At 43.3% G+C, this 288,358-nt stretch overlaps 2 protein-coding genes across 3 annotated transcripts in view; one reads left to right on the forward strand and one right to left on the reverse strand.

Moving 5' to 3' along the window:
* The first annotated feature begins 48,875 nt into the window (after nt 1-48,875).
* On the forward strand, nt 48,876-207,134 carry LOC110533955 (gamma-aminobutyric acid receptor subunit alpha-3-like). Its single transcript, XM_036990375.2, has 10 exons — nt 48,876-49,306; nt 85,201-85,307; nt 120,814-120,935; nt 128,983-129,053; nt 153,629-153,849; nt 175,524-175,606; nt 191,433-191,576; nt 194,040-194,192; nt 199,688-199,893; nt 205,390-207,134. The coding sequence occupies exons 2-10, from the start codon at nt 85,222-85,224 to the stop codon at nt 205,729-205,731; spliced, it is 1,428 nt and encodes a 475-aa protein (XP_036846270.1). The 5' UTR covers nt 48,876-49,306; nt 85,201-85,221; the 3' UTR covers nt 205,732-207,134.
* Nucleotides 207,135-280,642: 73,508 nt separating this feature from the next.
* Nucleotides 280,643-288,358, reverse strand: part of LOC110533956 (lys-63-specific deubiquitinase BRCC36) — an 8,239-nt gene continuing 523 nt past the window's right edge. Inside the window, exons 1-8 of one of the 2 annotated variants that reach the window (XM_090186712.1) lie at nt 288,017-288,172; nt 284,140-284,260; nt 283,883-283,969; nt 283,684-283,772; nt 283,537-283,592; nt 283,216-283,347; nt 282,211-282,254; nt 280,643-282,070 (exon numbers count right to left, since the gene is read on the reverse strand). In XM_090186712.1, the coding sequence (XP_090042838.1) occupies nt 281,922-282,070; nt 282,211-282,254; nt 283,216-283,347; nt 283,537-283,592; nt 283,684-283,772; nt 283,883-283,969; nt 284,140-284,260; nt 288,017-288,049 (711 nt within the window). In that variant the 5' untranslated portion in view covers nt 288,050-288,172 and the 3' untranslated portion in view covers nt 280,643-281,921. Of the gene's footprint in view, nt 282,071-282,210; nt 282,255-283,215; nt 283,348-283,536; nt 283,593-283,683; nt 283,773-283,882; nt 283,970-284,139; nt 284,261-288,016; nt 288,173-288,358 lie in introns of those variants that run through there. The other variant, XM_090186711.1, reaches the window with a different exon arrangement.

Consider the following 288,358-nt stretch of genomic DNA (forward strand, 5'->3'; position numbering starts at 1 on the left):
AACTGTAACCCTCACATTTGCTTTGAAGACGTTCAGAATCCGGTCATTTGTTTGAGTGCTACAGTATATGCAATGGTATAGCCAAAGGTATAGTGCGAATAAAGAGGAACTGAAGCAACACGATATAGAGAGAATTACATTAGACTTCACAACAACATGACAATTCATAATAAACGACCACAGTGACACATTTCCACAGTGTATTGTAACAGTGTTTGTTATATAATACATGCTATGGGATGCTACTTGGGACGTCAAGCGTCATGTACAGTACTGTGAATAGTCTTAACGAGCCAAACAATGTAACTCACGGTTTGGGGGTTCCCATCCATGTGGATCCACAACTGCCATTAAAAGCTGTGTTTACAGATGAGGGCATTTCAACACAGCCAATTAGGCCACACAATTGGATTACATATAGTTCTAGTCTGTACGTTGTTACTGTCATTATGTTAGGCTTATATTGGTCAGAGAGAGAGAGAGAGAGAGAGAGAGAGAGAGAGAGAGAGAGAGAGAGAGTTAAGGGGCGGATGAATAAGAAATACAGTAGATCTGAACCAAAATGGATGAGCAAATCTTGACAAAGCATAAACAGAAAGGGTAATGAACAAAACCAACTAACAGCAATGCTGGACGCAGCCAATCATGCGTTATGAGGCCTTTAGATCCCACAGCATTAGTTTGTTCAACTACCATGCTATCTCACTAATTTCAATAGGCTCCAAATGGCAGCAGAAAAACCATGCAGTCATTAAAAGGGTAATGAGTGTGTACTATTTTGCCCAAATAAATACTGGAACAGCAATGAGGCCAATAAATTGCAATGTACATGCAGTGCCTTCGGTTATTCAGACCCCTTGACTTTTTCCACATTTAGTTGCGTTACAGCATTATTTTTCCTCATCAATCTACACACCGTACCCCATAATGACAAAGCAACAAAACAAATATATCAAATTTGAAATATCAAATTGACATAAGTATTCAGACCATTTACTCAGTGCTTTGTTGAAGCACCTTTGGCACTGATTACAGCCTCGAGTCTTCTTGGGTATAATGCTACAAGCTTGGACCACCTGTATTTGGGGAGTTTCTCCCATTCAGATCCTCTCAATCTCTGTCAGATTGGATGGGTAGTGTTGCTGCACAGCAATTTTCAGGTCTCTCCAGATATGTTCTATCAGGTTCAAGTCCTGGCTCTGGCTAGGCCACTCAAGGACATGACCTCATGGCTTGGTTTTTGCTCTGACATAAACTGTCAACAGTGGGACCTTATATAAACAGGTGTGTGCCTTCCCAGCTCATGTCCAATCAATTGAATTTACAACAGGTTGACTCCAATCAAGTTGTAGAAACATATCAAGAATGATCAATGCAAACAGGATGCAACTGAGCTCAATTTCGAGTCCCATAGCAAAGGGTCTGAATACTTATGTAAATAAGGTATTTCTGTCGTAAAATTTAATTTGCAAAAATGTATAAAAACCTGTTTTTGCTTTGTCATTACGGTGAATTGTGTGTAGATTTCCGAGGATGTTTTTTAATTTATTAATCCACTGAAGAATAAGGCTGTAACGTAACAAAATATGGAAAAAGCCAAGGGGTCTGAATACTTTCTGAAGGCACTATAGAAGAGCTCCAGTTTGTGCTGATGCTGTCAATACTCACTCTTCCCCACATCCCACAACACGCTGTACTCCCATATAGAACCACCTCCCTCCAGAACCCACGCTGTACTCCAAGATAGAACCACTACCCTCCAGAACCCATGCTGTACTCCCCATATAGAACCATCTCCCTCCAGACACAATGCTGTACTCCCCATATAGAACCACCTCCCTCCAGAACGCACGCTGTACTACAGACACCACGCTGTACTCCCCATATAGAACCACCTCCCTCCAGACACCACGCTGTACTACAAATATAGAACCACCTCCCTCCAGAAACCACACTGTACTCCCCATATAGAACCACCTCCCTCCAGACACCACGCTGTACTCCCCATATAGAACCACCTCCCTCCAGACACCACACTGTACTCCCCATATAGAACCATCTCCTTTCAGAAACCACACTGTACTCCCCATATAGAACCACTACCCTCCAGACATCCCACTGTACTACCAATATAGAACCAACTCCTTCCAGACACCACACTGTGACACCACGCTGTACTCCCCATATAGAACCACCTGCCTCCAGACACCACGCTGTACTCCCCATATAGAACCACCTCCCTCCAGAAACCACGCTGTACTCCCCATATAGAACCACCTCCCTCCAGACACCACGCTGTACTCCCCATATAGAACCACCTCCCTCCAGACACCACGCTGTACTCCCCATATAGAACCACCTCCCTCCAGACACCACGCTGTACTCCCCATATAGAACCACCTCCCTCCAGAAACCACAATGTACTCCTGGTATAGAACCACCTCCCTCCAGACACCACGCTGTACTCCCCATATAGAACCACCTGCCTCCAGAAACCACAATGTACTCCTGGTATAGAACCACCTCCCTCCAGACACCACGCTGTACTCCCCATATAGAACCACCTCCCTCCAGACACCACGCTGTACTCCCCATATAGAACCACCTCCCTCCAGAAACCACAATGTACTCCTGGTATAGAACCACCTCCCTCCAGACACCACGCTGTACTCCCCATATAGAACCACCTCCCTCCAGACACCACGCTGTACTCCCCATATAGAACCACCTCCCACCAGACACCACGCTGTACTCCCCATATAGAACCACCTCCCTCCAGACACCACGCTGTACTACCAATATAGAACCACCTCCCTCCAGACACCACGCTGTACTCCCCATATAGAACCACCTCCCTCCAGACACCACGCTGTACTCCCCATATAGAACCACCTCCCTCCAGACAACACACTGTTAAACTGTACTTGCCCATACCTGACCAGCTCCTTCCAGAAAGCTTACTACCTGACCTTAAACACACAGCTGTCCTCTGAGCCAGGACACTACACATCTCACCGCATCATGTGATGTGACCTACTCCAGAAGTTAGCTGGGACATGGCTATGTGGCTCCGCCTTACACTTGATTCATGTTAGTGACAGAGAATGTGTAAGACAATCCAAACGTGCAGAATGTATGTCTGTGTTATCTTCCCTATACTCAACCCTGTTCCCTCTCAATTTATTAACCTTTCGTTATACAGACATGGCATCCATTAATTCAAAACACATGAATAATTAAGTATTTGTAAAGGGCAAACAAAAGGTTAATCTTTGCAATGGTCTATCATTATTGAACCATATTCAGAGAAGTCATTGTTGTGTCGATGGGGTATATTTTGTGCACAAGTCAAGTCATGTTGCTTCATACACTAGCACATATGCGCAAGCAGGCACATGCAGGCTCAAGTGCAAAATCACGTGTTCACACACATACACACCTACTGTACACACACACACACACACACACACACACACACACACACACACACACACACACACACACACACACACACACACACACACACACACACACACACACACACACACACACATACACACACACACACACACACACACACACACACACACACACGTAAGAGTGGCTACTGAGCCAGATGAACAGGCAGGGGACTGATGTCTGTGAAACCTCAGGTGTTGTGTTCACTTACGCCCCCATGTCTTAAGCAATCTGCTGGGTAATCATCAGTGAGGTGTCAGGTGTGTGTGTGTGTGTACATACCTATCTCCTTGGGTGCCTGTGTTTTGTGTGTATTTCTCTCTCTCTCCCAGTCTCTCCTCTTACTCCTCTCTCACCTCTCTCTCCCAGTCTCTCCTCTCTTACTCCTCTCTCACCTCTCTCTCTCCTCCCTTACTCCTCTCTCCTCTCTCTCTCTTCTTTATCTCCTCTCTCTCTCTCTCACCTCTCTCTCGCTCTCTGTCTCTCCTCTCTCTCTCACCTCTTTCTCTCTTTCTCCTCTCTCTCTCATCTTTCTCTCTCTCTCCTCTTTCTCTCCTCTCTCTCCTCTCTCTCTCTCCCAGTCTCTCCTCTCTTACTCCTCCCTCCTCTCTCTCTCCTCTCTCTCTGTCTCTCCTCTCTCTCTCTCCTCTCTCCTCTCTCTCTGTCTCTCCTCTCTCTCTGTCCCTCCTCTCTCTCTCTCTATCTCTCTCACTCTCTTTCTCTCTCACCTCTCCCTCGCTCTCTGTCTCTCTCCTCTCTCTCTCTGTCTCTCCTCTTTCCCTCTTTCTCTCCTCTCTCTCTCTTTTTCTCTTTGACAAGCTGCACTTCAGCCAGCACTTTGTTTATTATACATTTTGAGCCAATCTCTATCTATCTGTGATGTGGACCTGACTTAAAGAGGCAAAGGCCTACATCTGGACATTCTCTTAACCCTCTATTCACAGCTGGCATGTTTAACACAGTGTTAGTCTTGATGCACATTTTACCTGGATGGATCATGGGAAATTAAGACAATTCTAATGGATTTCTCTTTCTAGCTAGTTTGAATTTGAATAAATTAATCAAGGCTTGTCTATACTAATATCATGTAAATTCATGAAAACTACAGAAGTCAGCAAAATGTGCCATGACCAAAAATAAAGCCTGCATGGATTTACTATCATGTATCAAATGTGAGAAGGCTTCCGTAAATAGAAGCATCCCTGCCTGTTTGCCTATATGTATTCTACGTGGGATTTCTGCGCGGAACCCCTGCGAGAAAGGGTTAATGAATTCCTCTCACAGATATATATTGCCATGGAAACAGCAGCGTGACTGCTTGCAGCTTGTATTTGGTACACAGAGGAGGAAAAAAAAACAATGGTGCTGGAGGTATTTTGAAATTCAGTGAGCAGAGGCTTTCCAGCATACATAGCTGCATTTAAAAGCATTACCACAAAGAGTGAGGAGTATCCACCTTGCAGCCCCCCCACCCCATCCCCATGTCCTCCTCCCCACTCTCCATCTCTGTCTCTTTCAGATTCAGAGGAGTGCGACTGGGACTGGGGCTGCATGTGGGGATAACCATGGAGATATGAGGTCCAGGCAGTGGAGAAGTAGGGGGGACATAATGCTTTGCTCTATATTCTGTGGGCTTACTATACACTGTGGAATTACAGCGTTCATACACACGACCAATAATAACAGAATACTTGATGGATTCATTCCTTCACGGGATATGGATGAGACGTTACGGAATGTGCCTGGGAGTCAGAGTGAGTGAAGAGGGGAGGAGAGATAGAAGGTTGTGATGACGTTTACACACATCCCATCTCTGACACACACACACACACACACACACACACACACACACACACACACACACACACACAATTGTGTTTGTTATTCTTTACTTTGATGGATACTCCTAATGGTTCCATTATCAATGAACAATAGTGGCTACATAAATCTAATCGGGGTAAAAAAAAGAGTCCAGAGTTTGTATTTTGAAAGTCTGTATTGTGTGTTTTGTGTGCCATAAACTGCCATACATCTCATAAAGCAAATTCAAAAGAGCCATAGGACAGTAATATGGAGATGCAAGATAGACCTGCACATAACCATCTAACCTGGTACCCTCTCTAAGCAGAATAAAATGTTTTTTCTTTGCCATTAAGTACTCTCCATGCCAATGGCAAGTAAATAATATCTAGTGCTGCCCAAATGTACTTTTATGCTCCAGTCTGCAAATCTGGTCCTATAGGTTTTACAACATTCACCATCGCTACAGAACTTAGAAACTGCAGTGATAAATGGATTTGGATTCATACATATTTTGAGATGCATTTTAAAGCTTTTTTAGGTCCATAGGGACTAGTACTGTCTGGCAAAGCATGGGTTTGTGGGTGAGAGAGCGGGGACAGAGCACAGTGTGTTCTGTGTAAAAACCCTTCCCTCTGGTGACTCACAACACTCCATAGAGGGGCTTTCTGTCCATAAGTGAAGACTAAAAGGGCCTGCTCACCTCTCTAACCCCTCCTATTCCAACCCTGACCCAGGGAATTCACTCTACAGCTCAACCACATTCCTAACCTTCCACCTGATTCTTTGGGAAAATGAAGCCTGCTCTCCCTATGTCAAAATGAGGAGGTGTGAACACACACACACACACACACACACACACACAAACAGAGAAATAACACAAAGGACTTAGCTATCATGTTTGTTGTTCTTCTCTCTTTCTTTAGAAAAAAAGTATCAAATATCGATTGCAATCAGCAAAGAAATGTCGCAATTTCACTGTGGATCAGTCGATTCATGACTTGAGCCCAGGCCAGCATGTCAGCTGTGAAATGCTCCATTCTATCCGTTTCTGAGCCGTGTCAGCAGAGGTTAATTAGGAAGGGATGGATTTTAGCATCTGCCTCCAACACACATGGGGGCATAATTACAGAGCTGCAAGCAGGCCACAATGGGTTAATCATTCGCTAGAGTTCCTTTTGGGATCCCATCCTCATGTGGGAATTTCTAATTGACGAGATCGCTCAACTCTACCCTGTGTTACACGATTAGGTGGCTATTGTGGATCATTGCGAAGGTGCTGTGAATAGAGTTGTGCAGCAAACGAGAGAGATGCTCTGTGACATTGTCGGTCAGGCAGAGTATAATGTGATGACCACTAGCCATTATCACAGGGGCCAGAGAAAACAGGGGACCAGAGGTTCATCCTGTTTGTCTGTAGAGACAGCAGACAGTTTACTGTAGGTTGTAGAGGCCATACAGTCGCTCGTACTGTGATGATGATGTATGACTGTGTTTCATGTGTGAAAACCTTTATGGGACAGTTGGGGGATGGTCGGTATGGGAAGGTAGAGGTAGGATATGGTCTCAGCACAATGAACAGTTGTTCATTTGATGTCTGGCGGTGCTACAGTAGTGCCTTTTGTTTATGGTCATGATACAGTAGGAGAGGGACATTGCATAGTTACAGGTATGTGTGGAATCAAGACCAGCATGCAACAGGTATGTGTGGAATCAAGACCAGCATGCATCACCCAATCAGACATCTGTTGTGGTGGACACGGTCATCCCTCAGGGCAGGCATCCCTCAGGGCAGGCATCCTCAGGGCAGGCATCCCTCAGGGCAGGTATCCCTCAGGGCAGGCATCCCTCAGGGCAAGCATCCCTGGTCACAGAGGTCAACAGGAATCACACTCACCATCATATAATATATATTCACAAACATTGTAGTGCTTGTAAAATGATTTAGGACAAGATCATTAGGATGGAATCAAATATCAGAGGCGGAGGGGTGACTTCATTGTCCTAGCCATACATTTGAAACGGACACTTAAACCCTTTAGTAGCTGTTTACCAAAAGCAGCCTTGTGTTTTTTTTATTCATGAATCACCTTGCCCAGCAAGGCGACCTCAATACAAAAGGAATCTTATCATGTGTTATGACTTCGCCAGAAATCGTAGATCAGGACAATATTCTATTTTCTTCCAGGAAGGCTGTTGTAAATTGCCATCATCATAAAATATCCATCTGGACTTATTTGTTGGTAGATGACTGACAGCATATTGAAATATAATTTTACATATGCCCAAATGCGCTGTATGTCTAGATTTGAGACTTGGTCTTTTATAACAAGGGCAGATGAATGTAAACATTCTATAAGGCAGGAGTCCAGTAATCAGTGCTTTACTATAGAATGCAAAGCTCACATTCTACGGTTAAATCAGGATGATACAGACACCATTGGTCTCAAATATAATGTCCTCTCCTACAGTAATGCACAATAACTTTGCTTTATGGCTGAATCAATATGGGCATTGAAAAAAAGGACAGCAAATGTGTCATTCCAAGGTCACCATGTCTACATTGAGACTGCTCCATTGGTGCACTAGACATGAGATCAGAGTGTGAAGAGTGTAAAACAATCAATCCTGTGGAGCATCTCCTTTTATCGTTGCAAAGCACAGCCCTGTACATCCATCCACGCATCTGCTTCCACTGTGAGCTCAGTTATATTTGGAGATGTTACTCAGGGATGACACGCTTTTCACATTTCTCCTCAGGCACTGTGGATATGGGGGTGGGGGTGTGAGGTGGAGGGGCAAGGGGCAAGGGCTATTCACCAAGGCTAGTCTAGGTGGACAGCAGAACGGTCAGAGCCACTGTGTTCATCCCTGTGCTGCTACAATGTCTATTTTGTCAGAAAGGCTCCTAAATGAATTGAGATTGATGTGATTTTAACCTGGCCTATCTACTGTACCGTCAATGCCTCATTGGCCACGTTCATCGCGGTTGGATCAATACATTGATAGGGGGGAGGGTAGATTGGGGGGAGGTGGCAGTTAAACAGGCCTCCTTTTCTCCCATAATACCTGATGACTGATGATTCATTAATTTGACAGGCCATGCAGAGCACGGCTGGATTACACAAAACAATCACAGTCTGTGTTGGGCACAGCTAGCATACCGATGAGGAGGGAGTGTATTAAAAAAAAGATTGGTGGAAGGATCTTCCTTAAAACAGCCCTCAAGTGCAGGGTAAAACGACAACAAAGAATGTGAATGAGCGACATATTCACACATAATCAAACTAACGGCTCTCCAAATGTTGACCCACAGTGTTCACATAGCGATGATGATGGGATTGAAATCCTACTAGAAACAGTTTAGACGACTAATAACGACATCCTCTCATAATGCCATGCAACGGAGCAGATGGAATTTCTTAATCCATCTATGTATTTCTATGTAGGTGTGATATTCAGTGATTATTGGAGGAGGAATAGAAGGCAAGTCCACGCCTGCTCAGTGATCACACTGTGCCTAAGTGTCATTCTAGCAGAATACAGGAGGATTCTATGTGCATCCTTCCCCCTACATTTCATACAGTCTTGTCCCATGATGGTTTCACTATCATTTCTAGCTAGCTACATTTCAGTCAGGGATCCTCCTTAATACTGTGGTCAATGGATAAACTAGCTATAAGTTGAACATGACTGAAAATGAAGTAGTTGCCAGTTGTCGTTGCCCATGGTGAAATCATAGCTAACCAGCTGGCTTCTGAAGCCTAATGTGCTCATGAACTCTTTGTCTGTGTGCTAACAGGAATTAGCTGGCTAGCATTTTATTAGAAAATGGCTGAGATTACTCAAAACCTCAATTAGCTAGCAAGCCAGCATACTCTAGGTGGTTATGTGAGTAAGGTGCTGGAATGATATAGTAGCAGGGCAAATGTGCCTCAATTATGTGTAATTTCAGTGCCTCTTTCAATTTTGGGCTGATCATGCTTAGCCTAATGTACCTATAAGTTCTGAGTCTAGCTAGCTTGCTAGCGTCACAACTTGCCATTTAACATAGGCCAGCTGAACTGTTGTATTAGAAAAAGTCTGAGATGACCCAAAACCTCAACGCAGCTAGCAAAGCTCGCATCTGCGGCGATGCAAGGGAATGTTTATATTGGTCTTTTAACTTTAAGATAAATTACATTGAAGTTTGCGGTTACAGATACAGAGCGAGGGATACATGTCCACCATGTGTTTTGTATTTGTAACTCAGAGCCCAGAGTTGGCGTGTGCAAGAAGCCCGTATGCCAACTCCCGGTTCTGAGTGACAAAAACAAAAAACAAAGTGGACATTTCCCTCGCCTAGTACCTGTAACCAATAGTCACCACCAACTTTTCTCACAGCAAGTTATCTCACAGAAGTGAAATGGAACAGGAGACGGAGTGGAGGAGGCAGGCAGGCACACCAGTGTCCAAGTCCAGCAGAGCAGCACTGGGGTCCTTGGTGAGAGTGACAGTGACACCCTGCCAGGCTTTGCTATGTGAGGCCGAGGTGAGACGTTTCGATGTATAGACTCTATGGAGTCCTCTGAGAGTCCTCGACACACACTGGCCCATCAAGAGATCTGCCACATTAATCTTACTGCTGCTTTGTCCGGGGACTCTGGCACCTTGCAAAAGGTCAATGTTTAAAGTCCCCAAGATAAATCATTCTGCATAATATTGCAATGAAAATAGAAAGGGGGGATGAGGGTGGAGAGGCCTAGGATAGGGGGTAGTTTAGTCACTGTTCATGTTACACAGGCATGTGGGAAATGACACGCGTTTTCCCCATGTTTTGACTTACAGTAGGTGTTGGATTTTTGGGAGAGGGAGAGAATGGGGATGGGGAAATTCTCTGTGAAGAACTAAAAGGACACTAAGGCGATCTCAGGGGTCTTAATTCAACATAACTATAAAGTATATAAACCATATAGTCTTGTGATATTAAAAATTTTGACCAATCAATCTGTTCTTGACTGCGGTATTCAGTAAAGCGACGAAACATTGGCTGCTCTATGTGCTTTGTTTTGCCTTCCTGTCGAGTCATTACTTTTCATAAAGGCAATATACTGTAGCCTGGTTCTATAAGGTTCTATCGGCAAAAAGATGATTCTGAGATAATTGGCATTAAAATTCCCAACCCTCATTGGTTTGAATGGTGTCAGCGATATTATATACAGTAGGTAGAGAACATGGAACAGAACAAGGCTACGTCAATAACTCAATTTTGACAAAAATGCAGATAGAACCTTATAGTCCCAAGCTCTCGATATCTGACTGCTTCTATTGCATATCTCAAATGTTAAAAAATGCATATCACTTTAATCATAGACATTCTTACATGTCTGATTTGTAGCCATAGCAGTGATCATAGTATTTTAGAGTGGAAATCTTTGGTATGCATGAACCCAATGGTTCAATTCAAGCAGCTTCTTAGATTCTCTGCAATTACGAAGTACTAAAGTACAGGACCTCTAGAGATTACTGAGTTCCTATTACCTAAAAAAAAATGCAGGAAAGAGATGCTGTGGTACCTCCAGCTAGATGTTCCTAGATTATTAGGATGTAGGACCTAATGTTGCATTTGGTTTGTCATCCCCAGGGAGCTCCTGTTTGAGTCAAGTATAGATGCATTTGGGAGCCAGCCTTCAATCAGGTTTTCCAGTATTCATCTCATACTGTTACGAAATCAAATAACAATATGTTGCAGATAGGAATCACTGATTTGGAAAATAATCTCTGTATATTTTGGAGCAAGAACTTGGACTGAGAGGTTTTCTGGTTTTAAATGGCTCATGTAATGCAGGAGCACATAACGTTCTGAGAACCATCTGTTTCTAAGAGCTTGGTGAGAGCGTGGTTGTCCTATGCTTATTTTGCGTACAACCTTCCCACAACATTCTGGGAATGGCACAGGATACCCAGCTAGCACATAACGTTCTGAGAACCGTATGTTTCTTTGTGGGAATTTTAGTACTTTAGCATAACTTTTCCTACAGGTTTCCTCCTTCATGTTCTTAAACTTTCCATAAAAACCACAAGAAAACATTAGTATTGTTCAAAGAACGTTCTAATAAAGGTATTTAAAAATAATCCATTCTCAGCATCAACAAAATTCTATCTATACTCTATCTCAGGGCTCTCCAACCCTGTTCCTGGAGAGCTACCATCCTGTACAGTAGGTTTTCACTCCAACCATGATCTAGCTGACCTGATTCTAATAATTAGCTGGTTGATAAGCTGAACCAGGTAGCCCTCCAGGACAGGGTTGGAGACCCCTGATCTATCTTATTAAGTGTGTTCAGGTGTGTTGGCCGCCTCAACTAATTAGCCACACCTTATCTTAATGAGTGCTTGTTTCTTTGAAATGGGGTCTGTTTGAATACACTAAAATGAACATCTTTGTAAGAGCTTTGTAATTCCATGGATAGAAAACAGAAGCTCATAGGTTTGAATCTCGCTGACGCCGTGCCACAATAAAAAAAAACATGTGTTTGCATGATTAATGCCTAAGAAATGAATTTCATGTGTCCTATCTGTGCTTCGAGTTCAAAACAGTTAACCCAAACTAAGCTTTTTGTTTTAGCTAGTTTTTTTTGTTTATGGAGTAGATCAGCTTTAATATTGCAGACAGATTGTGTCTTCTATCAATGTAACTGTCTGCATCATTTCCCAATCCCCCATATATATATATATATATATATATATATATATATATATATATATATATGTGACTATGTTTCAGGAAACTAGGCATATGTCGTACGTCACTTCACAGGAGAGCCATTTGAACGTAAACATTTATTTTTGATCAAAATGCATTTTTTGGCAGAAATGCCTTCTGGAACATGTCATGTGCCTTATCAACAAATGTGTATTCCATCCATAAATATGAATAGAATTGTTAAATTACGAGCCTAGTTGGTTTAGCCATGGAAAAAGCAAGGAACCTTCCCGCTAGCCATGATTGGCTGAGATAATGGATGGTCTGGCCATGGCGGGAGATGCGTTTGGATTGGTCTGCCATGTAGCATGCTTCTGTCTATAACGTGAGCTGTTCACTATGTGTTGACAGTCCTTTCTACCGTGCCGTTTTTGAAAGATATACAGTTAGCCATCGAGGACTACAAAGGTTTTGCTACTTTTCTCAACAACATTGATGCCCTGAATTTAGCAGGCGCTATTGACAGATCAGTGTGAACCGGAGTGACTTGACACAACGCTGACCAAACAAGATGTAGCTACAAACAAAACAGAGTTAAATGGTTCCAGTCTGTCGTGAAGCATTCATCCATTTATACGGGTAAGAGTCTTGCTACATTTTCAGATACAAGTTTCACATTTTGTCAGAAAGTTGTTTTTACTGTTAGTTAGCTAGCAAACGTTAGCTTGCTAGCTCGCCAGCTAACGTTGTGTATGATCTGTGTAGTAATATTATTAGAATCCGAAATCTAGCTAACATTGAACCCAGATGATTATCTTTAGCTACCTGCAGATTCATACTACAGCTATGCCAATGTTTATATTGGTAGTAGTATGGGATTATGTTGGTTCATTGCTTAGCTAGCTAGCTACATGTCTAAACAAAAGACTCCACTTCAGCCGGATTATTACATGACCCATCAAATTAGCCAGGTGTGTCTGGGGGGTGATTACGACCATCTATTGTTATTCATGAACATGTATACATGTCTAGACAATAGTGACCCATCCACTTAGCTAGATGTGGCTGGGGGGTGGTTATAGTATTTCCTTCACATGACCCCCCCACACACACATACACACACGAGAGAGAGATTCCTCTGAGATGTTCAGTTGAATTAGTCTTGAAGCCTGATTATTCATTCTTCCGTAATGCAGCCTTCAGTGGCCACTAAATTAGTTGCAGCACTTTCCCTAGGGTTTAGTTTTGCTTTACTTGGTATATAAACTCCTATATATACAGTTGAAGTGGAAGTTTACATACACCTTAGCCAAATACATTTAAACTCAGTTTTTCACAATTCCTGACATTTAATCCTAGTACAAATTCCCTGTCTTAGGTCAGTTAGGATGACCACTTTATTTTAAGAATGTAAAATGTCAGCATAATAGTAGAGATAATATAATGATTTATTTCATCTTTTATTTCTTTCATCACATTCCCAGTGGGTCAGAAGTTTACATACACCCAATTAGTATTTGGTAGCATTGCCTTTAAATGGTTTAACTTGGATCAAACGATTTTAGGTAACCTTCCACAAGCTTCCCACAATAAGTTGTCTGAATTTTGGCCCATTCCTCCTGACATAGCTGGTGTAACCGAGTCAGGATTGTAGGCCTCCTTGCTCGCACAAACTTTCTATAGGATTGAGGTCAGGGCTTTGTGATGGCCACTCCAATATCTTGGACTTTGTTTTCCTTAAGCCATTTTGTCACAAATTTGGAAGTATGCTTGGGGTCATTGTCCATTTGGAACACCCATTTGCGACCAAGCTTTAACTTCCTGACTGATGTCTTGAGATGTTGCTTCAATATATCCACATAATTTTCCTTCCTCGTGAAGCCATCTCTTCTGTGAAGTGCACCAGTCCCTCTTGCCGCAAAGCACCCACACAACATGATACTGCCACCCCCGTGCTTCACAGTTGGGATGATGTTTTTCGGCTTGCAAACCTCCCCCTTTTCCCTCCAAACATAACGATGGTCATTATGGCCAAACAGTTCTATTTTTGTTTCATCACACCAGAGGACATTTCTCTAAAAAGTACAATCTTTGTCCCCATGTGCAGTTGCAAACCGTAGTCTGGATTGTTATGGCGGTTTTGGAGCAGTGGCTTCTTCCTTGCTGAGCGGCCTTTCAGGTTATGTCGATATAGGACTCGTTTTACTGTGGATATAGATACTTTTGTACCTGTTTCCTCCAGCATCTTCACGAAGGTCCTTTGCTGTTGTTCTAGGATTGATTTGCACTTTTCGCACCAAAGTACGTTCATCTCTAGGAGACAGAACACGTCTCCTTCCTGAGTGGTATGACGCCTGCGTGGTTCCATGGTGTTTATACTTGCATACTATTGTTTGTACAGATGAACGTGGTACCTTCAGGCATTTGGAAATTTCTCCCAACGAGGAACCAGACTTGTGGAGGTCTATAATTGTTTTTCTGAGGTCTTGGCTGATTTCTTTTGATTTCCCCATGATGTCAAGCAAAGAGGCACTGAGTTTGAAGGTAGGCCTTGAAATACATCCACAGGTACACCTCCAATTGACTCAAATTATGTCAATTAGCCTATCAGAAGCTTCTAAAGCCATGACATAATTTTCTGGAATTTTCCAAGCTGTTTAAAGGCACAGTCAACTTAATGTATGTAAACTTCTGAACCACTGGATTTGTGATACAGTGAATTATAAGTTAAATAATATGTCTGTAAACAATTGTTGGAAAAAATACTTGTGTCATGCACAAAGTAGCTGTCCTAACCGACTTGCTAAAACTATAGTTTGTTAACAAGACATTTGTGGAGTTGTTGAAAAATGAGTTTTAATGACTCCAACCTAAGTGTATGTAAACTTCTGACTTCAATTGTATATATAGTACCAGTAAAACGTTTGGACACACTTACTCATTCAAGGGCTTTTCTTTATTTGTACTATTTCTACATTGTAGAATAATAGTGAAGACATCAAAACTATGAAATAACACATATGGAATCAGGTAGTGACCAAAAAAGTGTTAAACAAATCCAAATATATGTTATATTTGAGATTCTTCAAAGTAGCCACCCTTTGCCTTGATGACAGCTTTGCACACTCTTGGCATTCTCTCAACCAGCTTCACCTGGAATGCTTTTCCAACAGTCTTGAAGGAGTTCCCACATATGCTGAGCACTTATTGGCTGCTTTTCCTTCACTCTGTGGTACAACTCATCGCACACCATGTCAATTGGGTTGAGGTCTGGTGATTGTGGAGGCCAGGTCATCATTTTATCACTCTCCTTCTTGGGTCAAATAGCCCTTACACAGCCTGGAGGTGTGTTGGGTCATTGTCCTGTTGAAAAACAAATGATAGTCCCATTAAGCACAAACCACATGGGATGGTGTATCGCTGCAGAATGCTGTTGTAGCCATGCTGGTTAAGTGTGCCTTAAATTCTAAATAAATCATTGATTCACTTTTTTTTTTAAGTGTTATTTATTTATGTATTAGTTTTGATGTCGTCACTGTTATTCTACCATGTAGAACTGGTACAAATAAAGAGAAACCCTTGAATGAGTAGGTGTGTCCAAACTTTTGACTGGTACTGTATATTATCTCACATTTTCAGAGACATGGGTTCTGAACAAATGGGCAGGTCCTGCCGGGTCAGGGTTTGGACCTTCCTCTTCCTGTTAGCAAGGCATTCTTTTACACAGAACAAACCAAACCAAAATGCATGCAGCACTCCTCAATGCAGGAAACCCCTTCTCCTTGTGGTGTCAAACCAAATGTAAACTAATCTATCAACCTAAATATGCACAGCTCAGTATTCTGCATGCATGTAAGACCAGCTACTCATACAGTTTATGAAGCAGAGTGGAGATGAGAGCCTACTCAAGGGTCGTGAACACAAAATCGAAGGGAATTAATACAGTATGTACAAGCAGTCACAAAGACGAGAGACAGAGAGAGACAGACAGAGAGACAGAGACATACAGTGGGGCAAAAAAAGTATTTAGTCAGCCACCAATTGTGCAAGTTCTCCCACTTAAAAAGATGACAGAGGCCTGTACTTTTCATCATAGGAACACTTCAACTATGACAGACAAAATTAGAAAAAAAATCCAGAAAATCACATTGTAGGATTTTTTATGAATTTATTTGCAAATTATGGTGGAAAATAAGTATTTGGTCAATAACAAAGGTTTATCTACTAAATATCTACTTTTTTATCTACTTTATCTAAATACTTTGTTATATACCCTTTGTTGGCAATGACAGAGGTCAAACATTTTCTGTAAGTCTTCACAAGGTTTTCACACACTGTTGCTGGTATTTTGGCCCATTCCTCCATGCAGATCTCCTATAGAGCAGTGATGTTTTGGGGCTGTTGCTGGGCAACACGGACTTTCAACTCCCTCCAAAGATTTTCTATGGGGTTGAGATCTGGAGACTGGCTAGGCCACTCCAGGACCTTGAAATGGTTCTTACGAAGCCACTCCTTCGTTGCCTGGGCGGTGTGTTTGGGATCATTGTCATGTTGAAAGACCCAGCCACGTTTCATCTTCAATGCCCTTGCTGTTGGAAGGAGGTTTTCACTCAAAATCTCATGATACATGGCCCCATTCATTCTTTCCTTTACATGGATCAGTCGTCCTGGTCCCTTTGCAGAAAAACAGCCCCAAAGCATGATGTTTCCACCCCATGCTTCACAGTAGGTATGGTGTTCTTTAGATGCAACTCAGCATTCTTTGTCCTCCAAACACGATGAGTTTAGTTTTAACCAAAAAGTTATATTTTGGTTTCATCTGACCATATGACATTCTCCCAATCTTCTTCTGGATCATCCAAATGCTCTCTAGCAAACTTCAGACAGGCCTGGGCATGTACTCGCTTAAGCAGGGGGACATGTACTCGCTTAAGCAGGGGGACACGTCTGGCACTGCAGGATTTGAGTCCCTGGCGGCGTAGTGTGTTACTGATGGTAGGCTTTGTTACTTTGGTCCCAGCTCTCTGCAGGTCATTCACTATGTCCCCCCGTGTGGTTCTGGGATTTTTGCTCACCGTTCTTGTGATCATTTTGACCCCACGGGGTGAGATCTTGCGTGGAGCCCCAGATCGAGGGAGATTATCAGTTGTCTTGTATGTCTTCTATTTCCTAATAATTGCTCCCACAGTTGATTTCTTCAAACCAAGCTGATTACCTATTGCAGATTCAGTCTTCCCAGCCTGGTGCAAGTCTACAATTTTGTTTCTGGTGTCCTTTGACAGCTCTTTGGTCTTGGCCATAGTGGAGTTTGGAGTGTGACTGTTTAAGGTTGTGGACAGGTGTCTTTTATACTGACAACAAATTCAAGCAGGTGCCATTAATACAGGTAACGAGTGGAAGACAGAGGAGCCTCTTAAAGAAGAAGTTACAGGTCTGTGAGAGCCAGAAATCTTGCTTGTTTGTAGGTGACCAAATACTTATTTTCCACCATAATTTGCAAATAAATGACGAAATACTTTTTTGCCCCACTGTATATAAACTGAGAGAGACATACTGTACAGAAGGTTAGCGACAGAGAGACAAAAATAGAAGAGACATATAGACAGTGAGAGATCAAGTACTGTAGGCTTAGCTCCTGTAAGCTCTAAAGGGGTGGGAGATTTTACTCATCCACAGCAGGACTATTATGAATTTCCGACAAGTCTGTTGTTCAGGCTGAAGATAGTCCTATGTCATTTCACATGCCACTCCGACCCTAACAGTGCTGATTTGTGCAGATGAGGACAATCCTTAGGGAGCTCTCTGCACACGCGCTCTATTAATTTCCCAACAGAGGTTACCTCGGCGACCAGGGGTCAGAGCCGTGTGCCCTTGCATAGCTCTCTATCCATCTGGGGTGAGAGAAGCAACACAACATCCTGGGAAGACGTGTCACCCGTGTGATGTGTCAACGTGTGGATTTCTGTGATTTCCCCTGACGGATTTATTACAATATTCATATGACACATATAGCAAATGTGATTTTTGTGCAGTGAGTACATCCTATTTTACAGTTGGCACTAGGGTAGCGTTCTCCTAGCATCCGCCAAACCCAGATTCGTCCGTCGGACTGCCAGATGGTAAAGTATGATTCATCACTCCACAGAACGCATTTCCACTGCTCCAGAGTCCAATGACGGCGAGCTTTACACCACTCCAGCCGACGCTTAGCATTGCACATGGTGATCTTAGGCTTGTGTGCGTTTCCTCAACCATGGAAATGCATTTCATGAAGCTCCCAATGAACATTTCTTGTGCTGACGTTGCTTCCAGAGGCAGTTTGGAACTCGGTAGTGAGTGTTGCAACCGAGGACAGAAGTTTTACTCGCTACGCACTTCAGCACTCGGCAGTCCCGTTCGGTGAGCTTGTGTGGACTGCCACTTTGCAGCTGAGCAATTGTTGCTCCTAGACGTTTTCACTTCGCAATAACAGCACTTTCAGTTGACCGGGGCAGCTCTAGCAGGGCAGACATTTGACAAACTGACTTGTTGGAAAGATGGCATCCTATGACAGTGCCACTTTGAAAGTCAATGAGCTCTTCAGTAAGGCCATTCTACTGCCAGCGTTTGTCTATGGAGATTGCATGGTGGTGTGCTCGATTTCATACACCTGTCAGCAACGGGTGTGGCTGAAATAGCCAAATCCAAAGTGTACCTAGTCTACCTTCATGTTGTATGAAATTAAAATAATGCTTAATCCAATGTCGTTTACAAGTCTTGTTTATGCCTGCATTTGTGTTTTGATGTGCTTTTATTCTGCAAGAAATTAGCAGAAGATTCATAGCAGTTTCTATTTGTCCTCTACATACCTGCCCTTGGCGGGGCAACTTGAGTGGAAACAGTGAGACTGAAAAGTATCCTGGGCCATCTGAGGGATGTGAGAGATGGCTCAAGTGATGTTTACAGAGTGGGAGAGAGAAGGGACACAGCCTCACATTGGTTCTATTTTCTCTTCAGGTAGAGGGCATCAGAACCCACTAAATCATTCCACACAAACTGCAGCACAGAAGTGACGCACAACTGTCTGTCTCCACATTTATCATGCAATAAAAGCTGAGGGATGGTAAGCAAAGCCAAGAGAGGAGAAAAATAAAGAATTGTACATTTCACGCCACATGGAATTTATCAATTTTGTCACATAGCGGTACATGAAGTGCTGTTCATTGGTCCAGTAGTTTGGTATCATTCCATTCTCCATCAAAGTCATTTCCCTGTTCAAAACAAGTCTATATGCCTCTCTGTCTGGTGCGTCAATGGTTTATAAAGTGCTGCCTAATAGAAGTTAGTTTCATGCGGGTTCAGCAGTAATGATTTTCTTGGTCTACTGACTTTTGTTCACAATGTCTTTAAAAAAATATGTTTTCCCCCGGAGCCAGGATGCATAATTTTTACAAAACTAATTTGTCCCCAAGCTGCTAACATACAGTATCTGCCTTGTCTTGCCGTTCTAAGTGCTGCGGGACAAGCAGGACCTGAAGGACAGGATTGATTTATGAATCTGCCTCCCTCTGCCCGGAGGTGTGGATAGACCACTCGTCACATCGCTTCTCATTGCCAATATTGATTGGACCGTATTTCAGGATGGGCGGCTGTGACCTCAGACACTGTTACAGATTGCCTGACTGTCAGTCACTCCAGTTTGGGGTCGTACCCCCTCACCAAAGCCCATAATGTCGGCCGCATGAGATGCACTCTGTGATTATTCAGGTGCATACTCTCTCTCTCTCTCTTTCTCTGGACAACAGACTGCAGCCACTTTGCTTTTATTGCATCGTGAATATGCTCTTTTGAAAGGTAGGCAAACACTGAATGCCAACACAGTCTTTACTCAATGGATTGAACACACATACTGTAGTCTCCCCACATCAAGTAACGTGCTGTAGTGTATACTACTGTGTAATTAACAGCAAATCAATCAAATACAAATAGCTGCCTTAGGTATAGATTCCACATAAGTCATTTTCTGTACACTATAACATATGGTTAGTACATAGACTGCAGTAGTCTCAAAAACCCAATTAGCTGTGAAATCCAACTGGACTCAGCTAGGCCAGCCAATGCCCCCAGATATGCTCTGAGAGATTCTTAGGGAGAACAGTGCTTTTCAACCTGGTTCAAGCAGAGGCTGGTTCTGTAAACCCTAGCAACCTCAGTTTAAAATAAAGATTTCTGGACATATCTGTTATTTTGTGCACCATTATGTGTGTGTGCATGCATTTTTGTCTGTAATAGTTCTGGAAGCGTGACAGGTGTGGCAGGTGAAGCCGTTACCCACACAGCTGGCCATGCTGTGTCCACCTGCTCCCTCATTGGCAGGTGACGTGGTGGGGGCTGGCCGTCGCCATGGAGAACGGAAGGACAGTGACAGGGCCACCTGGCGGCATCCTGGAGGACCACAGGGAGAGCAGGAGGAGAGCGTTTAGTACCCCAGGAGTAGTGAGCTCCGTCAGCAGCACCTCACCATCACATGGGAAGACTGGCACAGGATGCAACTGATAATTACCTTAATTAATTATCTCACTAGCTTTTAAAAGCCTGCACGTTCACTATTTTTACCACAGGACTCAGTGGTTTGCAGGCCCTGCGAGTGTGTGGGTGTGTGTATGTATGTGTGTGTGTGTGTGTGTGTGTGTGTGTGTGTGTGTGTGTGTGTGTGTGTGTGTGTGTGTGTGTGTGTGTGTGTGTGTGTGTGTGTGTGTGTGTGTGTGTGTGTGTGTGTGTGTGTATATGTCTACACATGCAGTATAAGCCTCAATGGTCCAGAGTTATTTCTGTCTTGTTTGCTAGCCTTTCATTTGAACGCCTCCTCTGAACCTCCCCCTCTAATGTGTCTATACAGTAATAGCTCCTGTGATTCTGTATGCATCAGTGTGGATGTGCTGTTGCGTTTCTAATGCTACACTGAAGCCTCTAGTTATACCATGTTTGTACTGCCAGTCAGCGGCCACAACGTGACTATCAGGATCCCCGCTAGCAGGTACACATACAGGCACTCACTCACTCACTCACTCACTCACTCACTCACTCACTCACTCACTCACTCACTCACTCACCCACACGTATACACGTGCACACCCTCACGCACGCTCAGTAGATGGCAGACAACACAAGGACCAGTGGATGACTAATGGCCTAAGCACCAGCAGTAGAGTGACGTGCATGCTGAAGAGAATGCTTCTGACTAAACAAATATCCCGAGGAGGAAGTGGCATTACCTCCTCTCATAGATACGGTATCCAAGCAGAGACACGGTGGTGTACTGCACAGTGCATTTGATCCAATCCACGAGGATGCGGGTGAAAGAGAGGCACTGGATGCACAGTGGCATGTTTCTGCTGAGGGAGGAGGTGTCATGAGACACGGATGCGTCTTAAACAGAGGAAACCCCTGCACGAAGCACACAGAGATTTTCCGTTTCACAAAAGAAGGCCTCACACTGGTCGCAAAATGCATGGCATCCAATCGGATCTTTTGAGTGAGGCGTGGGATAGCGCAGATTTACTCTACAACAGCATGCCCATTGGCTCAGAGAGGAAAAGACAGCTCAATCCCACCCTGGGGGGAAAGGGGGTGGTGAGGGGGAACACAGCATGGAGAGAGATGCAGGGGAAAGCATCATCAATTGAAAACGGTATGGCAAAATACGGATCTCCACCAAAGTAACAATTAGAATGAACCAAGAAGGCATAGAAAGCAGAAAAGGGGACCGTATTAGACAGTTAAGGCTTATAATACAGTTGCCATGGAGATGAGCAAATCTCCCAAGCCTCGTCATCTCTCTGACTCCTCCCGTGAACACGGGGATAAAAATAGACGTGGGCAGAGAACAAAGAGCTATTTAAAAAAAAGAACTAATTAAGAAGAAAGGATTGGGTTGAAAAGGGGGGACACATGATGGGGGTGTGATGTGTATGGGACGCGTGACACAGCCATGCTCTGCTTTAAAATGGCGGGTCAGATTGAGTGACAGGAGCAGCCTGATTGTCTGGGCAAGGAAATCCCATCATTACCACTTCCATTTATTAAAGCAACAGAGCTGTCTGGGTCTGGTTGGGGTAGCACTGCCTCCTGGGCCCCAGCTGGGCCCACACACACTGGGGTCTGGCTGGGGTAGCACTGCCTCCTGGGCCCCAGCTGGGCCCACACACACTGGGGTCTGGCTGGGGTAGCACTGTCTCCTGGGCCCCAGCTTGGCCCACACACACTAAGATGGAAAGGTTGACTCAACTACTATATGGCACTGATGTGGGTCTATACTCCTATAGCATGAACACAATCACTAAATGTATATAGTCCATGATGACTATAGTACGTAGCATACAGTCTCAAACACAAATAAAGGGTCATTATACATAAGACTGTGACATAGACTGTATGAGCCTTCTTAAAGAAGTACTTCATTGATTTTAGTGTTTTTACTGCATTTCAAAGCCTAAATCACTCTGATTCAAAGGGCAGGATGAACATCGGCAGGTTTGAGTCCCTCCAGGAATTTGCTTTGACACCCCTGGTGCGGCTGATACACACTGAGTGTACAAAGTATCGGGACACCTTCCTAATATTGAGTTGGACCCCCTTGTTCCCTCAGAACAGCCTTAAATTGTTGGTGCTTGGACTCTACAAGGTGTTGAAAGCGTTCCACAGGGATGCTGGCCCATGTTGACTCCAATGCGTCCCACAGTTGTGTCAAGTTGGCTGGATGTCCTTTGGGTGGTGGACCATTCTTGATACACATAGGAAACTGTTGAGCGTGAGAAACCCAGCAGCGTTGCAGTTCTTGACACACTCAAACCGTTACACCTGGCACCTAGTACCATACCCCATTCAAAGGAGCTTAAATATTTAGTTTTGGTCATTGACCCTCTGAATGGCACACATACACAATCCATGTCTCAGTTGTCTCAAGGCTTAAAAATCCCTCTTTAACCTGGCTCCTCCCCTTTCATCTCCACTTTTTTGAAGTGGATTTAACATGTGACATCAGTAAGGGATCATCGCGTTCACGTGGATTCACCTGGTCAGTCTACGTCATGTTTCTCATGTTTTGTACGCTCAGTGTATAGTAAGCTCACAAAACCCTCAGATAATGCCAGAAGCACACAGAAACGCTAGCCACACTCAATGACATTTTCGGTGGTATGACTCATCAAGCGCTTTACTTTTAATTTGTAATATTTAATCTAATATTCAGATTGTGAGATACAGCACTGGACAGTTACATAAAAACATACTGTACCGGCGAGTTTGAAGTATGGCATAAAGTTGAAATCCCGCTGCCACGATGTAATATAATGTCAAATTCAGCAACATTCCCATAAAGTTCTCCTCACCCCTATGAAGCGGAATGCAGACGTGTTCATGTGAAAGGGCAGAGTCTTTGTATTCTGGGATTGGCTGGCGCAGGGGGGCTGAGGGGGACTCCTCTGAGGGCGGGTCAGCTTCACTCCTGTCCCTTTGCCTACCCCCCTCCCCTTCACTCCTGTCCCCTTGCCTACCCCCTCCCCTTCACTCATGTCCCCTTGCCTAACCCCCTTCCCCTCCACTCATGTCCCCTTGCCTACCCCCCTCCCCTTCACTCGTGTCCCCTTGCCTACCCCCTCCCCTTCACTCCTGTCCCCTTGCCTACCCCCCTCCCCTTCACTCCTGTCCCCTTGCCTACCCCCCTCCCCTTCACTCCTGTCCCCTTGCCTAACCCCCTTCCCCTCCACTCGTGTCCCCTTGCCTACCCCCCTCCCCTTCACTCCTGTCCCCTTGCCTACCCCCCTCCCCTTCACTTCTGTCCCCTTGCCTACCCCCCTCCCCTTCACTCCTGTACCCTTGCCTACCCCCCTCCCCTTCACTCATGTCCCCTTGCCTACCCCCTCCCCTTCACTCATGTCCCCTTGCCTACCCCCTCCCCTTCACTCATGTCCCCCTGCCTACCCCCTCCCCTACACTCCTATCCCCTTGCCTACCCCCTCCCCTTCACTCCTGTCCCCTTGCCTACCCCCCTCCCCTTCACTCCTGTCCCCTTGCCTATGCCCCTCCCCTTCACTCCTGTCCCCTTGCCTACCCCCCTCCCCTCCACTCCTGTCCCCTTGCCTACACCCCTCCCCTTCACTCCTGTCCCCTTGCCTACCCCCCTCCCCTTCACTCCTGTCCCCTTGCCTAACCCCCCTCCCCTCCACTCATGTCCCCTTGCCTACCCCCCTCCCCTTCACTCCTGTCCACTTGCCTACCCCCTTCCCCTCCACTCATGTCCCCTTGCCTACCCCCCTCCCCTTCACTCCTGTCCCCTTGCCTACCCCCTCCCCTTCACTCCTGTCCCCTTGCCTACCCCCCTCCCCTTCACTCCTGTCCCCTTGCCTACCCCCCTCCCCTCCACTCCTGTCCCCTTGCCTAACCCCCTTCCCCTCCACTCATGTCCCCTTGCCTACCCCCCTCCCCTTCACTCCTGTCCCCTTGCCTACCCCCTCCCCTCCACTCCTGTCCCCTTGCCTAAACCCCTTCCCCTCCACTCATGTCCCCTTGCCTACCCCCCTCCCCTTCAACCCTGTCCCCTTGCCTACCCCCCCTTCACTCCTGTCCCCTTGCCTACCCTCCCCTTCACTCCTGTCCCCTTGCCTAACACCCCCCCCCCCCCTCACTCCTGTCCCCTTGCCTACTCCCTCCCCTTCCCTCCCTCCTGTCCCCTTCCCCTCACTACTACCCCCTCCCCTTCACTCCTGTCCCCTTGCCTACCCCTATCCCTTTCACTCCTGTCCCCTTGCCTACCCCCCCCCCCCTTCACTCCTGTCCCCTTGCCTACTCCCTCCCCTTCCCTCCTGTCCCCTTGTATACCCCCTCCCCTCCCCTCCCCTTCACTCCTACCCCCTCCCCTTCACTCATGTCCCCCTACCTACGCCCCTCACATTCACTCCTGTCCCCTTGACTACCCCCTCCACTCATGTCCCTTTGCCTACCCCCTTCCCCTCCACTCATGTCCCCTTGCCTAACCCCCTTCCCCTCCACTCATGTCCCCTTGCCTACCCCCTCCCCTTCACTCATGTCCCCTTGCCTACCCCCTCCCCTTCACTCCTGTCCCCTTGCCTAACCCCCTTCCCCTCCACTCATGTCCCCTTGCCTACCCCCCTCCCCTTCACTCCTGTCCCCTTGCCTACCCCCCTCCCCTTCACTCCTGTCCCCTTGCCTACCCCCTTCCCCTCCACTCATGTCCCCTTGCCTACCCCCCTCCCCTTCACTCCTGTCCCCTTGCCTACCCCCCTCCCCTTCACTCCTGTCCCCTTGCCTAACCCCCTTCCCCTCCACTCATGTCCCCTTGCCTACCCCCCTCCCCTTCACTCCTGTCCCCTAGCCTACCCCCCTCCCCTTCACTCCTGTCCCCTAGCCTACCCCCCTCCCCTTCACTCCTGTCCCCTTGCCTACCCCCCTCCCCTCCACTCCTGTCCCCTTGCCTAACCCCCTTCCCCTCCACTCATGTCCCCTTGCCTACCCCCCTCCCCTTCACTCCTGTCCCCTTGCCTACCCCCTCCCCTTCACTCCTGTCCCCTTGCCTAACCCCCTTCCCCTCCACTCATGTCCCCTTGCCTACCCCCATCCCCTTCACTCATGTCCCCTTGCCTACCCCCTCCCCTTCACTCCTGTCCCATTAACTACCCCCCTCCCCTCCACTCCTGTCCCCTTGCCTACACCTCTCCCCTTCACTCCTGTCCCCTTGCCTACCCCCTCCCCTTCACTCCTGTCCCCTTGCCTAACCCCCTTCCTCTCCACTCATGTCCCCTTGCCTACCCCCCTCCACTCCTGTCCCCTTGCCTACCCCCCTCCCCTTCACTCCTGTCCCCTTGCCTAACCCCCTCCCCTTCACTCCTGTCCCCTTGCCTAACCCCCTCCCCTTCACTCCTGTCCCCTTGCCTACCCCCCTTCCCCTCCACTCGTGTCCCCTTGCCTACCCCCCTCCCCTTCACTCCTGTCCCCTTGCCTATGCCCCTCCCCTTCACTCCTGTCCCCTTGCCTAACCCCCTCCCCTTCACTCCTGTCCCCTTGCCTACCCCCCTCCACTTCACTCCTGTCCCCTTGCCTCACCCCCTCCCCTTCACTCATGTCCCCTTGCCTAACCCCCTTCCCCTCCACTCATGTCCCCTTGCCTACCACCCTCCCCTTCACTCCTGTCCCCTTGCCTAACCCCCTCCCCTTCACTCCTGTCCCCTTGCCTAACCCCCTTCCCCTCCACTCATGTCCCCTTGCCTAACCCCCTCCCCTTCACTCCTGTCCCCTTCCCTACCCCCCTCCCCTTCACTCCTGTCCCCTTGCCTACCCCCCTCCCCTTCACTCCTTTACTTTTAATTTGTAATATTTAATCTAATATTCAGATTGTGAGATACAGCACTGGACAGTTACATAAAAACATACTGTACCGGCGAGTTTGAAGTATGGCATAAAGTTGAAATCCCGCTGCCACGATGTAATATAATGTCAAATTCAGCAACATTCCCATAAAGTTCTCCTCACCCCTATGAAGCGGAATGCAGACGTGTTCATGTGAAAGGGCAGAGTCTTTGTATTCTGGGATTGGCTGGCGCAGGGGGGCTGAGGGGGACTCCTCTGAGGGCGGGTCAGCTTCACTCCTGTCCCCTTGCCTACCCCCCTCCCCTTCACTCCTGTCCCCTTGCCTAACCCCCTTCCCCTCCACTCATGTCCCCTTGCCTACCCCCCTCCCCTTCACTCCTGTCCGCTTGCCTACCCCCCTCCCCTTCACTCCTGTCCCCTTGCCTACCCCCCTCCCCTTCACTCCTGTCCCCTTGCCTACCCCCCTCCCCTTCACTCATGTCCCCTTGCCTACCCCCTCCCCTTCACTCATGTCCCCTTGCCTACCCCATCCCCTTCACTCATGTCCCCCTCCTACCCCCTCCCCTTCACTCATGTCCCCTTGCCTACCCCCTCCCCTTCACTCCTGTCCCTTTGCCTAACCCCCTCCCCTTCACTCCTGTCCCCTTGCCTAACCCCCTTCCCCTCCACTCATGTCCCCTTGCCTAACCCCCTCCCCTTCACTCCTGTCCCCTTGCCTACCCCCCTCCCCTTCACTCCTGTCCCCTTGCCTACCCCCCTCCCCTTCACTCCTTTACTTTTAATTTGTAATATTTAATCTAATATTCAGATTGTGAGATACAGCACTGGACAGTTACATAAAAACATACTGTACCGGCGAGTTTGAAGTATGGCATAAAGTTGAAATGCCGCTGCCACGATGTAATATAATGTCAAATTCAGCAACATTCCCATAAAGTTCTCCTCACCCCTATGAAGCGGAATGCAGACGTGTTCATGTGAAAGGGCAGAGTCTTTGTATTCTGGGATTGGCTGGCGCAGGGGGGCTGAGGGGGACTCCTCTGAGGGCGGGTCAGCTTCACTCCTGTCCCCTTGCCTACCCCCCTCCCCTTCACTCCTGTCCCCTTGCCTAACCCCCTTCCCCTCCACTCATGTCCCCTTGCCTACCCCCTCCCCTTCACTCCTGTCCGCTTGCCTACCCCCCTCCCCTTCACTCCTGTCCCCTTGCCTACCCCCCTCCCCTTCACTCCTGTCCCCTTGCCTACCCCCCTCCCCTTCACTCATGTCCCCTTGCCTACCCCCTCCCCTTCACTCATGTCCCCTTGCCTACCCCATCCCCTTCACTCATGTCCACCTCCTACCCCCTCCCCTTCACTCATGTCCCCTTGCCTACCCCCTCCCCTTCACTCCTGTCCCTTTGCCTAACCCCCTTCCCCTCCACTCATGTCCCCTTGCCTACCCCCCTCCCCTTCACTCCTGTCCCCTAGCCTACCCCCTCCCCTTCACTCCTGTCCCCTTGCCTACCCCCCTCCCCTCCACTCATGTCCCCTTGCCTACCCCCCTCCCCTCCACTCATGTCCCCTTGCCTAACCCCCTTCCTCTCCACTCATGTCCCCTTGCCTACCCCCTCCCCTTCACTCCTGTCCCTTTGCCTACCCCCCTCCCCTTCACTCCTGTCCCCTTGCCTACCCCCCTCCCTTTCACTCCTGTCCCCTTGCCTACCCCCCTCCCCTTCACTCCTGTCCCCTTGCCTACCCCCCTCCCCTTCACTCCTGTCCCCTTGCCTACCCCCCTTCACTCCTGTCCCCTTGCCTACCCTCCCCTTCACTCCTGTCCCCTTGCCTACCCCCCCCTTCACTCCTGTCCCCTTGCCTAACCCCTCCCCTTCACTCATGTCTCCTTGCCTACCCCCCCCCCCCTTCACTCCTGTCCCCTTGCATACCCACTCCCCTTCACTCCTGTCCCCTTGCCTACCCCCCCCCCCCCTTCACTCCTGTCCCCTTGCCTACCCCCCCCCACCCCACCCCTTCACTCCTATCCCCTTGCCTACCCCTTCACTCCTGTCCCCTTGCCTACCCCCCCCCCCCCTTCACTCCTGTCCCCTTGCCTACTCCCTCCTCTTCCCTCCTGTCCCCTTGTATACCCCCTCCCCTTCACTCCTACCCCCTCCCCTCCACTCATGTCCCCTTGCCTACCCCCCTCCCCTTCACTCCTGTCCCCTTGCCTACCCCCTCCCCTTCACTCCTGTCCCCTTGCCTATCCCCTCCCCTTCACCCCTGTCCCCTTGCCTACCCCCTCCACTCATGTCCACCTGCCTACCCCCTCCCCTTCCCTCATGTCCCCCTGCCTACCCCCCTCCCCTCCACTCATGTCCCCTTGACTACCCCCCTCCCCTCCACTCATGTCCCCCTGCCTACCCCCTATCCCTTCCATTCCTGTCCCCCTGCCCTCCCCCCTCCCTTCCATTCCTGTCCCCCTGACTACCCCCTCCCCTTCACTCATGTCCCCTTGCCTACCCCCTCCCCTTCACGCATGTCCCCCTGCCTACCCCCTCTGCCTTCCATTCCTGTCCCCTCCCTACCCCCTCCCCTTCACTCCTGTCCCCTTGCCTACCCCCTCCCCTTCACTCAAGTCCCCCTGCCTATCCCCCTCCCCTTCACTCATGTCCCCCTCCCTACCCCCATCCCTTCACTCATGTCCCCCTGCCTACCCCCTCTGCCTTCCATTCCTGTCCCCTTCCCACCCCCTCCCCTTCACTCATGTCCCCTTGCCTACCCCCTCTGCCTTCCATTCCTGTCCCCCTCCCTACACCTATCCCTTCACTCATGTTCCCCTGCCTACCTGCTATCCTTTCCATTCCTGTCCCCCTGCCTACCCCCTGCCCTTCACTCATGTCCCCCTGCCTACCCCCTATCCCTTCCATTCCTGTCCCCTTGCCTACCACCCTCCCCTTCACTCCTTTCCCCTTGCCTACCCCCTCCCCTTCACTCATGTCCCCCTGCCTATCCCACTCCCCTTCACTCATGTCCCCCTGCCTACCCCCTCTGCCTTCCATTCCTGTCCCCCTCCCTACCCCCATCCCTTCACTCATGTCCCCTTGCCTACCCCCTCCCCTTCACTCATGTCCCCCTGCCTACCCCCTATGCCTTCCATTCCTGTCCCCCTCCCTACCCACTCCCCTTCAATCATGTCCCCCTGCCTACCCCCTCTGCCTTCCATTCCTGCCCCCCTCCCTACCCCCTCCCCTTCACTCATGTCCCCTTTCCTACCCCCTCCCCTTCACTCATGTCCCCCTGCCTACCCCCTCTGCCTTCCATTCCTGTCCCCCTCCCTACCCCCATCCCTTCACTCATGTCCCTCTGCCTACCCCCTCTGCCTTCCATTCCTGTCCCCCTCCCTACCCCCTCCCCTTCACTCATGTGCCCCTGCCTACCCCCTCTGCCTTCCATTCCTGTCCCCCTCCCTACCCCCTCCCCTTCACTCATGTCCCCCTGCCTACCCCCTCTGCCTTCCATTCCTGTCCCCCTCCCTACCCCCATCCCTTCACTCATGTCCCCCTGCCTATCCCCTCTGCCTTCCATTCCTGTCCCCCTCCCTACCCCCTCCCCTTCACTCATGTGCCCCTGCCTACCCCCTCTGCCTTCCATTCCTGTCCCCCTCCCTACACCTATCCCTTCACTCATGTTCCCCTGCCTACCTGCTATCCCTTCCATTCCTGTCCCCCTGCCTACCCCCTGCCCTTCACTCATGTCCCCATGCCTACCCCCTATCCCTTCCATTCCTGTCCCCCTGCCTACCCCCTCCCTTCTATTCCTCTCCCCCTGCCTACCCCCTCCCCTTCAATCATGTCCCCCTGCCTACCCCCATCCCTTCCATTCCTGTCCCCCTGCCTACCCCCTCCCCTTCACTCATGTCCCCCTGCCTACCCTCATCCCTTCACTCATGTCCCCCTGCCTACCCCCTATCCATTCCATTCCTGTCCCCTTGCCTACCCCCCCCCCCATTCCTGTACCCTGCCTACACCCTCCCCTCCACTCATGTCCCCTTGCCTACCCCCCTCCCCTCCACTCATGTCCCCTTGCCTACCACCCTCCCCTTCACTCCCTTCCCCTTGCCTACCCCCTCCCCTTCACTCATGTCCCCCTGCCTATCCCCCTCCCCTTCACTCATGTCCCCTTGCCTACCCCCTCCCCTTCTCTCATGTCCCCCTGCCTACCCCCTCTGCCTTCCATTCCTGTCCCATACCCTACCCACTCCCCTTCACTCATGTCCCCCTGCCTACCCCCTCTGCCTTCCATTCCTGTCCCCCTCCCTACCCCCATCCCTTCACTCATGTCCCCTTGCCTACCCCCTCCCCTTCACTCATGTCCCCCTGCCTACCCCCTATGCCTTCCATTCCTGTCCCCCTCCCTACCCACTCCCCTTCAATCATGTCCCCCTGCCTACCCCCTCTGCCTTCCATTCCTGCCCCCCTCCCTACCCCCTCCCCTTCACTCATGTCCCCTTGCCTACCCCCTCCCCTTCACTCATGTCCCCCTGCCTACCCCCTCTGCCTTCCATTCCTGTCCCCCTCCCTACCCCCATCCCTTCACTCATGTCCCTCTGCCTACCCCCTCTGCCTTCCATTCCTGTCCCCCTCCCTACCCCCTCCCCTTCACTCATGTCCCCCTCCCTACCCCCTCTGCCTTCCATTCCTGTCCCCCTCCCTACCCCCTCCCCTTCACTCATGTCCCCCTGCCTACCCCCTCTGCCTTCCATTCCTGTCCCCCTCCCTACCCCCATCCCTTCACTCATGTCCCCCTGCCTATCCCCTCTGCCTTCCATTCCTGTCCCCCTCCCTACCCCCTCCCCTTCACTCATGTGCCCCTGCCTACCCCCTCTGCCTTCCATTCCTGTCCCCCTCCATACCCCCTCCCCTTCACTCATGTCCCCCTGCCTACCCCCTCTGCCTTCTATTCCTTTCCCCCTCCCTACCCCCTCCCCTTCACTCATGTGCCCCTGCCTACCCCCTCTGCCTTCCATTCCTGCCCCCCTCCCTACCCCCTCCCCTTCACTCATGTCCCCTTGCCTACCCCCTCCCCTTCACTCATGTCCCCCTGCCTACCCCCTCTGCCTTCCATTCCTGTCCCCCTCCCTACCCCCATCCCTTCACTCATGTCCCCCTGCCTACCCCCTCTGCCTTCCATTCCTGTCCCCCTCCCTACCCCCTCCCCTTCACTCATGTGCCCCTGCCTACCCCCTCTGCCTTCCATTCCTGTCCCCCTTCCTACCCCCTCCCCTTCACTCATGTCCCCCTGCCTACCCCCTCTGCCTTCCATTCCTGTCCCCCTCCCTACCCCCTCCCCTTCACTCATGTGCCCCTGCCTACCCCCTCTGCCTTCCATTCCTGTCCCCCTTCCTACCCCCTCCCCTTCACTCATGTCCCCCTGCCTACCCCCTCTCCCTTCCATTCCTGTCCCCCTGCCTACCCCCCCCCCCCCCCATTTCTGTACCCTGCCTAACCTCCTCCCCTCCACTCATGTCCCCTTTCCTCCCCCTTCCCCTTCATTCCTGTCCCCTTTCCTACCCCCTCCCCTACATTTTTGTCCTCTTTCCTCCCCTCCATTCCTGTCCCCCTGCCTATCACACCTCCCCTCCATTCCTATCCCCTTTCCTCCCCCTTCCCTTCCATTCCTGTCCCCTTTCCTCCTCCCTCCCCTCCATTCCTGTCCCATTGCCTACCTCCCTCCCCTTCCTGTGCCAACCTCTGAGCTACTGGGATTCCTGAGTTCCCCTCCTACTGCACCACAGTTTTATTTACAGGCACATCCACAATTCCCCAATAACTTTGCTTACTTCCAATACGCCACAAGGCACAGCTAACACATGACCAGCTGGTAGATAGAGTATATCAGTGGGCTAATGAAGCCAGAGCTGGGGGAGAAAAATACTTCACGTCTAAGCTGCTATAAGTCCACCACCTCCATTTTCCACTATGCCTACTTTATTAGGAAGAGTCAGTAAGCGTGAAGAATGAACGGCACTACAGTGCATCGCCCACAGCAGCACTCAGCCAAGCACTATTTGGCTGATTATCTTGGTGTGGATCTCATGCTCTGAGGTTTGGTGTTGAATGAATTATCATCACTTATTGGCAGTTGCCATTTCATTAATGCCCCCTCATTGACAATTTGAGACCAGAATTGTATGTAATTTCTATTTAATCACAAAAAAACAGTGTAATTAACAACATTTTACACACTAGATGTGTATTTGTAGTAACAAAAAAATTGTTGTTTCCTCTCTTCAGAAGAGAGAAGAAACGGCAGTGACTAACCCATGGGGTTGCTTTGTGTCAGAAGAGTGCAAACTGTAGTGTCGGTCTGTCTGTCTGTCTGTATGCTGTGATAAGGTATGGGTCTTCCCCAGAGCAGTAAACACCCTCCCCCCAATTCATAAAGTATCCGTCTCCCCTGTAGCCTGTATGACAGCCTCTATTCTCAGCAGCCATCACTCCCTTGTCTGCACGCCAAGTTATGATGATTATCCTAACATGGGTGCATCTCTACTTCCTCATCCCTCCATCCCCGGGAGTCCTACTGCTGCTGCTTAGTTGAGCAGCACATCGATTAAACCTCTGCAGCACCACCTGCTGGATACTGCATTGGCAAAAAAAAATCCAGCCCTCATGTTTCTCTGACTGCCAGTTGCCTGCAGTACCACCATGGTCCTCTGGAGGGTGTCTCAACCCTCTGTCCTTCACCCTCACCACTAGATTACATTATTTTAGTTTAAACCTGCAGTCAGGCACACAGAACAGCGGGAACGTTTCCCTAGTCAGCGCCATTATTAGTGCGATGCCCCTTAAAGTGTTTCTCTGTGCTACCCAGTGGGGCGGGGTAGGGGTACACCCCCCCTCCTCCTCCCTTCCCCATGGGCTAGGTCCGTCTGCTGTGCGCTGCTCTGCGGCCCGTCCCGTGCCCCCTGCCTTCATGCCTTGAACCTCATGCGCCCACCGCTGTCTCAGTGGATAAAGCTTGAGAACTGCAGGGCAATCCCATTGTGCTGGCCTCTGATTAGAGGTGATTTCCTCTCCACCACGGCCATGTGGTCGCAAATAACTGCAGAGAGAGAGAGCAGAAAATGCCCAAAGCCCCACAGAGAGAGAGAGATCCTTAAGTGAGAGGAGAGAGAGAGAGCTGAATGGACTCTAATCCCGGCCAGTGATTATTTTCACAAGGTTTCTTGACCTACAGAGGGAGAGACTTTTTTTTTTTTTTTTTTTTTTTTTTTTTTTGCATTGTGGGATGAAACAGACTCATAGTGTGCCCATAGGGGGTGTTCTACAGTATGAACACCAAAACAACATCAACATAGAAAGAGTATGATACAGAATATGAGGTCCAGGCATGGGACCATGCTGCATATTCAGGAAGTAGACTAACACCCAAATTATACAGTCCGATATTAGATATGGACATACTGATTATGAAGGGGAACGATTTAGTCGAGTGTTTTCATTGCAAGGGATGTAGCGTGAAGATATCATGCCATTTAACTGCAAGCGAATAATGTTTGGGATTTAATTACAAGTTTGTTGTGCAGTACCAGTCAAAAGTTTGGACACACCTACTCATACAAGGGATGTTCTTAATTTGTTTTGTTTTTTCTACAATGTAGAATAATAGTGAAGACATCAAAACTAGGAAATAACACATCAAATCATGTAAAAACCAAAAAAGTGTTAAACAAATCAAAATATATGTTATATTTAAAATTCTTCAAAGTAGCCACCCTTTGCCTTGATGACACCTTCGCACACTCTTGGCATTCTCTCAACCACATTCACCTGGAATGTATTTCAATTAACAGGTGTGCCTTGTTAAAAGTTAATTTGTGGAATTTATTTCCTTCTGTGTTTGAGCCAATCAGTTGTATTGTGGCAAGGTAGGGGTGGTATACGCATGATAGCCCTATTTGGTAAAAGACCAAGTCCATATTACGGCAAGAACAGCTCAAATAAGCAAAGAAAAACAACAGTCCATCATTACTTTAAGACATGAAGGTCAGCCAATCCGGAAAATGTCAAGAACTTTGAAAGTTTCTTCAAGTGTTGTCAGAAAAACCATCAAGCACTATGATGAAACTGGCTCTCATGAAGACCGCCACAGGAAAGGAAGACCCAGAGTTACCTCTGCTAACTTCATCCCAAATAAATGCTTCACAGAGTTCAAGTAACAGGCACATCTCAACATCAACTGTTCAGAAGAGACTGAGTGAATCAGGCCTTCATTTGCGAATTGCTGCAAAGAAACCACTATTAAGGGACACCAATAAGAAGAAGAGACTTGCTTGGGCCAAGAAACACGAGCAATGGACATTAGACAGGTGTAACTCTGTCCTTTGGTCTGATGAGTCCAAATTTTGAGATTTTTGGTTCCAACCGTGTCTTTGTGAGACGCAGAGTAGGTGAACAGATAGTCTCTGCATGTGTGGTTCCCACCGTGAAGCATGGAGGAGGAGGTGTGATGGTGTGGGGGTGCATTGATAGTGACACTGTCAGTGACTTATTTAGAATTCAAGGCACACTTAACCAGCATGGATACCACAGCATTCTGCAGTGATATGCCATCCCATCTGGTTTGCGCTTAGTGGGACTATCATTTGTTTTTCAACAGGACAATGACCCAAAACACACCTTCAGGCTGTGTAAGGGCTATTTGACCAAGGAGAGTGATGGAGTGCTGCATCAGATGACCTGGCCTCCACAATCATCAGACCTCAACCCAATGGAGATGGTTTGGGATGAGTTGGACCACAGAGTGAAGGAAAAGCAACCAACAAGTGCTCAGCATATGTGTGAACTCCTTCAAGACTGTTGGAAAAGCATTCCTCATGAAGCTGGTTGAGATAATGCCAAGAGTGTGTGAAGCTGTCATCAAGGCAAAGGGTGGATACAAAGGGTGGATACTATAAAGAATGTCAAATATAAAATATATTTTGATTTGTTTAACACTTTTTGGTTACTACATGATTCCATATGTGTTATTTCATAGTTTTGATGTCTTCACTATTAATCTACAATGTAGATAATAGTACAAATAAAGAAAAACCCTTGAATGAGTAGGTTTTTCCAAACTTTTGACTGGTACTGTACATTAATTAAAAGTATGCATCATCTAATTATATTTAAACATCGATTCTGGAAATAGTTAATAGTAAAGCCAATGGAAACAGGTCCTGGAAATAGCATGGTGAAGCAGTCTTATGTAGCCTATAGCTTTGTAAGTAACCCTGAAGCAATATTCTTATCTTATGGAAAGAGAAACAAAAGTAGGTTACCTCTTTGTCTTGGAAGCAGAAAATAAAGTTAATATATTCAGAAAGTATTCAGACCCCTTGACTTTTTTCACATTTTGTTACGTTACTGCCTTATTCTAAAATGGATTAAACTGTACCCCCCCCCCCCCCCCCCCGATTCCCTTCCTATCAATCGACACACCATAATGACAAAGCACAAACTGTTTTTTAGAAATCTTTAAAAAAATATAGAAAAAAACATTTACGTAAGTATTCAGACCCTTTACTCAGTACATTGTTGAAGCACCTCTAGCAGCGATTACAGCCTCAAGTCTTATTGGGTTTGATGCTACAATCTTGGCACACCTGTATTTGGGGAGTTTCTCAAATTGTTCTCTGCAGAACCTCTCAAGCTCTGTCAGGTTGGATGGGGAGCGTTGATACACAGCTATTTTCAGGTCTCTCCAGAGATGTTTGATTGGGTTCAAGTCCGGGTTCTGGCTGGGTCACTCAAGGACATTCAGAGACTAGTCCCGAACTCCTGCATTGTCTTTGCTGTGTGCTTAGGGACGTTGTCCTGTTGGAAGGTGAACCTTCGCCCCAGTCTGAGGTCCTAAGCGCTCTGGAGGTTTTCATCAAGGATCTCTCTGTACTTTGTTTGTTCAATTAATCTTTCACTCGTTCCAGACATGACACTTGGCATTCAGGCCAAAAAGTTCAATCTTGGTTTCATCAGACCAGAGAATCTTGTTTCTTATGGTCTGGGTATTTTAGGTGCTTTTTGGCAAACTCTGAGTGGGCTGTCATGTGCCTTTTACTGAGGAGTGGCTTCCGTCTGGCCACTCTACCATAAAGGCCTGACTGGTGGAGTGCTGCAGAGATGGCTATCCTTCTGGGAGGTTCTCCCACATCCACAGAGGAACTCTGGAGCTTTGTCAGAGAGGACATTGGATTCTTGGTCACCTCCCTGACCAAGGCCCTTCTCCCCCGATTGCTCAGTTTGGCATGGCGGCCAGCTCTAGGAAGAGTCTTGGTGGGACCTTATATGGACAGGTGTGTGCCTTTTCAAAGCATGTCCAATCAATTGAATCTCAAGGAAGATCAATGGAAAAAGGATGCACCTGAGCTCAATTTCGAGTCTCATATCAAGGGGTCTGAATCCTTATGCAAATGAGGTCTTTATGTTTTTTTAGTCATTTTACATTTGCAAACATTTCTAACAACATGTTTTCGCTTTGTCATTATGGGGTATTGTGCATAGATTGATTGAGAAAAAAAATATTTAATCCATTTTAGAAAAAGGCTCGTACGTAACAAAATGTGGAAAAAGTCAAGGGGTCTGAATACTTTCTAAATGCAGTTTTATGGACATGTTTATTGTTTATTTCTAATACCTCTCAGCATCTGTCTGTCAGACAGCCCACAATAAAAGTCTGTTTCAGGGGTGAACTCCGACAAGAAATAAAAATGATAATTGATCATGAATGAAATGAGTTTCATTTGTGGGCTTCTGGGTTGGTGCAGCGGTCTAAGGCACGGGTTTGAGCCCAGGCTTTGTCACAGCCGGCCGTTACCGGGAGACCCATGAGGCAGCGCACAATTGGTCATAATTGTGAGGGAAGGGTTTGGCCGGCCGGGATTTCCTTGTACCATTGTGGCGGGTCGGGCATCTGCAAGCTGACTCCGGTCGCCAGCTCGACTGTGTTTCCTCCGACACATTGGTGCTGCTGGCCTCTGAGTTAAGCGAGCAGCGCGGCTTGGCAGGGTCACGTTTCGGGGGACGCAGGGATCTCTGCCTAGGGCTTACAGTGATTTTCCATAGAAGTCTCTCACAAAGAGAAAAACAGAAGAGAAAAACAGACTCTAAAAGTTTCACTCCGACCCGAGTGCCTCCTAAGCATAAGTTCAATTTAAATATACTTTCCTATCTACAATGAGAATAGTTTATTAGGAAGTGACAAACAAGCATGATAATGTACTGCAGTATAAAGAGCTCACTTTCCTCCCCTCAGAGTCAGTATGAAGGCTGTCTCAGGCGTTGTGGGACCTGGCATCAGAGGGAATGTTTGAGTTGAGTATGACCTGGCTGTGGAGCTCACATCCTGTATTTCCTCCTCCTCAAAATCCAACAGCCACTTCACTAAATCTACCTGTGTACAGAACTGTAAAACTTCGAGCTACATCCCTGAGCCAGGAGATTTCTCTTTGAGGAATCCCAGGTTTTGAAGTGAATGAAACAGAAAAAACAAATCCATCCAGGGGAGTAAAAGTTTCTGTGAGCGGGTGCTATTTATAGGTGATTCACTTCATTTCACAGCATAGAACATTTTCTTTACATCAGGGAGGATAATTGACTCAGGCCATTTAGGCCAAGGATCGATACTTATTTGGTCATTTTGATTGCATTACTTGGCAAATTAGTGAATTTGAGCTGAATGTGCCAGCGATCAATGAAAAGCTCTGTCAATTGTCAGGAGCAACACACACACACACACACACACACACACACACACACACACACACACACACACACACACACACACACACACACACACACACACACACACACACACACACACTAAAGCTTCCTGGCTCCTCTGCAGTGCTTCCCATCTCAGCTTAGTATTCAGGCTGTATTGGCTCGCATGATTAAATGATCATGTGGGTTGAGCTCCAGCAAGACGATTGGAGATAGTGATAGTGTAGTACGGGCCGAGAAGAGGCAGAGGAGGAGGAGGAGGAAGAAGAAGTAGAAGAGGAGTGGTAAAGTAATGTGAGAAGGAAGAAATAGGCCAAGGCTAATCCCCAACATTAGAGCCCAGCATATGATTAGGGGGAGAGGGAGAAACTGCATAACTAACTAAAATCCCATGAAGTCCTAAAAATAATAGGATATTTGTCTGTCCTTTGTGACCTTTTCCACTTTCTCAGAGAAGCGTTTATTTTGGTAAACTGACAAACATGAAAACATTCAGACTAAAAGCTTACTAGGACCCACTTGTCTTAACCAATGCTTCATCAATGCTCATGGAACTATTATCACGCTCCATGATTACAGTACGCGTTAGAGCATGCATGTACATGCATATTTATAGATTTGTTTGTCATTTTTTTTTTTTTTTACTAGGCATGTCCGTTAAGAACATATTCTTATTTACAATGACGGCCTACTCCGGGCAAGCCCTAACCCGGACGACGCTGGGCCAATTGTGTGACGTCCTATGGGACTCCCAATCACTCCCGGTTGTGATACAGCCCAGGATCGAACAAGGGTCTGTAGTGACGCCTCTAGCACTGAGATGCAGTGCCTTAGTCCGCTGCGCCACTCGGTTCTGTGTGTGTCTTTTAGAGTGTGTGTGCGTCTTGAGAGTGTGTGTCTGTGTGCAGATGTCTTTGTTGTGCAGTGAATGCAGAACAACAAGCCAGCAGCAAACCCAACAGGAGAAAAGCCAAAACCCAGCTATCTTGAAGGACTGCGGTATGAAATGATTTGCATAAGCCTCCTTTCATCTGAAAGCTGGGAAGAAGTTTATGAACCCCTTTATATATTTACTATTTCACTGTGCCAAAGACCTATTTTTGCTAGAATACAATAGCATCCTAGCTAAATGATTAAACCTTTTTCTGTGGCACACTAACTGAGGCAAAGGGAGTCACTTTGGGCTCATGGGGCTGATTTATACCAAATTCCCAGCATCTCACAGTCCTGCTCACTTAGATCGAATGAGGAGTCCAGGCCCATTTGTCATTGTGGCTGGCCATCGCCGGGGTAAAGCACCTGTATCAGTCTGCTGAACCTGCTCATTACATTCTCCCCCATGTTGTTGATGCACGCACGCACAGACACACACACACACACACACACACACACACACACACACACACACACACACACACATACACACACACTTCAAAATATTCCCAATAAATGTCTAGCTCTGCTCCGCAAAGCATGTTATGGTTTTTGGCACAGGCTTGCATACGAACGGCTGAAAATTATTGATGAGGAAGTGCATGTGTTTCCAGTTGTGATTTCTTGTGCAAATGTGCATCAACGTTGCTGTACATGCCTTGCCGAACATGCACCTTGAGGTGGTTCAACGTGTGTGTGAATGTGAGTGAGTGAGTGAGTGAGTGAGTGAGTGAGTGAATTATGAGTGCTCCTTGGTGTAGCTCTAAACCAATAACTCTCCTCCTTCACTGCTACAATCCATTCCCCACCCACCCAAAACCTGTTCAGGTGACTGTTGACAGAGGCTGTATTGGTCCTGTGGTTTCATATCAATACAGGAGATTCCAGAGCTGACATGAATGTGATGAGTGTATCCAAGCCTGTGTGCTTCCCCCTTAATGATGCCTTGGGGGTCCTGATGCTGAACATCCCTGTCAGCCTCTTCCTGTCTGCCACCAAGAAGATCTACCTGGGTTCCAGTTTGAGGAGGAGGCTACATACAAACCTTATTAGGCTGATTACTGCATAAGACCACACCAGTCTCACTGTAGCTCGCAGGTTGACATGAGCTGTCAAAGCAGCCCAAAAATACTGTACAGCTGGACTGACTACAGCAAATGTTGAGGAGACTGAGTGTTGCGAAAGAGATGAGACTGAATCCTTCCCACTCTCTGGGTTTGTCTGTGCCAAGCTGGCCAAGATGGCCTGATGTGGTGGGAAGGGCTGGAGGCAGAAGGAAAAGCCCTAGCACAATGCCTCACCCCCACCAGCACCCTCAAAGGTGCTACTGCACACGCCGCTATGGGGCAGCTCCATTTCAAAGGACTGCAGTCTAATGCACAGAGAAGGCTCTCATGCACTGTACATGCATACACTTACTATTAGTGCCATGCTAGCCTATATGTCCCTGCTAGAATTCAGTTTGTACAGATTCTCAATTTATAAGCCTCATCGATCTTTGTCAACTCAGGCCATTTAAGTCCATTAAATAAGGCGTAAAAATGTACCAACTCAATTTCAACCAGATGTCAAATTGGTGCCTGAAATGTGTTTCATTTAGTCATCTGGAAAGGAGGGGGGAAACAAGTCAAAAAAAAATATCAATATCCATTTGTACACCCGAGGAAGGCAAGTGAGGGATAGGCCCGTTTAAACAGAGACAAATCTACAGGCTAGATTCAGAAATCACAATGTTAACAGAAGATTAAGCTATTCATCAGTCCAAACGCCACACAATGCCATCACACCAGTGTCTCAGTCAGTGGTAGTCTACATTATGAAAACCTTTGGAGAGGGTTAACTTTATTTCCTTCATTACCATCTTTCTGCGGTGAACTGCAGGCAATATGAAATTACCTATAAATCATGAAACGCATGAACTGAATCTGCAACAATGGGGCAGACAATATGTGTGCAATAAATATTGAATAAGGTGGGGAAAACAAAAATAAATATGGGCAGAGCGGGAAACTGGGATTTTCCAATAACTTCTATTTTAAGTGTATCTGAGATTAAAATAGGTTATGTGCTATGCAGCAGTTGTCACGTTCTGACCTCTATTTCCGTTGTTTTGTATTTATTTAGTATGGTCAGGGCGTGAGTTGGGTGGGCAGTCTATGTTTGTTTTTCTATGTTTGGGGCATTTCTATGTTTTCGGCCTAGTATGGTTCTCAATCAGAGGCAGGTGTCATTAGTTGTCTCTGATTGAGAATCATACTTAGGTAGCCTGGGTTTCACTGTGTTTGTGGGTGATTGTTCCTGTCACTGTGTTTGTTGTCACAGGATAGGCTGTATAGGTTTTCATGGTCCGTTTGTTGTTTTGTAGATTTGAGTTATTTCATGTATCATTCAGTTTTCCATTAAAGAACATGAATAACCACCACGCTGCTTTTTGGTCCGCTTCTCCTCCTACAGACGAACGTCGTTACAGAATCACCCACCCACCAATGACCAAGCGGCGTGGTAAACAGAGGCAGCAGCAACAGCAGCAGCAGGAGAAGCGACTGGTGCAGCAGGAGCAACAGCAGCAGCAGCAAAAGCAGCAGCAGGAGGAGCAACAGCAGCAGCAGCAAAATCAGCAGTGGGAGAGGCTGCACTACTTGGAGAGATGGACTTGGGAGGAGATTCTAGACGGGAAAGGACCCTGGGCAGAGCCAGGAGAATATTGCCGCCCCAAGGCCGAGCTGGAGGCAGCAAAAGCAGAGAGGCGGCATTATGAGGAACTAGCACGGCAGAGCGGATGGAGGCCCGAGAGTCAGCCCCAAAAATTTCTTGGGGGGGGGGCACAGGGGGAGTGTGGCAGAGTCAGGAGTCAGACCTGAGCCAACTCCCCCCGTTTATCGTGAGGAGCCAAGGAGGAGCTCAGAACCAGAGCTGGTGTTGGAGGTGAGCGAAGCAGAGACTGTGAAGGAGTTAATGGGGAAATTGGAGGAGAGTGATATGAGGGACTTGCTGGTTTGGTGCATGAGGCACGACATTCGCCCGACGGAGCGTGTCAGGGATTTAATGGCACCGGGGTCAGCTCTCCATACTCATCCTGAGGTGCGTGCGAGGGGTCTGGTGAAGACTGTGCCAGCCTCACGCACCAGGCCTCCTGTGCATCTCCCTAGCCTTGCACGTCCTGTGCCATCTCAGCACTACAGTGCTCCTAGCAGTGCTAACTGTGGCGGGCGTGGTGCAGGTCAGGCACCGTGTTATGCAGTTGTTCGCACGGTGTCCCCAGTACGCGTGCTTAGCCCAGTGCGCTACATCCCAGCTCCCCACATCTGCCGGGCTAGGGTGAAGATCCAGCCAGGGCGGTTGGTGCCAGCCCTGCTCTCAAGATCTCCAGTACGCCTTCACGGCCCGGTCTATCCGTCACCACCTCCACGCACCAGCCCTCCGGTGGCAGCCCCCCGTACCAGGCTGTCTCTCCGGCCCATCCTTACAGGGGCTCCCTCCTCTCCAGCGCTGTCGGAGTCTCCCGCCTCTCCGGCGCTGCCGGAGCCTTCCTCCTCTCCAGCGCTGTCGGAGTCTCCCGCCTCTCCGGCGCTGCCGGAGCCTTCCTCCTCTCCAGCGCTGTCGGAGTCTCCGGCCTCTCCGGCGCTACCAGGGCCTTCCTCTTCTCCGGCGCTGCCGGAGTCTCCCGCCTGTTCGGCGCTACGAGAGCTACTCAGTCCAGCGCTGCCGGAGCTTCCCGTCTGCCCAGCGCCAGCTGAGCCTCCCGTCTGCCCAGCGCCGCCAGCGCCGCCCGTCTGCCCAGCGCCGCCAGCGCCGCCCGTCTGCCCAGCGCCGCCAGCGCCGCCCGTCTGCCCAGCGCCGCCAGCGCCGCCCGTCTGCCCAGCGCCGCCAGCGCCGCCCGTCTGCCCAGCGCCGCCAGCGCCGCCCGTCTGCCCAGCGCCGCCCGTCTGCCCAGCGCCGCCCGTCTGCCCAGCGCCGCCCGTCTGCCCAGCGCCGCCAGTGCCGCCCGTCTGCCAGGGGCCGCCAGTGCCGCCAGTCAGCCAGGTGCCGCCAGTCAGCCAGGGGCCGCCAGTCAGCCAGGGACCGCCAGTGCCGCCAGTCAGCCAGGGGCCGCCAGTGCCGCCAGTCAGCCAGGGGCCGCCAGTGCCGCCAGTAAGCCAGGGGCCGCCAGTAAGCCAGGGGCCGCCAGTCAGCCAGGGGCCTCCCGAGCAGCTGCCCCTCTGTCCCGAGCAGCCGCCCCTCTGTCCCGAGCAGCCGCCCCTCTGTCCCGAGCAGCCGCCCCTCTGCCCCGAGCTGCTATCGTCCCTCTGTCCCGAGCAGTTGTCCCTCTGTCCCGAGCTGCTGCTTCACCTCTGTCTCGAGCTGCCCCTCTGTCCCAAGCAGCCCCTCGGTCCAGTGGGGTCATTGAGAGGGATGGTCATGGTGAGAAAGCCACGGAGGCGGACAATAAGGCGGACTAAGACAATGGTGAAGTGGGGTCCGCGTCCCGCGCCAGAGCCGCCACCGCGGACAGACGCCCACCCAGACCCTCCCCTATAGGTCAAGGTTTTGCGGCCGGAGTCCGCACCTTTGGGGGGGGGGTACTGTCACGTTCTGACCTCTATTTCCGTTGTTTTGTATTTATTTAGTATGGTCAGGGCGTGAGTTGGGTGGGCAGTCTATGTTTGTTTTTCTATGTTTGGGGCATTTCTATGTTTTCGGCCTAGTATGGTTCTCAATCAGAGGCAGGTGTCATTAGTTGTCTCTGATTGAGAATCATACTTAGGTAGCCTGGGTTTCACTGTGTTTGTGGGTGATTGTTCCTGTCACTGTGTTTGTTGTCACAGGATAGGCTGTATAGGTTTTCACGGTCCGTTTGTTGTTTTGTAGATTTGAGTTATTTCATGTATCATTCAGTTTTCCATTAAAGAACATGAATAACCACCACGCTGCTTTTTGGTCCGCTTCTCCTCCTACAGACGAACGTCGTTACAGCAGTGGTATCTGTTAAAAAGGGACGCTTTTGAGGAAAGAAGATGCGTACAATGTAGTGTAATGAAATTCCTCAAACTTTCAAAAGTAAGGATCGTTGCAAATGATGGTATCAATAGCGATAGAAGAAATGTAAAAATCATAATAAAATAAAATACAATAAGCAAGCACTGCACATGTGAAATAAACAATCAAATAACGAAGGGACATATTTGCTATGTTTCAACTTGTGACACCGTACCAGCAACAATCTTAGAAAAAAAGAGTTCCAAAAGGGTTCTTTGGCTATCACCATAGGAGAACCCTTTTAGGTTCCAGGTAGAACCCTCTTCAAAAGGCTCTCCTATGAGGACAGCTGAAGAATCCTTTTAGGTTATAGATAGCAACTCATTTTATAAGGGTGAAGGAACTAGAGGAAAATAAAATAACACTTAATTTGAACCCGCTGTCATAATAGCTACATAACCCTGCCATGGGACTTATGTAACAGATGTCATTTTAGGAATCATAACAACTGATGTCATCTCAATACTGTATGGCAATGGCATGAGATTGTGAAATTACAATTCAATGTCATTTGTCATAATTTTAACATCAGCTGTTATGACTCTTCATGACATCTGTTATGTCAGTCCTATGACAGTGTTATACACTCTAAAGCATTACAATAGAGATGTCAATTGGAGTGCAACTGAAAATAGAATTCTTACAATAGCACAATCAAGGTCAAGTTAAACTTGACCTCAACATAGCCAAATGGGTGGGAAAAGACTGCCCTGAAATCTATATGAAACACCAATGACTACTGTCACGTTCTGATCTTAGTTCTTTTGTTATATCTTTGTTTTAGTATGGTCAGGGCGTGAGTTGAGTGGGTTGTCTATGTTTGTTTTTCTATGAGTTGGTATTTCTGTGTTTGGCCTGGTATGGTTCTCAATCAGAGGCAGCTGTCAATCGTTGTCCCTGATTGAGAACCATACTTAGGCAGCCTGTTTTCACCCTTGATTTGTGGGTGATTATTTTCTGTGTCTGTGTGTTCCACACGGAACTGTTTCGGTTTTTGTTATTTCACGTTGTTATTTTGTATTTTTCTGTGTTCTATTAAAAGCATCATGAACACTTACCATGCTGCGCATTGGTCCTCCGATCCTTCCTACTACTCCTCGCCTGCCTGGATACCACGAAATTGGGGAGAAAAAAAGGGGTAAAAAAAAAAAAAAAGCCTATCAACTCCTAAGATTAGGCTGGTGTAACCGATGTGAAAAGGCTAGCTTGTTAGCGGGGTGAGCGCTAATAGCGTTTCAAACGTCACTCGCTCTGAGACTTAGTAGTTGTTCCCCTTGTTCCTCTTGCTCTGCATGGGTAACGCTGCTTTGAGGGTGGCTGTTGTCAATGTGTTCCTGGTTCGAGCCCAGATAGCTCCAATAGTATATGAAATACAAATCGTATAGAGAGAAATAGTCCTATAATTAAAAAAAAAAAAAAAAAAGCCTATCAACTCCCAAGATTAGGCTGGTGTAACCGATGTGAAAAGGCTAGCTTGTTAGCCTACAACCTAAAACTTCTTACCTGGGAATATGGAAGACTCATGTTAAAAGCTTTCAGCTTTCATATGTTCTCATGTTCTGAGCAAGTAACTTAAACGTTAGCTTTCTTACATGGCACATATTGCACTTTTACTTTCTTCTCCAACACTTTGTTTTTGCATTATTTAAACCAAATTGAACATGTTTCCTTATTTATTTGAGGCTAAATTGATTTTATTGATGTATTATATTAAGTTAAAATAAGTGTTCATTCAGTATTGTTGTAATTGTCATTATTACAAAAAATAATAATAATAATTGTCTGATTAATCGGTATCGACTTCTTTTGGCCCGCCAATAATCGGTATCGGCGTTGAAAAATCATTATCGGTCGACCTCTAAATTACATCTCAGAAAAGCCACTATGTCTTAATACTGGAGGTGTTCATTTTGTGGCTTACTACATGGTAAGCACCTTTGCGGAAACTAACTCTGAATCATGAACAATGTGTCTTTCCTGTTCATCGCAAAGCAACCGCCATGTTCTGTACTTCTCTCTCTCTCTCTGCCACAGAGACGATGACTGACATTCCCTTTACATCACTGTGCACTAAATTCATAAATCAATACCTTGCGTCAACTCCTTTCCAGGAAGTAAAATAAGGCTGGACTTTGAGGGAGAGACAACAGTGTATAATGTAACGAAGGTGTGTGTCATCAAGGCAATCAGCACTTTGCTTGGAACCAGTCTCTTATAAAGGCCAATGATTTATGCTCCAGCATACTGCGATTGAGTTCCCTGTGCATTTAAAAGTGGTCAGAATCAAACGCGTTCCGCTTGTCCGTTAGAGCGATCCTTCCTCCTGTCACCTGGAGTAGACATGTGGTCAGCTCTGATCTCTGCCCAGAGGTGTGCAGCATGAAAAGCAGCCCAGAGAACCCATAGGCAAACACAGGAGGAAAAGCTCCTCTGACCTTTTGAGACAGCAATGTGCTCTTGAAGATTTCGAGGTTTGGATCGAGTCAGTGAGTCGACTCACTTCAGAAAATGACCCTGTCATCTTAAAATCTCGCTCTCATGTCACCTCGGCTGTACTATCACCTATTTGCCACACTGCTTTGAGTGGAAGGCTCGGTCCGCCATAACTACCTATTGGAAGCCAATGCTATCTGCTGTCCTAAATAGATTTTCAACAGTCCTTTGATTACACTGAGAAACAAGGCCAAACACATGATTAAGCCTTTCAAATCAATGTCAAGAGGAATACGTTTTATTTTTGGAAGTCTGCATCCATCTCATCCCAGTGACAATCTCTTTGATTTGCACTGATCTTTCAAAAATGATGTTTGATCAATAAAATGAGAGAGAAACAGCCCATCTTGGGTGAACTTCAGCACAATCAGACTGCCGAACCAAATGTAGTGCCAGGTACAATACATTTCAGAAGTAGTTGACGGGGTTCAAGGGTCTGTAGTAAAATAATGACTAAATAAACAGACTGGAGGCGTACAGAAATATCAACACAATAGAGCTACAATACAAGTATTTGTCAAATTAGCTAGAAAGTTAAACTCGGTTACTCTTATTAAACCTAGATTCCCTTATACACTCTTAGTGAAGAGACATCAAAACTATGAAATAGCACCTGGAATCATGTAATAACCTAGAACGTGTTAAACAAATCAAAATAGATGTCATGTTTTAGATTCTTCAAAGTAGCCACCTTTTGTCTTGATGACAGCTTTGCACACTCTTGGCATTCTCTCAACCCGCTTCACCTGGAATGCTTTTCCAACAGTCTTGAAGGAGTGCCCACATATCCTGAGCACTTGTTGGCTGCTTTTCCTTCACTCTGTCATCCAACTCATCCCAAACCATCTCAATTGGGTAGATGTCGGGTGATTGTGGAGGCCAGGTCATCTGATGCAGCACTCCGTCACTCTCCTTCTTGATCAAATAGCCCTTACACAGCCTCGAGGTGTGTTGGGTAATTGTCCTGTTGAAAGACAAATGATAGTCCCATTAAGCGCAAACCACATTGGATGGCGTATTGCTGCAGAATGCTGTGGTAGCCTTGCTGGTTAAGTGTGCCTTGAATTCTAAATAAATCACATAACAGTGTCACCAGCAAAGCACCCCCACACCATCACACCACTTCCTCCATGCGTCACAGTGGGAACCACACATGCGGAGATCATTCGTTCACCTGCTCTACGTCTCACAAAGACAAGGCGATTGAAACCAAAAATCTCAAAATTTGGACTCCAAAGGGCAGAGTTCCACCGGTCTAATGTCCATTGCTCGTGTTTCTTGGCCCAAGCAAGTCTCTTCTTCTTATTGTGTCCTTTAGTAGTGGTTTCTTTGCAGCAATTCGCCCATGAAGGCCTGATTCACGCAGTCTCCTCTGAACAGTTGATGTTGAGATGTGTCAGTTACGTGAAGCATTTATTTGGGCAGCAATCTGAGGTGCAGTTAACTCTAATGAACTTATCCTCTTCAGCTGTGGTAACTTTGGGTCTTCCTTTCCTGTGGCGACTGCACTTGGAGAAACGTTAAAAGTTTGAAATTTTCCAGATTGACTGACCTTCATGTCTTACAGTCATGATGGACTGTAGTTTCGCTTTGGATATTTGAGCTGCTCTTGCCATAATATGGACTTGGTCTTTTACCAAATAGGGCTCTCTTCTGTATACCACCCCTACCTTGTCACAGCACAACTGATTGGCACAAACACATTAAGAAGGAAAGAAATTCCACAAATGAACTTTTAACAAGGCACACCTGTTAATTGAAATGCATTCCATGTGACTACCTCATGAAGCTGGTTGAGAGAATGCCAAGAGTGTACAAAGCTGTCATCAAGGCAAAGGGTGGCAACTTTGAAGAATCTCAAATATAAAACATATTTTGATTTGTTTAAAACTTTTTGGGTTACCACATGATTCCATATGTGTTATTTCATAATGATGAAGTATACACTATTATTCTACAATGTAGAAAATAGTAAAAAATAAAAAAAAAAACACTTGAATGAGTAGCTGTGTCCAAACTATTGACTGGTATGTAGCCTAACTGGATTTTGTGCATAATGAAGCAATATGGGACATGGGTCAGGGCAGAACATTGTCTGAGGAAAGCCAATGTGCACGCCTGTTTGGACCATATCAAGTTGATGGAGAAGACATAGGCAGTGTGTGGTGGCTGCTTCTAAACTGATGATGAAAGTTAGTTAAAACGCATAGGCTGAAGTGTTTGGTGGCAGTTTAGCTACTTACCCCAAAACATATTTAGCAATAGACATTTTAAAGTTGTTTTGTGACTGTTTTCCATATTAATTTAGGGAACATGTATGGTAGCAACAGTAGTTGAACATGTGCGCAAACAGTGTTTTTGGAGATACGAACCTGCTACTGTAGTGTCAGTTCGAGCATCAGTCTGCATCGAAACAGGTGAGCGAACAGAGCCTGCAACCGCCGTGAGCGGCATACCAGTGTTTATTGGTAACCGGTAGGCGACTCGGGAGCCCTCAGCGGATGTCCACTGTCACCGTGTGTACGTGATGAGGGACTACGGGTTTGAAACACACCTCTGGGGTGGGGGATCTGCTGGTAGCCAGCACCAATCTGAGAAGGGTAGAAGGAGGGGGCGGGAAGGTTAGTTTGAAGAGGGCAGGCTTTCCACGATGACAGCGCTTTCCCTCTCATCATTTCCCCGTAACAAAAAAAAAACACTTCAAAATCCAGTGGAATAAGAATTGCCGGAGAAATCAGTTGGGCCAAAACAGCGCCGATTGACGGAAAGAAAATCAAAAGTCGGAAGAAAATAAGAGCAAGAAGAAACGTTGTTTTCTGGTGAGACGGTGTGTTTTGTGTGTGTCTGGTTGTAAATCTGTTGTTGTCCAATGGTTTTGTGTATGTGTCAAGGAGGCATGGAACACCATCGTCGATATGATATACTGCAATGTTTCATTCACAAGCAACAACCTGCTGTTTGTGTTGTGCACATAATTGCATAAGGTAACAGGTCTCCCCTAGCCATAACGGCAGCGGAGAGAAGTGTAGGCTGCCTCGGCGTTGAGGTGTTGCTGATGAGAGAATGCGGTGCTATCATTAAATGAAAAAGGTGTATTTTTTTAAAGTGAGAAAATGCACATTTACCTTGCGGACAAGCCCATGTGTGATGTATTTACTCACCTACGTCGGGATATGTTGGTTTGATTTAGCCTACTCAGGACAGTGTATAATAAATAACTGGCAATGCGACAGCAACCCGAAGGCTGTAATGGTAGGCTACTTATCGTATTGAGAAATTAAACATATCTCTATTCTTTTCAATAGTTAGATAGCCTTTTCCATTGTGATTTTGTCAAATTATTGGAAACAACACAGAATCACTGAGCAGGCAGGATAGGCTACATAACCTTGGAATATATCGAAAATATTGCTGTTATCGAGGGTTACTCAAATGTCAGTGATTTATATTTAATCAAATTCTGCTCAATCAAACGCCATTATCAACTGGTATATTCACTGATAGGCTACTGTAATGGCATGTAAAAGATAGATCATGCTCTCCAAACTGTTCACGAACGAAAGAAAAGATAAATGAATAAGTTATGTCAAAGCGGGATGAAATTGAGTCAAGAGAAAACATATCTAATTTTAATGCAACGTAGATTTTCATCAAAGCACTCTCATCAATATTTGATTCAGAGGACCTACGTGCATCTGCTCACTGTGACTGAACACAAAGCTGTGCTGATTAGTTGCTTTAAAACAGGGTACAAGGCAATGAGGCCGTTCATATACTGTGTGTGTGTTTGGGTTTGTGCATGTGTGAGTGCCTGTGTGCACAGTCAACTAAAATAGACTAAGTAAAAAATACAATATTGAATGGGTCAGAAATAGGCCTATGTGATCATTGTAGTTAAACTAAACTGAAGCCCCCAAAATTGGTGAGTGCAGATAAAAAAAAATCACATGAAAGATTTATAGTTACAACTTGCCAGTAAGCAAAATGACATTGAAAATATATTTTCCAGAAGTTGACAACACATTCATTTCAGTTGCTGAATGAAAGGTTAGAATACATATTTTCTGGATGTTGATGATGCTTAAAGTAGTCAACATACAGAATAAACCAACAGGCCACTTCCACTACAAAAACATTCTGAGTAACGGTCATAGATTTTCTCTTGCTATGACTGTGATATGTAGTTGTTCATCAACTTTAGTTGAATGCACTGACTGTAAGTCACTCTGGATAAGAGCGTCTGCTGAATGACCAAAATGTATATGTAAAACCAACACTTGCAAAGCATCATGATATTATTCAAATGAGCCCCGCCCCCAAACAAGTACAAATTTGGTCGGTGCAGACCAGATCCAAATCTGAACTAATCATAGACGTCTAGAGAAGAATACAGTACAGTACAGTTTGGTTTAATTCAGTAGAGTACAGTTTAGTTCAGTAGAGTACATTAGAGTAAAGTAGGGTACAGTACACTATACTTTACTTTTCTTTACTTTACTGTACTTTAGTGTGCTCTACTGTACTATACTCAACTTTTTTTTTTACTTACTGTGTACAGTAATGTACTGTAATCTGCTGTGCTCTGCTGTACTGTACTGTGCTGTCCAAACTTGTGAATCATAGATGTCTACGATTGGTTCAGATCTGTTTGGGCTAAATCAAGGCCCGGTCCAGACCAAATCTGAACGTCTATGTTTGTGCCAAATGTAGACCGGTTCGGACCGGACCAAAAATATACTTGAAATCAAGGCCGTCCAGAGGACTAAATAAATACGTCCAAAAGATGCTTCCTGACGTCAAACGCTTAGTAGATTCACAGGTTTTTTTCTAGGAGGAGGATAATGGGGGTTTGTCTTCTGTAATGAACATGGCAGGTTAAGTGCTCTACAAAAGCAGCATAGTAAAATGGGTTGGCAGGCACTATTTCTGTCCAGCTTCAGAGCAGAACTCAGGCCTTACCTCGACCACAGGCCACCTAAGACAGAACACTGACCTCAGAGATGTCTGGTTCTGCTGCAGAGCAGAGCTCAGGCCTTACCTCGACCACAGGCCACCTAAGACAGAACACTGACCTCAGATATGTGTCTGGTTCTGCAGCAGAGCAGAACTCAGGCCTTACCTCGACCACAGGCCACCTTAGCCAGAACACTGACCTCAGAGATGTGTCTGGTTCTGCTGCAGACCAGAGCTCAGGCCTTACCTCGACCACAGGCCACCTTAGCCAGAACACTGACCTCAGAGATGTCTGGTTCTGCAGCAGAGCAGAACTCAGGCCTCACCTCGACCACAGGCCACCTTAGCCAGAACACTGACCTCAGAGATGTGTCTGGTTCTGCAACAGAGCAGAACTCAGGCCTTACCTCGACCACAGGCCACCTTAGCCAGAACACTGACCTCAGAGATGTGTCTGGTTCTGCTGCAGACCAGAGCTCAGGCCTTACCTCGACCACAGGCCACCTTAGCCAGAACACTGACCTCAGAGATGTCTGGTTCTGCAGCAGAGCAGAACTCAGGCCTCACCTCGACCACAGGCCACCTTAGCCAGAACACTGACCTCAGAGATGTGTCTGGTTCTGCAGCAGAGCAGAACTCAGGCCTTACCTCGACCACAGGCCACCTAAGACAGAACACTAACCTCAGAGATGTCTGGTTCTGCAGCAGAGCAGAACTCAGGCCTTACCTCGACAACAGGCCACCTAAGACAGAACACTGACCTCAGATATGTGTCTGGTTCTGCAGCAGAGCAGAGGAAAGGTTTCAACAGTTTGGAAAAGGCAGGGTAAAAAAAAATGTATGTCTATATACTTCCTTATGACCTTTTCCTCCTCCACACCATTCGTATTGTCTGAAGGTTAGATTGGACTGATGCTGTTAAAGTCCTTTCCTTATGAGGTCACAGGAAGAGGTGCTATACCTCTGACTTTAGTGAATTTGTTTACCGTTCCATCTCCCATCAACTCTACTTCTTTAGGCCCCTTTGCCTGCTCGTGCTGTTGTCTCCTTCCTACAAAGACAAACCCCTGCAATGCTTCAAATACAGACCGTACATGCTTTCATTGGACACAGCCTGTGTGTCTGCGCCACTTTCCCCTTCCATCTCTCTGTCCTGTGCTTTGCATGATACAGGGCTCACAACGAGATGACTTCCTCCCTGGACTCTGAGTGTGACCACAGGAAAAACGACTTGCCTCAGCCAGCTTCTTCATCTGCTCAGACATATGGAGCAAAGAGCCAGTGCACAGCTAGGCGGTCGAGGAGTGAGACATTCAGATTTACAGGTCCAGCAGGGAACATGGCTCTGTATGAGGAGGACAGATTTGAGAGAACAGAAAGTGGAGGAAGTAAGCTTTTTCTCTGAGACGCAGCTACTATTCACTGCTCCCTCATGACTCAGCAAGCTTGATCCCACTGAATTGGCATGTTTGGGAGGTCTCTGTGGAATGGTATTTCTCTGGATTTTTTGGGATATGAGCAAAATAAATAGGGCACGGGGGATGAGTTAGTTCGGGGTAATGAGTTAGAGCCGAGTTTCTGCTCTTTGTTTCTCCCTTTCTCTTTCTCCAAGGCTGATTCTCTATCTATGAAACTCCACCTGTAGGGTATTAGGGGGCGGAACATTGTTTGTGACCTCACAGCCTCCTACAGTGCCCACAGCATTACATGATTTAGTCTGGCATTGAACTGCGTAACCCGCATAGTCTAGCAGTCATGTACAATGGATCAGAAGACATCTTGACTCTTTGACACTGTTGTCATGGCACTGTTGTCATGGTGCTGTAAACAACTCACAACCACCAAATGAACACCGCATATTCTCTTCTCCATAGGCTCCTTTTGGAGATGGGGATGTCACTGTGCGCTTGAATCAAAAATCTATGGCAGAGCCTAACTAGAGGAGGCAATGGTACAAATAAAATATGATGATGATGACACTTGACAGGAGGTAAACTGGGCGAGCCCTTTCAGCATGGTGATGCTTCATCCCTCAGTTTGTGACTCATGGCAGAGGCTGAGGGGACAGATACAGTTGAAGTCAGAAGTTTACATACACCTTAATCAAATACATTTAAACTCAGTTTTTCACAGTTCCTGACATTTAATCCTAGTAAACATTCCCTGTCTTAGGTCAGTTAGGATCACCACTTTATTTTAAGAATGTGAAATGTCAGAAAAACAGTAGAGAGAATGATTTATTTCAGCTTTTATTTATTTTATTTCTTTCATCACATTCCCAGTGGGTCAGAAGTTTACATACACTCAATTAGTATTTGTTAGCATTGCCTTTAAATTGTTTAACTTTGGTCTTCCACAAGCTTACCACAATAAGTTGGGTGAATTATGGCCCATTCCTCCTGACAGAGCTGATGTAACTGAGTCAGGTTTGCAGGGCTCCTTGCTCGCACACACTTTTCAGTTCTGCCCACAAATGTTCTATAGGATTGAGGTCAGGGCTTTGTGATGGCCACTCCAATACCTTGGACTTTGTTTTCCTTAAGCCATTTTGTCACAACTTTGGAAGTATGCTTGGGGTCATTGTCCATTTGGAACACCCATTTGCGACCAAGCTTTAACTTCCTGACTGATGTCTTGAGATGTTGCTTCAATATATCCACATAATTTTCCCTCTCAAGATGCCATCTATTTTGTGAAGTGCACCAGTCCCTCCTGCAGCAAAGCACCCCCACAACATATTTTTATTTTACCTTTATTTAACTAGGCAAGTCAGTTTTGTTCAGGAACAGAACGACTGATTTTTACCTTGTCAGCTCGGGGATTCGATCTTGCAACCTTTCGGTTACTAGTCCAACACTAACCACTAGGCTACCTGCTGCCCCTACATGATGCTGCACCCCCGTCCTTCATAGTTGGGATGGTGTTCTTTGGCTTGCAAGACTCCCCCTTTTTCCACCAAACATAACGATGGTCATTATGGCCAAACAGTTCTATTTTAGTTTCATCACACCAGAGGACATTTCTCCAAAAAGTATGATCTTTATCCCCATGTGCAGTTGCAAACCGTAGTGTGTCTTTTTTTATGGCGGTTTTGAGCAGTGCCTTCTTCCTTGCTGAGCGGCCTTTCAGGTTATGTCGATATAGGACTCATTTTACTGTGGATATAGATACTTTTGTACCTGTTTCCTCCAGTATCTTCACAAGGTCCTTTGCTGTTGTTCTGGGATTGATTTGCACTTTTTGCACCAAAGTACGTTCATCTCTAGGAGACAGAACGCGTCTCCTTCCTGAGCGGTATGATGGCTGCTTGGTCCCATGGTGTTTATACTTGCATACTATTGTTTGTACAGATGAACGTGGTACCTTCAGGCGTTTGGAAATGGCTCCCAATGATGAACCAGACTTGTGGAGGTCTACAATTTTTTTGGCTGATTTCTTTTGATTTTCCCATGATGTCAAGCAAATAGGCACTGAGTTTGAAGGCAGGCCTTGAAATACATCCACAGGTACACCTCCAATTGACTCAAATGATGTCAATTAGCCTATCAGAAACTTCTAAAGCCTTGACATAATTTTCTGGAATTTTCCAAGCTTTGGAAGGCACAGTCAACCTAGTATATGTAAACTTCTGACCCACTGGAATTGTGATACAGTGAATTATATGTGAATTAATCTGTCTGTAAACAATCGTTGGAAAAATTACTTGTAATGCACAAAGTAGATATCCTAACCGACTAGCCAAAACTATAGTTTGTTGACAAGAAATTTGAGGAGTGGTTGAAAAATGAGTTTTAATGATTCCAACCTAAGTGTATGTAAACTTCCGACTTGTACAACTGTACATGCAGACCTGGGGACCTTTGGCAGGGATATGGGAGTGATTGAGGGGTGGGCAGGAGGAGGAGGAAGATGAGAAGCCAGGCTCCAGCCCAGTAAGACTCAAACTAGGAGGGACATAGATCAACCAGTCGTTCCTTGCTTTGTCTCTTGTTTTGTGTGCTTCACTGCGCACACACATTGTCTAATTTAGTGCAGGACATAGAAGTCACAGACAAATTAAAAGTAATTCACTTTCATTGCGTACAGTGTACAGCATTAAGTTATACTTGTTTGTTTGTCTGTGCGTCTTGAATTAGCATTGAATCGTAGGGCATGGTTCAGGTGTGCTAATGAGATCCATGGCATTAGGTCTCTGCTGCTGCTGCTGTTGATATTTCAGTACGTGCAGTTTGTGTTTTCCCTGGAAGTGCTGTAGCTGAATCTGCCACGTAAACACATTTTGGCACACTCCTAATGTGAAGTGTTGTGATGGCTTCAAGTTATGTTCTGTGTGTGTGTGTGTGTGTGTGTGTGTCCTACCAACAACTTAGTGCTGAACTGATACTGTATGTACACTAACTAGCTAAACAGCAGGCTGAAAGAATATTCCTATCTTTGTCTCCAACACGATATAAATGGTCAGGGTTACTCACAGAATATTTCAGTGAAGTGTACCGTGTCTCTCAAAACCAGAAGTGGAATGACAGTTTGCAAATGTAGTTCAGTCAAATAGTGGTATGCTTTTGGGATTAAGAAACAGTGATATCATGCATGGATGGCAGTACTGTCCAACACTGTACTGTCAGCATGTAGGTTTAGGCTTCTCATCAGGAGAGAAGTCCATGCACTACAACACAGTGAGATGGTGTCCTGAAGGACACGATATGCTACAGGTGTTTTCACATAGATGGCATTGAACAGTCGATTCGCAGGTTGTTTGATTTGGTGCATTTTATCAAACAGATATTGTTGAATTTTAGAAGAGAGAGAAGTTAAAAACAGTAGTTATGAAAATGGAGTCAAAGTCAAATATGACGGCATGATGTCACAGCTTTGGCTTAATTTATCTTCTCCTGGCTTCTTTCACTCTCCCTTTCTCTCTCTCTCTCTCCCTCTCTTCCTCTGCTTCTTGTTGGCCCTAAAGTTTAAATGAGCTGGATCTGTCTTTCAGGGACGCAACATTCTAACCCACCATCCACTTTGGGCTTAAGGGCTCATCGTGCAATGATTAGTGGAGACCTGGGCCTTTTCTCCATTCAAGTCTTCTCTACGTCTCTCTCTGCACCCCTGTGGTCACAGTACATCTTGTTAACCAAGAGCCGACAAGTTCAGCCTCATATTTCGGATCTTCCCCTCCAACTACGGGAAAGTGATTAAACCGAGTTCACTTCTTCAACTCTTATTTTCTCTCTAACAGACAGAGGAGTCAATTTGTCGGTATGATTTATTAATCAACATCAGTTTCATCATTTACATTCATGCTATGAGGAGAGCTTAATTTCAAACGGTCTGCCAGAATGGTGCCACAAGGTGCCTAACACAAATGATCAAACTTTGAAAAGACAGAAAGTGATCAAATTAGACATACTAAATAGACATCGATTTTATCATTTGAGAGTAAACGGCAGGTGGGCCTTATTCAAGTGAGATATGCTGCCCCCACTCTAGAGTGGTGAAACTGATGTTGATTAATAAATCATACCGACAAATTGACTCCTCTGTCTGTAAGAGAGAAAATAAGAGTTGAAGAAGTGAACAGCAATGAGAGCAAAGGTCTGGAGAGAGTACCTGTCATGTTCCTTTATAGGGCATCTCAGTGACAGTAGTAATACGTTGTGACGTGTTGGGGTAGGTGATTGATGGTATTGATAGGCTGGGAGTCCCACCAGAGCCTAAGCAGCTTGTCTCATAGTCTCCCCATTGGTGTCTCCTGCTCATCCATAAGACCTGGCCATGACAGTTCTGGAACGGAATGAGGACTGTTGCTGTATGCTCTCTAGCTCCCTAGTTCCCCAGATCCCCTCTCTCTCCTCCTCCCCCCTCCTCCTCCTTGTCCCCTCCCTCCCTCTAGATCTGTCTCTCCTAGTTCCATTTCAACCTAACTCACTTTCTATGTTTTCTATGGCTTTAATTGTTGTATGGCTACAGTATAGCCTGACATGCTCTGATTTCTAAATCAGCATGTACACTACTGTTCAAAAGTTTGTGGTCACTTAGAAATGTCAGTTTTTTCAAGAAAAGCACATTTTTTGTTCATTAAAATAACATCCAATTGATCAGAAATACAGTGTAGACATTGTTAATGTTGTAAATGACTATTGTAGTTGGAAACGGCAGATTGTTGATGACATATCTACATAGGCGTACAGAGGCCCATTATCAGCAACCATCACTTCTATGTTCCAATGGCATGTTGTGTTAGCTTATCCAAGTTCATAATTTGAAAAGGCTATTGATCATTAGAAACCCTTTTGCAATTGTGTTAGTGTTGGTCAATTTCTTCAACAGATGATCAGGTCTATATAATTATCAAACATATATATATTGGTAGTAGAAAGGAAACACAGACTCTTTGTTTAGGTATTAAAAAGTATCCTGTAGTAATACAATTGTAGGCAGAAGTTGGTACAGAGTACAGTATATGATAGCTCTCCCCAGGTTCTGCAAGGGGTCTAAGACAATCTGCAACTTATAAACTCAACAAAAAAAGAAACTTTCTCTCACTGTCAACTGTGTTTATTTTCAGCAAACTTAACATGTGTAAATGAACATAACAAGATTCAACAACTGAGACATAAACTGAACAAGTTCCACAGACATGTGACTAACAGAAAAGGAATAATGTGTCCATGAACAAAGGGGGGGTCAAAATCAAAAGTAACAATCAGTATCTGGTGTGGCCACCAGCTGCATTAAGTACTGTAGTGCATTTCCTCCTCATGGACTGCACCAGATTTGCCAGTTATTGATGTGAGATGTTACCCCACTCTTCCACCATGGCACCTGCAAGTTCCCGGACATTTTTGGGGGGAATGGCCCTAGCCCTCACCCCCCGATCCAACAAGTCCCAGACGTGCTCAATGGGATTGAGATCCGGGCTCTTCGCTGGCCATGGCAGAACACTGACATTCCTGTCTTGCAGGAAATCACTCACAGAACGAGCAGTATGGCTGGTGGCATTGTCATGCTGGAGGAACATGTCAGGTTGAGCCTGCAGGAGGGTACCACATGAGGGAGGAGGATGTCTTCCAAGTAACGCACAGCATTGATATGGCTTGCAATAATAACAAGCTCAGTCCGATGATCCTGAGACACACCGCCCCAGACCATGACGGACCCTCCATCTCCAAATCGATCCCGCTCCAGAGTACAGGCCTCGGTGTAACGCACTTTCCTTCGACGATAAACGTGAATCCGACCATCAGCCCTGGTGAGACAAAACTGTAACTCGTCACTGAAGAGAACTTTTTGCCGGGCCTGTCTGGTCCAGCGAAGGTGGGTTTGTGCCCATAGGCTACGTTGTTGCCGGTGATGTCTGGTGAGGACCTGCCTTACATACAAAAGGCCTACAAGCCCTCAGTCCAGCTTCTCTCAGCCTATTGCGGACACTCTGAGCACACATTCCTGGTGTAACTCGGGCAGTTGTTGTTGCCATCCTGTACCTGTCCCGCAGGTGTGATGTTCGGATGTACCGATCCTGTGCAGGTGTTGTTACACGTGGTCTGCCACTGCGAGGATTATCAGCTGTCCGTCCTGTCTCCCTGTAGTGCTGTCTTAGGCGTCTCATGCATCTACAGTCCTCATGCCTCCTTGCAGCAGGCCTAAGGCACATTCACACAAATGAGCAGGGACCCTGGGCATCTTTCTTTTGGTGTTTTTCAGTCAGTAGAAAGGCCTCTTTAGTGTCCTAGGTTTTCATAACTGTGACCTTAATTGCCTACCATCAGTAAGCTGTTATTGTCTTTATGACCATTCCACAGGTGCATGTTCATTAATTGTTTATGGTTCATTGAACGAGCATGGAAACAGTGTTAAACCCGTTACAATGAAGATCTGTGAATTTGGACTTTTACGAATTATCTTTGAAAGACAGGGTCCTGAAAAAGGGTTGTTTCATTTTTTGCTGAGTTTATAGCTCAAAAGCATGCTCGACCGTTCCTTTAAATTGCAGAATTAAAAAGCAATTTTGGACTGGCCAGTGTATTTATTTTCAAATACATGCAAATGAAAACTTACTTATCATGAAAGTTTGATTTAAAATAATTTGGACATCAGAGCAACCTCGAGGTAATCTTATTTGAGTCAGAAAAGGATGTTCATATGATAGGTAAGCTATATAAGACCTTGCGGAGAGCCTTTCCAAAATGCAATCACTTAGAATAATATATAAACTATTGGAACCAAGACTTAAAAAGAACTGGTGTTGGCACAAGAATGTAGGAGCATACCTAACGAAATTACAATTAATAGAAAAGTATGTCCAGTATAAACTAATGTACAATACATTCTATACAAGAGACAAAATTCACAAATTCTACAGCGCAAAGTCTTAAGTGTAAATTGAATAATGACTCAATAATCCATACTTTCTGGGAATGCTATAAAGTCCAAAAGTTATGGGCGGAGCTAGGAAGTTGGCTGTCAGAAGTATTACAATGTAAACATACTTTTAATCACTCTGTCTGAATTTTTCAAGACATGGATGGGGATGTTGTGAGAGTGTCACACCCTGATCTGTTTCACCTGTTCCTGTGATTGTCTCCACCCCCTCCAGGTGTCGCTTATTTTCCCCAGTGTATTTATCCCAGTGTTTCCTGTCTCTCTGTGCCAGTTCATCTTGTATGTTTAGGCAAGCCAACCAGCGTGTTTTTCCTGTGCTCCTTTTCTATTCTCTTTTTATAATCGTCCCAGTTCTAACCCCTGCCTGACTCTGGACTACTTTCCTGCCTGCTCTGACCTTGATTCTGCCTGCTCTTCGGTACCTATTGGACTCTGATCTGGTTTTGACCTTTTTGCCTGTCCATGACCATTCTCTTGCCTACCACTTTGGATTAATAAACATTGTAAGACTCCAACCATCTGCCTCCTGTGTCTGCTTCTGTGTCTCGCCTTGTGCCTTGATAGAGATACCCAATTGGCTGGACGATTCTCTTCTCGTCAATCACCCTGCCATTAACACAATGGAACATTTTTATGATTTATTACTGAAATATTGAAATAGCATGGGTGATTGAGAACAATTAAATTGGTACAATTTAAGGTCATGTGGAAAACAGTTAATAGGGATGGAGGTGTGTGTAACGGCTTTCTTCCGTCGAAGGAGAGGTGGACCAAAATGCAGCGTAGTTCGTGTTCAACATGTTTAATGAAAGATGATACCGTGAACACTATACAAATACAAAATAACAAACATGGCAAAACCGAAACAGTCCTATCTGGTGCAGAGAACACAAAGACAGGAAACCACAAACCCCAACACAAAACAAGCTACCTAAATATGGTTCCCAATCAGAGACAATGACTAACACCTGCCTCTGATTGAGAACCATATCAGGCCATACATAGAAACGGACAAACTAGACACACAACATAGAATGCCCACCCAGCTCACGTCCTGACCAACACTAAAACAAGGAAAACACAAAAGAACTATGGTCAGAACGTGACAGTGTGAGCATGCATGTCTGGGCAAAGGAGATGTAGTTATTGTTTGTGTGTATGATTCTACTTGGTATGAAAGAAAAGGAAAACACAAATAATTGTAAACAATTAGCAAGTTATGCCAGGTCTCAATGGGTCTGTTGTCAGCCTTACAGACCAAGCAGCAGAACATCCAGTACAGTGATTGCCCCCCTCTAGTGAGGCTCTGCTCTGTTTGCCACATTACGTTACACCACCAGTTTTGTAGAGGCTGTCCTCTGAGGACGTCTGATGGAGTGAGCATTTCATAAATGTGCTTGTTGACATTTGAGGCGAGGAGCATTAACCCACAGCCCCCCCCCCCCTCCCTCCCAGCCTCTTGCCCCCAATCCGTTGTGTTGTCATCCCCTTGCAGGCAGGCGCTGCCCACAGCTGCAGCTAAAGTTGCTGATGCTGCAGGTTAATGTAAAGGCAAGCTGCAAAATGGAAATGGCATTCCACTATGTACATTTGGGTCTGTTTTATTAAAGTGTTGCCTTTGGAGACCTTTGCCTCATGTTTCGCTCTTTTTAATGGGATTGCAGTTCTTTGCCTCAACGTGAGTGTTGTAAGGCTCTCTTCACAGCGTGATGTGAATTGAGTGGGTGTTTGGACATTCGATTAACCATCAAAGGGCTAACAAACGACTCAGCTCCTGTATATTTCAAGACTACCATTCATTTGAGTTGGGTTGTCTCAGTTGGAGAACTGTATCCTTTTATTTCGCAGCCAGGAACAAAATGTATAATGTGTGTCATGTAAATACATGCTCAGGCATATCACTCCAACAATACGGCTAGTTAGTCACATCAGTTTATCACTCCTCATCACCCTTTACGTGTACCAACATCCCCTATTAGGCAACATGCTTTTACAGTATTCCTAACTCACGTGCGATAATACAAAAATCTATAAATCAAAGCATCAATAAATACATTAAGTGTTGATGTAGCAGTGTCATCTGTGGTATGCTTGGCTAGTAATGGTCTGATGGAATGAAGCTATTTGGATTAGCTGGGGGAGCAACCTGGTCTCAGAGCATTTCCTATTTTTCTGTACGTAAATCCGAGACACTCCATTTAGTACGATATGTTACGTTTGTTTTGGTTACAAAATACAGATAGTTACTTAAGTAGGATGGTTGTTCTGGGTGGATGGGTAGGCGTATAACGCAAATGTCTAGCAACCCAAAGTTTGTGAGTTTGAATCTCGTCACGGACAACTTTAGCATTTTAGCTAATTGGCAGCTTTTCAACTACTTTTTAGCTACTTTGCAACTACTTAGCATGTTAGCTAACCCTTAACCTAACCCTAACCTTAACCCTTTAACCTAACTCCTAAACTTAACCCTAACCCCTAGCCTAGCTAATGTTAACGATCTAGCTAGCATTAGCCACCTTTCTAGAATTCGTAACGTATCATATGTTTTACAAATTCGTAACCTATTGTACATTTTACAAATTCGTACAGATGGTATGTTTTGCAAATTTGGAACGTATTGTAAGTTTTGCAAATTGATAACAGACCATATTTCATAACATATTGTACGTTTTGCAAATTCGTAACATATAATCCGAATTGTAATTTGTCACATATAATACGAAATGGGTGATGGACATCCACAAATTAATACATACAGTACCATACGAAATGTAACATATCATACTATATGAATGGAGTGTCTCGGATTTACGTACAGAATAATATTCAATGCTCTGAGACCAGATTGGGGGGAGGAATGCTGCAGTTGGAACACAATGAGGGGGATGCTAGTCTAGTGTTGCTGAAGTATGATCCATTAGGTACTTAGGCACTGAAAACGCTACTTATAATGAGATTTTTTTATTCTCCTTCCTGTCCTTGTCTTGAGCAAACAGAGCAATTTCTGATTCCTCCTCAGTACCCCAAGGCTTTTCTCTATCTCTCTGTCTAAGAACTCTTACAAAGGAAACTGTAAAATGTTATAGGAGTGTCGTCTTGGGAAGATATTGCACCTTACTGCAGAGAATCATTACTTTACCATAAAGGAACGCTTTTTTTCTATAATGTCTCTGCACTGCAGTGTGGATCTCTTCAATAGTGTTTCATCCACCATATCTGTGTTAGTAGGACACAGACTGATATTGTATGTAAATCCACAGTATTAGTGTCTCCAGTGAGTGGAGATGTAAACCATAGCAGGTACTGTGGTGGAAATATCCCCACCTTCCCTCTCATCTCCTGTTCACAACAACAACTATCATTGGCCTAATCATTCGCTGCTTGTTTTTCTCATGCTGTTGGAGGTGAGAATGCATAATTTGGGGTTGTTCAATTTCCTTCTTTCCTCTGAATCGCATGATTCTATTGTGCGTTGTTTGCTTTGGCCCATTTACCCCATCGTGTCTAAATAGTGTGAGTTAGAAACTGCCGTCTCAATATGTTCGCCGATTTTAAGTTAAGGCAATCAGAACAGTAACATGTAAAAGTCCAGGATTTTAACATGGACACATTACCCAAGTAGTGGAAAAGGTGGGCTGAATACATGGTGTAACATAGCATTAGGTAATACAACATAGCTGGTAGTGTGCTGAAGAAGCCATTGGTCTTTGGCGGGAACCCTTAATGCTCGGAGACAGATTTTGCCCGGGAGGCAGCCTCCTATCCCACATGTAACATCTGCTTTCCAATGGAATGGGGAAAGTATGTTTTTCATTTACTGTTGTGGTGATCTGTGCCATCGCTGTTGCGTTATCCCGCAGGTCTCGAGAAAGACTAATTGTACAGTCACACTCATTTGCATAATGATTCTAAAAGTATGTTATCTTCACAAATCGAGCTATTTAGCTGAGTAACTGTGTGTGTGTGTGGAGGCTTGAGATGTGTATCTGGAGAGATGCACAGGGTGTGATTTCAATATGGTACACAATATTGGAGCCCTTGCCATTATTCTATTGCCCCTTATGAGTGGCTGTATGAGGTTATTCCAAATGGTTAAATGTCTTATCTATCTCGAACCGGTAAGTACCTATTTGAAGGCTAAATGTCTGCTATGTAATTCCAGTTTGTATTGTCACACCGCTATCATATTATGACTAGTGGGTTGTGCAGTATTGTGAAATATATATTTATGTATGGCATATTCCCCACTTGTGCCCTTTTTGGAAATGCATAAGTGGATTGTGTTCACATTCCATGTATTAGTTCTATGGGAATTGTTGTATCTGCAGAGCCGTTCATTTCTGTATTGTACAGTTTGCAAATTTTGATAAATGGGTGTCAAATATTGCAGAACAAGCAATATCTCAGAGGAAATGGCCAAATCATGCTTTATTTGAACAAATGTGGGTGGGCATTAGAGATCTTGCCCTTTCCCAAGTTGACAGTTTAAAAATTTTTACTTTCAATGGTTTTCTAAAAAATATATCTAGAATCCATGTTATTTGTTATGATGTTAAGTCAAACACAAGATGTTTCTCTGACAGGACTCCTCCTCATCACACGTGTCAGTGTTTCCCTCTCTGCTCTCGCCAAAGAGAGAGTAAACACTGCTTTGAAGTGGATTATATAGCCCAAGGAGCAGACTTAGACCAGCCCGCCCTGTTCCCACTGCAGCATCCCATATGCTTATCACATTCATATGAAAGCCAAGGTATTTTTGCTCCGCCTCAGTCACTAACCATGCCTTTTTCATGCCTGTTTTTACCCAGTCATTCTTGCTCATGGAGGTGATACAGTATATACTTAATTGGCAGACACCTCTTTCTGCCCCCTGTCACGGTCTAGCCCGTCACCCCGTAGTAGAGGCTCCAGAGGAGCCAGGCTGTTAAGAGGCCTTGACCTTGCCTATTCAGCCATTAATGTCAGTTTGATCTCCGCTGTCTGCTCCTGGAGTGTTGCAACTACAGAACTGATATCACAGCATCACACCAATAAAAAAGCTTAATTAAGTTGTCTCCCCTTGCAGTCAGAGGTGACTAAATGTTTTTCCCTTCTGATTTACCTGGGCTGTCAGTCACCGGTGCCTCCCACGAGTGGGCTCCACTCCTGTATGTCGTGGACTGTTAGATTTAGGGTTTGCAAAGACAAAGCTGTCAAATCGTTAGTGCCCTCTCAGCCCCCCAGTCTGTGTGTAAACAGGAGTAGACTTTTATTTTTTTTACACTGTAAAAAAATATTTATTAAGTCAACTTGAAATAGTTTGTAACCTGGCTGCCTTAAATTTGCAAATCAAATACAATTCGGATTTCGTGTAGAGTTAGCATATCCTAAAGTTACTTCAAAGTAAGTGGAACTGACAAATTTGGATTGAATAACTTGAGTGAACTTTATCTTTTTCGTTAAATCAATGTGCTTCAACTGATTTTCCAGAGATCAAACTGACATTAACTCTAGACCACCTTTACCACCTTTACTCCACACACAGAGATGTGTACAAAGCTCTCCCTCGCCCTCTATTTGGCAAATCTGATCATAATTCTATCCTCCTGATTCCTGCTTACAAGCAAAAACTAAAGCAGGAAGCACCAGTGACTCGGTCTATAAGAAAGTGGTCAAATGAAGCAGATGCTAAGCTACAGGACTGTTTTGCTAGCACAGACTGGAATATGTTCCGGGATTCTTCCGATGGCATTGAGGAGTACACCACATCGGTCACTGGCTTCATCAATAAGTGCATTGATGGCGTCGTCCCCACAGTGACCATATGTACATATCCCAAACCAGAAGCCATGGATAACAGGCAACATCCGCACTGAGCTAAAGGGTAGAACTGCCACTTTCAAGGAGCGGGACTCTAACCCGGATGCTTATAAGAAATCCCGCTATGCCCTCCGACGAACCATCAAACAGGCAAAGCGTCTATACAGAACTAAGATTGAATTGTACTAAAACGGGCTCCGACGCTCGTTGGATGTGGTAGGGCTTGCAAACTATTACAGACTGCAAAGGTAAGCACAGCCGCAAGCTGCCCAGTGTCACAAGCCTACCAGATTAGCTAAATCACTTCTATGCTAGCTTCGAGGCAAGTAACACTGAAGCATGCATGAGAGCATCAACTGTTCCAGTTGACTGTGGGACCACGCTCTCCGTAGCTGATGTAAGACCTTTTAACAGGTCAACATTCACAAGGCCGTAGGGTCAGATGGATTACCAGGACGTGTACTCCGAGCATGCGTTGACCAACTGGCAAGTGTCTTCACTGACATTTTGAATAACAACATGTTTCTGTTGGTATTACAGACATGAGTCTGTAATACCAACATGTTTCAAGCAGACCACCTGTGCCCAAGAACAGGTAACCTGCCCAAATGACTACCGACACGTAGCACTCGCGTCTGTAGCCATGAAGTGCTTTGAAAGGTTGGTAATGGCTCACATCAACACCATTATCCCATAAATCCTCTCTATTGCACTCCACACTGCCCTTTAACACCTGGACAAAAGGAACACCAATGTGAGAATGCTATTCATTGACTACAGCTCAGTGTTCAACACCATAGTGCCCTCAAAGCTCATCACTAAGCTAAGGATCAACCCTGAGACTAAACACCTCCCTCTGCAACTGGATTCTAGACTTCCTGACGGGCCACCCCCAAGTGGTAAGGGTAGGTAACAACACATCCGCCACGCTGATCCTCAACACGGGAGCCCCTCAGGGGTGCGTGCTCAGTCCCCTCCTGTACTCCCTGTTTACAACGTGACTGCATGGCCAGGCATGACTACAACACCAGAATCAAGTTTGCAGATGACACAACAGTGAGGGAGGAGGTCAGAGACCTGGCCATGTGGTGCCAGGACAACAACCTCTCCCTCAACGTGACCAAGACAAAGTAGATGATTGTGGACTACAGGAAAAGGAGGACCGAGCATGCCCCCATTCTCATCGACGGGGCTGCAGTGGAGCAGGTTGAGAGCTTCAAGTTCCTTAGTGTCCACATCAACAACAAACTATCATATTCCAAAACACTAAGACAGTCGTAAAGAGGGTACCACAAAGTCTATTCCCCCTCAGGAGACTGAAAAGATTTGGCATGGGTCCTAGATCCTCAAAAGGTTCTACAGCTGCGCCATCAAGAGCATGGTTGCATCCCTGCCTGGTATGGCAACTGCTCAGCCTCCAAACGCAAGGCACTACAGAGGGTAGTGCTTACAGCCCAGTACATCATTGGGGCCAAGCTTCCTGCCATCCAGGACCTCTATACCAGGCGGTGTTAGAGGAAGGCCCTAAAAACTGTCAAAGTCTCCAGCCACCCTAGTCATGGACTGTTCTCTTTGCTACCGCATGGCAAGCGGTACCGGAGTGCCAAGTCTAGGTCCAAAAGGCTTCTTAACAGCTTCTACTCCCAAGCCATAAGACTCCTGAACAGCTAATCAAAGGGCTACACAGACCCCTATTTTACGCTGCTGCTACTCTCTGTTTATTGTCTATGCATAGTCACTTTAACTCTACCTACATGTACATTTTACCTCAATTATCTTGACTAACCGGTGCCCTCGCACATTGACTCTGTACCGCTATGCCCTGTATATTGCCCCGCTATTGTTATTTTACTGCTGCTGTTTAATTATTTAATACTTTTATTTTAAATGTTTTACTTTTCAATTTGTTTTACTTTTTCTTAACTTCTTAAAGCATTGTTGGTTAAGTAAGTAAGCATTTCACTGTAAGGTTCTATTCAGCGAATGTAACAAATACAATTTGATTTGATTTGAACAAAGCTACTCAAGATGTTTGGGCAAATTACCAAGTGGAGAGGACAACTATTTCATAGTCATGAAAACAAAACTAGTAGTTGTTTTAACCCTCAGGTTATCTGGCTGCCCTAACATTTTAAGTTTTGTCAACTTCCTATACAGTTGAAACAACTACTTTGAAAATTAAACATCTCTGAACTGACTAACATGTTGGCCAGATCGCTCACAGGACTGCGTGTGGCATCGCTCGCATGTTGATTTTGTCCACCCACACCAGACGCGATCAGGACACACAGGTTGAAATATCAAATCGAACTCTGAACCAACTATATTAACATGCGGACAGGTCGAAAAGCATTAAACATTAATGGCAATTTAGCTAGCTAGCTTGCTGTTGCTAACTCATTTGTCCTGGGATATAAATATTGGGTTGTTATTTTACCTGAAATGCACAAGGTCCTCTACTGCGACAATTAATCCACAGATAAAAGAGTAAACCGAGTTTGCTAGAAACAATCTCTCCTCCTTCCAGCTTCTTTTTCTTCTTCGGACTGTATATGGCAGTTGAAAACTAACTTTAAGGTGCATTACCACTACCGACTGGAGTGTAGACCTCAGCTCATCTTTCAATCATCCATGTGGGTATATGCTCCTAAAAACCAATGAGGAGATGGGAGAGGCGGGACTTGCAGCGTGTCAAGCTTCACAAAAAGAACCAAGTTCTATTTTAGCGCCTGGCAAAGCAGACTCTCGTTGGCGCGCACAAGCAGTGTTGGTGCAATGATTGAATAACATGTATGTGTAAATTCACCACACGCGAGCATTGTGGTCAGCATGTAAGTCTTTGAAATGATATAAAGCAGATTCCAATAGGGAAAATTGTGCTCCCATCTGTTTCTTGCTCATGTGTGAGCATTTTCGCCAGATTCCAAAGTGACAGTGTACTCAGTATTATCAACCAACAGACAACTTTAACTACATTTTCCATAACGGTTACAGAAAACTTTCACTTGTTACTTTTTACACGTGGTTGTTTATCGACCGTTGTTGAATGGGCTAATTAAAGTCACTCTGGATAAAAGTGTCTGCTAAATGACTAAATGTAAATGTGAAAATGGACAGTTGCAAAGCATGCTGGGTAATGTTCTAATGAGCTCTGCTCCCCCCCAAAAATTAATTGAAGTCATCTGAACTTGATTTAAAAAATAAATAAATACAGCTGTTGTGTTGTTTCAGTTGATTTTACTTTTTGGTTTTGAATTTCTAAGTGTAGTAAACATGTTGATCTTTGTTGATTCTACTTGATTTCATTAGTTATGACAATTATATTAACTTTACATGTTTTTGTCAATGCAGTGGTTATGTTGCTTCAGTTGATTTGATTTCATGGTTGTATACACTACCGGTCAAAAGTTTTAGAACACCTACTCAATCAAGGGTTTTTCTTTATTTTTTACTATTTTAGTCACCTGGAATGCATTTCAATTAACAGGTGTGCCTTGTTAATGCTTTTGAGCCAATCAGTTGTGTTGTGACAAGGTAGGGGGCATACTTGTTGGTGTGTGCTATCGGTCTCCTCAGCAGAATCATTTCTATGATTTACTTGAATCGAATTGCTGTGATCACAATGTATTTGCTGATAGAGAATGTATTCTGCTTGGCGATTTTAATACAACTGTGCAGTTATCACCCAAGAAAAGTACACTAGTAGATGCCCTGTATAACTTTAATCAGTTATTTGGACTAAAACAACTGATTGTTGAGTCAACCCAGGTGTATTGACAGTAAATTAATTTTCGATTTTGATTATTGTATCAGATCAAGAGAACGTCTGTCAGTCAGGAGTCTTAAATATTGGTTTTAGTGATCATATGGTAACCTACTGTAAACGTAAGAAATCAAAAATGCTTCTAGAGCCAGATAATAAATACATGAAGGTACGGTTTATGAAACCATGCTCAAATAACATTTTGTAGAGGTCCTTGGAATTTTGGATTGGTCTCATGTACTAAACTGTGATGATGTTGATCAAGCTTGTTATCTTTTTAAAGATCTGTTTCTGTCTGCACTCGACTCTCTGGCTGCGATGAAACAAATTAGAATCAAACAGCGGTCAGGGAAATGGATAATTTCCGAGATCTTAGACCTTATAAGGAAAAAGGGATTGCTACCTGGCCAGATTCAGAATGGACAAATCTACAACAAGATTATGATGGTTATATTAACTGCAGAAACTAGGCAAGATACAAAATGGATAAGGCCAAATCCGAACATTATATAGACACTGTTAATGACAACTTATATCAGCCTCGTAAACTGTGGACATTTTTAAAGGACATTGGCTTAAAAACTCCCCATAAGGTAAAATCCTGTAATATTGGCCTGGATATTGATGATGTTTAATGTCATGACCAGGCAAAGGCTGCAAATTATTTTAACAAATTCTTTACAACTATAGCCTCATCTCTTGGTTCCCAAGTGGTTCCACTCCACAAGAAGAGCAGTAAAACAAATGTAGGAAACTACAGGCCTGTGTCAATCCTCAGCACCTTTCAAGTGATATCCTCTGGGTCCACGTTGTACATTTTGTTGTATATGTCTGTTGCCCAAAATAAATTAAATTCAATCAATACAGATGGCAAGAACAGCTCAAATAAGCAAAGAGAAATGACAGTCCATCATTACTTTAAAGACATGAAAATAGTCTAAATAAAGAAAAACCCCTGAATGAGCAGGTGTTCTAAAACTTTTAACCAGTAGTGTATTTCTAAATTGAGTAAACACTAGAGATGTGTATGATGCACTAACATTTGTTGCATAAACACATTCATTTTCCATTCTAAATTCAAATCTGCTGCTGATGTTGCTCATGAGCTGGACCTCAGAGCTGGATCATCTGGACTGACTTCTTGTAGGCCCCATTCAGCAGTTATAACCCGATTAGAGTTGTGTCTCTGGTAGCTTACTTTTATTCCGGTAAAACACAGTTTTCAACATCGCATAGATAACAATTACCTAGCAAATTAAATAGGTTGTCATTCAACGAATAAAGCTTATATCACTCAAGCCATTTTAGCATTTTAATGATGAAGGTGCCGCGCAGATGTGTAATATCAGGAACAGGCCGCTTACCTCACGCTGGTCAACGAGCGAAGCTGGGCACAGTGCGCAGTTTGACTAGGTCACTGATATTGCACAGTGCGCAGTTTGACAAGGTTATTGTTATTGCCTGGGGTTGTTCGGCATGCAAAGTGACTTGTAGATCAATGACTGTCACCACAGTCACATGCAGTTCGACACTGAAAGAGAACACGCATCAGTTGTCAGAAACGACGAGAGGTATTTTTGTAAGGTAGAAAAAAAATGTATATGAGGAAAAAATAATAATTTGTGAACCGGCGATTCGTAACATTTGAATGGATTTTCTGACAGATGCATGCTACAGTACATTTGGATCGGTTTGTGGTCCATGGACTGATGCACTTGTATCTTAAACATTTGAATCTTAACATCCCTATTAAACACATAGTTTTTGTTAACTCAGCTTGATGTAATTTTTTGGCATTTTGAGTGAGTTGGAGTCAACTTAAAAAAAAGTCAGCTCTTCAACTGTTGCTAATTAAGTTCACTTGACTAGATAAAACAAGTCATTTTGACTGAATCTCAATATATTTTTTACAGTGTGGTATAGCTGCTGGAGGTTTGGTGTCTCTGCCCATCCTCAAAGTGGTAGGCCAAACAAACAGCTGGTGGCTTGGTGGGTACTGTAGTGTCAGCTTGATACTTTATGAATGATGAGGGGAGAGAATATCTATATGCCAATATGCTTATGAAGGAAATTATGAAATGCCACAAATACAGTAAAGTAGCTTCATACAACCATACTGATCTTGCGAGTTTACATCCTCATCTTGCGAGTTTACATTATAGGTAGCGAAACAGAAAGTAATATCACAAGACCAGGATGGTCTTACAAGGATAAGTCCACAGGGCTAGAATGAATCATTGTAGAGAGGTTAATTCCAGTCCACAAGGCATTTAAATAAGGAGGCACTATGAGTGGCATAAAATATGTCGGGGCACCAGATCAGAGAGGAGAGGATAGTTGAATTCCTTCTTGCTTGCAGTCCAGTGACTGTGACAATGTCTGTTTATAACACTTTATGTGGCTCTCTGTCTTCCTAACTAGCGACAGTTGGTTTTCAGGATGTTAATCATTTGCTTGTGGAGGAGGCTTTTGAATCTTAGGTATAAGGTATCAACAGCAATATAAAAGTAAATATAGTTGCAAGCAGCAATGAATAGGGTTCACAGGACGGTAGATAGGACCAGGGTTGGGTAGGTTACTTTCTAAATGTAATCCGTTATTTAGTCTGGCAAAAATTGTGATGTAACTTTTGGATTACCCAAACGCAGTAACATAATCTGATTACATTCAGTTACTATTAGATTACTTTCCCCTTAAGAGGCATCAGAAGAAGACAACAATGTATGTTACCAATTGAATGACATCTACTGCAGGATAAATGTATGTTAAAGTTTACATAGCTGGCCATATATGGACGTTCAATTTTACTTTAAGGGTTGGTTATGTAGGCTTCTTCTAACCCATCACTTTCTATCTAAATATAATAATACGATTAAATTATATCTTTATATTAAAAACCAAAGTCTATCAGAATTCCAGTCATTCCAATACATGTTATACCCCTTGATCTTCAAGAATATGACTTGGAAATTTGGAAGTATAGATTAGACTAATTATTTTACCTGAGAATAACACCAAAACTAAGGACGTATTAGCCAGCCCTACTCTGTTGTTTATGATTTTGTTGTCATGGAGGACTGATTGGGCTCATTGATTCCAGTTGAAAAATAAATGCTGCGCTCATGGAATGGCATGCTTTGAGCACTACTGAAAAGTGCTATTTACATGTGAAAATGAATGCCATATGCTGCATTTGCTATAGGCCTACTGTTTACCTTTTTGTTGGCGATACTTTGATATCTTGATAATATGCAGCTGTTTAAAGGGCAAATCCACAGGTGAAACAATAACCAAACAGTTGCTCTGCCTCTATTTTGGTAAAAAGCTGAGGGATGGGCCTGGAGGAATGTAACCACTCTCAGATTAATAGACAGAGTTATGAACGCAAGGACTGACAATCCATGATATCAAAAGTATTGTTTTAACCTTGTTATAACACTATACAATGTTTGTTTACATTGACAGTGTTTACAAACATTGGAGAAAAACAAGCTTATATTTTGGGTTCTCATGGATTGTGACAGTTGAACTAAGCTCATAAGTTATATTCTTCAAGAATCAATGGATATATATATATACGTATATATAAATCCAGAAATGGATGTAGCAACTACAGATTGCCCCTTTATGTCTATCAAAAGTGTGCAAGTTTGAGCATGTGTCCATTAAGCCTATGGATTTCTTTTTTATCAGCATGAATTCGATTGAGCAAGAAAAGTCCCGCTTTTATTCCACAGGCTGGGATCCGCACTATACAGCTGTTGCAAGAGCACGTTTTTCACTGGCTGTCTACTGGTTTCAAAAACAAAGACTGATAGGCAGCTTAAACTTCTTGAATTCAACCATTATTGGGTTCAAATACACATTTAGATTTGTGAACAGTCATCCACAACAACCATAATCCGTAAGGCGCAAATAGTGTAATGAGAGAGCAGCAGTGTGATTCACATCAATGCACTATGTAGATATCAATAATAAGGGATATCCGTATCATCGTAGACTACACTGCTGTCATCCTTACCTCCAAGCGTTTAGTCAAGTTGGATCATCTTTGGATGCCGACAGCAGTCGCACCATTGGAAGACATAGGTTGGACTGTAGCCTACAAAAGCCTATTCCTGCTCTTTTCCCATGATCCATCAAACACATTTGGTGTGTCATCATAGTGCTCTCTGATTTATGGTCAGACTCGCTCACGTGGAACAAACTTCAACTGGCACCTTTTTTTCAATGCTGATTTGAATGTCATTGATAAAACAGAGAAGTGTCCGATTTTTTTTCTGCAAACATCCTTTCTGAATTTAAAAGTAATCCTCTAAGTAATAATCTAGTTTTTCAAAAGTATCTGTAATCTGATTACAATATTTTGCTGGTAATGTAACAGATTACATTTACCATTTTGTTTATAATCCCTTACATAGTTACAACATGATATAGTTCTTGCTATCTTCCCTTATGTTAAGTCTGTGAAAGCATTACCATGTTTATCTGTTAATAGCACAAGGACGACACAAGTTAAATTTAGTCTAGTGCTGTAGGTTGGTTATCTTTGAATGCAGCAGGTAATCATTCTTAAAGTCATTATTTCATGTATTAAGTTTATTGCCATTTATTGGGTCAATTTAACTAATGGTTTATGTTAGGATTTGTGAAATATTAGTGCATTTGTATATGGTGGTCATCTTTGAATTCTGAGACTTTATTTTGTCTAAATCTGTTTGTGTAAATGACTTAAATCTCAGTTGGTACACTCCACATTAGTCTTCCAAAATACCTCAATACACACTCACAGCTGTAATACGCTGACTGCGCAATACTAATCACAATATTTCAAATTGTTTCATGCAAATGAATGTTAAATTTAAATGATGCAGACGAATGACTTGATCAATAGTTACTGCTCTAGCATTCTATGGTGCCACCAACTGGTCTGGTGCAGCCATCTATGGTTGCAGTGACTTTATATTCACACAGCTTCTAAGGACAAGTACATGAGGTTTACATACCAAATTTCATGGCCTCATGTCCATGAGTTCAGTTCTTTTTGCCCTGGTGTGATATGGTGCCATCTAGTGGTGTAGAGTGGCTGACTTTGAACTCATCTGTCATCAATGCAAAGGGTGGCTACTTTGAAGAATCTAAAATATATTTTGATTTGTTTAACACTTTTTTGGTTACTACATGATTCCATATGTGTTATTTCATAGTTTTGATGTCTTCACTATTATTCGACAATGTAGAAAATAGTACAAATAAAGAAAAACCCTTGAATGAGTAGGAATATCCAAACTTTTGACTGGGACTATATATATATTTACAAATCGTCTTGGATTCCAAGTGTATTGGCCAATCAATCAATCTTAATTCCAACCCTGCCCACATACTAACCCATCTTTCCCAGTACACTCCCATTTGACTAATTCCTTTTGCAATACATCCTTCTAGTTTACTGCGATGTCTTACGAGGTTCTTGAATCTCTGTATTTGTAACATTTCTACAGAGATTGTCCAAAAAAAGAAATACTTTTCCTAAGAGTATAATCATATTTCCCATTGATTGATTGTCCTAACAGTACTGTTTACAGGTCCATCCGACGTTAGGACTTACACAACCCCTCCTGGACCTGAAACCAAAAGCGAGCCACCGAAGGAAAGTATCAAACGAGATGATCTACTGATTCTGTTTCCTTGTGGCAGTCTACACAGGGCTGATTGTTCAATACCCCATATATTGAGCATTCTTTTTTGCGACGATCATTTTATATAATAGTTTAAATTTGAAAAATAATTAGATTTGATGCGTCAATTGTTGTTTTGGATATCAGTTCGTTCACCTGGTGCCATGGTATTGGGACATGACAAATCTGTTCCCAACTATCTTCAATTTTGTGCAGGAAACTTGTCAAACCTCTCAGCCTTAAGTGCAACTGATACGTTTTACGATTTATACTAGTCATTTTTAGCCATGCATGGTTTTTCATTGGAGGCAGACAAACCAATTCATTCCTTTCTCTTTTGAGTAATTGCCTCTTCCATTTTTGTGGCAGAGCTGAGATGAGATGGTTATACTTTTATATCTCCATACACCTTTGTTAATTACTTGAGCGACATCATTTGGCCATCCTTATTTACAATGTAATTCATAAACATGATACCTTCCTCGTACATTGTTTCCAAGAAAATTGGTCTTTCCTCCATCAGTACATTGGGAGTTTGGCCATATTATTTGCTTTAATATTTGTTCTGCCTCTTCTGGAGGATGAAATTGGAATTGTAACCAACTCAGTATGGCTTCATTTAAAAGGGAGGATACTTTAAACAGGGTTCCATTGTCAATACACCAGAAATGGTTGGTTTTAATCTGTAAAACGGCAAACAGACCCCTTTTGAACATTGGATGTGCCTCTCTTAGTAGGCTGCTGAAAAGCCAGTTTGGATTTAGAAAGGATTTAAATTGACACGTAAAAAAATCAATAACTCAGCCATCTCTTAATCTCTTAACCAATCCCTAAATTAAGAGATGTACTATGAGCCTACATACCGGTGTTTGGTGTTATTTGGACTTATGATTCATGAGAATACGTTTTTCAAAAGTTTACCAAAATGTCCAAGATGGAGGAAAATCTATCCTGACGGAACTTTTGGGTCCTTGAGGCAAATTTGTTCAGATTGAGAAGACACGTACGAACAAAGTTTCAAGTCTCTAGGTCAAACGGTGCGAAGGTTGAGGTTTTAAGTGAGACTGCTTATAACAGCACCAACTATAAGCCAGTCGGTCCTATTCTTTTTGACCAAGTTATTCATGGCCTCTAGTTTCTGTGTGGTGAATTAGAAAAGGTTACCAATCTATGCTTGAGTTATTTGACCATGTCAAAATGAATACAGTGGAAGTCGGAAGTTTACATACACTCCGGTTGGAGTCATTAAAACTCTTTTTTCAACCACTCCACACATTTCTTGTGAACAAACTATAGTTTTGGCTAGTCGGTTAGGACATCTACTTTGTGCATGACACAAGTAATTTTTCCAACAATTGTTTACAGACAGATTATTTCACTTATAATTCACTGTATCACAATTCCAGTGGGTCAGACGTTTACATACACTAAGTTAACTGTGCCTTTAAACAGCTTGGAAAATTCCAGAAAATGATGTCATGTCATGGTTCTGATAGGCTAATTGACATCATTTGAGTCAATTGGAGGTGAACCTCAGTGCCTCTTTGCTTGATATCTTGGAAAAATCTAAAGAAATCAGCCAAGACCTCAGAAAATCAAATGTAGACCTCCACAAGTCTGGTTCATCATTGGGAGAAATTTCGAAATGCCTGAAGGTACCACGTTCATCTGTACAAACAATAGTACGCAAGTATAAACACCATGGGACCACGCAGCCGTCATACCACTCAGGAAGGAGACACATTCTGTCTCCTAGAGATGAACTTCTTTGGTGCAAAAAGTGCAAATCAAACCCAGAACAACAGCAACGGACCTTGTGAAGATGCTGGAGGAAACGGGTACAAAATTATCTATATCCACAGTAAAATGAGTCCTATATCGACATAACCTGAAAGGCCGCTCAGCAAGGAAGAAGCCACGGCTCCAAAACCGCCATAAAAAAGCCAGACTACGGTTTGCAACTGCACATGGGGACAAAGATCGTACTTTTTGGAGAAATGTCCTCTGGTCTGAATAAATAAAAATGGACAATGACCCCAAGCATACTTCTAAAGTTGTGGCAAAATGGCTTAAGGACAACAAAGTCAAGGAATTGGAGTGGCCATCACAAAGCCCTGACCTCAATCGCATAGAACATTTGTAGGCAGAACTGAAAAAGCGTGTGCGAGCAAGGAGGCCTACAAACCTGACTCAGTTACACCAGCTCTGTTAGGAGGATGGGCCAAAATTCACCCAACTTATTGTGGGAAGCTTGTGGAAGGCTACCCAAGTTAAACAATTTAAAGGCAATACACTCAATTAATTTTTGGTAGCATGCCAACTTCTGACCCACTGGGAATGTGATGAAAGAAATAAAGCTGAAATAAATCATTCTGTCTACTATTATTCTGACAGTTCACATTCTTAAAATAAAGTGGTGATCCTAACTGACCTAAATAGGGATTAAATGTCAGGAATTGTCAAAAACTGAGTTTACATGTATTTGGCTAAGGTGTATGTAAACTTCAGACTTCAACTGTATATATATCTTTTGTTTTTACAATTCTGAGAATGACAATACGTTTCAAATCTTTGCTGTGAACCCCTAAAAAAGGTCTTGCTTTTTATGTCTGGAAAGGCTGAGGTCGATTGTTCACTTTAGTCACTGAAGCACCCAGCTACCTTGTCTTAGACTAGAGATAAAAATAGAAATTACATTTAAGACTCTTCAATATAAATTATGTGAGATGATGACCTCGATGCGAGCAGGACTTGCTTAAATAGGCAGCAGTAGATATCATGACATTAGCAGACACAATTTTCTGTCAGACATTAAAGGGCAGGGAAATGTTATTTCTGGCTCTGGAGGGCTGGCATCCTGCGGCTTTTATGAGTAACATAAAATCTCTGATGGCTAACGATCCAGAATTAGTCGTAATATAGGCCCATTAATTTAAACAAAAACGCTGAGAGAGAGAACAATTAAACAAAGTCATTCGGTGGTCAGCTGGAATGAAGATTGGGGATGCCCTTCTAAAGTCTTTCAGCACATGAAGAGTGCAGTCATCAGGAACATAGGCACATGTGGTGAAGGAGAAGGAACAGACCTGAAGAGACGCATCCTGACTGAGCACTCGTATCATTAACATCTCACGTCTGTTGACCCTTCCTCAGATCGTTTGTGTTCCCTACCCCTCGTAACAGAGAACATTCCTATTTCCTTGAGGAAGATCTGTGTTTGTTCCTCGATCTGTAAAGCGGCGAAGGGATGGGGAGGATGGGATGAGGATCTCACTCTCATCAATGCAAAACGGGGAGAGGCTGGAAACCAAGACACAGCTGCTGTAAGCAGTTAGCTGTATGCGCTCCACTGACCACCCATAGAGCAGAGCCATGGTGTGAGAACAGGGGTGTGATGCTGACCAGTGACCAGGCCAACACTGACCCACAGAGCCTGCATTGTGAGAACCGGGGTGGGATGTCAAACTGTAACCAGACAACTAAGGATCCACACAGCAGAGCCACAGTGAGAGGACAGGGGTCTGATGCCGAGACGCCCTGCTTCCTCAATGTTCCCTATCCTCTTAAAGCACCTCAGAGGGGATGACACAGTCACAAAAGGCACGTCTTTTAATGACGGGTCGTTTAGATAAACATTTATCTTACTTTGTCCTCCGTACGTGGCCGTGGAGCTCTGAAGGAAAGCCGGCCCCGCTGCTATTTGACTATTGACACCTGGCCATGGAGATAAAGCGAGCTGAGGTTTTTGACCTTTTGCTCTGATGGTTTGACAGGCGCCGGCAGGGAGATGTCTATTTTTTTTCCGACATGTACTCATATCAAATCAAATTGTATTTGTCACATGCGCCAAATACAACAGGTTGAGACCTTACAGTGAAATGCTTACTTACAAGCCCATAACCAACAATGCTTTAAGAAGTTAAGAAAAACTTTGAAAATAAAATAGAAAATAAAAGTAGCAAATAATTAAACAGCAGCAGTAAAATAACAATAGCGAGGCTATATACAGTACATGGGGTACCGGTACAGAGTCAATGTGCAGGGCACCGGTTAGTCAAAGGTAATTGAGGTAATATGTGCACACACACACACGGTTTAGAGAATTGAGCCTTGCCGCTATTTGGCAAGATTGCACATACCAAGGCAGATTTGTTCACACCCTCAGAAAATGAAGAGGTGTCAGAAAGCACTCAGTGTTGAATTATATATACTTTGTAGAGGAGGTTTGTGACAGTATGTGGCTTCCCTGTTTGCTTTGTCATGAAGGAATATGTCAACAGCTAATCTTATGATCAGAGTTCTGTAGACACAGAACATGAAATATCAGATAAACACTTAACCACCTTCTTAGAAGTCACTTCTTATTTTTACAGTGTAAAGAAGTCTAAAGGCTTTGCACCGGTGCCAGAATCTCAGGGAGAAGAAATTAAAACTAGAACAGATCAATAGGGTAGATGAAGGACTTTGTATTTACCATGCTGCTTCTACTTCCCCCATCTCAAAGAGTAGTAATAACTGCATTGCCCCCCTCCTCTCTGTCTCCACTTCTCCCCCACACACCCACTCCTCCCCTCTTCTTCCCTCCTGTCCCACCCCCCTCTCTGTCTCTTTCTCTGTCTCACACACACAGTGATGACTGATGAGATGCATGTAATTTCGAGCTAGAATCTGCTGCATATCCCATCAGTCCCTTTGCTTTGGATAACCTCTTACCTTCGTTGCTTTTGGGTTGTTTTTCCAAAAAGACCCACCCGTTTACATTTACCTTGTAAGCAACGCAGTATTTATGTTGTGACATTTATAAAATGCCGTTTCTTGGGATTTTTCAGAGCTATTCCCCAGACTTTGCTTTTTTGTCTTGTTGCCAGGTGCCTCAGTCATTACATTATTTATGTTTGTTCATACTCTATGCATGTGTGGGTGATTCCAGTATTAATCCTTACAAATCTCCTACACTGTTGGTGTGTCTGACGAAATGGGTGAATAACAGCAGCTTTAGAAACTAACCTTTGGAGGGGAAAACACAGGAACCGAATGCTGTAACTATCATGTTTCAGGTAAGACCCACATGCAGACTGTGTAGAAGTAACAATGTTTATTACAGCAACAGGGGCAGGCAAACGACAGGTCAAGGCAGGCAGGGGTCAATAATCCAGAGTAGTCGGGCAAAGGTACAGGATGGCAGGCAGGCAGGCTAAGGTCAGGCGGAGGTCGGTAATCCAAAGTAGTGGGGCAATGGTACAGGACGTCAGGCAACCTCAGGGTGGGCTGAAAAGGTCAAAACAGGAACAATCAATCGACAGGAACAGAGGGAAAAACCCTGGCAGGCTTGATGAAACAAACTGGCAACAGACAACCAGAGAACGCAGGTATATGTACCCAGGGGATAATGGGGAAAATGGGCGACACCTGGAGGGGGGTGGAGACAATCACAAGGACAAGTGAACCAGATCAGGGTGTGACTACCCACTTCCCTCTAGGGATGCCACTTGGCGTCCTACCTGGGCGCATACCTGATTGAGCGCGGTGCCAGCGCTGGAACTTAGAGATGAGGCCTGGGTCCAGGATGTCCCTAGCGGAGAACCAACACCTCTCCTCCGGGCCATAACCCTCCCAGTCAACCAGGTACTGGAATCCCCTGCTCCGAGGTTGAACCTTCAAGAGACGTCTCACTATGTACACCGTTCAGCCGCCGATGAGACGGGGGAGAGGGGTGGCCTGGAAACAGGAGACAAGGGGCAGTAAGACATGGTTTTAACTCTAGACACAAAAGGTAGGAAACATACAGAGGGTACGGAGCAACAGAGGACGAACAGCATCGGGGCTAATGATCTTGGAGCGGGGAGAAAGGTCTCGGCTTCCAGGGGTGTAGCCACAGCACTATAGGGGCATTCCAGTGCCTCAGGCTTCACCTTCTTGGATACCGGTCGGTGCTGAGGAAGCGAAGTGGCCCAGGCCTTACTGAACCCCTCCCAGAGGTCCTGGTACTCTGCAGGGCTGGCGTAGAGGTCCGGGGCAATTTCCAAGCTCCCAGGAAGACGTCCCGGGGCAGGCAGAGCTGACTTCAGACAATGAGTGTGGCAGGAGGGGCTCAAACCCATGATGGCACCAGTAGCCAAGTCAATAGAGGGATTGTGTCGCTGGAGCCAAGAGAATCCCAATACCACGGGAACCTTCAGAGGCTCAACTAGAAGGAATTGGATCGTCTTGCTGTGGTTCCCTGACACTCATATGTTGATTGGGTGGTATGTTGGGTGACCTGGCCTAGAAAGCGCCCGTCCAGCGCTCTAACATCCATAGGAATGGAGAGGGGTTGAGTGGGGATGCCCAGCTCTGAGGTAAGTAACATCTATAAGACACATCGGCGCCCGATTCGATGAGTACCTGGAGAGACTTGGACTGGTCACCCCACAAAAGGGTGGCATGGAGAGGGGGGCGAGTAAGGGGAGAAGAACAATTATCTTTAAGACCCACCAGTGTATTCACTCCAACGAATGAGATAGGTCTCTTGAAAGGACAGGTAGATATAAAATGACTGGCAGTACCGCAATACAGACAACTCTGGGTGTCAAGTCTGTGTACGCGTTTGGCAGGAGACAGCCTAGTCCTGCATCGGCTTGGGAAAACGTGAATTGGCAGTCTGAGGATCTTGGAGGAACTTGGGTATGCTCGGATCCTCTCTGGGACGTAGACGCCAGGAACTTCCAGAGCTCCTCAGATGCAAGGTGGGATCCTTGAGTGAGCAATTGGGACCACAATCAGACCTCTTCTCCCTCTTACGTTCCCGTAGCCGACCATCGATCCGTGTGGTTAAAGCGATGAGTGAGTCGAGATCGGGTGGTAGCTCATCCCTTTCTTCTGCCGATAATCCGTGCAGAAACGTGTCAAACAGTGCTTCCAGGCACCCTCCGCTGCTGGCATGTGGAACTCCACAGCATAGTCTGCTGCACTGAGGGAGTCCTGCCGAAGCTGGAGTAACTTCCGGGCAGCCTCTCTCCCGGACACTGGAGCCTCAAACTTTTTTCACCTCCGCCACTAATACCTCCATACTGAAGCAAATAGCTGACTGTTGTTCCCAAATGGCCGTAACCCAGGCGAGGGCCCTCCCGGACATCAGCGAAGTACGCTATCTTAGAGTGGTCCGAGGGGAAGGAGGAAGGCTGTAGCTCCATGACGAGGAAACACTGAGCGAGAAACGCCTGACAGGTGCCCGATTCTCCATCAAAGCACTCCGGGGGAGGTAAGCGGGGTTCCTGGGAATCCAGGGTGAAGGCACCGCTACCTACCAGGTTACTGAGGGGCTGAGAAGTTACTGTCGTGGTAGGCTGCCTAGTAGTTAACCCACAGACTTGCTCCCGCAAAATGTCCAATGCTCAGCTGTGACCTGGAAACTCCTCATACTTACCAATGGTGGCTCCTTGGGAGGAGATGGCATAGCAGAGCTGGTCCAAGTCTGCTGGGTCAGTCATGGCCAGTTCATACTCAGGATTCATGTAAGACCCAAATGCAGACTGTGTAGAAGTAACAATGTTTATTACAGCAACAGGGGCAGGCAAACGACAGGTCAAGGCAGGCAGGGGACGATAATACAGAGAAGTGGGGCAAAGGTACAGGACAACAGGCAGGCTTAGGGTCAGCGCGGGCAGAAAAGGTCAAAACCAGGAACAATCAATGACAGGAACAGAGGGAAAACCGCTGGTAGGCTTAACGAAAAAAAATGAGTTGGCAACAGACGAACAGAGAATACAGGTATTAGTACCCAGAGGATAATGGGGGAAAATGGGCGACACCTGGAGGGGGGTGGAGACAAGCACAAGGACAGGTGTAACAGATCAGGGCGTGACAGTAGCCTGCTGCCTGGGTGAGACAAATTACTCAGTATTTATGCTCCATAGATGTTGTGCTGCTGCATATTGGGCAGAAAAGCAAATAAATTCCCTTGTCTTCACTGCTTTTGGCTCGTGCAGCAAGGAAACACATTGGACTTGTTTCATCTGTAATTTGAATAATTTGCTGTTGTTGGCGAGTCCATGTTTACCTCCACTGTCTCCAAGTGCTAAAATATTCATATTAGTTTTGTCTTCATTGCATCTGAAACATGAGTTGCTCAGAGCTGACAGTAAAGATTATGTTTGTCATCAATCTCAGCAGGACTTAGTACTACAGTATTCACAAGCAAGCAAGGTGACTACAAAGGTTAAATCCCAATGGGGTAGGTTACTATACCTACTAACCGTTGAAGAGCTTTGGCATTTACCATGGTTGGAAGGCCCAAAGCTTCCATTACTAACAATCTATAGTTTCATACTATATACAGTGCATTTGGAAAGTATTCAGACCACTGGACTTTTTCAAGATTTTGTTACGTTACAGCCTTACTCTAAAATGGGTCAAATACAACATTGTCCTCATCAATCTACCCACAATACCCCATAATTAAAAACAGAAATGCATTATTTACATAAGTATTTAGACACTTTGCTATGAGACTCAAAATTGATCTCAGGTGCATCCTGTTTCCATTGATCATCCTTGAGATGTTTCTACAACTTCATTGGAGTCCACCTATGATAAATTAAATTGATTGGACATGATTTGGAAAGGCACACCTATCTATTTACAGTTGACAGTCCATGTCAGAGCAAAAACCAAGCCATGAGCTTGAAGGAATTGTCGATAGAGCTCCAACACAAGATTGTGTCGAGGCACAGATCTGGGGAAGGGTACCAAAACATTTCTGCAGCATTGAAGGTCCCCAAGAAAAATGGTTAAATGGAAGAAAAGTTAAGTGGAAGAAGTTTGGAACCACCAAGACTCTTCCTAGAGCTGGCCGCCTGGCCATACTGTGCAATCGGGGGAGAAGGACCTTGGTCAGGGAGGTGACCAAGAATCCCATGGTCACTCTGGCAGAGCTCCAGATTTCCTCTGTGGGGATGGGAGAATCTTCCAGAAGGACAACCTTCTCTGCAGCACTCCACCAATCAGGCTTTTATGGTAGAGTGGCCAGACGGAAGCCACTCCTCAGTAAAAGGCACACTTTGCCAAAAGGCACCTAAAGGACTCTCAGACCATGAGAAACAAGATTCTCTGGTCTGATGAAACCAAGATTTCATCAATTTGGCCTGAATGCCAAGCATCACGTCTGGAGGAAACCCTGCACCATCCCTATGGTGAAGCATGGTGGTGGCAGCATCAAGGTGTGGGGATGTTTTTCAGCAGCAGGGACTGGGAGACTAGTCAGGATCGAGGGAAAGATGAACGGAGCAAAGTACAGAGAGATCCTTGATGAAAACCTGCTCCAGAGCACTATGGACCTCCGACTGGGCCATGGTTCACCTTCCACCAGGACAACAACCCTAAGCACACAGCTAAGACAACGCAGGACTGGCTTCGGGAGAAGTCTCCGAATGTCCTTGAACATCGAACATCTCTTGAGAGACCTGGAAATAGCTGTGTGACGCTCCCCCTCCAACCTGACAGAGCTTGGCAGGATCTGCAGAGAATAATGGGAGAAACTCCCCAAATACAGATGTGCCTAGCTTGTAGCATCATACCCAAGAAGACTCAGGCTGTAATCATTGCCAAAGGTGCTTCAACAAAGTACTGAGTAAAGGGTCTGAATACTTTATGTAAATGTGATATTTCAGTGTTTTATTTTTTATAAATTAGAAAACATTTCAAAAACACAATTTTTTATTTGTCATTATGGGGTATTGTGTGTAGATTGATCAGAAAATGTTTTTTAAATCAATTTTATATTAAAGCTGTACCGTAAAAAAATATGGAAAAAGTCAAGGGGTCTAAATACTTTCGGAATATACTGTATATCAACTCAAAGCATTTTGGCTTACGTCATGTGTGTTCTTCATAGCAGCACTTATTGTTCTTTAAAGCTGTTTACAGTCTTTTCAACATCTCTCTGTCGTTACGGCCATTGAGGAAAACTGTCTGCCTGTCTGTGTGTCTGTGTGACAAAAGCTAGTCATCAGGCAATCCATTTAGATCCAGGTTCCTTTAGCACACCTGCCAGTGAATGATGTGTTTATTAGACGGTGCGTTCTGCTTTCCAGGCCTGGAGATGCATATTGATCTGAGGTGTTACTGCATCACCAATCTTTTCTTCTTCCTCTCTTTTCTGCAGGGTTTTGGGCCGTAGTTTGAGATGGCTGCCACTCTCCGGAAACTTGCAGTATTTGTGTCAGGCATGTGGATTTGCCTCCTGCTCCTCAACCCCTTTCCACAAACCGGGTAAGATGACTCATAGTTCTCTCCCTTCTCCCCCCTAGCTCTCTCCCAATTCCAGACACTCGCTCCTCTCCACCTCCTTTTTCCTCTCGTCCTCTTCTGTCCCCCATTTTGAAGCTCTAGGGATGTGTTGCAGCTAATGCATTCATTAATAAGGCTTTAGTACTGTAGCCAGGCTTTATGAGCCGCAGAATGCCATTTTGGAGACCTAGTGTAAATCGCTATTGGATTTCTAGTGGCAAAGCGATGCTCAATCAACCTGGAGGAAGGGAAGGCTGGCCTGCCGACAGAGCTTTGGGGAGACCTGAGGGACGGTGAGACAGGGCTTAGCCCAGATTGTTTTGCCATGGTGCCAGTCAGCTCTCACTGCCTATTAGCAGCACACAGAACTGGTGAATTTCACATTTGTAAAAAGATGTACAGCCAGGAGGTTCTTTCCAAGACATGGCCATACACAAGGCCTAAGATCACTATGGTATTCCTACTTCCCCAGTGCAGTGTGCTGCATGCTCTAGCCTTGTGTATCCATTTCAAACCATGGTCAAGGCTCCCTAGCCTACCACAAGCTTTTTAGAACTAGTGACTGAACTATTACTCACCACTGTTACTTACCCTTCCTGACTCACACAGCAACTAGCATCTACCCATCTCAACTCATTTGTAAACCATCCCCCATTATCAAAGCATTCCCGTTGGTTCGCTACAGAGATGTCGTGACTTTACTTCCATTCATCTGATGACTGGTATATTTATATAATCAACTAACTATCTTTAATTGTAACCCGATTTAAATTAATCATTTAACAATGAACTAATTAGGATTTTGGGCACCACGTGAGCGGTTGTTTAAAGAGTCTTCCGAATTAAACTCTAAAGTCTTTACCTATCACATCCATAAAACAGTCAACGTATTAATCACAACCAAGTATCATATCATCATTCTGAACAGTCGTAACCTCCTGCAATCTGCAAAAACTCCCAGCCTTACTTATGATTCAGTACTACACCAATCGGTTTAATTATTTATTTACTAGTGTCACACCCTGACCATAGTTTGCTTTGTATGTTTATATGTTTTGTTTGGTCAGGGTGTGATCTGAGTGGGCGTTCTATGTTGGATGTCTAGTTTGTCTGTTTCTGTGTTTGGCCTGATATGGTTCTCAATCAGAGGCAGGTGTTAGTCGTTGTCTCTGATTGGGAACCATGTTTAGGTAGCCTGTTTTGTCATTGTGGGTTGTGGGTGATTGTCTATGTCTATGTTAGTTGCTTGTGTCAGCACATTTTGGTATATGGCTTCACGGTCGTTTTTCGTTTATTGTTTTGTATTCAGTGTTCAGTGCTTTCTTTAATTAAAATATCATCATGAACACATACCACGCTGCATTTTGGTCTGCTTCGTACGAGGATCGTGACAACTAGCTCACTAAATGATAACACAGGATAAACACACATACTTAATACATTAGAAACAGGTCCCTAGTGGACTGACACAATATGCCGGATACAAGAGACACGGAGAGGGTCGAGAGGGACAGAGACATAATACTTTGGTACATTTAGAACTACTCTCACAGTAATCATATACATATAAAATCATGAATTTATTTACGTGTAAATGCATTGGTTACCGTGTATCGCTGTCGGAACCAGGCCTTCTTAGGAAAGGAGTTGGGCTTTTCCGCTGCAAGCTTGTAAGGCTCTGATTGTTCAAAAGGGGTCCCCCTGTGTCTTCTACTGTTGCTCTCTGCTGCCATCGCCCGGCATCCGGTGACCCATCGTGTAGTCCTGAACAGAACTACAGAGCCCACTATGCTTCCACTCGCTATGGAAGATTATTCTTTGAAGATAGGCTAGCCAGCCGTATCAATGGTTCTCAGTGGGGTGATGAGAGTAGTAGACTATGATGGTTTGAAGAGTAGTAGAATGGCCACACTTAAATTCGCTTTTCTAGATACTTTACTTGGGACAGATAATCAGCCATAACCAGTGATGGTCCGGGAGGTGACTTTATCGTCTCTACCTCGTGTTGAGATTTCAAATCACTTTGCACGGGGACTGCAGCTACACGCCTCTCTGGTCTGAATGTTAATTTCTTTACCAATCCTTTTATACACTCTGGTCGAAAGGGACGGTTCCATCAGGCTGATACGCTCTCTGACCTCACTCGGGGCGTGGTTACTTACTGTGCAAAGTTTATAGAAAACAAGTTATCTCTGATGGCTCCTAAAATCACATCCATATCTTAACAAAGATACGTACATCATCTTTTCATATTTCATGCACAACGTAGAGAATGGAGATTTCATACATGTAGTGTATATACTTTAAGTTACAGTATTTCCTTTATAACATTTTTAATGAAATCACAAAATAACAACCCATATAACATTATTATTCTTTAGATCTCCTTTGACCATCCCCCCCCCCCCCCCCCCCCCCCCACGTTCTATGTTAGAAATATTGTTCCGGGGGCGCTAGAGAGCGTGCTATGGAGTAGACGTGCTTTGCTAGAGCTCCGCTCCATTTTGAAACAAATTAGTATTTATCTTAACCTCTCACAACCTATAACTTCAAACAAATATGACAAAGGGAAAAGGCACCAGAAAAGGGAGCGCTAAACAAGATAATTTAAATGAGATAGACAACGAACCAATTTCAACGTCGCCAACCCACGAGGAGTTAGCTGAAGAGGCTAGCTTCCAAGAGTTCCCCACAGAGCCTACGCAAAGTGACATACTGGCTGCCATAAGCTCACTAAGCAAGAAGGTGGACACAAGGTTGGCTGATATCTCAAAGAGTATTGAGACTTTGGCCGAAACTGTGAAGGCAACTCAGAGAAGGGTGCATGAGGTTGAGCAGACGACAGTCGATCACGAGGCCAGGCTACAGGACATAGAGAAACAGTGCGCAACGTTCAAAAATGACAACAAAACCCTGAAAGCCCGACTGGAAATGCTCGAGTCGCATTCAAGTCGCCAGAACATCCGAATATGTGGCATCCAGGAGGACACTGAGAAAGGGAAACCCACTGAATTTGTCTCGGAGCTGATACCGGCCCTGCTGGGGAGTGAACACTTCAAAACGGCCAACCTGATCGACCGTGCACACAGATCTCAGGCAACGAAGCCGGCCAAGGGCGGGCCACCAAGGCCATTCATTGTACGGCTGCACTATCCCCAGACCAGGGATCTCATCCTCAAGCTGGCTAGTCAAAAGTTCCCCCTTAACTTCAACGGAGCCAGGGTGTCTTTCTACCCAGATCTTACCTTGGAGGTGAGGAACCAACGGAAAGAGTATGATAAGGTACGCAACAAATTAAGGGCGGCCAACATCCGATATGGATTCCTCTTCCCAGCCCGGTTTAAGGTGACAGTCGAAGGATCAACACGTACGTTTGACAACCCAAAAGAGGCCGATCTGTTCTTGACAAGCAAGCTCCCTGGCTGAGGATACAGAATGGCTGTGTCAGCCGGCTAAATGACCAAATACAGGCCAGGAATGTGTTTGGATTTCCGGACTATGTCTTTTCGATTAGAAGATCAGAATTTGGGACTTATGATTGGTGAGATGTTGTGGCTCATGTTTTAGCGCCACTCACCCCCTAACGTGAGAGTTAAGTGTTAAGTGTTATTTAATATTAGCGTATATGCGGAGCATCTATAGACAACGAGTTAGTTCAAGCTGTATGTCTAGACACCCTAAGGTTTGTGTGTTAGCCAAGGAGTGCTTCGTTTGGGGAAGTCACTCAGTAAAGGGACGGGAGGGGGGATGGGGTATGTGTTTTATGTTCACGTTTATTATTAGTACAGGTGGCATGACAAGCTCCCGCACGGCGGAACGTTTTTCTTCTGAGTTTTGTATGACAGCAACAATTTGCTCTAAAATAAGAAATGCCACATAGTGACAGAGCACAGAGTAGACCAGGTGGAATAAGGATAGTCAGCTGGAACTGTAATGGCTTAGGGCATGTGGTGAAACGAACTAAGGTTTTCTCTCATCTTAAATCACTGGGTGCTGACATAGTGTTTCTTCAAGAAACTCATATTAAACGCTCCGCTCAGGCCAAGCTACGAGTCGGCTGGATCGGTCAGATATACCAGTCTAACTTTGATGCAAAAGCGAGAGGGGTAGCAATCCTGATAAGGAAAAACATTCCGTTTGTTTACTCATCCTCGATTTCAGATCCTAATGGTCGGTATATTATTGTGGCTTGTACACTGAATTCGAAACCAATTTATATGGACCCAACTTCGATGATTCATTATTTTTTCAAAGGGTATTTAAGGACATACCAAATATCTCGGATACAAGTGTTATTGTTAGAGGGGACTTTAACTGTACGTTAGATCCTCTTTTAGATAAACAGCGATCAAGGTCACTTCAACAATCAAATGCCAGTGTCTGTCTGAATACATTGATGACAAACCTTAACATTGTCGATATTTGGAGACTGACGCACCCAACAGACAGGGATTACTCTTTCTTTTCATCAGTTCATAAATCATATTCCAGAATTGACTATTTTTTGTTGGACTCCAAACTAATTTCAGCAGCTGAGTCGGTTACCTATCACCCTATTCTAATTACGGACCACTCTCCTGTGTCCATGGTGCTGAAACTCGACAATATGTCGACAGGTCGGCGACCGTGGCACTTAGACGCATACCTGCTGAAAGATGAGGCTTTTTGTCAGTATTTGAAGGAGCAGATTGCCTTTTTCCTCGGAACTAACGACACGGGGGATGTTGACGACTCCACCCTTTGGGAATCTCTAAAGGCTGTGATTAGAGGTTACATTATTTCTTATACATCAGAGAGGAAGAAACGCGCCAATACTAGGCTGAGAGAAAGAGAGTTAGGGGAACAGGAGAACGTTTTTAGGACGAATTCCTCGTATACAGTCCTTGAGAAGATCACAAAGTAAAAAATATGAATACAATACTATCCTTTCGAAACGGATGGGCTCTTTACTTGCTAGAATGCAACAAAGTTATTTTGAACTGGGTGACAAACCACATAAATTATTAGCAAGACAGCTAAGGCATGTACAGGCATCTAGAGCTATTCAGAAAATAAAAGACAAGAAGGGTAAAATAGTAACAGATCCGCAGGATATTAATAAATGCTTTGCACAGTTTTACTCAGAGCTATACCAATCAAAATGCGATGCTACTGATCCACAAACTCTGGAACGCTTTCTCGCTGAATGTGAACTTCCTAAACTAGACAGGGGGGCAGCTTCTGCCCTCAAATTTATTAATTGGATAAGAATTATTTATGCACACCCAATGGCGTCCGTGGTAACCAATCAAGAAATGTCGCAGTCATTCCGCTTGTTCAAGGGGTGCCGACAGGGGTGCCCTATTTCGCCTGCTCTCTTCGCTATAGCCATGGAACCCCTTGCTACTCGCATTCGGGCATGTGCCGATATAGCTTCTGTTAAAATAAAGGACACACAGCACAAAATGTCCCTATATGCAGACAATGTTCTTTTGTTTTTGTCCAAGCCTAAAACTTATATTCCACCCTTACTTAACTTGATGAACACATTTGGCTCCTTCTCTGGCTACAAGATAAACTGGCAAAAAAGTGAGTTGATGCCAATATCACAGCCTGTGGACATGCAATTTCTGCAATCTACCCCGTTTAGAACAGTGATGGACAAGTTCACAAGCCTTGGCATTGTAGTGACAGGAGACCTTGATCAGCTATTGAAAGCGAATTGGGACATGAAAATATATCATCTTAAACAAAATATAGATTTTTGGAAAACTCTGCCTATCTCCTTGGTTGGTTGTATATATGCTATTAAAATGGTTGTCCTACCCAGGTTTCTTTACCTCTTCCAATGTCTACCCAATTTCATACCACAAAGCTATTTTAAGAAACTGGATTCAATAGTAACTCCATTTTTAAGGCAGCCAGAATTTCAAAGAAGCATTTATGCAAGTACAAAATAGAGGGGGGCTTTGGCCTTCCTCACTTTAAACTGTATTATTGGGCTGCTAATCTGAACATTGTGCTTTCTGGAGGGAAAGTTTACCTGCGATGAGACAGAAGGATATGCCTGCATGGCTTTTGATTGAGCAGGCCTCCTGTCAACGTTCCTCACTCCCTGCACTTGTTAATAGCCCATCATATGTGAAAAAAATCCACTTATGACTCTAACCCAGTCATTTGTCATACGCTTAGGATCTGGAAACAGATTAGGTATTTTCTTAACATACCCACTGTATACATTGACAGCCCGATTTGCCTGAACCATGCTTTCCACCCCGCATTGGATGATGTGGTGTTTTCACAGTGGAGGGAGAAAGGGCTCACAACAATTGGTAATCTATACATAGATGGTCAGTTAGCTTCATTTCAACAATTACAGGGAAAGTTCAACATGCCAACAACACATTTTTTCAGATACCTCCAAATCAGGAATTTCGTAAGGACACATATCCCACAGTATGGCATGAAGCCAAATAGTCCTACATTAGACAGCTCGATCCTTGTCAAACCCCATTCAAAAGGGTCGGTCTCTAGACTGTATGATGTGCTACAGTCCCACATAGAGGTATCCACAGACACCATTAAAAGGGCTTGGGAACAAGAACTTGGGTCAGAAATCTCAGATGAGGACTGGGTAGAAGCTCTCAGGAATATAAACCACAGTTCAGTGAATGCCAGACACAACCTTGTACAGTTTAAGGTGATACACAGGTTACATTACTCAAAAGTAAAACTGTGTGAGAGGTGCAAGCATGATGAGGGGACGTTGACCCACTTATTCTGGACATGTCCTAAGTTACATGTTTACTGGGCTCTAATGTTTGATTACTTATCTAGAGCCTTTGATAGAGTTCTCGCCCCAAACCCATTGACCGCTCTGTTTGGTACAGTTAATGGGAATAACCACGAAGGGAAAGCTGTCTCTCTTTGTACTCTATTAGCCAAAGAGTACAGCCATAATTAGTTAGCCATAATGCAATTTTGGAAACTGGAGACTGTACCTACCTTTGAAATGTGGTTACGGGATTTAGGGAATGTAATACATATGGAAAAGATTCGATACAATACCTCCAATAGAAGTCCAATGTTTTACAAAATATGGCAGCCGATACTGGAGAAATGGTCTAGTGCTGCTTCATAACTGGGTTGACGATCTGCTGCTACTCTGTGCTGTACTCCACTCAATATGTATTTTTGGCTTAACTACACTGCTTGTAATGACTATATGCTGTCTTCATATACATGTACCACCTAATAGGATTTAGTTTTATTTTGTGTATGTGTGAGTTAAGTTCTGTTTTGTCCTCTAAATTGGCCATCCCATTCAACAGTACAATGAATGTCATTGTTAGTATTACTGTCTTTTTTATTTGATTTTTTATTGTAAAATAATAAACATATTATAAAAAATAAAATTTAAAAATTTAAAAAATAAATATTGTTCCAGTATTCGCTTTACAACGTATTAGAGTTTCGACAGGGAAACGTCTGTGAACAAATGTACATTCCTGTGTGAATTTGGAGAGGGAGATAGCTGAAAGTTCTAATCCCTGATTTACAACACGTTGTGAACTGTCAACCCCCCCACCAGCTCCCCTCACCCCTCTGCGGGGTAGAGGGGGTCTGGCCGAAGTCATCCACTGAAAAGCTGATCCGACCAGATAGGATCCTCACAGGACAGTCATGACAGAGAGATTTCTCTCCATCCATCAAAGAGAGTCATACAAAGCAATCAACAAGTTTACAGCTATCAAGATTTGGAATTAAAACTTTTCTTAATAAAACGTTGTGATTGAATAACTTCAATCATCGTTTATTTGGGAATTTCCAGGTAATTCAGAGAATTACAAATACATTTTATCAGATCGATTGTCCAAAATTGTCCCCTCCTTTCCATAAATACAGTATATACAGTGCCTTGCGAAAGTATTCGGTCCCCTTGAACTTTGCGACCTTTTGCCACATTTCAGGCTTCAAACATAAAGATATAAAACTGTATTTTTTTGTGAAGAATCAACAACAAGTGGGACACAATCATGAAGTGGAACGACATTTATTGGATATTTCAATTTTTTTTAACAAATCAAAACCTGAAAAATTGGGCGTGCAAAATTATTCTGCCCCTTTACTTTCAGTGCAGCAAACTCTCTCCAGAAGTTCAGTGAGGATCTTTGAATGATCCAATGTTGACCTAAATGACTAATCATGATAAATACAATCCACCTGTGTGTAATCAAGTCTCCGTATAAATGCACCTGCACTGTGATAGTCTCAGAGGTCCGTTAAAAGCGCAGAGAGCATCATGAAGAACAAGGAACACACCAGGCAGGTCCGAGATACTGTTGTGAAGAAGTTTAAAGCCGGATTTGGATACAAAAAGATTTCCCAAGCTTTAAACATCCCAAGGAGCACTGTGCAAGCAATAATATTGAAATGGAAGGAGTATCAGACCACTGCAAATCTACCAAGACCTGGCCGTCCCTCTAAACTTTCAGCTCATACAAGGAGAATACTGATCAGAGATGCAGCCAAGAGGCCCATGATCACTCTGGATGAACTGCAGAGATCTGCAGCTGAGGTGGGAGACTCTGTCCATAGGACAACAATCAGTCGTATATTGCACAAATCTGGCCTTTATGGAAGAGTGGCAAGAAGAAAGCCATTTCTTAAAGATATCCATAAAAAGTGTCGGTTAAAGTTTGCCACAAGCCAACTGGGAGACACACCAAACGTGGAAGAAGGTGCTCTGGTCAGATGAAACCAAAATGGAACTTTTTGGCAACAATGCAAAACGTTATGTTTGGCGTAAAAGCAACACACCATCCCCACTGTCAAACATGGTGGTGGCAGCATCATGGTTTGGGCCTGCTTTTCTTCAGCAGGGACACGGAAGATGGTTAAAATTGATGGGAAGATGGATGGAGCCAAATACAGGACCATTCTGGAAGAAAACCTGATGGAGTCTGCAAAAGACCTGAGACTGGGACGGAGATTTGTCTTCCAACAAGACAATGATCCAAAACATAAAGCAAAATCTACAATGGAATGGTTCAAAAATAAACATATCCAGGTGTTAGAATGGCCAAGTCAAAGTCCAGACCTGAATCCAATCGAGAATCTGTGGAAAGAACTGAAAACTGCTGTTCACAAATGCTCTCCATCCAACCTCACTGAGCTCGAGCTGTTTTGCAAGGAGGAATGGGAAAAAATTTCAGTCTCTCGATGTGCAAAACTGATAGAGACATACCCCAAGCAACTTACAGCTGTAATCGCAGCAAAAGGTGGCGCTACAAAGTATTAACTTAAGGGGGCTGAATAATTTTGCACGGCCAATTTTTCAGTTTTTGATTTGTTAAAAAAGTTTGAAATATCCAATAAATGTTGTTCCACTTCATGATTGTGTCCCACTTGTTGTTGATTCTTCACAAAAAAATACAGTTTTATATCTTAATGTTTGAAGCCTGAAATGTGGCAAAAGGTCGCAAAGTTCAAGGGGGCCGAATACTTTCGCAAGGCACTGTATCTTGCATGGTAGTGTGCATGGTTTGTTATGCACATCACGTACAACATACTATACGAAAGCACGGCTGTACAATAAGCAGTAATGCAGACAATGTGTTTGATGGTATATTATAGTTGTGTGTGCAGGTGTGTGGTCACAGGCACACACGCATGACGACTGCCTTCATGCTAACACTAAGTCCTACAGTCAGGTATTGATTTAAATGTCCCTATTCAACCCTGTACTGAAGGGACTTGGTGCGCACACACAGGGAATTAGATTTGGGAGTGGAGGAGGAGGAAGAGGGAGTTGGGGGGAACTAGGTTTCAATCCAATTCGGCACCATACACACACACACACAGATACACACACACACACACACACACACACACACACACACACACACAGATACACACACACACACACACACACACATACACACACACACACACACACACACAGATACACACACACACACACACACAGAGATACACACGCACACACACACACACACACACACACACACACACACACACACACACACACACAATATTCAAGAGGAGTAATTTAAAAAACCTTGCTTTCGGTGGAGTAGTGATTCATTTTACACTTGTGTCAGCAAATAGTGAAAAAGAAAGATGGACTGGATCTTATTTAATGTGAAAAAACAGACGCTGTTTACGACTATATGCGTCTTCTCATTCATATACACCCTTCAAGAAAATCCCATCGTTTACTACTATATACGTCTTCTCATTCATATACACCCTTCAAGAAAATCCTATAGTTTACGCCTATATACGTCTTCTCATTCATATACACCCTTCAAGAAAATCCTATAGTTTACGACTATATACGTCTTCTCATTCATATACACCCTTCAAGAAAATCCTATAGTTTACGACTATATACGTCTTCTCATTCATATACACCCTTCAAGAAAATCCCATTGTTTACGCCTCCATTATTTGGTTGATTTGCTCTTTTTGGAAAATGTAGGATGCATTCTTATTTTTCAGACATGCTGACAGTCCAGTCCTGCTTGCAATGCAGATTTTTGCTTTGTGCGTGCAAAGAAAAACAACTAATATCATGTTGATGACAAAAGCTATTACATTTACATGATGATGATTGTGATGATGATGACGAAGATAATAAAGTTGATTGTGGTTGATTGCTGTTCTAAACACCAGTAGCTCCGTTATTACCTCTGCATAACAAGTAGTGGCTCTCCCTGTTACTTATGTAAATAATTCAGATGATTAAAAAACAAACAAGCCCAAAGAGAATAAACAAGGCATTTAAAGAGACAAATTGAGGCCTTGGAGGGGCTTGTTTCGTGGCTCTGCTCACTTTGTTTTCCTAAATACATTTCTGGTGACTTAAGTGAGGAACCTAAATAGTCCTTATTATTCCGATGACCCATTTCTCTCCCTCAGTATCAGAACTGAATGTGAAATACTCTGGCCTCTGATAAGCCTCCCTCTCTGATCCCCCACTCTTTTGTTGCATCGTCTTTCTCCAACTAAGTTGAATTTTGACTTCCCCCTGGGACGTACCAATAAACCCGGGTATTTATTATTACTTCCTAATGCGGTTATGTGGAAATGGATCCTGAAAATAAAAGGGAAAGGAGTGGAGGCATGCAGAGCTTCAGAGCTGGCATTAAGGTTAGTCCTGCTTTGTTAAAAAGAAAAACATGTTCAAGCATGTCTTAGCTGAGATTAGATGTGCTTAACATTATTTAGGTGGCATTGCCTTCATTCGCAAATTGAATCATATGTTTCCAGATTTTAATAAGCGTGAATGGAGAGTGCGCTGCATGCTGTGTACTCATTCTGACTCCCCTCTTCTCTTCTGACATCTCAAGGAGGCACAGAAATATAATTCATAACATCATGCTGTACACTGGCTTCTCACACTTCCCCATCCCTCTCTCTCTCTCTCTCTCTCTCTCTCTCACTCTCTCACTCACTCACTCACTCACTCACTTCTCCTATCTACTGTAGGTAGCCTAGTGGTTTAAATCATTGGACCAGTAACCCAAGCTGACTAGGTAAACAAAACAAATCTTGAGCAAGTCACTTAACCCTAATTGCTCCTGTAAGTTAATCTGGATAAGAGTGTCTGCTAAATGATGCACATGTATCTCTTGCTAATGGGCTATGTCTTTTGTATTTTAAAATATTAAAGCTGTTCTGTTCACTGTTTTAGCTGTCCGTGGGAGCCTCAAATGTGTCTAAATAACTGCAAACACTTCGAACCTGACTCCGGAGGCATAGAAATGAATCTTTTCCTGCTTTTTCTCAAACAATAACAAACGTATAATGAATCATCTCTTTTTTTTGTATGATTTATTTTTCTCAACAATAACAACCATATATCAGTGACATCACACTTGCTCAGACCCACATGTTCCTACCACAACCATACGTATGTCCAGTGGCGATTTTAGCATGTAAATCTTGGTGGGGTCAAAAAATAAAAATAAGTGTTAATGCATTCCAGCAAAGTCACAACACAACACTAAACAATACATTAATTGCACTATAACAGTGACAAATGGTCCCCGCAAACTGTTAGGGCCTACATAAAGCTGTCCCGACAGCAGAGTCCCAACATCTTACCACCGCTACACCTGGCTAACAGCAGAGTCTTGTCTGGCAGCGAAACAGTTCATTCAGCCTCATTTACTGCCTTTAAAAAAAAACATAGCTGATGGCTGACTTGCTTAAACTAATGTGGTTTCTAATGACAATTGAGATGTACGAACTAAGACATAAGGGAAGGACAAGCGCATAAGAGGCCATCCTTAATTTTGATTTAAGACAAAGAGCAAGATAGGACGGACTTAACGTTAGTCAATATAACTATTTGTTCAGCATTTTTTTAAATGTACAGCAACAGAATTCAGAACATGGGCCGTTCTTACAGTGCTCTCCCTGTACACCAAGTCAGAACTGTAGCGGCAGTCCTCTGAGTTAACACTTGACTCACTGAAGTCAAGTTAACAGTTGTTTTGACCGCGGCACAAATCATGCTTCATTGACAGCATGGCGAATGTTGAATGTTTATCATTTTAAACTTGGAAAAGAGCCCCTTAATCCCAGATTTGGGACTACACAGCCACTGTCACTGATTCCTTTTAAACCACTCGTTGAATTTGCAATTTACAACTTGTTGTAAATGGCTGATGAGTACCGATACGTTTTACCTATAATTTCTCTTCATAATTTTTCTTCATATGGCAAGGATTAAAAAAGATTTGCCAGTAGATTGTCGACTTGATTCATGATGATGACTGCTAGCTAAGATTGTGAAAGTATGATGTTGACATGATCAGTCCAATCCAAAGGCAGCAGCCACAGGGCTAGAATTTTCAATGTCTCCTCTTACACTTGGCAGTGACGTAAAGTCCCCGTGAGTGACAGAACACTGAGCCAATCACGGCGCAACGCTCTGTATTTTCTGCTGACTTGCCCCACCACCACAGAAAGCACTGAGCTAGGCTGAAACACCTGCATTTTGGAGCTGTCTTACTCAAGAAAACAAAAAAGAGACCATGTTTGTATGTGGCTTTATTAACTCAATGATATATATGATTTTTACATTGTTTGCAAACTGATGTGTGACACGTATTAATGCCAAAATAACATGCAAAACAGTCAAGCCCACCCCCCCAAAATGTTTTTTTTATAAATAAATATGTATTTTATTTATTTTTGCTAAAAATGTGGGGCTCAGCCCCACCTGCCCTGAATGACTGGTCGCCACTGTGTATGTCTCATAACCACACTCCCCCTCATCCTTCATCCTCTGGAACCTTCCAGTGTTCTATGCCATATGGCCTTAAATTGGACTGTTCTATTATTTTCCATAGCCCACACTTTTTATATATTTAAATAATAATACTTTGATTCATCCACTGTCGTAGTAATAGAGGATCATTTGATTTGCAGTTTTTAAGTAGAAGTTTTTTTAAAGTCATTGACTAGAAAAGTATGGTCGACCCTATTGGGTATCTTCACGCACCCTCATATGCCTTGAAATATGCAGATAAACGGATAAATAGTACATTTACATTGTAAAACTTCTGACAGCCAACCTCCTAACGCCACCCAGAACTTTTTGGACTTCATGGCATTCCCAGAAGGCATGAATTATTGAGTCCTTGCTAGTTTTACACTTAAGACATGACTCTGCCGTTGTGCTGATAGAAGTTGTGAAATCTGTCTTTTTAATAATAAATTCTATACATTAGTTTATACTAGATTAAACTTACATTTTCGTTAACTGTAATTTCACTAGTTATGTTCAAAACACTCCTTGCCAATATCAGTTATTTTTAAGTCTTGATTCCAATATTTTTTTCTAAGAGATTTTATACGTTACCTATCATTTGAGTATCTTTTTCTGGGGCAAATTGTCACGTGTGCTCCCTCTCCGGCCTCTAGGTCACCAGTCTGCTCGGCATGGCGCACACTTGTCACCATCGTAACTCGTAATTACGCATTATGACACTCACCTGGACTACATCACCTCCTTGATTACCTGTCCTTTATATGTCACTCCCCAGGCGTCATTGTATCTGTCTCATGTTGGTGCACTGTTTGTGTGACATTGGTTTCATTTATATATTAAATGTATTAAACTCCCTGAACTTGCTTTCCGACTCTCGGCGCACATCATTACACAAATAGGATTCCCTCGACATTGCTCGGATGTTGCATATATTTGAAAATGTCTACATGTGTCAGTCCAAACTTGCTATTTAATTCTGTCATGGAAGTAAACATATTTCCTGTTACCATGTAATTTACTGTTTCTATGCCTTTAGTTTTCCATGTGGGCCAATTTATCAGTGAATTCTCAAAATCTATTAAAGGATTGTTCCATAAGATTGAGGTTTTTAGGGAGTGATATTAATTCTTGTAGAATGCACTTCATTTTCTTCCATGTTGTTATAGTGTTCTTAACTATGGAATTGTTGAAAACAAACACGTGAAAAGATTCTGGGTGTCACTTGTGCTCCCTCTCCAGCCTCTAGGTCACCAGGGTGCTCGTTATGGCGCACACCTGTCACCATCGTTACGCGCACCTGCGCGTCTTCATACTCACCTGGACTCACTAACCTCCCTGATTACCTTCCCTATATATGTCACTCCCTTTGGTTCCTTCCCCAGGTGTTATTGTTTCTGTTCTAGTGTCATGTCTGTGTGTTGTTTGTGGTTCTTGTTTCGTGTTAAGTTGCGTTTATTTATTAAAACACTCACCCCCTGCACTTGTTTCCCAACTCTCAGCGCACATCGTTACACTAGGGATGAGCATGCTCGTCTTCAATCCTTTCTGGGGGACGAGGTAGATTAAGTCAAACCATACTTTCGGTGTATAACAACGAGATGCGCGCAATCATTTGAAAGACGACATAAGGCACATAAGCAGCAGCCTTCCTCTGCAATCTTCACTCAGAAAAGTGTTTTTATTGAAACTTGCGCTATAGTTGAGGGTTTACCTGACTTCCCCCTTTTAGGTAGGAAGTGGAGGGGAGCAGGGCTGGGGGTTATTGTGGTGTGGTATCTGTCTGGAGAAATTTGGATCTGAACCGAAAATGTAAGTGTACAGCCGTACCAGCCGTGACCAAGTTTGTAAATAATCCTTTTAGACTTCAGAGTGCTTATACCTCCAGAGTATCTCTCCACATCAGCAAATCTGTCTCTCCCCGAGTCCTGCCGCCTCCCTGATGCCCACTGATACCATCGCCGGGCTCCAAATCGGCTTTGCTACAGTACAGGCAGGAGACTTTGCTAATGGATAAAGTTGTCACAGACAAATCCCCTATATTAGGTTCTGTCACTCTGTGTATCGCCGCAATCCCTTACTGCACACACTCGGTGATAGGCAGGGCTTGATTAAACTATTATTTGCAACAATCCATATTTTAAATATGAATGAGCAGCCTGTGTTAATTTCCATTGTACGGAGGTCTTATAACCTTGCCTCCAATCCAGGCCCTCCGCAGCGCAATCACGGGCTAACGAGTATGAACAGCCAGACCCGCTTCTGTTGTCTGTTTTGTTTGGAATCGGTTTCAGCGCCACCGGCCAAAGTGACACTTAATCAATGGCTATGGGGGGGGGGGGGGGAGTGCCGTAAGTCTACTCCAGCTATTCCTGGTTATGGATCGCCTCTGAAGTTCCCCGGCTCCTCTCCCCTTCTCACCCCAACTCACATGCATTATTCACAGGACCGAAGGGAAGGGCGTCACTTTGAGATGTGACCTGGTGGACAGAGAACATTCTGTCAATGTTACGGTGGCATTGTCAAGGTTAATGTGTTACAGGGCTGGGCCAGGGTAATGTATTCACTTGTGGTGAGACTCTGTATGCGGTTGGATGACTTGGCTGCTTGTCGTATATTTTATTTTTCAGCATTCAGATGGGAATGGAGCAAATAGGAAGTAAGGTAGGCTATACTGTGTGTATAAATGTAAAACACAGCAGGTAGCAAGCATACTGTAGATCTAGTACCTGTATGTGTCAATATCATGATATGCAACACCAGTGATCCTATTACATCTTTACATCGCAAATACTATGGTGACAAGAATTGCCCCATATTTTGTTGCAAGTCAAGAGTTGGGAGTAGAAGGCCGAGCACATCATGCAGAAGCATATTACTGTTAGGCACCATCCACACATTATCAACAGGGAATATTTAAAGGGATTCTCTGGTACTTTTTAGCCAGTAGTTCGAGCCAAAAGTGGTCCCTGGTATGTGCGCCACGTCATTGCTTTCTCTCTCGCTCTGCTGTGTGTAATTCTTGCTAGCTGTCACTCAAATGGCAAAGGGCTGAATCTCATTGGCTGGATCTCGAATTGCTATGGGGCTGGCCCACATGGGGGGAAATGTAGGGAAAATGTAGGGAAAATGGTGCAGCACAGCTTCCAGACAGCAGTCGCTTTCAAACTAGGGATTTTGCGGCTAATTGAGGTAGTACAGTAATTCTGCTCATAGAAGATGATATATGAACTACACATTGACACATCCAGCACAAGCTGGAGGTTTAAAAATACTTACTAGTCTCCTAAGTACCGGAGCATGTCTTTAATTAAGGCCAATGCTGTGAATCCGTAGGTAACCACCCTGTCCCACCCCCCTGGATCCCTTTTACCCAGAGCTGAACATCCGAATCGCATTCTGTAGGTGTGTTTCTTTACCTTTTACTTTACACACACGCTTCTTTACCTTTTACTTTACACACAGGCTTCTTTACCTTTTACTTTACACACACGCTTCTTTACCTTTTACTTTATACACACGCTTCTTTACCTTTTACTTTACACACACGCTTCTTTACCTTTTACTTTACACACACGCTTCTTTACCTTTTACTTTACACACACGCTTCTTTACCTTTTACTTTACACACACGCTTCTTTACCTTTTACTTTACACACACGCTTCTTTACCTTCACCCTCCATTCACATTTCTCACTGCCAATCGTGAAAGATAATTATTCAGGTTTTTACCAGTGAAACGTCCAGGCAGCATCTCTGCATACCAACCATTTGATCTCAGTTTCACAGAGAGATGCTTTAGAACTTCTTGAGTTAGACAGTGTTGTTTTGAAGTAACCTACAGTGTTGTTTTGAAGTAACCTACAGTGTTGTTTTGAAGTAACCTACAGTGTTGTTTTGAAGTAACCTACAGTGTTGTTTTGAAGTAACCTACCGTGTTGTTTTGAAGTAACCTACAGTGTTGTTTTGAAGTAACCTACAGTGTTGTTTTGAAGTAACCTACAGTGTTGTTTTGAAGTAACCTACCGTGTTGTTTTGAAGTAACCTACAGTGTTGTTTTGAAGTAACCTACCGTGTTGTTTTGAAGTAACCTACAGTGTTGTTTTGAAGTAACCTACAGTGTTGTTTTGAAGTAACCTACCGTGTTGTTTTGAAGTAACCTACAGTGTTGTTTTGAAGTAACCTACAGTGTTGTTTTGAAGTAACCTACAGTGTTGTTTTGAAGTAACCTACAGTGTTGTTTTGAAGTAACCTACAGTGTTGTTTTAAAGTAACCTACAGTGTTGTTTTGAAGTAACCTACAGTGTTGTTTTGAAGTAACCTACAGTGTTGTTTTGAAGTAACCTACAGTATTGTTTTGAAGTAACCTACCGTGTTGTTTTGAAGTAACCTACAGTGTTGTTTTGAAGTAACCTACAGTGTTGTTTTGAAGTAACCTACAGTGTTGTTTTGAAGTAACCTACAGTGTTGTTTTGAAGTAACCTACAGTGTTGTTTTGAATTGTGTACAGTCAGAGCAGATGGTTTTAACAAACTGTAGCATACCTGTGTTTAGTTTCAATCAAAGCAGATATTTTGCCTACTTTTGGCCACAGTGCGAGCGGTCCAATTTTTCTCTGTCATTCTAAAATCTCATAAGAAATGAGCTGGTGTTTTGCCTTACAGTAATGTTATACAACAGGCTACAACATAGATAGGCTGTTTGTAATAGGTGAATTACCCTATGTGAATGCAGCTGTACGAACAGCTGTCTTACCAAAATAATACAAAACTAAATGCTGAAAGTAATAACCTAGTTATTCATGCATGCAAACAAAAATACTGAATAGCAGTTTGGCTTAGAATACTGACAACTGTGAACGAATGAATGTGAAAGAAGAATATAGCGGTACCAAGCAGGCCTAGTAAAGAAAATATCAGATCAATAAGGCATGACACAATCTACATTTAGGCTAGTTACATGAACAGTAAACACACACAGTAAACAAAAGGCAAATAGAGATCCAAATAACCAAAACACAGCCTACAGCCTACTACAGTGAGCTGCAGACATGCACAACTGTCTTGCCAAATAAACCAGCCAATGCAAGTCCGCTTCAAACATAGAAATGAATGCTGCTTGCTCATGAGTACAGAAACACGTTGTGATATGGCACAATTCACTTCTGTGAATCAAATTCGATCCACATAATCAATTAAGCAATGTCAGCCTACCATAAACACGTTTCCAATAGGTACAGTTCAAATGCCGAGACCCCTCGAGTGCTTTTGACCAAGAAGTGGCAGGTTGGCCTGAAATCTCTGCAGTTCTCTATCAGCACCATGACAAACTAAAACAAGTTAAAAAAAAAACACTACAAACATTATAGACACATTACACCTTGATGATGTTAAGAACAAAATGTAAGAAAATCCCAAAACACAAACAAAGCAGAAATATATAAGTCCTCTCAGATACTGTATGCTTGAACACAATAAAGCATGCCAGTTGAAAACGTAGGCTGGATAAGGAAGTCATTTTGCCATTCCATACCCCAGGTTTTTTTGCTGAAATGATGCCACTGGCTATGCCACTGGCTATACCACCAATATTTTGATAAAACCCAACCAGCTAGATTGTTTCTTACCTTTTCAGAAGAGTTTGCAGCCTCCTTGATTCTCTGTGGAACTTCCTGAGTAATCGATCATTCCATTCTCCCCGAAGTCATCTTGTAAGAATCCTCCTCCAATGTCACTTGGATTAGTTGAGCTTTCCTCGGGTGAAGCATACTTCTTCTGTGCTGACTGAACACAGTTTGTCAAAGTGGAAAATGAGTTCTCCCATATACAGTTGAAGTCGGAAGTTTACATACACCTTAGCCAAATACATTTAAATTCAGTTTTTCACAATTCCTGACATTTAATCTGAGTCAAAATTCCCTGTCTTAGGTCACCACTTTATTTTAAGAATATGAAATGTCAGAATAATAATAGAGAGAATTATTTATTTTGGCTTTTATTTCTTTCATCACATTCACAGTGGGTCAGAAGTTTACATACACTCAATTTGTATTTTGTAGCATTGCCTTTAAATTGTTTAACTTGGGTCAAACGTTTCGGGTAGCTTTCCACAAGCTTCCCACAGTTAGTTGGGTGAATTTTGGCCCATTCCTCCTGACAGAGGTGGTGTAACCGAGTCAGGTTTGTAGGCCTCCTTGCTCGCACACACTTTTTCAGTTCTGCCCACAAATTGTCACATGGGATGATGCTGGAGAGACGAAGCAGGTACGGGGAGTCAAACATTTAATAAAGAACGGACATGGAACGAGACAGGAACAGCGTCAGCAGACTAGTAATACAAACAAAAAACAATTAATGCAGAAGCAGGGCTACAGAGCTGGGGAACTGACAAATACAGGGGAGGTAATAACAGGTGATGAGTGAGTCCGTGTGAGTCCAATATCGCTGATGCACGTGACGAGGGAAGGCAGGTGTGCGTAATGGATGATAGGAGTGCGTGATGCAGGGCAGCCTGGCGTCCTCAAGCGTCAGGGACGGGGAAGAGCGGAGCAGACGTGACACAAATTTTCAGTGGGATTGAGGTCAGGGCTTTGTTATGGCCACTCCAATACCTTGACTTTGTTGTCCTTAAGCCATTTTGCCACAAATTTGGAAGTATGCTTGGGGTCATTGTCCATTTGTAAGACCCATTTGCGACCAAGCTTTAACTTCCTGACTGATGTCTTGAGATGTTGCTTTAATATATCCACATAATTTTCCTTTCTCATGAAGCCATCTATTTTGCGAAGTGCACCAGTCCCTCCTGCAGCAAAGCACCTCCACAACATGATGCTGCCACCCCCGTGGGATGGTGTTCTTCGGCTTACAAGCCTTCCCCTTTTTTCTCCAAACATAACGATGGTCATTATGGCCAAACAGTTCTATTTTTGTTTCATCAGACCAGAGGACATTCGTCCAAAATGCATGATCTTTGTCCCTATATGCAGTTGCAAACCGTAGTCTGGCTTTTTTTATGGCGGTTTTGGAGCAGTGGCTTCTTCCTTGCTGAGCGGCCTTTCAGGTGATGTCGACACAGGACTTGTTTTACTGTAGAAATCGATACTTTTGTACCTGTTTCCTCCAGCATCTTCTACACATTGTTTCTGAGGTCTAGGCCTTGAAATACATCCACAGGTACACCTCCAATTGACTCAAATGATGTCAATTAGCCTATCAGAAGCTTCTAAAGCCAAATTCCGAAGCTGTTTAAAGGCACAGTCAATTTAGTGTATGTAAACTTCTGACCCACTGGAATTGTGATACAGTGAATTATAAGTGAAATAATCTGTCTGTAAACAATTGTTGGAAAAATTACTTGTGTCATGCACAAAGTAGATGTCCTAACTGACTTGCCAAAACTATAGTTTGTTAACAAGAAATTTGTGGAGTGGTTGAAAAATGTGTTTTAATGACTCCAACCTAAGTGTATGTAAACTTCCGACCTCAATTGTAGCTGTGGACGCCCCAAAAGCCAGTCCATATTTCAGTGCAGTAAGCACGGTCGGCATAGCAGAGCCCAGTGTCACGACTTCTACTGAAGTTGATGCCTCTCCTTGTTCGGGCGGTGTTCAGCGGCAATCCATTTTTCATTTTTCATTTGTTTTGTCTCGTTTTTCCACACCTGGTTCTCATTTCCCTCATTATGTGTTGTGTATTTAACCCTCTGTTTCCCCCATGTCTTTGTGTGGTATTGTTTATCTGTTTCATGTATGCGCACGTATGTCTGGTTGCGCTGGGTTTTGTCAACCCATATTGTATTTCGTGTTCGTTGTGGCGTTTTCTTTTGGTTCGCCTAAATAAAAGGCTCCGTTTGCTACCCACTATCTGCTCTCCTGCGCCTGACTCCCTTGCAGTCATTTATGCATACCTGACACCCAGAGAATCGTTTCAAGATATCAAGTGGGGTCCATTTGTCCACATCGGAGCCAGAGCAAGCGATTTCAGTCGGCAAAAACTGGTCAGCTTCCACCAAATCTGATCCAGCAGTGGTTTGACATTTTCACATGTAGAAGGTCATGGCTCTCTTGTTCAAGTGCACCCAGGTTCTCCACCAATTGGCTGTTGCGTTCGCTAAATCGTTCTGACATTTCACCAATGACAGCATCCAACATGCTGAAAAAAAGTATTTTACATTAGTGTCTTCTCTGTCCTGCTGGTCTACTGTACTGTCTGTCCACCGCTTATTGCTGGAGATTTGTACATACATAATGTTGACGTTTGCTTGCAGCTGGTGGTGTGTCATTTGTTTGGAGGATAGAGAAGCCTGAGGATTCTGTGCACCATGTTGGCTGTAAAACTTAAAGCCGGGGTCTTCAATGCCTTCAGCAGCCCTGTAGCCTCCAGTCTTACTTCTGCGATTTACGAACACGTGCATTCAATGTCAGAGAGGAACTTCACAATGCTTTCACAACTAACAATTTTTACAGCTAGCTAAACTAAACTTTGTAGTGGTGGGGCGTGAGGCAGACTCGAGTGAAGCAGCTTCAATGGTAAACCTCGCCCTTAAAAATGAAAAAATTACAGGCGGAGGCGTATCACTTTATTCACTTAGCCTTACACAGATAAGAAGCGTTTTTACCGCTTTTGATGGAAACCCAAAGGAGTCACACCTATCCGCCCCAGTGACTTTCCATAGCCCCCCTACACACCATGTCCATTATGCTGACACTGATTATTTTTGCGCCAACCTGTCTCCCAATCATTGTAACTTTTTTGCTATTTTATATAGGGACGTAAAAAACAAAAACTGATGGGGCAGAGGTTTCAACTGAGGGGGTTAATCCCCCTTTTACCTCCTTGTGGAAGCGGGCCCTGCTACAATGCTATTATATGTGATCTTGCAGACATTGATTCAGCTTTGATCTCACTTTGTTAAACTAGCACCATTCGCCAGAGTAGCCTGTTCTCTGGACAGCCAAACGAGTAGAGTACAAACTGTGTAAAGTAGAGAATCCAGCACATGCGCAGAAGTGTCGGACCTTTAGTGGTCGCAAAGAGGGGTCCAGAAGAGTCGGATCCACAGCCAAGCTGTTTAATTAAGGAGTTTATCAATCTCAAATTCTCTCATATCTCCCCAAGTTCATCGTCCTGCTCACAGTGTATTGATCTCTTGGCTAATTACCTGAATTTCAGATAGGATAACTAACAGCGGCATTGTGTTGATATATATTGAGTAATTGATCTGTCAGCTTCAAAGTTCCTAATTGGTGAACAATCAGATTAGAGCCGGAGTGGATCCTCCAGAGGGTGTGTCTGCACAGCTGCACTGTGGAACACAGAGAACTCAATCCTGCTCCAGAGCAACTGGGGATGGATGTCGGTCTCCTTACTGACCAGTGACGCGAGTTGACTCAATGGATGATTCAACACCTTGTGTGCTGCAGAGAATGGCTGTGCCAGAGTTTATCTATGCCATGTTACACTGCCATGAAGTTGAGCTTCGTTAGCCATTGATCCCAGCTTAATCCGACAACAAATGCTTTCTCCTATAGAGGCATTGTTTTGTTACATTATGTTTTCAGTCGCAACTGGCGAATATTCTCCAATTTCACAGTGGTTTAATACAAGCCAGTCCGCTTTCTTGATGCACTGTGAACTCTTATGTTGGAATTCACAGCTATTGGTATGATCCAGCATACCTCCAGATCCACACGGGCTTGCTGAAATCCTTCCATCTGAAAGCCAGTCAATGAGCCAGTCTGTTGGAGCATGCTCTGCTTGAGAATTATCCTACAGCACCCTGTCTGTTGGTATGCCAACATGCCTCATTGGCTTGAACACAAGGGAATAGACGAAAATAAGTGAAGCATCAAGATTGAGTGTCTGCAAAGCAGGGAGCTTTAGTAAAGCATGATAAAAGTTCTCTGGGACGTGAGTCAGTTAGACAATGTTCATTTAACAACAGGGGCTGCTCCATAAAAGCTGAAAAGTTTTACTGAAATAATAATGAAGTTGAAAGAGGAGAAACTAATATGAAGAAAGCCCCTAGGAGTTGCATTCTGCCTTCGTAAAATGTTAGTAATAATTATCCCAACAGAAGAAAAAAACATGTTTTATGCATGCTTCTGTATATTTCATTAATTAATACTCTTCTCACTAGATGTTAATTTAGCCAAAGGCGCTAAACCAAGGACACAAAGCACTTTAATGTTTGAGGGACAAAAATAAACAGATCAGAGTCATTTGTGAGCATACATTTTTTTACTTTCCAACCTCCTCGGGATGTTATTTCCCCATGCTTGTCAGACTACAGTATGGTTGTAACATCTGTATGTTGTCTGGTTTGACAGGAGCTGGTCCTCCCTTCTTGTTTAGTCGCCTCACAGAGCCTGACTAGGTTTGTCAGTTGAAGGCTTATCCAAGCTCTTGGACCCTAACAAGGGCTACGAAATTTCGTCAGCCGGTGATTGTCAAGCAAATAACCGTCGGTCTCACGGTAATTGACCTTTAATTAGTGTCTCCTGGCTTCCACACAGTCTACAAGTCACTGATGCTGACTTTTGGAACATCTCCATGTTAAAAAGTCTAATAAATCCATGTAGTATAGCCTACACCTTCACAATGAATCCATGATTTATTTTAGACAGGTCTAAAGAAACATGATATGAGGAAAATGTAGTATATTTCAGAAGAACAGAATGGCATCCTCTGAGTTGTCCTTATGTTAGGTCCTGTTCTGGCTATGCCTTATGGCTGTGGGCTACACTAGTTCATTTAGCAGACAAGATTTGCTTAGAATTCCGTGGCATTATTTTATAGTATGAAGAATACAATTAAACAAAGCTGAATAAAATAGAAAGTATATTTTCTCCAAACGAGTTGAGGGAGTGCGCACATGTGGCTATTCTGTGTTGAGCAGTTAACAAAGAACCAGGTACTCCTGAATGCTTAATTTAGAGTTATTTATGCAACTTTAGTTGTTCTACAAAAGTTTGGCCAAGGCTGCATGATGTGTAAGGCTGCATGATGTGTAAGGCTGCATGATGTGTAAGGCTGCATGATGTGTAAGGCTGCATGATGTGTAAGGCTGCATGATGTGTAAGGCTGCATGATGCATAAGGCTGCATGATGCGTAAGGCTGCATGATGCGTAAGGCTGCATGATGCGTAAGGCTGCATGATGCGTAAGGCTGCATGATGCGTAAGGCTGCATGATGCGTAAGGCTGCATGATACATAAGGCTACATGATGCATAAGGCTGCATGATGTATAAGGCTGCATGATGCGTAAGGCTGCATGATGCGTAAGGCTGCATGATGCGTAAGCCTGCATGATGAGTAAGGCTGCATGATGCGTAAGGCTGCATGATGCGTAAGGCTGCATGATGCGTAAGGCTGCATGATGCGTAAGGCTGCATGATGCGTAAGGCTGCATGATGCGTAAGGCTGCATGATGCGTAAGGCTGCATGATGTATAAGGCTGCATGATGTATAAGGCTGCATGATGTATAAGGCTGCATGATGTGACTCTAATCATGATAAACCTATTTTACCCTGGCACTTCTGGGGAGTGGGGAGCTACTAGAATGGGGTTGTGGTCAGAGGATCTTGTCTGTAATCAAATGGGTGATGTAAATGAGCGAGGTTACATGTTCCTCAGAGGCCCCAGAGTCCAGATCCAGTGTGTTTGACTGCTTGCCAGACCGTGGAGGGCTAGAGGAGCAGCAGCAGCTGCCGGGCAGAGATGGCTCTGGTTTGGCTCAACACTTAGGCATATCCAACAGATAAACCAGGGATTACTGCATTGGGTTTGTGCTGAAGGACTCCTGGATCAGTACACTGTTTCTGAGTTGTATTTTGGCCAATGGTGTAGTTTAGGGTGCAATCTGCCAGGCACTAAACAACGTTTACTAGATCTGCTCAGTGTTGAGGACAGAGAACACCACCATTGAACATGCAGAAGACGATTGAAGAGCGTCCTCTAGGAAGTTATATTTACCTGCATTTGGCAGGCTGATCAGATTACATCTGACTCTGTTGTACACAACACTTGCCAAAGCACTCAAACTGCAGTTTATTCTAAAGAGTTATTGATTTATTCCCCAAGTCTATTTGGGATCAACACATTTTAACATTCCCCAGCTCATTCACTTAAACATGCTGTACAAAGAACTAGATATATTGCATTAAAAGTGCCTTCAACCCCCATAGTATGTGCAGTTGAAGTCAGAAGTTTACTTACACCTTAGCCAACTACATTTCAACTCAGTTTTTGACAATTCCTGACATTTAATCCAAGTTAAAATTCCCTGTCTTAGGTCAGTTAGGATCACCACTTTATTTTAAGAATGTGAAATGTCAGTAGAGAGAATGATTTCTTTCTTTCATCAAATTCCCAGTGGGTCAGAAGTTTACATACACTCAATTAGTATTTGCATTGCCTTTAAATTGTTTAACTTGGGTCAAACATTTCAGGTAGCCTTCAAACAAGCTTCCCACAATAAGTTGGATGAAATTTGGCCCATTCCTCCTGACAGAGCTGGTGTAACTGAGTCAGGTTTGTAGGCCTCCTTGCTCGCACACGCTTTTTCAGTTCTGCCCACAAATTTTCTATAGGATTGATTGCCACTCCAATACTTTATTTGTTGTCCTTAGGCCATTTTGCCACAACTTTGGAAGTATTCTTGGGGTCATTGTCCGTCATTGTCCGTTTAGAAGACCCATTTGCAACCAAGCTTCCCATTTGCATCCAAACTTCCTGACTGTTCTCTTGAGATGTTGCTTCAATATATCCACATGATCTTCCTCCCTCATGATGCCATCTATTTTGTGAAGTGCACCAGTCCCTCCTACAGCAAAGCACCCCCACAACATGATGCTGCCACCCCTGTTTCTCACGGATTATGTTCTTCGGCTTGCAAGCCTCCCCTTTTTCCTCGATGGTCATTATGGCCAAACAGTTATATTTTTGTTTAATCAGACCAGAGGACATTTCTCCAAGTACGATCTTTGTCCCCATGTGCAGTTGCAAACCGTAGTCTGGCTTTTTTATGGTGGTTTTTGAGCAGTGGCTTTTTCCTTGCTGAGCGGCCTTTCAGGTTATGTCGATATAGGACTTGTTTTACTGTGTATACAGATACTTTTGTAACTGTTTCCTCCAGCATCTTCACAAGGTCCTTTGTTGTTGTTCTGGGATTGATTTGAACTTTTTGCACCAAAGTATGTTTTTCTCTAGGAGAAAGAACATGTCTCCATCCTGAGCGTTATGACGGCTGAGTGGTCCCATGGTGTTTATACTTGCTTACTATAGTTTGGACATTACTCCCAAGGATGAACCAGACTTGTGGAGGTCGACATTTTTTTTTCTGAGGTCTTGACTGATTTCTTTTGATTTTCCCATGATGTCAAGCAAAGAGGCACTGAGTTTGAAGGTAGGCCTTGTTTTACAGTTTTTCTCAATTGCTAAAACACTAAAACCCATTGGCTGAACAAAGTTCTCAGTTGCCTGGACTCATTTAGCTAAATATGCAGTCTGTTGTCAATACCTTAAACCATTTCACATGGTAAAACACAATTTGCAGATCTCACTTAGACTTTTCAGCAAAACTCTAAACACATTCTCATTCTCAAAACACATTCTGCAGTCTAATGCACATGTCATCCGTACTGGTAAACACAAGTGGCAACAATCAAATACAAATAGAGAACATATGTCATTGATTGAACACAACCACTCAAAATTGATTTAACCTGTTTCAAATGATGTGACACAACCAATACAAGCCAGTTCAGAGAGCAAACAGGTTGTTGAAGGTGGGAAGGAGAAAGTCTGAGAATGGATACTATAGTACAGTGCATTGTAGGCTGTATACTGTACAATGGACAAATTGTATGGCCCTGAGCATTGTGATTTCCATTTACAGTTTTTCTCAGTCACTTTGGTGCATTTTTCACATCATCCCTAACATGTGCAAAATAATAAGTGCATTTCTCAGAACAATTTGTACAAACTGCAATATACAATAGATATGTTTCTAAAGCTAGTCAGTCACTAAAAATCCTTAGTACATCTCTCAAAAGTAAATATTCATGCCAATGATCATGTCAGTGTCATCAGAATGATAAGTCATTGAGTCATTGTTCACGAACAAGGTCGTCAAAATATTTAGGCATGTTGTCAATGTAACTGTGTACTTTGACAGTATTACCTGATGTAAACTTAGGCTACAGTTTGGATGACAGTTACTGTAATGAAAATGCACAAGGCTGCACTTCTATGGCATATATCAATTTCAACAGTACTATTTACATATTACTGTATGTGGGTTATTGATTGAAAGAGACTGGACAACCCAAGGGGCACAAAGGAAAAAAAAGTAAATTAGAAAGAAACACAGGAAACCACCCCTAAGGCACAACTTTGCCCGCAGCACTGTTGTGCGGTCTCTGCACATCCAGACGTTCCTGTCTGTCGGCCCACATATTCTCATCCACATCACACCGGATATTTTCCCTTCCAATGCAACATGGAAAGAATATTTTGGAATGCCTTATCCATCCTCTGCAGGCGTCTACTGTGATGTCCTCACATTCTGCATCCATTGCAGCCAGCAGGGTAATCTGTGTGTGTGGCTGACGATCGTACACCTTCCACCTCCATGCTGAAAATAACTCCTCAATTGGGTTAAGGAATGGTGAATAAGGTGGGAGGAATTCTATGAGCATCCTCGGGTGGGTCACAAACCATTGCCTTATGATGTTTGATCGATGGAAACTCACATTATCACAAATGACCACATACTTTGGCAAATCCTCTCTAAACAGACCCCTCTCATCATCAGGGATGAGAGCCCTGTAGAGAGTCTCTAAAAAGTTGAGTAGATGCTGGGTGTTGTATGGCCCTATAAGGGGGATATGGGTTAGGACACCATGCTCCGAAATAGCAGCACACATGGTGATATTTCCTCCCAGTTGGCCTGGCAAATCCACAGTAGCTCTGTGACCGATGATATTCCGATCCCGCCTTCTGCATTTGGTCAGGTTGAAGCCAGCCTCATCCACGTATACAACGTTGGGAGAGCTGTTTCATACTCATCTGGTTTCTATGCAGCACTCTGTCGATGGTTGAGATGCTAACCGTATGGATGTTTTCAAAGACATCGTTGTCTTCTATAATGGTCCTTTGTATTTCCCTGAGTCTCATGGCATTGTTTGCTCGGACCATGGTGCAAGTAGCCTCCTCCTGTTGAGGTGTGAAAAGGCGTCCTCTGCCACCGGTTTGAGGTAATCTTGCAGTCCTATGTGGGGAAAAATGCAGTGATGCATCGCACACTTTCACATAGACAAAAACTATGCGAACACACATTTTACTGTAAAACATACAGGTGGGTGCATGTAAGGTGCAGTATGTATCTGTATAGAGTATATTTCTGAATGCTGTGAAATACAAGTGGACTACTGTAATATGAAGCATGTAGGAAGTATACAGTATACTGCTTATATACAGTAACAGTGCAGTGTACATTGGTCACATGGTCTACAACAGTGGCCCTTATGTCATCAGATATGCGCCTATGTCCTCTTCTGCCTCTTCCTCTGTTTTGCCTTCCACCACGCATCCTTGCTCCTCTTCTTCCTCCTCTTGGCTGTTGACCCTGTTCGTTTCCTGGTCCATCCATTATTGGAAAATTGCAACTCTGTGTTGTGGTCTGTCTATATATGCTTGCCAATTGATTCTTCATGAGATGTACCTTTGAGCAATTTAGACAACTGGTTGATTGTTGGTTGAACTAACACTTTACATTCCTTCATGAGTGAGGGTCAATTTCACCTGCACGATTCATCAATTCACGTTTTTGTACAAAAGGTCTAATAGAAATGTGTAAAACTATGCTTGACAGTTTATGACAAATAGTTCAACAATTTTGCATGTAATGGCTTATGCAAGGAACTAATGCCTAGATGTTTTGAGGGGTAAGACTATTCAACAGAGAACCATCTACTATATTTTTATCAACATTACATGAGCAATTGATAATGTGGAAAAAAGCTGACACTTGTACATTCTCAATTGCAATTTGTTCAAAGGAATAAGTCATTGCTGTAATGATGTGCACAAGTGACTAGATGATTTGGAAGTTGTACAAGTAGTATCAAGAATTTCACTTTTGATCTAAGAAATGCATCAAAGCGACTGAGAAAAACTGTATTAACAGTACTAACTACTCAATAGATTTTGACTGGTTGCAGGTTCATATCAACAAAGAACAAGAATTACAGTATCACAGAGACAAATTACAAGTTTGTGAGATGCAGGGTACAGTACTGTAAAAATAGGGGTACAAGGAGGAGGAAGAACAAAAAACAAAATTGCAAAGAGCAAAGCAAAGTAGTAATTTCTGATCAATTTTGAGCTACTATGATAGAACATGTTTTCGTTCATCAAAAGACAATGACGGACAAATATGAATATTTTTTTAGATTAAAAATGTACTTCTCCCTGAGAATTGTATGTTTTGAACAATGTGTTTTCTATTTTTCGGTGTATTGTTTACTGACTGCTTGAGAGTGTATGATTTGAGAGCAGTGTTTGATTTTGAACACAGGTAAAACTGTTTTGAGGCGAATGTTTCATTTTGAAAGAGGAGTCAGAGGTTATGTAAATAGTGCTTGAAGATGAGGTTTTGTGTTTAATGTTTTCAGGAAATGGAGCAAGGTTTCAGAGAGAGAGAGAGAGAGATCTAGGGTATGACGCTACAAGCTTGGCACACCTTTATTCTGAGAGTTTCGCCCATTCTTCTCTGCAGATCCTCTCAAGCTCTGTCAGGTTGGATGTGGAGCTATTTTCAGGTCTCTCCAGAGATGTTCGATTGGGTTCAAGACTGGGCTCTGGCTGGACCACTCAAGGACATTCAGAGACTTGTCCCAAAGCCACTCCTGTATTGTCTTGGCTGTGTGTTTTGGGCCGTTGTCCTGTTGGAAGGTGAACCTTTGGCCCAGTCTGAGGTCCTGAGTGCTCTGGAGCAGGTTTTCATAAAGGATCTCTTTCTACTTTTCTCAGTTCATCTTTCCCTCGATCCTGACTAGTCTCCCAGTCCCTGCCACTGAAAAACATCCCCGCAGCATGATGCTGACACCACCATGCTTCACCATAGGGATGATGCCAGGTTTCCTCCAGATGTGATGCTTGGCATTCAGGCCAAAGAGTCCAATCTTGGTTTTATCAAATCAGAGAATCTTGTTTCTCATGGTCTGAGAGTCTTTTAGGTGCATGTTGGCAAACTCCAAGCGGACTGTCATGTGCCTTTTACTGAGGAGTGGCTTCCGTCTGGCCACTCTACCATAAAGGCCTGATTTTGTGGAGTGCTGCAGAGACGATTGTCCTTCTGGAAGGTTGTTCTTCTTCTCCCATCTCCACAGAGGAACTCTGGGGAGCTCTGTCAGAGTGACCATCGGGTTCTTGGTCACCTCCCTGACCAAGGCCCTTCTCCCTCGATTGCTCAGTTTGGCCGGGTGGCCAGATCTAGGAAGAGTCTTGGTGGTTCCAAACTTCTTCCTTTTTAAGAATGATGGAGGCCACTGTGTTTTTTGGGGACCTTCAATGCCGCAGACATTTTTCGGTACCCTTTCCCAGATCTGTGCCTCAACCCAATCCTGTCTCGGAGCTCTACGGATAATTCCTTCAACCTCATGGCTTGGTTTTTGATCTGACATGCTCCGTCAACTGTGGGACATTATATAGATGGGTGTGCCTTTCCAAATCATTTCCAATCAATTGAACTTACACCAAGTAGACTCCAATTAAGTTGTAGAAACATCTCAAGCATGATCAATGGAAGCAGGACACACCTGAGCTCAATTCTGAGTCTCATAGCAAAGGGTCTGAATACTTATGTTGTTGTTTTTTTTTTACATTTGCAAACATTTCTAAAAACCTGTTTTTGCTTTGTCATTATGCGAAATTGTGTGTAGAGTGAAATATGTAATACATTTTAGAATAAGGCTGTAACGTACCAACATGTGGAAAAAAGTCAGAGGGTCTGAATAGTTTGCACTGTATGTTGCCGTCTTATCAGTGAGACTCGGTTGTATGTTCCTGTCACTGACTCACAACATCCCACTGACAAAAACTTTTATCCGTTTGGTCATGGCGAGATAAACACATTTGTTTGTTTTTATATAGCTGCTTGTTTACAAAGATGTTTGAGAGTGATGCTTGTTCCAGTTTCCTGGATAGCCTTCTAGAAGTCAGCGGAACAGATTTGAAATGGGGGACGATAGTGGCTGCTGTTTCTATAGCAGCATTTAACCTCTGAAGGAAATGGAAAAGCAGACACATGGTGTTGTTTAGTGGCTGCTCCCTGGTGCTGTAGATGTGGTAGCAGAATCTCTACAAATTTTCTCATCTTTTAATTCTCGCCCTCTCCCTCACGCCTTTAAAAAAAAAAATAGGACTGTAAACTCTGAGTACTTTTTAAGATTCAGTGTTTGACCATTGCATTTGCCAGCCAGCAAGGCCAGAGATTCTACATGGGCAGAGTGTCGTGAGTACTCCTAATAAAAGTCTGAGCTAAGTTTACTGAGTCTTCTTCAAAAGCGCACGCCCAACACGCATCCGTCCCTCATTAGCTTCAATTAGATGAAAGAAGAATGAACAGAAATGTTGGTCATTATTGAGCTGCGACGTGGCATCTGCCCCTGAGTCAATCAATGCTGCATTAGCAACCATTGTTCAACCTGTTCCCTTTCTCTCCTGGAGGCCTTATCTCCTCTGAGCACAGACAATTGGAAGACACTAAAAAGACAAGGCCAACAAAGGAAAATCAGGCATATTGTGAAGCCATTGAATGATAGCAGGTATGTCTTTGTCGGATACAATGTGTCGTGTGATATGCTGCATATTAGTATCAATAGGTTGGTGATGGGCTGGGGCTGAGGAGATGTGTGAGTGGGTTGGCTAGGGAGGGCTTTACCCTTGGTGCTGATGGGTGGCAGTAGGGGGTTGGTTGATTCTGGAATAGAAATGTTGTTAATTAAGAGTTTATTGATGAGGGCATGTACCCCCTCCATGTCATTCATACCCCCCTGTTGGAGGTAGATGGCGGTTGTCTTTCCTTTCATTTCCCCTTGCCATAGTAAGTAAATGAAGCAGGGCCCCTGTAGCGACAGCACGCTGGGGAGAATCATCAGCTTTCAAAATGTCATTTGTAGGCAGCTCCGACCGGGCCCACTAATCCTCTCCATTGGATTCTGGCAGCCTCCGGTACCCAGTAGCAAAACAATGAGGGCGTGGGCCCAGGCACTCCAGCAGTGGACAGATTTCGGGGTCCTTATCAGTCAATCAGTAACAAGCCTCCCTATAAGCCCCCACGGCACACTCCAGAGAGCGGGAGGGAGCGAGAGGAGTGGGAGCGAAGGAGGAAGGAGAGTTGTGCGTGGGGGGGATTGGGGGAAGCTTTCTGAGGATGCAGGCCCTCTTAAAGCTCAAGGAATTTAATTAGATGTCGGTGGAGTTATACACAGTGCGGCTCTTTTTCCTTCCCTCTCTTTCCCTCTCTCTCCTTCTCTCCTTCTCTCCTTCTCTCTCTCTCTCTCTCTCTCCCTCTCTCCCTCTCTCCCTCTCCCTCTCCCTCTCCCTCTCCCTCTCTCCTTCTTCCTCTCGCTCTTTCTCTCTCTCTCTCTCTCCTCCTCTCCCTCTCTCCTTCTCTCATTTTCCCTCATCTCTCTCTCCTCTCCTCTCCTCCCCACCTTCTCTCTCTCTTTCTCTCTCTCTCTCTCCCTCTCTCGTTCTCTCCTTTTCCCCATCTCTCTCTCTCTCGCTCTCCTCTCCTTTTCTCTCTTGCTCGCTCTCTTTCTCTCTCGCCCTTTCACCTTCTCCCACTCTCTCTCCCTCTCTCTTTCTCTCCTCTCTCTCACCCTATCTCCTTTTCCTCTTCCCCCCCTCTCTCTCCTCTCTCCTCTCTCCTTCTCCCTTCTCTCTCCCTCTCCTTCTCCCCTCTCTCTCCCTCTTCTTCTCCCCTATCTCCTTTTCCCCCTCTCTCCTTATCGCCTCTCATTTTCCCTCTCTCTCTCTCTCTCTCTCTCTCTCTCTCTCTCTCTCTCTCTCTCTCTCTCTCTCTCTTTCTCCCTCTCTCTCTCAAGCTCTCTCCTCTACGTTGCTCTGCTGTGTTTATCACTCAGACCTGATTCATTTTCAGCAGAGGCCCCTTTGGCTTTGACTGGCGTCTGAGATTGGATGTGAAAAACAAATAGTAGTATATACGTCAAGGTGCCACACGCATGCACACACGTACAAAAGTGATGTTCTGTCTGTCCTTCCTTTTATGACATTGCCTTAACTGTACTGTTAGTACTGATATACTGACAAGGATATTTCAGATGGACACCTAATGTACTTATCCCTTGAAACATCACCATTTCTAGTCTGTCTGCCAGTTGAGGGCTTGTGTTTGTTTATCCTTATAGTGTACTACGTGAAGGGTAGACGTACCTGTATAATGTATTTGAACGCACAGCTGCACATGTAAGGCTGTTTGTATTTGTGTTCCTGTGAGAGTGTTTATGGGTGGTGCATGCCTGCGTATAAATGACTTTGGCTGCTAGCTATTAGTGGCCCTCAGACATTCTTGTTGATAGGGGTAATCTGGAGACAGGTCAGAGGTCAGTCCCTCAGGGGCTCTGAGTTTGATTGAAAATGGCACTCATTAGCTCATCTACGGTGCCCTCTCCGTCTCACCAGCACATTGTTCACTGGGGAACGGTGGCCAGGCCCACAAAGAGATAATTGCTCTGGCATATTTAAGGTAATTAAGGAAGCGGAGGTTGACTGCATATTCAGGACCTCGTTTGTCACTTGTGGGATAATATGCAGAATGAAGGAGGAAAAAACCCTGAGGCAGAGTTTGCAGCAGCTCTGTGACTGTGAGTTGTCTGTCGGCAGCAGCTCTGTGACTGTGAGTTGTCTGTCGGCAGCAGCTCTGTGACTGTGTTGTCTGTCGGCAGTAGCTCTGTGACTGTGAGTTGTCTGTCGGCAGCAGCTCTGTGACTGTGAGTTGTCGGTCGGCAACTGTCGGTCGGTGTCACGCTGGTATGAATGATTCGGGAGACAGGCGCAGGAATGCGTAATAGTTTTTTTATTCAGCCCAAATTACGGTGCCCCCCCCCCCCCCCCCCGATGCGCAACAACACCTGCCTCGAGGACGATCACAGGAACGCAGTGTGGGACCCGATGCAGCTGCAAAAGTTGCGGCAGCGTAGGACGGACCAGTAACAGTGGCGTCGGACGGACAGGTTGTGATGGCGTCGGACGGGCCATTTGTGGCTGCTGAAGTGGCGTCGAACAGACCTGTTGTGGCGTTGTCGGACGGCCCAGTTGCAGCTGCCGAAATTGCAGCGGGGCCGGACGGACCAGTCGCAGCGTCGTCGGACGGGCCATTCCCGCTGTCTCCCTTAATGGTCGATTATTCTGTGACGTTGGCATGAAGGGACGGGAGATGGACGCAGGAATGCGTAATAGTTTATTAAGCCCATATTACGGCGTGCCGTGTAAAGGCACGGGGACGAAGACCAAACAAACACGTAACAAAAACACAGGATTGAAACCCACACAAAAGAGTGAGGAGAACCTTGAATAAATAACAGCACAAGCACTCACACAACCAACGGACATTGTAACAATAATCGACAAGACCATGGAAATCAAAGGCCACATATATACAATACTAATCAGTGGGAATAGGGGACAGGTGTGCATGATGAAAGTTCCGGAGGGATCCGTGACAGTCGGCAGCAGCTCTGTGACCGGCAGCAGTTCTGTGACTAATCCTTTTGGACTTCAATCAGTCTTTCCATGTCTGAGAGTGATGTGCTGCCACACAACGCCCAAAATTAAATCCCAACATGTTTGGGTCTCAATCAATGCGGTAGCCAGGACTCTGAAGGTTGAATTAGAAAAAGGTTCAGTTACCCCTACAACTCTCTCAGTGGTTGGAAACAACAGTGGTTACTCCAATGGTTTGGCCAGATCTCGTTGTAAACAGGAAATTGATAATGAGCACAAAGTGAAGCTGCGGATAGCTTTTTCTATTTAGTGTATTTCCCATGGCTGATCTGAGGAGCCGGAGGAACCAATGCTACAGGAAAGACTCAAAGATGTCTGCTGTGTTCAACCTAACGCTTTCTCTCTCTCTCTCTCTCTCTCTCTCTCTCTCGCTCTGTCTCTCTCTCACTCTGCAGGGCAGTGGTTGGGCACAGAGAGCCGTTGCCTGACGACAGTAGAGACAACATCACCATTTTCACCCGGATCCTGGACAGACTGCTGGATGGCTACGACAACCGCCTGCGCCCCGGGCTGGGAGGTAGGCTGGTTTGTTGAGCGAAGACACTGCTCACCCCTCCCTACCTCTAACAGCCAGACACACTGCTTATGGCGCTTTCTGGACTCTGCCGCACACAATGTGTAGGATTCTCTCTAAGCTGCTGAGTCTGCCATCCACCACTTTAATAGAACTGTGTTTGAAACATTCACTACATAGCCATGCTTTGCTTCAACGAGCTCATCAGCTAGTTAGCATATTAGCTTTTTATAATGTCTGTCATGCGTAGATGTAATAGGTGGCAGGGAAGTCAGGCGCAGGAGAGTCAAATGGAGTGTAAAATGGAGTCTTTTAATAAAGTCCACGGAGTATGCTCCATAACACTAAATGTACATAAACATGGGTACAAGGACCCGACGCACACCTATACAACAATCACACTACACTGACAAAAAACAATCTCTGACAAAGACATGAGGGGAAACAGAGGGTTAAATACACAACAGGTAATGAATGGGATTGAAAACAGGTGTATGGGAAGACAAGACAAAACCAATGGAAAATGAAAAAAGGATCAATGATGGCTAGAAGACCGGTGACGTCGAACGCCGAGCACCGCCCGAACAAGGAGAGGCAACGACTTCGGCAGCAGTCGTGACAGTACCCCCCCCCTGATGCGCGGCTCCAGCTGCGCGTCGACACCGGCCTCGGGGACGACCCGGAAGGCGAGGTGCAGGGCGATCCGGATGGAGACGGTGGAATTCTGATAACATGGAAGGATCTAACACGTCCTCCACCGGAACCCAGCATCTCTCCTCCGGCCCGTACCCCTCCCAGTCCACGAGGTACTGAAGGCCCCTCGCCCGACGTCTCGAATCCAAAATGGATCGAACAGAGTACGCCGGAACCCCCTCGATGTCTAGAGGAGGCGGAGGAACATTACGCACTTCAGCCTCCTGGAGCGGGCCAGCCACCATCGGCCTGAGGAGAGACACATGGAACGAGGGGTTAATACGGTAATGAGTGGGTAGTTGTAACCTATAACATACCTCGTTCACTCTCCTCAGGACTTTAAACGGCCCCACAAACCGCGGACCCAGCTTCCGGCAGAGAAGGCGAAGGGGCAGGTTTCGGGTCGAGAGCCAGACCCTGTCCCCTGGTGCGAACACTGGGGCCTCACTGCGGCGACGGTCTGCGCCAATTTTCTGGCGCCTTATGGCACGCTGAAGGTGGACGTGGGCTGCCTCCCAGGTCTCCTCAGCGTGCCGAAACCAATTGTCCACCGCAGGGGCCTCGGTCTGGCTCTGATGCCAAGGAGCCAGAACCGGCTGATACCCTAATACACATTGAAAGGGAGTAAGGTTAGTGGAGGAGTGACGTAGCGAGTTCTGAGCCATCTCTGCCCAGGGCACGAACTTCGCCCACTCCCCCGGCCGATCCTGGCAATAAGACCGCAGAAACCTACCCACATCCTGGTTAACTCTCTCCACCTGCCCATTACTCTCGGGGTGAAAACCTGAGGTAAGACTAACCGAGATCCCCAGACGCTCCATGAACGCCTTCCAGACCCTTGATGTGAACTGGGGACCCCGATCAGACACTATATCCTCAGGCACCCCATAGTGCCGGAAAACGTGTGTAAACAGGGCCTCTGCAGTTTGTAAGGCCGTAGGGAGACCGGGCAAAGGGAGGAGACGACAGGACTTAGAAAACCGATCCACAACGACCAGGATCGTGGTGTAACCCTGTGAAGGTGGAAGATCGGTCAAAAAATCCACCGACAGGTGTGACCACGGCCGTTGAGGAACGGGTAGAGGTTGTAGCTTACCTCTGGGCAGGTGTCTAGGAGCCTTGCACTGGGCGCACACCGAGCAGGAAGAAACATAAATCCTCACGTCCTTAGCTAAAGTGGGCCACCAGTATCTCCCGTCAAGACAGCGCATCGTCCGACCTATCCCAGGATGACCAGAGGAGGGTGACGTGTGAGCCCAATATATCAATCGGTCGCGTACAGCAGACGGAACGTACAGACGACCAGCTGGACACTCAGGGGGAGAAGGCTCTGCACGTGACGCCCGCTCAATGTCCGCGTCCAGCTCCCACACTACTGGCGCCACCAAACACGAAGCTGGGAGTATGGGAGTGGGATCCATGGACCGCTCCTCTGTGTCATACAGCCGAGACAATGCGTCTGCCTTAACGTTCTGGGAGCCTGGTCTGTAAGAAAGAGTAAACACAAAACGAGTGAAAAACATGGCCCACCTTGCCTGGCGAGGATTCAATCTCTTTGCCTGCCGGATATACTCCAGATTGCGGTGGTCAGTCCAGATGAGAAAAGGGTGTTTAGCCCCCTCAAGCCAATGCCTCCACACCTTCAAAGCTTCTACGACAGCTAACAGCTCCCGGTTCCCCACATCATAGATTCGCTCCGCCGGGCTGAGCTTCTTAGAAAAGAAAGCACAGGGGCGAAGCTTCAGTGGCGTACCCGAACGCTGAGAGAGCACTGCTCCTATCCCAGCTTCGGATGCGTCCACCTCCACTATGAATGGCAAAGAGGGATCCGGATGAGCCAGCACAGGCGCAGAAGTAAACAGAGTCTTCAGGTGCTCAAAAGCCCTGTTCGCCTCAGCCGACCACTGCAAGCGCACCGGGCCCCCCTTTAGCAGTGAGGTAATGGGAGCTGCCACCTGACCAAAACCTCGGATAAACCTCCGGTAGTAATTGGAAAACCCCAAAAAACGCTGCAACTCTTTTACCGTGGTTGGAGTCGGCCAATTACGCACGGCTGTAATGCGGTCGCTCTCCATCTCCACTCCTGAAGTGGAAATCCGATGCCCTAGGAAGGAGATGGATTGTTGGAAAAATAAGCATTTCTCAGACTTGACATATAGATCATGCTCCAACAGGCGACCAAGCACCCTGCGCACCAGGGACACATGCTCGGCGCGTGTAGCAGAGTATATCAGAATATCATCGATATACACCACTACACCCTGCCCGTGCAGGTCCCTGAAGATCTCATCTACAAATGATTGGAAAACTGATGGAGCATTCATCAACCCATATGGCATGACCAGGTACTCATAATGACCTGAGGTGGTGCTAAATGCCGTCTTCCACTCATCACCCTTCTTAATACGCACCAGATTGTACGCACTCCTGAGATCCAATTTTGTGAAAAAACGTGCCCCGTGCATTAACTCAATAATCGTATTGATCAGAGGTAGCGGGTAACTATATTTCACTGTGATTTTATTAAGACCTCGATAATCAACGCACGGGCGTAAACCGCCATCCTTTTTTTTCACAAAAAAGAAACTCGAAGAGATGGGTGAAATGGATGGCTGAATGAACCCCTGATGCAGGGATTCAGAGATATATGTCTCCATAGCCTCCGTCTCCGCTTGCGACAGGGGATACACGTGACTCTTGGGATATGCAGCGTCTACCAGGAGATCTATCGCACAATCCCCCAGTCGATGGGGTGGTAATTGAGTCGCCTTCTTTTTACAGAAGGCGAGAGCCAAATCGGCATATTCGGGGGGAATGCGCACGGTGGAGACCTGGTCTGGACTTTCCACTGTAGTAGCACCAACGGAAACCCCTAAACACCTACCTGAGCATTCTCGCGACCACCCTGTGAGAGCCCTCTGTGGCCAAGAAACAGTGGGGTTATGACAAACTAACCAGGGTAGGCCTAGCACCACAGAATACGCAGGAGAATCAATAAGGAAAAGACTAATCTTCTCCTTGTGACCCTCCTGCGTTATCATACACAAAGGTGCGGTTACCTCCCTGATAAACCCTGACCCTAATGGTCGACTATCTAAGGCATGAATAGGGAAAGGCATATCCACAGGAACAATAGGGATCCCTAAACTATGAGCTAGACTTTTATTAATGAAATTTCCAGCCGCACCCGAATCTACTAGCGCCTTATACTGTGAATGCAGTGAAAAGTCAGGAAAAGAGACAGAGACAAACATTAGTGCAGCAGAGGGCTCTGGATGAGAATGGTGCCTACTCACCTGGGGTGACGCCAGAATGCCCTGCCTGCCCTCTCTATTCCCAGAGGAACCAACCCGGCACCGACCAGCAGTGTGCTCTCTGCGACCTTGAATGGTGCTCGAGCGGGAACCCCCTCCGGTCTCCCTGCGCACCATCCCTCCCAATTCCATAGGTTCGGGAGAGAGGGTGCGGGAGGATGGAACAACCAGACCCCGATCTAGACGTCCACGAGTAGCCAGCATGTTGTCCAGCCTGATGGACATGTCCACCAGCTGGTCGAAGGTGAGGGTGGTGTCTCTACAGGCCAGCTCCCGACGGACGTCCTCGCGTAGACTACAACGGTAATGGTCGATCAGGGCCCTGTCGCTCCATCCAGCGCCGGCAGCCAAGGTCCTAAACTCCAAGGCAAAATCCTGTGCACTCCTCGTCTCCTGCCTCAGATGATAGAGAAGCTCACCCGCTGCTTTGCCTTCAGGTGGGTGATCGAATACTATCCGGAATTGGCGGGTGAACTCCTCAAAATGGTCCAGCGCCGCAACCTCCCTACTACACACAGCGCTGGCCCATTCCAGGGCTTTCCTGGTGAGGCATGAGACGAGGGCGTAACTCTTCTCACGGTCAGATGGTACTGGGGAGGCCGTGGCTAGATACAAGTTCAGTTTAAGGAGGAAACCCTGGCAGCCGGCAGTATCTCCGTTGTATCCCGTAGGTAGGGATAAATGGATCCTCGATTCCGGAGAGGAAAAATCGTTCACGGGAGATTCCGGTTGTGGTGGTGGTGGCGCTGGAGAAACTCCCTGTCTCTCCCAGCGATCCATTTTCATGGCAATGTGATCCATGACGGAGCTGATAACGTCAATCTCCCTAGCTTGTTCCTGAACGCGTTCCTCCAGCTCCATGGGCATAGTGTCCTCTCCTGCTGACTTCATATATTTGGTCAGAGATTCTGTCATGCGTAGATGTAATAGGTGGCAGGGAAGTCAGGCGCAGGAGAGTCAAATGGAGTGTAAAATGGAGTCTTTTAATAAAGTCCACGGAGTATGCTCCATAACACTAAATGTACATAAACATGGGTACAAGGACCCGACGCACACCTATACAACAATCACACTACACTGACAAAAAACAATCTCTGACAAAGACATGAGGGGAAACAGAGGGTTAAATACACAACAGGTAATGAATGGGATTGAAAACAGGTGTATGGGAAGACAAGACAAAACCAATGGAAAATGAAAAAAGGATCAATGATGGCTAGAAGACCGGTGACGTCGAACGCCGAGCACCGCCCGAACAAGGAGAGGCAACGACTTCGGCAGCAGTCGTGACAATGTCGAACTGTCTGCTTCTACTACCTTAAACTATTAAAGTAAGCTAGTTTTAACTTGAAGAATCAATCAGCTATTCATGAAGACCTTAATTATCTGAATCAGCTCTGTTAGTGGTGGTCTGGGACAAAAGCTTGAACACATGATATGGCGCACCAGAACCTGGAGTGAAATACAATTATCTACCTAGTTAAAAACAAGCCGCTGGCCACTGCCTCTACTGAAACAGAGTGCACCTGCTCTCCCCTCTCCTTCCTCCCTGCCTCCCCGCGGTGCCAGCCCACGCCCAGCGAGCCAGGCAGCTAGCTGTGGCGTATAGTGATAGATTTGGGGCTGTGACCCCATGATGAATTGGTTCCCTTGTCAGAGTGACCTCCATTGATCCTACAGAGTCTGACAATGGTTTTCATTACCAGCTCAGTTTCCCTGATCACAGTGAGAGTACATCTCTTCAGATGTTGAACAGATTGCTTTTTGGAACAGTGAAATGACTAATCCTCATCACAAGGAGATGCTTATCGCTAGCAGAATGCTACAAAGACCCTATTCAAAACAGCAGCTTCTTGACACGTGGCATGCAAGCCTAGTCTTCAGATCCCAGAGGTCCAGCAGAGCTCTGATTTCCTGCCCACTGGGCACGGCCCGGCCTTGGCGGAGGAAGGCTAATGCTAGATAATCATCAGGGCAGCATTAAGACCGTATGCTAATGATTTTAAGTTCATTGTGTATATTTTTTTTAATTGAACTTATTATAAGTCCTTTTTGGGATTCTTGGTCAGAGGTCGGTGAGAGTGTGAATATGAAATCCATGTGACGTTTTAAGCTGACAGTGTTGAGCACCCCCACACTGTTCCACCCCCACTAGGATGTCTGATAAGTGTCACCACATCAGCTATGCCACCTGTGCACTTTCCATGAGTCTCCGACCTTCCAGACAGAGATCTCAGGTGCCCTCCAAATGTATTGGACGTGTTCTGTATTCCAAAGACCTCGGCATGTGCATTTTGATTAATGGCTGATGTCATGTTGCCAGGGGAACTCTAAATTCCATAAAGGCAGGTTCTGGAAGCATTCCATTGGTTCCAGTTTGTCTAGGAGCAACGACTGGCAGACAGCCACTCACAGCCTTACATCAAAGCCCCTCATTTGCACAGAGACATTCATTTACATCCTACAATTGATGAAATCAAAGTTAAGGTCGGGAGGCTCTATTTGGAAACCTTATAACTTCAAGGTGATTCCCCGCACTCCCGTCATTGTATTTAGGATGACTCATGTGCAGCACATTGTCATCTCTCTGTTACATCTCTTGTCTTTTCTTTAACTCTCTTCTGAAACTGCACATTTCACCCAGTTACACCAGAAATGTTGTTTAGCCCAGATAGGAAGCACTTCCAGTTGAAGGATAACGCACAGTAGAAAACCGTAGAATAATGCACAGCATCATCTGACACCAATACAAACAAGTCCCTCTAAACAGGCCTAAATATGATTTGAATGTGGTCCTGCCAACCCTCATTATTCCTGTGATTTCTCATCTCTCATTTCTCATTTCTAATCTCAGTTTGTTTCTAATCTCAGTTTGTTTCTAATCTCCGTTTGTCACTTTGTGATGATGATGATGCAAACACTCTCCCTGAAAACAACCCCGATTAAAGTCTGGCTATCTCCATACAGTAGGTTCGGTCTTGTTTATATGGTGTAGAGTGTTGCGACATGAAATAGTCATGCCTCTGCCTCTACCATTGGATTTGTAGTTTGGAAAGTGAGCTGACTTTTCTGAACTGACATTAACAACTAACCTGGAGCAGACAGAGCAGCAATAAGGTCTGGTGGTCAGAGAAAGGACTGGTCAAATCAGATCAAGATTTTTTTATACGGCAGATTACAGACATGGAATGCAAAGCAATGTGCTTCACAGGAAATTACGGATAAAAAATAATAATAGCGGAAAGATTTACGACACAACAAACATAAGATAAAAAACAAAAGAATGACAAAAACTGAACGACTAAAAAGCACCCTGAGGAAAAGCAAAGCTAAGAATATGTATTTAAGATCTCTTTTAAATAGTACATCGGTCTTTTCTTGATTTAGCTGGAGGAAGTTGTGAGCCATTCAAGTATTTAAAATCACTAATAAAGACTAATAATTTATCCGTTGAGCTAAAATCCTCTGATGACACAGAAATGTAAAGTTGTGTATCGTCGGCGTAGCAGTGAAAATCATTGCTGTGCTTTCTGATAACTCTGCCAAAGGGTAACATGTATAAACTGAACAGTACCGGACCCAAAATAGAACATTCTGGAACGCCACATGTGATATGTATTTTCTCTGAGTTATGTTCACCAAGGGTGATAAAAAACTCTCAACTGGTTAAATAGGTCCTAAACCAATTTAGAACTGGACCGGAGAGTCCAACCCACCCCTCCAGTCTGTCCAGAAGGACATCATGGTCAACAGTGTTGAATGCAGCACTTAAATTCAAGAGTACAAGGACAGAGAGCTGTTTGGCATCTGTGTTGGCTCTAAAATCATGTACCACTTTAACTAAGGCTGTCTCTGTGCTGTGGTGAGCACGAAAACCAGATTGGAATTTTTCTCAAATATAGTTGCCACTTAAAAACAGCTGTTTGAAAACCAAAGTCTCCAGAATTTTGCTTAAGAATGGTAAACATCTGAGATGGAGCACTCCTTTGTCATTTCATAAAGGTACTTAAACTCTGCCTCTTTGTATTCTCTTCGTGTCCAAGCAGAGAGTGTGACGGAGGTGAGGACAAATATCTACGTGACCAGCTTTGGACCGGTGTCAGACACAGACATGGTAAGTATTTTATTATTGCACCGTCATCCAGACCCTCAGAATGTGACCCCTAAAGGACCAGCGTGACCTATCAAATAATTCATCCCAAATATTGTAATATGCATCAGTTTTTTTTTGTTATTTATATTATATTTGAGACAAAACTGTTGTAATTATGTCATACTTACAGAAGGAGTGTTAAAGGTAGTGTCGCATTGGACTACCCTTATCTGCCAAATGAATACTGCAAGCATCTTCTACTGGGCTGTACTGTATGTCAACACAGTAAATCCTATAGTGAGTGACTGACTGAACATGACATCATCGGCTATATGCAAAAAGCCCATTCAGTGCAACAGGAAGTGACACGTTGAACCCTTTGACCACCGAGTCGAATTCAAGTCAAAACAATGTTGACTCATTGACAGAGTCTAGAGCCTATTGGTTACCGAACAAGTGGAGAATGGCTTTTTATTCAAATACATATTCAGACATCCTTTTCATGTTCAGTGACACATGTCAGCTGCTTAGAATGGAATGGGTTCATTTTAGAGATCAGGAAATTGGTTATGGGGCAGGCCTGGAGGAATTGCATGTGTCTTAATCAGACACACAATTAGGTTTGGCATGCGAGATGAATGAATCGAGCCATGCAGAGCCACTGCTCATTCTGAATAGGCAGCCTTCCATCTACTAATAGTGAGAAGACAACAGAGTGCAATCGGCTGCATTATATGGAGCGTAAACCGTAATTGAATTACAACGCAATAATTAGCTAGGTTAACATTAACATAATCATCCTTTGAGTATCAAAAGGATTCAGCGAGTTTCTGGAAATGATTTATTAATTACCAAAAAGTAGGACTGTTTAACGCCTGGGAAAACAGATCTAATTAACAGCGTATTACGTCATTTCAAAAACAAAATTGGAGGACAACCTATACCCAGGCAACTCACAACTTGGTGTCTCACAGATCCAGTGGTCTAGTTGCCCATCTGTTGCCACTCCCAGCCAGTCTCAGGAATCCTCGCCCCATTCCCCTACCCCCAACTCCTACCCTCAGGACCATTCATCCTGCCTCCTCACTGGGCCCAATATGCCATGTCTGCTCTAATTTCTCCACCGTCACGACAGCGGACGAATCAGAGCTAAATTCAGGAAGATATTTTGGGCAAAACTCAAATATCAGGCCAATAACAAGAACACGCAAATCCCGGTCAAAGTGTAGAACGCTTACAGTAAGTGTCTATGTGGTCCGCAGATGACTTTAGAGGCTGTCCGTCCAATCCCTTAATTGTGGGTTATCTTGGTGATGGCTTGAGCGGAAGTGAATGTGTTGCTCTCTCATCTCTGTTCCTCTCTCATCTCCCTTGTCTCTCTGTTTCTCTCCCTCTCACCTTCCCTGTACCTCTCTTTCTTTCCTACTCCTCTCCTGTATCTCTCTCTCCCCTCCTGTCACTCTCTCACTCCTTTCTCTCTTTCTCCTCTCTCCTCTTGTCTCCCTCTCTCTCTCTCTTTCTCCTCACTCTCTCCTCTTCTGTCTATCTCTCTTTCCTCTCCTGTATCTCTGGAGGTTTACGTAGCTCCGTCCCATTTGTGCCTGTGTCTGCGCTGTCGTGGTGTATTCTCCTGTTCTCTGGCGGGCTAGCCTTGACAGGCCTGGTGTGATGAAATTGAGGGCAGTCTAATCTGCCCCAGGTACTGTGTAGAACCCTGCTTGACGAAGATGACAGAACTAGTCCCGGGGCCTGTCTTGATCCCACCAAGCTCTGCTCTCATTTCACAACTCTGTTGTGCTAAAAACACTGGAGACCCGCGGTATCAACACGCTAGCCAGTGGTACGCTGCATGGTCCAGAATGAAGCAGTTAAAAAGCCTTATCGTGCAAGAGATGAATAAAGGCGATATAATTTTCAGTCCCCTGGAGTTATTTTTGCTTGATTATAAAGCATCCTTCTACAAGCTAACAGTTTTTTGTTTTACTAAAATGGACTCCTGATCCAAATGGAGTTTAAGAGGTGGACGTTGTGCTTCTCTGTAGCTGGATACATTACTCTGCTCTGGCCCAGCATGCATTAAGCCTTGCCAAAAGATGTCACATGTTGGTTTATTATCAACTGGTACAAACCTCTCTCCTTCCCTCTGTAGCCTTTTTGGCTAGACCAGTGAAGAATACTCTCACTCTCCTCTCTCTCTCTCTCTCTCTCTCTCTCTCTCTCTCTCTCTCTCTCTCAACTCATATTTTTCTCTGCTGTAATTGTTCCCTGTTTCAGCTACCAAATTATACTTTCTGTGACGAGGGAAGACAAATAACACTTGGATATGAAAACTTGGGAAGGAACCCTGTATAGTGAAAGTTCCTACACATGAACAAATTAGGTAGAGCTATTTTTCCTGTTGGTGTTTGAGGGTGAATGCATCCATCATCGTGCCCTTGCTCATGGGGACTCTCACCATATTAGTTCTCTAGCAGGAAAATAAGAAAATAAAGGCAGGTTGTAATAAGGATGGTTAACTGATAATTAAAACTATTGTTTCTGAGTCTCTGGTAAAAAGAAGTGCCCTTCAGGGAAACCCATTGACGTTCACTATAATGGGCTCTCACAATAGTCCTCCATCTTCTCTCCCACCATACCGGTCTTCATTTCGCTCTTTGTCACAATATGATAAACATATATTCAGGGCGGGAATAAGTGTTAAAAGCTTAACGGGCACAGTCTGGAGGAAGACAATTTGCATCCTTAATAGGCCACTTCCATGAGAGTCTGTATTGTGTTGCCATAGTAACAAGTCGTTAAGCCGCTCTCTTAAGTCCATGCTGTGTAATTGCAATGCAACTTATGTCTCCCAAGTATCCCTCATAAACATTTGTTATGCAGTCTCAGAATTGTTTACTGCAGTTGCTCACTCATGCGTGACAAATGATTATTTCGTCTGACTTTTTGCTTCTACAAACAGTCATGTGAAATAATCTTGATATTGAGAGATGGAAGCACAATATAACACATCATACATACGTTCCATATTTTCATCCAAAGGTCATTCTGAAGATTAGACCACACAGATCGAGCCAATTAGAATGCATCAGGGAGAACACACCCTAAAAGTTTCTAAAGAAAGTAATGACCCGTGGAGAGGCTGTAATCATCTGGTCTGTTCATAAAAATGACCACACCATGATTATGACACAGCAAAATCGCAAATGTTCCATGCTGCCTGACACAGCTCTCCGAGGACAGCCTTTCGCATGTCACATAATTGAGATGATAGGAAAACGTCAGAGGTGAAGTGGACTATTAGGAAACACTAAATGCTCCAGTGAGTGGCTTATTGGAAAAACATGCAACATCTACACTATCTAATGTGACAGCATCAGAACATCTCTAAGATGTGTACATGCTTGTCATCATCACTGTGTTTACCTAACTGTGTCTGATGTACGGTAGCAATTTGAGAACATAATGCGATTCATTATGTGCGTTGTGTGTCATTATGCAATTATCCACATGAGGAAAATTGCTTTTCATGCGGTGCTAAAACTAGCTACAGTAGTAAGCATGATGTCTAACGGGGGACATTGACACATGTAAATTAACTGTGACCTTGATCAGATCCTCGTTGGCTGATCGATACAGGAAATGATTGTGTCATTATCATTTATAGTCAAATAGTGTTATCGATCTCAACACCAAAATTATATGGTTGTTGATGTCCATTAAAGCATAATGAGGAAATGTTCAGCTGTGTAAATCATCTATCTATCGCCTGTCCTATACTGAATAGTACCCACACACAGTTTGTATGGAAATGCTGTTGCCTGAACTCTGATTCTTCTGGAACAAATCAGACAGACGTGGTGGCCTGAAACAATCTGTTGCCAAAATGTGTTTCTGCCTCAGAGCCAAATGTGGAGGAGCTGTTGGAACACCAAAGATAATGTGTGATTGACAGCACATCACACATGCACAGGTCAGAATCCCAGCAGGGGCGAACGAGACAGGAAGTGGGGGAGAAAGAGATTGGACTGGAAAATGAGTGAGAGAGGGGAGAGAGAGAGGAAAAATGACTAGCTGTTAATTAACGAATACATGGGCCAGCTCATCATTACGGAGCTCAGGGAGAGAGTTGATCTCATGGAACCAGGTTCGCCTCCAGCAACTCGTATTTTGAAGAGAAGGAGGACAGACAATGTTTTTGTAGGAAAATCAAGACTGCCGCAGAACCAGACTGAAAATGAAGTTATTGTTTTCAGTTTGGGAAGCACTGAGGTAAATTCAGGACTACTACTGCATAAAACTCACTAAGAGATTAACTCTTCTTTAGGTACAGTGGGGCAAAAAAGTATTTAGTCAGCCACCAATTGTGCAAGGCTGGGAAGACTGAATCTACAATAGGTAAGCAGCTTGGTTTGAAGAAATCAACTGTGGGAGCAATTATTAGGAAATGGAAGACATACAAAACCACTGATAATCTCCCTTGATCTGGGGTTCCACGCAAGATCTCACCCCGTGGGGTCAAAATTATCACAAGAACGGTGAGCAAAAATCCCAGAACCACACGGGGGGACCTAGTGAATGACCTGCAGAAAGCTGGGACCAAAGAAACAAAGCCTACCATCAATAACACACTATGCCGCCAGGGACTCAAATCCTGCAGTGCCAGACGTGTCCCCCTGCTTAAGCCAGTACATGTCCAGGCCCGTCTGAAGTTTGCTAGAGAGCATTTGGATGATGCAGAAGAAGATTGGGAGAATGTCATATGGTCAAATGAAACCAAAATATAACTTTTTGGTAAAAACTCAACTCGTCGTGTTCGGAGGACAAAGAATGCTGAGTTGCATCCAAAGAACACCATACCTACTGTGAAGCATGGGGGTGGAAACATCATGCTTTGGGGCTGTTTTTCTGCAAAGGGACCAGGACGACTGATCCGTGTAAAAGAAAGAATGAATGGGGCCATGTATCGTGAGATTTTGAGTGAAAACCTCCTTCCATTGAAGATGAAACGTGGCTGGGTCTTTCAGCATGACAATGATCCCAAACACACCGCCCGGGCAACGAAGGAGTGGTTATGTCAATAGAGGACTCTTTTTACTGTGGAAATAGATACTTTTGTACCCGTTTCCTCCAGCATCTTCTCAAGGTCCTTTGCTGTTGTTCTGGGATTGATTTGCACTTTTCGCACCAAAGTACGTTCATCTCTAGCAGACAGAACAAGTCTCCTTCCTGAGCGGTATGATGGCTGCAGGGTCCCAAGGTGTTTATACTTGTGTACTATTGTTTGTGCAGATGAACATGGTACCTTCAGGCATTTGGAAATTGCTCCCAAGGATGAACCAGACTTGTGGAGGTCGACAATTTTTTATCTTCACTGATTTATTTAGATATTCCCATGATGTCAGCAAAGAGGCACTGAGTTTGAAATACATCCACAGGTACACCTCCAATTGACTCAAATTATGTCAATTAGCCTATCAGAAGCTTTAAAGCCATGACATAATTTTTTTGAATTTTCCAAGCTGTTTAAAGGCACAGTCAACTTAGTGTATGTAAACGTCTGACCCACTGGAATTGTGATGCAGTGAATTATAAGTGAAATAATCTGTCTGTAAACAATTTTTGGAAAATTACTTGTCATGCACATAGTAGATGTTCTAACCGACTTGTCAAAACTATAGTTTGTTAACATCAAATTTGTGGAGTGGTTAAAAAACAAGTTTTAATGACTTCAACCTAAGTGTATGTAAACTTCCGACTTCAACTGTACATGTAGGTAGAGTTAAAGAGACAATGCATAAATAATAAACAAAGAGGAGCAGCAACAGCGTAAAAGATGGGCGGGGGCATGCAAATAGCCATTTGATTAGCTGTTTGGGAGTCTTATGGCTTGGAGGTAGAAGCTGCTAAGAAGTCTTTTGGACATAGACTTGGTGCTCCGGTACCACAGACAATACAGTCCATGGCAAGTTTGGCTGGAGTCTTTGACAATTTTTAGTGCCTTCCTCTGAAACCACCTGGTATAGAGGTCCTGGATGGCAGGAAGCTTAGCCCCAGTGATGTACTTGGCCGTACGCACTACCCTCTGTGGTGCCTTGCGGTCGGAGCCTGAGCAGTTACCATACCAGGCAATGATGCAACCGGTCAGGATACTCTCGATGGTGCAGCTGTAGAACTTTTTGGATGATCTGAGGACCCATGCCAAATCTTTTCAGTCTCCTGAGGGGGAAAAGGCTTTGTCGTGCCCTCTTCACGACTGTCTTGGTGTGTTTGGCCCATGATAGTTTGTTGTTGATGTGGACACCAAGGAACTTGAAGCTCTCAACCTGCTCCAATACAGCCCCATTGATGAGAATGGTGGCGTGCTCGGTCCCCCTTTTCCTGTAGTCCACAATCATCTCCATTGTCTTGATCACGTTGAGGGAGAGGTTGTTGTCCTGGCACAACACAGCCAGGTCTCTGACCTCCTCCCTATGTGCTGTCTCATCGTTGTCTGTCATCAGGCCTACCACTGTTGTGTCATCGGCAAACTTAATGATGGTGTTGGAGTCTTGCCTCGCCATGCAGTCATGAGTGAACAGGGAGTACAGGAGGGGACTGAGCATGCACCCCTGAAGGGCCCCGTGTTGAGGATCAACGTGGCGGATGTGTTGTTAGCTACCCTTACCACCTGGGGGTGGCCTGTCAGGAAGTCCAGGATCCAGTTGCAGAAGTAGGTGTTTAGTCCCAGGGTCCTTAGCATAGTGATGAGCTTTGAGGGCACTTGTGGTGAGCTGTAGTCAATGAACACCATTCTCACATAGGTGTTCCTTTTGTCCAAGTGGAAAAGAGCAGTGTGGAGTGCAATAGAGATAGCACAATCTGTGGATCTGTTGGGGCGGTATGCAAATTGGAGTGGGTCTCAAGTTTCTGGAATAATGGTGTTGATGTGAGCCATGACCAGAATTTCAAAGCACTTCATGGCTACAGACGTGAGTGCTACGGGTCGGTAGTCATTTAGGCAGGTTACCTTAGTGTTCTTGGGCACAGGGACTATGGTGGTCTGCTTGAAACATGTTGGTATTACTGACTCAGTCAGGGACAGGTTGAAAATGTCAGTGAACACTTGCCAGTTGGTCAGCAATCATCAGAGTATTCGTCCTGGTAATCCATCTGTCCCTGCGGCCTGCTTAAAAGTCCTGTGATTACACAGTCGTCCGGAACAGCTGATGCTGTCATGCATTTTTTAGTGTTACTTGCCTCGAAGCTAGCATAGAAGTAATTTACCTCGTCTGGTAGGCTCTTGTCACTGGGCAGCTCGCAGCTGTGCTTCTCTTTTGAAGTCTGTAATAGTTTGCCAGCCATGCCACATCTGACGAGCGTCGGAGCCAGTGTATTACGATTCAATCATAGTCCTGTATTGACGCTTTGCCTGTTTGGTGGTTCATCAGAGGGCATAGCGGGATTCCTTATAAGCTTCCGGGTTAGTGTCCTGCTCCTTGAAAGCAGCAGCTCTACCCTTTAGCTCAGTGCGGATGTTGCCTGTAATCCATGGCTTCTGGTTGGGGTATGTACGTACAGTCACTGTGGGGACAACGTCATCAATGCACTTATTGATGAAGCCAGTGACTGATGTATTGTACTCCTCAATGCCATCTGAAGAATCACGGAACATATTCCAGTCTGTGCTAGCAAAACAGTCCTGTAGCTTAGCATCTGTTCATCTGACCACTTTTTTATTGACAGAGTTACTGGTGCTTCCTGCTTGAGTTTCTGCTTGTAAGCAGGAATCAGGAGGATAGAATTATGATCAGATTTGCCAAATGGAGGGCGAAGGAGAGCTTTGTACCTGTCTCTGTGTGTGGAGTAAAGGTGGTCTAGAGTTTACTGTACTATTCACTGTAGTGTTTTTGCGGAAATTACTTTAATATAGTATAGTATTCACTGTAGTGTTTTTGGGGACATGACTGTAGTATACTATAGTATTCACTGTAGTGTTTTTGGGGACATGACTGTAGTATACTATAGTATTTACTGTAGTGTTTTTGCGGACATGACTGTAGTAACTATAGTATTCACTGTAGTGTTTTTGTGGAAATGACTTTAGTATACTATAGTATTCACTGTAGTGTTTTTGGGGACATGACTGTAGTATACTATAGTATTCACTGTCGTGTTTTTTGTAGTGAAAGTAACAGATCTCAGAAGTCTTATTAATTTGTGTTGTTTATCTAGGTCAAACATGCTAACTTAATCCTCTAAACGTTTTAATAAGCGTTGGTTGTTCTTATCTACCTCTGTACTGACTCCTTTTAATGGTTCTAGAACCTGTCTAACCTGTCTAGTTGTTACAATTGTAATGATGTGTTGCCTGGTCCATTGCATTGCTCAAAACTGTTGACCCAACTCAATAGGTGGCATATCATGAACCTGTGTCTTATGTTCTGGTTGATGTGTCCCCCTCAATAAACAGTAGGCGTAGTCTGGTACTTGTGCCATCTTAGCTAACACTAGTCGGCAGGTGTTACTACAATATACAATATACAAAACACTACCGTGAATACTATAGTATACTAAAGTCATTTCCGCAAAAACACTACAGTGAATACTATAGTATACTACAGTCATGTCCGCAAAAACATGGCAGTAAATACTACAGTATACTACGATCTTGTCCGCAAAAACACTACAGTTTAACACAATAGTATACTGCAGTTATGTCAGCAAAAACACTATAGTGAATACTACAGTTTTCACTATAGTGTTTGTGCGGACTTCAGTATACTATAGTATACTTCAGTATAAATATTCTAATACTACAGTATTTAGACCATAGTACAATATACACTGCTCAAAAAAATAAAGGGAACACTTATACAACACAATGTAACTCCAAGTCAATCACACTTCTGTGAAATCAAACTGTCCACTTAGGAAGCAGCACTGATTGACAATACATTTCACATGCTGTTGTGCAAATGGAATAGACAACAGGTGGAAATTATAGGCAATTAGCAAGACACCCCCAATAAAGGAGTGGTTCTGCAGGTGATAACCACAGACCACTTCTCCGTTCCTATGCTTCCTGGCTGATGTTTTGGTCACTTTTAAATGCTGGCGGTGCTTTCACTCTAGTGGTAGCATGAGACGGAGTCTACAACCCACACAAGTGGCTCAGGTAGTGCAGCTCATCCAGGACGGCACATCAGTGCGAGCTGTGGCAAGAAGGTTTGCTGTGTCTGTCAGCGTAGTGTCCAGAGCTAGGAGGCGCTCCCAGGAGACAGGCCAGTACATCAGGAGACGTGGAGGAGGCCGTAGGAGGGCAACAACCCAGCAGCAGGACCGCTACCTCCGCCTTTGTGCAAGGAGGAGCAGGAGGAGCACTGCCAGAGCCCTGACAGTGAAAATGACCTCCAGCAGGCCACAAATGTGCATGTGTCTGCTCAAACGGTCAAAAACAGACTCCATGAGGGTGGTATGAGGGCCCGACGTCCACAGGTGGGGGTTGTGCTTACAGCCCAACACCGTGCAGGACGTTTGGCATTTGCCAGAGAACACCAAGATTGTCAAATTCGCCACTGGCGCCCTGTGCTCTTTACAGATGAAAGCAGGTTCACACTGAGCACATGTGACAGACGTGACAGTCTGGAGACGCCGTGGAGAACGTTCTGCTGCCTGCAACATCCTCCAGCATGACCGGTTTGGCGGTGGGTCAGTCATGGTGTGGGGTGGCATTTCTTTGGGGGGCCACACATGTGCTCGCCAGAGGTAGCCTGACTGCCATTAGGTACCGAGATGAGATCCTCAGACCCCTTGTGAGACCATATGCTGATGCGGTTGGCCCTGGGTTCCTCCTAATGCAAGTCAATGCTAGACCTCATGTGGCTGGAGTGTGTCAGCAGTTCGTGCAAGAGGAAGGCATTGATGCTATGGACTGGCCCGCCCGTTCCCCAGACCTGAATCCAATTGAGCACATCTGGGACATCATGTCTCGCTCCATCCACCAACGCCACGTTGCACCACAGACTGTCCAGGAGTTGGCGGATGCTTTAGTCCAGGTCTGGGAGGAGATCCCTCAGGAGACCATCCGCCACCTCATCAGGAGCATGCCCAAGCATTGTAGGGAGGTCATACAGGCACGTGGAGGCTACACACACTACTGAGCCTCATTTTGACTTGTTTTAAGGACATTGCATCAAAGTTGGATCAGGCTGTAGTGTGGTTTTCCACTTTAATTTTGAGTGTGACTCCAAATCCAGACCTCCATGAGTTGATACATTTGATTTCCATTGATAATTTTTGTGTGATTTTGTTGTCAGCACATTCAACTATGTAAAGAAAAAAGTATTTAAAAATAATATTTCATTCATTCAGATCTAGGATGTGTTATTTTAGTGTTCCCTTTATTTTTTCTATGGGTAAGAGCTCCCTAGGGGCTGAGGATGGACAGGACACTTGATTGGAAGGCTTCTAGGAGCGGTGTGTGCTTGCTGGGAGGGAGGGAGTCAGTCTGCCCTGTAGCCGCTGAACATTACCACACCCCCTTAAATGGAGTGCCAGCTTCCGTGGCTGTGGCCTGTGAGATCTGATACACTGCCCACGGTCCAGACAGACAGACAGCGAGGGAGGGGAGCAAGGCAGGAGTACAATGGTCCTCTATATCTGTTATCTGCTGCTTGGAGACTGCCGAAGATGTACAGACAAAATGACACATAAAAGAGCATGCTATGTTGGACCGCAGTGGACTGTAAGCTGAAGTCACATCAGAAGAGATACCAGCAGAGAAACATGTTGCCAAACTGTAGAAAATGTGCTGACTTACTGCTATTTCAAGAGTGTTTACATCATATTTATTCTCATGTAATGCCCAATTCTGACTCAGAATTCAATTCAATTAAACAGATAATTTGCCCTGTCAGTGACTTACCTCAGTGACCTACCTGAGGTATGTTTGTGTAAAACCAGGCCTGTGTGGAAGACAGGTAAACACGATGATAGCTAACCTCAAGAGCCACTGCTCACAAAGTCAGTTCACATTCAGTCTGAATATCAGTCAGTTGCTTTTCACTCAAATTAAATAATTTATCCTATCTATACTGAACAACAATATGCAATCATTTCATTGATTTGACTGAATTACAGTACCTATGAGGAAATCCTTCAATTTAAATAAATTCATTAGGCACTAATCTATGGATTTCACATGACTGGGAATAGAGATATGCATCTGTTAGTTATATATTTCTTTAAAAAAGGGCCTCACAATAGACCTCAGGATCTTGTCACTGTATTTTTGTGCATTCAAATTACAATTGCAGTACGTCCAATCGGCCTCACAACCGCTCGCCCTCACAACGCCATACACGTGGTCTGCGGTTGTGAGGCCGGTTGAACATACTGCCAAATTCTCTAAAATGACATTGGAGGCAGCTGATGGTAGAGAAATTAACATTACATTCTCTGCAACAGATCTGGTGGACATTCCTGCAGTCAGCATGCCAATTGCACGCTCCCTCAAAACTTGAGACATCTGTGGCATTGTGTTGTGTGAGAAAACTGCACATTTTAGAGTGGCCTTTTATTGTCCCCAGCACAAGGTGCATCTGTGTAATGATCATGCTGTTTAATTAGCTAATTGATATGCCACACCTGTCAGGTGGATGGATTATCTTGGCAAAGGAGATACTGACTAACTAACAGGGATGTAAACAAATTTGCGAAAAATGTCTGGGATCTTTTATTTCAACTCATGAAACATGGGACCTAGACTTTACATTGTGTTGATATTTTTGTTCAGTGTAAATAGAATCATCAAAGCGAAGAAGTCCCTATCCAGACCATCAGGATGTGTGGATGTTTTTAGTTGTAATGAATAAACAAAAGAATAGAGGAAATTAATGTCCTGACAGACTTCAATAGATGGTAGAATTTTGATGCCTCCTTTTTAATTAATGTGCAATATGCCATAGTGGCCCTTATCACAATTACAAGAGAAGAGTACCTTGGGAAATGTATGATTCATTTGTCATCAAGACCATTCCCATATGAGGAATGCACTTCTTTGGGGTAGACATATCATAGGAAGGAACTGTTCATGTATGTCTCTCTCTATGGGCTTGTTCTTTGTAAATGGACTCTTGATCGTTGTTGCCAATAAACCACAGGGGATCATAGATTGCAGTGTGTCTTTCTTTTATATTTTCTCCTGTCTGTTTTTTTTCATGGTCTCTCATACTGTATACTGGCTTTACTCCTTTAGGACTTTGTTTTATTCGTATATTTCTAAACAGAATAGTCCATAACCTATCAAAATATGCTCTCACATCTTATGCCCGCACCACACTAGAGACAGACCGGGCAGTACATATCCCTGGCAATGTGAAATCCTTTCATGAATAAAAAATTCCATGTCAGGTTTTGATGTGTAAACATTCTGACATTTAATTCAGCCCTTGAATCTTTCTGAGTGATCATGTACTCCTAGAGTGCCGTTCCCTCCAGCTGTTTCAACATATGCACGAAGACTTGCATTAACGAAGCCAGGAACATGGCAGGAACCATCAGATACACTACTGTCAGGTTAAGAGGCAACCTTGCGTGTTAGATATAGCATATACATTCAGAGTCGGGGTTCTACTTAAGCTAGGGCTAGAGTAAAGATTAAAGCAGGCCGCGCTGAAAGTCAAGTACATAATTTAAAGCACTTAAGAACATTGGCTGAAAGTCAGGCACAGCTGCACAGACATTTCAGTCGCTAATGGTTGTTTATGTTTTGGCTCAGCATTAGTGATCCATCGTCAGATGCAGCCTCGGAGACCCTAATTAGAGCATACTGTACCAGGCTGGTGCTGTTTGCGAGCCAGGCCCTCCTCCATATGCTCCTATAGGCTGTGGGAGTGGGGGACTGAGAGTGGCACCTGCCCTCTCCTGCTCGTTTGGTTCCTCCTACACACATGTTGAGAATTCGGTCAATCCCAAGCCACCTCCTATCACTAGGGGAGAACGGCGGAGGAGGAGGAAGAAAGGAGAGATGCTCTTCTCTGTCTTCTTCTTTCAATGGTGTCTGCAGATCTCTCTCCTCTCCCCTCTGTGGGATGTTTTTTTTGTGTGTGTGTTTTCTCCCTGTACTCTGTTGATGAGAAATCAATCACTCCCTCCCTAGAGGAGCACCAGCTGCTCTTTGAATCTGCTGTGCCACTTGGCCCTGATTGGCTCTGCTCTTTTTTTTCTCATTCCTTTTTTATCTTCAAATGAGTTCCCCACCTTGACTCAGTAGCCTATCCAGGTCTAAAAGGAAAACAAACAGATGATATCTACGCCCTGCTAAGCCAAACACAACTGGGCTACGTTTATTTATCACATGGGATCTCTGCCTGGGTTGTGTTGGGGACAGGGGAGAAGTGTGAAGAACGTTAGGGTTTCGATGAAGAAGCTTGGCACAAACAAAAACGGTGGTCCGACATGACCGGAAGCAATCCTTGTGGTTTCGCAGGCAGTGGAGCAGGTGCAACACTTCTACAGTAGGTCCTGAAAGGCCACAATACTCTGAAGTCACCATAAGGCTGCTTAGTCTCGCTCTATTTGTCTCTCTCTGTGTGTTCTCTCTCTATCTTCACATCTCCCAGCCCCACCTATTACATCTGTGTACACTCCCTGCGTTTTCATTGATTTATTTTTCGAAGTGGGAAAAGTGCTTCGGTGTTTCCACTGGGTTTCTACTTCAGAATTAACACCCTCCATGTGACATCATTAACACGGATGAATGCCTTAAAAGGAATGGACTAAATTCTTAAAGGAGAGAGGAAAAAAGCTGATAGAAGAGAGGGAATAGCTAGCAGAGAGTTGCAGAGAAATTGCAATTAAAACCTGGAAAAATGCTTAACATGGGGGAAGTATGGGGAAGAAGAGAAGTGACTTGAACATTCACACTAGAATGCAAACAATGCTTTTACAGTGTGTTCCCACTGTTTGTGCTTTCAAGGTTTTCTCCGTAGAATTACTGGTGTGACTTGGCCAGGGAAGCAGAAGTTCAAAGAGTGCGATCCGAATTCCGAGGTCCTGGGCTGGCGTGGTTACACGTGGTCTGCGGTTGTGAGACCGGTTGGACGTACTGCCCAATCCTGTCAGGTGGATGGATTATCTTGACAAAGGAGAAATGCTCACTAACAGGGATGTAAACTAATTTGAGCAGAATAAGCTTTTTCGAAAATGTCTGGGATTTTTTTACATGTTGCGTTTATATTTTTGTTCAGTATATATTTGCCTTGCATTAAACACAGACCCTTTCTTGACATGCTGAAAAAAAGCTAGAATCCCAGTGGCTGGAAAAAAATAGAATCAACACAGCATTTGTTCATTGCTTTCGGCGACTTTCCACACCAAAAGCTTCTCATCTGCTTGTGCAGTTTTTTTCTGTCAGTTTGGCATAACAAGGAGTAGTTTGCTCTTTTGTGAACATGCTTATTGCTACTGAAGGTTGATGGGTGGGAATCATGAATAAAGATGGGACTCTAATTGATCTTTTTATACAAGCATCAGCAAGGAAGGAAATGGACCGGGTCTGTGTTTTAATTCAATGAATCCATTTTGCCTCTTTATCTACATCTAGAGAGACGACAGATTCTTCTGTCATTTTTGTTTGTGCGTTTGTTTCTTGGTGTGTACTGTATATAGCGGAGAGCATTTGGCTAGACAGAATTAGCCCATTTTAAAAGGTTTAATCCTTAATCTCTTATCTTAAATTATCATTTTCAAGACTATGAGTAATCACAGCCTCACATTCTTCTGTCTCTTACATCTACCGTTGGGCCATCCAGATCTCTCCCTCAAGCTTAGGGAGGAGTGGAGTGTGTGCCCCCCCCCTCTCTCTCAATTCAATTCAATTCAAGGGGCTTTATTGGCATGGGAAACATATGTTAACATTGCCAAAGCAAGTGAAGTAGATAATATACACAAGTGGAATAAAACATTTAAATGAACAGTAAACATTACACACACAGAAGTTCCAAAAGAATAAAGACATTACAAATGTCGTATTATGTATATGTACTGTACAGTGTTGTAACGATGTGCAAGTGGTTAAAGTACAAAAGGGAAAATAAATAAACATAAATATGGGTTGTATTTACAATGGTGTTTGTTCTTCACTGGTTGCCCTTTTCTTGAGGCAACAGGTCACAAATCTTGCTGCTGTGATGGCACACTGTGTTATTTCACCCAATAGACATGGGAGTTGATCAAAATCGGGTTTGTTTTCTGTTTGTGGATCTGTGTAATCTGAGGGAAATATGTGTTTCTAATATGGTATTACATTTGGCAGGAGCTTAGGAAGTGCAGCTCAGTTTCCACCTCATTTTGTGGGCAGGGTGCACATAGGCAGACCTGGTTCTCAAGAAAAGACAGGCTATGGCGGCCATTCTCAATAAAAAGAATATGCTCACTGAGTCTGTACATAGTCAAAGCTTTCCTTAAAGTTTGGGTCAGTCACAGTGGTCAGGTATTCTGCCACTGTGTACTCTCTGTTTAAGGCCAAATAGCATTCTAGTTTGCTGTTTTTTTGTTAATTCTTTCCAATGTGTCGAGTAATTATCTTTTTGTTTTTTCATGATTTGATTTGAGTCTAATTGTGTTGATGCCCTGGGGCTCTGTAGGATGCGTTTCTGTTTGTGAACAGAGCCCCAGGACCAGCTTGCTTAGGGTACTCTTCTCCAGGTTCATCTCTCTGTAGGTGATGGCTTTGTTATGGAAGGTTTGGGAATCGCATTTTAGGTGGTTTAGGTGGTCATTTTAGGTGGTTGTAGAGTTTAACAACTCTTCTTGATTTTGATAATTAGTGGGTATCGGCCTAATTCTGCTCTGCATGCATTATTTGGTGTTTTACATTGTACATGGAGGATATTTTTGCAGAATTCTGCATGCAGTCTCCATTTGGTGTTTGTCCCATTTTGTGAATTCTTGGGTTGGTGAGCGAACCCCAGACCTCACAACCATAAAGGGCAATGGGTTCTATAACTGATTCAAGTATTTTTAGCCAGTTCCTAATTGGTATGTCAAATTTTATCTTCATTTTGATGTCATAGAAGGCCCTTCTTGCCTCGTCTCTCCGATCGTTCACAGCTTTGTGGAAGTGCTGATGTTTAGGCCAGTGTATGTGTTGTTTTTTGTGTGCTCTATGGCAATGGTGTCTAGATGGAATTTGTATTTGTGGTCCTGGCGACTGGACGTTTTTTGGAACACCATTATTTTGGTCTTACTGAGATTTACTGTCAGAGGCCAGGTCTGGCAGAGTCTGTGCAGAAGATCTAGATGCTGCATTTCTTAATATTATTCAGTTCCTTTGGCTTTAATGCCTCATGATTGACTATTGCTCGGTTCATGATTTTGTTGTGATCTGAAAGTGGGCTGACTGTGAATGCTCTGAGAGACTCTGGGTTGAGGTCATTGATGAAGTAGTCTACAGTACTACTGCCAAGAGATGAGCTATAGGTGTACCTACCGTAGGAGTCCCCTCAAAGCCTATCATTGACTATGTACATACCCAGGTGTTTGTCCCCCTGTGTGCTGAGGGTGTCAGGTTTGTTTTTTAAAAGTTTTTAAGTCAGTTAAGAACAAATTCTTATTTTCAATGACGGTTTTGGAACAGTGGGTTAACTGCCTGTTCAGGGGCAGAACGACAGATCGGGGATTTGACCTTGCAACCTTCTGGTTACTAGTCCAACGCTCTAACCGCTAGGCTACCCTGCCGCCCCAGGGTAGCCTAGGGTTCTGGCATTTAGGTCGCCACAGACTAGTACATGTCCCTGGGCCTGAAAATTATTAATTTCCCCCTCCGGGATGGAGAAACTTTCTTCATTAAAGTATGGGGATTCTAGTGGGGGGATATAGGTACCACACAGGAGGACATTTTTCTCTTTCAAGATCATTTCCTTTTGAAACTGTTCCTGTTTCTACTAATTTAATGGAGTTAATTAAGTCTGCTCTCTACCAAATTAGCATACCCCCTGAGTCCCTTCCCTGTTTCACACCTGGTAGTTTGGTGGACGGGACAACCAGCTCTCTGTAACCTAGAGGGCAACCAGTGGGTCCGTCTCCTCTATACCATGTTTCTTTGTAGGATGACAATGTCCGTATTTACGATTTCTTTGATGAAGTCCAGGTTCCTGCTCTTTAGGCCAAAGGCAGATGACCTCAGGCCTTGGATATTCCAGGATGAGATAGTGAAGGCTTTGCGGGGGGGGGTCCCGCAAGTCTGGGAGAGTGTCTCGCTGGTCTGGGCGGGGTGCCTATTGTTCTATTGCTCCTGTGTGAAGTGTTGGGGCTGTGTTTGAGAGCGATGTCCTTTAGGCTCCGGTCGAAGGTGGGCACTGCTGCCTTGTATAGGTGGACCTGGTCATAGAGGCGGTTCAAGTCCAGGGTAGAGTGGTGGGCCAGGAAAACATTTGGTTTTGAGGCCAAATACTTGCATTTACTCGCTGTATGGTAGCAGGGTGGACGTCTTTTTGTGATAGCAGGGAGATAACCACTTGTGCATTGGGGAAAGTACTCCCTTGAGTGCTGTGGCCACCCTTTCCTGCTGGGCTCTCAGGTTGTTTGTGCCTGTGTGTATTATCAAATCAAATCAAATGTATTTATATAGCCCTTCTTACATCAGCTGATATATCAAAGTGCTGTACAGAAACACAGCCTAAATCCCCAAACAGCAAGCAATGCAGGTGTAGAAGCACAGTGGGTAGGAAAAACTCCCTAGAAAGGCCAAAACCTAGGAAGAATTATTATTATGTGGCTAGGTGAACCTAGTTGGTCCTCAGATAGAAGGTCTAGGGCGCGATGGGTGTTTGGACACCAGAGTTTAGACACAATGTGTTTGGTTAAAAAAATTTTTTTTTATATATTTCCCGTTTGCGGAGTACAATCTGTGTCTTGTGTATGTCCTCAGTGGGTGTGGGGGGGATTGTCAGGAGGGCTATCAGGGTGGCTGACGGGGGGGTGCTCAGAGGGGGTGAGATCCCCTGGGGTGGCCATTTGTCTGTCCTGCTGTGATGTCGGGGCTATGACCAGGGTCTGGGGTGGCCTGTTCTGCTGTGGTGTCGAGACTTTTGTTGGGAGCTGAGGTGGGCTGTTCTGCTGGCTTCTCTGCGGGGGTGGCCAGCTCTCTAGTGGGTTGTTCTCTGTCACACACCATTCCACTCAACCTCTCCTCTGGCAGTCTGATCCTCTCCTCTAGTGCTCTGTTCTTCTCCTGCTCCTGCTTTTCATCATGTTGAAATTGTCTCACCACAGTCCAGAGTGCAGATATGTCTCTCTCCACCTCCAGCACTCCGGGTCTGGTTAAGGGTTTTTTGTTGTGCTGGACTGTTGTCTGGATCTGTGCTGACTGGAGTGTAATCACCTGCTGTTCCAGCTCCACCTGCCTTACCTCCAGCTGGGTAAATGTATCCTTCATTTCAATGAGGGAGTAGTACTCTGTGCTGGGAGGTTGACTTTCCGCTTGGGGTTGCTTGTCCTTGGGGTTATATAATGAGGTCAGGTCTGGTCTGACCTGCTCGGGGTGGGGGTATCTTTCTCAAGGGAGAGCTTCTCTCGCTGAGCTAATTATTTGATTAGGTGAAAGTCCAGCTGAAACTATTTGGGGTTGCCCTGTACCAATACTGTTCCAGACTTATAGAGATGTATATTAGCTGACTCAAGGTCCTCATTGTCTTGTATCCTGAGTTTCCACCTCTCGGTAACACCCCCCCTCTTAACAGAGGGGTAGTGTGTTAATATAGCACTGTGCCATGCCAGGGGATGGTCTGTGTGGAAGATGAGGTTGCTGATGTTCCCATTTTTATAATAGTCAGCAAAAAGTGTCTCTTGATTTTCAATAAGGACCTTCATTTTGTACTCTTTTCTTGTCTTATTATTCTTTACATACACAGGGTACTGTATTTGAATTACCTCTGAACAGCGCCAGGCAGCTTCCAAGGCCTCTCAATTGGGTTGGAGTAGACTGTGCGACTCTCCTGCCATTGTTGGGCTAAAGGGCTTTGACATCTCTCACTTGACACGTCAGTGCTAATTGAGGTTGTATCAAGCTTGGCGGCCTTCTTCTTTATTATTCAGTCCTTATAAAGTAATGTAATGTATTTTCCTTCTTGGCTTTTGGAAATAAAATATAGCTTCAGACTAAACATTACTCACTCAGTTCCAGGTTGGATGGTGTTTTCAGGTTTCTGTTGTTTTCCAGAGCATTTGCTGTATAGCTTAGGAATAATAATTTTTGGTAGTTGTAAGCCTTCCAGGTGATTCCGTAATTCCGTCCGAAATCAGGTTGTAGGTTTGGAGTTTTGATTTTGAGTGAAGGTTATGTTGTAGAGGGTAGCATCCTGTATATGTTCCTGACAAGAAATCCAAGTTTATCTAACTCTAAATCTATCTTTTTTTTAAAGAACATGCTGAAAAATGCAGGAGCTTATCTGCTCACTCACTCACTCACTCACATTGAGTAGAAGATAAAAGACCTGGGCAGACGGTGGTCTTACTCGGCTGGAGGGCGACCACTGCTCTTTCCATGACATAGACTGACCAGGTCAATCCGGGTGAAAGCTATGACACCTTATTGATGTCACTTGTTAAATCCACTTCAATCAGTGTAGTTGAAGGGGAGTAGACAGATGAACCTTTAATTCAGTGGGCTAAATCAGGGTCACAGTGTTTCTTGGTAGTCTTTAACAAATCTACTTTGAGACAGAAGTATGCACCTCACACACATAGTTATGGGCTTTAAAAAAAATAAGGCACCTAGACCATGTCAGATATAGAGTTGAAACGTACTCCATTTTGAGTTTTCATCCCAATATTACACTTTATATACATCACAGAAGACTGAAATATAACAAAACTGTTTGAGATAGAAACACCAGATTTTCTGTTTTAAAAAAAGACAATCTGTGGCCACCCATGGGGCCACTAGGTCATTTGACTGCAGGAAAGGGCTCCCCTGTCTCCTACCCTTCATCTACACTGATTGAAGTGGATTTAACAGGTGACATCAATAAGGGATCATAGCTCTCACCTGGTCAGTCAATGTCATGGAAAGACAAGGTGTTTCTAATGTTTTGAACACTCAGTCTAACGCAACCATTTTTAAACAATACATCATCTATGTACATGTGAGGCACGGGGCCTGCCTAAATCAGCCATTTTGAGCTAGATTACACACTGTCACTGTGAAGACTGTCTCTCGGCAGGTAGCCTAGTGGTTAGAGGTTTGGGCCAGTAACCAAAAGTTGATAAGGAAAAAAATCTGTCGTTCTGCCACTGTGCAAGGCAGTTAACCCACTGTTCCCTGAGTGCTGAAAACATGGACATTGATTAAAGCAGTCCCCTGCACCTCTCTGATTCAGGGGGGTTGGGTTAAATGTGGGAGACACATTTCAGTTGAATACATTCAGTTGTATTTCCCTAATATCGTACAACATGTAAGCAGGCAATGCTTCAATGTAAGGCAGGATGAAAACAATGGAATACATCCTGAAGATTTATATCATGCTTATTGAAAATAGGTCATTTTCAAAAGACACAAAGCAGATAATGTGATATTGGTGCTCACAGTGATTATTCAACATACAGCTGAAGTTAGGGGGTTGTTAGAAGTTTGTATTCAGATGGCAAAATACATGTCTTTTTTTCGGCACTAACCACTGAATTCTAAACTATGGGTGTGACACGACGCGTCATGCCCATAAATCAACACAATGTATTTTTTCGGGTTTTAGAATTGTCAGGGTCTTGGATAGAATTGGGTTCATGTCCACTCAGTAGCCTATATATTAGGTACACCGCCCCGTTCGCGAAAAGGGTTCGCTCCTACAGACAGTGAGTCACGTGGCAGTGGCTTGCTATATAAAGCAGGCAGACAGGCATCGAGGCATTCAGTTACTGTTCGAGTGAACATTAGAATGGGCAAAACAAGTGACCCAAGCAACTTTGAACGTGGTATGTTCATCGATGCCAGGCTTGACGATTCCAGAATCTAAGAAACTGCCGGCCTCTTGGGCTTTTCACGCACGACAGTGTCTAGAGTTTTCCAGAGAATGGTACGACAAACAAAAAACATCCAGTCAGCGGCAGTCCTGTGGTGAAAACAGCTTGTTGATAAGAGGTCGAAGGAGAATGGCAAGAATGGCGCAAGCTTACCGGCGGGCCGCAAACAGGCAAATAACGGCGCAGTACAACAGTGGTATGCGGAATGGCATCTCGGAACGTGCATTTAATCGGTCCTTGTCATGGATGGGCTATTGCAGCAGACGACCACACTGGGTTCCACTCCAATCAGCTTAAAACAAGAAGAAGCGGCTCCAGTGGGCCCGCCATCACCAACACTGGACAACCGAGGTGTGGAAAAACATTGCCTGGTCCGACGAATCCCGGTTCCTGTTGCGTCATGCTGATGGCATAGGCAGGATTTGGCGTAACCAGCATGAGTCCATGGCCCCATCCTGCCTGGTGTCACATCAGGTTCCTTGATACCAATTGAGCAACGTTTCCATGCGCTTAAGAATTCAGGCTGTTTTGGAAACAAAGGGGGACCGACCCGGTAGTAGATGGGTGTACCTAATAAATTGGTTACTTAGTGTATTCTGTGCTAATGCAGATACAAAAAAAAGATTAACAGAGAGCAAGCTCCAATATGGCAAACTTACCAAATGAGGCACCCTTTTCTCTTCCGCCAATGACATTTGTTTGTTGCTCCTGCTAGTTTCACTCTATTAATCATGCTTTTTGCGTATTAATATTTCCACTACAGAGGGTCATGTTGGTAAACAGATAGGTATTTCTGTATTAGTAATGGTTAAAACTTACATACTGTAGCTCTGGTATGTCAGCCAAAGCTATGTCCTGTGTTTTTGGGTAATGCATGTTGCTAAATTGCAGGGGGAATAGCAACGTGACCACGGTGTAAAGTCATTGTATACAGTTATAATTTAAGTATATTTAGCAATATGATGACTATTACCTTAACCCCCTAAGGTCGATGTTCGGGCCCAGGTGGCAATCTAATTAGCATAATAAAAAAATCTGTCAATTTAAGATAGACATACAGTATCTGTTTTTTTTGCATTGGATGCATCTCAATCCACCACATCTGATTATGTAACACTTCCACACCTGCCTATGTAACACTTCCACACCTGCCTATGTAACACTTCCACATCTGCCTATTTAACACTTCCACACCTGCCTATGTAACACTTCCACATCTGCCTATGTAACACTTCCACATCTGCCTATGTAACACTTCCATATCTGCCTATGTAACACTTCCACACATGCCTATGTAACACTTCCACACCTGCCTATGTAACACTTCCACACCTGCCTATGTAACACTTCCACACCTGTCTATGTAACACTTCCACACCTGCCTATGTAACACTTCCACATCTGCCTATGTAACACTTCCACACCTGCCTATGTAACACTTCCACACCTGCCTATGTAACACTTCCACACCTGCCTATGTAACACTTCCACACCTGCCTATGTAACACTTCCACACCTGCCTATATAACACTTCCACACCTGCCTATGTAACACTTCCACACCTGGCTACATAACACTTCCACACCTGCCTATGTAACACTTCCACATCTGTCTATGTAACACTTCCACACCTACCTATGTAACACTTCCACATCTACCTATGTAACACTTCCACACCTGCCTATGTAACACTTCCACACCTGCCTATGTAACACTTCCACATCTACCTATGTAACACTTCCACACCTGCCTATGTAACACTTCCACACCTGCCTATGTAACACTTCCACACCTGCCTATGAAACACTTCCACATCTGCAGCGAAAGGTGACAGTGCTATAGCGGTGTTTGTCAGACCATGAGACATCCCGAAAATCGGTCTTCTCACAAAATCGTATGTAGTGTCTGAACTATTATGATCCCTCTATGGAAAGATGATGGTGTTCTCCATTTTGCTCTATGACAAGTGTGGGACTCCTTTGTAGTCAGTACAGCCGATCTGCCAACTTCTGTCTATAGCGTCCGAACAGTTTGGGCTACACACTAATATGACCCCTCCGTGTAAAGGTGAGATTCTCATGAACACGTACATGTTTTGCTCTAGTTTGCCCACAGGCCTCACAATACTCCTCTGAAGGTCCCCCTGTACCAGTCAAAAAGGTTATGTTTTCTGATCTTTCTTATATCTCTCAGAGATATAGTAGGATAGACATTTCAGAACAAACTTCCTTTAGATATTTTGGGGGGGGCTATCTGTTGTTCCATGTTATGAATCTCTTATTTCTTAATTCCATTATTTTACTTTTAGATTTGTGTGTGTTGTTGTGAATTGTTAGATACAACTGCACTTTTGGAGCTCACACCGGCATTTCGATTCAACCACAATAACATCTGCTGAATATGTGTATGTGACCAGTAACATTTGATTTGATTTTGATTTGTTATCCAATGCTAATAGCAGGAAGGCCAAATACATTTTTTATCGTCAAATTCTTTTTAAATATTTTTTTTATACTTCAAGGGGTCTTAAAATTCTAAATCAAATAGCAAATGATCCTTGGTATGATCTTCTTAAAACAGTTCCATATAGCTTAGTAGACCATCCACCCACTTCAGAATAAACTTGGTAACTTGGAATGACCTTCTTAAAACAATTCCAAATAGCTTGGTAGTACCCCTCCTCCAGCTTAGACAGGGCTTAGACTCTTATTTGTTAATATTTTTCTGTGCATTTCATGCACTTATTTTGTGCCATGAATTGTTGATTGGTGCATAATGGTTTATTTCAGGGTCCTTGATGGAAACGTATATAATATGTTCCATTCCTGTAGTGGCTGGCAGGGGACAGATTGCTACATTGTTGCTGACAGGCATTATTGTGGCCTGGGTGTAGACTTGATTACTATTATTCCTGTTCCTGTTTGGTCATCGTCCTGTTCATTATGACATGAATTTACAATGAAAAAAATCACTACACCATTCGTTCTAAATATGCTGGGGACCATTTCGTAAAACAGCCAAAGTCTAAATGAAGCTGAAATTATAGGCGATTCGTTTTTTTTATGACATTTTAATACCTATGGAAAATCCCATCAGAATGGAAGAAACATCTGAGGAATAGAAGTGTGAGGCCACTCCCCTACTTCACCAGCAGCCACTAACGGCACGAGATTACTCTCTGAACTTAGAGAGGTTTATTGGGGACACTGTCCCTTGTTACGTGTTTGGCAATATGGTCAGAGAGATAACTATTGGAAAAGGCATGTTTTATCCCGCCGGCAACAGCTGTGAAAACGCAATCATTGGAGTATGAACTCTGAAGGACGCCTCGAGGATCCCACATTGACAAGGCTGTTTTCCCCTTCAAATAAAATGCATGATGCATTATTGACGTCTGTGCGTGCTTTTGGGAGGGAACTCAACTCTCTGCTAGTCAAGGCCATAACTGACAATATACTGACAATTTACTGTACCTACCAGGACAGAGAACAGTCTTTCCATTTGCAGCTCTTACGGGAGATGCTGAATATTACATTCATATTTGATTGAGATATTCTTACCTCATAAACAGACTTATTCTCTCCGTCTTTTCCCAGGAGTACACCATCGATGTGTTCTTCCGTCAAAGCTGGAGGGATGAGAGGCTGAAGTTCGACGGGCCCATGCAGGTCCTGCCTCTTAACAACCTCCTGGCCAGTAAGATCTGGACTCCAGACACCTTCTTCCACAACGGGAAGAAATCTGTGGCCCACAACATGACCACGCCCAACAAACTGCTACGACTGGTGGACAACGGTACCCTGCTTTACACTATGAGGTGAGCCATCCGAAGTCTCCCAGATCACCCTTTATTGACCTATAGTACCAAGATTGGATACTTTCAAAATGATGTTGGCCCATTGCATACTCCACTAACATCCACCACTACTGTCTGACCAAACACTGCCACCACCACACTCATCCCGTTACTCAGTTGCCACACAAATAAATCTCCTGACAATGCACATTTGGTAGTTGACTGGCTAGCAGAGAGGGCATGGTCTCCATCTTGTGTAATGTTATCTGAGTTAGGGGAGTCTGAGGTGGGCGACAGGAGTCTGAGGTGGGCATGTAGGCCTGAGGCCAGCTAGCGGAATGACCTACGCACAGAAGTGCTTTGATAAATGAAGGTGATAATTGAATAGTGGATGTCTGGGCCAGTAGCTATCCAGAGCAATGTGTCTGACTGCCACGGGACTGAGTGGTCTTTCCCTGAATCCAGTCTGACACCAAACATGCTTCATGGAGGCAGCCATGGTGTAACTAAGCTCCTCTATGATGTTCAAAGTACTCTTTGTCCTGAGAATCAGTAACCACTCTGCCAGTCTACTGTGTGCTATGTAGCTGTTTGGACATCCTCAGCAAGCTTGAGTAAAATTGTATTGCTTATTTAAGAAACCTGTAGCAGCAAGAACTGTTTGATCACTTAACTGCGGCCACTCTGTCTCCTCATCGAGTATTGCTTCTGAATTTCTTGATTCTTGAAATATTCAGACCAATTTTCCACATTTTGTTACATTACAGCCTTATTCTAAAATTGATAAAATTGATTTTTTTTCCCTCATCAATCTACACACAATACCCCATAATGTCAAAGCAAAAACAGTTAAAAATTAATAAAATAACAAAGAATCAAGTATTGAGAACCTTTACTCAGTACATTGTTGAAGCACCTTAGGCAGCGATTACAGCCTCGAGTCTTCTTGGGTATGACCCTACAAGCTTGGCACACTTGTATTTGGGGAGTTTCTCCCATTCTTCTCTGCAGATCCTCTCAAGCTCTGTCAGTTTGGATGGGGAGCGTCGTGGCACTGCTATTTACAGGTCTCTTCAGAGAAGTTATTCCTGCGTTATCTTGGTTGTGTGCTTAGGGTCGTTGTCCTGTTGGAAGGTGAACCTTCGCCCCAGTCTGAGGTCCTGAGCGCTCTGGAGTAGGGATTCATCAATGATCTCTCTGTACTTTGCTCCATTCTACTTTCCCTCGATCTTAACTAGTCTCCCAGTCCCTTCCACTAAAAACATCCCCACAGCGTGATGCTGCTACAACCATGCTTCCCCGTAGGGATGGTGCCAGGTTTCCTCCAGACGCGACGCTTGGCATTCAGGCCAAAGAGTTCAATCTTGGTTTCATCAGACCAGAGAATATTGTTTCTCATTATGGGGTATTGTGTGTAGATTGATGAGGAACAAAAATAATGTAATTCATTTTAGAATAAGGCTGTAACATAACAAATAGTTTACGAATGCACTGTATGACCCTTGAGTAGAAGTAGGACTCTTCATATAGTAATGGCGGTTGTCCATAGGGACTCTGGCCGATAATTAAGGTAGCTCTTATTGGGGTAGTTCATTTACCTGTGAATTTAATGCTGCAGTTGTCACATTGAAAGAGTCATGGAACGCCATTATTTTCCCGGCTGGGTCCCTTATTTTGAGTTCATTTGATGTGACTGTGATTCTCCTGAGGCTAAGAATAACATTTGGATTTGGATTGATTATTAAAGGGCCTGTCACTTCTTCATTTGCAAGCAAAGATAGCGTGTTGCAAGACAAGTTGCTATCAAGGGCTTTTTGGCTCTTCTAGACACTGCATTAAGGCAAACAAGATACAAAAATACTATTTTATAAATAGTTTCTGGGGCTATTACACGTGGACATCAGTATACTGTATTAATTGCATTGTATTATTCATTTCATTGTTAGTATTCATTTCATTATTCATTTAAAACCATTTCCAATGTTTTAGGAAACGCCAAGAGCAGGCAATTTAGGGACACTTCGAAAAGTGTTCCAACTCGAAACGTGTTCTCCTCCGACAATCAAAATATTTTCACATGACCCTCTCTTGTACTGTAAAAATGTTTTTTTTTTAAATGAACTGACACATAAGGATTTATCACCACAAATAAAAAATAATTGTAGCAACCATGTGTTTATAAACGTGGATATTTCCTTGACCAAATCGCCTTGGCCACTTCGCCGACCACCACGGACGAGCTCACTCTCCCTGCCATTACACTATGATCAGAGCCAACAGCAAACAATGATCAGCTAGGGGGAATCAGATTTTCAACATTTTGATGCTATATTTATAATCATATAAAATATATGCAACTAAAATGTTCCACCTACAGGTTTCTGTACCAATGCATCACACACAACCAACACATACAGTAACTGCATACTGATTACCAATTTCGAGCGCTTCATCGTGGTTTACGTTTTCACACAATCAAATAGAATAGATAAATAGAGTATGTCAACCTCGACAAACAGAAAATACATCCCTCCCTACTAAGTATCTAAGATGTGGCTTGACAAACTCTGAATGTCACTTAAAAATGTTGGTGTATTCTAACAAATGTATTTTTCCATTCCACGGGGTGGCAGGTAGCCTAGTGTTTAGAGCGTTGGCCAGTACTGAAAAAAACCCGAAAGGTTGCTGGATCGAATCCCTGCGCTGACAAAGTAAAAATCTGTTGACTGCCCCTGAACAAGGCAGTTATCACACTGTTCCCCGGTAGACCGTCATTGTAAATAAGAATGTGTTCTTAACTGACTTGCCTAGTTAAATATATATATTTAATCCATTAATTTAATTGACGGATGCTGGTATTAGAGGGAAGTAGATTAACGTGTGCAGGTAGCCTACAGGAGCCTAATCAAATTAAAACCTTGTGACTGGTTTTGTTTATTCCACACTTACTATAAAAAGGTAATATATTTAAAAGGTTAAATTACACATATTTAGGCTATATTGAAGCGTTACGTTCGAGGTCGAGGAATGGTCGGATCAGAAAGGAGGTAGAGCTGAATAACTGTACCTGTTGTGTGGCCACATTATACAGGGTGACTTGGGAGAATGATGATCGGCAACAGACTGTGCATCAGTATCCGAAGCAAAAATACAGCCAGACTGTCCTGTGCTGTGGCTTTCTACACCTTATCATCTGTCGAGTGCAGACCCACAACTGATCCAAATGGAACGAAACATTCAAATCACAGAGCTTTTGCTCCATTCTTCAAATGACATTTTCACTGCAGTTTCCAGCCTAGAGTAGAATTGTACTCAATTGTACTCACCTTTAAACAATTATGCAATATTCATTAACCTGCATATTTAACAAACAAAAAAATATATACTGTATAATATATACTGTAATACAAATCATTAAAAAACCAAGGGACCTCACCAAAAGATTTTAGCCGTTTGGTATTCCCACTTCTGACACCAGTGTAGCAAATGGCAGGACAAAGAAGTGAATCCAGGTCACTGGCGTGAAAGGCAAATGCCCTGTGCCAATAGGGTTAACCCACTTGGTAGGACTCATATAGCGAGCATTGTGACAGTATAATGGTTTTGGTTTGACAGTAACTGGGACCAGGGTTTGAGTCCCAGTCAGGGTACCCCCCCTAATCCACTATATTGGTGTCAGGTGTTTGAGAACACCATTGAAAGCATGTCCCAGCCAAGTTTTAGTCACAGTACATTTGTGTTAGGCTAGCAATGTTTTGAATGGAACACATACACAATCCATGTCTCAATTGTCTAAATGGCTTAAAAATCCTTCTTTAACCTGTCTCCTCCCCTTCATCTACACTGATTGAAGTGGATTTAACAGGTGACATCAATATGGGATCGTAGCTTTCACCTGGATCCACCTGGTCAGTCTATGTCATGGAAAGAGCTCAGTGCATCTTGCCTTTTAGAAGGCAAAACAAGGAAATAGCATCATACATTCTTGCAATACTGCTACTTATATTCTTACACTATTCAATCACGATTTTCCCTGCAAATGTTCAGTGTGTTAGAAGTGTCCCCAACTTTACCATGTCCACCGTACGTGTCGGAGACTCTTGCATATGCACGCTCTGATTTAGAGGGGTTGGGTTAAGTGCGGAAGACACATTTCAGTTGAATGCGTTCCGTTGTACAACTGACTAGGTATCCCCATTTCCCTGTCTTAGAACATGCAGTCGTGCTATTGAATCTACATCTGATCCGGTGCCATTTACAACATAATGAAACACTTAAGTTGTATAATATGTTTACTTAGCGGGTTGAAAAGTGCCGTTTTGACACATGCAATCTTTCAGAAAGCCTTCTAAAGCATGTTGATGTCATCATTTGTCCCCTTATTGCAGTGTATTGTAGCTGTTTAGTGGTGGCATTGTGTGTTGGCATTGTGAAAGCAGAGCGAGGGGGTTGAATAATTTAATTATAATAATTTTTTCATAGAGTCCCTTGCCCTCCACGGTGCTACCAGTTATGTCTTAAAGACAGGCTGCAGTTGTCTCCAACAGCATTTTATGGAGAGTTCATTATGTTTTCATGAATTAAAGAGTACTGTGTGCAGAAACTGCCTGCGGTTAATGTGACTGATACAAAAGATAGATTACACTTCCATAGCATCCAGCCCTGTGAGCTCATCTGGCTCAAATGCATCCTATGACAGAAAACAAAGAGCTCCCTTCCTGTCTTCACAAAGAAAACTGGTGAAATGAGAAGTACTATAAGGTTATGCATTTCCATCTGGTTTGTTGCCAAACTTCAGTTCTTAGTTGTTTTTTATTTTTTTGAGTGGTTGGTTTATGCTGTGTACTCTCAGATCTTCTGTCATGCCATTGTTTGGTCATTTGTAATTCGTTAAACTAGTATGGCAGGTCAAACGTAGCCTGAGTGCCAGTCTGTTTGTACTGTCTTGCCAAGTCCTATTGGCATTGTCAAGTTCAGGCTAGGTCAGGTTAGGTCCAAAAAAATACAGGTTTAAGACAAAAAAATAATTCCATGTGGCAGTGTTTGAAAATAAATCAATTCATTGGACCAGCACCATTGTTGATCCTACAGGATTTGCATTCAAATCGTGACCAGCGGTCGGGAAATCCAGTAATAAAGTGGCTGTAGATCATTTGAAAAACTTTTCAATGAATAGAATGATAGTAAAACAGTTATGCTGTGTGTTTTCTGAGTAGCTAGCTGAAATTCACCACGGTTGTGTTTATTTTCCGCTTAATTGGCAAACTTTCTGTACAGCTAACATTCACTTTGTCATTTTCACTCCACCACACCACTGGTCCAATTAATGTGTTTCTTTTCAACTGCTTCTGCATGGAATTGTTACATTGTCTTAATTAACGTTGTTATCTTCTTTCTAAGGTCAAGTCAAAGCCATATATATTGAGCCAATACCTTTTTTTTTTTTTTTTATCCGTTATTTTACCAGGTAAGTTGACTGAGAACACGTTCTCATTTGCAGCAACGACCTGGGGAATAGTTACAGGGGAGAGGAGGAGGGATGAATGAGCCAATTGTAAACTGGGGATTATTAGGTGACCGTGATGGTTTGAGGGCCAGATTGGGAATGTATCCAGGACACCGGGGTTAACACCGCTACTCTTACGATAAGTGCCATGGGATCTTTAATGACCTCAGAAAGTCAGGACACCCGTTTAACGTCCCATCCGAAAGACGGCACCCTACACAGGGCAGTGTCCTGGGGCATTGGGATATTTTTTTTAGACCAGAGGAAAGAGTGCCTCCTACTGGCCCTCCAACACCACTTCCAGCAGCATCTGGTCTCCCATTCAGGGACTGACCAGGACCAACCCTGCTTAGCTTCAGAAGCAAGCCAGCAGTGGTATGCAGAGTGGTATGCTGCTGGCAAAGTGTCCTCGTTAGTGTCCTTTCACTTTTATGATGCCATTATGACACACAGCTTGAAGATTGTCCTTTTTTAATCAGTATAGTGAATTAAGTGAATGTCCCAACCACAGTTTTCTGAAACTGAATCCTACTTTGGGTTATACTTACAAGAGGTCGACCGATTCATCGGAATGGCCGATTAATTACGGCCGATTTCAAGTTTTCATAACAAACGGAAATCGGTATTTTTGGGCGCCGATTTTGCCGATTTTAAAATGTGGTTTTTTTATACCTTATTTAACTAGGCTAGTCAGTTAAGAACACATTTTTATTTTCAACGGCCTAGGAACAGTGGGTTAACTGTCTTGTTCAGGGGCAGAACGACAGATTTTCACCTTGTCAGCTCGGGAGATTCAATCTTGCAACCTTACAGTTAACTAGTCCAACGCTATAACCACCTGCCTCTCGTTGCACTCCACAAGGAGACTGCCTGGGTAACGCTGCTTTGAGTGTGGCTGTTGTCGATGTGTTCCTGGTTCGAGCCCAGGTAGGGGCGAGGAGAGGGACGGAAGCTATACTGTTACACTGGCAATACTATTGTGCCAATAAGAACATCCAATAGTCAAAGGTATATGAAATACAAATGGTATAGAGAGAAATAGTCCTCTAAATACTATATTAACTACAACCTAAAACCTCTTACCTTGGAAATTTGAAGTCTCATGTTAAAAGGATCCACCAACTTTCATATGTTCTCATGTTCTGAGCAAGGAACTCAAACGTTAGCTTTTTTACATGGCACATATTGCACTTTTACTTCTCCAACACTTTGTTTTTGCATTATTTAAACCAAATTGAACATCATTATTTATTTGAGGTTAAATTGATTTTTATGTATGTATTATATTAAGTTAAAATAAGTGTTAATTCAGTATTGTTGTATTGTCAGTATTACAAATAAAATAAAATACAAATCGGCCGATTAATCGGTATCGTTTTTTTTGGTCCTCCAATAATCGGTATCGGTATCGGCATTGAAAAATCATAATCGGTCGACCTCTACTACTTACTACAGTTCTTCCTATTTCCATAGTAGCATTTCATCAAACACATTTCTTGTCCTGACACAAACGGTACTAGAGCTTCTAAAAACGAAACAGAAAGATTCTGCAGCAGTAAGCATTTCATCAGTAGAGGCAGGTGCAGGCAGCGCGCCGAGAGACAGAGAGAGATTACAGGGTGGATCAATATGCCAAGACACAAGAAGAACAAGAGACACACTGATTGTGGTTTTGTTTGGTGAAACGGACAGCGTGGTGCAGTCTTATCAAAGGCCGGACCAAAGTCACAGTGCTTATTATGAGGTTGGCTTCAGCCTTCCCACACAGCCAGGCCGTCACTGGCCTGATTCAGCCCCGATTGGCTCCACGAGGACAGGTATTGGCTGGAGGCAGTCAACACTGCTGCCTTTGTGACCTGTCTGTCTATATGTTGTCTATTGGGGATGGGATGGTGCAGAGTAAAACTAAAGTAAATAGGGGAACTCTGACCCTCCCACTAGCCAGCAGTAGAGAGGAGAGCTGTGTCTCCATTTACACCCCCCCATCTCACACCCACCATGACCTCTTCTTCCTCCAGTACTGTCTCATCTGTCCCAGACATCTCACTGTTCCAATCTGTAATCATGTAGTGAAGCAATGAATGTGTGCATAGCTACAATTAAGTCACATCTGTCTATTTAGATGATCAGTCCAAGGGCCCTTGTCATTTTTGCCAAGGATAATGTCCATTTTAACAATGATGATGTTGATGATGATGGTTTTGATGGGGCTAAAATATGTGTCGGTTCCTTTTTGTAATTTATCACTACCATGCATTCTTTATTTTGTTGTTCGAACTTACAAAAAGTAGAGAGGAGACGATAACAATGCAGCTGCAACCCCATGAGCAGCCAGTCGCCGTTGTCACGTTTCTGCAGATGTGCACGTGTAATGGATGTGCTTGAGGGAGCTCCATACATTATGGAGGATAGCCTCAGCTGACAGCATGGGGAACACACTTACAGCCCACATGCTGCAGGTATCACATAACAGTACCAGACAAACGTTTGGACACACCTACTCATTCAAGGGTTTTTCTAGATTTGTACTATTTTCTACAATGTAGAATAATAATGAATACATCAAAACTATGAAATAACACATGGAATCATATACTAACCAAAAAACTGTTAATCAAATCAAATGATATTTTATATTTGAGATTCTTCAAAGTAGCCATCCTTTGCCTTGATGACAGCTTTGCACACTCTTGGCATTCTCTCAACCAGCTTCACCTGGAATGATTTTCCAACAGTCTTGAAGGAGTTCCCACATAGTATGCTGAGCACCTGTTGTCTGCTTTTCCTTCACTCTGCGGTTCAACTCATCCCAAACCATCTCAATTGGGTTGGGGTCTGATGATAGTGGAGGCCAGGTCATCTGATGCAGCACTCCATAACTCTCCTTCTTGGTCAAATAGCCCTTACACAGTTTGGAGCTGTGTTGGGTCATTGTCCTGTTGATAAACAAATTGATAGTCCCCACTAAGCGCAAACCAGATGGGATGGCGTGTTTCTGCAGAATGCTATGGTAGCCATGCTGGTTAAGTGTGCCTTGAATTCTAAATCAATCACATGACCGTGTCACCTGCAAAGCACCCCCACACCATCACAACTCCTCCTCCATGCTTCAGGGTGGGAACCACACATGCGGAGATCATTCAACTACTCTGTGTCTCACAAAGACACAGCTGTTGGAATCAAAAATCTAAAATTTGGAGTCATCAGACCAAAGGACATATTTCCACCGGTCTAATATCCATTGCTCGTGTTTCTTGGCCCAAGCAAGTCTCTTCTTCTTATCGGTGTCCTTTAGTAGTGCTTTCTTTGCTAGAATTAGACAACGAAGGCCTGATTCAAACAGTCTCCTCCACACAGTCTCCTCTGAACAGTTGATGTTGAGATGTGTCTGTTACTTGAACTCTGTGAAGCATTTATTTGGGCTGCAATCTGAGGTGCAGTTAACTCTAATGAACTTATCCTCTAAAAAAGAGGTAACTCTGGGTCTTTCTTTCCTGTGGCGGTCCTCATGAGAGTCAGTTTCATCCTAGCGCTTGATGGTTTTTGCGACTGCACTTGAAGAAACTTTAAAAGTTCTTGAAACGTTACGGAATGACTGACCTTCATATCTTGAAGTAATGATGTACTCTCATTTCTCTTTGCTTATTTGAGCTGTTCTTGACATAATATGGACTTAGTCTTTTACTAAATAGGGCTATCTTCTGTATACCACCCCTACCTTGTCACAAAACAATTGATTGGCACAAACGAAGGAAAGAAATTCTACAAATTTAACAAGGCACACCTGTTAATTGAAATGCATTGCAGGTGACTACCTCATGAAGCTGGTTGAGAGTATGAGAAGATTGTGCAAAGCTGTCATTAAGGCAAAGGGTGAAAAATATTTGTTTAACGCTTTTTTGGTTACTATATGATTCCATATGTGATAATTCATAGTTTTGATGTATTCGCTATTATTCTACACTGTAGAAAATAGTAAAAATAAAGAAAAACCCTTGAATAAGTAGGTGTGTCCAAACGTTTGACTGGTACTGTATGTTCCATGTTGACTGGATGGATTACGCCCCCTCTTGGTGACTAACACTTCATCTAGGGCCCTCTCACTGTTTCAAGGAGTACTTTTTCCTTAGAAGTTTCTTGACATATGCAGATTGAGTTCTGTGGATTTCTTACTAAATGAAAAAGTACAGTCACTCGTTCATCTGCCTTCAAGTATATAATGACCATCATCAATGTATGTTGCACCTAATGCTCTCAAATTCTGTCACGCCCTGGCCATAGAGAGGCTTTTATTATCTATTTTGGCTTGGCCAGGGTGTGACTAGGGTGGGCATTCTAGTTTCTTTATTTCTATGTTTTGACCGGGTATGGTTCTCAATCAGGGACAGCTGTCTATCGTTGTCTCTGATTGGGAAACATACTTAGGCAGCCTTTTTCTCAGCTGTGTTTTGTGGGTAGTTATTTTCTGTTTAGCTGCCTGACAGAACTGTGCGCTTTCGCGGTTCTACTTTGTTATTTTGTTGCAGTGTTCAGTTTAATAAATATCATGAACGCCTACCACGCTGCACTTTGGTCTCCTTCTTCAACCCACGAGAGTCGTGACAAATTCTTATTTAAAATGTTGAAGGACAGAATTTCCTGAGAGTATAATGCAATTACCATCATTCTCTGTGCTTTTACATTTTTCCTCAATATTTTACTGTGAATTTTAAAAATGTATTACACAGTACATTATAGAGCCCTGTCAACACTTAATGGATACATTACATGAGATTCGTACAGCCCTTCTCGATGTTACTTGGCAAGGTATAAAAGGTATTCTCCCCCTCCCTATATACTGTACCTCCCTCCCGCACTCTCTAGGTTATTTTAAGTTCCCCTTGACCTCCCGGCGACATTCCCATCCAGCTCAGGCATCTAGTCACTGTAGTTTGTTAGCCTGTGGTGGTATGCCCAGGAGCCCTGTTCAACCTGGCTCTTACTACCTGTCCCTGTCTCTGTCCCCTCCACAGCCCCTCAGCCCTCCCCTGGCCCTGGCCCAGCACTCGATATGGGGGCAGCAGCGGATAGGATTTAATTGCTCATTCAGAGCTATAACAGGTTTAGGTGCCTGTTGGCAAAGCCTTGTCACAGAGCCAAAAGTTATGTCTTCACCATCTCAGACCAGACAGAAGAGGTGTTAAGGCAACCGTAGGGGCAGATGAGGGGTTAGATAGTCTAAGGGCAGGCATGGATTTCTAGTCATTTAAGCTTGCTGACGTAATACACGTATGGAGATATACAGTTGAAGTCGGAGGTTTACATACACCTTAGCCAAATACATTTCAACTCAGGTTTTCACAATTCCTGACATTTAATCCTAGTAAAAATTCCCTGTCTTAGGTCAGTTAGGATCAGCACTTTATTTTAATGTGAAATGTCAGAATAATAGTAGAGAGAATTAGTTATTTCAGCTTTTATTTCTTTCATCACATTCCCAGTGGGTCAGAAGTTTACATACACTCAAATAGTATTTGGTAGCATTTCCTTTAAATTGTTTAACTTGGGTCAAACGTTTCAGGTAGCCTTCCACAAGCTTCCCACAATAAGGTGGGTGAATTTAGGCCCATTCCTCCTGACAGAGCTGGTGTAACTGAGTCAGGTTTGTAGACCTCCTTGCTCGCACACGCTTTTTCAGTTCTGCCCACAAAATTTATTTGGGATTGAGGTCAGGGCTTTGTGATGGCCACTCCAATACCTTGACTTTGTTGTCCTTAAGCCATTTTGCCACAACTTTGGAAGTATGCTTGGGGTCATTGTCCATTTGGAAGACCCATTTGCGACCAAGCTTTAACTTCCTGACAGATGTCTTGAGATGTTGCTTCCATATATCCACATCATTTTTCTCTTCGTGATGCCATCTATTTTGTGATGTGCACTTCCAGGTTATGTCGATGTAGGACTCGTTTTACTGTGGATATAGATACTTTTGTACCTGTTTCCTCCAGCATCTTCACAAGGTCCTTTGCTGTTTTCCTGGGATTGATTTGCACTTTTCGCACCAAAGGATGTTAATCTCTAGGAGACAGAACGCGTCTCCTTCCTGACGAGTATGACGGCTGCGTGGTCCCGTGGTGTTTATACTTGCGTACTATTGTTTGTACAGATGAACGTGGTACCTTCAGGCGTTTGGACACTGCTCCCAAGGATGAACCAGACTTGTGGAGGTCTACAATTTGTTTCTGAAGTCTTGGCTGATTTATTTTGATTTTGCCATGATGTCAAGTAAAGAGGCACTGAGTTTGAAGTTAGGCCTTGAAATTCATCCACAGGTACACCTCCAATTGACTCAAATTATGTCAATTATTCTATCAGAAGCTTCTAAAACCATGACATCATTTTCTGGAATTTTCCAAGCTGTTTAAAGGCACAGTCAACATAGTGTATGTAAACGTCTGACCCACTGGAATTGTGATACAGTGAATTGTAATTGAAATAATCTGTCTGTAAAACAATTGTTGGAAAAATGACTTGTGTCATGCACAAAGTAGATGTCCTAACCAACTTGCCAAAATTATAGTATGTTAACAAACATTTTGTGGAGTGATTGAAAAACGAGTTTTAATGACTCAACCTAAGTGTATGTAAACTTCCGACTTCAACTGTAGCTATTAATTACTGTCTGTGAGTAATTGTTGCACATGGAGGTCCTAAGGTTACCTCTACAGTGCTGCCTTGGAATGTCAGATGGAATTGGAGGGCGGGTACTGTTTGTTGCCTCTCTCAGTGCGTGCCAGCTCCACACTTTGCAGTTATCCCTGTTGATTTAGCCACTTGCAATTGACACCTCACCAGGGTCAGCAGTATGAAGCGGTAGCCAGGCGGGGACGGGGGGTTTGTAACAGGCATTATCACTCCGGCCTTCCTGCCATCTGCTCCTTCTCTACTGAGTGCAAGGGTTCAGAAAGGGTTCAGAAAGGGTTCAGAAAGGAATCAGAAAGGGCTCAGAAAGGGTGAGTCATTAAAAGTAAAAGTTAAAGTACAAAGATTCAGTGCATGGTTTAAATAATGTACAGAAATTGCATGATCAGAAAAGTATTGTAGGGAAGGAAGTGGTGCATAACCAGAGACTGGGGCCTATAGCGTAGCTCCCAGCATATATCCTGTTATAGCCATAGATATGTTTTACTGCTTACTTTAAGTACTGTAAACAATATATTCCACTGGTTGTCTCATTAGGAACAATGGTAGTACTTGTGTCTGAACCTAGATTCATGCTTATAACTAATGAAATCTTCCATGTTTTCTTCTCCTGTATCGTGCATAATTATAATGAGTATATCATATGAGATGAGAGAGGGAGAAATACAAAAAATAATTGCCTCTAACTAAACAAACCATGTTGGAATTGAAATACAAACACTGCTGATAATTGTGACGTGTTTTCTCCTCCGAAACAATTTGTGTGCATCCTTGTGAACGACTGACAACACAATCATGTAGTGCCAGATATCGCTGAGTCAGCTGGCTTCCAAGTAATGATTTTGTATCTACTCTTGTCCCGGGGGAGACAATTGTTTAATAGACATTTAAAGTGCCTTTTTACTGACGGCTTTTAAGGCAGTCCGCTGGCTGCTAGAATTCTCCTTTTAACAGCCTATAATAAGCATACATATGCTGAGAAGAAAGAAAGTACTTTATTGATTTCAGAGTGGAGTTTAGGGCCATACAAATAAAAATATTATTTTCTGTCTGACCTTCTCCCCTCTGTGTTTGCTGCATGTGATTGGATTAGGAGTTTTTGCGCTGGGTAAATACGGTAGTTCATCTTTTGTTTTCACACCGATTCAGGTTGAATTACTTTCTCGTACTCTAACTGATGTCAAGCATCTCTGGGTCCATAAAACAGATTCTCTGTGGCTTTTTCAAGTCCTGCAAAATGGCGAAAATAATATTAAACGCTGCTGCCATAGCATCCTCCTCCTAGGAGTGTTGTCTAATTGGAGCCCAGGGGTCCATTTTAATGATGTTTGTACACCGAAGCATAGAGCTCATGTATCCTATTTATGTTTCATAGTCACCATCACCAATAGGAGCAATGAACTCAGAAACACACAAGGACCCACTAAATGTTTCTGAACCTGTACAAGGGCATGTTCATTGAGACGTGATGCGACAATATTGTGGCCAAAGAGCCAGGTAGAGCATTTAACCTTTACTTCAGTGGGCTAAATCAGGGTCAGTGTTTCTTGGTAGCCTTTAACAAATCTACTTTGAAACATAACTCCTCCTCATACACCTCACACACGTAGTTATGGGCTTAAAAAAAGAAGACACCTGTATCATGTCAGGTATAGAGTTGAAACGTACTCCATTTTGAGTTTTCATCCTAATATTACACTTTATATACATCACAGAAGACTGAAATATAACAAAACCGTTTGACATGGAAACGCCTGATTTTCTGCGGATTATAAAAAATGTTTATTAATTATGAAACTATGAAAAATATTACTAACATTCCACCCATGAGGCCACTAGAGGGTGATTTGGCCAATTGACTGCAGAAAAGGGCTACATAGAGAGGAACAGTGACAGGAGGCTTTGGCTTAGCTGCTGCAGTACAGCTTTGCTGCTTGAACGTGTAACCTTGACACAGATGGAAATAGTCAAATTCAACTGTCTCTACTGTGTTCCAGCCTGCCTTCTGATTGACACACCTCCGGACGTTTATTGGGATATTAGTAGGGGCTAATGAGGTCATTCAGGGAGGGGAGCGCTGGGCATGGAGGACATGGGATGGGGAGGGTTGGTTCCCACGTCGCCACTCATTTGGCCACAGCGGTGACTGACACATATTGTAACGGGACATTTCACGCTTTGTTAGCTGCTCGGCCACCTCATAATTAGGGTGGCATGTGCTCGAGCTCAGCTCAGCCTGATTTTAGATTCTCAAGATACTAAAAAGATCATCAAGGAGCTTTTTGTTCTGATCACTTCTGTTTTTTTTTGTTGCCGTTGGTTTAAATCAAATTGTATTGTTAACTCACGTACACATACACTGACTGTACAAAACATTAGCAACACCTTCCTAATATTGAGTTGCACCCCTTTTTGCCCTCAGAACAGCCTTGTGAGAGGCGGTGGCCCGTGTCAGCGGCTCTATGTTTTCCTCAAAGCGTGCGAAGAAGGTGTTTAACTTTTCCAGGAGCGAGGCATTGGTGTCCACGATGTGGCTGGCTTTCCCTTTATCATCTGTGATTGTCTGGAGTCTCTGGCACCTACGGTCGTCTTGTGTCTGAGCTGTTGAATTACGACTCACTTTGTCCCTGTACTGTCGATTTGCCTCTTTGACTGCCTTACAGAGGGCATAGCTGGTCTGTTTGTACACGTCCATGTTCCCAGTCACTTTGCAGAGGTTAAATGTGACACTTTGCGATTTCAGTATTGTGCGGCTGCTCCCATCTATCCACAGTTTTTGGTGGTCCAGAGTTCTCGATGTGCGAGTAGAACAGGAGATGTGTTGATATAATTTTGGTAGTGTTTTCCTCAGATTTCCTTTATTAAAGTCCCCAGCTACAGTAATTGCAGCCTCAAGATATGCGGTTTCCAGTTTGCACAAAGTCCTGTGTAGCTCCTTGAGAAAATTCTCTAGGGAGGTATTGCGGTTGGCATTTGATGGTGAGGTATTCCAGATCGGGAGAACAAAAGGACTGGAGTTCCTATACGTTACCACAATCACACCATGAGTAATTTATCATGAAACATACACCACCACCTTTCCTTTTCCCGGAGAGTTTCTGTCCGCGCAAAGGACAGAGAACCCCGCTGGCTGAATGGACGGGGACAGTATATCCAGAGAAAGCCAAGATTCCGTAAAACAAAGTATGATACAGTCGCTGATGTCTCTCTGGAAGGAGATCCTCGCCTTGGCTAATCTAATTTATTGTCCAGAGACTGAGTGTAAGCGAGTAATATACTCTGAACCGGTGGATGGTATGCATGCCTCCTGAGTCTGACTAGGAGCCCAGACCTTATTCCTCTTCTCCGGTGACTGCATCTTGGAGCAGCCCCCAGGATGAATGGAATTGCCTGGGTGAGTTCAAATAAAGGACCCATTTCAGGAAAGTCAAATTTATTGTCTAAATCCTGGTGAGTGACCGTTGATCTAATATCCAAAAGTTGTTTTCGGCTGTAGGTAATAATGCAAGAAACGTTCTGAGTCAATAATGTAAGAAATAATAACAACAAAGAATTACTGCAAAGTTGGCAAGGAGCTAGAAACATGGCGACCATGTCTGTTGGCGCCATCTTTTAAGTATTAACTGGAAAGTTATGCCCTGTAAGAGGGAGGCTGGGATGTTTTCTCTGCTCTCAATATCATCTTTTTACCTTGCTGTGTAATTTATGTGAGGAAACGTACCAGCTGAGCCAATGATACTTGTAAAGCTTTGTCTTAAAACCATCCAGAAACTCTACTGTAGTTCAACAGAATACTGTGAGTCTGAAGTCATCTCTAGTTTGAATCTCTTTTCTAAACACTGATACAGAGAGCTATTTTGGGTGGCCTTTTGCTCTGGCCTTTTGCTCCTGTTCAGAGTAGTCGGTTGTGAAGGGGGCTGATGTGAACACTTGCAGTTCACCAGAGCTGACAATAGTTACGGAATAGACTCTGTTCATTCAGGGCTTCATGTCCCTGCAAGTCATGTCAGCATGAGCTTGTTATACCACTGGCCAGAAGAAAACGGTTTCCTCTTTTAGACATCTGGTTGTATAACTGTACAAAATGTGTTTTATATGTTCTCCAGTGTACAACATGTTCAAGGGCATGAATTGCAATAACATTTCCTGAGAATTTCGGTTTTAATGGGTTAATAAAGTCTTATTGTGTTCTTCCTCTGGTCTCCAGTACAGAAAGGTAATCATGGCAGAGAGAGCAAAGCATTTATGTTTTCAATGAAGCACAATAGTAAAGGACAATCATGTTGCTAAAGTGGACAAAAAATACAGCCCTATCTCAGGTTTCTAGGCAACCAGGCCCTGACGCACACCAACACAATTACATAGGAGCTCTTTGAGCTAGCCGGCCATTAGGCCTACCTACCCTACCCTTGCTGAGACTGGATCCTGTGTTCGCAGTCGGGGTTGTATGTTAATTACCACCATAGTTACCACCATAATGCTTTACAGCTACCTCTCTATTTCACTATGCATATTCCATAATATGATGTCGCCTTATGTAGCAGTACATTAATTGTGGGGTACGAGAGTAGTACTGTGCGATTCAGAGCGTTTCTGCAAGTCATTGTTGATAACGGTAATTACGGAGATTTTCTCTTTTAGCTAATTGCCGTGTGTTGTTAAAACTGTGAGAGCTTGTGATCTAGACACACCCCAGCACCACCAGGCATCAGAACCCAAGGAATAGCACTGTGGTAAAAAAAATATATATACTTGTCTGGAGAGTAATATTGTGAGCCTTGACTGCAGCTTTAAAGCCAAGAGAAGAACTGTAAAAAATGTAATGGCTTCAGCAGAAATTACACTCTGGTTATGTATACTCTGGGGCAGAATATTTAGGATATGTTGACCTTGATAAAAGGTCAATTCTCCATTCTGCTGCATTTGACCGGTTGAATGTCACCTTGACAGATGACAGCCTTCCATATAACTTCATAGCTTGTTAATATTCCACCTCTTTCTTGTCCACCCCCCTCCTCCTCCTCCTCTCCCAAGGGTGTCTTCCTTAAGGGGAGATGGAGTAGGTGGGGTATGGTTCTCCCCCAATTTAGGAGAAGGTGTCATCATTAGAGTAGCGTATGTTCTCACCAGGGATTCCCAACCAGGAGAGGGAGACTCATTGATCATGATCCAGAGTCCCCAAATATGGTGATAAGTGTGATGAACGAGCCGCCCTGGACCTGACAGTAGATTTCTCACTCATCACACGGAGGAGGAAGAGGCGGAGGTATATGTCTCTCAGCGCCAGGCAAAGGTCCAGTGTCAGCATGTGACTTGACCATTTGTTCTCTGTGAGGTGTATATGTCAAGGTGAAACCTTATTATTACAAAGAGAGCGGAAGTGATAGATTGACAGGCTGACAGGCTGAGTCTGAAAGTCCTCCAGAAGCTGGGAATCAGCCAAACAGACCACTAGCTAGAAATGCAATAGAGTTCCATCAATACAGACTCATCTACTCCACCGGACAGATTACAGTGTATAATGGGATAAGTTTTCAGGAGCTGGTGAGGTATGGAGGAGAACTTTAAAATAAAGGGGGGTTGGGGTAGGTGGAGTGGAACACACAGCTCCTTCTAAGGCCCCCCTGGAGCTCCGACAGAGACAAGGTACTACAGGTTCTGGCGATGGCACTGCGATCGATGCAGCTGTTTTTTCGGGAGGTGGAGGCGGAAACCGGAGAAAGAGGGGTTGGCCCCGTGAGGCCATTTTTGCTGTGGTTCCCCGGGCTGACAGTCGCGCACACACACACACACACACACACACACACACACACACACACAGGAAGGACATTAATTAACGTCAGCAGTAGTGTTCTTCTTCATCCAAGTGCAGTTATTTTGCAAGGCCAAGAACATCATAACCATTAGGGTTGAAGATTACCCAGGAGGTAAAATGCTTTATCTCATTAAACACTTAAGAGTGGTGGTACGATGTAGACTTTGTAAAATATTGCTGACATCTTGATGGCGGGGGGCGGGGGGGGGGGGGGTGTAAGGGCCATTGCTCAACATCACAGCAGTGCTCAACTAGACTCTAGTGTAAAGATGTATTTAATCAACAAGATGTCTTACCATGCAGGCTCTGAGTTTCTTTGGTCAAGGGGTTAATTGAAAGATTGAACCGCTGCATTTTAGCGAAAGTGAAGAGGACACAAAATAGAAATCAATGGGTTTTATGGTTTTAACAATGTTGGGGAATACATTGGAGCTGTGCTGTGTTGATCTATTGCTACCATTATGGAGGTGGTGAAAAAATATGTTGTTGTTATTCTCAGGGTTACTATTTCCCAGAATGCATTTCTGCATATTGTATTCCAAAAGCAAATGACAGTACAAAACAAGAATATCTCAATTCCAAATATACTGTAGGTAACTGGAAAAATAAAGGAATCACTTGAGTAAATGAGGGATACAAAGTACAGTTGAAGTCGGAAGTTTACATACACATTAGCCAAGTACATTTAAACTCGGTTTTTCACAATTCCTGACATTTAATCCTGGTAAAAAATTCCTTGTCTTAGGTCAGTTAGGATCACCACTTTATTTTAAGAATGTGTAATGTCAGAATAATAGTAGAGAGAATAATTTATTTCAGCTTTAATTTCTTTCATCACATTCCCAGGGGGTCAGAAGTTAACATACACTCAATTAGTATTTGGTAGCATTGCCTTTAAATTGTTTAACTTGGGTCAAACGTTTCAGGTAGCCTTCCACAAGCTTCCCACAATAGGTTGGGTGAATTTTGGCCAATTCCTCCTGACAGAGCTGGTGTAACTGAGTCAGGTTTATAGGCCTCCTTGCTCGCACACGCGTTTTCAGTTCTGCCCACAAATATTCTATTGGATTGAGGTTAGGGCTTTGTGATGGCCACTCCAATACCTTGACTTTGTTGTCCTTAAGCCATTTTGCCACAACTTTGGATGTATGCTTGGTATCATTGTCCATTTGGAAGACCCATTTGCAACCAAGCTTTAACTTCCTGTCTGAGATCTTGAGATGTTGCTTCAATATATCCACATAAATTTCCTCCTCGTGATGCCATCTATTTTGTGAAGTGCACCAGTCCCTCCTGGAGCAAAGCACCCCCACAACATGATGCTGCCACCCCCGTGCTTTACGGTTGGGATGGTGTTCTTCGGTTTGCAAGCCTCCCCCTTTTCCTCCAAACATAACGATGGTCATTATGCCAAACAGTTCTATTTTTGTTTCATCAGACCAGAGGACATTTCTCCAAAAAGTACAATCTTTGTCCCCATGTGCAGTTGTAAACCATAATCTGGCTTTTTTTTAATGGCGGTTTTGGCGTTTTTTTAGCAGTGGCTTCTTCCTTGCTGAGCGGCCTTTCAGGTTATGTCGATATAGGACTAATTTTACTGTGGATATAGATACTTTTGTTCCTGTTTCCTCCAGCGTCTTCACAAGGTCCTTTGCTGTTGTTCTGGGATTGATTTGCACTTTTTGCACCAAAGTACGTTCATCTCTAGGAGACAGAACGCGTCTACTTCCTGAGTGGTATGACAGCTGCGTGGTCCCATGGTGTTTATACTTGCGTACTATTGTTTGTACAGATGAACGTGGTACCTTCAGGGGTTTGGAAATTGCTCCCAAGGATGAACCAGACTTGTTGAGGTCTATGATGTCTTGGCTGATTTCTTTTGATTTTGCTTGATGTCAAGCAAAGAGGCACTGATTTTGAAGTTAGGCCTTGAAATTCATCCACAGGTACACCTTCAAGTGACTCAAATGATGTCAATTCGCCTATCAGAAGCATCTAAAGCCAGAATTTTCCAAGCTGTTTAAAGGCACAGTCAACCATATACCATGGCTGTCTCAGTCACCAGATCTCAACCCAATTGAACACTTATGGGAGATACTGCAGCAGTGCCTGAGACAGTGTTTTCCACCACCATCAACAAAACACCAATTGATGGAATTGCACTCTTCCAATAGAGTTCCAGACACTTCTATAATCTGTTCCAAGGTGCATTGAAGCTGTTCTGGCTCGTTATGGCCCAACACCTTATTAAGACACTTTATGTTGGTGTTTCCTTTATTTGGGCAGTTACCTGTACATTTCTATACAAATGCCTATACTTATGTCACTGCTCAGGAAGAAGTATGTTCTGTTTCTTAGTCACCATGAGGTCCCATAAGGCTCATAGTTGTATTTCCACCACTGTCTAATGGAGGTCCCGGTAGAATGAACTATGGACCCATATAGTGTCATTGACATGCCATTCTGAAGTAATGCTCAATGTCCACCATTATTCATGTCAGTAATGCTCAATGTCCACCATTATTCATGTCATGTGGAATGGCAAAAGAGACTTAGTAAGGAGAATGGTACAGTACTGGTTCTGTCGTTGTGTGTTGTGAGATGTGATCTCCCAGGCAGATGCCAGTCTCCCCCCGTCGCTGCAGCTTGATTTGCAGAGCTCCCTCCATCAGGAGTGGAGTAGGTGATGTGCCGAGGATCAGCGGGTCAATATCTAATCAACTGGATGAGGAGGCTACAGGAGACCACATAGCTCAGGGGACTAGCTGACTGTCTGGCTGCTCCACAGGTCTGCTGAGCTGTCTGGCTGGCTGGCCCTGGCCTTAGTAGTGGTGGGGGGAGTGGGAGTTTTGAGCTATGCTGATGGGAAAACTGACAAATCACTGGCTACCAAGACATACTGTAGTAGCCGTCAACAGGCACATTGATGGCTAGACGCACTACAGTATGTGACTGCACATGCTGACTGTTCCCCTCACTCACATCAACCCCCCCCCCCCCTCCTCTATTCTCCTTTCAACAAAACCCACATGTCAGGGAAGTCTCAGAACAGCAGATTATCTCTGGCAAACCATAATATGAATTATTTAGGTTGGTGCTTATTTTTGTCCTGTTTCACACGTGTAAATATGCCTGTGTGAACTGGAAATGTGTTTTTTACATATCCCAACTCCCCTTGAGAGGCAACTCTAGGGTAATTAGGGTTAAGTGCCTTGCTCAAGGGCACATCAACAGATTTTTCCCTTTGTCAACTCGTGGATTCAAACTAGCAACCTTTAGGTCACTGGCCCAATGCTCTAACCTCTAGGCTACCTGCCACCCCTATTCCCCTGCCATTGGGGGCAGGACAACCTTGGGTGACCCAAAGGAGGTGTATGCTTACTGTATTCAGATACAGAGGAAAATGACTAAGGCCCTGTCATTCATGTTTCTATTGAAGCTCTGCGTGACAGGTTGAGAGACTAAGAATGATGCAGAATGGTTTGCAGTAAAAGTTATTGAAGTGGGCGTCCAGTGTCGAGCCACTGCTTTGGCCTTTAGAATGATACTGAACAGGATCTGGCAAATTAAAAGGATGTCTCAACACATAAAGCTTTAACGTACAGAATGTGTTGGTGCCATGTGACAGGTGTCATGGAGTGTTTAAGGCCTGTCACTAACATGTATTTGTTGTTTTTCTCCCTCTCTGACCAGGCTGACCATCCATGCTGAGTGTCCCATGCACTTGGAGGATTTCCCCATGGATACACACGCCTGTCCTCTGAAGTTTGGAAGCTGTAAGTCTCTCTAGATACACATCTGTATCAGGTCCACATAGCTGACATCACAGAAATGGAGGTCATAGATCAAATCGGACATCTACGTGTAAAGTAAGGGTCCGTTGTTCTTCGCCAACTTGCCATGGACCGTGTGAATTGCATGTAACGTTCACGTATAATAGAGGCCTTTACCATCCGTTCTATCTCCATCCCTGTCACTCTCCTCCTCAACCAGAGACTCATATGTTTCACCGTGTATAGAACAGGGAGATGTTATTTTACAAGTTAATGATCCAAGATAATAACAACTCTGCCATTATTAAAAGTCAGAGTGATGTGGTCAGGACATTGTGAATAAAACTGCATCCGGCCAATACTACAAAAGGAGTCCTTTTAGGGACGTTTTTTCCGTCAGCAAACAGGTCTCTTATTGGCAGACTCACAATGGTCCCTTCGGCACGGCTCCTCCTCTAATCTGTATCTACAGTTGAAGTCGTAAGTATACATACACTTAGGTTGGAGTTATTAAAACTCATTTTTCAACCACTCCACAAATTTCTTGTTAACAAACTATAGTTCTGAGGGCGGAGCTATCATGTCGGTGTGAACGGCTGTGTGTGAGAGGCGCCTGCAACTTTTTTGCGAAATAATCTAACTTAACCTACTTTATGGCACTTTTTACAACAAACGTTTATTTCTAATACATTATTGTAACTTTCTATGTGAAAATGCTAAGTAATAAGCGACCAAAGGACAATAAATCCACAGCGGAGGCCTACTCCCCACTAAACAACGAGACAGACATGGCTGGACCGTGCACATCGCTCCCTTGTCCCAGTGCCTGGACCGGGCCAACGTCCTCGCCCAGTAATCATCTGTTGTCACAGTTTCAAGACCAAGGATCTTATCCTGCACGAAGTTCGAATGAGGGGCAACCTGTTACATAAAGGGCACCCCTTCCGTGTCTATGAGGATTGTTTTGTTTCGTTATTAATTGCTTGCAGGGGACTGGGGGTGATGGTTAGGAAGGGGCAGACGCAGACACCTGGTTAGCAAGTTGATGTTTTGTGCCGTTCTGCCTTTGTCTAGCCGTGGGCCGCTCTCCCGACTAGATTCCCACTAGCCCTCTGTAGTGCTTGTTTCTGTGTAGGTGTACACACATATTTTAAATTAGTGTAGATTATTATTCTGGGGTATGAATGTGTGTGTGTGTGTGTGTGTGTGTATATATATTTTTTTAATATATATTTTTATATATGTCTTTTTTTTGTATGTGTGTGTGTATACAGTATGTATGGATTTGGCTAAATTAATCTTGAAAAATTAATATTTAAAAAAATGTATTTATTTATTATATTTTTTGTTGTTGATTGGGGGGGGGTACGTTTAATTTATCAAAATCCTTGTTCCGATCTCCTAACCCACAATATGTAAATATACTGCTGTATATGTCGGTTGCTGATGGTTTATGTTTAGACCGGCATTGCTTAGTAATATAATCTTGTGATGCTATAAATTGCTTATTAACTCAGGGATTGACCCAAGATGGCCCTTAAATGCGCAATATGTTTAAGTTGCAACTTATTCTGTTTAGATTTATTAGATGCTTATTGACCACTTAATTCGCGGGAGCCTCCTCAGTTCATATGTTAGTAGAAGTTCTAGGATAGTGAGAGGTGAACGTATAGTTGGGATTTTATTTTTGTTTTACATTTTGGAATGTCAAGGGTTTAAACGAACCAATTAAGAGAGGCAAGGTCCTAGCCCACTTGAAAACACTCTCGACTGATATTATATTTTTGCAAGAAACCCATCTGAAAAATCATTCTCATAGCAGACTTAATTGTAGGTGGGTGAGGCAAGTGTATCACTCTAACTTCTCTGCCAAAACAAGAGGCACAGCGATTCAGGTACGGAAAGGAATTCCCTTTCTACATACAGTGGGGCAAAAAATTATTTAGTCATCCACCAATTGTGCAAGTTCTCCCACTTAAAAATATGAGAGAGGCCTGTAATTTTCATCATAGGTACACTTCAACTATGACAGAGAAAATGAGAAAATAATATCCAGAAAATCACATTGTAGGATTTTTCATTAATTTATTTGCAAATTATGGTGGAAAATAAGTATTTGGTCACCTACAAACAAGCAAGATTTCTGGCTCTCACAGACCTGTAACTTCTTCTTTAAGAGGCTCCTCTGTGCTCCACTCGTTACCTGTATTAATGGCACCTGTTTGAACTTGTTATCAGTATAAAAGACACCTGTCCACAACCTCAAACACTTTTTTGCCCCACTGTAAAACCACTATTGCGGATAAAGAGGGTCGTTATGTGATCGTAATAGGAGAGATCCACTCTACGTCAGTAACTCTACTAAATATCTATGGGCCAAACATTGATGACCCCTCTTTTTTCAAAAGAGTCCATGCCCTGATTCCAGATATCTGAGGGGAGGGGACCTTAACTGTGTGCTAGACCAATATTTGGATAGATCCTCTACCCGGCGAACCCCTACCTCCTTTTCAAGCGAATTCTTGAAAACCTACAAAAAAATTCTACCTTATTTGATATATGGAGGATCGCTAACCCTACCGGTAGGGAATACTCCTTTTACTCTCATGTTCACAATGTTTATACTCAAATGGACTACTTTTTGGTTGATGCTAATCTACTCCCCTATACCTGTAATGTGAGGTATCATGATATTATAATCTCGGACCACAGTCCACTCACCTTCTCCCTGAGATTGTTTGACATCGTACCAAACGAGAGGGTCTGGAGGTTGAATCCTCAGCTTCTCACAGAACCAACGTTCTGTGAACATCTTAAAGACCAAATTACATTTTTATTTGATATCAACGACAACACAGAGACTTCCCCAGCATTATTGTGGGAAACACTGAAGACTTATCTGAGAGGCTCTATCATCTCCTTACTCCTGCCAGGAGTAGGCAAAACAGAGGAAAACTGGCAGAACTGGAGGGACAAATTCACTTACTGGATAGGGAGAATGCTAGCCATCCATCTATGGAGAAACATAAAAAATTACCTTGAATGTAATCAGATTCTCTCAGCTAAAATTGCTAAATCTTTTCTCTATGCCAAGCAAAAATATTTTGAGTTTGGTGACAAACCACACAAATTACTTGCCAGACAACTTCGAAAAAATGTGAGTGACCGAATGATTCACAAAGTTAAATCTGCATCTGGGGAATTACTCTCTTCCCCCAAAGACATCAATGACAGATTCCGTCAGTTTTATGAGACTCTATATACATCTAAAGCGGATCCTAACCCGTTAATTATGCAAAATGTTTTGGAGGACTGCCCTGATCCAGGAAGATTCTAACTTCCTGAAAAAGGAAATATCTCTTGAAGAAATTCGAGAAACAATTAAATCTCTAAAGAGTGGCAAGACCTCAGGCCCAGATCGATACCCTGGTGAATTCTATAAAACATTCAGCAACATGCTCTCTCCCTACCTGCACAAAATGTTGGTTCAGGCCAATGAGGATGGAGCTCTCCTATCTACTTTGGATGAAGCATTCATTACAGTTATACATAAGAAGGGTAAAGATCCGGAAGAGGTAGGGTCATACAGACCAATATCTATCCTTAATTCAGACCAAAAGACCAAATTCAGACCAAAAGAGCAAAAACTATGGCTAAAGGCCACTCAGCAAGGAAGAAGCCACTGCTCCAAACCCGCCATAAAAAGCCAGACTACTGTTTGCAACTGCACATGGGGACAAAAATCATACTATTTGAAGAAATGTCCTCTGGTCTGACAAAAATAGAACTGTTTGGCTATAATGACCATCGTTATGTTTGGAGGAAAAAGGCGGAGGCTTGCAAGCTGAAGAACACCATCCCAACCATGAAGCACAGGGGTGGCAGCATCATGTTGTGGGGGTGCTTTGCTGCAGGAGGGACTGGTGCACTTCACAAAATAGATGGTATCATGTCTGAACATTATGAGGATATATTGAAGCAAATGGGCCTTCCAAATGGACAATGACCCCAAGCATACTTCCAAAGTTGTGGCAAAATGGCTTAAGGACAGTAAACTCAAGGTATTGGAGTGGCCAACACAAAGCCCTGACCTCAAACCCATGGAAAAATTGTGGGCAGAACTGAAAAAGCATGTGCGAGCAAGGAGGCCTACAAACCTGACTCAGTTACACCAGCTCTGTCAGGAAGAATGTGTCAAAATGCACCCAATTTATTGTGGGATGCTTGTGGAAGGCTACCTGATACGTTTGACCCAAGTTAGGCAATGCTACCAATTACTAATTGAGTGTATGTAAACTTCTGACCCACTGTGAATGTGATGAAAGAAAGAAATACTGAAAAAATTAATCTCTCTGCTATTATTCTGACATTTCACATTCTTAAAATAAAGTGGTGAGGTGGTGTAGTGGTGAGGTGGTGTAGTGGTGAGGTGGTGAGGCTAAGGTGTATGTAAACTTCCGACTTCAACTGTATGTCAATGGAAATCCGTTGCAATGCCCAAGAACAATCATCTCCTTAGCGCAACGGCACATGGTTGGCATGTAATTAGCGGCCTTTGTTGAGGCCTGCCATGTTACAGCACTTGCTCGCCCCACTCACCGCTATTATACATTTGATTTTATTTGGATCCCATTTAGCTTTAGCGGAAGCAGCAGCTACTCTTCCTAGTGTCCAGAAGAAACACAAAACATGACAAGTAACAAAACACTGATACACTGGTAGACATGGACAGTAACATAGAAATAAAAAAAACAACGATATACAAATTATACAACAAAAAAATTATACACACTAGGGCTGACCCCATTTAGTTGACTGGTCAATTGTTTGGTCAATAGGCTGTTGGTTGACCAAGATTTATTTAGTCAAGCAGCCACATTTTTTTGTATTTTCTTCATGGTGCCTGTCTGATTCGTACCTGTCTCTTTGGACTAATCCATTACGGAGGCCACGGCGGTGGCGCAGTCCATCACTGTAAGACATGTGATACTGATATTCTATATGGTCATATTATGTAAAAATAAGAATTTCACTGTAGGATTGGCGCCTTTCCCTGTGTTGCTATGTGCATAATAGCAAAATGAACCAGCATACTGAGAGTGAGAACAATGCAGCAGAGGCAGCAGAGACAAGGAAACAGCCCTTGCCTTAAGCCCTCTTCAAATGGGATTAGTTTTACTGGGGGTGGTCCGGTAATGTAATTACAGACTTGCTCAAATGTGTTGGTACCCTTACAACTCATTGAAATAATGCTTCATTCCTCCTGAAAAGTCATGAAATTAAAAGCTATTTTATCATGTATACTTGCATGCCTTTGGTATGTCATAGAATAAAGCAAAGAAGCTGTGAAAAGAGATTCATTATTGCTTATTCTACAAAGATATTCTAAATGGCCTGGACATATTTGTTGGTACCCTTTTAGAAAAGATAATAAATAATTGGATTATGGTGATATTTCAAACTAATTAGTTTCTTTAATTAGTATCACATATGCCTCCAATCTTGTAATCAGTCATTCAGCCTATTTCAATGGAGAAAAGTAGTCACTGTGCTGTTTGGTATCATTGTGTGCACCACACTGAACACGGACCAGAGAAAGCAAAGGAGAGAGATGTCTGAGGAGATCAGAAAGACAATAATAGACAAGCATGGTAAAGGTAAAGGCTACAAGACCATCTCCAAGCAGCTTGATGTTCCTGTGACAACAGTTGCAAATATTATTAAGAAGTTTAAGGTCCAAGGAACTGTAGCCAACCTCCCTGGGCGCGGACGCAAGAGGAAAATCAACCCCAGATTGAACAGAAGGATAGTGTGAATGGTAGAAAAAGAACCAAGGATAACTGCCAAAGAGACACAAGCGGAACTCCAAGGTGAAGGCACGTCAGTTTCTGATCGGACCATTCGTCTCTTTTTGAGCGAAAGTGGGCTCCCTGGAAGAAGACCCAGGGGGACTCCACTTTTGAAAGAGAAACATAAAAGCTAGACTGGAATTTGCTAAAATACATATTGACAAGCCACAATCCTTCTGGGAGAATGTCCTTTGGACAGATGAGTCAAAACTGGAGCTTTTTAGCAAGTCACAGCTCTATGTTCACAGATTAAAAAATGAAGCCTTCAAAGAAAAGAACACCATACCTACAGTGAAACATGGAGGAGGCTCGGTTCTGTTTTGGGGCTGCTATGCTGCACCTGGCACAGGGTGCCTTGAATCTGTGCAGGGCACAATGAAATCTCAAGACTATGAAGGCATTCTGGAGCGAAACGTACTGCCCAGTGTCAGAAAGCTCTATCTCAGATACAGGTCATGGGTCCTCCAACAGGATAATGACCCAAAACACAAAGCTAAAAGCACCCAAGAATGGATAAGAACAAAACATTGGACTATTCGGAAGTGGCCTTCTATGAGTCCTGATCTGAATCGAACATCAATGGAAAGAGCTGAAACTTGCAGTCTGGAGAAGGCATCCATCAAACCTGAGACAGCTGGAGCAGTTTGCTCAGGAAGAGTGGGCCAAACTATCTGTTAATAGATCGCAAAGCAGCATACAACTGACCTAAACGTTTGGAAATTATAAGTTCACTTTCGCATGCAAAGCCTTAAAATGCATCTCAAGTGCAAGTGCACTGTTTAGCTCACATCTGAATATCCTAATGATTATGATCACACTCCCTCAATTAAAATATTATGGTGACACTATAGCAAATATGGTTTGGTGTGGTTTAGAAACTTGGGAACCAAGCTCGAATTATCAGTGTAGCCCTGTTATAGCCTGGACTTGTTGAAATATATTCACGCCTAGAAAAAAACTCCAGGCTTACGTCTTAACTGTCAAATTATAGAAAAAAGAAAGAACTACAGGGGGCAGTTTGGAACAAACTAATCCCCTCTGAATCATCCTCTGGAATAACGGATATTCTGGGGTAATAATTACATAAACAACGTTCTCTAGTAATATTAGTCCCGTGCGAATAGAGTTTAGCCTAATTGTCTAAGAAAGCAAACCCCAACTTAATTCGGTCTCAAATCAATAGCCTAACTGTTAAATGTGCCTGACTTTATAAATCATCAATATATATCTACATAAATAAAACAGATCTTGCTTATGTTGCCTGTTTGAGTGTTTGTTTAATAGCCTACTGATTCTGTGAGCCCCAAGCCTCATGCAACGGCAAAATGTCAGACAAAGCAACTGCACAGATTTGGCTGTTTTTAATCTTTGCTATGCTGTAATAAAGGCTTTACACTTTTCTTCATTTAGAACAGACTGGTGTTACTTAAAATTATTCAGTGTTGTTTACTATGTTCCAAACAGGCAGAAAAAGTATCTAACAGCACCTGTGTGTCACACATACTATGCCTGTACCTCTTGCTCCTGCTCCTATACCCTCCCTTTTTCTTGATCTCCTTCTTACTGATATTATTACAATTATTATTATGATCATTATAATAATAAGTAATGTCGTTATCATTAGTGGGCTTTGTATAGTATCCTTCTATTACTGCCATTGAGCTGTAGGCAAAAGAGCGCATCCTGTTTAGTCTTAATACCATACCTTACTTAGGCCTATATTTCATTATATAGGCTACTGTATCAATCAATCATTCATTCGTTCATGCCATCACACAGCATATGAGACTTTCATGGTTTGAAATGCAATCAAGCATTTTAGTTTTAAAATTAAATAACAAAGCTTTGAATAATTAGCCTAAACTATAAATAAACCGCAATTCAGGAATGCATGCAATTGTTGTTTACACTGTTCCAAATGGTCAGAAAAAATATAGTTTTGTAATCTAACAGCAACTGTTGGGCACACATAATACTCAATGCTTGCTCCTACAGTATACCCTCCTTTTTCTGGATCTCCAGTAGTTTCCACAACTGACTTCCCCTTTACCTCCTGAGCAACCAGTAAACATTCACCCATTTTGAGTTTCTTTTTTCACATCCTGCTTATCCATTTTGCTGTTGACATTATTGTGTTCGGACATTATTTATGTGATTAGGCTATAGGTCAGGCCCTATTGGTCACATGCATGCGATGCTTACATGTTTCACGTAAAGAGAGCAAGTGTTGACGGAATAGGGAATGTTCTTCCTAAACAATTGAGGGATTTTGGTAACAGAACATTTCAGTCAGAAACCAATAAGAAACTAAATGGCTGTAATGATGTGGTAGCTTCAGCACGGATAGCACAATCAACACTTGTTGTGGTACCTTTTCACTGCAGTAGGGAGGAGAGAGAGACAAGTGTGCCAGCCACACAGGCACTTGCTTTTTAACACAGTGTGACCATCGGGCTCTTTCTTGAGTCATTTGTTTGTCTTAATTATTTAATCGAACAGAGTGCTTAACCCTTGTGTTGTCTTTAGGGTCATCAATGACCCGCCACTATGTTTAACAGCAGAGAAAAAAGCCTAAATTATATTTTTTCAATTTGAAATGTGATTACTTTTCCTAGAGTGACCTTAACATTAGAAAAAGTTAAACATCGCCTTTGTTCATATTTCTATGAAAGCTGTACACCACCAGGGTACAAAGATTGTCTTAGGGTCTATTTTTGACCCGGCAGTTACAAAATCATTTCCACAACACAAAAAAACACAAAGACACACACACACACACACACACATACACACACACACATACACATACACACACACACACACAATGAGAAATTGAGATTATGTGTGCTACTGATTGAACTCAGACAAAACTAAAACTGTCTTGTGCATGTGCAGAATCTCCCCACCATGACCCCACACGACTCAAGTTCACAGAATAAAAACAATTTCTGACTAAATAAACAACATTTCAGACAAAATAAACATTTCTTGAAAGCATTGTTTACTAATGGGGAATGCAGTCAGAGGCTATAAAGGTGCTGCAGATGACAGTCCCCCCAGTTCTCTCTTTGCTGAAGCCATGAGTGCACATTTCAGTGCCCAACAGGTCGTAGATCTGATTTTTTCAGATATCCAGGAGGAACAAGAGAACAATTATTTAGAAGAGGAGGAGGTATCTGAAGAAGAAGACAGGGAACAATACAACCCAGAGCATAATGCATCATCTTCAGATTAAGAATAAATTACCCAAGCTGAAAGAGAGACATTTTTATCAAAGAACAGCAAAATAACATGGTCCTTGTCACCAAATAACATCCAGGGCTAAATGGCAGCACAAAATGTCATTAGGATGACCCCACGGCCCACAAGACATGAAGTTGGCCATGCCCAGGACATCGCCTCAACATTATACATGTTCATCACACCAGCCAATGAAAAAATCATCCTGGAGATAACAAATTTGGAGGGTTTCCGTAAAATATGGAGACAACTGGAAAAGGATGGATGAGTTTGACCTGCGTGCCTACATAGGGCTGCTAATCTTAGCGGGTGTGTATAGGTCCCGAGGCGAGGCTACATGTAGTCTCTGGGATGAAGAGAGCGGAAGGGTGATTTTCCATGCCACGATGCCATTGAAAGTCTTTCATACTTTCTCAAGAATGCTATGATTTGACAACCGTGAGTCAAGACCTGCAAGATATGTGAGAGACAAACTGGCGGCCATAAGAGAGGTCTGGGAGAAGTGGGTGGAGTGTCTATCATACCTCAGCAAACCTGGGCCTGAAGTAACAGTGGATGAGCAACTGGTTCCATTCAGAGGTACATTTTTATTTTCATATCTGTACTGTAAGTGATTTTCACTGTTAATTTTATTATATATTGCTGTAATATCATTGATTTATGTGATTGTTTTCTGTGACATTGATACTAATTACTGATAGTAATCCCTTTTGTCAAAAGGTCGCTATCCTTTCCGGCAGTATATGCCCAGCAAGCCAGCAAAGTATGGCATCAAGATATGGGTTGCCTGTGACGCACAATCCAGCTACGCTTGGAAGATGCAAGTCCAGTGGAGGCCCGGAGAAGAACCAGGGGATGCGGGTTGTGCTTGATGTGATAGATGGACCGAGGGGGCAATTTCTTCACCTATTATGAACTCAGCCAGCAGCTACTGAAGAGGAAGATCCCCATGGTTGGCACAGTTAGAAAGAACAAGCCTGAGCTCCCTGCACTCCTCACAACAAGGGGGAGAGAGGCCTTCTCATAAAAGTTTGCCTTCACCCCCACCACCACTCTAGTTTCTTACCTGCCAAAGAGGAACAAGAATGTGGTCCTCCTGAGCACACTGCACAAAACGGCTGAGATCAGTGATCGTGAGGACAGGAAGCCAGCCATCATCCTGGACTACAAACACAACAAAGGAGATGTGGACAACCTGGACAAGGTGATTGGAACTTACAGCTGCAGAAGGATGACCCATGGCCCCTGGTCATCTTCCATAACATAATTGATGTGTCCTCATACAATGCCTTCGTGATATGGAACAAGATCAACCCTACAGTTGAAGTCGGAAGTTTACATACACCTTAGCCAAATACATTTAAACTCAGTTTTTCACAATTCCTGACATTTAATCCGAGTAACAATTCCCTGTCTTAGGTCAGTTAGGATCAGCACTTTATTTTAAGAATGTGAAATGTCAGAATAATAGTAGAGGGAATGATTTATTTCAGCTTTTTTTTTTCTTTCATCACATTCACAGTGGGTCAGAAGTTTACATACACTCAATTAATATTCGGTAGCATTACCTTTAAATTGTTTAACTTGGGTCAAACGTTTCTGGTAGCCTTCCACAAGCTTCCCACAATAAGTTGGGTGAATGTTGGCCCATTCCTCCTGACAGAGCTTAGTCAGGTTTGTAGGCCTCTTTGCTCGTACATGCTTTTTTAGTTCTGCCCATAAATATTCTATAGGATTGAGGTCAGGGCTTTGTGATGGCCACTCCAATACCTTGGCTTTTTATGTCCTTCAGCCATTTTGCCACAACTTTGGAAGTATGCTTGAGGTCATTGTCCATTTGGAAGACCCGTTTGCGACCAAGCTTTAACTGATGTCTTGACATGTTGCTTCAATAGTTGCTTCAATATATCCACATAATCTTCCTTCCTCATGAAGCCATCTATTTTGTGAAGTTCACCAGTCCCTCCTGCAGCAAAACACCCCCAAAAACATGATGCTGCCACCCCCGTGCTTCACAGTTGGGATGGTGTTCTTCGGCATGCAAGCCTCCCCCTTTTTCCTCCAAACATAACGATGGTCATTATGGCCAGACCAGAGAACATTTCTCCAAAAAGTATGATCTTTGTCCCCATGTGCAGTTGCAAACCGTAGTCTGGCTTTTTTATGGTGGTTTTGGAGCAGTGGCTTCTTCCTAGCCGAGTGGCCTTTCAGGTTATGTCGATATAGGACTTGTTTTACTGTGGATATAGATACTTTTCGCACCAGGGTACGTTCATCTCTAGGAGACAGAATACATCTCCATCCTCAGCGGTATGATGGCTGCGTGGTCCCATGGTGTTTATACTTACATGCTCCCAAGGATGAACCAGACTTGTGGAGGTCTACATTTTTTTCTGAGGTCTTGGCTGATTTATTTAGATTTTCCCATGATGTCAAGCAAAGAGGCACTGAGTTTGAAGGTAGGCCTTGAAATACATCCACAGGTACACCTCCAATTGACTCAAATTATCTAATTTAGCCTATCAGAAGCTTCTAAAGCCATAACATACATTTCTGGAATTTACCAAGCTATTTAAAGGCACAGTCAACTTAGTGTATGTAAACTTCTGACCCATTGGAATTGTGATACAGTGAATGATACGTGAAATAATCTGTCTGTAAACAATTGTTGTAAAAATTACTTGTGTCATGCACAAAGTAGATGTCCTAACCGTCTTGCCAAAACTAGAGTTTGTTAACACGAAATTTGTGGAGTGGTTGAAAAACAAGTTTTAATGACTTCAACCTAAGTGCATGTAAACTTCCGACTTCAACTGTACCTGGATGCCTGATAAGCGGAACAAGAGGAGGGTGTTCCTGGAGCAGATGGGAAAGGCACTTGTAACCCCACACATTCAAAGAAGGGAGCACCTCCCCTGCACAGCAGCCTCTGTAGCGCGTGAGAAAGCTATTCAGGGTGCTGAATCGTGTCCTGATCCACCTGAGGCTGCAGCTGGGGCAGGCAAGAGGAGGAGATGCCAATTCTGCCTTCCAAAGAATGACTGTAAAACAAATACTATGTGCTGCACATGTGAGAAATACATCTGCAAAGTCCATGTACACACACTTGCATACTGTCCTACATGTGCTAATTAGAGATGATTGATTTATGTTTTTCACGTTTTTGTTTTGTATCTATTATCTAATTGTATTATTTCTTATTGTTGTTATTTATACACCTTATGGGTGGGGGCAATGGTTAACAAAAATGGAAGAAGACTAGTATTTTGTAGTTGAATTCCTCATTGTACAGTGTATACGAATATATCACTATGTTGCCAAAAAAGTTCAAGACTGTTATTGTTCAATAAAATGCATTTAAAACTATTTTCTGCACATTTCTGCTACTTTCTTAGGCAATACAAGTACTATTTCTTGCTAAAAAAAAATGTACGTTTAAACCTATGCAATACCTTCAGCAATAATAATAATAATAAACCTCTACTTTAGTAAAGAAAACAATTATGAAAGGTGTGTTGTAATAAAAATGAGTGGCGTCCACTAATTAAATGCAGTCGTTCTGCATTGTGAAGAGGGGAAACCCAGATATTCACAAAGTTTGTGATGAATGACAGGTTGTTTCTTCATTTGGGTTTTACAATTCAATTAAGCTGCTTTATTTTAGGTGTTTAGTGAAGGCATGTCATTTTTTACCCTTAGGTCAAGGGGAGTATATAGAATGCCAAGACTACACAAGGGTTAAAGCATCAGACATAGTCAGTGCATATGTAGTTGTTGTGTCTGCTTAGGGTTGTGTGTGTCTATATATGGAAAAACAAGTTTAAACATATTCGAAAGAACAGGATGACTCTCGGTCGACCAAGATTTTAGTCGGGGACAGCCCTAATACAAAAAAATACAATAAAAAAATTATGTTTCTGTGTGTGCGTGAGTTTCTGTGTCCCCTAACAGTCCCTGACTTTCTATGAGATGTTGTTTAATCAGTTTTTAAAAGGTAATTAAGCTGATGCTTGAGTAATTGGAGATGGAAGGAGTTCCATGCAATCATGGCTCTGTATAATACTGAGCATTGCCTTGAATTTGTTTTGGACTTTGGGACTATGAAGAGACCCCTGGTGGCATGTCTTGTGGGGTATGTATGGGTGTCTGAAGAGACCCCTGGTTGCATGTCTTGTGGGGTATGTATGGGTGTCTGAAGAGACCCCTGGTTGCATGTCTTGTGGGGTATGTATGGGTGTCTGAAGAGACCCCTGGTGGCATGTCTTGTGGGGTATGTATGGGTGTCTGAAGAGACCCCTGGTTGCATGTCTTGTGGGGTATGTATGGGTGTCTGAAGAGACCCCTGGTGGCATGTCTTGTGGGGTATGTATGGGTGTCTGAGCTGAATGTTATTTGATTATGCAGACAATCTGGAATTTTCACAGCAATATTTCTCATAAAAACTAGAAGAGAAGCAGTTAATCTCTTCAGATTAATTAGTCAATTTAAATTAATTAATTAGGCCCTAATCTATGGATTTCACATGACTGGGAATACAGATATGCATCTGTTGGTCACAAATACCATAAAAATATGGTACAGAGGTGGATCAGAAAACCAGTCAGTATCTGGTGTGACCACCATTTGCCTCATGCAGCGTGACACATCTCCTTCGCATAGAGTTGACCAGGCTGTTGATAGTGGCCTGTGGAATGTTGTCCCACTCCTCTTCAATGGCTGAGCAAAGTTGCTGGAACTGGAACACGCTGTCGTACACGTTGATTCAGAGAATCCCAGACATGCTCAATGGGTGACATGTCTGGTGAGTATGCAGGCCATGGAAGAACTGTGACATTTTCAGCTTCCTGGAATTGTGTACAGATCCTTGTGACTTGGGGCTGTGTATTATCATGCTGAAACATGAGGTGATGGCGGCGTATGAATGGCATGACAATGGGCCTCAGGATCTCATCATGGTATCTCTGTGCATTTAAATTGCCATCGATAAAATGCAATTATGTTCGTTGTCCGTAGCTTATGCCTGCCCATACCATAACCCCACCGCCACTGTGGGGCACTCTGTTCAAAACAATGACGTCAGCAAACCGCTCGCCCACACGAGTCCATACACATGGTCCGCGGTTGGACGTACTGCCAAATTCTCTAAAACGATGTTGGAGGCAGCTTATGGTACAGAAATAACCATTAAATTATCTGTCAAAAGCTCTGGTGGACATTCCTGCAGTCAGCATGCCAATTGCACTCTCCCTCAAAACTTGAGACATCGTGTTGTGTTGTGTGACAAAAGTGCACATTTTAGAGTGGCCCTTTATTGTTCCCAGAACAAGGTGCACCTGTGTAATGATCATGCTTTTTAATTAGCTAATTGATATACCACACCTGTCAGGTGGATGGATTATCTTGGCAATGGAGAAATGCTCACTAACAGGGATGTGAACACATTTCTGCACAACATTTTAGAGAAATAAGCTTTTTGTGCATATGGAAAATTTCTGGGATCTTTTATTTCAGCTCATGAAACATGGGACCAACACTTTACATGTTGCATTTATAATTTTGTTCACTGTACATACCTTTTATTCTCCCTCCCTTCGAGCTCTGAACCTTTCATATTTTCACATTCTGAACATCGGGTTTGTTTTGTCTCTCCAGAATAAAAAAATATAATTTGGCTGAAGATATATGACGCTACAGCTCTGCATAAAGTGGATCCCAGAGCCACACAGGTTGCCATGCAGATGTAACTACAACATTTACATGCAGTTTTACTCATTTCAATTTCTATAGTTTCCTGTCATGGCGCCCTCGTCATGTTGTTTTCTTTAGGATTGTATTGGAGCAGATATATGTAGGTATGCTGCATTATCCTTGCAACTGGTTATGGAGACTTGTATTCTTGACAATATGCAGCCATGAAATTCTGCATGTACTGTGCATCCAGAGAGAAGTGAAAGATTGTAGTGAAAGATTTCAAAGCCTTGAATAACAATGGAAGTGTTTGACATAGTTGACCGTCTCTGCTGAGCGAAGCTAGGAGACTGACCACACCGAGTAGCTCCTTTACAAACAGACAGAGCCATAGAGGACACACACGATGACAGAATAATACCTTTCATTACCAATTACAATTGTAATAGATGAAGACACATACAAGTAGATGAATTAACTATTATAATTAATAGTCTCCCATGAGAATAAAACTATAACTTCTCTGTGGCTATCAAAATGTAATTAGCAAACCTCAGGCTGATGTATGAATTGTGTTATTGGGCTCAGCTGGGGGTCTCTTCTACTGTAATGTGTGTGTGTGTGTGTTTCATTAATGCTTTTTAACCTCCTTTCCCTAAATTTGACCTTGTGGATTTCAAAGCCTATTTATGACATTAATCCTCATGCGGATGTACCTTGAGTTCAAGGTGCCAAATTTATAAACTAATCAAAACACTGCCTGCTTTTATTAAACTCTCATTGACATGCATTTATTCAGATCAATGCCCCCCCCCCCCCCCCCTTATAATCTTTGTTTGGTGCCATCATCAGAATCAGCCAATGGTAGCACTGCTGAATTATGGAAAAGAGTGTTGTTCACTCATTGGAAACTGCCATTTAGTACTGTCATTCTTTGTCTCTGCCTCTACCCATGTGTGTGTATATCTGTCCATCTGCACCCCCTTCCCCTCCCCTCCCTACCCTTGCTCTTTCCCTCTCGCTCCCTCGCTTTCTCTCTCTTTCTCTCTCAGATGCTTATACCAACAATGAAGTTGTCTATATCTGGACCAAAGGAGATGAAGATTCTGTAGTCGTAGCGAAGGATGGTTCAAGGCTAAACCAGTATGATCTACTAGGCCACGATATTGGGAAAGAATCCATGAGTTCCAGCACAGGTACACTTACAACCTATCTGCCACTTTTCATAGTAACATGCAGTTCCAGCACAAGTTCTATTATGCCATATGATCAAGGCATTGACACTGAGACAACACCAGAACAAAGGTTATAACTAATGGAACATCTGCTTTGAATTTCTCAAGAAAGTCTCTCTTTTCAGCTGCTGGCATGCATGACAATTTGGATGAATTAATTTCTCTCCCTTTTCAATTTTCCTTTGTACACCGTTGGCATATACTTACAGATTCCATTTGTGTCTTTTTGTTAAGTCATTTATCTGAGTTGCTGTGCAAGTTGCTGCCTCATCGATTGGTCTCTGCTAGTGTTATTGGGGTCAGTGAGGTCTCACCACTGAAAGGAAGACTTGCTGAGTTTGGGGGAAGGAGGGGCCCGCTGATCACTGAATGCAGTGGCTTTCTTATAGGCTGGTGGAGAGAGACTGACAAACTGTCCTGTTATCCAACACTTCGCCTGTGAACAAAATTTGAAAATTCAGGGTAGATGAAGAGAACTGATCTTTGTGGCGGCTCCAAATTACATGGTATTTAATCTAAGAAGACACAGGCACCCTGATTTCAGATTGAACACACATTTGATCTGCACAGTTTTAGCAAGTATTTTAAATGGTAGCCAAGAGCAAAAATGTTCAACTTGTTCAGCGGTAAGATAACAATTCCGCAGTAGTAGAAAGATAAGGAGCCTTGGAGCAGGAGGGAGAACTCCACTTTTCCTCTGATTGAGCTCTGGTCTGGAGTCCATTTGAATTGGCACTAAATTATAGGAAATTCTGTCAGCCAGCACAGTTGATCAGCCATTCATTTGATCTTATTCTGATTTCCATAGCAGCTGTGAAATCCCTTTATCTACAACACCCACAATTTTTACAGTTTTGTCTCTCTCCTCTTAGAGAAGTGTCAACCTGTTTTTACCAGGCACAGACTGCTATTCAAATCAGAGAAGTCATTTAAGTGGCCTGCTTTCTAAAAGACAGGTCCCCGTGAGAGACAGATAATGACTAACCTCTACTTAGTCCCTGTGATGCATTAGGTCCCTTTGTTTTACTACTGTCACTGTCTCAGTCTGGTTTCATGGTTGCAGTGATAGAGGCAGGCAGGTTGAGGCCGATAGGGACTGAGGAGGGTTGTACCCTGTACATAGCCCCAATAGAGTAGGTTGTGTTGGAACAGTCCTTTGTGTACATTCCCTGTGACACCACAGAGACGCCTCATACTGACTCACATTAGTGACACATCACTGACTCACGTTACTGCCTTCAACCACTGAATGTGAGATCAATCTGAGATACCACAATGAATCTTGTACCACAGGATTTTCTCAGTATTTGTGGTACATACTGGACATACAGGCTTCAGGATAGGGAATATCGGTTCTTTTAGCGCTATTTAATTTTCCTGTCTTACCATGTCAATAAGCATAGTGTCCATGTGTCACCTCATCTCAGCATGTACTGTAGGAGTGTATCTGTCATCCAGGAAAGGTTCTCAGCACATTGGTGGCTGTGGATCAAGGCAATGTTTTTAAAACACAGTAGTCGTGAGATGACATATTTATTAGCCTGTCATACTGTATCACATATTTCTCTTCCTAAGGAGCTGAAGCCACACAGGTACAGTAGGTGTGCTACTCTCAGCCCTATCACACACACACTAGCTCTTTTTGTCGGCGTATTACTGCTGCCAAGGGCAACAGATCTAATCTGGACCAACAGTGGTGGGAAAACCAATCTTTGCCTTTAACAACCTAGTCTCGCGTGGCCATACGTCGTTCAGTTGGAGGTCTGGACAATCTTCTATTAGCCAAAATAGTTTGAATGGTCTGCTGGCTCCCAGCGGCAAGATTTTGATTGGATGTTGCATTTCGAGAACCCTCCCCACATGGCCGTTGGTGCTGCGTGTAATGTTCGTTACTGTTTTCAAACCGGGTAGGAGACATTTTGCAGAGATTTGTTACCTATGATAGTTTGTAACGTTGCAGAAGATGACAGAAAACCTGGAGGAAAACGTAATTATGTTTTGCCAGAAGTGTGCTCTATATACAAAATCGGCATACATAGGTTCCTACCCCTATTTAGCTATTTTTCTACCATGGACTTCCCCGGGAAGCCTGTTTTTTGACGAGGCCGTTAACAACCAGACACTGTGGTACACATGCGATCAGTTAACATCCACTCACGAACAGACACTCGGCTTCCCACACTCGGCTTCCCACACTCGGCTTCCCTTTGCTAGCATGCATGCCACTGTATTAAAAGGTTCCCAGTGCTGTGCTAGCATGTATTCAACTGTATTTACTTTCATAAATATGGTTCTGAATATTTCAGCAGGGTGCTTGTGTTTATCTGGACTGAACATGAGCTGTATTAATAATTCATGTCCTCTGCATCTCTCTCTCTCCCCCCCTCTCTCTCTCTGTCTCTACCTCTCTCTCTTCCCCCTCAGGAGAATATGTAGTGATGACAACATATTTCCATTTGAAAAGGAAAATTGGCTATTTTGTGATTCAAACCTACCTCCCGTGCATCATGACTGTCATCCTGTCTCAGGTCTCCTTCTGGCTAAACAGAGAGTCGGTTCCCGCCCGCACTGTATTCGGTGAGTGTCTTCCCCTATCTTCTTAACCGTATTCGTTGAGTGACTTCCCCTTAACCGTATTCGCTGAGTGACTTCCCCTATCTCCTTAACCGTATTCGTTGAGTGACTTCCCATATCTCCTTAACCGTATTCGCTGAGTGACTTCCCCTATCTCCTTAACCGTATTCGTTGAGTGACTTCCCCTATCTCCTTAACCGTATTCGCTGAGTGACTTCCCCTATTTCCTTAACCGTATTCGTTGAGTGACTTCCCCTATCTCCTTAACCGTATTCGCTGAGTGACTTCCCCTATCTCCTTAACCGTATTCACTGAGTGACTTCCCCTATCTCCTTAACCGTATTCGCTGAGTGACTTCCCCTATTTCCTTAACCATATTCACTGAGTTACTTCCCCTATCTCCTTAACCCCGAAATGCACTTAACAAGTAACTGAACCATTCCGACAGTTTGGAGTGCTGTTGTTTAAATTATGAAGCTACATCAAAACAAGTGTTCAGCAGCGGCAGCTTACGCATTTGTGGAGCTGCTTTTGTTCACATCATCAGATGCATTCAGTAAATTGGCGTGCCAGGGGAGGGTAGAAAAAGTTCATCTTTGAGAAGTTGTGATTCACACAGTGTAAAAAACAGCTTGGTGCCCATGTTGGCTCTGTTGAGTCTTGGACAGTGATTCATTTGGGTTTAAAACTGTTCTTGGATCACAGGATTGACCTGTAATTAACTTGGCCACCGCAAAACCACCTAATTAATTACAGATTAGCGTCAGCAAACTTGGAAAGGAATTAACTTGGAGAAAGTGAGGCTGTTCACCTCCAGGGACGGAGTGATACAAAGAAATGTTGGAGTTGCATCTCTCGCGTCGGAATATTGAACGTGCCTTGCAGAAAATTTAAGCCAGCCAAGTTTTAAGACATTATTGCTTATTGAGCTCTTGCTAACTTTGGCAAGGTGTCTGGCTTTGTCAACACTTTTTGTGGGGCAGACGTATCAGGTGCAAAGCACAGCTGATCCTGCCAACATCGCTATGGAGACTTAGGAAGGGTGAGATCCTGCTTCCTCTCTGATGGAGCAGAATGAAACATGAGCTCTGACAAATTGAGTTGGTAGACTAGAAAGAAATGGCAGCCTATTCACGCTTCGGGGAAATGATAGTAACAGAAAAGTTGTGCTCAGCCCTCCAAAGCAATGTCGAGGTAAATAATGAAAACAGTCAAACCTCCAGTTGGAGAAAACATTTCCCAATCTAGGCCTAAAACTTTCAAACGGTAACTGAAGCTCAAGAAACACCAAGAAAATGAAGTATATTATGGTCCGCTGACACATACTGTATTATTGTAGGCTAGTAGTATAACCGTTTGACTTCAAATTATGCAGAAGAATTGGCAAAGACATTTTGTTTGTTGTTACAGCTAGCATATGCAACTTTAATGCACAGACCCACACAAACATGAGTCACTGACACACCTACAAATGTATCTGTGTGTCAATCATACAGCTTTGATATTTGACAGGTTTCACCACAGCTGATCTTGTGGATGACACCCAGCCACTAGCTCTTTAAACTGTGACTAACCGTTCTGGAAACATGACTAATTGGACAAATGGAGTCATTGAAAAACATGAATCTCACTACCTAGTGCCTTTCATGTAAAGAGGTCAGCCAGCATATGTTTCTTCTAATCAGTTTACCCCACACTCCAAAATCAGAGCGTGCAGCACATTGTTCCCCCTCCTCTCTCTCCTCGTTTATGGAGACCCACGACTTCACCTCTCAGCCTGCCATGAGGACTGTGTCATGGCAACCCAAAGTGCCTCCCCCTGCAGTAAGAGCAGGCCTCCGTTTGGCAGCTAATTAGTGTTTGAGATCAGAGCAGGGCAGGGCATGCAGTGAAGCACAGTGGAGAAATACACTGGCTAGCCACTATGATTTGCTTTGATTTGCTTTGCATGTAAGGTGAAAAAAAGAGGAGTTCACATACTTACAGCCATGTGAAAATGATCTGGTAAATTTCTCTGTCACAGTCCCCTCGCCTCGGGATTCTCCATTCTCACAGTCCCATATTCCTCTCATGAAGGAGGGGCCTTCACCTCAGCTCTAAGACTGACTTCCTTGTAAAACAAAGGCCTTTCAGTGCCAAGAAAAGGCACAGTAAGAAGCTGTTAGTCTGTCAACCCTTTCAAGAACAACATCTCATGTGTTTTCTAATGGAGGTTCAGTTGAAACAAGGGCCAAGGTCATTGGGAATCATTCCCCAAACACAGCAGTATGTGTGTTTGTTGTCTACTCAATATGAGCAAACTCTCACTTGTAATGGAAGTGCACAAAGGCACAAAATTGTTTAAAGGACAGGTGTGGAGTTAATGAAAGTGAGAATGGCCTCAGGGCACAGGACTGGTCCAGGTAAACAGGGGTCCTGCTGTTAGCTGGGAGGAGGTTTCAGATTGAGACTATCCTCCCTGACTGGACAGTCACTTTGACTGTTTTTCACAACCAGCCTCTGATAACATCCTGCTCTCTGAGCCATCCACGGGGCTTTAAAACTGTCTAAATGTTTTAGGAAAAACTGGTGACTTGTCTCGTATGAAGAGCAGCCAATTCTCCAACCTACATTTATGAGTATGAGCGGCTCCCGGGCACTGTTCGAAAGATTATATTTAATCAATAATTTGTTCCCTAGCGGGTGGCCTGGTTAGAGAATCTGGCTGAAATGACCTGATATTTTTTTGTGGAAAATCCCGTTTGTAATTTTCTCCTTCACCCAAGTGTAATGTATGATTTATGGTTTGAGCGGACGTATTACACAGTGGACACAATACAATCTCCAGTGACGATGGACATTCGTCCATTGATATTTTTTAATTGCCTGATCTTTTTTAATATGGGGAGATTGGATTTGCCAATTGTCAATATTTTCTTCAACTTTAGCACTGACTAATATTAAATGATTCCATATTTTACTCATTGACGATGCACATTAAGTATAAGCAATTCAGGGCAGTCTCAATCCTACCGATCTACAACAGTTTTTAAATGTAGTCACCTAACAAACATAGTAATGGGGCTAGTTATATCCTCTGCATAGATCAACAGTAAGACCATAAGTTCACGTTTCTTATTTAGGAGGTGGGGAAATGAGTTGACCTCTTCAACTGCGCAATGTCCATTTTCTGAGCCTATATTTTCTTCTAGCAGATGCGACAAGTGGGAACAGCTGAAGTGGAATGATTGCTTATATCGGCTTTGATGGACACCCATTCTCTGCTCTCCTCTCATTTCGTTCTTTAAATTCCCGGAGACGTAGAATACAAAGGCCAGTGGGCACAATGACCTATAAAAGATTCACATTTCACACAGCAATTGATTTATCCTCTAAAATCTTTTCCTGTATTGTAATTCAAGTCTACATTGGGCCTGACACACAGTACGAGTATTGCACAGCCACATTTTGGAATGTTTCTGTGCTATGTCTTCTAGCTGCTGGTCTAGATGGACAAATCTAATCAGTGTCTTGGTCTCAGTGTTTCTGTTTCAACATTTTGATTGCCTGTGTAATGACATCCGTGGTGGCAGGGGATTTTTCCTCGAAGCTTTTAAGTGTCAAACAATGCCAGGAAAGTTCAATTAAATCTCATTGTGGATATGATGGCTGTGTCACACTGTCAGACATGATGGAGGTGGTCAATACAGCCTCCAACACAATGGATGTGGTCAATGGAGGAGGTCTGTCCAATTACTTAACACCTACAGCCTCTGGTAGGCTTCTCCCCTACCCACCATCATGGACATTGCGGTAGTTGGCATCCCTTTCCAGCTGCAGGTCACAGTGTGCGCTCCTCACATTTCCATGAGGTGATCAGCCAGCAGGGTTTCCATATCAAGTGCAGCACCACTCTGCCAGGCTGCTACATCTGTTCCAGAGCAGTCCCTTCTCTCTCCCATCCACCCATGGCTCCTCTTCCCCCTATGAAGTGGCTGTTCCATGTTTCTGCAGACAGATGGCAGGGGACTGCCTAGCCGCCTGCACTGTATCAATACAGGGATTACAGTGTATCGTCAGACAAGCTCAGCGGAGCTCTCCTGTGGGGCGACTCCAATCCGCGGCTCTGTGAGACTTAGGGAGGTGGTGTAGTAGAGGGCATGGACAGATGTTAGGCAGCTCTGGAGCCAGGGATGGAGAGGTTAGATTGTAGCTGCATCTGAAACACTAACTCTGCTATCTGAATTGGGAATAAAAACATTTTTACAATCAGGTTTTATTATTTTTTTAAGGATATACATATGGAGAACTGTAAAAATGTGGCCACAGCCCTGAAATAAAAATGAAAACATACATATATACAGCTCTGGAAAAATAATAATAATAATAAATAAATAATTAGTTTCTCTGGTTTTACTACTTATGTGTTCGGGTAAAATTAAAACATTTATTTTATTCTATATACTACTGACAACATTTCTCCCAAATTCCAAATAAAAATATTGTCATTTAGAGCATTTATTTGCAGAAAATGACCACTGGCCAAAATAACCAAAAAGATGCAGTGTTGTCAGACCTCGAATAATGCAAAGATAATAATACAAAAGTTCATATTCATTTAAAAAAAAACAATACTCATGTTTTAACTTAGGAAGAGTTCAGAAATCAATATTTGTTGGAATAACCCTGATTTATCAATCACAGCTTTCATGCGTCTTGGCATGCTCTCCACCAGTCTTTCACATTGATGTTGGTGACTTTATGCCACTCCTGAGCAAAAATGTAAGCAGCTCTGCTTTGTTTGATGGCTTGTGACCATCCATCTTCCTCTTGATCACATTCCAGAAGTTTTCAATGGGGTTCAGGTCTGGAGATTGGGCTGTCCATGACAGAGTCTCGATCTAGTGGTCCTCCATCCACACCTTGATTGACCTGGCTGTGTGGTATGGAGCATTGTCCTGCTGGGAAAAACACTCCTCAGAGTTGGGGAACATTGTCAGAACAGAAGGAAGCAAGTTTTCTTCCAGGACAACCTCGTACGTGGCTTGATTCATGCATCCTTCACAAAGACAAATCTGCCTGATTCCAGCCTTGCTGAAGCAACGTGGGTGGTGTCATCACCGATCCTCCACCAAATTTCACAGTGCGTGCGAGACCTGGAGAGGTGTACAAGCCACTCTCCCAAAACCATCTTTAAAAGCATTGCCCTTGCTTTTAAATATACACTATATATTCAAAAGTATGTGGACACCCCTTCAAATTAGTGGATTCAGCTATTACAACAAAAATGTGGAATAAGTCAAGGGGTATGAATACTTTCTGAAGTATGTCAGGACACCCTGTGACACCATGTACTGAATGTTCAAGGATGATGCTCTTTCTTTCCATGACACACAGTTATGTTTACTGTTGTTCAGCCCAATTGGGTCTGTGTGTACTGTACGTGTGTGTGTACAAAGTATGTTTGTCAATTAATACACTCTCTCTTTCCTTTTGCATCTCTTATTTTCTGTCCCCAGGGGTCACAACAGTTCTGACCATGACAACCCTGAGTATCAGTGCCAGGAACTCCCTGCCCAAGGTGGCCTATGCTACAGCTATGGACTGGTTCATGGCAGTATGCTATGCCTTTGTCTTCTCCGCCCTGATAGAGTTTGCCACAGTTAACTACTTCACCAAGCGCAGCTGGGCATGGGACGGCAAGAAGGAGGCCCAGGAGATGAGGGTGAGTTCTGTAGCTATGGTATACCTACAGTACATGGAGGTAGTTTCAGTACTTCAAAGGTTAAAACAGGATAATGTAACAGCTCCCACATCCCATAAAAGCCCTGCTCCCTCTTTGTGTGCTTTGCTGTTGTTGTGGAGAAGTAGCTAATCACAACTGTCTCCATCCTCATTAATCTGCTAGATAGTGTATTTGTCTCCTGCTTGGCTCGCTCCTCGGGTTGCTCTCTCTCTCACTCTCTCCCTCTCTAGAGTGGAGTGGCGTTTTGCTCATTCTAGATTATATGCTCTCTATCTATCCTCTACCGATAACCTCCTGAAAAATGAGCGTATTCGGAGCTAATTGCTCAGAGATAGGACGAGGGAAGCTGGTCAGAGCTCTCATATTGTTTTGTAGTGGGAATGAGGAGAAACACTGAAAGAAGGTTCTATCCCAGCCTCCTGGCGAAGGCAGCCCTGGGTAATCTGTAAAGAGATACTTTATTTATTCATTAACAACCCCACAGAGGAGGATCTCTGTTCCTGGACACAGAGGTCCTCTGTGGAGATGGGAGAACCTTCCAGAAGGAAAACCATCTTTGCAGCACTCCACTAATCAGGCCTTTATGGTAGAGTGGCCAGAAGGAAGCCACTCCTCATTGAAAGGCACATGACAGCCTGCTTGGAGTTTGCCAAAAGGCACCTAAAGGACTCTCAGATCATGAGAAACAAGATTCTCTGGTCTGATGAAACCAAGATTGAACTCTTTGGCCTTAATGCCAAGCATCACGTTTGGAGTAAACCTGACACCATCACTACAGTGAAGCATGGTGGTGGCAGTATCATGCTGTGGGGATGTTTTTCAGTGGCAGGGACCGGGAGACTAGTCAGGATCGAGGAAAATATGAACAGAGCAAAGTACAGAGAGATCCTTGATGAAAACCTGCTCCAGGGCACACAGGACCTCAGACTGGGGCGAAGGTTCACCTTCCAACAGGACAACAACCCTAAGCACAGAGCCAAGACAAGTCTCTAAAATTCTATGATTGGCCCAGCCAGAGCCCGGACTTGAACCCGATTGAACATCTCTGGAGAGACCTGAAAATAGCTGTGCAGCGACGCTCCCCATCCAAACTGACATGAGAGAAACTCCCCAAATACAGGTGTGCCAAGCTTGTAGCGTCATACCCAAGAAGACTCGAGGCTGTAATCACTGCCAAAGGTGCTTCAACAAAGTACTGAGTAAAGGGTCTGAATACTTAGATTTTTTTTATACATTTGCAAAAAATTCTACAAACCTGTTTTTGCTTTGTCATTATGGGGTATTGTGTGTGGATTGATGAGAAGAAGAAAAAACAATTTAATCAATTTTAGAATATGGCTGTAAGGTAACAAAATGTTGAAAAAGTAACGGGGTCTGAATACTTTCTGAATGCACTGTACAAATTAAAACAGTGTGTATCATACATAGACACACTGTATCTCATACACAGAGACACGTACAGCACATAAACCCCAGTGTACCTCACACACACAGACACACAGAGAGACAGTGAGAGACAGTGCGAGATAGTGATAATTAAGGCATGGGGTTATATGAGGATCTCATTAAACATTGTGATTTTGACACTCAGGGTCCGCAAAAATGCTAGGAGGCATTTTGATGCTAGAAAAGTTAGGAAAGTTTGGGTGCAATCAGGTGATGTGTTTCATGTGAACAGCTGTTAGGATATTAAAGGGATATTTCAGGATTTTGGCAATAAAGCCCTTTATCTACTTCCCCATTTTTTTGTCTCTGTGAGCAGTTTCAAGGAAGTTGAGAACTAGCGTAGCCCAATTGCTAACTGCCGTTAGTGCAATGACTGGAAAACTGGTAACTGCTAGCATGCTAGTAGATACCAAAGCCTTCCTGTCATTGCGCTAATGCTAGACAGTATTGGCTCCTGAAACTACCTCTAACTTCGTTCATACTGGATGCAGAGACATGAAAATGGTATCCATTTGTTCATCTGACTCTTGCCAAAATCTCGGAATATCCCTTTAAAAGTAAGTGGTGAACTCCTGGGAAGTTTTTAAAGTGGAATATCTGAGACTCGATTGACAAGTCTAAAGTCTACTATTTAATGTGCTTCTGTCAACCCAAGTCAATATTAGTAGAAATATCTCAGGCTTTCAGTCACTGCAACAGACGTTTACAGTGTCACAAATCCATTTTATAATATGCGGAGTATAAAGGACTCACAACCATCAGTTTAACACTCTTAAGTTCTTTGTAAGTTGACTGGATGATAGACACCATGGCGTATTGCTGACATGAAACCTTTCTGCAGTCACTGAGCGACAGATGGTTATGTGAATTACAATGCAGTAAGTGGAGGAAGATGTGTCTTTGTTGCTTTGTCTTAAAGGCAGCAGCAGCAGGATGTCTGTCCTGTGTTCTCTGGGCTGTGCTGAGCAGGCAGTTTGCGGTGATGAATACGTGAGGGTAGGGGTCACTCGGGGAGCAATAGCACACCCATCACAATCCCTCACTAATAAAAGCTTCAGGAGAGCTGCTGGATGAAACTCTATTCTTGATCCTCGTTTAAGAGCTTCACAGGGGAAGATGTGTGTATGAAGTGAGTGTAATCAAAAGGCCGTTCCTCAGAGAGAGTGGAAGGACTCTTGGCTGAGTGTCCTGTTGGGAGTAGCACCCCTGTTCATCAGAGGCTGTGGCTGCAGCCTTCTCCTGATGGGGCCAGATGGTGACCCTATTGGCATGGGGCCCTGAGGAGAGCCTCTGAGAGGCTGTGAGAGGCTGTGTCTCAGTTGAAGCGGGGAGTGAGGAGCCAGAGGAGGGTCGATGTTAGGTAATTTACCTCAGTGGCTGTGGAGCTCCTCTGACTCTCAATGTTGCCCTTTTTAGTCCGATGTGTCCTGTTAGACATGCCAGCCATGTGGGCCTGTTCGGCAGTAGCAGCAGCACCATTCATGCAACCTAATGAGGTTTCTCTCTCCTCTCTTCTCCTCGCCACTGGAGACCCAGGGCGTGATAGTCACGGGTACAGGCACAGACAAGTTAGTCAGTTTTCTGTGATTATTGACTCATTGAATTACAAAACATATATTGGGTTGGATTTCCATGACATGATAACATTTTGGGCATTAGCGCAGGGGAGAAGCAGAGCTGACCTTGATTAGGGATTTGAAAGCATGTTTAATTAATGCTGGCTGACAGACAGACTGTAACACACACTGCAGTGATGAGGCTGTGCTGCAGTCAGGTCTATGTGGGGACCAGCCACCTCTACAGCTGTCATCGTTCCCAGCAAGCCAGGCCACCTGCGTGGACACACACAAATACACACACAGATACATACACCTACGGTATACTGTACTCTCACACACGCACATGCAAACACGGACACACACAGATAGACACTTTTCCCCCAAGCCATGTCCATGCACACACGTCTACTCTAACTCCAAAAACATTTGTCACACACTCACACACACACTGGGACACACTTATAGCCCCAAGATGTGCTGTCACACCCAAGCACAAAGGCTGCACGTACAGACACGTACAGTACACACACAGAGCACAGAGACATGTATTGGTACTCTTAGCCATAACCCATAAGGCACCTGCTCTCCGAACACAGACACAGAGAGACACTGTAAGACCCAACCGGCTCTGTTACCTCTGCATACACTCACATCAAGACACTTTCAGCCTTGTACACAAACACCCTCACACACTCACATACACACACAAATGCACAGGCAATGTCTCCCGACACTCCCCACTCAGGGCCAAGGGGCACTCATATACACACACACACACACAAACACACTAAGGAGTCTTCATGCCCCAAGCTAGCCGAAAGCATTAATATAATCACACAAAGTTTGTCTGCCCTCAAGCAATTTTGGTGTACTCTTGTGTATAGTGGCACACAATGTTTTGAAGAACATTACTTTCTAAACAAAGCCCCATACTATGGTTGCCTCTGCCTGTATCTCAAACTACGTAACTCAAAATGATGTTATGGAGTCCCTCGCCACTAAGCTGATTGGCAGGTGTGTACTAGCAGGGCCTTGTATGTCAGGGTGGTAGGCTGAGAGCAGACCTGATGCCGGGGATAAATGAGCTTAGGTAGCTGTGGTAAAGGTCATGAGACGCTTGTTAATAGTTATCCCTTACTCATGCTGATCTAAGCTGTGATATAAGGGGCCCGGGGTGTTGTTGGATCAGGAGGAATCAATACCCTGTGAAAGCCTCAGGGCGTCCAGGGGGCAGCAGTCGTCACCACTAAAAGACTCCCTCTCCACTGATATTGGCATGAGATAGAGCCAGAGTGCATGCCCAGCCTGAGCAAACAGAGACCTGGCCCAGCCCGGGAAAACAGAGCCCTGGCCCAGCCCGGGCAAACAGAGCCCTGGCCCAGCCCAGGCAAATAGAGCCCTGGCCCAGCCCAGGCAGGATCACAGACAGACAGACAGACAGACAGACAGACAGACAGACAGACAGGCAGGCAGACAGGCAGGCAGGCAGGCAGACAGGCAGGCAGGCAGGCAGGCAGGCAGGCAGGCAGGCAGGCAGGCAGACAGACAGACAGACAGACAGACAGACAGACAGACAGACAGACAGCAAACCAAACCATTAACCCCTGTGTTAGCTTATCCAATTGGATTGGCCAGTTCTCCTTGATGTTGTGGTTTAAGACAAAAATACATCATAGAACCCTGGTTGTTATATCCCATTTGCCCTATTAATACATGAATCAACACCTTGTTGATGCAAGCCTGGCCATACTAATGTAATACAGCATATGAATGTCTCTGCTGTAGGTATAATTCTGACATATGAAAAATGATCTAAGAATTTCCTGGGGTAGGATTTTGAGACCTAAAACTGTTCCCAGCCCATCTGTTTTATATCCCCTTGGCTTCATTCCTAATCTATGGCCTATATACAGTACAGCCCCAGTCCTCAGAGGGTAGTTTGTCAGGTCTGTTTACAGGTGCATTGATTCATCCTGCTCTGCTCTTATCCTACCTCTAATTCTCCAGTGCCACCAGCCTAGACAAACCCTGCCCACTACTCTGCTCTGCCCCATTTCTTTCAGTGGTTCAGAAAATAACAAGCCTCTCTGAAATGAAACCATAATATTTCCCATAAACCTCTGACCTGTGTAGGCCATGCCCTGGGGTGTTCCTATTCTCACTGTGATGTATGCATATTTTGTCAGGGAGTCTCATGTGATTTGCCACTTATTGGAGCGTAGATGCGTAATGTTCTATGACCCTGGCTGGTAGGGCGACAGCCCCGATCCCTACACTAGGGCCTTGAGTTCTTTCAGCTTAGCTCCCAATGGTGCAAAATATGGATGTTATTATGTTCCCATCATGCATCTTGAGCATCATTGCACCCCGAGTCAAAACAGTCTGAGGTAATGTTGCCATTTTGAAAACAAGGCCTTTGTTAGGTTTAATGATCCAGCCCTGATTCTCGCAGTTTCTCTTCTCTTTACAGAGAAGAGAATCTGCCTCCCTTTCCAAAAAGGCCAACAACACATTCAACATTGTCGGAACTACCTACACCATCAACGTGGTAAAGGACCCAGGTTTAACCACCGTCTCAAGGAGTGCCACGAGAGCTACACACCACCACCACCACCACAGCCACAAGGTTCCTAAAATGGACGACTCATACGTTGAAGCCATAAAGTCCTACAACCGCGTCAGCAGAGTGGACAAGATCTCACGCATCATCTTCCCAGTGCTGTTCTTCATCTTCAACCTGGTCTATTGGGCCACGTACATCAACAGCAAGCCGCGCGCCATCCTCTCCCCCAGGTCCACCACCCACAATTAGAGTCTCCCCGACAAACTATTAGGCTGAGGTGGCAGGAGGCCAAGAGATCCACGACATGTTATTGTATCATTGTTTTGGACTTCATTTTGATATTTGCAAGTCTCAATAGGTCAAAGACAAACATTCTCTTAGATTTGTATGTACATAGTCAAACTATAAATGCTCATTTGTTGTTTCCTGATTATATGTTTATTTGATAGAATAGCCGGATGGTGTTTTGGATATGCTTTCTCTTCACTCTGACATGATAAGGGGGAGCATGTGTTTGAATCCTTCATGTTAGCTCATTACAGAGGATCAGGTCCTGGTGCATCACACACACACACACACACACACACACACACACACACACACACACACACACACACACCCACACACACACACACACACACACCATTCACTCTGAATTGTGTCAGAATGCAGCAAGGAGAGCCATTGGCTTATTGTCGCTATGGTGGGCTCTTATAGCCAGGGGCAGCCTGTACAGTTCCATTGGAACATCATTAATAATCCTCAGTGTCTGCCCTTCTGCTAGCGCTGAATCTCAACAGACCCAACGCAATATCATCTGGAATTGCTTTTGTGTCCTATGGGCCTGCCTGTGCATTTTCCAGTCCAGTGACTTTTATTGTTTTAACAGGCTGAGTATGCTCAAAGAGAAAGAAGCCGTGTGCCTTTTTGAATACCCACATCTTTAAGATAAAGCTTTTGGCACACGCAAACACAGACACACACACACACACACACACACACACACACACACACACACACACACACACACACAAGCACACTGGTGTCCATATCGTTTGGGCCTGTGTGCGGAAGCTCCCCCTTCTCTCCCTCCTCGTACAGCCCATGGTCACCGGTGGACATGGTCAGCGTTGGTAAAATCTCTAAAGCATGGATGAAATGTAATCATAATATGACTGATGCAGCATTATAAAATATTCTCTATGTACATTGTCATGTATTGGCTTACAGTGGTTAGCCTCTGTCATAGTATTCGGACACCATTACCTCAGACTGAAGTCTAATATAGATAACAGTTCATTTGTATAGTAAGGCATTCATTGGTTAATTTATTCAACCATATTCTATCTATAGTAAATATTCTTGACTTTTCAGTTAATAATGGATGTTTTCTGATGAAAGCTTTGACCCTTGTGCCTGTTCGTGTTGTTTTTTTTTTCTCTCCATGGGATTATGATACAAGTTTGAGGCCCCATTTAGAAAAAGACAACTTATTTTTTAAGATGCTCGTTTCCATGTTGTCATTCCCATTCTATATATTTGGTTTTATTTGTGTGTACAGGGATGGGCAAACATAAAATAAAAATACAATTGCATAATACATTTTCAAAATACCATAAAGATCAATGTATCAAAATAAACTACAAAATACGTAGATTTTTTTATGTATTTAATTAAAATACATGTATTTTGTATTTTAAAATACAGAAATACATTTGCAAGTAGCTGGCCCGAAGAGCAATAACATTCTCAGTAACGATTACAGAAACATTTTACTTGCTATAACTGTAATATGTTGTTGTTTATCTACCTTAGTTGAATACACTGACTGTAAGTCACTCTGGATAAGAGTGTCTGCTAAATGACCAAAATGTAAATGTATTTATGAAAATGAACATGTCAAACGGAACTGCAAAGCACACTGGGTATTATTTGTTATCCTTGTGTCGGGCGGAGCTCATTATAATAATACTCAGCATGCTTTGCAATTGTCCATTTTTACATTTACAATTATATTTAGTTCATTTAGCAGATGCACTTATCACACCATAGTGCCATCAGACTTCTGATACCAATTCAGGGGGAGAGGGGGCTACAACATTGTGAACCGCTATAAAAAAAAAAATGGTATAGAAAAGTATTTTGTATTTAGAAAATACATATTACAGCTCTCAAAAGTAACTTCTTACAAAATACATTGCAGTGTAGTTCAGCCCAGTGTAATACAAATGACAAAATACTCAGAAGTAAAGTGTTAAGGTAAAATATGTATTGCTCAAATCATACAGCCTGTACATGGCGATGATAATAGCTGCTGTGAAAGTAATGACGTTGCACAGGACTTTTCCCATGGGAGTTCTGTGAGTGCTAAGCAGATGACTTTTCCAGAACCCAAAATATGTTCTCAACCATCTCTCAAACCAAGACTACGTTCAAAGGAGAAACGCCTTTCAAATGGATAGAATGGGAACTATTTTATTGTGACTTCTCTGAAAGTGTGTTAAAAACACAAACCATGTACAATGTATCAAACATATGCATGACAATCTGTACATGTGGAAGTCTGCAACCTCCAGTAATGCTGTTTGTCATATTGAACTGTAAGGCTTTAGTATCAGTGTTTCAGTTGCTAACTAAGATACTGTGTAGTATTCCATCTCTGTTGGAGCTGGGGGTTGTCCTTCTAGCAGGGCCAGGGGTTGATAGCTACAGGAAGGACACTTATCATCATGAAATCGGATATGGAATATATTTATATATGAATACATACATAGTAAATATATTTATGCTAATTAACACATGCAATATAAGACATTATATACATGTTATATATGGTATAGCCTATACAGTATCGTGGGTAGAAAGCAGTAGAGAAACAAATAGACACATGAATACAATATTTAAACTAAGGGCAAATACTTTAATTACAACACAAAATAGTAATTTGTGAATTTTGTAGATATTGTGACTCCAACTGTAATAGAGGGTTTGTGAAATATAATTAAGTCAGGTTTCATATGGATCAGTATTGCAGTCTTACTGTACATTCAGCTCTAAAACACCATCAATGCTATGGGAGATTGACGTTGGTGTAGCCCAAAGGCCAGCAGGTGGCGATATTGAGTCGTTTTATCTTAACGTCCAAAGGGAATGTATGCAGCCGGTTATATACTCGTATCCCTCGTGGACCGGTTCGAACATAAAACATTCTCCATTCAGGCTGCAAACTTGATTTAATGACAAGAAGGCGGGATTAAAACGTGGAAAAATGTGCATACTTTATGAAACACCATTTTCCAACACCATGCTACTTCCTGCGATCAGACCAAGGGTAAACAACAGATTGCTGCAACTTGATTGGCTGAGCACTTTGGGCTAACATGGGTGATGCTTGGCGTCTGACATCTTGGCTTTTTAGCAAGATGAATACTTTGCATGCCCTTTTCATACCTAACTGAACGAGCAGATGCCTTGTCTACAAGTGATGCTGCTCTACACCCTGTACTCTGTTCTCCATTCTAACTGCACTGAGGGAGTGGAGACCTCCACAAAGAGAGCTCCCAGATTACTATGGACTCTGGAAGTAGCTCTCTTTACTGGCCATGCTAGTCGTTGCAATCCCATGTTGAAGTGTCTCTCCCCTGTCTCTCAATGACAGGACCCTGGGTGTTGGAGAGCCATTTCTGTATATTGTCTACTTCGCCGCTTGGCAAATAACAAATAACAGTTGGGATTTCAAGGACATTGCATGTGGACACAAAAAAAGTTTAGGGAAATAATCTGCCCAAGAAAAATCCACCCAAGTAATTTGGTTTGTTTTGACATGTGGATCATTGAAACATCAATCTTGTGCCTCTTGGTAGTTACCTCTGTCACGTGGGAAGTGCTCTAGCGCATGCTAGTAATTTTGTTTGCAGTGTTGACACTGCGATTCAATGCAAAAAGGTTGCACGACGGAACGAGGAAATCCTATAGGGGACAGGGCACGGCCTGCACAATCTGTGTTGCAATGCTTGATAGCACCAAGGAACAGTCAACTGAAACTTCTGTGAGGTACTGCATACAAATGCAAGGACAGCAGATGCAGCTTATAGACATGATTCAGTAGTGTCCACACTTTTTATTTAGTGGAGAATGTAGGGGGTCATTGTGAATCACCTCACAGATTAAATATAGTCATGATCCACTGGGCAAAAACTGGGTGAATCAACGTTGTTTCAAGGTAATTTGTCAACGTAATTTGTCAACGTATTGTGACGTGGAAAATACATTGGATTTTAAAAAAGTACTGTTTTCATCTCATTTCAACCAGTTTAGGTAAACATTGAAATTAGGGTAAAACTTCAACTTAAATACTTTGATTTATCTGACTAACAGGTTGTTACATCAATGTAATTTCAACATAATCATCAGAACTATGTATAGATTGAAATTGCATTGAAAATATTTTTCATCCTATATTAAATATATTGAGTGGTTGAATTACATATTTGATTAGACATATGTCTTTGTTGTCCTTGTTTCAATAGTAAAATGGTATGTTTGAATAAACATAATTAACCGAAATAAAGAACTACCTGTATATTGAAATAAAAGGTGAAGCCACAGTCTGCCTGAACAGTGCCTCCTAGTGAGGTACGAGATGTAATACAGTTCGGAGGGAACCACTCTACCATCCAGATGCCCATCTCTGTGTACGCTGCTTAGCTTTGGAAGCAAGCTATACTCTGTTCAGCTGAGCTATCATGTCAACACATTCAGACCTCGATCAACTTCTATACTCATTTGTGTAGACTACCTAAATGATATTGACTAGTTGAAAGGTAGTCCTTCAACTTGTATTACACTAGCTGTATGTGAAAGTAAATTCGGAGTGAGGTGCCCAAAGGACATTTAAAGATGTATTTAAAGTGCATTTAAAGATTGATTTCATTCCAGTGCTAATCGTTAACTTAATTTTTATGGTTGAGATGGAGAAGTGAATCCAAAATATCAGTCGTTAATTTGAAGACAAACTGGATGTTGAATTGTCCACACAACCAAATGTCAACATTTGAAGGAGATATACAGTCTTCGACTTGGATAGTATATATTATGAAAAACACAAATACAAGACCATATCCAAAGGTAAAAGTATATTATTAATGTCATGAATTTAGCATCCTATTTAAAGGGCTAATGGTAACTACTTCTAAACTTCCAAAGATCCAATCAACCATGGACGAATAATGGTATACTTAGCTTCACGTTGACAACTAGGTAGCTAGCTACACACACTCGACCGGTGACCGCATCTCTCAAGCCATGCATGTTTGGATACCAAGTGCACAATCTCTGTGCAGGGCAGACTAGGTAAAAGGCTCATCCGGATGCGTGCAAGCTCCGTACAGGGCAGATCAACAGGTGCAAACAACAGACGGGGTGGAAGGGGGCGAACTTGACGACGACTTGCGGATAGTGGATTCCAAACAACAATGACTTAAAAAATTATAATTTGGGAGGAAATTATACCACCACCGAATAGGGCACTTTGGAGACTGGAAGGGAAAAGGGGCCATGTGCTTTGCACAGGTAGAGCTCAAACTGTATACGTGCCTGTGTACCAGTAGGAGTCACTGTTCCGGCAGGAATTGTTAGGCTGTGGCTTCACATTTTATTTCAATATACCTCATTATTTAGGTTGATGGCATGACGTTGAAACAATGACGTTGATTCAAACATACCATTTTACTATCAACATTGAAACAAGGTCAAATAAAATCTGGCTAATCAAATATGAAATTCAACATAATTTTAACCACCCAATTTACAGTGGGACAAAAAAGTATTTAGTCAGCCACTAATTGTGCAAGTTCTCCCACTTAAAAAGATGACAGAGGCCTGTAATTCTCATCATAGGTACACTTCAACTATGACAGAAAATCCAGAAAATCACATTGTAGGCTTTTTATGAATTTATTTGCAAATTATGGTGGAAAATAAGTATTTGGTCAAAAACAAAAGTTTATCTCAATACTTTGTTATATACCCTTTGTTGGCAACGACAGAGATCAAACGTTTTCTGTAAGTCTTCACAAGGTTTTCACACACTGTTGCTGGTATTTTAGCCCATTCCTCCATGCAGATCTCCTCTAGAGCAGTGATGTTTTGGGGCTGTTGCTGGGCAACACAGACTTTCAACTCCCTCCAAAGATTTTCTATGGGGTTGAGATCTGGAGACTGGCTAGGCCACTCCAGGACCTTGAAATGCTTCTTACGAAGCCACTCCTTCGTTGCCAGGGCGGTGTGTTTGGGATCATTGTCATGCTGAAAGACTCAGCCACGTTTCATCTTCAATGCCCTTGCTGATGGAAGGAGGCTTTCACTCAAAATCTCACGATACATGGCCCCATTGATTCTTTCCTTTACACAAATCAGTCGTCCTGGTCCCTTTGCAGAAAAACAGCCCCAAAGCATGATGTTTCCACCCCCATGCTTCACAGTAGGTATGGTGTTCTTTGGATGCAACTCAGCATTCTTTGTCCTCCAAACACGACGAGTTGAGATTTTATATTTATATTTATATTATATTTTGGTTTCATCTGCCCATATGACATTCTCCCAATCTTCTTCTGGATCTTCCAAATGCTCTCTAGCAAACTTCAGATGGGCCTGGACATGTACTGGCTTAAGCAGGGGGACATGTCTGGCACTGCAGGATTTGAGTCCCTGGCGGCGTAGTGTGTTACTGATGGTAGGCTTTGTTACTTTGGTCCCAGCTCTCTGCAGGTCATTCACTAGGTCCCCCCGTGTGGTTCTGGGATTTTTGCTCACCGTTCTTGTGATCATTTTGACCCCACGGGGTGAGATCTAGTCGAGGGATCGAGGGAGATTAGCAGTGGTCTTGCATGTCTTCCATTTCCTAATAATTGCTCCCACAGTTGATTTCTTCAAACCAAGCTGCTTACCTATTGCAGATTCAGTCTTCCCAGTCTGGTGCAGGTCTGCAATGTTGTTTCTGGTGTCCTTTGACAGCTCTTTCGTCTTGGCCATATGGAGTTTGGAGTGTGACTGTTTGAGGTTGTGGACAGGTGTCTTTTATACTGATAACAAGTTCAAACAGGTGCCATTAATACAGGTAACGAGTGGAGGACAGAGGAGCCTCTTAAAGAAGAAGTTACAGGTCTGTGAGAGCCAGAAATCTTGCTTCTTGTTGTTGCTGCAAATAAATTCATAAAATATCCTACAATGTGATTTTCTGGATTTTTTTTCTCATTTTGTCTGTCATAGTTGAAGTGTACCTATGATGAAAATTACAGGCCTCTCTCATATTTTTAAGTGGGAGAACTTGCACAATTGGTGGCTGACTAAATACTTTTTTGCCCCACTGTATAGTATGAAAAATATCTTTAACATTTCTATGTGAAATTTTCAATGCAATTTTAATTTATATGCTACATAGTTCTGATGATTATGTTGAACTTAGATTGATGTAACAACCAGTTAGTCAGGTTAAGTCAATGTATTTAAGTTGAAGTTTGGCCCTAATTTCAATGTTTACTATGCTGGTTGAAATGAGATGAAAACAGTACTGGTTGATTACTTTTTTCAAAACCAATGTATTTTTCACGTTGGTCACACATCACAATACGTTGACAAATGATGTTGAAACAATGTCGATTCAACCAGTGTTTGACCAGTTGGTGGGCAATAGGACCAGAATGTAGATGTCTGCCTAAATATGTACCGTTTAACCATTTTTTGCCTCTGCCATACAGTATGTATCCATTATTTTCAGATGATTTGCTGTGCCAAATGACCTTTTCGATAAAAGAGTAAAGAAATCATGTGCCCAAGGATATTGCATGGTTTCATGTTTTGCTCTCAGAGAGATTGAGTTTGGCATTGAAAATGTCTGAAGGGCGTTGATTAAGACACAATTTGATGAAGCAGGCGTGTTGTGTGGGAGATTACATTTTGTATAGACAGACCCTGACCCGTTTAACATGCATCGAGGCGGTGATGATGGACATTTTCCATATGATGCTGCAACAGCTGACCCATTCGCCTCAGTAAATGATTTAATGCCAGGACCAAAACACTATTCAATATTGCATCACTTGAGATGCTCAGCTAGACCACTTGCTGTATCAGAAAATTGCTTAGGATATTCAAGTGACTCTACCATGCATCCTGCTGTAGGAGCCGTATACCACAGTTTGGAACTGGGCACAAACAGTAGTTTGTCAGTCAAGACAAGAAGAACATCAATGTCATTCTATGGTGGTTCACTTCCTGTTTAGTATTGAATAGTATAAAGAGGTGGACTGTGTAGTCCATTATATTTAGAGCCAAATAACATCTCTTTTTTTTTTCTCTGCCCGCATTAGAGAAAATTAGAATGTGTGAAAAATGGTCCCATGAATATTTGAGGTTATAGCCTAGAATAGTTTTGACTTTAAATTGGTTAGGTTGCTTGTGCCTGCTACGTTAAAATATTTATAATATTTATACATTTAGTATACGAGTTTTATTCATAACCACTGTTCTCTGAGTGTACTAAGTTTTAAATTGGTGTGCTGCACTGTGGATGCTGCACTAGCTCTGTGAATCCAAAGTTAATAAAGCCAAACACATTTGACAACTTTCATCACAGTAGCCTAGTTTCAGGAATCAGTGCGCTTTGCATATTTAACCTGTGTGGAAACCTGCGGCTTCTGTGGAAGCTTCTGTTGCACTGTGCTCTGTCCTGCGGTACTTAACGATACACTTATCAAATATAGAATTATAAAAATGATCAGCACCCAGCATACCTGATGTGATCTGATCATATTGTTCATTTTGAAGGCAGCGTGTCTGCGAGGAGGTTTATTTCACCTTTCGCTGTTTTAAAGACTATGGTGTAATGATGACGTCAATCTGTCAGAGATGTTTTTTTTTTTGTAGAAACCTGACTTTGAAAGTGTTCATTTTTCTCTCTGTTGTGAAAGTTTGTTTGTGGGGCTGATGACAATACAGAAATGTTGTTTTAAACCTCCCTTTGTCTAGGTTTTGCTGTTCTTTACGTTAAATAAAGGTACAGTACTTTCATTTGCTGCTTGCTTTTCAGTTGTCCTTGTGAAAGTGATTGAATAAACTATTGAATGCTGTAACCCCATTCTCCTTTTCAGCTGTTGACATTAGTATTAATTGGTGACTATGTACTTCATATAGGCATAATGCATTGGTTATGAAGTGTCTATGCAATCCTCACAATGGGCCCTTAACTGAGGGATTCTCCATGTTTTCTGTTGGGAAGAAGTGTTTGAGTGTCTAGACTGATGAAATATGTATTATTGCGATGTCCTATTCTTTTTGAGCCCAGTGTGTGCACTGCCTTCCCAATGAGCAGCATTGAGGATCTGTGTGCTTGGGTGTATATGGACCGCATCCATCTTTAAAAAGGTGTGGACCTTCTGAAGCCTCTCTGCCCATCACTCACCTCAAATAAATTCTACTAAACATAAAAGCAGTAGCAATGTCTGACTGTTTTTGTAAGGCACGTTCAATACCAATTTAGATATTAACTTTGTGCTTCCTTCTCAACCAGATGATGCCCAGTCTGAATTGTCATAATTCAAAGAGAAACACAAATGCTCATACATGAGTTTTAGTTGGGAAAAAACATATACCTGTACAGTGTTTATATTTCCTAACATAGACTGTGTGATGTACATAATTATTGTGAGATACTATATTTAAGCAATAAGCACGAGGGGGTGTGGTGTATGGCCAATATACTACGGCTAAGGGCTGTTCTTAGGCACGACTCAGTCCTTAGCCATGGTATATTTGCCACATACCACAAACCCCCAAGGTGCCTAATTGCTATTATGAACTGGTTACCAACGTAATTAGAGCAGTAAAAATAAATGTTTTGTCGTACCCGTGGTATACTTTCAGGGTTGGGTAGGTTACTTTCTAAATGTAATCCGTTACAGTTACTACAGTTACCTGTCCAAAATTGTAATCGGTACCGTAACTGTTGGATTACCCAACTCAGTAATGTAATCTGATTACATTCAGTTACTTTTAGATTACTTTCCCCTTAAGAGGCATTAGAAGAAGACAAAAATGTATGTTACCAAATTATCTACTGCAGGATAAATTAATGTTAAAGTTTACATAGCTGGCCATATATGGATGTTCAACTTTACTTTATGGGTTGGTTATGTAGGCTTCTTCTAACCCATCACTTTCTGCTACATATAATAATGTGATAAAATTATATCTTTACATTAAAAGCCAAAGTCTATCAGAATTTCAGTCATTCCAATATATGTTATACCCCTTGATCTTCAAGAATAGGACTTGGAAATATGGAAGTATAGATTAGACAAATTATTTTACCTGAGAATAACACCAAAACGAAGGATTTATTATACAGCTCTACTCTGTTGTTTATGATGTTGTCATGGAGGACAGATTGGGCTCATTGATTTGAGTTGAAAAATAAATGCTGCGCTCATGAGGCAAATCCACAGATGAAACAATAACAACATCGGTGCCCCACCTCTGTTTTGGTAAAAAGCTGAGGGATGGGCCTGAGCTCATGAGACATTGAGAAATTATATTCTTCAAGAATCAATGGATATATACATCATTTACAAGTAAAAAAATGGATGTAGCAACTACAGATTGCCCCTTTATGTCTATCAAAAGTGTGCAAGTTTGAGCATGTGTCCATTAAGCCTATGGATTTATTTTTTACCAGCATGAATTCGATTGAGCAAGAAAAGTCCCGCTTTTATTCCACAGACTGGGATCCGCACTATACAGCTGTTGCAAGAGCACGTTTTTCACTGGCTGTCTACTGGTTTCAAAAACAAAGACTGATAGGCAGCTTAAACTTATTGAATTCAACCATTATTGGGTTCAAATGCACATTTAGATTTGTGAACAGTCATCCACAACAACCATAATCCGTAAGGCGCAAATAGTGTAATGAGAGAGCAGCAGTGTGATTCACATCAATGCACTATGTAGATATCAATAATAAGGGATATCCGTATCATCGTAGACTACACTGCTGTCATCGTTACCTCCAAGCGTTTAGTCAAGTTGGATAATCTTTGGACTGTAGCCTACAAAAGCCTATTCCTGCTCTTTTCCCACAATTTATCAAACACATCTGACGTGTCATCATAGTGGTCTCTGATTTATGGTCAGACTTGCTCACGTGGAACAAACTTCAACTGGCACTTTTTCAATGCTGATTTCAATGTCATTGAGAAAACAGAGAAGTGTCAAGGATTTATTTTCGCAAACATCCTTTCTGAATTTAAAAGTAATCCTTGAAGTAGTCATCTAGTTTTTCAGAAGTATCTGTAATCTGATTACAATATTTTAGCTGGTAACGTAACCGATTACAGTTAACGTTTTTTTGCAATCCCTTACATGTAGCGGCTCCTTATATGTAATCCATTACCTCTCAACCCTGTATCAGCCAATAAGCATTCAGGGCTCGAACCACCCAGTTTATAGTCCTCTTTATAAATTGGGGGGTTCAAGCCCTGAACGCTGATTGGCTGACGGCCGAGGTATATCAGACCGTATACCACGGGTATGACAAAACATGTATTTTTACTGATCTAATTACGTTGATAACCAGTTTATAATAGCAATGAGGCACTTGAGGTGTTTGTGGCATTGGCCATATACCACACCCCCTCTGGCCTTATGGATGAAACATTCTCTTCTTCAAAAGCATGTGAGATTGTGTTTCAGTATTTTGTTATGAAAAACCATTAGAAGCTATACCCAGTATATCTAGGGATGGGGAAGCACCAGGTTCCTGAGTGTCTCTGTCTTCATTCATGTCTGTATGGGAGCATGTGTGTGTCTTTGTATACTTTTTGTGGGTAGGACTGTTCGTCTGCAGGCTTTGTCCTCTGGGACGGTCGGTTACATCATCCCGGGATCAGTGGTCAACACACTAGGAATCTCACAGCTTCTCCTCTCCTCTGCTCTGGGGAGGCCTGGGCTATGGACGTACTGTAGGAGGGTCAATATGGAGCCGTTTGTTACGGATCAAATCTTAGTCGGCTGGCTTACTGTTCCAATAACTCTAAAGGTCAATGGGGGGTCAGGAGGTACAGGACTTTTAGCTTTATGGACATCAGCCATGTTTAAAACTCCATCCACATCCTACTCTCTCTTTTCTCCCCTCTGCCTTCTGAGATTTACAGACTAATACAGCCCTGTGGGCAGGATACCATATATATACGAGTGGTTTATGAGCCTGTGGCACACCATGAAGAACAACGGAAATACAGCAAAGAAGGGACTGGATCGGTGTTTAGTTGTTATCTTATTGCCAGCAAACTCTGTCTATCTTACCGTGAGGGTGTATGGGAGAATAATGGCCATTTTTATGTTAACCAGGGTATTAATGAGACACCTGATGACGTGAAGGCTAAGGTGAAATCCCTAGTTACCTTAATCCCTCCACTGGATCAGAGGGGAGGGCCCTGCGCTCCGAGCCTCCAAGCAGGGCCCTCAAACAGGGGGAGCCAGGTAATGGAGGGGGTGGAGATGAATGTGTTGCCGCTGCTACACCTGATAAGTACAGTCCTCACTGCTGTGGAGCTCCGAGCACAACATGTCTATGTATCCGCTCACAGAATCTCTTCGACCCCCACATTACTATCACCCCAGGAAGGAAGGAAGGAAGCCTGTCAGATGAATTGATGTGAAGGTGAAAAGGTGAAGGTGAAAAGAAAAAAGGAAGATTAAAGTGAATGGAGCTCGATCGTCTTTATTATAATGGGATCTGCCTCCTCAGTGAAATCAGGAAAGGCTAGAGAGGATTACAAAATGCAATATGCAATGTGTTTACATACACACACACATGTACACTTCATAAAACGGTATTCTCTGCGTATGCACTCTGACTCAGGGAATGTGGCCACCAATGTTTCTTATAAATAATTTTTCACAGCAGGGGATATTGATACCATAACCTTGAACAGTTGTCTAGTTTAGTGATATCCGGACATATTTTAATCACTGGAACCATTAAATATTCTTGATTGGTCTGCTTTCACGCATTCCTCCGCTATGGAAGACCACAGTACTTTTATGATACAGTTCAGTACGGTGACATTCGGACATTTGTTGGACAGTTAAATCCTTATGGAACCCTGTGGTGTTGGTTCTATTTGTCGGATCCAGCGAGGAATGGAAACAGGTCGTGTCCATAATATGATGAAGCCACGTGCCACTGGTTATATGGCCAGTATTTCTTCATGTTCCCCATGGCTATTTTTCTAATGTGGCCGTCCCACACTGCTCATTACATGGTCATCTCAACATGGTCACTGATCATGATGGCATGACATGCTGCTGTCACATATGGCATATGTGAGCGACCGGCTTGGTTCGGTCTTATGTAGCAAAATTCTACATTGTGTTTTTTACTTTGGATATAAGTAGAGACTCAGAGCTAGAAAATGGTATATCATACACTACAGTTCAGGAACAAAGGGAAAGTAATTCTGCTTTGAAAGTCGATAAACTTGTAACCGCAATTTTGAGAAAATGGCCCTTAAATGTTTTGGTAAACCTACTGGAGAGCTCTTCTTTGTCTAACGTTATATCCTAATTTGACTTTGGTGCAGGTCATGTTCTTCATATTATTGTCTCTAGTAAACGCATACTATATCAAATAAAATCAAAGTTTATTTGTCACATGCACAGGATACAGACGGTGTAGTGAAATGGTTCCTTGCATAGTGGAGTATTTTGATTAGACATGTAGCTATCTAAACTTCTCCCTCTCTGTCACAGATGCCATAGTTGCCCTTAGTTTGAAGATGTAATCCGAAGACAGGTGTTTTATACAACAGCCTTCTGTACGCTCTCTTTTCGACTCCCTCTGCATATTTGCAATTAAACGTCAGCATTTTCTCCATCTCCTTAGCTATCATACTCTAATTCCACCGGGCATTCCACTGATTTCAAAACTAGAAAAAAAGTGGAGAGCAACACTTTTGCAGTTGTACTACTTGATATCTTTCAAAAAAGCTGCGTTAGAAAGGATTACCTACACATACTGACCAGCTCATATTATAGACAGAAGCGTGCTACATGGCAGACCTATCCGAACTCATCTCTCGGCATGTCCAGCCCATTCATTATCTCAGCCAATCATGGCTAGCGGGAAGGTTCCTGTATTTTTCCATGTCTAAACCAACTAGGCACGTAATTTAACAATTGTATTCGTATTTATAGACGGCATACAAGTTTTTTATTAAGGCACATGAAAGTTCACATGTTTCAGAAGGCATTTCTACCAAAAAACACATTTCGTTTTTTTTTGTTTAAGTTTACGTTCAAATGGCTCTCCTTTGAGGTAGTGACGCCTAGTTTCCTGAAACGAATCACACATGCCCCCTTCAACGTAGACTACACACACACACACACAGACACACAGACACATACACACACACACTGAAGGAGGAGAATAAACTCTCCCTCAAAACACATCACTCTCCTTTTCTCTGGCATCACACCCCACCCCAGCTCTGTAACACTGTAAGAACTAGAGAGGTTCAGAATCTAATTACAGCAGGCCTGGTTGTCATAAGGACATGAGGTCGGAGAGATATGCAGAGAGCTCCTAGGTGTACTCTGGTACACAGTGCGAAGAGAGAGGTGGCATGGGTAATTTTGGGTCCATCCTCCCATTTGACATTCCACCCAGTGCCCCAGAGAGTGACAGGGCCAGTTGAGCAGCTGCCAGTCTATGTGCCACTTTGCCAGCCAGCCATGGTCACCTGGGTTTGACCTCCAAGGAGCACTCTTCCCAGTCAGAACAAAAAATACATTGACGAGCTGAATAATTCATACTTAACGTGAACATCCCTGCCACGGCCTGGAGAAGTACTTGTTTAGTAATATTACATTATTTTATTCTCTTCTTGGACAACTCTCAATCCCTCAGGGACTATGCAGGAGGTCAACAAATCACTGCTGCCAAATGTTCCACATCTCCCCAGTGCCCTGCCATGGTGTCAAACTTCAAACTGCTGTTCATCTATCCCCGCACAGGGAGAGGATGTAACCCAATTAAGACTTGACCCTTGCCAGGATGTCTAATCAAGACTCTTTGTCAGAGCATAGAGACATTCCTTGATTAACATTCTGTACCCCTGTTCCGCCCTCTGAAAACACTCCTCCCACTATGCTGCGGAGGAGATGCTCCCGCTTGTCATCAGCTTTCCGTTTGACTGCATGTGCTGTCACCTCGCCAGCTCCAGTTTTAAAGTGACAGAGACCAAAACCTTGCTGAATGCCGACAGTACACAGCCTCCTGCCCTCTGCAGTGGGCACCTGAGTTAACACCTGAGTACAGTACTGCACACTGCCCAAGCCTAGGCTGCCATTAGACTACATACATTCACTTAGAATGAAAATCTCAATGTCTCCTGACACTGTAACCTCCACAGAAAAAAAAGTCATAATAATGTAGGCTGGCCGATCCAGGTTCCTAGTAGGTTCAGTACTTCTCTGCCCCCCGGGGCAAACTTCTATACTGTTTATAGGCAGAGATGGCCCAATTACCCTGTCAATTCATGACAGTGCAGACTCCTGCCGACCTCTTTAAAGCAGAGAAGACGCATGAGACAGAGAGAACCTGACACCCCCAGGGTTCGCCTCAGGTGCTGGAGATGAGCAAAGAGCCCGCCAATAAGCAGTGAGCAATGCTCGAATACTCTACTCCGGTAAAGTAATGTGTCTACTACGTCATGAGAACATGACCTGGAACACAAAATAGAATACTTTTTTCACTTCCGTGTGTTCCATGTTTTTCCAGCATCATCAGGTTAGATGTCCTTAGTTCTAAATGAGAGATACAATGCAATAATAATCATTTTGTTGGTGACATCGGTCGAGAAGGTGGATGCCCACAAACGCTTAACAGAGGGCATTGGAGACACAGCATTCAATATAGGTCGATAAGACAGAGGTAAGGAAAAATACCAACCTGGCATAACCTTACACATTACACCCGCCCATTCTTCTCCATCAAGCAGGTTCCTGTATCCCTCAAGGCTCCGTTTCCACATGGTTTAGTTTAATCGTGCCATTTCTAATGATAAGAACATCGCTCACTCACCTCTCTTGGCAAGGCTATATTACGCTGGGAAGGTAAAAGTGATTCTGCCCAAATTAGTTCCGGCCGGCTGGGTAGCCTCCTGGATTTAAGGTACAAATGACTTGAAGTGATGTCTCGTCTCCGGTAAAAGATGATGGCCCAGAAACATCAAGTCAGGGGAGGATTGTATTGGCTTCAACGTAATGTGAGACGAGTGTTAAAGTTCAGTGTCTGTTAACGTCAGATGTTTGTCAGGAGGAGAAACTCAAAACGTCCTTCATCTAAAGTGTGAGTCATTACACCTATAGAAATATAACACATAGAATTGACAACTGTTGTTTTAAATGATTAGCTATGCGTGACCGTAGACAATGTAACAAAAATGGAAACCCAAATGATTTGGTAAGCTTGATACTGGTTGGGCTTAGTTAATAACACTTACTAGCTCAACAGTATGCCCATAACCATCGATTTGTGTGGACTTGTAGACTATCACTATTCACTAACCATTCATCATGCCACATTAGAGAAGCCCGCCACTGTCTGTACTTCAGTGAATCTGTTCACTTTGTCTGGCTCATCTGACAGAGTGCGTGTGGCAGAGATGTGGAACACCAAGTGGCCTTGCACATCAAATTTCCCCCTTGGGTAGACAAATAAACATTGTTTTTACACAGATGTTAGGAGTAAGGCGAGTGTGGAAAAGAACCTGTTCTAGTCACAACAAATACATAGATTTAGAGTCATGCAGAAAATTAAACATGGGTTTTTTCATTTGCAAAAACATGAATATGGGGCTACTGAGGAAATACAAATACTTTTTTGTGCATGTGCTGTACAATTGTATGTGATTCACACACCATGTACCCAGCAATCCAAAGTGTCATGACAAGAGGAACTCGAACAGACACACATTGTTTGGTTTGGGGATGGAGAAATAGACAGGAGCATGGGGGTTGGGGGGGTTACTTGCATTGTGGGTGACGAGCAGCAGAGGGACATAAACCACTGAGGAGGCCACTGTCTCCATGCAGTATCTTAGCAACAACAGCATCACACCTTAACACTGCACACGAGCCAGTAGGCTGGTGGATAGTACAAGAGCTCCTCTAGGGGAAGCTCAGGCATATGTTAAGATCCATATCATTGCCAGAGATATGTGCATATTTATGTCTGTTCTCTCGCTCTCCCTCCTTTCCTCTCTCCATTCTCTCCATTCCAACTATGCATTCTAGGGAGTTTTTCCTAGCCACCGTGCTTTTACACCTGCATTATTTGCTGTTTGGGGTTTTAGGCTGGGTTTCTTTGCAGCACTTTGTGACATCAGCTGATGTAAGAAGGGCTTTATAAATACATTTGATTGATTGATATCCGCAATTTTTTAACATCTGTCTGTGCATGGATTTATCAGTTGAATTGTGATACCTTATCATAGTAGAGGTATTTACATTTGAGTCATTTAGCACAGTTTCCCAAAAAGGGGTGCACATTTTGTTTTTTTCCCCGAGTACCACACAGCTGATTCAAATAACCAACTCATCATCGAGTTTTAATGATTTGAATCAGCTGTGTAGCCATAGGGGGAAAAAGTGAACGTGCACCCCTTGGAGTCCCCAGGACAGAGTTCGGGAAACCCTGATTTAGGAGATGCTCTTATCCAGAACAACTTACAGTTAGTGCGTTCATCTTAAGATAGCTAGTTGGGACAACCACATATCTTTGTCATAGTAAGTATATTTTTCCTCAATAAAGTAGCTATCAGCAAAGTGTGAGTGTTAGTTCACCAAAGGCAAGGTTGTTGTTGTTGTTTTTTTGGTGGAGGGTGAGGGGTAGGGGGGAGCTGCGGGATTACTTAATATATTCTTTGAATAGGTAGGGTTTCAGATATTTTCAGAAGATGGCCAGGGACTCTGCTGTCCTAGCTTCAGGGGGACTTCTCTCATATCTGTAAAACACTGTTCCATCTCTCTTCTTTGCCTCTCCGGGAGAAATCTATACAGGGAGGTTCAAATTGCATTTCAACATACCACTATAGCCAGAAGTCCACTTGTGTCTGTAATGGAATCACTGCAAACTGATTCCCCCTCAGTGACACACAAACCTCTGCTAAAATGGAGTTACAAATTACTGCCAGCTGCTAGTATTGCCAGTAGAGATTATAGCATCCTGTTGCTGGTGGCTGAGACTAGTGCTCAGAGAGGAGTTTCTCTCTGGGGGCCCCGTGGGACTGGGGCCCTGTGGGAAGGAGAGTCTCCCTGTGTTAGTGTAAATGGTTCAGTCACTATTTGGCCATTGGGCCATTTTTCATAACATACCTCCATGCTCTCATCTAAGGGTGACAGGTAGCCTAGTCGTTAGAGCATTGGGCCAGTAACTGAAAGGATGATGGATCAAACCCCCAAGCTGGTAAAAATCTGTCGTTCTCCCCCTAAGCAAGGCAATTAACCCACTGTTCCCGGGTGCTGTAGATGTTGATTGAGGCAGCCCCCTGCACCTCTCTGATTCAGAGGATAAATGCAGGATATGCATTTTTGGTCGCCACATATGTGGGAACTCCTTCAAGACAGTTGGAAAAGCATTCCAGGTGAAGCTGGTTGAGAGAATGCCAAGCAGTGTACAAAGCTGTTATCAAGGCAAAGGGTGGCTACTTTGAATTATATTTTTTTGGTTACTACATGATTCCATATGTGTTATTTCATAGTTTTGATGTCTTCACTATTATACAGTGTAGAAAATAGTTTTTTAAAAACTGGAATGAGTAGGTGTGTCCAAACTTTTGACTGGTACTGTATATATGTGGGTTTGGAAATGATACAGACAATTACATTGATAGAAGCCACAATCTGTCTGCAATAGTAAAGCTGATCTACCCCCCCCCCCCCCCCCCCATCCCCATATTAAAGTAAATAAAAAGTGTGGTAAATAGAGGTTGTTGCATGCCGAGGCTCTAGAAATCTTGATGGTTTGCATGTTGTTGGTGGTCCCCCGAGACATAGTCAATGACTTCCTAAATAGGTAAAAGGATTATAGAGTAGGAAAACATAGATGTCTGTGTTTTCATCAGTACTGTAGCATGGACACAAACGTATCCAACGTGTCGTTCAAGGTTAGAGTTCACCTGCAATTGTATATTTGCCATAGCTGTATCGGTATGAAATCTGTATGGTCAGAGTGTGACTAACACTCTCACCGGAGTCCATTTCACCACCCTCTTATGCATACTTCTTCCAACCAGCTGCAACTCCTTCCTCATTACACTGCAGGATGGTCCCCTCCCACACGCTCACCTTCAACTTCCTGTTCATTAGTTCCAGTGGGCGAAGAGGGAGGAGTCTGAATGGTGGAGGTGAAATGGTACACTCACCCTCCCAGGAAGCTAACGTCATGTTGTGTCGCCAGCTGCCAGCTAATAGTCCCTGTCACCAGTGATTGATTCTACCGCACTGGAAAAGATGGCAGTCTCATTTCTATTGAAGTGAGTGTCAAAGAAGATTCTAGGAAATTGGTAAGAGAAGGTCAAGATGTAACACCCCAACCCAAACTCACAAATCCCCCCCCCCCCCCCCTCCAATTTCCCTTAGAAGAAAATGATTGAGATGCTATCCCCCAATCTGATTCTTATTCACTTAACATGTTGCATTCTTCGTGGCAGATACAGGAGCTGTGCGAGTGACAGATGTCTCTGTCCAGACTGGCTGGATTGATGTTGACAAGTGGAAAACGGCTCAGCAGTCAATCTGCTCCTCAGCACCCCAGCATGAGCTGCTCAGCAATGAGGCAGCTGGATATGCAGCGGGAATACAGGATACGGCCTTTGATAAGGTTGCGTAAAGGAAAATAATTTGTTGTTGTTCCGTCTTGCCAGACTCCAAGACAACGTAGGAGCAACAGACAAGACACAGTAACGAGCCCCAGAACCACAGGGGTGGTTGGCAATATTAGGTCATTTGTATAGTTATGTTAATTACCACATGAAAAGTCTGATACAGATATACACTTAATTATAAAGCATAGCAGCATAAAAAAAAAGCTCATGAAATGAATTTGTGTTTTAGAGTTCCAGAATGACTTGCATTAAATTTGCTCTCCCTCTTAAATAAGACTAGTGAATTCTGTGAGAGGGTTCATGACTAGTAGGCAGGACATGCCAGATACAGACTCCTTCCATGAATAATATCAGAAATATCAATAACTGCAATAACTGCAGTATATTGCTACATATACCTCATATACACACTGATTGTATTATAGATAAAGAAGTGTACATGGAGGATCAATTCTAGTTCCCATGAGAGTGTTCAGTCTTTCACACAAATGAATGAATGTATATCTCTATGTGTGATGTATGAGGCCCGGTGGTATCAAAGTTGAAGTGCCATAGTATTCCTCTCCTTTCTCTCTCTGTGTTCTCTCTGCTGAGTCAGCTGCTTCTCTCTCTGTGTGTCAGAGGAAATCAGAAGATGCCGCAGATATCTCTAAAGTCTGTTTGGCACAGATAAGACATGACTACTACTCATTGGTTGACTTGCCATTTCATGTACCAAACCTAGGAGTGTTTCAGACTCTGTCACTGCAATAGGACAAACGCATTTATACTCCCACGTTCAATCTTCATAAATAAAACAATACATTTTCCATTTTCTACTTTTCATCACTTTATTGTGCAATGCTCATTGCTGACTTGGCAGGTTTTTGGGACAAAAGTCAACAAAGACCTGCATCACCAGGGGCCTCATTTATAAAGTGTGCATACTTACAAAATACCGTATAGCCCAAACTGTGTGTGACAGTTTTCACGCAAAAGTTGGCAAAATTTAACTTGACGTGTAAGGGAGGAGAGGCGAGAAGGATCGGAGGACCAATGCGCAGCGTGGTAAGAGTCCATGGTTGTTTATTTAAAAAACATAAACTGAACACTATGAATACAAAAACAATAAACGTGAAACGAACGAAAAGCGAAACAGTGCCGTGTGGTGAAAAACACAGACACGGAAACAAACACCCACAAACAAACAGTGAAACCCAGGCTACCTAAGTATGATTCTCAATCAGAGACAACTAACAACACCTGCCTCTGATTGAGAACCATACTAGGCCGAAACGTAGAAATTCCCAAATCATAGAAAAACAAACATAGACTGCCCACCCCAACTCACGCCCTGACCGTACTAAAAACGACGACAAAACAAAGGAGATAAAGGTCAGAACGTGACAGTACCCCGCCCCCAAAGGTGCGGACTCCGGCCGCAAAACCTGAACCTATAGGGGAGGGTCTGGGTGGGCGTCTGTCGGCGTGGACCCCACTTCACCACAGTCTTTCTCCGCCTCATTGACCCTAGAAATGGGTCCCGAATGGACGGGAGATTCCGGCAGCGCCGGACAGGCGGGAAAAGGTCAGAACGTGACGTAAAGGTCAGAACGTGACATGACGTGAGAATGTGCTCATCTCCCCGCAAACTATAGACCATGCAAATGCACATCTGCTAGTGGTTAAAATATTCTATTGCAAGCTGGCAAGGAAGTGTTTTGTGCAAATGGGGGCTATGATGAAAAGTTTCATCATCAAAGACAAAAAAACAAGAAAACATATTAAAGGAAAACTCCTGCCAAAAAACGATCTTTTGATATTTGTTTAATTAGTCCATTGTTGATATACTGTAGTCCCAAAATGTTTTTCATGTCAAGTTTTTTAATATATCTAACTTTCAAAATACAGAAATACATTCTGCATCATATGATCATACCGGCTGTATTTCTGTATTTTGAACAAGAATGTAGCTATTTTCCATTAGTGAGAAGAGCGAAAAGGTATGTTATATTTTTGGAATGTTAAATCATTAGATATAGGAATCTTTTTCCCATTTATATTATTTTCATAACCATTGGAGAATAAATTACTCTCCTTTTCTGGCCATGATGGGTTCATAAAGCTAAAGTAGCCATACAAAAATGTACCATGCACATTTCTCATTTAATTGTACTTAGTAGTCTAGTAAATGGGTAAGCTAAATGTTTCAAGTTTTCCTATACCATACACATAGAATTTACAGTTGAATTTAACAGGTGAACTGTTAATGTTTTACATTGAAGTAGTTCTGTTTGCTACTGTAAGTACTGTAATTGCATTTTTTTGTTGCCTGCCCTAGACATTGTTTCATAATTCAGAGGCAGCCCATCATTATTTAGGTTGGGGGGAAAGTCGATGCAAAATATTGTTGAATTCAAACGTTCTGCTCTCAGGTCCACAACAATTTGTCATTGCCTTTTCTTTCAGAGGCTGACCCAGTCCTTTGCCGAATCAGTATAAGTTCCTGCAAAAACATTTGATAACATTGCTCTTTCTTTTATAAACCGGCTTGCCCATATTCCAAAATTTCCAAATTATACAGCAAATACAGAGCATTATTGTCACGATAAAAGGATAATGGAGGGCATCATAATGCTTGTTATAATGTTTGTTCATGCAAGCACAGTTTACGATGGGTCTGGGAAACATGTGCATGTATGGCGCTTGTCAAGTTTAGAAATCTCAATATTTTTTATAAGTACATATCCATTTCAGAAATGATGCACGCAGATATTTTGTGTGGAATCTCCGCAACGGTTATAAATGAGGCCCCTGAGGCACATACCATACCTGTTCACAGGACTCACTGGTGTCTTTTTAGATTCCTCTCAGGGTGAACATTGCTGATAGTAGACAGAGCTGTACATTTAAACAGACAGAGCTGTACATAAAAACAGACAGAGCTGTACATAAAAACAGATAGAGCTGTACATAAACACAGACAGAGCTGTACATAAAAACAGACAGATCTGTACATAAACACAGACAGAGCTGTACATAAAAACAGACAGAGGTGGCGAAAATCAATGCGGTTCTCTCTTGCGCTCCATTTATGTACAGATGCCTTCTTTCCAACATATGACTGGGCTATTTCTGCATTGTACTGTAGCTTTTGCAAACAACTGCAATATACAGGGCAGACTCCAGGAGGATACTCCTGTCTCGGAGGCAAGGAGTGGTAGACTAAATTGTTCTTATTTTACTTGTCACACATCTTTCTCTATTTTCTAGTTAAGGCATAAAAAGTGTGTGTGTGTCTGTGTGTGTCTGTGTGTGTGTGTGTGTGTGTGTGTGTGTGTGTGTGTGTGTGTGTGTGTGTGTGTGTGTGTGTGTGTGTGTGTGTGTGTGTGTGTGTGTGTGTGTGTGTGTGTGTGTGTGTGTGTGTGTGTGTGTGTGTGTGTGCGTGTGTGTGCGTGTGTGTGTGTGTGTGCATACACATGTTCTCAAGTACATAGGCCAATAAATTGCCATTAGCCGCAGTTATGATGTTAGCCGATCCAAGCCTCTCCAATGTACACCTCATCCTTTAATTTCTTTAAGGTTCCACAGAGGAATAGCGGATGTATCTGCTGCAATATTGTCTCTAATGGCCATATTGTAGATTATTAGAAAAGTGAAAAATCATGTAGATGTGGCTTTTGGGTGACAGCCTGAGTGTGACTAAACAAAAACACAGCCGTCGAAGTCACAAATCACAATTTTCCAATAATGTCGCCTCCCCAGAGGGTGAAAAACTTTACAATAGTTATTGTGCCGCCAGTTTCTGAAGTACCTGAGAGACGATAAGAAAAGGGTTATTGATGGCACCATGGCACTGATAAAACAGCTCCACCCTGACATTAATGTCCTCCAATTTTGTGGAACACATGGTGCTCTTGCCCCACCACCGGGTGGGTGATGGAGAGTAAATGGGAACCCTGTTCCTTAAAAAAAAAACTTTAAAAAAACCTTAAGAGCTTCCAGAGTACCTCCAAATTGAGGAGACTGAATTGTAAGTAACACTTATCCAATGGACAGTTTCACAAAGCACTGAATGAGTGAATGCACAGTTCATAGCAAAGAAACGTTTAGCCCTGGTCTGTGTTAAAAGTTGTCTGAGTCAAACCTCTGACATCTTAAGAGATACAGAACATGTTTATCACTGCCACGTAGGTAAAAGCTAGGAACTCCAGTTGACTAAAACCCGTAGTTCTCCTGTTTTTGCACAATCCCTTACTGCTCTTCAAAATGTAGCCCTCTAGACTAAATTATTGAAGAATGTCCCAATAAAGACCTGAAAATAGAAGGGTAGGTAAGGCTGAGAGCTAGAGCTAGTAGATTTGCTCTGCAATGGATAGATTTGTTTGAAGTATAATAATGGGAACAATTCAATTCCAAAGCACATCCATCTACTTCCCATTGTAATTCCCACAGCCTTTTACATAGTGTCCTAAAACATGTCAGTTCCATTAAACCATGAACAGCGTATGTCATTTTGTTGGCACCGGATGCAGTGTAGCATATCCAGATAGCACTTATGTATTTAGCACTACAGTATGTAGGAACACATAGATTTCTAGATGGGGGCAAAATGAACAGTGCAGTGTTCCTTCCAAAAGCCTTGTGTGTTAATGTAAGACCTTTATGTCTAAAGGGGATGTTGGGGTCTGCATAACTCACACTCCCATGGTTATCTGGAGTGCACACCACAGTGTGCGTACAAATGTCTTTGGGTGGGAAGAGAGAGGTAAAGGAAGTCATGGAAGACTAATTCAAATGTGCTGCTGTTTCTGCCCCTACATGCTTTGGGTGGCATGTATCTGTCAAGGCATGATTAATAATGAAACGCATCAGAAACGCGTCTGAAACCAGCCGCTTCTCAGCCCAAACAGATGTTGTGGGGGGAGCTGGATGCCCCTTTATTTAAGTTGGCATCTCCACAGAGTTCCTGAGGGGAAAAGATGGGAGGTGGGAGAGGAGCAGGGAAAAGAGAGGAGGGGGCAGATAGCAGTGTAGTGCTTCAGGGAATCCTATCTTCAAGGTTAAAGAGGCTGAACAGCTGGTCAGAGTTTAACTAACCTGGCTGAATGACAGTCCAGTGACCAGGCAATGCCACCACACGTTGCCCAGCAGCCATGAGCAGCCATGGGTAACCAGACAGTAGCCGCGTCTTCAGAGCATGTGCAGACCAGCTGGCTGGTGTCCAATCACTCCCTATCCCAGTCTGTTGTCCAGTGTTCCTGTACCCAAGAACGCAAAGGTAGCTGAACTAAATTACTATCACCCCGTTGCACTCAATTCTGTAATCATGAAGTGCTTTGAGAGGCTAGTTAAGGATCCTATCATCTTACCCGACAACCTAGACCCACTACAATGTGCATACATGTACCCACTACAATGTGCATACCCCCCTCCGCCCCCCCCTCCCCCAACAGATCCACGTTGACACAATCGCCATCGCTCTGTACACTGCCCTGTCCCATGTGGACAAGAGCTATACCTTAAGAATGCTGTTCATCGACTACAGCTCAACCTTCAACACCATAGTGCCCTTCATGCTCATCACTAAGCCCCGGGCCCTGCGTCTGATTTTTAAAAAATGAAAATGTCGTCGGAGGAGATGGCCGCCGATTTACGGTCTCCTAACCAATTGTGCTATTATGTGGGGTTTTTTGCTACGGGACTCTAACCCGGAAGCTTACAAGAAATCATGCTATGCCCTGCGACGAACCATCAAATAGGCAAAGCGTCAATACAGGGATAAGATTGAATCATACTACACCGGCTCCGATGCTCGTCAGACGTGGCAGGGCTTGCAAACTATTACAGACTAGAAAGGGAAGCACAGCCGCGAGCTGCCCAGTGACACGAGCCTACCAGACAAGCTAAATCACTTCAATGCTCGCTTCGAGGCAAGCAACACTGAGGCATGCATGAGAGCATCAGCTGTTCCGGACGACTGTGTGATCACGCTCTCCGTAGCCGACGTGAGTAAGACCTTTAAACAGGTCAACATACACAAGGCTGCAGGGCCAGACGGATTACCCCCCCCCCCCCCCCCCCCCCCCCAACCCCTCTTTTACGCTGCTGCTACTCTCTGTTTATCTTATATGCATAGTCACTTTAACTATACATTAATGTACATACTACCTAAATTGGCCCGACCAACCAGTGCTCCCGCACATTGGCTAACCAGGCTATCTGCATTGTGTCCTACCACCCGCCCACCCCTCTTTTTACGCTTCTGCTACTCTGTTCATATATGCATAGTCACTTTAACGATACCTACATGTACATACTACCTCAATAAGCCTGACTAACAGGTGTCTGTATATAGCCTTGCTACTCTTTTTTTCAAATGTCTTTTTACTGTTGTTTTATTTCTTTACTTACCTACACAAACACACACACATGCCTTTTTTTTCGCACCATTGGTTAGAGCCTGTAAGTAAGCATTTCACTGTAAGGTGTACACCTGTTGTATTCGGCGCAGGTTTTTTATTTATTTATTTCACCTACTATAACCAGGTAGGTAAGTTGAGAACAAGTTCTCATTTACAATTGCGACCTGGCCAAGATAAAGCAAAGCAGTTCGACGTGACAAATAAACTTTGATTTGATTTGTTCCCCGCCCTGTGCAATTGGGTCCTAAACTTCCTGATGGGCTGGGGAAACTAGACACCAACATTGCTACGCTGATCCTCAACATGGGGGCCCCACAAGGGTGCGAGCTCCCCCCCCCCACCCCCCCAATAAAGACCAACCAATTATCCAAAACTAAACACAGGTGCAACTAATAAACAGAAAAGGGATCAGTTGCAGCTAGTAGGCTGGTGACGACAACCGCCGAGCGCCACCCGAACAGGAGGGGGAGCCACCTTCGGTAGGAGTCGTGACAAGCCTCTTCAATCTCAGGAGGCTGAAGAAATTCGGCTTGGCCCCTAAGATCCCACAAACCTCTACAGAAGCACCATTCAGAGCATCCTGTCGGGCTGTATCACCGCCTGGTACGGCAACTGCACTTTCTGCAACTGCAGGGCTCTCCAGAGGGTGGTGTGGTCAGCCCTACGCATCACTGGGGGAACACTGCCTGCCCTCACAGAAAGGCCAAGAAGATCATCAAGGACCTTAGCCTCCCAAGGACTGTTCACCCCACTACCATCTAAAAGGTGGAGACAGAACAGGAGCGTCAAAGCTGGGACCGAGAGACTGAAACAACAGCATCTATCTCCAGGCCATCAGACTGTTAAATAGTCACCACCAACCAACTCTGCCCAGTACCCTGCCCTAATCTATTATATACTGTCCATAATGACTATTCACACCATCATATACATATTTACACATACATATGGCTCGTTCTAATATTTCTATATTTCTTAATTCCTTTATTTTTGTTTTTGCGTGTATTGTTTTGTATTGTGAGGTATTACTGCACTGTGGGAGCTAGGAACATCTGCTAAATGTGTTTTATTTGATTTAATGACAAAAACAGCAGAGAATACGTTTATTTGGGGGAACGGGAGAAATGTCCATAGACTGAAGAGTGATTAAGGTGCAATCGTAATATTTTAGGTCAATCGTTTTTGCTGTGAAATAGACCTAATCCAATAATAATATGAACTTGTGGTCAGTGAAACATTTCTCCTGTCATAGTGGGTGTTGGTTGATAATGCTCCCTGAAATGGAATTGTGACAGGGACAAGTTGGTGGCTGTGTCTTTCTGTTTATGGAATGCTTGTTTACAGCAGTTTGATTGTGAATGAAAAGCAAAAGAGATGCTTTCTGTTTGATCCTATCATTGCGTCGTTATCTATTCATCAGTTCTACCACAAATTGAACTGACTTCGAACTGCTGGGTCTGAGTAGATCCACTTCCCTCGTCACTGGGCTGAGGAAAGAGGAACTATTTCATTTAAAGTTATAAGATCTAGGGGAAAATGCCCAATTCAATTTTTTCGGTCCCGTTAAAAGATGAATCATGAAATCCATCTGGTGTCCCCCTCTGTGAATTTGGGACACTTTTCATTGATTCAACACAACTCTCAGGTTTCAATTGACTCTACTCTTTTACTCTTTTTACTCTCCTCTTGACTCTGACTCTCCTCTTTCTACTAGTTGTATGTATGTATAAGTAAAAAACTATCCAATGATTTGGAATAAAGGCTATTGGAGATTGCCTTGAGATGCAATTGTTGTTATTGATCAGGGGTGCTTTTCATGAAATTGATTTTTTTTCGTTTCTCTACTGTTACTGTGTAGTTAAAGCATTGCTTCATGTAAATGTAAATGTTGAGTTGAAAACAAAACACTGTGCCAAGCACTGTGTCCAGGGAGTCCGTGATTATTGAATCAAAAGTGGATTGTGAGTGTGAGAAAATGCATTTTTACAGAGGGGTGGAGTGCAGTTCTGTTTTATCCAATAACTGTTGGCTTTTGTAGTTTCAAGGTTTGTCACAATCCTATATGTTTCAATGAATTTGATTGATTACTTTTGTGGGTGAGAAGCCTCTGATCATTTCCATTGTGTTCTTGGTCACTAGTGTTGGACACAAGCATGACTCCTGGTCACCTCATTTTGTGTCCAGCCATGCAACTCTATTCTACATTGCAAAGTATTTGTAATCTTAGAGAGAGCATTAAACTTTTCATTCTGTAAAAGAATGTCAATATAATCAGGCATGAATTGCTCAATGATTCATTGATTGGATTTACAGTATATAGTTAGCACTTTTCTACCAACTTAAAGCACTTTATACAGTAGGGGGAAACTCACCTCATCCACTGCCAATGTGCAGCAACCACCTGGGTGATGCACTGTAGCCATTCTGTCCCAGAACACTCACCACACATCCACAATCAGGTGGAGCAATATCTGCCAATTAGGGGGATGATTAGGTGGCCAAGATGGAATGGGGCCAGGTTGAGAATTTAGCAATGACACCGGGGTTGACATCCCTACTCTTACGATAAGTGCCATGGGATTTTTTTAATGACCACAGAGAGTCAGGGCACCCATTTAACATCCCATCTGAAAGACAGCACCCCACACAAGGCAATGTCTCCTTCACTGCCCTTGTGATCTCCTTAGACCAGAGGGAAGAGAGCCCCCTACTGGCCCTACAACACTACTTCCATCTGGTCTCCCATCCAGTGACCAACCAGCACCAATCCTGCTTGGCTTCAGAGGCAAGCCAGCAGTGGGATGCACGGTGGTATGCTGCTGGCATGATACTTCTTTAAGGCCCCAGTGACTGTTGTGATAAATGGACCATACTTACAACACATTTTATGGATTAGGATCCTTTGGGAAAGCATTCCCATGTTCTCCCAGTTTGAGCGTACAGAGTACCTTTATTGATTGGGGAGACTGCTACTGTTTAAACAAATGAATATATTGATGCTCTTCTCTGCACTCTGCACTGTACTTGAATTATGTACAGAGCATGTGTAAAACAGGTTCTCTCTCCCCAGCGTCTTTTACGTTGCCTCCCTCAGATCATTGTGACTCCCCCTTTAAATGACCAAGGATAGGAGATTGATCATCATGGTTATTAGGGTAAACATACTGCAAACTAATCTACATTCAAGATGGGGATGGTGTTGTAATTCTCATCACTCTCACAAGTTCCGATGTCAATGTGCGATCACAACATCCTACTTTACAACATCCTACTTTATATTGTGTTACAGTCCATGTTAAGACTACTATGCAACATTTTGTTTCCCATGTTTCTAAATGCAGGGAAAACAGTGCAACACATCTGTGTGTTGAGTGACAGCCACGGAATCCAAAGTCCAAGGACAAATGTATTATTTTCTGTGTTTTGCATCAACTTTTGAAACACAAATTGAGGAGAGAGAGAAAAAGTCAACCTTGGGGAATGTTGTTTTGTCAGTATATTCTCCGTGCCCAAGAGGAGGGCTTAGCTCTCCCTACTGCTGTCTGGAAACTCTGGGCCTTGACTGTGGAATTGGGCGGCTGAGGTGGCAGTAAATTGTCGCTGAGTGACAGCTCTCTTTGAGAGGCCAAGGAGAGGTGTGGAAGTCAGTGTATTGTTCGCCTGCTTGCCTTCCAAGTGCCACTAAACAATCACCAAGGCTGAATAGTCACAGCACTTGTTTATTAAACTAGTCTTATATACTTTGTTTGGGTTGTTCTTGGGGTTAGAGGTATAGAGAAGTCTCAATGAGCAGACGCACAGGCGAGGTGCTGTAGAACTATAGCTTAATCAGAGATCTCATCGACAGAGTACTTTCACAGGTGTTCTCCCTAACTCCCTAATTGATTTGTTCTGTACTTTCTCGAAGTACATGCTCGTGAAACATCTCAGGTGATAAGTGACGGTAGGAGATGCACCAAGCAGAATGATGGGAAAACCTATCACGCCTAAAGGATATAGGTTGCCTTATCTGAATCCTGAGCAGTTTTCCCAGACTGCACTGCTGCACTAGCCGGCAAACAGCTAGGGAATGCATTAGGATAACAGGTGAGCAGGGGAGCAAACAGATCAGTGTGAATGCCTCAGAGATTCTGCAGGGTGACCGGTGAACTGATCCGAGAACATTTTAAAGGCCCCCTCCAGAGCTGACACAATGAAAAAATGTAATGTAAAGTTAGATATCCACAGCTGGGTTGAACCATGCTGCATGTTTACTCCCATTCTCAGCTATGCATGTTAAGCAGGAATCTCTTCTGGTTAATAGTGTTTATTAAAATATGTTTGTATGCAAATGTAATCAGAGTACTGTAAGGTAATTGTTAGTATGTTAGAAGATTATGCCACAATTCCTCTGTGTGGTAACCAAACCATGACTGTAGTCAAAGTCCACCATCTTTGATTTGTTTTCCCACTTCAGCATTTCCAATCTTATAAACGTGTTTTATAGTACGCCAACCATTGTGCCAGACCATAGTGCCAGACATTCCTGTTGTTTGGCAGTGTAGAGGGCCCATAAATGATGGCTATGACCCAGAGACATGTTATGCATTGCAGACAACTCTCTTTGAAGGAAGGGACATTCATAACCTGAACTCGACACTGAGGACATTGTGTGGGCTAATATTCTCGGATGGGTATGTATCCTATCTACAAGATAAGCAGCAATGACATTTAAACATGCAGCATCAGTTAACAGGGACTTCTGAAAAATCATACACTGTAGTTATTCCCCTTAAATCCATCTCACTTAGAACTTCATTATCATGTTCTTGTGAATATTGTTTAACATTTGGAAAATGTCTCTGGTTAATGGGAATGAATTTGTTAGAATTATCATATGCCATATTTAAAATAAAATAAAAATGCATTTCCTTGGAAAGCCAGTGATCCTGCATAATGTGTACTTTTTAATGCAGAGACTTAAATGTGTGGAGATACAGCATGTTTTGGATGAATTTTCACAGCCAGAATGTGATTATTCTTGGGAGACTCTTCAATGATGGATTCCTAATTAAAGGCCAGAATTGAGATTACACGGCACTCACATCCACACCAGAATTACTCTGCTCTATTTGAAAGATCACATCCATGTATTAACTATTCATCTATTAGCATATTAACAAGATATTTGAAAGGGGCGATGGTAAAATGTATACAGTTATTTGCCGGAAAAGGAAGTAAAAATGTCGACGCAGAACATTGGCTCTGTTTTAGCAGCAGATCTGCTATAGGGCTGTGTAAAAAAGCTGGTGCTGCAGGGACTCATTACCAGCCGATAAGGTAGAACAGACTTCTTTTCTGGTCCTCCTAATCTAACCGTCTACTTCTGCCCTACCGAACTGAAGGTTTGGACATCATCGGTTGCCTTATCAAGCCACATTGTTAGAATGTCTGACACCTGAACAGCTTCAGAGCTACCTCGAACAGAACTGATATGTCGCTTTCATCAAGTTCATTCACTCATTGAGTCATGAAGACCAGTCATCTGGATGATTCAGTAAGTACCATATGGTTCAACCAAACTGGATTATTTGAAGAAATATACACAGTTTATGTCCCCTGTCAATCCCCCCTTCTGCATGCAATGGTAAAAATCAGGTATCATTTTGATTATGTGAGCATTTAGAATCAGCCACAACAAAGGACATTGACTCCTGGACAGTGTTTGATCTTCCTTCTTCACTCTTTTCTCTTGGAAATTATTAGTACAGAATTTCACATTTTATAAGAGGATACGTGCAACATGAGTGTCGAAAAAGTCATCATCGTTAGTGGAGGAGAGCAGTTGCCATGGTTACATTTCACTGACAGGATGCTTGTCACCTTCACTCTGCCCAGCCACCCCATGCTAACCTCATGATGTTCTGCAATGTCCAAACATGGGCCAGAACAACAGAATACAATGGTCACTATGACACCAATGGTAACATGTTAAATCAATCAAGTCAGAAATGATCACTGCTATATGTGAAAGAGTTCTTATGGATTATTTATTCATGTTGGGCTAGAGCAGGGAATACCAGTTGGCCCTCACTATGTGTTCATTATTTTTGATTGATCTATTAATTGTTTGGTGATAGGGGGGTGACATTTTGTCGCTGAAGCTCCTAATAAAACAATTGAATTCTGAAATGACTTCTTGCAACAGCAAGATTACATGTCAATAATATCAATAAATAGTTGATACACATATTGATTAAACACAAGTTATATATTGTTTTTTGTGCTGAACTGGCAAAAGATGACTGATATTGCAAGCTCCCGGGGTAGAGGAGTGAGGTGGAGCATCTGTGCAGCAAGGCAGAGGCAATGAGACATTTAGCTGAATGGGGGCCTCAGGGGGCATGGAATGAGAGGCAGCACAGCGGGTAGATGATATCATCATTAACAATAGATTTTAGTAAGTGTGGTCATTTTTTAGATGTCTTTGGAGCTGCCATGATTTTAATTCAGTGTGCAAGACTTTCTTGAATCCATTTAGCCTCTCTCTCTCGCTCGACATCAGTCGAGGTCAAAATTTAGAGGAGACCTGACCGTTTATTATGATTCAGCACATTTGAAAAATAACCTGCCATCTGGCAAAAACTGAAACTGAAAGTGATTTGTCACTTTTGATGCATTGTAACTATTTTCTGTTTACTATATTAAGTGTGTTGTTTAAAGGCAATATTTTTGCACCCCTGCTATGACAACCAAACGACATCCCAGGAAGACGATTTGGTCCCGCTTAAAATTATGTTCAGCTTATAAAGGCTTCATAATGCCTTCATAAGCACTATATATATGTGTCACAACGTATGTATGTCATCCTTTATAAAAAGGATTGTAAATGCGGCATAACTGCGTGACATAACCCACTATGTCGAATATGATATAATGTGCTTTATAAAGGGTGACATGTTGGGTCGAAGTATTGGAATACGCTCTAAAGGGAAGTCATGTTAGTTACATAATCACATAATGTCCTTCCTAGAAACTTCCGCCCAAATGTGCAGAAGGTCTGGTGGACCAACGCATTAAACTTGGCCTTCATTAGTTAGTGTTAGGCTTAAAATCACATTTTAAGAAGATACATTGTGGAAATGGGAAGGGTTTAGCCATAATTATGACCTTTTTACTGCGTTAACTAGCGACGATGACAAATACTTTACTCAGCTAGGTCACTCCTGTATAATTCTATGGTCAGTCCCATTAAGGACAACTTTGAATGGTTGATATCCCAGGCTTCTATGTGCTCTGCGTGCAATATGACGTTACACCAATGACGTAACACCAAGAAGCACTTACACCTTGATGAAAGCCCCCAACATAAGGAAATTGAAAGTGGCCATCTGAAACCAAGTTACATGTTCCTCAGGACACAAACACAACAAGAACTAGCCATACCATGCGTCGTTGGGACCATCAGTTCTTTGACACATTCACCCACTCTCCCGCTGAAAGATCAGCCACAAAATGTTGGCACCATTGTAACAGGTTATCAAGCCCTGGTCTCCAGCATGGGAAGAGAAGAGGAATACCTGGTGCGGTGTGGTAGTCACAGGTTGGGCTACTCCAAATCATCTTGGTTCTGACACACACACACACACACACAAATGGGTCCGTCAACCCATTTAAATACCTCTCACACCCTACAATAACCTGTGGATCATGAGAGAAACTTCATAAATCAACAGAATGTTATTAACCTATTTATTGACACTTTATGTAGTGTCCTGTAATACTTCATTCATAACACATCCATAAAGACTCCATATTGCATGACGCTGTACTTCACTTAAAGTCAGACCCATTTGGTACTGTAATTCATAACACATGCCTAAAGGCTTCACGATATAAACACAAATGTATTAACACATAGGGAATTATCACTAACAGCTAAAACAAATAAATATTAAAGACATGTTTAAACCATAAATGTCCTTTTATTTGTATTTGTTTTAAACAATACAAATACATTAGGTTTCAAAAAGTCCAGCAATGCAATTCATTAGACATTACACAGGACTATGAATAGAGTTGCTTGTCCCTAAGCTGGCGGACAAATGGTTCTTGCCTCTCTGCCTGCTGGAGGTACTGCATGTTGGATCCAACCTTAAAAGTAACAACAAAGAAAGTTAGCAGGTCTGTTAGGAAATGCCTTTGTCACACCATCTGGATAAGTTATGTCTGTGCTGCGCCAGAAACTATAAATGGGAGATGGGAAACTCCATTTGATTCTTATTATTATATTCATCTTTCATTTACAAATCTCATGACGTGATGTTTCGAAGATGTGGATATTATTTCAGCTGATCCTGCTAGCTAGCTATCTAAATTGTGTCTAGCTAGCAATTGCTGTAAAGTCACCATTTTTTTTTTAAATGACTGAGTTAGCTACTGTATGTAATCTAACTCAACACTTAACTACTACAAACTAATTAAAATTACAATAAATCGAGGTTAATTGACATGTTTCTCACTGTCAGGTAGGCACCACAATTGGGCATTTGATTTGTAAACTCATTACATATTCAGTGTCCTCTCACAACACTAAAAAAGTACTTCCGGGTCACAGAATTTCTGAAATGTTCTAAATAAAAGTACCCCACGTAATAGTATATGTCCAAACATTAACAATGATTCATATTTGTTCATATTTAAGTGACATTTGCATTACATTGATCCAATGTCATATAAATGACCACAATGCAAATCACTGTATATGGCTTACAGAGCAAAAACTGATCTGGGCGCCGCAGTAAAAGTATATACAGTATGGTGTAATTCCATGGGGCTGTGAATAATACGGAGTGTTGCTGGCCTTTTACTCCATCCATTCCATTGGTGGCCACAATGCGAATCCCTATGAAATACATAATCATCACGTGAGATTACTGCACAAAAAAAACTCTAACCGAACAACACTGCTGGGCATGTGCACTGAATTCAAGGGCAACTACAACTCTAAGTTTCTTAGATTTTTCACACACCTCAAAAGTAATCTCCCGATGTGGTTGAAGCTTTGTTGTGAACACAGAACATCAAATGTTGTTTTTCTATTTAGAAAAGTGTGGAAGAAATGGGGTGAAACCTGAAAAAAATTGGGAAATCCAAAACCAGGAAAAACGAAATGGAATTTGGGGGGGAAAAAACAGAAAACTGATTTTAAAAGGCCTTACCAACGTTTTTTTGCTGTGCATGACTGCGCTTTAGAGTGTGTGTCATCCTGCAGCACAGCATTTTGGGGGAGTTGAGGTCAGGTCCAATATTGACTATGTACCCAAGAGGGAAAGTAGTTGGGCCATCCTAGAAATATTTTAGAGTAGTATAATATATATAATTTAGCAGACACTTTTATCGAAAGTGACAAAGTAATGTGTGAATACAGTACAGTTTTTACATATCGGTGTCCCTCGGAATCGAACCCACTATCCTGGCATTGCAATGCTCTACCAAGATACATAACATGGTTATAAATGATATGTGAAGCCTCAATTTGATATGATTTATAAGGCCTTTATTAAGTCCTTATGCCACCCTTGAAAAAAAGCACAGATTTATGTCAGATATGACAAAGTGAGTTATGTCACATTTGACATTTAAGTGAAAATGCCCGAGAAGCCGGTGTTTGGAGGATATATTGGCACGGGTGGTGTTAGGCCCGAGATGAAGTCGAGGGCTGGCAAACCGTGCCAATATATCCTCCAAAGAAGGGCTTCTCTGGCATTATCACTTGTATACAAAGGGTTAGCAACATATTCAAATAATGATTGACATATTTTCATTAAAAGCATTATTTTGGACACGGTCGCCAGTTGTACGGTGTTTCCTTGGACACATTGGTGCGGCCGGGTTAAGCAAGCAGTGTGTCAAGAAGCAGTGTGGCTTGGCAGGGTCATGTTTCAGAGGACACATGGCTCTTGACCTTCGCCTCTCCCAAGTCCATAAGGGAGTTGCAGTGATGGGACAAGACTGTAACTACCAATTGGATATCACAAAATTGGGGAGAAAAATGGATTTAAAAAGAATATATATATATATTGATGAATTTATTCATATTATTTCCTCCTTCCACAAGATATTGTCCCGATCCAAGCCAGCTGGTCATTCGTTCTATTGGTTCGATTGCCAGAGACGCGACCCAGTCGTTCAGTTTTTTTGTTCTGTATCTATAGACGCAACCCCGTCATTCGTTCTAAATGTTCCATTGCCATACTGGCTGTCAACGTTCGTACCCCTTGCTTGCTAGCTAGCCAACTACGGCTAATTTACAGTCATGTCAAACAGTGCAGACAGAATAACAACAAAGTAGCTGCATTTGCGTTTGTTTAGGCTGTTTTTCTAGTGACTTTTATTTGGATACATTCATAACAATGGGCTAATGAGGCGCATTTATGCCTGGATTAGAACATGTGTTCACTCGTCAGCTAGCCAACAACACAGCTAACACAATCACTTCAAAATGAAGCTGGAAAGACTGCAAACTAGCTGCATTTTGTTTTTCATTTTACCTTTTTCAATTTCTTTGTATATATCCTTAAAAGTTATGCCAGCTGATACATTATTTTGGCTGGCTGAGAAACGCTGCCTGCCTGTCTGTCCGTCTCGTCCTGACTCCCGACATGTTCATTACTATAGGACAGCTGGAGGTCGAATTTGAATATTGAAACAATGTTGCAAATGTCGGAGAAACAGACATCAAGGTTTATACAAATTTCCGCTGTTGAAAACTAAATGTCAGTCTAAAAGAAATGTAAGATACTGTCTAGATGTTTTATAGTGTTTATAAGCTGCCTGTCTGGAATGATGAGACAGTGGATTGCGCAGTTAGATGGAACAGAGTAAATAGGCATTTTAACGTCATAGATTTAGCCGGTGGTAATTTGTAGAATAGACACCGATTGGAATGAAGTTTTAACCAATCAACATTCAGGATTAGACCCACCTGTTGTATAATGGTGGTTATGTCACACAGTTTTGCCACATTTATTAACTCTTTATAAAGCATAACATACGGTTATAGATGATTTGTAACACATTTATGTAGTGTTTATGAAGGCTTTATGAAGGCATCATGAATTCTTTATAAGATGCACGTAATTTAAAGCGGGACAACTAGGTCAGATGGTCGTTGTACACAGGATGGTGGCATCTTATTTATGAGACTAATGAGACAATGTGTCAGTCTCTTCTCCCACTGATGAAATCCTCTCATTTGATTGGGTGGCAGACTGTTGAGCCATCTGGACCAGTCTTCACTGTGTCAAAACTGGGAGGACCCTCAAAATAGAACTGCCAGTCAGAATTCCCAATGACAAGATTGGGAGAAGAACCAGGGTGGGGGAATGTATTTTGCTAACAAGCTTCCAATCAAATTTGGCATCTGTTCTAAAGGGGAGTGTGGGGGCTGACGTTAACTGCCCTGATGCACATCGCCTGCATCCTGATGCTGTTTGCAATAGACTCCTCAGAATACTCCTCCTTAGCCTAGATTCTGAACAACATGTACTATGTTATCTACATATTTTAGATTGGACACTCAGTATTATCACAGTACTTTAATAAACAGTAAACAACATGAAGCGATCTGAAGTCATTCTGGTGCTTTGGCTGGGCCAGGCATACAGCCAATGGAAACCCTGGTCTGAGTTGTCCTGCAGACCCAACGCTTCCTCCCGCAGCCTTTCTGGTAAAGCACCAGTCAACGTCTAACTGGTTCCATTAATATATTAGTAGCAGTGATGTTTGCTGAAACCTCAGAGCAATGATGTTATCCATCCCCCACCCTCGCGCTCCTTGTTTGCCATGGCAACATTTCACTCAAGACAGATATGATTTGTTTCCCAGCATGCTTTTGGATATGACTATGTACTCGCTACTCAATGTGTGTTCTGCGTTAAGGGTCGTTCCATGTCATTTCATCAACCCATGACACCCACTATCTCAGATTGTTCTGAAATCATTTCTGTCGTTAGAAACAGATAAGATCAGCATTCCTGCAACATTATTTTGTTGAAGTATAATTTGATCTCTGAGAAATTAAGCTAATTGATTGCACCCAAATTGGCCTTTTTAATTATTCATAGAATATTCAATAAATATAGTACTTAACAACCGATTTGGACCAAACATTTTTCTAACAGTGAGTAAGACATGAGGAATTCAAAGCAATAGTCAAACGCCACCCACGGACACCCCATAACTTAGCTTAATTTCTCAGAGAACAAACTATATTTCAACAAAAATAATGTTGCAGGAATGCTAACCTTATCGGTTTCTAACAATGGAAACGATTTCAGAACAATGTGAGATGGTGGGGATCATTTTGAACCTCTTTGTGCTTTTTGAGGTAGATAACCCTTCATGAAAACCCGTGGTGAATAGAATTTATGGCGCCTAATGTCAGTGGAATTAATATCGCTAGCTGCTGGTAAAAGACACAATCTAGTCCTCTATGTAGTCTATTCTCCTGTGCTCTATTTTCTCTCCAGACTTCTCCCCACTATTTCCTGTTTATATTTCCTCCGGCTCAAGATCACATGGAAACATGAACCTCTTTAACAATGTCCTTATGCTGTGAGGTATGGTCTACAAATGATCTGAATTACACATTGCTTTGTTCATGTAGTTTCTTGCTGCATTTACTGTGTGGTTCCATGAATTGTGACTCACTCTTAAGAATGACTTGAATCACGTTACAGAAACTGTGTGACCTACATGAATAGAATGTAATGATTATGGTGATAAGTTAGATTGCAAATGTAGACAGTTTACCCGGAAAACCAAAACTGATTCTGTGAGTGTTCCCAGAACATTTAATTAAGTTGTTGGAAAGGTGTAAGAACATTCCCCCTAAAAGATCTAATAACACAGTCTGTCCAGTTGTGTTGATGATTGTACGATGTTGGTATTAGGGTGGAAAAACATTCCTCTGATGTTGCAAGAATGTTAACAGAACATTAACAGTTCCCAAAACATTTCATTATGTTGTGAGAACAGTGTAGGGACAGTGTAGAGAACAGTGTTTCCAAAACACAAAATATGTCTAGTTGTGATTACATTCTTACAGTGTTTGTAAGAGGGGGCACAAAACCTTCCCTCAATGTTTTTAGAGTGTTATTCTATGTTCCTAAAATGGTAAAATGACGTTTTGAACAGTCCATGGATTTTTTTTCATGTTTTAATGCTATCTTACAGTTGAGGAATTTGTTTGTAACAACAATTTCATGACAGTTGACATGACAGTTTTTAGACATTGATTGTACAAACATAGTTTTAATGTATTTTGTATGATAGTCGCAAGCGTGGATTGAACCTGGGAGATTTGGAGGGTTACACCTGGAATTAATCAACTGCACCACTTACACAAAGCTGTTCACACTTTTACTATGACTTCCAGGTTGTTGTCTTTGTCTTTGCAGAGATAGAATAAATAAATCCATAAAAACAAATATCCTCTATTATTTCTTATTCTACAAATTTGATTTCAGGAATTATGTAAAAGTATTACCTGACAGATTGCGGCGAGGAGTACATTTATGTGCATATCTACTAATAAATGTAGAGTAGCTATATTATAGCCATCATTTGAATAATAATTGAAAGATTTCAGTGCAAAGGGAAATCCATTGGAAACATAAGGATCCAGGTGGCGCAGCAGACTAAGTAGCCCATAGGATTGGGAAGATTGCAGGTTCAAATCTACTTGATGACCTTTCTTTAAAAAAAAAAGATATATCTACAGTCGCTATTTTTATTTATTTTTTTATTTCACCTTTATTTAACCAGGTAGGCTAGTTGAGAACAAGTTCTCATTTGCAACTGCGACCTGGCCAAGATAAAGCATAGCAGTGTGAGCAGACAACACAGAGTTACACATGGAGTAAACAATTAACAAGTCAATAACACAGTAGAAAACAAAGGGGGAGTCTATATACAATGTGTGCAAAAGGCATGAGGAGGTAGGCGAATAATTACAATTTTGCAGATTAACACTGGAGTGATAAATGATCAGATGGTCATGTACAGGTAGAGATATTGGTGTGCAAAAGAGCAGAAAAGTAAATAAATAAAAACAGTATGGGGATGAGGTAGGTGAAAATGGGTGGGCTATTTACCAATAGACTATGTACAGCTGCAGCGATCGGTTAGCTGCTCAGATAGCTGATGTTTGAAGTTGATGAGGGAGATAAAAGTCTCCAACTTCAGCGATTTTAGCAATTCGTTCCAGTCACAGGCAGCAGAGTACTGGAACGAAAGGCGGCCAAATGAGGTGTTGGCTTTAGGGATGATCAGTGAGATACACCTGCTGGAGCGCGTGCTACGGATGGGTGTTGCCATCGTGACCAGTGAGCTGAGATAAGGCGGAGCTTTACCTAGCATGGACTTGTAGATGACCTGGAGCCAGTGGGTCTGGCGACGAATATGTAGCGAGGGCCAGCCGACTAGAGCATACAAGTCGCAGTGGTGGGTGGTATAAGGTGCTTTAGTGACAAAACGGATGGCACTGTGATAGACTGCATCCAGTTTGCTGAGTAGAGTGTTGGAAGCCATTTTGTAGATGACATCGCCAAAGTCGAGGATCGGTAGGATAGTCAGTTTTACTAGGGTAAGCTTGGCGGCGTGAGTGAAGGAGGCTTTGTTGCGGAATATAAAGCCGACTCTTGATTTGATTTTCGATTGGAGATGTCTGATATGAGTCTGGAAGGAGAGTTTGCAGTCTAGCCAGACACCTAGGTACTTATAGATGTCCACATATTCTAGGTCGGAACCATCCAGGGTGGTAATGCTAGTCGGGCATGCGGGTGCAGGCAGCGATCGGTTGAAAAGCATGCATTTGGTTTTACTAGCGTTTAAGAGCAGTTGGAGGCCACGGAAGGAGTGTTGTATGGCATTGAAGCTTGTTTGGAGGTTAGATAGCACAGTGTCCAATGACGGACCGAAAGTATATAGAATGGTGTCGTCTGCGTAGAGGTAGATCAGGGAATCGCCCGCAGCAAGAGCAACATCATTGATGTATACAGAGAAAAGAGTCGGCCCGAGAATTGAACCCTGTGGCACCCCCATAGAGACTGCCAGAGGACCGGACAGCATGCCCTCCGATTTGACACACTGAACTCTGTCTGCAAAGTAATTGGTGAACCAGGCAAGGCAGTCATCCGAAAAACCGAGGCTACTGAGTCTGCCGATAAGAATATGGTGATTGACAGAGTCGAAAGCCTTGGCCAGGTCGATGAAGACGGCTGCACAGTACTGTCTTTTATCGATGGCGGTTATGATATCGTTTAGTACCTTGAGTACTTAGTGAAAGTCTACATGCCCCTTGCACAGTCCTCATATTTTGCTGCCCATAATATAAATATAAAAAGATTTTTTTTTTAAATTTAAATCGACCAATCTATACAACCTACTCCACATTTTCAAAGTGAAAGAAAGATTATGGAATCGAATCCAAAGAAAAAAAAATGAAGATGTCTTGATTGCGTAAGTCTTCACAACCCATAGTTAATACTTGGTGCAAGCACATTTGGCAGCCATTACAGCTGTGAATCATTTGAATAAGATTTGACCAACTTTGCACAAATCGTAGGGCAACATTTATAAATAGTTTTTGTCAAAATTGCTCAAGCTCATTAATGGACAGCAATATTCAAACCTTGTCGATCATTTTCAAGCGCATTTAAGTAAGAACTGAGACTGAACATACCCATAACATGATGCTGCCAGTGCCACCACAACACTTAAAAATACAGAGGGTTTCACTCTGTGTTGTGTTGTATTAGATTTGATCCAAGCCTGTAGTTTTTAAAGTTAATTTATTTGCAGTCTTACTTAGCGGCCTTGGTGCAAACAGAATGGATGATTTTATTTTACACAGGCTTCCTTCTTTTCACTTTGTCATACAGGCCAGTAATGTGGAGTGAATGTTGTTGATCCTCTGTATTTTCAAGTTTTGTGGTGGCAGCATCATGTTATGGGTATTCTTGTCACCGGCAGGGACTTAAATCTGCTTGAAGATGGCCTATGTGGCATCGATATGAGTTAGAAACATTTATTCTAGTGTCAAAATTGACAACAAAGTGTAAATAGGATAATTTTGGTTATGAAGTTAGTCTCGTCCAAAACAGAGATCTGCAAGACGATAGAGGAAAAAATGATGGCCCAGAATGTGTGCTGTAACCGTTTTCCATGGGTTGGGTTTATTTGAATCCTGCCCACATGCCCACAGCTGGCAGCACCTTAGTAATCATAAATTCTGAGCACAGCTGCACGCGACCTGATCGTAATGCCCGTGGTCAATTTGGTTTAACTTTGGATATCCCTATGGGGCTAGTTGGGGACCATCAGCAAATTACACAACGTACATGGGACAATATTTTAAAAGGTCAATACTGTAGTCCCAAATTTCATTGACTTAAAAAAACTCAAACCAGCTATAAATTGTAGAAATTCATATTCAAATATTGAAAGTATTTAAAAGATTTGTAACATGAAAATATTGTCCCACTTACATTATGTAATTTTCACTGTGTAAAGTTTTTATTTGCTTTGTTGGTGGGGTTACAACTCTTAGTTTATATCACATGTGGAGAAAAGCACTCTAAAGAAAAAATTATAATAAATACAGAGAAATTATCATATTGATCACACATGATTTTGTAATAACAAAATTGGTAAAAAGACAAACTCCCCATCCCATCCCATTCCCCCAGCCCAACATGTCTCTATCCATTTTGGAGTATGTTCTAATAACAATAACAATGTGTTATTACATTCCCCCATGAGAACCTTAAGGGAATGTTCTGTGGGAGTTGTTACAGATGTTGTGTGAACAACATTTTAGTGAACGTTAGGAAAAGATTCCACAGCCTGGTCTCATAGACTAGATAAAACATAGTAAACATAAACACAGAACACTCAAATTAGTATGATATGTTACGTTTGGTATGGTTACAGAAGGTTACTTCAGGGAGAAATGAAAGGGGGGTGGTTGATTTTGGGTGGATGGGTGTGTGTATAACACGAACTTCTAGCAACCTAAAGATTGCGTGTTCAGATCTCATCACGGACAACTTAAGCATTTTAGCAAATTAACAACTTTGCAACTACTTACTACTTTTTAGACACTTTGTAACTACTCAGCGTGCTAACTAACCCTTCCCCTAACCCTAACCCTAACCTTAACCCTTTAACCTAACTCCTAACCCTAACCTTAACCCTAACCATAATTGCTAGCCTAGCTAATGTCAGCCACCTAGCTAATGTTAACATTAACCACCTAGCCACCTCGCTAATGTTAACATTAACCACCTAGCCACCTAGCTAATGTTAACATTAACCACCTAGCCACCTAGCTAATGTTAATATTAACCACCTAGCCACCTAGCTAATGTTAACATTAACCACCTAGCCACCTAGCTAATGTCAGGCACATCAAATTGGAATTTGTAATACATCAAATGTATTGAAAATCCGGAACATAGTGTACAAATTGCAATTCGTAACATGCCATACGAATTGTAATTTCTAGTATATCATACAAAATGGATGATGGACATCCACAAATGAATATATACCATATGAAACATAGCATATCATACTAAATGGACAAAGACATATTTACATTTACTATGTTACGTCTACCCCTGGGTTCAGGTTGCATTCCAAGGAGATTTTATTTAAAAAAATGTTCTTAAAACCTTTTTGGGGTGATCATAAAAAAATGTTGAATGTTTGTGGGACATTATCATCCTAATATTAACTAGAACCTATTAGGAATATTAGCTAATGTCCTGAGAATGTTCTCGGTTTGCTGGGTACATATTCGATCTGATAATATGGAACAGTGCAGTAGTTTCACTACAATTCTGCATTTGGTTTTTTTATAATTTGGGATCGTTTTGTGAGTTTCAGCACAATGGACGTCTGCACAGATGTCACTTTCCATGGAAGTGATTTCAGCACCATGGACAGTACCACCAATGCAGCTTTTCATGACAAAAGTCAATGGCACATGTTTTCTTTATTCATCAAACTCTTTATCACTTGTAACAACATACTTTACTGAATATAGAGTCATCTGTCATTGTGCGTTTATTTGTTTTTGTTTCACATTTGAGTGTTTCATTATACAGTCATTTGGTCTAATGTCATTTTGAGTATTCATCTCAAACCATATGTTACACAATCATCGGTTAAGCCTGTTTAGTCGCAGCAAATAGATTAGCTTGTCAAGCCACACCACACCAAAGGTGTTAATATAAATTAATTATGATAATTTGTCGGTCAGCGATCTATATCATGTCATGGCAGACACTAAGGCACAATAGTATAGATAACTGAAAATCCATATGAACTTGTGTAACAGAAAATCTGTCAGATGGATCTGTAAATCCTCATATTGACAGTCTTCCCAGCAGCACGCCAATGTTCTACCAAAAGCAAATGAGTTATTCCTTAGAGGAGCTTATTTTGTCATTTGTCAGGAAGATTCAGCCTGCTTGTCAATACAGCCTTGCAGCTTCAAAGCTCGCGATTATGATGAAAAAAATATGTAATGAATGTGTAATTGATGGACTCGCCGATATATTTTTCATGTCCAGATAATATTAAGCCTGTCTACAAACCAATTGAAGGGGTATTTCATATCCAAAGTGAAATAATGGCTAATTAGTTCTGGAATGTAGTAGCTCTCACTCTGATGACTTACCTTCCTGAACTGAATAATTCATTTGAAGCATCTAAAATGAGTCTTTATATTAAGACACTTATATTGTATTCTTGGTACAGCTGAAAAAAATATTGTCTATGTGAGTGAAATTACATCCAATTTCGGGGTCAAACACACAAGCAAACATTTGTGTTTGACTTTCATAATGATTTAAATTACATTTTTTTTATAGAGCTTGAACATGCTTTGAGGCAGATTTGAGTCATTCATGGAAAATATCCCTTCCGCCTTCCTCTGTTTTGTCTCAATTTGAATGCGAAATAAAAACAAGGCTAATTTTTGATATGAGGCACAATAGTGCATCAGAAGAAGCCCTGCACAACCTCTTCCACTCACACTTTATTTGGATAGTCCTTATTTTACATCTGAAGATGCTCTGACGATGGTCATACTATCAACAAACTGATAAGCAACTGCTTGCTAAGGTCAGGGTTAGGTTTAGAATACAGGTAAAGGTTAAGGTTAGGATTAGGTTTAGGATTAGAATAAGGTTTAAGGTTAGGGCTAGGGTTACTAGATAGTTAGTTGAAATTATAGTCTGTAGAGCAACTACAGAGGGACTGTCCAAATATACATTTTCCTGGCTGTGATCACATTAAATTGCAATTTTTGCGTCTTGGTAATTACTTTTACCTTGAGATACTACCTGGACTACATACAGTGTCACAATCCGTCAAAACACACAGCTGGGTGTGCAATGAAGCAAGTCTGCAAGTAAGTAGATATGTTGGCACCCCTCCCTCCTTGGTGCTGGGTTCTGTCCTGCTGTGCTACAGCAACACCTCACACTTTAGTAATTGCCCAAAAGGGTGAGAAAATGCATGCCTGTTGAACTTGGGTATTTAGGTGCTAGACAACAGTTAGCTCAATCACTCATTTCATTATTTCTTCTCATGTTTCCTTTTGAACTTGCAGGAACTTGGAGAGAACTTATTCCCTTCACTAATCCTCCGCAACTGTACTCCTAAGAAGAGGTCTTCGTTCAGCAGAGCTCCATGGGCCTGCAGACTTGGAGCGTCTCCTCTCGACCCCACTTGGAAGTGTGCAAGGATATTTGCACTGACCCAGATTTGTCATTTCTGATTTATTGAGTGGAATCACTTAACAGCAATCATGTCATCTTTTAAGAGGTGTGGGGGGGGTATTTCAATGAAATTACGTTGAACCAACATGGAATAGATGTTGAATTGACGTCTGTGCTCAGTGAGATGTGAATTTACTATTGAAGGGCCAGGAGAGGAGAGGAAGCTCTGCTGATTGGATAACTAGCACATTTAATCTTTACCCCTCAAGCACTTAAAGCCAAACCTATTCTTCCACACTGAACATGGAAGATTAAGCCCAGTCCATGGACCTCCGCTGGCCAGAAGGGCAAGAAGCTGAGCTCAATCAGATGAGCTAATGTTAAATCACTTTTTAAAGTTTAGGAGTTAAAAGTGCTTCTCTCTCTCCATTCACACGGTTAATGTGCTTGGGTTTCTCAACAAAGTGGTTCTCTCTGTGCAGTTTTTAATGGTCCCTCAGCGCCCACTGCATTTATTTTGAAAGCCGACTGAAACAGAAATTGGCAAACAGCGCTAAGTTTGTGGTTTGTTTGCTTTTTTGCTATACAACATTTCCCCCAATTCTGTTTCAGCCTGAGACTTAGGCCACAATCAGTGTTGATTCATTATCTGACTGGATTGAGGCTATAACTGCTCTCCGTCTCTCCTCCTCATCAGGGTGCCTCTGTGTTCACACCCCGTCTCAATCACTTCTGAATTTCCCCCCTAAAAGCTCCCCTTCTCTTTTTCAATAAACTCTGTTCCCTGTTGAGTCAGAGAACTACTGTATCGTGATGTTTTTATAAAGGGAGAGAGGGAGTGCCTATGCAGTATAACCATCCGGATGTAGTAATGAAATGAAATGTAAACAAGTAGCCTCCTTGAAGCATATGTTCTTTCATGAGTCATAATACATTCTGTAAAGATTGGTAAAGACCTCTTTTGACTACATACTGTACAGTGTCTATGAAATCCGTTGTAAATTCTGTTATGAGCTGCTATGATATGTATGTTTGTAAGCAAGCTGTTGCGGCTGGTGTCCATGATAGTACCTCTATCTTGGATTAGCTGTGGGGCGGAAGTCTTACCACGAGCTCCTCCTCGCCACCAACCTAGAGAGAGAGAGAGAGACAGAGCGAGAGGGACAGAGAGGGGTGTAGAGAGAGAGAGAGACAGAGATCGGGACAAAGAGATGAACAGAGGGGCAGAGAAAGAGATAAAAGGAGAGCAAGAGGGTGGAATTTATGGTAGAAAAACATTCCAACGGTTAACTGCAGTCAAAACAAAGGTATTTTTGCTGCTTTGCTGATCACTCATTTCTTATTGGACCATAATTTTGTTGTCAGATCTGACTAAAGCTTTGGTGATACAGATTATAGCAAGGCTCAGTAAAATTGGCATAAAATTAACTTCTAATAATGACAGTCTCCTGGGTGTGTGTTGCATTGTCTGTGTACTTGGAGTCTGTCCAGTACCCCCTCCTTCTCACATCCTCCATCTCCCCCAAGACCACCTACCCCCCTCGGGATCTGCACGGATGATCGAGCTCATTCTCCTCGCTGGCTGTTCCCCATGCATGACTGATGTTCGGTTGGATATCCTTGACTGAGTCCTGTTCTTCAGTGAGGAAGTGTGTCAGAGCACAGCCATCCCCCCAGCACCCCATAGATGTAAGCACAGTCATGACCACCAGATACTGGGGGGGAGGGCTGTCCACTTGGGCCTAGCAGTAGACACTTGCCCTGCTAAAACTAAGGTGTCTCTGTCCTCCTCTGCCCTCTTCATGGGGAATTCCAATGCCAAGGAGGAATGTGATGTACGTACCAGTATGTATATTTTGGACACAGCTACTCATTCAAGAGTTTTTCTTTATTTTTAGAATAATAGTGAAGACATCAAAACTATCACTTAGTAACTATCATGTAGTAACCAAAAAAGTGTTAAACAAATCCAAATATGTTTTATATGAGATTCTTCAAAGTAGACACCCTTTGCCTTGATGACAGATTTGCACACTCTTGGTTATTGTCGAGAGAGAGAGAGAGAGAGAGAGAGAGAGAGAGAGAGAGAGAGAGAGAGAGAGAGAGAGAGAGAGACTTTGCATATTTTTTTTTAAAGTTAGAATTTGATCAACTTGGATTTTTCGGCAAGGACATATACAGGACACTAACCTCCACAAAATAACCTCCACTCCAAATCAAAACTCCAAACCTACAACCTGATTTTGGATAGAATAACCTGGAAGCATTCCTACTACCAAAGATTCTTATTTCCGAGCTATACAACAAATGCTCTGGCAAACAAACAACAGAAACTTGAAAACACCATCCAACCTGGAACTGAGTGAGCAATGTTTAGTATGAAGCTCCTTTTAAAGCCAAGAAGAAAAATACATTACAATGATAGATTTTACTTTATAAGAAATTAATGCTAAGTTAAGGCTACCAAGCTTGCTAGGACAGAAGATATCTGACTGCAACTTCAATTAGACATGATGTGTGAAGTGAGAGGTGTCAATGCCCTTCAGCCCAACAATCACAGGAGAGTTTCAAAGCCTACCCCACCCAAATGCAGAAGCCTTTGAAGCCCCCTCCCACTTTTCAGAGGTCATTACTATACGGTACCCTCTGGATGTAAAAAAATGATAAGTCACGAAAAAAGTACAAAAACAACTCCTTATGGAAAATCAAGAGACACTTTTTGCTGACAATTATAGAAAATGGGAACATAAGAAGCGTAATCATCCACACAGGCCATCCCCTGGCATGGCGCAGTGCTATATTAACACCCTACCCCTCTGTTAAGGGGGAGGGTGTTAGCGATGGGTAGAAACTCAGGATAATAGACAATGAGGAGTCAGCCAATGTCAACCTGTACAAGTCTGGAACAGTAATGGTACAGGGCAAGCCCAAACAGTTTCAGCTGGACTTTCACATAATCAAAGAGATAGCTCAGCAGGATAAGCTCTCTCTGGAGAAAGATACCCCCACCCAGAGGTTGTCAGACCAGACCTCTTCATTATACAACCCCACAGATGAGCACCCCCAAATGGAAAGTCAACCTCCTAGAACGGAGTACCACTCCCTCATTGAAATGAAGGATAAATTCACCCAGTTGGAGGTAAGGCAGGTGGAACTGGAACAGCAGTGGAACACACTCCAGTCAGCACAAAAAAAAAATGTCCAGCTCAACAACACCCCCTCAACCAAACCCGGAGAGAGACATATCTGCCCTCTGGACTATGGTGAGACAACATAAACAAGAGAAAGAGCAGGAGCATGAGAGGAACAGAGCACTAGAGGAGAAGGTGAGAACGATGACATGTGACAGAGAACAACCCATTAGAGAGCTGGCCACCCCCGCAGAGAAGCCAGCATAACAGCCCACCTCAGACCCTGACCAAAGTCTTGACACCACAGCAGAACAGTCCACCCCGGACCCTGACCATAGCCTCGACATCACAGCGGGACAGACAAATGAAGAACCCCAAACCCAGGGGATCCCACCCACTCTGAGCATCTCCCCTGTCAGCCGCACAGATAGCCCTCCTGACTGGAACAGCAGTGGAACACACTCCAGTCAGCACAAAAAAAAAATGTCCAGCTCAACAACACCCCCTCAACCAAACCCGGAGAGAGACATATCTGCCCTCTGGACTATGGTGAGACAACATAAACAAGAGAAAGAGCAGGAGCATGAGAAGAACAGAGCACTAGAGGAGAAGGTGAGAACGATGACATGTGACAGAGAACAACCCATTAGAGAGCTGGCCACCCCCGCAGAGAAGCCAGCATAACAGCCCACCTCAGACCCTGACCAAAGTCTTGACACCACAGCAGAACAGTCCACCCCGGACCCTGACCATAGCCTCGACATCACAGCGGGACAGACAAATGAAGAACCCCAAACCCAGGGGATCCCACCCACTCTGAGCATCTCCCCTGTCAGCCGCACAGATAGCCCTCCTGACAACCCCCCTGAGGACATACATAAACAGATTGTACTCCTTATGGACTCAAACAGAAAATATATACAAGAAAAAAAACGTTTTCCCAAACACAGTGTCTAAACTCTGGTGTCCAAACTAGAGGTCGACCGATTATGATTTTTCAACGCCGAACACTTATTTTAACTTAATATAATACATCAATAAAATCAATTTAGCCTCAAGTAAATAATGAAACATGTTCAATTTGGTTTAAATAATACAAAAACAAAAGTGTTAGAGAAGAAAGTAAAAGTATATGTGCTAAATATGTGCTATGTGAGAAAGCTAATGTTTCAGTTCCTTGCTCAGAACATGAGAACATATGAAAGCTGGTGGTTCCTTTAAACATGAGTCTTCAATAGTCCCAGGTAAGAAGTTTTAGGTTGTAGTTATTATAGGAATTATAGGACTATTTCCCTCTATAGCATTTGTATTTCATTAACCTTTGACCATTAGATGTTCTTATAGGCACTTTAGTATTACCAGTGTAACAGTATAGCTTCCGTCCCTCTCCTCGCTCCTCCCTGGGCTCGAACCAGCAACACAACGACAACAGCCACCCTCAAAGCAGCGTTACCCATGCAGAGCAAGGGGAACAACTACTAGAAGGCTGAGTGAGTGACGTTTGAAACGCTATTAGCGCGCGCTAACTAGCTAGCCATTTCACTTCGGTTACACCAACCTCATCTCGGGAGTTGATAGGCTTGAAGTCACAAACAGCGCAATGCTTGGCTCACAACGAAGAGCTGCTGGCAAAACGTACGAAAGTGCTGTTTGAATGAATGTTTACGCGCCTTCTTCTGCCTACCACCGCTCAGTCAGATACTTAGATGCTTGTATGCTCAGTCAGATTATGTGCAACGCAGGACACGCTAAATAATATCTAGTAATATCATCAACCATGTGTAGTTAACTAGTGATTATGATTGATTGTTTTTTATAAGATAAGCTTAATGCTAGCTAGCAACTTACCTTGGCTTACTGCATTTGCGTAACAGGCAGTCTCCATGTGGAGTGCAACGAGAGAGAGGCAGGTCGTTATTGCGTTGGACTAGTTAACTGTAAGGTTGCAAGATTACATCCCCCGAGCTGACAAGGTGAAAATCTGTCGTTCTGCCCCTGAGCGAGGCAGTTAACCCACCGTTCCTAAGCCGTCATTGAAAACAAGAATGTGTTCTTAACTGACTTGCCTAGTTAAATAAAGGTATATAAAAAATATTTTAAAAAACGGCAAATCGGCGCCCAAAAATATCGATTTCCGATTGTTATGAAAACTTGAAATCGGCCCTAATTAATCGGCCATTCCGATTAATCGGTCGATGTCTAGTCCAAACACCCAGTGCTCCTTAGAACTTCTGTCTGAGAACCAACTAGGGCCACCCAGGCACATAATAATACCCACAGGCACAAACGACCTGAGAGCACAGCAGGAAAGGGTGACCACAGCACTCAAGGGAGTGATTGTAAAAGCATATTCTACATTCCCCAATGCACAAGTGGTTATCTCCACCCTGCTACCATGAAAATACTTCAACCCTGCTACCATACAGCGGGTAAACACAAGTATTTGCCATAACTGCGCCTCAAAACCAAATGTCTACCTGGCCCACCACTCCACCCTGGACTTTACCAGGTCCACCTCTATAAGGCAGCAGTGCACACCTTCGCCCTGACCCTAAAAGACTTTGTCCTCAACGAGACACTCTCACAGGTCTTGTATGTCTTCCATTATTAGGAAATGGAAGACATACAAGACCACTGATAATCTATCCTCGATCTGGGGCTCCACACAAGATCTCACCCCGTGGGGTCAAAATGATCACAAGAACGGTGAGCAAAAATCCCAGAACCACACGGGGGGACCTAGTGAAAGACCTGCATAAAGCTGGGACCAAAGTAACAAAGCCTACCATCAGTAACACACTACGCCGCCTGGGACTCAAATCCTGCAGTGCCAGACGTGTCCCCCTGCTTAAGCCAGTACATGTCCAGGCCCGTCTGAAGTTTGCTAGAGAGCATTTGGAAGATCCAGAAGAAGATTGGGAGAATGTCATATGGTCAGATGAAGCCAAAATAGAACTCTTTGGTAAAAACTCAACTCGTCGTGTTTGAAGGACAAACAATGCTGGGTTGCATCCAAAGAACACCATACCTACTGTGAAGCATGGGAGTGGAAACATCATGCTTTGGGGCTGTTTTTCTGCAAAGGGACCAGGACGACTGATCCGTGTAAAGGAAAGAATGAACGGGGCCATGTATCGTGAGATTTTGAATGAAAACCTCCTTCCATCAGCAAGGGCATTGAAGATGAAATGAGGCTGGGTCTTTCAGCATGACAATGATCCCAAACACACCGCCCAGGCAATGAAGGAGTGGCTTTGTAAGAAGCATTTCAAGGTCCTGGAGTGGCCCAGCCAGTCTCCAGATCTCAACCCCATAGAAAATCTTTGGAGGGAGTTGAAAGTCCGTGTTGCCCAGCAACAGCCCCAAAACATCACTGCTCTAGAGGAGATCTGCATGGAGGAATGGGCCAAAATACCAGCAACAGTATGTGAAAACCTTGTGAAGACTTACAGAAAACATTTGACCTCTGTCATTGCCAACAAAGGGTATATAACAAAGTCTTGAGAAAAACTTTTTTTATTGACCAAATACTTATGTTCCACCATAATTTGCAAATAAATTCATTACAAATCCTACAATGTGATTTTCTGAATTTTTTTCTCATTTTGTCTGTCATAGTTGAAGTGTGCCTATGATGAAAATGACAAGCCTCTCTCATCTTTTTAAGTGGGAGAACTTGCACAATTGGTGGCTGACTAAATACTTTTTTGCCCCACTGTACGCCCAGGCCGTGAGCAGGCAAACAGGCCCAACCCCCACTCTTACACTAGCCCAAGCCAATGGCATGTACCAGATGCTCAGCAGGCTCTGATCACACTAACTGGTCTGAGGCCAAACCACACGACTAACAACATTGGCCACTTTATGGAACATCTGCCTTTGGCCTAAAGAGCAGGAACCTGGACTTCACCAAAGAAATCAGAACTACAGACATTGTCATCCTACAAGAAACATGGTATAGGTTACAGAGAGCTGGTAGTCCCATCCACCAAACTACCAGGAGTGAAACAGGAAAGGGACTTTTTACATTTGGCTAGAAGTTCGAAACGAAATGATCTCAACAGAGAAACACGTCCTCCTGTGTGCTACCTATATCCCCCCACTAGAATCCCCATACTTTAATGAAGACAGCTTCTCCATCCTGGAGGGGGAAATCAATCATTTCCAGGCCCAGGGACATGCACTAGTCTGTGGCGACCTAAATGCCAGAAGTGGGCAAGAACCTGACACCCACAGCACACAGGGGGACAACAACCTATCTGGAGGTGACAGCATTCCCTCCCCCATATGTCCCCCTAGGCACAACTATGACAACATAAACAACTAAAACATGTCACAACTCCTACAGCTCTGTTGCACGCTGGGTATGTATATAGTCAATGGTAGGCTTCAAGGGGACTCCTATGGTAGGTACAACTATAGCTCATCTTTTGGCAGTAGTACTGTAGACTACTTGATCACTGACCTCAACCAATAATCTCTCAGAGCGTTCACAGTCAGCCCACTGACACCCCTATCAGATCACAGAAAAATCACAGTCTACTTGAACAAAGCAATACTCAATCGTGAGGCATGCTATAGATGGAAGGAAAGTATTCCGGAAACCTACCAAAAAACAAGTAGGCAACAACAAATTCAATCCCTTTAAGACAACTTCCTGAACAAAATGTTTCACTGTAATAGTGAAGTGTCACATTCTGACCTTAGTTCCTTTGTTTTGTCTTTTGTTTTAGTATGGTCAGGGCGTGAGTTGGGTGGGTTGTCTATGTTAGTTTGTCTATGATTTTCTATTTCTGTGTTTGGCCTGGTATGGTTCTCAATCAGAGGCAGCTGTCAATCGTTGTCCCTGATTGAGAACCATATTTAGGTAGCCTGTTTTCCATTGTGTTTTGTGGGTGGTTATTTTCTGTTTAGTGTTGTACCTTACAGGACTGTTGGTTGGTTGTTTATTGTTTTGTTTTCAGTATTCATTAAAACATTTAAAATATGAACACTTACCACGCTGCACCTTGGTCCTCCTCTCCTTCCCCAGACGACAAGCGTTACATGAAGGTGTACACTTGGCAGTAGAAAACCTAAACAGTATAGTTGACCTCTCGGCTTCCCTATCAAATCAAAACAATTCAAACAGAAAAACAAAGAAAATTATCAACAATTACAAATGGTTTGATGAAGAATGACAAATCCTAAGAGAGAAATTGAGAAACCTATCCAACCAAAAACATAGACCCAGAAAACCAGAGCCTACGCCTTTGGTGAATCACTAAAACAATACTGAAATACACTATGGAAAAAGAAGTAACAGCATGTCAGAAATCAGCGCAATGTAATTATAGAATTCATAGACTAACCAATTCTGGGAAAATTATCTATCCAAAACGGAGATGTATGGGTAAACCATCTCTCCAATCTTTTTGGCCCTATAACAAAGAATAAACCGCAAAAACATATACATGATCAAATACAAATCTTAGAATCAACTATTAAAGACCACCAGAACCCACTGGATTCTCCAATTACATTGAATGAACTACAGGACAAAATACAAACCCTCCAACCCAAAAATGCCTGTGGTGTTGATGGTATCCTCAATGAAATGATAAAATATACAGACCACAAATTCCAATTGACTATACTTAAACTCTTTAACATCATCCTTAGCTCTGGCATCTTCCCCAATATTTGGAACCAAGGACTGATCACCCCAATACACAAAGGTGGGGACAATGCCTCAACAGCAAGCTTGGGAAAATCCTCTGCATTATCATTAACAGCAGATTCGTACAATTCCTGAGTGGAAACAATGTACTGACCAAATGTCAAATTGGCTTTTGACCAAATTACCATACGACAGACCACCTATTCACCCTGCACACCCTAATTGACAAACAAACAAAACAAAAGAAAGGCAAAGTCTTCTCATGCCTTTTCTGATTTCAAAAAAGCTTTTGACTCAATTTGGCATGAGGGTCTGCTATACAAATGGATGGAAAGTGGTGTTGGGGGAAAAACATAATATTATCAAATCCATGTGTACAAACAACAAGTGTGTGGTTAAAATTGGCAACAAAAAAACATTTCTTTCCACAGACACGTGGGGGAGACAGGGATGCAGCTTATGCCCCACCCTCTTCGACATATAAATCAACGAGTTGGCGAGGGCACTACAACAGTCTTCAGCACCCTGCCTCACCCTACTAGAATCTGTTTTCTGATGATCTGGTGTTCTGACCCAAACCGAGGAGGGCCTACAGCTGCACCTACTGTTGAAGTCGGAAGTTTACATACACCTTAGCCAAATACAATTAAACTCAGTTTCACAATTCCTGACATTTAATCCGAGTAACAATTCCCTGTCTTAGGTCAGTTAGGATCACCACTTTATTTTAAGAATGTGAAATGTCAGAATAATAGTAGAGATTTATTTATTTCAGCTTTTATTTTTTTCATCACATTCCCAGTGGGTCAGAAGTTTACATACACTCAATTAGTATTTGGTAGGTATTTCCTATAAATTGTTTAACTTGGGTCAAACGTTTCGGGTAGTCTTCCACAAGCTTCCCACAATAAGTTGGGTGTTTTTTGGCCCATTCCTGCTGACAGAGCTGGTGTAACTGAGTCAGGTTTGTAGACCTCCTTACATGCACCCGCTATTTCAGTCCTGCCCACAAAACCTTGCCTTTGTTACACTTAAGCCGTTTTGCCACAACTTTGGAAGTATGCTTGGGGTCATTGTCCATTTGGAAGACCCATTTGCGACCAAGCTTTAACTTCCTGACTGATGTCTTGAGATGTTGCAAAAATCTCTGAAACTGGAGACTCACATCTCCCTCATTAGCTTTAAGCACCAGCTGTCAGAGCAGCTTACATATCACTGCACCTGTACATAGCCCATCTGTGAACAGCCCATCTATCTACCTACCTCATCCCCATACCGGCATTTATTTATTTATTTATTTTGCTCCTTTGCACCTCAGTATCTCTACCTGCACATGCATCTTCTGCCGATCTACCATTCCAGTGTTTAATTGCTATATTGTAATTACTTCGCCACTATTTATTTCCTTAACTTACCTCATTTGCACTCACTGTATATAGACTTTTTGTTTTCTTTTGTTCTACTGTATCATTGACTGTATGTTTTGTTTATTCCATGTGTTGTTGTATGTGTCGAATTCCTACGCTTTATCTTGGCCAGGCGCAGTTGCAAATGAGAACTTGTTCTCAACTAGCCTACCTGGTTAAATAAAAAATAAAAAATATCCACATAATTGTTCTTCCTCACGATGCCATCTATTTTGTGAAGTGCACCAGTCCCTCCTGCAGCATAGCACCCCCACAACATGATGCTGCCACCCCTGTGCTTCACGGTTGGGATGGTGTTCTTCGGCTTGCAAGCCTCCCCCTTTTCCTCCAAACATAATGATGGTCATTATGGCAAACAGTTTTATTTTTGTTTCATCAAAAATTTCTCCAAAAAGTACAATCTTTGTTTCCAAGTGCAGTTGCAATCCGTAGTCTGGCTTTGTTATGGCGGTTTTGGAGCAGTGGCTTCTTCCTTGCTTAGCGGCCTTTCAGGTTATGTCGATATAGGACTCATTTTACTGTGGATATAGATACTTTTGTACCTGTTTCCTCCAGCATCTTCACAAGGTCATTTGCTGCTGTTCTGGGATTGATTTGCACTTTTTGCACCAAAGTAAGTTCATCTCTAGGAGACAGAACGCGTCTCCTTCCTGAGCGGTATGACGGCTGTGTGGTCCCATGGTGTTTATACTTGCGTACTATTGTTTGTACAGATGAACGTGATACCTTCAGGCGTTTGGAAACTGGACGAACCAGACTTGTGGAGGTCTACAATTTTCTTTCTGAGGTCTTGGCTGATTTCTTTTGATTTTCCCATGATGTCAAGCAAAGAGGCACTGAGTTTGAAGGTAGGCCTTGAAATACATCCACAAGTTCACCTCCAATTGAATCAAATTATGTCAATTATCAGAAGCTTCAACAGCCATGACATAATTTTCTGGAATTTTCCAAGCTGTTTAAAGGCACAGTCAACTTAGTGTATGTAAACTTCTGACCCACTGGAATGATGATACAGTAAAATAATCTGTCTGTAAACAATTGTTGGAAAAATTACTTGGGTCATGCACAAAGTAGATGTCCTAACCGACTTGCCAAAACTATAGTTTGTTAACAAGACATTTGTGGAGTGGTTGCAAAACGAGTTTCAATGACTCCAACCTAAGTGTATGTAAACTTCCAACTTCAACTGTAGATCTTCTGCACAGATTCTGTCAGACCTGGGCCCTGACTTTAAATCTCAGTAAGACAAAAATAATGGTGTTCCAAAAAAGGTCCAGTTGCCAGGACCACAAATACAAATTCCATCTTGACACCGTTGCACACAAAAAACTATACCTACCTCGGCCTAAACATCAGCGTCACAGGTAACTTCCACAAAGCTGTGTACAACATGAGAGACAAGGCAAGAAGGTCCGACTATGCCATCAAAAGGAACATAAAATTCGCAATACCAATTAGGATCTGGTTAAATAAAATAAAGGCAACCAGTGAAGAACAAACTCCATTGTAAATACAACCCATATTTATGCTTATTTAGTTTGCCTTTTGCACTTTAACTATTTGCACATAATATGACATTTCAAATGTCTTTATTCTTTTGGATCTTTTGTGAGTGTTACAATTTCTGAAACCTTGCTCCATTTCCTGAAAACATTCAACACAAAACCTAATCTTCAAGCACTATTTACATAACCTCTGACTCCTCTTGCAAAATGAAACATTCGCCTCAAAACAGTTTTATCTGTGTTCAAAATCAAACACGGCTCTCAAATCATAAACAAAGTGATCAAAATGATATACACTCTCAAGCAGTCAGTAAACAATATACCGAAAAATAGAAAACACATTGTTCAAAACATACAATTCTCAGGGAGAAGTACATTTTTAATCTAAAAAAATATTCATATTTTTCCGTCATTGTCTTTTGATGAACAAAAACATGTTTTATCATAGTAGCTCAAAATTGATCAGAAATTACTACTCTGCTTTGCTCTTTGCAATTTTGTTTTCTGTTCTTCCTCCTCCTTGTACCCCTATTTTTTACAGTACTGTACCCTGAATCTCACAAACTTGTCCTTTGTCTCTGTGATACTGTAATTCTTGTTCTTTGTTGATATGAACCTGCAACCAGTCAAAATCGATTGAGCAGTCAATACTGTTAATAAATGGAAATCACAATGCTCAGGGCCATACAATTTGTCTATTGTACAGTATACAGCCTACAATGCACTGTACTACAGTATCCATTCTCAGACTTTCTCCTTCCCACCTTCAACAACCTGTTTGCTCTCTGAACTGGCTTGTATTGGTTGTGTCGCATCATTTGAAACAGGTTAAATCAATTTTGAGTGGTTGTGTTCAATCAATGACATATGTTCTCTATTTGTATTTGATTGTTGCCACTTGTGTTTACCAGTATGGATGACATGTGCATTAGAGTGCAGAATGTGTTTTGAGAATGAGAATGTGTTTAGAGTTTTGCTGAAAAGTGAGATCTGCAAATTGTGTTTTACCATGTGAAATGGTTTAAGGTATTGACAACAGACAGCATAATAAGCTAAATGAGTCCAGGCAACTGAGAACTTTGTTCAGCCAATGGGTTTTAGTGTTTTAGCAATTGAGAAAAACTGTATCATCTACTTCACTTGCTTTGGCAATGTTAAAAAATGCAGTGGGGAAATGAAATGCAGTGGGAAAAAAGGGAGGGTTGAGTAACACTACAAATTCAAAGACAGTTTACATTCCTATCCTCAAGGGAGCCAAAAACATAAGACTGTTGTTTTACTATTGGTCTCTGCCGACTCCCCAACAACCGGATGTTCCGGTTTTCAGGAGAAATTGAAAGAGAGAATGTGATGTGACTCCCGTTTTTGGACATTAACAAGTTGACACTCTATATTAACTCCTCCTCCACATTTACTGGATTGGTTGGAACACTGCAGAAGAGAACCTCCCCCGACAGTTTTTTTTTTCTTCTCATGAAGACCAGTATGTAGGGGATCTAGTTTCAGGAGTTTATTTTTACGCCTGCTACATTCATTTTACTATTAAACTCAATGCTGCTATTGTTTTTAATTTCGTAAAACAGCTTGTGTTTCTTAACCAGGCAAAGGGTAGCTAAGTAAGAGAGTCGCCTGTGTGAAGTGTATAATTGGAGCCGGAGCCGGAGCAGAGCATGTCTGCCTGTCTGCCCACACTCATCGCTTGCTCCCCCGCAGCTCACCAGCTGATGTAGGCTGTGTGTGCCAGGTGTGGCGTGTCCTTCCCACTGCTGAACTGAACTGAACTGCACTGTGCATCTGCAATGCTAATTCTAAAAACCTCTCAATCTCTCAAACACTGTTGTTCAGTCCACTTAGTAGTCAGATTTTAGTCACAGACATCATTTAGTCTTTTCTCATTTTATTCTCGTTTTAGTCAACTGAAATGAAAAATCTTTTTCGTTTAGTAATATTTTTTTGGAGGGGTCTATATGTAACAGGGCTATATTGGTGATTCCCCTTGCCACTTTATTGTTAAGCCAATGGGTTTTTGGTTTGAGTTTGTTTTGCCTTCACCTACTCAACATGGCATCTTATTGGCTGGTTTGCGTAGCTTGCTTACAAGGGGGGATGTTCCAGTTAGAATCGTCTCCCAGTGAACAAGCACCAAACCAGCGGTAAGTTGTTGGTTGCAAAGCACTGTACATCAAAAGTGATTTTTATACTCTCAAGTGATAATTTAAATGTACAATTTATATCAAATTGTTTGTAAATGTTATTCGATAAGATGCAGCGGTTTTTGGAGAATATTTGTTGTGCATTTTGTTGTAGAGAATTCCCGCCAGTACTAGCTAGCAACTTACTGTGTCTGGTGGGGGGGTTCATATATTTTGTACAGTGCGTGAGTGCAGCGTTGGATGGTGAGACGTGCATTGCATGACGTGCAATTTTGTGTCGTTCTTATCAGGTACATTGTTAAAGATATTATATTGTATATTGTAATTGTATTATTTTGGTAACTATCCCAGTGAACAAGCACCAAACCAGCGTGCGTGAGTGCAGAGTTGGATGGTGAGACGTGCATTGCATGACGTGCAATTTTGTGTTGTTCTTATCAGAATAAAGCTACATGACTGGTGCTACATGTTGGAGTTCCGTGTCGATGACTGATTGTACACAACGCAAGACGAGTACTGTTACATATATACTCAATTATAGTCTCATCAATTTCCACAGAAAAATAGGTGACAAATTCATATTTTCATCACTATTTTTTAAAACTAAATTAACACTGACGAAAAACAGACAGTTGACTGGTAACCCTGTGAGGATGCCATTCATTTCTCTGAGCACTCCTCTGACACAGAGCATCAAAACAACCACAGGCCAATGAACCGCAGAAAACAAAAGATCAATGGATGGACCAGAAGAAGAAGAGGGGAATGTCTGGATGCTGTGGTCCTGCCAGATTGTCATGTTCTTCACTCCTATTTACATGACAAAGCGACACAAGAAAAAGAGGAGCAGGTTGGTTGTATGTTTGGACCGAGAGCAACAGCAACATCTTCTGGTGAGATATAATAGTAGTGAGCATTGATAACAGAATACTGACAGATGATACAATTCTGCTCTGCACATACCTGCCCTTATTTTCAAATTCCCACTCGAAAATAATGTCCATGTGTTTTACACATGGGATCCACTGGATGGGATCCACTGACCTTAAAGATATGTTGTTTATCAACCAATATGCAATTACTCTCACATCCTGACATTCTCTGTTGGCAACCATAATCACTGCACCGTTTGTCAATGAATACCTGCTGTCATACATGCAGTACCATCAGCTATACACCACAGCATACCACACATCACGCTTAAATAATGCATTGCAGGTGCTGTATGATTGTGTTTCACTTAGTTCCCTACAATAGCTCCTTTCCAGGGGAGCCTTGACCTGCAAGCCTGTAACATCTGTGGCACCCCCGGGGGTAGCAGGTTCGTCATGGCATCAACAAGAGTCAAGGCCCTCTATCCTGCTGAACAAGCTGCAGCACAAGCACATAGCCGAGAGGTCGCAACCTCTTGGCGAGGTAGCGCCTTGGGGGTCGCACTGCTAATGTGGCATCCCTCCTGGGGTCACTCTCACAAGGACTCCCAGTCCCACACTGCACAGCGCTAAAAGCTCCACATGCCTCTCTCAAATACCAAATCAATTCACACATCACCAATCACTCACGCTCTCTAAACCATGAGCTCAGCAACTCTCAGCTACTGAGCCTATTTTCTGTTTTGAGGAATATAACTTCCTGAAATAAGCATAATGAATCACATGTTGTGTGTCACGGCAATAAGCTCAGAGTACCAGACACTGTCTGAAAATGTGTCTGCAGGAGGTGGGAGCTCCATGTGGAAAGCTGGTCTGTCCTTATTACCAGTTCAATACAGCAGAATGGAAAGCCATTCTCATCTGGTCGCCAGTAGCTTCTGGGGATGGAAAGATCCACCCGTCTGTAAAACTTCTCTCCGCCATTGGTAAACCAGGAATGCACTTCAGCATGACAGAGCCACGTTATTCCTCCTTACATACTTTCAAGCCTCATTGACAAGAGATCAAGAGACTGCTGGCCAGACGGCATGGATTACCAACAATGACGAGACAGCCTACAGGGAGGAGGTGAGGGCACTCGGAGTGTGGTGTCAGGAAAACAACCTCTCACTCAACGTCAACAAAACAAAAGAGATGATTGTGGACTTCAGGAAACAGCAGAGGAAGCACCCCCCTATCCACACCGAAGGGACAGCAGTGGAGAAGGTGGAAAGTTTTAAGTTCCTCGGCGTACACATCACAGACAAACTGAAATGATCCACCCACACAGACGGTGTGGTGAAGAAGGCGCAACAGCGCAACAACACATCAACGGGGGCAAACTACCTGCCCTCCATGCCACCTACAGTACCAGATGTCACAGGAAGGCCAAAAAGATAATCAAGGACAACAACCACCCGAGCCACTGCCTGTTCACACCGTTACCATCCAGAAGGCAAGGTCCGTACAGGTGCATCAAAGCTGGGACCGAGAGACCAAAAAACATATTTTATCTCAAGGCCATCAGACTATATTTCTATGTACATATTCTCATTCACCCCTTTAGATTTGTGTGTATTGGTTAGTTGTTGGGAAATTGTTAGATTACTTGTTAGATATTACTGCACGGTCAGAACTAGAAGCACAAGCATTTCGCTACCCTCGCATTAACATCTGCTAACCACATGTATGTGACCAATAACATTTGATTTGATTTGAGAGAATAGAGGATAGAAAAAAATTCACCAGTTCACCAACTCCTTTTTGCCTCGCTCCCCCTCCCATTCCTCCCCTCCCATTCCGTCTTCCTCACTTGAGAGACCTTTAAATCAAGAAGATGAGGAGCTCAATGGAGTGTATCTGAGCCACGTCCTGCACAGGGTACCTATGGAGGTGTAAGGGGGCTAGCCTTCGCGCAGGCCATCCTCTTAGATTGATGCTTCCCGCTCACATGATTTTAATCTCTACAACGGCCGTAGCTCTCGTCATGAGTAGACAAATAAAGACTCGTGGCCCAGTCTCCCACCAAGTGACTGTCCCTCACAGATAACACCCATGGAACACAACAGAAGAGAATGCATTGAAATGGTTTAAAGGACATTCACTATTCCATTGTCAAAATCCTTACTTGGTATGCAAAGGTCCTCTGTAATCCATATGTACACTGACATTTTTCCACCTTAAATATTTGTATAATTGTGTTATACCACTACTGTCCATGAATGCCAACAAATGAGTAACTGCTATAATTTCATGCATAATAGTGTCTTGTTAGCAGAACAACGTTTGGAATCAGAGAAAATGTGAAGGTGTGCATGTTTTCATGTGAGAAATAACATACTGTAGGTGTGCATGTGGGGGATTCCACATAAACTGGAGAACTTAAATAACAGCTAGCAAACTAAAGAGCAGGACACAGAGCAGAGAGGTGGGGGGAAATGTGGAGAAAGTACAGAAATGGTTCCACAGATAGCAGAGAGGTGGGGGGAAATGTGGAGAAAGTACAGAAATGGTTCCACAGATAGCAGAGAGGTGGGGGGAAATGTGGAGAAAGTACAGAAATGGTTCCACAGATAGCAGAGAGGTGGGGGGAAATGTGGAGAAAGTACAGAAATGGTTCCACAGATAGCAGAGAGGTGGGGGGAAATGTGGAGAAAGTACAGAAATGGTTCCACAGATAGCAGAGAGGTGGGGGGAAATGTGGAGAAAGTACAGAAATGGTTCCACAGATAGCAGAGAGGTGGGGGGGGAATGTGGAGAAAGTACAGAAATGGTTCCACAGATAGCAGAGAGGTGGGGGGAAATGTGGAGAAAGTACAGAAATGGTTCCACAGATAGCAGAGAGGTGGGGGGAAATGTGGAGAAAGTACAGAAATGGTTCCACAGATAGCAGAGAGGTGAGGGGAAATGTGGAGAAAGTACAGAAATGGTTCCACAGATAGCAGAGAGTTGGGGGGAAATGTGGAGAAAGTACAGAAATGGTTCCACAGATAGCAGAGAGGTGGGGGGAAATGTGGAGAAAGTACAGAAATGGTTCCACAGATAGCAGAGAGGTGAGGGGAAATGTGGAGAAAGTACAGAAATGGTTCCACAGATAGCAGAGAGTTGGGGGGAAATGTGGAGAAAGTACAGAAATGGTTCCACAGATAGCAGAGAGGTGAGGGGAAATGTGGAGAAAGTATAGAAATGGTTCCACAGATAGCAGAGAGACTCCAGGGAGCAGTGAGGGAGAAAAGGTACAATCTGGTTTCCCAGCGACTGCCTCTAACTTCTCCCTCTGATTGCAGAGTGGGTCCGGAACAGCCGTCAGAAAAGATATGAGACACAAAGATGAACAGTGTGTACTTTAATGTGATTCTGGGCAAAAAGCCAGTTTGAGGAGATGCGTAAGGATTGCAGGGGGAAAATCCCACCATACTTGTTCTATTCCTGTTATCTTCCTCTCTTTTCTGGTAGAACTGTTGCAATTGGGATTTCCAGTTCGAAGCCTTGTATAATATGTTACTTCTTATTGCTCTGTAAAACACATTTCCTACTGGTATGGAGGGAAATGTTTCACAAGTAAAACCTCAACATCAAACATTTAAGAGGGGGTGGAGGTATGGTGTATCATAGAAAGAGTGCATGGATTTTGACATGTTTAGGTCAGGGTGGTTCAGTGGTTTGTCTTATTGGACAGGTGTTATTAATAGTTCTAATGATACGTGGCGGGTGGCAGAGAGGGGAGAGGCTGGGAACGATGGAGTGTGGAAGTGGAGCATCATGCTGCAGCAGCTCATAGAGCCCAGGTCTCTCTCTGTCTCATCACTGCTGCCTCCTGAGGAGCAGACAGAGGGAACCAGGAACAGGCCGTTCCGCTGTATTGACTTTCATTTGTTGAAAGTGCCTGATACAGCAAAACATATTTTATTTATTTGCTTGGTAAAGCCCCCCCCCCCCCCCCCCCCCATCAAATGAACCACTGAACCTGAGAATAGCCTGCCAGACGCTCCTTAAATCTCTCCCGTTCCGTTTTTTATTTCCACGAGTCGCCTTTTCTTCTCTTTTGTCTTCAAGGAGAGGCTTTTGGACAACAGGAAATAGAACATGATAAGCAGCTCTAATTCCTTATTTTACATGCAGGCATCATTGGTGATACAGCATTCTCTTTGTTATTAGACTGCAACCAGTAGGTGTCTTCATTTGGATAGATTCCACAATGACATGTTTTAGGTGAACTAAAGCATTACATCCTAGACAATTGCATCCAACTTTGCATACCATAGCATGTACCATGGTATTTTTGACCCACACTCTTTCATGGCCCAAACAGAGAAATGGCATCGCCACAGTGCTCTTCCGACCCTGGAACCTCAATTGATTGTGTTTGGTATTGACCCAACAGAGGCAGACAAAGATCCTGCCAGAGTGTGGGGGGGGGACTGTTTCTCCTACATCTTTGGTATGATCTCTTTAGCTGCGGCTCGGTGAAGCGACCACCATATCGAACAAGGCCAAACACTACCTGGCTGTCAATACAAACACAAGGCTGACTGAGGCATGTAAGTGAGGTCGGGAGCGAGTGCCCTGTCGACTCATACCGATGGCACTGTAGCACTGCGCAGTTCATTCTGAAACTCACAAATCCGAGATCTCTCAGTAGAACAGTGATGTCGCTTAACTTGTCCATTGCAAGCGAACACATTGGTCATGCAAGGAACAATTAGGAACAAAAGATTCTAAGGAGCAGAGATTGTGATCTATAGTGATATGGGTCAGAGGTCAAGTATCTCATATCCTGTCTCTCCAGATGAAGAGGAGTCTGTGACGGCCTCTAATTTCCTGTTCCAGCTCACATCACTCAATGGATTGACCATGCATGATGTGCTTCCCTTGCGGCCTGTAGTAGACTAATAGGGGATTGCCACCAGATCTAGTTTAGCTGCTACACGATAAGTATAGTGGCACAGGACAGAAATAGAAGGAGCGATAATTGAAAGAATCGATATTGCACAGTGCCATTATGTGGAGTGCATTTCACATTGCGTTGCCGATCAAATGACATATTCAATATTCGCTGTAGATAACCATGCCAACGATAAGCTTTGAGTTGTTCTTCCCAGAGGAGAAATGGAGTCTGTGGCTACTGGCTGGTGATGTCATATGTCCTGTCCATCTTCAGGGTTAGAAATCTCTTTACATCATATCAGTTCAAGTCAAAAAGCCTCTCCAATTCCAGGGCATCCAAGAGACAGTACACTACCCATCCGCCCATGGGAAGGCACACGTCCCATCCCTCTCACAGACGGAAATATAAATCAACTTGTCTTATCACGCACACAGTCATACTGGTCTCACATCAAGAAATGACTTTGATTTAAAGTAAAGACCTCTTGTTACAGTGGCCTATATGTTCTAACCCACTTCCGGGCCATTTGTTTTTTTGTGTGGGGTGATGGGGACCTAATTCAAAGCGACACCCCGTCTTCGTGACACAGGAAGTGCAGTTACAGTGGCACGCTTGGGGCTCAGTGGTTGCCTTGCAGAGTTCACAAAAGGCTCTTCTACCTCTCTCTGTTATTCGGGACAATTTGATCTGTGTAAGAGGGCTGAAAGGCACTTCTGCTTCATTTGTATACAAAATGTTTGCATGGTGTTGTTTAGTCACAATCACAGTAACGGCATCTGCAGTTATAATGTCATTTCTCCTTCATCATGATGAAGTGGGTTGACTGGGCTGTGACAGGACATCTTAAACACACGCGGGGAGAGAGTTCCTAAAGTTAAGATTTTCCCACTTGATGATTCAGCAAAAGTGTTTCGGAGAGTTCTTGTAGACTCAGAGCATACTGTTGACGCTTTCCTCACAGATTGGCAGCCGCCATAGAGAGAGCAAAAGAGGTCAACATGTAGATTGAGCTGCTATTAAAATGTTTACTGCCACCAGAGAAGAAATAGATCTCCCTCTCTATACTTGAGACAGACACACAGACAAACACACACAGGGGCGTCATGCATCCATTATTTTAGAGGAGGCATTAAGTACATGAGGATCATGAGGAGGGAGTTCTGGAATTCATGGAATTTAGCATTCTTTTAACACCGGAAACACACTTTGTCCTGCAATCTAGAGCCATAATCATTACGCCTAATTGTATTTAAAAAAAATATATGTATATTTTTCTGCATAGGTTATCTAAGCATAACTCTTCACCTGTTCAATTGTCATTTTATTGAATGATATTGATTCTTTAAGAAGTTTTATGCCTTGAGTACAACTGCCACAAAGGTATATAGTATACCATAACCCAATAATTAAAGGCCTCAGAGGAAGTTGCCGCACTTATTTCGAATAATTCTTGTCTTCACATGCACCTCGAAATAAGATTAAGAAATTAGCCCATTACATTAATTATCTGACTCCATAAAGATAAATTGCAATATGCAAGACTATAGTTGAGTTGCTGGACTTGAAATGCCTCAGAATTCGTTCTAAATAAAAATGTATTTAATTACTTTGTCAAATGATTGGATTCACATACAAGTCATAAAGCCTAAGTTACAAAGCATTACCATGCATTTACAAGGCATTATTTTAAGCATGATCAGAGAGAGAGAGACAAAGAAACTGGGGCTTGAGCCATGGCCCATAGCTCATGGGAGAGAGAGAGAGAAAGAAAGGGTGTAGGAATCTCACCACCGCAGACCAGGAACAAAAAGAATGAGAACGAGACAATGAAGATAAGACCCTTTTATCATATCTGAGTTGTTTGGACTCCAAATCTGAGTTGTTGACGAATAGCATTACTGTAAAGTTAACTTCCAATCAGACATCAGACCTACAAAACCTTTAGACAACAGATCCTCTGCTACCCAGAGGGGTGACAATGGGGGTTGGTAAAATAACGAGGCATTCCTAAGACAACACAGAGAATGCTGAGTTCCTAAGACAACACAGAGAGTGCTGAGTTCCTAAGACAACACAGAGAGTGCTGAGTTCCTAAGACAACACAGAGAGTGCTGAGTTCCTAAGACAACACAGAGAGTGCTGAGTTCCTAAGACAACACAGAGAGTGCTGAGTTCCTAAGACAACACAGAGAGTGCTGAGTTCCTAAGAAAACACAGAGGAAATTCTTGCATACAGAGTAAAGAGACACTTCGGGGTATGCCCTACAAAAATGATTATTTCAGACAAAGACTGCCAGCCTACCTGTCAAGAGATGAGTCTCAGCTAAACCATGCATATACAAGTTGTTGACATGTTGAGGGTTGACGTTTGTCTGACTCTTGCCGTTAATTCCAGTGAAACTGTGTCGGATTCCAGACATCATTAATATTTGGACATGCACACTGACATGATCAAATAGCTCTATTCTTTGTTCTCTCTGTTATCATTTCAGCAAGCTAGCAAGCTATATATCAATGCATTATTTAAATTGTGCAGCTATACACACCCTGTTCAAAACATTAGGAACACCTTCCTAATATTGAGATGCACCTCCTTTTGCCCTCAGAACAGCCTAAGTTCATTGGGGCATTGACTACAAGGTGTATAAAGTGTTCCACAGGGATGCTGGCCCACATCCTTGCTGTCTCTGCCTGGCCGGCTCCCCTCTCTCCACTGTGATTCTCCGCCTCTGACCCTATTACGGGAGCTGAGTCACTGGCTTGCTTGCACTCTGCCATCCTTCCTATCCTCTGGCTTGTGCGGTGGGGGAGATCTTAGTGGGCTATACTCAGCCTTGTCTCAGGGTAGTAAGTTAGTGGTCTGTTGATATCCCTTTGGTGGTGTGGGGGCTGTGCTTTGGCAAAGTAGGTGAGGTTATATTCTCCTTGGTTGGCCCTGTCCGGGGGTTTCTGCTGTTCTGCCTGCGGCTATGGAACCCTGACCTGTTCACCGGTCATGTTACCTTGTCCCAGACCTGCTGTTTCTACCCTATCCCGCGCCTGCTGTCTCGACCTTTGAATGCTGGGCTGTGAAAAGCCAACTGACATTTACTCCTGAGGTGCTGACCTGTTTCACCCTCTATGTCCACTGTGATTATTTCTATGAACATTTTAATATCTTGAAGAACGCCTCAGGGCCTTGTTCCTCTCTAGGTTTTTTCCTAGATTTCTGACTTTCTAGGGAGCCTATGGATAGCCTAACTAGTGAACGGTTTGGTAATATGGACAGCCTAACTAGTGAACGGTTTGGTAATATGGATAGCCTAACTAGTGAACGGTTTGGTAATATGGATAGCCTAACTAGTGAACGGTTTGGTAATATGGACAGCCTAACTAGTGAACGGTTTGGTCATATGGATAGCCTAACTAGTGAACGGTTTGGTAATATGGACAGCCTAACTAGTGAACGGTTTGGTAATATGGATAGCCTAACTAGTGAACGGTTTGGTAATATGGATAGCCTAACTAGTGAACGGTTTGGTAATATGGATAGCCTAACTAGTGAACGGTTTGGAGCATTATTGGATGGACTACGATCATTTGCTGGTAAAAAATGGGAGGTGCAAAAACAAAGGCTTGAACCCCCTATTTGAATTTGCTCCATTTGACCAAGTGTAGGTTTGTCACTAGTTAACACAGCCATAAACCCACACTCATAAACCCTAACCTTAAATTAAGACCAAAAAGCTCATGTTTGTTTTCATGAATTTGTACGATATAGCCAATTTTGACATTGTGGCTGTTTTATCTACTTGAAACCCAAGTGTAGGCTACAGAGAAAAGCTGTTAGGCTCTCAGAAGACTTGAGAATAGGAATAACTTTGTAGCAGGTGCTTCTGATTTAATAAACATTGCCATGCTGGTGGGTGGCAACATTGAAATAAAACCCAGCCCTGAAACTATGTCATCTCATTGGAAAAGACCCGTAAGACTCAGAAACATCCGAAGTCACACATTCGGATTTGGCACCTCAAGCCCAAATATATCCTACTTTGAGTAAAACAATTACTTATTGACAAACATCGTTGTGCAACATCACGGGTAAGCTCTGGCCATCGTCTTTCAGCTCAAAAAAGGATTTCTACTGGTGTGAGCGGTCAAAGCAATTTTAGTATTTTCTAAGCAGGCATACCAGCTAAGATAGTTAGACAAGCTACTCTAACTTGATTGATAGCCTGAAAAGGCTTGGTAGCTAGTTATGAGGTTGGGGGATTGGGAACCTACACTATCTAGCTGGCTAGCTAAAGCCAACTTAATAAAATTGCTAGGTGGCTAGTTTTACGGAGATATTTGTATTTTTAATTAATCAAGAAGGAATCAATAGGTTATATAGCTTGATCAAATCCATTTCCAAACATACGAGGCATATCTTTTCTTCCTTGGTGCATCTTGGAAGGAGAATGCTCTGGTCCAGTCAGTGTACCCCCTCCGCAAAATAAAACTGGCAGATCTATTTATAAATAATTATGATAAAACGTTGGCTTAAAAATTGCGTCTAGTAAATCATTTCACATCTGAATGCTGAATAACTATACATATTTAAAAATAAAATGTATGACTTTTTTTTTTTTTTTATCTGAAGGGGCACGTGCCCTTGTGCCCCCTATGGACATTACTCCTCTGCACACACACTCCAACCAACCATGGTTTCAAATGTTGATGCACCATGGTACCTGGGAGGCACATTTGGATCCTTTTCAGCAGGGTAAACCGACCGTAACTCCCTCTATGCTTGGTGCTCTCCAGTGACAGTGTGACAAAAAGGCCTTCCCTTCATACATGGAGCCACTTATGTGAAATCACTCCAAACAGTGGCACATTTGTTGCACTTGACTAATGTTTAACAGGACATGGAAAATGCTAATTGTTCAAAAGGGTAGGTGGACTGCATTCATTTCAGCTTAGCTCAACTCACTGCAACAAAAGGCTACTTTCTGCAGCCCAACTGAAGGAACAAGAGGCTGACTGGGCACCAGTGTTATCTTCCCTCCAGACGATGACAAGTGAACCAAGCAGCCACATCTTGACTCATCTGACTGAACCACATAGTCATGTTTCCTGCATTTTTTTTTTTTATCCAAACACAACTCACTAAACTGGGGAGGTTTGTCAAGCTGAGACGGTTGTCTGGAGGAGTGTGGGCCAGAGTTTTAGGGCTGGGACCAGAGAGTCATGCTCCTGAACACAGACAGGGGGAAGTGTCACAGCTCACTCATCCTCTCACTGTTGTGTCCCATTAGGGGAGCTGCTGCTGGTGTATCTGAAGTGTGCACCTGTTCATCTACCCTCTCATATCTCATTTTATATACTTCTAGAAAATGGAAGTCATCAAATGGTTTACTGGCACTCTGCAGTCATGTGGTCAATGTACCTCTCCATCGTCAAGGCTATGAATGATGGCTAATAAAACTAGCATAGAGGAAATGAGCAGATAGGCTCAGAATATGTCCATCCAAAGCATTTTTTAAAAATATTATTTTTTAACTCACAGCCAGGAAACGCAACATAGACAGTAAATGCAATAGGGTTAGATCTCTGGGAGTGAATAACATGTCGCCATGGTTCAGGCCTGGGAAATGCAATCACATTTTAGTATTCACTTCAACTCCTGCCTCACCTGTAACTGCCACATTCATCTTTCTTCTCTTTTTTTGTTCATGTGTGCTGTGATTTACGACATCACAGAATGTTTATTCAATTGAAATAAGTCAATAAAACAGGGGAAGCCACTGCTACTGACTGCCCACAGTGAGCAAAAAACTGCATCAGGACTTAACGCCAAACGGGAAACCATTTCTCTAATGGATGAATACATCTCAGACTAAATCAAAGACGTAAATACTTTTAGAGTTTATAGGTTGGGAACCAAAAGACAGCGAGGGCTTTGAAAGATGAAGGTCCTCTTAGTGGGAGAGGTGGTGATTTAAACACTCTTCAGGCCATGAGCTGGAAATGGTAAATGAACACAGGCTCCAAAAATATCAGGATCCAAAACATTATCCCAAAAATTGCAAAAAGAATATGGGTTAACAGTAACATATTATCTATGTATGCAATATCTGGAATTAATCTGAGGGGGAATCATATTTTTTCTCTTGTTATATTCAGCCATTTTTAGTAAGTGTATTTTAGTCTTTGGGACAAGAACAGGGAGCCCAGTGTGAAGCCTCTGGAGTGATGTTAGTGAGGGATGTCCTTCAACACAGCCTAGAGGGGAAGATGACAACATAGACCCACATATCAGGTGATATCTCTGGGGACAGGGGGGATGGAAATGGTTGCCTGACCTGTATAAATAAGGGGAGGAGAGAGAGAGAGAGAGAGCGAGCGAGAGAACAAGAGAGAACAACAGAGAGAGAGAGAGTATGAAATGAGAGAGGAGGGGCATTTACTGCCTGACTCCAAGCTTAAAATAGCATCATTGTCTAGACGCTCAACTCCCAACCGGGAATTAACAAAATACACTTTGGGGAATTAAGAAAAGCACATCCTGTAAAATTAACATTTACAGTTTTTCTCCCAGGGGCCAAGTAAAATGGCATCTGGTTTTCACTGAGGCACTTTAAGAGCAGTGTGTGTGTGTTTGCAGAGGACAGTGTCCGATGGGCCCCTGACTATTTCAGAGATAGTCATTAAGCACTGTCACTATCTGGGACGTGACTGTTCATCAAGACCTCACCCTGAAGCTAGAAATGCACTTGTGTGCCGTACTCTGTGTCCGCCTCAGCCCTGTTGTGTCCCATCAAGGGCTGGCCTTACACCCCCGCTCCCATTCCCCACCCTGACCTCCATACACACTCTGATTTATAGAGGCTTGCAGTTTTTCACTCCTCTCACTCAATAAAAGGTGCACTTCTTCCAGAACTAATAAACACAGAAATGATGGGAGGAGAAGTGCTGTGATTGCGGTGGAGCGTCACTTTCTCTATATCTCTGTGTGTTTGCCTCACATCCTCCACAACCAGAGGGGCTTCACAGTAATAGGACCAATTACCCATAAGACTAACCAGATTGCAACCTGCATGTGAATATAGGTAAATATACAGGATCTGGTACGATAAAGTAATCAACGTTTTTAACTGTTGTGTTAGATATGTGCTGAAAATGTAGGGCTGTATCCCTCCCTACATGTCGTGCAAGCAGCAGCGGCGGCCCCTTGATGTGTAAAAGTAGGCTTGCACTGCCCCCTTGTGGAAATACATGTTTGTCATACCATTGTTTGACGATGATTGAGAATTATGATGACATGACGTCAACTCCATCAACATCGATTCCATAGCAGGGACCATATTAGTTATCTAAAAACAAACTACATTTATGCAAATTACACATTTTTTGTGTCAAATTAAAATTACGCGATTAATGCTCTCCTCTACTTCTCCCTCCTGTCCAGTGTCACCTCCAAAACTGTCTGACTTAATGAGGAACCTACTGCACCTGCATGTGTTATTTCAGCTCCAGTAAAATCGAGGGAAGTTTTGTTTCGAATGCCTCTATTTCATATAAACATTTGCAGCATATTTACAGATTAATTGTCCTAGTTTGTAGTGCTAACGGAGAAAGACCAGCAGCGTTCTTTCCAGCACAAACAATGGGATAGGACAATGTGGCTATTTCCATCCATAGAGTGAATTACAGCTGATGCGTGTCCATCACACCACTGTCCCTTGCTCGAGTCCTTGGGGGATGGAAAGAGGCTGTCTACTGTAAACGGGATGATGTCATGGCCACTGGTCTCGCACAAGGATTCCATAGCAACAGCAGATTGTGAGAGAGAGAAAAAGGAAAGCTAAACAAGACTTGGAAAACTGGAGTCATCAGTCCAAACATCCAATCTGAAAAACATTCAGTCCTCAACGTGAGGCCTGCAGAATAGTGAAGGATGGGGTAGAATTTGCTTAAATATTTGATCTTGTCTCTATTTAATTGTAATTATTGCTTGGAATAGGTCCACCGACAATAGATGTTCCCCTCTGGATTAGATTGCAATGGCAATACTTCGATAAATCTACAACAAATTAGTCTGATGCACTTTTTCTTCTAAATGCTTAATTTGTGGCATTGGTAACGAATGACACCTGAAACAGAATTCCCTTATAATGTAGCATGTTAAAGTCATCTGAAAGGTTTAACAGGGGATGACTTTAGCCATTTATCTATTCTGAAGCAATATATTACAGTTCTATAACCTAGGTCGGGCTGAGGCAGAAGTCACCATGAATTACAGCAGGCAGCAATGGTGCAGACACAGTTCCCGGTCAGCAGTTTATCGTAATCAACCTGTCACCCAACCTCCGTTTCCCGAGAATCATGGGTTCCCTTCCCTCCACCCCTATATTGGAGAGTCTCGGATCCACAGTGAATGATGCAAGCAATGCCATCTCACATTAGCAATGTTATGCTGCGTAGGCAAACACCATCCACAGAGAATCACTGATGAGAGCATCTGTGTTGGGTTGTTGATGAAAATGTGATTACACAAAACCCAAGTAAGAATCCAGCACATATTTACTCCGGTAATCTGGCCATTTCAGCATCTGTTGTCTTTCATTTTTGAGATGCAAAAAGCCTTGTATCTCTGGAGAACAATGCCTCTACCTAGTGGAATACCAAATAAGGTTTGTGGATGATTGAGGATGTAATGAGGGTAATTATTATTGTGATTAGAATGGCAGCCAAAGCACTCAGACTGCCAGATTTCAAGTGAGCTTTAGAGACATTAAATGTAATGTTATCAAAACGCCTTAATACCGTGTACATCATCTGACGTACATGATGCCTTGCAGTTGCCACTGATTTCTGGTTGGCATTACTGCTAAAAGGGCCTTCTATAGTTCCTCTCACAAAGCAACTTTTTCACCTCACGGAAAGCTATTTCAGCATTGTGAGGCATCACTCAATAAGACCATAATGAAGATGGCTCAGGAAATTGCTCGTTCCATCTCCCTGACGTGAGCGCTGCGGCATGACTCAGCCAGAATACTGAACCACTCCAGCTGATGGGCAAAGCTGTTCCTATAGCAACTCTCAGACACACAGAGATGATAAGATAATATTTTCAAACCTTGTCTACATTATTTGTTTCCATGATTTCTATAGTGCACACACAGAACCAGGCCACCTGAAAATGTTTATTATTATTTTAACCAATCAACGTCAAAATGTGCTGTTGGTGCCATGCTGACCTATCCCTGTACTAAAAACAACATTTACTTTTGTGTTTGGTGTAATGATAGATGAAGCCTGTCATTATTTAAACTGCTCGCCCAATTTGAGCATTGCTTAGATTTGGAACTGGTATGGCTTCAGTCAACTGACACAAATATTTAAGATGGTGAGTCATAAAGACTCTGTTTAATCCCTCAAAACAACAGAACCTGTACAAGCATGACAAGGCACACAATGACTAAGCAATGGCTGCTAAATAAGCTACGATGGTTACACCATACATTCACATGTAGACATCGTTTAGCTAAAAACGCTGTATTTTCCAAACGGATATAAAGCAATATCCCATCTCCCCCATCTCGTATGAAATAGTTCATTACAAATTGTCCCTCCGCCCTTCTATGAGAATCAACATTTGAGGTTTTCAGACAAAATGCCTCACTCAGGACTCAAAACTCTGCATCTGCAGGAGAGGACAAAGTTAATGGTTTGGAACATTTCCATGAAATACCTTATGAAAACATTCATAAGTACAAAAAAATCCAATAGCTGTCAAAGGAGATGGCTTTGATTTAACTTGGAGCACAAATAAAGCATGACATATTGCAACAGAAATTGAAAAACGTTTTTTTTTTTTTTAACTTTATAATAAGCAAATACCTGGATAGACTATGTTGTCACATTCTGAATTGGCAATTCACACGGGACATCCTTTCATGCTCACAGTACATTGCACCATCCATTCAAAATACAAATATATCAGCAATATGGAAAAACACATCCAATAATCAGAGCCAAGGAACTAAAATAAAGAGAAATAGTGACATGTTCTAGTAAATACAGTAGTGTTTAATAGTACACAGAGGATGACCGGAAAACACTCCCTAAGGTGTGTGTGGTGGCATTCAGTTAGCAATGAGCAGATTCACTTAGTCACTTGCTCTCGTGTTAGGTCTATGGCACTATGAGGAACATGTCAACATTACCCCTTTTTCTCCCCAATTTCGTGATATCCAAATTGGTAGTTATAGTCTTGTCCCATTGCTGCAACTCCCGTAAGGAGAGAGCCATGCGTCCTCCGAAACATGACTCTGCCAAGCCACACTGCTTCTTGACACACTGCTCGCTTAACCCAGAAGCACCAATGTGTCGGAGGAAACACAGTACAGCTGGCGACCGAAGTCAGCGTGCACTGCGCCCAGGCCACCACAAGGAGTCGCTAGAACGCAATGGGACATACCGGCCGGCCAAACCCTCCCCTAACCCGGACGACGCTGGGCCAATTGTGTGCCGCCTCATGGGTCTCCCGGTCGCGGCCGGCTGCGACACAGCCCGGGATTGAACCTGGGTCTGTAGTGACGCCTCAAGCACTGCAGTGCTTTAGACCGCTGCGCCACTCGGTAGGCCCACGTGTCTATTTCTTAACTCTCTCCCTCTCACATGGTTGCCAACTCCTGAGTTAGTCTCTCTTTCTCTAGCTGCAGCTCAATGATGTTCTGTTTGTTCTGCTCCAGACGATCCTCCAGCCACTGCAGCAGGGGACCACTCACAGCAGACATCTGGCTGCACAGGTTCTTAGTGAAGACTGAAACGCACACACACACACACCACACACACATCAAGTGAAGTAAGAAAGCAGTCAAGACATGGATGCATCGTTGGGGATATTAATATGCATACTGACACAATTAAATATCAGTTATCAACAAATACATAGAGACCAACCTGAGCCATTGTGTATCTTCGTGATCGGATCCAGTTGAGTTAAGCTGCAAAGAAATGAAATCGTGAAATGACTCTTAACAATGAGCAATACACAATGAGCTGCCTTGAGTTCATAGTATTTTCTTCTGAAACCAGTCTTTGCTGCAAGACAATTTTGCATATTATGGTAGACAAAGGGGAAATATCTTCTGTGTGGCAAAGGCAATTGCAGAGGGGGCTCAACACACTCCAAATCAGAGGTACCTACCTACCAGTTAGTCTTGCGGGGCCATCCATCCAAATCTCATCTCGTTGACTTGACTATTGTAAGTCTGGAGAACTTTATTACCGGATTTTGCATTTGAATGGGAGCGCTGGCTGTTAACGCTCCCATTTAAATGACTGAGTAGAATTACATTTTCCCCCATGAGAGGCTTTTCCTTGTTTTGTCTCTCTTTTTACTACCGTGTTCGACAAAGTTTTAGTAGCCTATGCGACATTAGTGTTGCAAGTCAGACAAATTATCAGAAATACAACCTTCGTTCAGAGCTCCACCCACGCGAAATATCACACTGCTTTGAAAAGTGCCAATGCGTCACTAGCTTCCATCTCGACTCCCCCTCTTTTTACCATCTCCCTGAGGAACACTTCCCCAGGGTTTCGAACAAAACGTCAGATCCCTGGGGTGCATTCAGTACGACAGAATGGTATTGATAATGGTTAATTCAACGGAAAATGGTACTGTACTGAATGACCAGTTGAATAACGGCGTGATTATGGTGGCCCAGAGGGCGATTGTGTATGGTGTGCTGCACAAGTTTTGCGATTTCAAATGGTCACACCCATATTGATCGGGCCACAGCTCGCCACACACCCACGAAATAAGAGCAAACACACATCATCAAAGGCTGTTGAAGAGCAGTGCACATTGTTTTGGGGAAACATGTCGTTCAGTAAAAACAGTCACGCAACGTAGCCAACTCTGAACCAAACTGAATGCTCCCCTGGGCTTCTGAGGCAACCTACCTGTGAATCTTTCTGTAGGTGTCCTGCTCTTCCTGGCAGAGGATTCTGGGAAGCTCCACTGCTGACTCAAGGCACACTTTCCCAATGGCCTCGTGTGGAATCACATGAATTGGGATCTCGATTCTCTCGTACCTTTATCAACACAGATCAGGGATGCAATTCAGTATTTGTGTCAAAAGACAATCAATTACATCTTTGTCTGATTAATAGTCATGAGGGAGAAAATATTAAATCTAATAACACTTAATTTTGTTTAACTAACATCTGGATAGGATATTCATTTCACCGCAAACAGTGGTGTCCAAACAGGGGCATACTTACTCAGAGCCTTTCTGGGCTTGGACAGACTGGAAGCAGGTGTAGAGAACTCGACCGGTCTAAGATAAAATAATTATTGAATTTGTTCGAAGCCCCTTTGTAAATCAAAATGACATCATATATTTTAAAATAGCTGTCATTAATCCTTACTTTTGTGTTCTTATCCTCAATGAAGCAGGAGAATATCAGCCCAACAAAGCCCTGGTCCATCATTTGATACATAGCCTGTGTCCTCACATCTGTTGTAGAAAATGAATGATTTTCAGACACACTGACTGAAAAGGTTTGCCACGACATTGAGAACTAACAGTGTGGCATTGATGTGGTGGAGGGGTGCTCTGGTTCTTACCCACATGTGATGGCCACACAGTGATGTGGGGGTGAGAGTGGTACCAACCAACTACACGCATCGGCCGTCCAGTCATTTCAGCCAACCTGTAGCTCTTACTAAGGAAATTGATGATCAAAATGAAGGAATTCAGGAATTCTATGATACCGCTACCTGTCACACTGACATCTCTGTCACGGAGTATGTCACACTGACCTGCAAGGCACCACCAGAAGACAGAGATTTAAGTTATTGAATGAGACATCGCACAAAGGATATCTCCGCTTCGGTTGCCGCTGAAGACAGCTGCTCAGGCGAAATTTCCACGCGATCCTTCCTCTTGTCCGAGCGTCGGAGAATAATAACAGAATGAATGTGGACGATGCGGTTGGTGTCCACCTATGTAAACAAACCAGGTGACTTTAGAAAGCAGAATAATTAACAGGGTAGCCAGCTAGAATCAATATCAGGTGCCCCTAATACCAAGTTGGAGGTATAGGCCAATTGAGAATATGAATGTAACAACAAAGGGTACATTAAAGGTAGATAATATGCATGCGTGTAGATAGCAGAGGCGTGTCCAGGGTCCCCCCTGAAATCTGATTGGCCACCCTCAGAAATTCTGAGTTCTGATTGATCGTCTCTGAACATATTGACAATTTTGACAGAAAGACCCGTCAATCTCAACAGAGAAAGCATCTGGGCTCCAGATACTAAGACAGAGGGGCGCCGTTTGCCTCGCGCAGATGCTTTCTCTAGTGAAATAAGATTCAGCCTCTTGTGAATTGAGGGAAAATTATGAAACACAGAGAGACATGAATGTGTAATCATTTTACATGTTTGTTTCCTTATTGTAAAAAGCCTGGCTTCACTTGGCATCCTTGAATACACACCACTTTGCAGGCTTAGCGTCATTACACGTATGGTGTTTGTAATAGATGTCCCTTTCCATTCAAATGGTGGGTGCACAGTGCAGTGTTCAAATGCTAGATTTATTTTGGAGTAGAAAAACATGCACAGGTAACCTACTTTTTTAAGAGTGATTCGTATGACAATCAGATATGAACACAACCAGTCATTATGTTTTTGACACATTAAAAAATGTAATACATTTTTAGTTAAATTACATCTTTACTATAAAGCCCATGTGTGCAGGCACACATAGGATGTCCCATTAAAAAAAATAGAAACCTCCAGAATCTCACAGTATAATTCACACTCTGGATGGCACTTTCAAGTGAATTTACTGCTGTATGCTAATACCCTTATATACAACCCTGACTTTGAATGCAAACACCGTAACAAGACTTTAGTAGTGGATTTCAAATAGTGTCAGGGGAAAAAATGAACAGGGATGCAAACTGGTGGGGATCCAAAAATATGACACTTTTTTCTGCCCCGAAACATGCAAAAAAAAGAATCTGTGCTAGGGGGAAATGCAGGTTTAACTAATTAAACAACAAAAGAATATCTACATGATCAGTCTCTGTGTGTAAAATAAAAAGTGGTTAATGTGAACCTAACTCACAGCTAAAAAATGTAAAGAAAGCAATTTATTTGATGCCTAGACTTTACAGCAAATGACACTCAAGTCTTGAGAAAAAACAACACACTAATATTGCAGTTAGCCAAGACAGCCTTTATGATAGAATGTTTGTGACCACACACACATCTACAGTGCCTTGCGAAAGTATTCGGCCCCCTTGAACTTTGCGACCTTTTGCCACATTTCAGGCTTCAAACATAAAGATATAAAACTGTATTTTTTTGTGAAGAATCAACAACAAGTGGGACACAATCATGAAGTGGAACGACATTTATTGGATATTTCAAACTTTTTTAACAAATCAAAAACTGAAAAATTGGGCGTGCAAAATTATTCAGCCCCCTTAAGTTAATACTTTGTAGCGCCACCTTTTGCTGCGATTACAGCTGTAAGTCGCTTGAGGTATGTCTCTATCAGTTTTGCACATCGAGAGACTGACATTTTTTCCCATTCCTCCTTGCAAAACAGCTCGAGCTCAGTGAGGTTGGATGGAGAGCATTTGTGAACAGCAGTTTTCAGTCCTTTCCACAGATTCTCGATTGGATTCAGGTCTGGACTTTGACTTGGCCATTCTAACACCTGGACATGTTTATTTTTGAACCATTCCATTGTAGATTTTGCTTTATGTTTTGGATCATTGTCTTGTTGGAAGACAAATCTCCGTCCCAGTCTCAGGTCTTTTGCAGACTCCATCAGGTTTTCTTCCAGAATAGTCCTGTATTTGGCTCCATCCATCTTCCCATCAATTTTAACCATCTTCCCTGTCCCTGATGAAGAAAAGCAGGCCCAAACCATGATGCTGCCACCACCATGTTTGACAGTGGGGATGGTGTGTTCAGTGTGATGAGCTGTGTTGCTTTTACGCCAAACAATGTAAGACGTTATGTCTTACATTGTTGCCAAAAAGTTCAATTTTGGTTTCATCTGACCAGAGCACCTTCTTCCACATGTTTGGTGTGTCTCCCAGATGGCTTGTGGCAAACTTTAAACAACACTTTTTATGGATATCTTTAAGAAATGGCTTTCTTCTTGCCACTCTTCCATAAAGGCCAGATTTGTGCAATAGACGACTGATTGTTGTCCTATGGACAGAGTCTCCCACCTCAGCTGTAGATCTCTGCAGTTCATCCAGAGTGATCATGGGCCTCTTGGCTGCATCTCTGATCAGTCTTCTCCTTGTATGAGCTGAATGTTTAGAGGGACGGCCAGGTCTTGGTAGATTTGCAGTGGTCTGATACTCCTTCCATTTCAATATTATCGCTTGCACAGTGCTCCTTGGGATGTTTAAAGCTTGGGAAATATTTTTGTATCCAAATCCGGCTTTAAACTTCTTCACAACAGTATCTCGGACCTGCCTGGTGTGTTCCTTGTTCTTCATGATGCTCTCTGCGCTTTTAACGGACCTCTGAGACTATCACAGTGCAGGTGCATTTATACGGAGACTTGATTACACACAGGTGGATTGTATTTATCATCATTAGTAATTTAGGTCAACATTGGATCATTCAGAGATCCTCACTGAACTTCTGGAGAGAGTTTGCTGCACTGAAAGTAAAGGGGCTGAATAATTTTGCACGCCCAATTTTTCAGTTTTTGATTTGTTAAAAAAGTTTGAAATATCCAATAAATGTCGTTCCACTTCATGATTGTGTCCCACTTGTTGTTGATTCTTCACAAAAAAAATACAGTTTTATATCTTTCCGTTTGAAGCCTGAAATGTGGCAAATGGTCGCAAAGTTCAATGGGGCCGAGTACTTTCGCAAGGCACTGTAAATATTGCACCTGGGCAAAAAAAACAACTTAAAGTAGAAATAGAATGAAACAAACAGGCATTCTATTTTTGCTCTATTATAGTCACCACTATAGTAGACATTGATCAAGTGCACAAGGCTACATGTATGCAAAAATAACATTCACTGAGTAAAACATTAAATAAGCCCCCCCCCCCCACTCACACACGTGTTACTATCACGTTCAACACAACAATGGCAATATATTTGGGCTACACTGCACATTATACACTTTCTGCCTGTGGACATCTGTTCTACAATGTGCCAGCAGAGCATGCCAACAAAGGCTCTCTTTCAGGCAGAGAGTACACCTGCCATACCCCTTTTTATCAGCACTATATTTAAAAAGTGAGAGAGGGAAAGTGTGTGGTGTTCCTTTCAACTCTATAGTGGCATCCAGCTTAAACCAGGCCCAGCTCCACTTCATCCCTGAATCCACTTGTTTAACAAGCAACGCCTAATTTTCACCTAATTCTCTCATTCTGAAAATGTACCAGATACGTTAGAGGGAAAACATTAGTTCACAGATAGTAGTTAGTTCGTTAGCTAGCATTTCACACAGATTGCCAGGCTCCAGTAAGCAACTAACACGTTATAACTTGAGGAACAGCAAGGAGTCGCATACCTGTTAATACTATAGCGAATTGGTTAGGTTACTAACGTTATCTCGTCTAAGTTAGCTGTCTGACATTATTAGCCAGCTAATTTTCACACCATGAATTCAATGATTTGATCAGTTAAATTGGCTGTTACTCAACCTTTCTCTGGCCAGCTAACGGAGAATTCGATCCAACTAGCAAGATACATAACAATGCTTACAATACTTGTTCCACCACACCTTCTCCCCCACATCAAACTTTCCAAATGCTAGTTTTTCGGAAAAAGGTTTATCCACTTCCCCAGAGTCAGGTGAACGCGTGGATACCATTTGTATGTGTCCAGTATGAAGGAAGTTAAGAGGTAGTTTGGCGGGCCAATGCTAACTTGCGTTAGCGCGAGTTTATGGGCATCTTATACCTGTAATGTCGAACCATCATAATTACATTGAAAAAAATACACCTTGCATTAAAATATGATGCCCTGCCCTCCTAAATTGGGTCTATGCCCCACTTTGGCCACCCCATTTCAAATGTTCTGGACACACCACTGGTAGCTAGCTAG

Source organism: Oncorhynchus mykiss, chromosome 10, assembly GCF_057628025.1.
Source record: "Oncorhynchus mykiss isolate SJ-2025 chromosome 10, ASM5762802v1, whole genome shotgun sequence".
Taxonomy (NCBI): domain Eukaryota; kingdom Metazoa; phylum Chordata; class Actinopteri; order Salmoniformes; family Salmonidae; genus Oncorhynchus; species Oncorhynchus mykiss.

Excerpts from the sequence above, each read along its gene's own strand:
- LOC110533955 (XM_036990375.2), top strand. The coding sequence starts at position 85,222 with ATGGCTGCCACTCTCCGGAAACTTGCAGTATTTGTGTCAGGCATGTGG. Across the intron at positions 120,936-128,982 it reads CCTGCGCCCCGGGCTGGGAG|CAGAGAGTGTGACGGAGGTG; the intron begins GTAGGCTGGTTT and ends TTCGTGTCCAAG. Across the intron at positions 175,607-191,432 it reads TCCTCTGAAGTTTGGAAGCT|ATGCTTATACCAACAATGAA; the intron begins GTAAGTCTCTCT and ends TTTCTCTCTCAG.